The sequence below is a fragment of the Chiloscyllium plagiosum genome, unplaced genomic scaffold (genome assembly GCF_037043375.1).
Source record: "Chiloscyllium plagiosum isolate Xiang-an unplaced genomic scaffold, Cpla_swu_hap1 HiC_scaffold_34, whole genome shotgun sequence".
NCBI lineage: Eukaryota > Metazoa > Chordata > Chondrichthyes > Orectolobiformes > Hemiscylliidae > Chiloscyllium > Chiloscyllium plagiosum.
The window spans coordinates 36,858,255-37,146,612 of record NW_028270172.1 but is presented as its reverse complement, the minus strand read 5'-3'; the positions used below and the strand labels follow the sequence as shown (position 1 = coordinate 37,146,612).

Sequence of the window (288,358 nt, the reverse complement as noted above, 5' to 3'; positions counted from 1 at the left end):
GTGGCTTAACGTGATTCACAAGAAGCTTACCCTACTTGCTTGTATCTTGCCACACCAGAATATAATTCTATTCCTTTCTCCCATCATCTACTTCTGCTACACTCCCAAATGCTATCACCTCGACTACTGCTATATGAATCAACAAATTAACTGAGGTACCCAGAAAATGTATTCAATTATACCTATAGAAGGATTCCAATATACTTTTTAAGAACTAAGACTAACTACTACAGAACTCAAAATTGCAAATCAATTCCTTTCAGAGGGCTGCATTAGCCCTTAAGAACCAAGTAGTGAACAGGAGTCACTACCTTTAAGTACTAAGGTGATGTAAAGGTTTTACAGATGGAAAGGTTTTATTTTCATGGATATGTATTCACTGTTGCTTAATGAAAACATCACCACGCACCGTGCAAAACCTGACAAACTATGGCTTCTTTCCCAAGGGGGAAAGAATTGTCACACACTTTGGCTCAAACATGGCACTTAATATCTCTGGCAGTCTTCAGCAGATCAGCTTCTGTTATTTTTGTTTTCACAGTCAGTTCTGACATAGTATGGGCTACAGTAAATACATCTGTTCTCTGTATTTCTGAGTTTCAATGCTCCTCCATGTGCAATGGGCTTTATTTCCATTTGTTTATTAACACTTGATTTTTTTTTTAAAAAAGAGTCATGAAACAGCATTGACTTAATGCCTTTCACAACTGCTGAATGTCCCAAAGTCAGTGAAATACATCAGCAATGTAAGTACTTTTATAACAAAGGAAACAAAGCAGCCAATTTGTGAACAGCAAGGTCCCACCAACAGTACTGAATTAGCAACCAATTAATCTATTTTAATGATATTGTTAATTGATTCATCAGTACAAAACTTGAGTATTGATGAAAAAAGACATTTTTTTGAATTGATGATTTAGAGATGCCGGTGTTGGACTGGGGTGTACAAAGTTAAAAATCACACACAACATCAGGTTATAGTCCAACAGGTTTAATTGGAAGCACTAGCTTTCGGAGCTTTGTTCCTTCATCAGGTGATGGTGTTTTTTGAAGCTTTTCATGTTGCACTGATCACAACATTTTGCAAGAATACCAATTTGAGGGGAAAACCAGTATTAATGCTGCATGAGAGACAGTGCTGATTGGTTAGCAAGTGGACTCTGATTGGTCGAGATGTTGCTATGGTGAATGCACCCATTAATGCTGATCGACAGTTAATAGTCCTGGTTTAAACCAATTAATGAACCTGCCTGGTTTAAAATTTAAACAGATTCTGAATCACCTTGACTTGGCAAAATGTCAATTAATAGGGATTTGAATATTTCAATTTGTTTCTGACCTCTTATTTGGGGAGGTGCAGGGTAGCCTGTCTGAAACCCATCCTATAGTCAGGAGTGTGCTGCTGGAAAAGTACAGCCAGTCAGGCAGCATCCGAGGAGCAGGAGAATGATGTTTTGGGCATAAGCCGTTCATCAGGAGTCCTTACGTTGTCCACCCTATAGTCAGTAGAATTGCTTGACAATATGACCTTATTGGGAGTTGACCCAGTACAGCAGCATCCCCAATTCCAATTTCACTGACACCCTCTGTCATCCCCGCTACTTACCCTGCAATTCCACCTCATGTGGCCCGCCAATATCTCCCCATGGGGGCTCTGTTCATGCATAATTTGGTGTTGGTTTGCACGTTGAAGTTACAGCCACTGAATGCCAGAATCATATGCTTTTAGGGTAATTGGAAAATTATTTTAATTTCATCCTGCCGTGAAATCACTCATTGTGGCCAGATGATTTTACTGTTTGGTTTTGAGTGCTGGATTCAATCAGAAGGTTTGGACACAGAAATGTTGCCAAAAAATTCCATTGGAGGCCCACAATCCAACTTGAGCAGCCAGACATTTTGGTGTCGATAATAACTCAGGCGGGAAGAGAATGGGGGTGAGGTGTTACAGACGGGAAATCCAGAAGAGTGAGTTTCCCACATGTCTTGCAAAACACAGACACAGCAAATCTTTTAAATGTTACTGACAGTCTGCCAGATTGACAGGCCTGTCAACAAAGCAGCAGGAGGATAGATGTCATTTAGTTCTGAAATTGTGGCGTGGTATGTAGCGTGGGAGAGGAAGTTGTGCGAAGGAGAAGTGAGGATGTGTTTTTACTTATACATTGTATACATTTTATATGGAAAGAATGTATCTATTTCAACCCTTGGAGTGTAGATTGCAATTAATTATTCAGCAGCAAGCTTTTGTGGGTTTTAAATAAAGAGAGTTATTTATTCTTAGAATGTACCCTGAATTAACACAACATCACACACTCTGTGTCATGCAAACACCCAACCAGACAATGATTGGATATGGATAAAAGTAGTGCACTTTCATAGAATATCATTAATACAGTCTTTACAATGATTATTGATCTTCCATTGGGCAGGCCTGTCATTTCTTGGCTGAAATGTTTTGAGTCAAAGTTGAAATGAGAGTCTTGTGAAGTGGGGGTTCACAGTGTGTTGTGAGATTTACTGTAGTTGAATGTCCACGAGGTTGGGGTGTCAGATTAACACATTAGCCTGTGGCTACATAATGTCTTATTGCTAGGTTCAGAGCTTGGTCCTTAGATTGACTGGTGACTGATGGTTCTAATCGATCTACTGAATTCTGTGGTAATAAGGGTAAAGTCATTAAGACCAATTTTGTCATATGACTTCTGGGTCAGCACTGCTAAAGCTCACTGGCCTAATTCTGATGGGGGAAGCTATCATTATACAATGGGAAGTTGTCGTTGACTGTTCAGCTTTTGTTTTCTATTTGTCTAGTGTAAAATATTGAGACTAGCTGTCAGTGTATGTTTCAGATATTTACAGGAGAGTTTAGCTATCATGGTGAGTTAGATATCAGGGTGTGTTTGGACATCATGGGATGAATTCAAATGTCATGGGAGGTTTGGATTTTTTTGGCATCGGGTTGCATACTGAATGCTAAGTATCGAGTGTGAGATCGGACTTCATAGAAGGCTACTATCATGGAAGGGGAAGGCCTGATGATTGGACATTGTGGGATTGCCAGCTTATTCATTGGAGGACTGTGGTCAGCTGATTGAATTGGGTCTGACTTCATGGAGAAAATCTAGTTGGTTGTATGGAAATATTCTTTTTTATCCTGGCCTACAAGCAGTGCTCTAAAGGCACTTGCTTCATGAATCTGGTTCTCTTTACTTATGTTTCCTTTAGCCTTTTGGGATTCCTGAGGAATTTTGACCTGCAAAGGTTAAACATAAAATTCCTGTTCCAACAAAGGCTCCTTACAAGATTGTAATATCTAATAGCAGTTTGCCAACTTCCCCTTGATCTTTTAAATCTGGGAAGGCACAGGTTAAAGGCAAGCTGGGGCAATATTTAAGAAGTTCACTCTTTTTGCATCTCACCCACCCCTAACTCACCATCTTTGGAGTTTAAAATTCCCCATCTACTCTTCAATATTATCAAAAAGGCATGGGGTAAGTGGTAAATAGTTTTGACAAACCATGCTATGTCACAGTTTCTCATTGTGGCTGTGTGCTGTAGTCACACCACTTATGGCATTCATAAAGGCTAATGGCTGGATGGTTCTAAACGATCTACTGAGTTCTGTGGTAATAAGGGTAAAGTCATTAAGGCCGATTTTGGTCTGATAAGACCATTTGGCTCTGAATCGGAAGCTGTGAGTTTAGAGTCCTGCTCCAAATAATTAAACACCATTTCCAGTGAGTGAGGCAAGGATTGCTCAACATTTTCGGAGTTCTTAATCAGAGACAGTGTATCTCCTGTTTGAATTAGCATAAGCCTCAAGTGGAACCCTATGGCTGCCTTGCCAGCAGTGATGCAAGTTGACTTCTGAGACTATTATCACTGTCATGCTCCAATTTGACAAGAATATCATCCCCCACCCTATCTCTGTCCCATGAATCAAGCAACACATCTATTCTGCACAATCTACCAGCATTCTAAACCTGGATTTAAGTGAAATGCTACAGTCTTTTTCCCCTTTCTTTCATGGGACCTGGGTATGATTGAATTTGTTGCCTATCCCTAATTGTTCTTGAACTGATTGGCTTTTTTTTTATTAGATTAGATTACATTACATTACAGTGTGGAAACAGGCCCTTCGGCCCAACAAGTCCACACCGACCCACTGAAGCTTGATCAGTCTTTTCAGAGGGCAGTTAAGAGTCATCATATCACTGTATATCTGGAATGACATATGGGCCAGACCAGGATAAGGACAGATGAATCCCTTCTCTAAAGGATATTAGTGAATCAGATTGGTTTTTACGGCAGTCAATAATAGATTTCAGTTCCAGATTTGTTAATTGAATTTAAATTCTATGGTGATGTTTGAAGCCCTGTCTCCAAAGAATTTGCCTGGGCTCTAGATTACTCGGCCAGCAACATTATTACTGTGCTGCTACCTCCTGCCTAAGGGTGTGTATGTGCCTTGATAGTAAATGAGACTGCACTGGACATAATTTACAACAAACTTTAAACAATGGCTCGAAAACAGAAATTGCTGAAAAAAATCAGCAGGCCTGGCAGCATCTTTGGAGAGAAAACAGAGTTAAGGTTTCGGATCCAGTGACCTGTCTTTAGAACAGACCAAAAATCTTAACTCTGCTTTCTCTCCACAGGCACTGCTAGAATTGCTGAGTTTCTCCAACAATTCCTGTTATGTTTCAAATTTCTAGCATTCATTGTTTTGTTAAACAACGTGTGATTGATATAAAATAATCTTGTATAATCGTGTGCTCTTGTCATGATAATGCTACCAATGACCCTCAATATCATGACAATTTTGCTGTAATAGTCCAGCTAAACAGCAACTTTTCACTGTCAAGCTTTAAATGTTCAAAGAACTCATCGGACTAGCATTCCCTCGCTACACAGTTGGCTAGGCAGGGCTGTGTTGGTTAATGAAACTTTTCATTCTTTGTGGTTTGAACTGCATCCATGGTTTGAACACTATGTTGCTCTGTTCTCATATATTCTGTGTACAATGGAGTCTGGGACATATCTCTCAGGTTGATCTCCTTTGCTCAACTGTTCATTTGCTGAGTCTGCTGCATTTCTGCCTTTATTTTACCTAAGAGTGGTTGTTGCCGGACTCTCAGGAATTCTAATGCCAATGTACAGTTTGCCATTCCTGCAGTCTCAAGTTCTCGATAACAAATGACTGTTGGCCTCAAAATTACATCATTACATTCACAATCAGATTAAGTCTCATTATACTACAGTTAATACCCATGAATAAGTCAGCAACTTCAGAAAAGATAAATTCAAGCAAGGAAGAAAAACACAAATGGCCTGCACATCAACTGTGGGAAGGTCTACATCAATAATACAGTGAGAATAAAAGTTCACTGTTCTACCTATAATATTTTGGAAAGCTTGCAAAATGTCATCATCCTGTACAATATTAAACGTTAAGGTTACTATTACATTAGTGAGCAAGGATGTTCTCAGTTCTTATCTTCATAATCCCACGTAGGTGATGAGCTGACCCAGGGCCCCAAGTGCCAAGGCTGGAGTGGAGCAGGGCGGCACGGCGGCTAGTACTGCTGCCTCACAACGCCAGGGACCCAGGTTCAGTTCCCACCTCAGATGACTGTCTGTGTGGAGTTTGCACATTCTCCCCGTGTCTGTGTGGGTTTCCTCCCATGATCCAAAGAAGTGCAGATTAGGTGAATTGCCCATAGTGTTAGGTACATTAGTCAGGGGTAAATGTAGGGGAATAGGTCTGACTGGGTTGCTCTTCAGTGGGTTAGTGTGGACTTGTTGGGCCGAATGACCTGTTTCCATTCTGTAGGAAATCTAATCTAATTACTTTTGATAGAAGTTTGCATATCACACTTTGCTCTTTAAAGACCATGCATGGTGGCTGGACTGAATTTTGGCAATAGTAGACTCAGCCTCAAATTAGCATGCAATATTTGGTCACACAGATGTTTAAGTACAAAGACAGGATGGTTAAGAAGGTGTTTAACACACTTGCCTTCATTTGGTCAGATCTTTGAGAATAGGAGTTGGGAAGTCATGTTGAGGTTGTACAGGACATTGATGAGGCCTCTTCTGGAGTACTATGTACAGTTCAGGTCACCCTGTCATGGGAAGGATATTATTAAACTGGAGAGGGTTCAGAAAATGTTTACCAGCATATTTCCGGGAATAGAGGGTTTGAGTTATAAGGAGAGGCTGGACAGGCTGAGACTTTCTTCGTTGGAGCGCAGGAAGTTGAGGGGTGACCTTTTTTGAGTTTTTTTTTAAAACATGAGGGGCATAGATAAGGTGAATACCAAAGGTCTTTTCCCAAGGGTGGGGAAGATCAAAACTAGGGGGAGTATTTTTAAGGTGAGAGAAGGAAGATTTGAAAAGGACATGAGGCAACGATTTTAGACAGAGAGTGGTTGGTGTGTGGAGTGAACAACCAGAGAAAGTAGTAAATGCAGCTACAATAATTAAATACATTTGGATAAGTTCATGAATAGGAATGGTTTGGAGGGATATGAGCCAAGCACAGGCAGGTGGGACTAGTTTAGTTTAGGAATATGGTTGGTAAGGACTAGTTGGACCGAATGGTTTGTTTCCATGCTGTATGACACTATGAATCTATGTTGCCAAGAGAAAATCTCCTGCCCTCATTTTAAACCTAATGTTTCTCTAATATTTAAACTAGCGAGATTTGGGCTCTGCATCTATAATTCAAGTTTCGTGCAATCATGAATGCCAGAAATTGCATATGCCATTTGAACAAAGAACAAAGAACAAAGAAAATTTACAGCCCAGGAACAGGCCGTTCGGCCCTCCAAGCCTGAGTCAATCCAAATCTACTGTCTAAACCTATTGGTCAATTCCTAAGCACCTGTATCCCTCTGCTCCCAACCTACTCATGCATCTGTTCAGATGCATCTTAAATGAATCTACCGTGCCTGCCTCTACCACCTCTGCTGTCAATGTGTTCCAGATGCCCACCACCCTCTGTGTGAAGTACTTGCTGCGTGTATCCTCCTTAAACTTTCCACCTCTCACTTTGAAAGCGTGACCTCTCGTTATGGAATCCTTCACCCTGGGAAAAAGCTTGTCTCTATCCACCCTGTCTATACCCTTCATGATTTTGTAAACCTCAGTCAAGTCCCCCCTCAATCTCCTTTTTTCTAATGAAAATAAACCTACCCTACTCAACCTCTCTTCATAGCTAACACCTACCATGTTCTTTTATGTCCTGGGTTGAGAAATATTCTCCTAGTATGTATCAACTAGTTGGAAGGAGAGAGGAGAAGTCCTGACTGGAGGTATCCAGGCTCAGGAAGGGTGTGTGGAATTCCAGGGGATGATGATTTTTTTGAAATGATGTTACTTTGGATACCAACTTTCTCAGAAAAGCCAACTTGGAGTCAAAATGGAATCCTGACATGACTGTGATATTTTTAACATTATGCCGGATTTTATGAATGAGAAGAGTTTGGATTAAAAGTGTTTGAATACAAGCTAACAATGCAATGGTAAGTCGCTTTTCATCTTTCTGACACACTTACACCTCTCCTCTGACTTTGTTCATGAATATGAAAATACAGACGCGGTTCGAATAAGGTTACCTTGTACGAGACTCAAATAAAACTTGATAACATTAATTAACTTACTTCAACAAAACGATTAATAACAGGCGGTGCACTTCAAGGTTTATATTACGTAATCAAAAGGACAAAGTAAAACACTCAAATTCACCTTCTCTCGAGTTTTAGAATACCTGCAACAGTTAATTGTTTGAAAGAACATGCAACAAGAATCAAAGGATACATAAGGTGAAATTGATTGTGTAGTTTTTCATAAAGGTGTCAATCTGAAACTGCTTATGATTTGACTTGAGGTATAAATGTCATTGGGCTAGTAATCCAGAGCCTCAGGCTAATATTCGAAGGATATGTGTTCTAATCCCACCATGATAGATGGTGAAATTTGAATCTAATAAAAATCTGATGTAAATGGCTACCCTAATGATAACCTTGTAACCACTGTTGACTGTTGTAAAAGCCCATCTAATGATGTTCTTAAGAGATAGAACATAGAACAGTACAGGACAGGAGCAGATCCTTTGATCCACCATGCCTGTGCCGAACATGATGCCATTCTAAACTAATTCCATCTGCCTGCACAAAGTCCATGTGCCCCTATCCCGTGCCTACACATGTATTTAAATACTTCTTAAACTTTACAATCTTCTTTTGGGAAGAAATCTGCTGAAATCCATCTGGTCTGACCTACATTTGACTCCAGACCCTTGACAATGCGGTTGGCTTTGAACTGCCCTCTGGGCAATTAGGCCTGAGCAATAACTGCTGCCATAACTGAGCAATAACTGCTGCCATAACTGAGCAATAACTGCTGCCATAACTGAGCAATAACTGCTGCCATAACCAGTGGTAGTCACATCTTGTGAATGAATAAGAAAAGATGTTATATTGAGATAAGTGGAGTTAGTTGATATTACAAACAGGAAATAAAACTCAATAGATCAAGATCAGCTCTGACATTAGATTTAAGTTTGTATCTGACAAGATGATAATCATCCTTACATGTTCAGGAAGGCATTCATTTGGTATATGATTGCAAACAGACTCCAAAATGGATAATGCAAAATCATTATTTACAATATAAATGTAGGAGAATGTGAGTAATCCATTTCCAAGATTGACCTTCTTAGTAGGTGTTTCGCAAAGGAAGGTCAGATGCTGCAGCTCTCCTCTGCCTCTCCCCTCACAGTAGTTCAACACAGGCATTTCATTTTGTACTGACAGAAGTAGCTTCAGCTCAACAATGATACAGGACGATAGCTTAGTGTTGCGATTCTTTGCACTCCTGTGTGTTAAGGAACTAGGTTTGGCAACTCTACCTGGACAAATTGTTGGAGGTTCCTCTCATGGTACCTTAACTTCACTTGAACCCATTCACCCACCTCCCCACATGTCCGCCAACCAACACCAGCCATTGGTTACCCAACATGCCAATCCTCGTGGCACACCCCCTTGCCTGCTCAGCAGAGTAACAAAGTCAAAGTCACATGACCACCAGGTTATAGTCCAACAGGTTTATTTGAAATCACAAGCTTTGGGAACACAGCCCTTTCGTCAGGTGACTTCAGGTGATGAAGAGGCTGTGTTCCCAACGCTTGTGATTTCAAATAAAGCTGTTGGACTATACCTGGTGTCGTGTGACTTTTGACCTTGTCCACCCCAGCCCAACACTGGCACCTCCACAACAGGGTAACCAACAGACTCCTTGTTGCCTGATGTGATAATATTTGCCTCACACATTAAACAGCTTTTCTCACCATCACATTTTCTTTCAGCTGGTAAGGGAAAGTGCTAAAAGAAAATGAAAGAAAAACTAATGAAGTACTTCGCGGTTCCAAATACTAAATGATGTTTCTCCTTGAATGCAAACAACACTGTACTGTATATGTACCTTCAATTCCTGGACACTCTGCCAATCCTGGTAGATTGACTTCACTGTAAGGAGTACAAGACTTCCTAGGTTGTGAAACCCATGCGACTTCTATGCTCACACTTAACTGTGTTTTCTTTTCTCCCAATATGTGTCATTGTTGCTATGAATAGCTAGGTCACATTTGATTACTCGTCTACCCACATCCTTCACTTGTGCCTGAGAATGGTTTCGATAACGTCAGTCCCCAGGCCACATTACAAACACACGGTTGCAGCAGGTGCACATTGCTTTGCTACTGTAATTCAGTCGAAGCTGTTTGTTCAGAAGGGAAGATGTGTGCGTGGGGGGGGGGGGGGGGGGGGTAGAGACCAGGCCCTCCTTAGGCAGCAGTTTCCATGGAAAAACAAAGGGGTCTTGCACGACTCTCAGTTGTTAAGTTAGTCAGTATTTGGCAAGCAGCCATTCTTATTTTTGTGTGAGTTATAGAACTCCTGTTCTCTGGTTTCTAGACACAGGGCAATGAACATTAAATGTTGGCCATTATTTACTTAAAATGCTCCCTGATTTTTCTTTGCTTTAAATCTTTCTCCTTATAAAAAGAGTTTTCCCTCTCAAATATTTTCATGGATACATCCCTCTGAAAATCAACAAATGGCCATTTGGGAATCCAGGGTTAGACTCGATAAAACGTTACGCAGTTTTCTTTTTTTTTTCAGAAAGATATACTTACATTAATTTGAAATGCTTTCAAAAGAGTTCTATCCAAAATCTAAATGGAGACCTTCCCCCTTACTTTTTCTGATAATCTGCTGTTTATCTGAGAGTTATTATCAATGACCATAGCTGTAAAAGATTGCAAAGAAAACACTATGGAATGTGAGAGTTGCTGAGACGATGATTAATTAATGTTCTGGCTGGTGTAGTTCTGCCAGCTGTGCATCTGTAGATTTAGATTAGATTAGATTAGATTAGATTACTTACAGTGTGGAAACAGGCCCTTCGGCCCAACAAGTCCACACCGACCCGCCGAAGCGCAACCCACCCATACCCCTACATGTAGCCCATTTTACCTAACACTACGGGCAATTTAGCATGGCCAATTCACCTGACTTGCACATCTTTGGACTGTGGGAGGAAACCGGAGCACCCGGAGGAAACCCACGCAGACACAGGGAGAATGTGCAAACTCCACACAGTCAGTCGCCTGAGTCAGGAATTGAACCCGGGTCTCTGGCGCTGTGAGGCAGCAGTGCTAACCACTGTGCCACCGTGCCGCCCACGATTGGTAGGGCTCTTGCCTCTGAGTAAGAAGGCTATGCCTACAAATCCTTCCACCAGAAATGTGAAGAAGGCAAAAGTCACATTGATACTCCAACGCAATGCAGTCCTGAAGGAGTGCTGCGCTTTTGGAAATGCAAAGTGTCCAGGGAAATAATCAGAGATAGCCTTAGTTGTGTTTACTATGAGGTGTGAGGTCTGAGTCATATGGAGAGATTTGTGGCAGGATCACATGAGAAGTCCAGTGAGGCCTATCTCAAAGTCAGGATCATCTCACACCATCTTTTATGCTTTTCCTAAGCAGTTTGGTGAGTTTCTCACTGGGCAGCAGTGATTTGCCAGCATTAGGGATTCTAACTGGTTAAATGCCTTGTTGAGAGGCCAGCTCACTTCATTAATACTTACTTTTTCATCTTATGAAATGTGCCAAACAAGCAAGACATCAAGAAAACACACCAGGGAAATCCGAGCAGGTATCTGGTGAATTCAACTGACTGCTTGCTTTTAAGCGCACACGTGCTGCGTTGGCCCAAACAGGATCTCAGGGCATGATCTACGGGTACCAGCTGCAAATACCCCTCAGCTGTGGCTTTGGCATTTGTCACTTGGCAACCCCTCATAACTATTGAGGCAGCTCTCTGATTACAGGCAAGATGCTCTGAATTGTAGGGCAAACCCAAAACTCAGTTTGAAAGGCTGCAGAGAGACACTTTCTTCACATGAACAGGGACCAAGCTCACGTATTGGACCAGATTGCACCCTACAGCTGCTTGCTTGCTCTTTTAGAGTAATTCACTTAGCACCTATCTGCATGCTCACAGCATCCAGGCTCGCCTTGCCTGTTAGCACATTGGTGCTTTAGCCAGAGCCAAGGGCTACCAGTATTACCATATGGACATGTTCATTTTTATTGACAGGTTGTGTGCCATGCTTGTCAGCAGGGATGTATCCAGGGTTGTGACATCTTGATCTAAACTGAGATGCCATTCTAACACCTACAGCAGCTCACACAACACAAGTTGTTTTAACCAAATGGCCATGTTATAAGCTGACACAGGCAAGTCCTCAATTCAGTCCAAAATGGGGTGGGAGTTAGGGGTACTGTCTGTCAGGGGGTCCCAGTACCATCAGTCAGAGGCACAGTCCACAATGTGTCCAGGGGCTCAGTCATAGTCATTGTCCACTTGGGATACTCATGGTCAGGAGATCTTACTGACTACAGTCTTGTAAGAAGCAGTCAGGGGATACAAGTATTGTTAGTCAGAGTGCTGCAAAGACAATGATCAGAGGTCTGGTCAGCCACACCTGTGGGCTGCTCGAAGTCAGTCACAAGTCTGAGGTGCTGGGGAAACAAACACAGAGAACACTGGAGACACTGAGCAAATCTGGCAGCACCAGTCAAGAGAGAAACAGTGTTAACATTCTGAAACTTATATAACCCTTCTCCAGAACTGTGGCTCTGGGGTCCACCCATCACGCATCCAGTAAGGTGCATGGGAAGGTCTGTATGGGTGTTGGGGGCGGGATTCATTATCAGAAATGTCAAAGTTCAGGTCAAGGCAGAGGCATTTGCAGACATTGAAGGGGTAAGGATGTTGAAGAGGCCGGAGGAATCTCCAAGTGTATTGGGGGTAGGTAGAACAGTATCAGAAGGCACGGCATGCTAAGGGACAATGGATAAGTGACAGAGACCACAACTATGGCCTGCACAGTGGGATTACACAGGAACATGGTGAACATCATTGAGGTGACAGTCAAGAAGGACAGTGGAGGCGAGGTTCAATGTGGTGGGCGTCCACATGGAGAAGTGATGGAGGTGGATAGTTGGCAGTGGGCTGCTGGGATAGTGCATGGAGGGTCAGGAAGGTGGGTGTCTGGTGATCAGGTAGAGCCTACTGCTGGCATGAGCTTCATTCCTTGCCATCACTTTCTGTTTTCGAGGTGCACAGTGCTTCTGGACAAAAGTTGTGACAATGTCCAGAGTGAGCAGAGTCACTGTCAGTTTAATGGGGGAAAGCGTGGGATTCACTTTTGCTGGGAGATAGGACAGGTATTTTTCACAATCAACTTGCTCTGAATCGAAACAAATACATGGTGCTCCTGTTTGCAAAATGGAGCTAGATTAATTTTGCAATCATTTCCTTGCCCATTTACTATGCATAGAGAGTGAAAATGCTTACAGGTTAGATGATGGTCAAAGGCAATTTGCATCTTACCATTGGTGTTTGCAGTTTGAACACTGGTATCTCAATGACCATGAAGCGAACAGCAAAAATGTTTTAAAAAAGGCTAATTCTTGCCAAAGGCAAATCATTATTCATGTGCATTAGCCACTTCTGCTGTGTTGTTGTTGTGCTATTGTGTTACCAGTGAGCGGCAATACTGAATTGCCAACTCTTGTCCAGGTGCACGGTGGCCATTCAAAGATGGTGTAGGTGCAAGGAGAGGTACAGCGACTCAGTAATTAGCACTGTTGCCTTACAGTGCCAGGGACCTGGGTTTGATTCCACCCACGGGCAACCATCTGTGTGGATTTTGCTCATTGTTACTGTGTCTACGTGGGTTTCTGCTGTATGCACTAGTTCCCTCTCATAGTCCAAAGATGGATGGGAAACATTTCTGGCTGTAACAGGGTGCTCCTTTTTTGAGGTATTTTAGGTGTTGGAGGTGATTTCCTCGAATTCCAGGAGCAGCAATTACTGTTTTATATGCTGTTGCATTGTCTTGGAATTTTGGAGAAAAAAAAGTCAAAACAACAGCACTTTTAAAAGGGAGAGGACCAGACAAAGGAAGCACATGGTGAGGTCAGAGAGAGAGAGAGAGAGAGAGAAAAAGAAACCCACACTGCTAACTGACACAGCAGTGAACCTGCGCAGTTACTGCCTTTGCTATTTGAATTCATGTATTGCTGGATATCAGAGTGCATCTGGGAAAATTAACAAACGTTGAAATTCACAACTGATCTTGGAGGAACCTGTTTGGGAGAGGTCGCCGCACAGAAACTGATAAGTAATTATTTTTAAGTGTGGCCTTACAATAAGTCTGCAGTAGTGAATAGAGTGGGTTCTTTCTTGATTATACGTTTTATTGAGATATGTCTCTTGATTAAACTTAAAAATATAAGCCATGAGTATTAAGTTAGCCTGGAGCAGTGTTTTGTAGAGGAATAAGATAGTGCTAGTTTCTGGGTCTGTACATTGAAAGAAGCAAAAATGGCCTTTAGTAGAGTGATATGCTCTTCTTGTCAAATGTGGGAGTTTAGGGAGAGTTTACCTGTTACTGAGGATTATATCTGCAATAAATACCTTTGGTTGCGAATCCTAAAAAATGGATCGATTGGAGCAATGAGGAATTTACAGGAGCAAGGGGTGTAATGGATGGCAGTGTTAGGAAGGGAGAAAAGTTGCAGATACAGTCACATAGTGCGTTAACTCGAGGAAAGGTAAGAGAGGTAGGCAAGTAGTGCAGGAGCCTTCAGTGGCTATCCCCATTTCAAACAAGTATGCTGTTTTGGAAAATGTAGGGGGTGATGATTCTCAGGGTAATGTAGCATGAACAGCCACATTTCTGGCTCAAATGCAATGAGGGGTACGTCAGGTTCCAAGAGATCAATTGTGTTAGGGGATTCTCTAGTCCAAGGCACAGACAGACGCTTCTGTTGCCAGCAGTGAAAAAGCAGAATGGTGTGTTGCCTCCCTGGTGCCAGGATCAAGGATGTCTCAGAGAGGGTGCAGAATGTTCTCAAGGGGGAGAGGGACCAGCAGGAGGTCATTGGACACATTGGAACTAATGATATAGGAAGGGAAAAGGATGAGATTTTGAAGGGAGAATATACAGAGTTAGGCAGGAGTTTAAAAAGGAGATCCTTGAGAGTAGTAATATCTGAATAATTCCCGGTGCTACGAGCTAGTGAGGGCAGGAATAGGAGGATAGAGCAGATGAATGCATGGCTGAGGAGCTGGTGCATGGGAGAAGGATTCACATTTTTGGATCATTGGAATCTCTTCTGGGGCAGATGTGACCTATACAAGAAGAATGTACCGCACCGGAATTGGAAGGAGACTAATATACTGGCAGGGAGATTTGCCAGAGCTGCTCAGGAAGATTTAAACTATTAAGTTGGGGGCGTGGGACCCTGGGAGATAATAAGGAAAGAGATCAATCCAAGACTTGTACAGTTGATAAAAGAAGTGAGTCAAAGAGTCAGGGCAGGCAAAGACAAAGCAGAGAACAAGGTAGGACTGATAAATTATTTTAGTTCAATGCAAGAGGCCTAACAGGGAAGGCAGATGAACTCAGGGCATGGTTAGGAACATGAGATTGGGATATCTTAACAATCAGTGATGGACAGGACTGGCAGCTTAATGTTGCAGGGTACAAATGCAACAGGAAGAATAGAAAGGGAGGCATGAGAGGAGGGGGAGTGGTGTTGTTGATAAGGGAAAGCATTACAGCTGTGCTGTGGGAGGATATTCCCGAAAATACATCCAGGGAAGTTATTTGGGTTGAACTGAGAAATAAGAAAGTGATGATCACCTTATTGGGATTGTATGATAGACCCCCGAATAATCGGAGGGAAATTGAGAAACAAATTTGTAAGGAGATGTCAGTTATTGGTAAGAATAATAGAGTGGTTATGGTAGGGGATTTTAACTTTCCAAACATAGAATGGGACTGCCATAGTATTAAGGGTTTAGATGGAGAGAATTTGTTAAGTGTGTTCAAGAAAATTTTCTGATTCAATATGTGAATGTACCTGCTACAGAAGGTGCAAAACTTGACCTACTCTTTGGAAATAAGGCAGGGCTGGTGACTGAGGTGTCAGTGGGACAGCACTTTGCGTAATTCTATTAGCTTTAAAATAGTGATGGAAAAGGATAGACTAGATCTAAAAGATGAAGTTCTAAATTGGAGGAAGGCTAATTTTGACAGTATTAGGCAAGAACTTTCAAAAGCTGATTGGAGGCAGAAGTTCGCAAGGAAAGCGATGGCTGAAAAATGGGAAGCCTTCAGAAATGAGATAACGAGAGTCCAGAAATAGTCGATTCCTGTTAGGGCTGAAAATGTGTTGCTGGAAAAGTGCAGCAGGTCAGGCAGCATCCAGGGAACAGGAGAATCGACGTTTCGGGCATAAGCCCTTCTTCAGGAATCAGGGCTTATGCCCGAAACGTCGATTCTCCCGTTCCCTGGATGCTGCCTGACCTGCTGCGCTTTTCCAGCAACACATTTTCAGCTCTGATCTCCAGCATCTGCAGTCCTCACTTTCTCCTCAAAGATTCCTGTTAGGGTTAAAGGAAAGGCTGGTAGATGCAGGGAACGCTGGGTGACTAAAGAAATTGAGTGTTTGGTTTCGAAAAAGAAGGAAGCCTATGTCAGGTACAGACAGGATAGATCGAATGAATCCTTAGAACAGTATAAAGGAAGTAGGAGTATACTTAAGAGAGAAATCAAGAGGGCAAAAAGGGGACATAAGATGGCTTTGACAAATAGAGTTAAGGAGAATCCAAAGGGTTTTTTAAATACATTAAGGACAAAAAGGTAACTAGGGAGAGAATAGGACCCCTCAAAGATCAGCAAGGTGGCCTTTGTGTGCAGCCTCAGGAGATGGGGGAGATACTAGACAAGTATTTTACATCAGTATTTACTGTGGAAAAGGACATGGAAGATATAGAATGTAGGGAAATAGATGGTGACAGCTTGAAAATGTCCATATTACAGAGAAGGAAGTGCTGGATGTCTTGAAACACATAAAAGTGGATAAATCCCCAGGACCTGATCAGGTGTACCTTGGAACTCTATGGGAAAAAGTGAGGACTGCAGATGCTGGAGATCAGAGCTGAAAATGTGTTGCTGGAAAAGCTCAGCAGGTCAGGCAGCACCCAAGGAGCAGGAGAATCGACATTTCGGGCATGAGCTCTGTTTTCCTGAAGAAGGGCTCATGCTTGAAACGTCGATTCTCCTGCTCCTTGGATGCTGCCTGACCTGCTGCGCTTTTTCAGCAACACATTTTCAACTCTATGGGAAGCCAGGTTAGTGATTGCTAGGCCCCTTGCTGAGATATTTGTATTATCAATAGTCACAGATAAGGTGACAGAAAACTGGAGGTTGGCTAACGTGGTGCCACTGTTTAAGAAGTGTAGTAAGGAAAAGCCAGGGAACTATAGACGAGTGAGCCTGATGTCAGTGGTGGGCAAGTTGTTGGAGAGAATCCTGAGGGACAGGATGTACATGTATTTGGAAAGGCAAGGACTGATTAGGGATCGTCAACATGGCTTTGTGCGTGGGAAATCATGTCTCACAAACTTGATTGAGTTTTTTGAAGATGTAACAAAGAGGATTGCTGAGGGCAGAGCGGTAGATGTGATCTATATGGACTTTAGTGAGGTGTTTGACAGGTTCCCCATGGGAAATTGGTTAGCAAAGTTAGATCTCATGGAATACAGGGAGAACTAGCCATTTGGATTCAGAACAGGCTCAAAGATAGAAGACACGGTGGTGGTGGAGGGCTGTTTTTCAGACTGGAGGCCTGTGACCAGTGGAGTGCCACAAGGGTCAGTGCTGGGTTCACTACTTTTTATCATTTATATAAATGATTTAGATGTGAGCATAAGAGGTATAGTTAGTAAGTTTACAGATGACACCAAAATTGGAGGTGTAGTGGACAGCGAGGAAGGCTACCTCAGATTACAATAGGATCTTGATCCAATGGGCCAATGGGCTGAGAAGTGGCAGATGGAATTTAATGTAGATAAATGCAAATCTTAGCAGGACTTATACACTTAATGGTGAGGTCCGAGGGAGTGTTGCTGAACAAAGAGACCTTGGAGTGCAGGTTCATGGCTCCTTGAAAGTGGAGTCACAGGTAGATAGGATAGTGAAGAAGGTGTTTGGTATGCTTTCCTTTATTGGTCAGAGTATTGAGTACAGGAGTTGGGAGGTCGTGTTGTGGCTGGACATTGGTTAGGCCACTTTTGGAATGTTGTGTGCAATTCTGGTCTCCTTCCTATCGGAAATATGTTGTGAAACTTGAAAAGGTTCAGAAAAAAATTTACAAGGTTATTGCCAGGGTTGGAGGATTTGAGCTATAGGGAGAGGCTGAATAGGCTAGGGCTGTTTACCCTGGAGCATCAGAAGCTGAGGTGAATCGTTATAAAAGCATGAGGGGCATGGATAGGGTAAATAGATAAAGTCTTTTCCCTGAGGTGGGGGAGTCCAGAACTAGAGGGCATAGGTTTAAGTTGAGATGGGAAAGATATAAAAGAGACCTACGGGGCAACTTTTTCAGGCAAAGGGTGGTACATGTATGGAATGAGCTGCCAGAGGATGTGGTGGAGGTTGGTACAATTGCAACATTTAAGAGGCATTTGGATGGGTATATGAATAGGAAGGGTTTGGAGGGATATGGGCCGGGTCCTGGCAGGTGGGACTAGATTGATCGGCATGGACGGGTTGGACCGAAGGGTCTGTTTCCGTGCTGTACATCTCTATGACTATATGCAAGTTAGGTAACTTGGCCATGCTGAATTGCCTGTAGTGTCCAGGGAGCATAGAATGTTAGAATCCCTAAATGTGGAACCAGGCCATTTGGCCCATTGAGTCCACACTGAGCTTCTGAAGGACATCCCACCCAGAGCCACAGCCCTACCCTATCCCAGTAATCCTGTACTTCCTGCTTAACCTACACATCTTTGGACTCTGGGAGGAAACTGGAGCACCCGGAGGAAACCCACGCAGACACAGGGAGATTGTGCAAACTCCACACAGACAGTCACCTGAGGGTAGAATTGAACATGGGTCTCTGGTGCTGTGAGGCAGCAGTGCCAGTCACTGAGCCCCCATGCAATGTGCAGGCTAGGTGTATTAGCCATTGTAAATGCAGGACTCTGGGGATGGGGAGTGGGTCTGGGTTGGATGCTCTTTCGAGGGTCAGTGTTGTCCTGATGGGCTGAAGGGCCTCTTCCACACTGTAGGGATTCTATGATTTCAGCACCAGTCTTCGCTTCAAAGAATTGATGCGGTTGGACTTAGCCAAAAGAATTTGATCCAATGACACCAGAGAACCCAGGGAGATGACAAGATTGAAAAGCAGCTGTGAACCTGGGTAAGTCATGTCTGTAAGGGGGCAGTGGGTATCGAGAAGACAGGGCATGACGAGTTGAGTTGCAATTTGTAACATCAAAATTAAGAAGTCACTCCCTGGATGAAGGCCAAAAGCAGTCATGTTATATCAATAAGAAATGGCATTGTAGTGAATGAGGATATTAAAGGAAAGGCAGGGGGTGTGGAACAACATAAGATGCTCAATAGGCACAGACCAAGACGTAATATTTGGCAAGGATCACATTGCTACTGCAGCAACTTAGATGGACAGATGGTGGAAGATGTAACCAGGCAGGGAGCCTCCACTTCCATTAATGTTAATGGGACGACCCAAAGTAAGTTTCTGGACAGCAAGGGCCCTGTCTATGAGTCAAGAGATATTCTGGAGGCAGATGTAGGAAAGACTAATGACTGACCTGCCAGCAGAGTCCACAGTATTGGCACTCGGAGGGATGAAAGGGACAGGGAGGTGGTTTGCAAGATTGAGTCCCAGGATATACACAGAGTGGGGAATGCTGTTGGGAATGTAGGATGCGGCACTTGGAGTTACTGCTTGCAAGGAAGCAACAATGTGTGCCTTGATGAGTATGTTGGAGAATGCAAAAACAGACAAAGGGGGTCATCACATCGCATGGCAATTCAGTGGCTAGCACCGCTGCCTCACAGCACCAGGGACCCATGTTCAATTCTACCATTAGGTAACTGTCTGTGTGAAGTTTGCACAATCGCCCTGTGTCTGCGTGGGTTTTATCCAGGTACTCCAATTTCCTCCCAGAGTGCAAAGATGTGTAGGTTAAGCAGGAAATGCAGGGTTACCGGGATAGGGTAGGGCTATGGCTCTGGGTAGGATGTTCTTCAGAGGGTCGGTGTGGACTCGATGAGCCAAATGACCTGCTTCCACATTTAGGGATTCTATGATTCTATGTTCCTGGATACGATAGGCAATTTAGCATGGCCAAGCTACCTAACCTGCACATACAGTCATAGATTCATAGAGATCTACAGCAAGGAAACAGACCCTTCGGTCCAACTCATCCATGCTGACCAGATATCCCAACTCAATAGACTTATTCAAGAAGAAAAGCTTTACAAGGCTGTTGCCAGGCTTGGAGAGTTTATGCTATAGGAAGAGGATGAATAGGCTGGGGTTATTTTCTCTGGAGCATCGGAAGCTGAGGGGTGACCTTATAGAGGCTTGTAAAATCACAAGGGGCATGAATAGGGTGAATAGCTTAGGTCTTTTCCCAGGGATGGCGGATCTCCAAAGCTAGAGGGCAAAGGTTTAAGATAAGAGAGAAAAATTTTTAAAGGGGCCTAAGGAGCAACCTGTTCACGCAAAAGGTCGAGCGTGTATGGAATGAGCTGCCAGAGGAACTGATGGAGGATGGTACAATTACACCATTTAAAAGCCATCTGGATGGGTCTATGAATAGAAAGGGTTTAGAGGGATATGGGTCATATGCTGGCACATGGGACTTATCTGGGATATCTTCTCAGTATGGACGTTGGACTGAAGGGTCTGCTTAGAAAGGTTAAGGTGTGGTTGGGTTAGATCAGGGATTGAGGAGTGGAGTTGGAGAGATGAAAGGAGGCATAATGATGAGAAAGAGGGAGCTACAAGGGGTGAAAAAAAATGGAAAAATTCATGAAATAATTTGAACATATGAATTTGGATCCAGAACAGCAGCCAATGAGCACATACCCACATCCAGACACACACGAACTCAAGTTCCACAGTGAGATTGAGATAGATACAACTCAGACGGGACAATAGGAAGAAATGTAATGTTCAACTGAGAGTTCAAATGTTGGAATAACATTGACATAGATAGGATTGAGTTAGCTTAGTACATTGATATATAGATGTTCGTGTCTTGAGACAGGTGCAGTGGGAAGGAGTTGGTAGGTTTTTATAAAGATTGGAGGACACATTGACAGAGGTATGTACAAAAGTAGCATCTTGAAGTGCACAGCATGTCTTCTAGGCACCAGAAAAATTCTGTTCTTTTCTCATTATATCTTCATTTAACAGTGGGGCTGAAGAATAATTGGGCATCTCTGTGGGATCTCTTTCCTGTAAGCCAGAAAAAAAAATTAATGGGATTCCCACCTTTTTTACAAGGAGTCCGAGAGGCTCTTAAAACTTTTATATCCTCACCATTTGCTGCACTGTAATGGTGTTAGCCAGAACCATTGAAACATGAGGGAAAAGAAAAGATCTCTAATATACTTCATGACCCTAGTGTTTTTTTGTTAAGTATAGGAAGCATGTGCAAAACTGACTTGCACTACTGCAATTTAAACTGCTTCATACTTTGATATCCTTCTCTTACCCCAGACAGGCGACTGTGTTCAACTCTAGCATGCAAATCGTGTGTCAACTTCAAATCCAGGATATTATGGAACTGGAACGAGCCATGTGGTTCACTACGTCAGAACAGTTCTATTTTTACCTGAATAAGATACTAAGTGTACTCCTCCCTTCTTGTTAACTCTCCACAGCCTTTTAAATCGCATTTTTACTCAAAAAAACTATGTAATCAGTGTCAGTCATGACTCAATGGTCTCACTCTCACCTTTGTGTCAGGAATGGTAGTTTTCAATTCTATTTGAGAGACCTCAGCACAGCTTCTAGGCTGACCCCACCCAGGGCTGAACTGAAAACACATTGCATTGTGAAAGTGACCACCTTTCTGATAAGCTGTTAACTAATGGGCTGTTTCTAGGAAGATGCAGGAGACCCCTGAGACCATCCTGGTCGGGAATGGACGTGTAAAGGGATTACACATCCATGGTAAAGAAGAGGCAGCTGGAGCCTGTAAACTGGAAATTCTGAAACTGGCGGAAAGCGTCAGAGGATTCACGAATGTAAGTGGGCAGGGACTGGACCGGGGGATAAAAGACAGTGTCAAGGTAGGAAGAGATGAATTCTGTGGGGCAGGAGCAGGCAGGAACAATGGGTCTGCCCAGGCAGTCCTGTTTGTGGATTTATGAGTTCTGGGAAAAGGTCACTGGCCCCAAAACATTAACCCTGATTTCTTTTCTCAGATGTCGCCAGACCTGCTGAGGTTTTCCAACAACTTCTGTTTTTGTTTCTGATTTACAGTATCTGCAGCTTTTTCAGTTTTTAAATATTAAATGTAAACAGGTTGGTGATATAGCCACCTATATTAGTAAAACAGTTTCCTCTCATGTCCTTTTTGAAAACTTTCTCTTCTCACTTTAAAAATGTGCACCCTGATTTTGAACTCCCCTACCTTAGGGAAAAGACCCTTTGTCACAAAGCTAATCCCTTTTATTTTCTAAAACCTGTTCCTTGACTCAAGGAGACTCTGCACTTGGCTTTTTTTCAGAGGGGCAATAAACCAGGCCGGGCTCCAATCAGTCTGGTGTGGTACAGAGATAAAAAGGATTTTGAGAGGCCTTTTGTTTATATGTAAACAGATGAGACTTCAGACCAATTTGGTCATGTTTTAGAAGAGACCTGTATAAAGAAAGGAGAGTTGTCAACTCTCTAGCTGAGGTGAGCAGTTCTAGTTCAGTCTTGAACTGGTTGGAACTTGGTTGAACTGTGGAAACTCTCTCTCTCTCTTTCTGCCCTTCAACTTCAACCTGTAAGCATGTGATCCATTTATACTGTTTTTAAAGGGAGTTTGCTGATTGGGACTGTTGTGTATATTCAGAACAGCATAATTAAGTCTGGTTGGATAGGTTGGATTCTGTAGGGGTTCTTTATTCGGTTCTTTGTGTTTCATTGTGTTATTTTGTGATCCAAATTTTGTCTGTTTTAAAATCTAGTAGTCAACCTCGCTAACTTAATCTGAGTAATTTTCACTGTACACTTACCGAAACAAATTGCAAAGTTATGGTCTGGGGCTGCCTGCTTAAGAATGTTTTGAGTGGTCTGGCCTAGTTCATAACACCATGCTATTCCCCTTATCTATCTTTAAATGTGCTTCCAATTAAACCTGTTGGATTATAACCTGGTGTTGTGTGATTTTTAACTATGTACACTCCAGTCCAACACCGGCATCTCCAAATCATCACCTTATTATGCCCTTGATGGGTTAGATATACTTCTTAAAATGTGGTGACTGGTGTAAAACAGGAAACACTGCAATCAATTTGCACATTGTAAGATCAACAAGTACCAATGTAATAATGTTCAGATGTGTTTGTGATGTTGGCTGAGGAATAGATTCGATTTCCTACAGTGTGGAAACAGACCCTTCAGTCCAACCAGTCCACACTGACCCTCTGAAGAGTAACTCACCCAGACCCACTTCCCTCTGACTAATGCACCTAACACTATGGGCAATTTAGAATGGCCAGTCCACCTAACCTGCACATCTTTGGACTGTGGGAGGAAACCACAGCATCTGAAGGAAATACACATAGACACAGGGAGAATGTGTAAATTTCACACGACAGTCACCCAAGGCAGGAATCGAACCCAGGTCCCTGGTGCTGTGAGGCTGCAGTGCTAACCATTAGCCACCATGCCACCTGCATAAATATCTCCCTTGTCAGAAACTCTGCTTTTCTTCAAAGTGTACCACGAGGTTTTCTTATTCCACAACACTTGATGTAACACTTACACTTTACCCAAATAGTCATCAGCCAGATGCACCAATAACTGATTTGCAACTGCATCATAAGGCTATGGCCTACTGTCCCATTTTGGGATTTGAGCATATCGTTTAGGCTACTCCTGTAGTCTAATACTAACGTGTTGCTAAATTAGTGGAGATGTCATTCCTTGAAGGAAACAATTTGGCTTAAGCACAAATAAAAATGCCATCAGTTAATTAATAAGTGCAGAGTTTTCAGTAGTTTAAATTTTCTTTCCAAATACCACCACCAAAATATACTTATTTATCTCACTGTATTTTATTAATTTTTGTTTGATGGTCCTCCAGTGAGGCAGAAATGTTTTACAATACTAAAATGCATGTTATGGTTGTGGGCATCTTATGAACCCAAGTATTGAATCTTACAGCATAAAGCTGAATTGTTCAGAACATCCTTTCATTCTCCTCTAATTCATCCTACTCCATTTTTTTCCTCAAAGTCCTACAAACATATTCTTTTCAAGTACACTGAACGTTCTTTTTAAAATTATTATAATTACTTTGATCTCACTTTCAGTATTGTCTTCAATCCAATATATATCATGGAGTTTTCCAACATCTCATCTGAAATATAATGCAGCATGCTTACTATTGTACATTTTGTCTACAGTATGTTTTTGTACATTTCTTTATTAAGTACTCTCCAAGTTTCTCTTCCATGCTGTACAATTTGATGGACTTACGTCATCCTTGGATACTTTGTTTGAGTTGCCTGCCATCATTTGTGAAGAATTAGCAGGTCGGCTCAGCATTGCCTGCTATTCTTCAACATTCATATACTTTGCTCCCTTACCGCCTTCTGCATGATCTTTTCTTAATTCTGCTCATACAAAATGTTGGCCCCCACCAGTGAAGTTATTCCATGGATGAGAAGATCATAATAGGTAATAAAATAAAGTCATTCTAAGATTTAAGAAATGCAAAGATTGATCTATGCTCATTTACCTACACTGGCATAAATTCCACTGCTACCTCCATTTTCAATTTTTCAATCTACGGTCAATTCCCTCCATTTGCTGTTTAAAGTAGTCTGTTGTGAAAGTTTCTCTTCTAACCCACAACTCACAACTTGGAACAAAACTCAGAGATTTCCTTCCTAAATTTTTCTATCTCTCTTTCCTTCCTTAAGATGCTTTTTAGTCAAACTCTCACTCAATGCCTTAATGCTTCCTTCTTTGTTACCCTCATGTAACAATTGCTTGAATGTTATATTACCTTAAATGCTTAACGTGAATGAACACTGTTTGTTGTCAGCAGAAAATTGTACTAATATTCTGTAACATCATAATGTTAAGAATATATTAAGAGAAACTCAGTACTGATAGTCTTTCAGCAGTGAGTCACATGTGAAGAGAACTTGGGCCAAAGGTTGAGATACAGCACAATAAATATACCAATTCTCTAAAGCATGTTTCATTAAAACAACATTAAAAATCACATAACACCAGATTATAGTCCAACAGGTTTATTTGGAAGCACTAGCTTTCGGATCGCTGCTCCTTCATCAAGCAGTTGTGGAGTAGAAGATCATAAGACACAGAATTTATAGCAAACGTTTACAGTGTAATGTAAATTAAATTATATATTGAAAAAGACCTGGATTGTTTGTTAAGCCTCTCAGCTTTTAGAATGACCATGTTGGTTTCAGTTCTTTCATATGAAAATCCCAGAACTTTGTTAAAGTTACATTCTCAAGTGAACTTCAACAATTGGTATCATGTCGGCCCAGATAATGCATTGAAGGTGTGAGGTGCCCTGTGTGAGGCTGTCTGTGCCCCAATGTTCAGACTGATTCTAATCTAAGGAACAGATTTACAGAATCTTGCATGGATTCATGCAGTTTTTGAGCAAAATAAAATGTAATTCTGCAAGTACAAGTTCACCCTACAAACTTATATGTATGTGTGTGTATCTGGGTGTGTGTGGGGTGGAGGGGGGAGGTTATGAGTGCTTGTAAGAGAGTGTGTGTATGTGCATGAGTGTGAATGTAAAGGGTATAAATCTGTGAGAAGGTGCATACGTGCATGTGAGTGTGGGAGTGTATGTGTGAGCATATGAGAGAGGGTCTGCGTGTGTGTGCGCGTGTGTATGTAGTGCAGTGGAGTCACCTGTAGTGTGACATGAACCCAAGGTCCTGGTCATTAAAACAGTCCTGGGATCAGTGAAGATACTATGCATTAGTATGTCTATGGTGTAGAACAAGGCCATTCAGCCCATCAAGTCTGCACCATTCCTAAAAAGAACACCGCAGCCCCTTGTATTATCCCTGTAACCCTGCATTTCCCATGGCTAATCCACCTAGCCTGCATATCCCTGGACACTATAGTCAATTTTAGCATGGCCAATCCATCTAACCTACACATCTTTGGACTGTGAGAGGAAACCAGAACACCCAGAGGAAATCCACGCAGACCATGTGTTACCCAAGGCTGGAATTGAACTCTGGTCCTATGAAGCTAACCATTGAGCCACTGTGCCACCCATTTCAAGTCACTCCTGTTGTTGAGAAATTGATTTTTTATTTAAAGAACAGAGTTGTACTCCATCTCTGCTCCCCTCTCCATCCAGAACTCCCCCCATCTCTCCATCCAGATCCCCCTTTCCATCCAGATCCTCCCAGCCCACTCCCCATGCAAACATCCCCACTCCAGAGTCAGACCCCACACTATTCTCCAAGCACACCTTCCTTCTTCCCTAAAATGATGGCTGTCCTTTGCCCCAACACCTCACTCCACTCTCTATTCAGAATGTGAATGGATGATGCTGGATCCTTTCGTCAGTGGAGGAGCCAGCAAAGGCAGCTACTGCAGTGAGGTTGGCCCAGCGTGAACTCATGGCGGAAGTGAGCTGATGCTGAAGAGTGGTGACTCTGTGTTCAAGCAGCAGTGGCATGGCCAAGCGGAGTAACAGCAGTGTTGTCAGTTCAGCAGCAGGGACTCGAGGTAGCAGGGGGTGGGGGGAGGAGGATAGGGGCCTGAATCCAGGCCCATGGCTGAATCAGAGGCAGGAGCTGTCCAAAGGCCACCTGAATTTATTGAGATAAGACTATCAGATGAACTCGATTGATTTATTTCTCTGGCTTTATATTCTGCACTTTGATTTCTGTGATTAAGTTGGTGCCTGAGAGTGGCAACACTGAAAAAGCACTTTTCACCGTATTTGTAATGAATACTGGTGACAATAAATCAAAGCAAATTGATTTTCTCATCCTCCCTTTGCCTTGTTTTGGTCTGTTGGCATGGACTCACAAATTCAACTGGTCAAGCTGACAACAAGGAATATCCTCTGCCCTGACAATGGATTGGATTACAGTTCCACATCTCCCCCCACAATGTTAATAAATAAGTGATAGGTCGACACAAAGATCAAATAACATGATTCTTGGCATCAACCCTTTTACTAAAATATGCAGAAAAGTTTGAAAGCACATATTGCATGCAGTGTACACATGAGTCAAGAATGTGGTGCTGAAAAAGCACAGCATTTCGGGGAGCATCCGAGGAGCAGGAGAATTGCGTTTCGGGCATAAGCCCTTCATCAGGAAAGCATGTATACATGAGTATTGAGATGGTTTTCATGAATCATTTTTAATTTGCTAATCAAAACTGCAATTAGACACAATTGGGTTCTCATTGATATCTATGTAGCTAACATCTACAGTACTGGATAGCACAGCTCCAATAATGTACCAGCACAGATACTAGGGGCTGAATGGGCTGCTTCTGTGATGCTAAATCCTATGGTTTAACAAACATGTGCAGGTGGATGCAGCTGTGTATTTTGATTTTAATATACTGAACAGCTGAACTGCTCACATTTGCCTCTGCAGGTCAGTCATAAGGACAGGGGGAAGTGGAAAATCTTTCATCTTTCTAAAATCTTTTATATCCGCCTTTCATTCTACAGCCAAACAGCCGTTGATCTTGAGATAATCACTGACATATTGGTTCCAGAGGGGTCTTGCTTAGATCAGAAAAGTCGTTGATATTTCACTTGCATTGCAATGACTGAAATAACATGAAGGCTTACTTAGATCCCTGCTTCTGACAGGAAGTGATACAAAGGATAAAGATTTTAGAGGAAATACTACATCCTGTTGTCACATTACCACGTATCTCAGTTAAGCCAAAAGTATAAATATTCCGACTGAATATTAGAATATTAAGTCCAGACAAGTAACAATCTCTGTTTTTCAGAGAAAGGTGGGGAACACAGGTGGTCAGTGATGGCTAAGAATCTGGTAAGCCCAAGGATTCAAAGGTCCTGCCCAATGTAATATTCTGGTCTTGATCATGTTCCTAGTTCCATATCACATCCTGCAGCTGATCAAATGGACAGGTCTCCTTCTGGCCTGGAGTGACTACCAATGACAAAAGGCTGGAGCTGGGAACCCATGGATTTGGGGCAAAGAGAGGTTTCTGAAAACAATCAGCAGGGGTCCAGAAGGAGATTGGTATTGGGGACGGATTTGGTGGAGTATAGAAAAATGAGAAGTGACCTTATTGAAACATGCAATTTTCTAAGGGGTCTGAAAAGGTACATGCAGAAAGGTTGTTCTCCCTTGGGGGAAAGTCTAGCACCAGAGGACATAATCTCAGAACAGGAGATCGCACATTTAAGACAGATGAGGAGAATCCTGACTCAGTGGAATTCTTTACAGTATAGGTCTGTTGAGGGGTGGCATGGTAACTTAGTGGTTAGCACTGCTGCTTCACAGCGCCAGTGAGCGAGGTTTGATTCCAGCCCTAGGGGGGCTGTCTGTGTGGAGGTTGCACATTTTCCCCCTGTCTGCGTGTGTTTCTGCTGGGAGCTCCGGTTTCCACCCACAGTCCAAAATTGTGCAGGTGAGGTGGATTGCCCATGCTAAAGTGTCCCATTGTGTCTAGGGTGGATTAGCCATGGAAAATGTAGGTTATGGGGATTGGGTGGGTTCCTGGGTCTGGGTGGGATGTTCTTCAGAGGGTTGGTGCAGAATGGACTGAATGGCCTCTTTCTGTCCTGTCGGAGTTCAATGAGGCTGGGTCATTCAGTATATTCAAGGCTGAGACAGAGTTTTATTAGATATGAATCAAAGGTTGTAGGGAAAGGCAGGAAAGTGGAGTTGAGGATTTTTACATCAAGCATGATCTCATAGGTTGGCAGAGCTGACTCAATGGGCTAAAATGCCTATGTCTACTCCTGCCTCTTATGAAACAGGGTAAAAGAGAGGGAGGCTGGCAGTCAGGGAGGGGGACTGAGAGAGGCTGCTAGTAGGGAAGTAGAGAGAGGGCGGGCAACACAGGCAGTTTGGCAGTCAGGGAAAGGCAGAGGTTAGCTGGCAATCAGCAATTGGATAGACTGATGGGTTTCATAAGAGAGTGGAAGGAGCAATCCTTCTAAATAAAATGCTTAGAGAGTGCTCAGTCACTCCTTCATAGAGATCTAATTGTACTGTGGGTGCCTGATTCCAATATGTTAATGAAGGGTACTGCCTCCCTTCAATGAGAAACGCAGACATCTCAATATCTGCCACTGTAAAGAAAAGAACATTCAGCTGGTGGGGGTGGTATTCCTGTACTTTATTCTTTAATTACCTCTCCACCAACACATTCCCTCAGTTGATAGTCTGCCACCATCACAGAGGGAAAATAATCCAATCGATGGAGTGTTACACTTTAGGATGGGGTCTCAAACCAAGGCACTCTCTGGAGGATGTAAAGTTCCCATGGCAGAAGATTATAGGACTTTTCTGCAGCATCCCAGCTAACAATTATTCCTCAATCAGTGCAATTAAAGTATAGTTTATATTTATTATCACATCACAAACTGTGGCATCTTGCTGTACGTAAATTGACTGCCTTGTTTTCATTATTATAGCTATGTCTTTACTTTCAAAGCACTTCAAGTGTCTTGGACTGTCTAACATTCTTTCTATTAACTTAACGGTAGTGGATGTTTCATCAAATGTGGTTTTAACTTAGTAATATAATGCACACTCTCAATAGTTGCTTTATGTTTTATGCAAGACTTTTACACATAACGTTACTGAAAAGATAGATTATGAGATAGAAAAGTCACCCAATGGGAATGTAACATTACTACAACTAAAATATTTTGAACAACCAAAGCAATCCAGTTAAATGAGCTGTCCAAGTTGGAGGACAATGAATACGAATGTTCATTGTCAGGTTGAAGCTCCACCAGCACAATGGTCCTTCAGTTATTCTGCTGATTTGCAGCATATTTCATGCAAAAAAATCTTTGATCCCCTTTGGAATTACTTACTCTGAGTGAGAGGCCATATTGTTTGATAACAATAAAGGGGTTCTCACCAGAATGCTACAGGGCAAGTACCACAGAGCAACTGTGACGTTTACAGGAAGTATTTTGAGAAGCGAGACTTTTAATACCATTGTATAGAAGAGTAATTCCATTTTGTTTAATGGTGCTACTGAATAGATTAAATGGGACTGTAACTTTGATCGAGCAATGAACATGAAACTTTGAATTTGATTTGAACTGGAATGATATTGATTAGCTCAGAAATGTGCTCCAACCTGTTTGAAAATGAGAATGGTAGCACACATCCACAATAAAATCCTTCTTCTGACTTTGAGCCTTTCCAAAGTGGTTTATTGCCATTGTGCCGCTACCAAACACAAACACCTTCTCCTCCCTTTTCAACTTATGAAGGAACCATTTGGTATGCGATGCCTGGTCCTCTCTTCAATCATTCTGAAACACCTCCTCCCCTTCATATGATACTTTTCTATGCAACCTCAGGAGGTATAACACCTGCCCATTTACTTCCTCCTTTCTCACTGCTCAATATACATGGACTGCTCTGAGTTCGTAAACTATATTCGATGTTCACAATATCCTCAGCTTTATAAGTGGGAGACCAAACACGGATCAGGTGACAGCTTTGCGAAAACACCTTTATTCAGCTTGCTTGCATGGCCCTGAGTTTCAGGACACCTGTCATTTTAAATCTATTTTGCACTTACAATTAAATCTCTGCCCTTGGCCTCCTGCAGTTCCAATGAAACACTTGGGACCCTATCTTTCACCTCGGCATTTCTCAGCCTTTTGAACTCAATGCTCAGTTCAGCTCCTCCAAAACCTGTGAGAGATTGTTTTTTCATGAAGCACCCAGAGAACTCTTTGAACTGGTTCCTGTGATGGCACTCCCTCACAACCCCATAATTTAAGAACAACAGCAAGGTCCTGGAAAAGGTAGATGGATTCCTATATCTTGGGAGGCTCCTCTTGACAAAGGCAGGCATAGATGATGAAATTCAATATTCAATATAGCAGTTCAGCCTTCAGCTCACTGTAAAGGAAAGACTATTTGAGGACTCGGATCTGAAACTCGAGACTAAGATCATTAGAGGCAGGCAGCTGTGTATGTTTGGAGGCTTGGTCAATTTATGGCAAGCATCTCAAAGCACAGGACAAACACCACCAGCAGTACCTTTCCAAGATCCTCAAACTCCAGTGATAAGGATGTTGGTCCTCCAGCAGTGCCTTCCTTCGAGCCAATGTGCCCAGCATTGCATTTTATTGATTCACAATCAGTTTCGCTGGCATGTGTATTTGATAACAAGCTCTTGAAACAGTGCTCGAATCAGAGCGGAGGCATATTAGGAGACTGCCAGGAGGACAGCAGCAATAGTTGAGGAATGTCCTCAAGATATCCCTGAAAAGCACGAACATTCCTGATGACTTATCAGTGAGTATAGTTTAGGATGAAAAGTGGTAAAGGCTCATTCATGAGGGGACTAAACAGATTGAGAAATTTTGTCAAGAAAGAGCATGGGGAATGCTGGGGTGTCAGAGTGAGCACACAAACCTCAGAACAAACACATCTATCCAAACCTTCAAGCACCACTTACCCCATAAATGGCACAGTCTAGTCAAGACCATAAGACATAGGAGCAGAAATTAGGCCATTCAGCCCATTGAGTCTGCTCCACTATTCAATCATGGCTGATAGGTTCCTCAATGCTGTTCCCCTCTTTTCTCCCTGTAACCCTTGATCCCTTTTACAATCAAGAATCCATCTATCTCTGTCTTAAATATACTCAATGACCTGGCCTACACGGACTTCTGTGGGAGTGAATTCCATAGATTCACCACCCTCTGGCTGAAAATCTTTCTCCTTATCTCTGTTCAAAAAGGTCGTACCTTTACTCTAAGGCTGTGCCCTCAGGTCCTAGTCTCTTCTACCAATGGAAACATCTTCCCAACATTTACTCTGTACAGGCCAATCTGTATTCTGTAAGTTTTAATTAGATCCTCCCTCAACCTTCTAAACTCCACCGAGTATTGACCCAGAGTTGTTAAACGTTCCTCATTTGCCAAGCTGTTCATTCCTGGAACCATTCTCATGAATCTCCTCTGAACACTCTCCAGGCCAGTGTATCCTTCCTGATATATGGGGCCCAAAACTGTGCACAATACTCCAAATGTGGTCCGACCAGAGCCTTATACAGCCTCAGAAGTACATCTCTGCTTTTATATTCAAGTCTTCTCAAAATAATTGCCATCATTGCATTTGCCTTCCTAACTATTGATTGAACCTGCAAGTTTACCTTAAGAGAATCCTGGTCTGCACTTCAAACTTCTGAATTTTCTCCCCATTTAGACAATAGTCCATACCTCTATTCTTCCTACCAAGGTGCATGACCTCACACTTTCCTACATTGTAGTCCATCTGCAACTACTTTGCCCACTCTCCTGACCTGTCCAAATCCTTCTGCAACCTCCCTGCCTCCTCAATGCTACCTGTCCCTCTACCTATCTTTGTGTCATTTGCAAACATAGTCAGAATACCCTCAGTTCCTTCATATAGATCATTAATGTATCAAGTGAAAAGTTGTGCTCCCAACACTGAGTCTTGCAGAACACCACTAGTCACTGGCTGCCATCCTGAGAAGGGCTCTTCTATCCCCACTCTCTGCTTTTTGCCAGATAACCAAGCTTCTCTCCATGTTAGCACCTTGCCTCTGACACCATGGGCCCTTATCTTACTCAGTAGCCTCCTGTGTGGCACCTTGTCAAAGGCCTTCTTGAAGTTCAGGTAGATATCATCCATTGGCTCTCCTTGGTCTAACCTCCTTGTTACTTTCTCAAAGAATTCTAGCAGATATATCAGACATGACCTCCCCTTGATGAAACCATGCTGACTCTGCCCTATTTTACCATGCACATCCAAGTATTCAGAAATCTCATCCTTCACAATGGTTTCCAGGATCTTACCCACGACTGAAGTTAGACTAATGAGAGTGTAACTTTCCATCTTCCGCCTTCGTCTCTTTTTAAACTGGATGTCATGTTAGCGATTTTCCAGTCCTTTAGGGCTCTCACTAATTCTAGTGATTCCTGAAAGATCACTACTTACGCCTTCACTATCTCTTCAGCTATCTCCCTTAGAATCCTGGGGTGTAGTCCATCTGGTCCAGGTGATTTATCCACCTTCAGGCCATTCAGTTATTCTAGCAACTCCTCCTCGGTGATTGCCACCATACTCAACTCTGCCTCCTCATTCTTTTGAATTTTTGGGATATTACTTGTGTCTTCCAATGTGAAGGCTGATGCGAAGTAATTATTCAGTTCCTCAGCCATTTCTTTGTTCCCCACTCCTATCTCTCCTGAGTCACTTTCCAGTCGCCCAATGTCCAATTTTGCCTTTCTTTTGCCCTTTATATACCTAAAGAAACTCTTACAGTCTTCCTTTATATTATTGATTAACTTACCCTCATACTTAATCTTCTCCCTCCTTATTTCTTTTTTTGTTGCTCCTTGTTGGTCTTTGTAACCTTCCAATCCTCTGGTTTCCCACTGTTCTTCGTTACTTTACATGTTTTCTCTTTTGCCTTTATGCTATCCCTGACTTCCCTAGTCAGTTATGGTTGCCTTATCCTCCCTGTACCATGATTCTTTTTCCTTAGGATGAATCTCTGCTTTGTCTCCCAAATTACTCCCAGAAGCCCTGCCATGGCTGTTCCACTGTCTTTCCTGCTCGGCTCCTCTCCCAGTCAATTCTACCTAGCTGCTCCCTCAAGCTCATGTAGTTGCCTTTATTCAGCTGTAATGAATATCTTCTCTCCCTCAAATTGCAAAGTAAATTCGATCATGTTATTATCTGCCTCATTGTGATGGCCACCATGTTATACTTGCCAAGTTTGATCTGCGCCACAAGCTCATTTACCATATTCCTTCTACTGCATGCATTCAGATATAACTCCCTCAGTCCTGTATTAACCAATCACACATTAGACTAAATGTGTCTTCTCATTCTTATCAGTCATCAAATCAGAGTGGAGGCAAGTCATCTCAATCCCAGGGGATTGCCTAACAGAGGGCATTTTAAACACAGAGGCACCTTGATTATCCGAAGGACACGGGCGGGGAGTATTTCATTTGGTTAATCGAATTCTGGATAATTGAATGCCGAATAACATAGTTTAGCCAAGCCTGGGACCTTGCGATCTTGCCAGATAATCCGATATTCAGATAATTGAGGTTCCTCTGTGTACTTCATTGGTGGTAACATGCTTGAAACGTCCAGGAGTCATGAATTCTATACTGTGGGTACTCTGCCCTCAGGCAAGTCTTTGGCTCATTGTCAGAAATCACTTTCCTGAACAGCAGTGGTCTTCCTTTGCATTCCCCTCTCAGGAGCAGGGCAAGGTCCAGGTTACTTCACCAGCAATTGAACCTGTACTGTTAATGTCAATTAGAACGAAATGCTAGCCACCTAGCCAACTGAGCCAACCAGCCCTATCTGTTCCAAACAGATCTTTAGCACTTTGCCCAATTTCAAAGTGTAAGTCTGACCTAGATGTGACAGTGCTTATTGTCATTTCACCTTCCATCACTAGGAACCAGTCAAAACTAACGGGTCACTGTTTTCTTACATGAGAGCCCGTGCTAACATTTTGGGAAAATTACCTTAACTAAAACTTAAATCAGTAGAAAGCTTAATGGCAAACCCAAATAAACAATGATAACCCTTTGGGAATTACAGAACTATCTGAGTAGTTTCTATTTAGAGTGATGATTTGCACTCTGACAAAGTTGGCAGCAAATTTTGGGCTCGGCGGGTGTAGTGACCAGACCAGAATAAGATATTAGGCTATTTGCACTCTGTGGTGTTGATCACAAACAGGCGAGGAAGCGAGAGACAGAGAAAAACACAATAAACAAATGAGTACAAACTATTGCTGTGGTAGGAGTTGGTTGAAAGCACTAGTGCTCAGTCCATGCAATGTTGTATTTATTATCTACAAATGGGATTTACAATTGCTGATGCATACGAACTGTGGAGAAATCAATGAAATCTGTCAGGCACTCCATCTGTTAGAAAAAGTAGATCTCACTTTACTAAGAGATAGATAACTCTGGCATTTTAAATCTTTGGCAAGCCTTGGACCAATTTCACTGCAACTGAAGCAACAGCCTAAAAATTGACTCATGTCACTAATTAAACTATTATTTGTTTGTTTTTGTTGTCTATCAATAAAATAGTCTTTAATCAATGTAACATTTCCAATTTTTTTTTTGAAGCTTGATTTGTGATGTCTTCAACTGTGATTCATTGGTTCTGCTTTTTTCTTGGGTACATTTTAATCATTGTTTTTTCCTCTGAGTATCATGCACTGTTGACAGCAGATGCATTTGCATGAAAACAATCTGCTCAATATTGTGTTTAATGATAACTGATCAGTATTTGATTGTACCAGTCTGTTCACTGATCTGTATAATTGTGCTTGATTACTTAAGCCTGTGGATAGAGTTACCAAGTCAAATGACTGACTCACATAGAGAAGATTCTAGAAGGACTTGAGAGACTCCAAAAGTATCACATGTATATTGTGACTTCTGTCAGTTCTAGTTTAAAATTCTGTGGGTAAACTTTGGATGCCAAACAAGAGTTATCTTTGCAATGTCATGCGTTAAATCCGATAAATGCAATATGTAACAACCAATAAAAACAGGTGGCTCAGTGGTTAGCACTGCTGCCTCACAGCACCAGGGTCCCAAGTGACTGTCTGTGTGGAGTTTGCACATTTTCCCCACATCTGCGTGGGGTTTCCTCCCACAATCCAAAGATGTGCAAGTCAGGTGAATTGGCCATGCTAAATTGTCCCATATATTAGGTCAATTAGTCAGAGGGAAATGGGAGTGGGTGGGTTACTCTTCGGAGGGTCGGTGTGAAGGGCCTGTTTCCATGCTGTAGGGAATCTAATATAAAAACATAATGCTGGTATCAAGAACACCCAGTCATGCATCTTGACAGATACCCTTAATATTTGATAACTATTATAGAATTTTACTGTCACATGCTAAACATTTGTAAAATTTATACATGGCATATTTTGAATGAAACATGTAAACACAAAACAATATGAACCATTCAATTAGAGTAGCTTTTGCACAAAGCTGAGGGAAACATCAACTAGTAAAGAATAATTTGAGCTGCATTTTCATTTTCCATTATGGAGGTGAGATTAACCATTTGCTGGAGGATGGGAAGCAGCAAGCCCTGAAATGTGTCTGCAACTCTGAAGGAAAAAAGTGAAAGCATTCAAAACCTGACATGGATAAGTATTTTTGTAAATTCTTTAGCGCTTTGCCCAATTTCAAAGATTATGCCTGATCTAGTTGTGACAGTGCTTATTCTCATTTCGCCTTCCATCACTAGGTACCAGTCAAAACTAACGAGTCACTGTTTTTCTGACATGAGAGCCTGTTGTTAACATTTTGGGAAAATTACCTTAGCTTAAACTTAGATCAGTAGAAAGCTTAATGGCAAAACTAAATAAACAATGATAACCCTTTGAGAAATGCAGAACTATCTGAGTATTTTCTACTTATAGTAATGACTTTCACTCTTACAAAGTTGGCAGTAAATTTTGGGCTTGCTGGGTGTAGTTACCAGACTAGAAAAAGATGTTAGGCTGTTTGCACTCTGTAGCATAGATCACAAACAGTGAGGAAGTGAGAGAGAGAGAAAAATGCAATAAATAAATGAGTACAAACTATTGCTGTGGTAGGACTTGCTTAAAAGTGCTAGTGTTCAGTCCATGCAATGTTGCATTTATTATCCACAAATGGAAGCTCTTAAGTTTTACACCAGCTGCAAAGCTGTGTAAACTATTGATTGGAAGGGGGAAGGGTTAAAATGATAAGTCAAATAGTCTTGCCTCATTTGCAGTTCATTATTAAGTGCTATAGCATGATTTATGTTTGTTTTCAGTAAGATGATTAATGAAAGTGTTGCGATTGGAAGATGCAATTATTCCTTAAACAGTGTGTTTATCAAATTGTTCTTTTTGCCAACTATCAAAACTGGAGTAAAACATTAACATCGTAAATGTGGAAAAGTCTTCAGCTGAGTTAAAATGTTCTTCTAATGGATGAAAAAGGTCGATTAGATTTCACATTATTGAAAGGGTAGTCTAGTATGATAATCATGTGTATATATTTAATATTTCCCTGTTGTTTTTATATACTTAGTCATTCTGAAGTCTGCTTGTTAATTCAGAGTGTTTTATGGACTCTGAATTGTCATTTAAATGTGCAATCCTTTTGTAAGTGTTTCACATGTTTGTACAGCAGTTTTGAAAACTTTGTTTACTTTAAGTATTAACAAATATTATACTAGGGTTTGTTAGTCCTGTTCATTAAATGGATTATAGTGAGGGGAAGGGAGTGAGAGAGGTAAGATAGTGGGGTGAAGAGGTTTCATTGTGGTCAGAAATTTCAACAATGCCCAGAGGTTTTGATGATTGCATCAATGGCATTGGGCAGAGACTTTTTACAGGAATGGAGTCAGGTTGTTTAATCTATCCATCATGGACACTGCATGTCCCCAATCTCACCCGACAGCTGACCCATCTGCAGGAGATATAGAGGCTGGATTCCTCTACGATCATACCTTCTGGCTTTCTCAACCAGAAAGCAGAATCATGATGGTGGGTTTAGTCCTGCCTCCTGTTTCCTGCCTCTGACATAAAGTGTAGCTCATTTACATAATTGGTACATATGGTTGCTTATTGCTGCTCTTATTCTCTCCACTACTTTAATATAAATATTTTATTGCCTCCTTTAATTACTGAGCCACCAACATTCCTGTTCTAATTTGGATTAATGTGGTAAGGGCCTGATTATTGCTTGGTTAAGTTAGGCCAGAACTTTATTAACCTCAGGACATCACAGGGCCGGTTACTACACTATTGTAGGAAATGCAGCAGAAATAGTGCAAAGAAGGCTTCCACAAACAGCAATCTGATAATAACCAGACATTTTATTGATTGGTATTGATGCATCTCTTTAGTTGGGTGTCCTGCACTCATTGGGAGCTCCCCCATCGAGACACCACCATCTCACATGTCCTTGTGCATCACTTGCTATACCCTACACCTCCATCCCTCAGCTCTAGAATTCTCCTCTCTCTGGAAAAGCCCTAGAACTTGCCTTTCTGAGATAGCAGAGGAGTATTTCCTTCCGCAAACTGTTACTCATCCCCCTCCCCTCCAATTACATATACAGGAAAATGAGAGCTGATGCTAAAAATGAAAGGGACCAAGTATGCTCCCTGGTCTTCCAGACCCTCACTCTAGCACTGCCTCCTTATGCCCCCTCACTGCTGGCAAATTAATGGCCAGTTCACATTATTAGTTTGTAATAAGTCCAGCAAATCATCATAAAGAAGAGGTGAGGCAAGTTGTCTTTTCCACTGCTGGCTGTAAAATGTACTATTCTAGCAATTCTGGAGCCATTATATCTTAAGCCTTTAAGCTTATCTAGTTCCATAGGTTACAGGTTACTTATTTGAGTACCTAAGCCAGTGAGTGATGAGTTGTAAATCATACCTGTACATGGCCTGGCATCACTTAATAGACACAACCAAGTCAAAATGTAATAGTTCCCAAATATTGCTTTCGAAAACATTTGTGCATCACTGAGTCCTACTTTCATTCATTGGTGTTCAGGTTGAATAGAAATGAAGGGTTTAGATTAGAGTGGTGCTGGAAAAGCACAGCAGTTCAGGCAGCATCCGAGGAGCAGTAAAATCGACGTTTCAGGCAGAAGCCCTTCAGGAATACAGCCTGAATTTACCCTGAATAGAAATGAAAGATAGAGTAGCATGTAGAAGAAGGTGAATCAGAAATCATGCTTCCCAAACTCTATCTATAAACTACTTGAAATTAAAACTAATCAATCATGATTCAAAGTATCTCCCTCACCTCTGAATTAGCAGGTTGTGGATTCAAGTTGTATGACAGGAATGTAAGCACAAGGTCTGAGTTGACGTATCAGTGCAGTTCTGAGCGAGTGCTGCAACCATTGGAAGTGCAGTCTTTTGACTGAGATGTGAAACCCAGATCCTATCTGCTTTCTCTGGTATATAATCCCATGAAACTATTTTGAAAAAGAACATGGTTTCCATAGTTTCTTGGCCACTATGTACTTCATGACTAGCATCACTAAGCAGATTATATTCTCAGGCTCATATTGCTGTTTGCTATGAACAAGTTGGCTGTTGTATTTCCTAACATGACTGCACTTCTAGACTACTTTATTGCTTTTTATTGCCTGTAAATGGTTTTGGAATGTTCTGAGGTCATGAAAGGTGTGATATAAATACAAGTCTTGTTTTTGTTCATCACTTACAATGCAACTATAGTTGTAAAAATACTTTTGACAATTACTCTCAACATGAGGGATATTTCAGCATTGTCTAATATCATGATATCAGTTTTTATTAAAATGAGCAACTCAGTGCACAGAATTACCTACAGTTGCTAATCCTTGAAGGGTTAATCGGAAACATCTTTCACGAGCTCAGGGTATTCGGAGAACTGCATAGACAATAAATTACTCTTTTCCTTTAAAGCACAATCAATGCTGTTTTCTATATAAACATAATAGCAAGGTTCCACAAAAAGCAAATGAGATAAATGACCAATTAATCATTTTTTTTTGTGATCAATAAAGTTCACTTTAATAGAAAGTATAGACAAGTTCTAAGTTTAACCCGCTATCTGTAGGATAACACCTCAAATGGTACAGCTGTCCCTCAATATGCACTGAAGTGCTGACCTAGCTTATATGCTCATGCGTCTGGAGAGTGGTATGAGTCCATCTCTTTCTGACTCAGAGGAGAGAATATTATCAATAGGTCCTGTTCCGAGAATTAACCTGAATTTAAAATGGAAGGGAGCTTGGCAGATCAGTTTGCTTTGCGCATTGTGCACAAGGAATTGGAGAAGCTTAAATAGAATGCCTGGCCTCTCATTTATGTATGATTCCTTCAATAATTATTGGCAGGAACATGTGCATAACCAGGGCAAGTTAAGCCTTCTACATCTCACCTAATCCAAGACAGCCTGTCATTCAGCATGTAATAACAATCTTGGCAAAGGCATTGCTAAACATTCTAGTCCTGTATTTAAATCAGTTCATATTAAAGGGGTTAGCTTAGGACTTGCTAAAGGCATAGTTATTAACCTAGCAATTCTGCTGCAAATTAAACTTATCTCCATCAGAAAATTCATAAAAATAAAGGAGTGCTCAGAGTATTGATGTATTGGCGTTATGCCAAATCCAAGCAATTTTCTGTTGACTTACAACCCAGTGCAGCCTCTGCAGGAACCTGTGATAAATGGACTGATGGAGTAAACTTCCTAACACATCTGTCACTCTGCTCAACTCCTGATGAATATGGAGTCTGACCAAAGACATGAATAAATGGTGGGCTTTGAGAAAATCATATTTACAAGAGAGACTAAAGGAAAGGTTATGTGATATTGCATATTCTTGCAAAAACAAATTTCGTGATGACTTAGTGGGTAATGTGCCACATGTGATGTTGGACCATATTAAACCCTCCAGGTTCCAGTTTAAGCCAGTCCATCTCAGCTAACTCAGCCAGGGAATGTCAGTTGACATTCTACACCCAAGATAGGAAATAGGAGAATTGAATTCACTTTCCCGCAGTTATAATTCCTGTGCAGGAATTTGGGTGGGTGTGTGAATGTGTAGGTGTCACTTGTAGTAGTCATAGAGATGTACAGCACAGAAACAGACCCTTCGGTCCAACTTGTCCATGCTGACCAGCTATCCCAACCCAATAGACTTATTCAAGAAGAAAAGCTTTACAAGGCTGTTGCCAGGGTTGGAGAGTTTAAGCAATAGGAAGAGGATGAACAGGCTGGGGTTATTTACTCTGGAGCATTGGAAGCTGAAGGGTGTCCTTAAAGAGGTTTTTAAATTCATGAAGGGCATGAACCTGCCAGCACCTGGCCCATATCTCTCCAAACCCTTCCTATTCATATGCCCATCCAGATGTCTTTTAAATGTTGCAATTGTATTAACCTTCACCACTTCCTCTGGCAGCTCACTCCATACACGTACCACCCTCTGCATGAAAAAGTTGCCCCTTAGGTCTCTTTTATATCTTTCCCCTCTCACTGTAACCCTATGCCCTCTAGTTCCGGACTCCCCCACCCCAGGGAAAAGACTTTGTCTATTTATCCTATCTATGCCCTTCATGATTTTATAAACCCCTCAGCCTCTGATGCTCCAGGGAAAACAGCCCTAGCCTATTCAACCTCTCCCAATAGCTCAAATCCTCCAACCCTGGCAACATCTCTATAAAACCCTTTCAAGATTCACAATATCTTTCCAGTCCTGCCAATCCTGTGCTGGTTACCTGTGTCCCCTGTGCTGAGGTATATGTAAGTGTATTCCCTGTGGGCAGAGAAAGGACGGATTTGGCATTATTCTGATAACACAGCATCAAACCGGCTGATATGATCCAAAATTTGAGCAATGACTGATCGGGCAGAGTCTGCCTGGCTTCCTCAAGGAAAAGAGAACAAGCATGAAGCTGTCAGAGGAGCCCTGGAAAATAACAATTTAAAGAGCCATATGCCTCAATGCAAGTAAGATCAATTTCTGGAATGTTTGTTTACTATTATCAAGTGTCTGAAAGAATGCTGCAGTCTTCTGGAGATGCTGTTAAATTCCTGCATTTGCCAGACTGTGGTGTCACATCCTAGCAAGGAGGGTGAAGGAGTCAGTGACCAGTCCACATGTGGATGAGGTAAGCAGCCCACTGGAGCAGAGCCTCTGTGCCTGCAGCACAATCGGGAGATTGAGCAGAGACTGCAGAGAAAGAAACTCTGTGTGATGCCTCCTGCCAAAGGCATCAGCGATGCTTGGTTGTAGTAGGAGACTGCTTTGGGTATGAAGGTAATAGCATATAATTCACCAAGCAACTCAGTCTGTATTTCCGTTTAGTCCTGTGCTCTGTGCTGTCCCACTGAGATCCCCATCACAGCCTTCTACAGTAGTTATAGAGTTATACAGCATAGAAGAAGGCCTTTCAGCCCACCCTGTCTATGCCAACCAACAAACCACAAACTACACTAATCCCTTTGACCCACACTTGTTCTAAGCCTACTATGCCCTGGCATTTTAAATGCTCATCCAGATACTACTAAAAGGTTACAGGAGTACCTGCCTCCGCAACTCTCTTAAGGTAGTATATTCCATATTTCTACCATCCTCGCCATAAAAAAAAACTGATCTCTTCTAAAGTGCCTATTCCTCACCTTAAGCTTGTGCCCTGTTGTCTTAGACATGCCTGCCATGGGAAAAGATTCTCCTGTCTATCCCCCCCCCCATAATATTTATTCCTCAGTAGAAGTCCACCCTCAGCCTCCTTTGCTCCAAGATAAACAAACCCAACCTATCCAGTTTCTCCTCATAACTGACACTTCCATCCCAAGCAACAAACTGCTGAATCTCCTCGAGTATAATCACATCCTTTTGACAGGATTGCGCACAATATTCCATCTGTGGCCCAACTAATGTTTTTTAATGTTGTAACAAGGCATCCTTGCTCCTACATTCTATGCCCCAGTTAATGAAGGCAAGCATTCTGTATGCTGCCTTCACCACCCTCTCTACCTGTACTGCCACCTTCAAGAATCTATGGTCTTGTAGACCAAGGTCCCTTTATTCCTTAGTACTCCATAATGATCCACCATTCCTTGTCTACTTCCTTTCCTTTTTAGACATCCCAAAGTGCATTACCTCACATTTATTGGTATTAAACTTCATCTGCCATTGCTCTGCCCAATTTACCAGTTGATCAATATCAGATTGTAGCCTGAGACCATCCTTCTCAGAACGAACAACATTACCAATCTTTGTGTCATCTGCAAACTTCCTAATTATACCATCCACATTCACATCCAAGTACGTAACAAACCGCAAGAGTTCCAGCACCTATCCCTGTTGTATATCGCTGGTCACAGGATTCCAATTACAAAACCAACCCTCCACCATCACTCTTTGTCTCCTGTCTGTAAGCCAATTTTGGATCCAGTTTGCCGACTTGCCTTGCATCCCATGGGCTCTTACCTTTTTGAAAAGCCTTCCATATGGGACCTTGTCAAAGGCCTTACTGAAGTCTGTGTAAACCCTATTAACTGTACTATCCTCATCAGTATATTTAGACAGCTTCTCAAAAACTCAAATCAAATTAGTCATGCTGCCTATCTTTGGACAATCCTTTCCACGTCTGGATTAATCCCATTCTTCGGAATTGTTTTCCAATAATTTCCCTACCACTGATGTTCAATTAATTGGCCTGTAATTACATGGCCTACCCCAGATGCCCTTCTTGAAAAAAGGAACAACATTATTTATCCCCCAGGCATTTTGCACTTCACCTGTGGCCAGCAAAGTATTAAATATTTCTGCCAGGACCCCAGCAATCTCCTCCCCCACCTCCATAGCAGTGTGTGATGCATCTCTTCAGGCCCTGGGGATTTATGCACCTTTATGCCCACCGAAACATCTTATACCTCTTCCTTTATTAACCTTAACATTATCTAGACCCACACCTTTCCCTCTGAAATCCCCGGCGACGATATTTTTCACCTCTCTGATTACAAATGAGAAATATTGATTAAAGACCTCACCCACATCCACTGGCTCCATGCAAAGGTTGCCCCTTTGGTCTCTAATACACTGTACTCTTTCCCTGGTAATCCTCTTAATCTTAATATATTTTTAAAATGCTTTGGGTTTTCCTTAATCCAATCTGCCAAAGTCTACTATTTTGTAGTCCCTCTTTTTTCTCCTAATTTTCTTTTTAAGCACCTTTAACTCTGTCTACACTTTTGAAGAGACTCTGTACCTAGCATATGTTTCCTTCTTTTTCTTTACTAAACGCTCGCTACGCCTTGACATCAGGGGTTCTCTGGACTTATGTCCCTGCTCCTCACTCTCTGGCAGAATGCACTGCTCTTTTATGCCTTTTCTGTTCCACCATTCTCAGTGCCACCACCTTCTCTCTGATACCTCACACTCAATCTCCACTGTTGTACCCACATCCCACCAAGGCTCATGCTCTATTGCTCACACTGTTGCCTGAAACATCTTTCCTCACACACTGTTACCCACACCAATGCCCAAAACCACCATCCCTGCATGCCCTTTGTGGTGCCTACTCACTCGCTAAGATCACATCCCACCTACACCAAAGTTAACAATTGTGCCATTCACTTTTGTCTCCCTGAGTAACTGCTCCTATCTCATTCCAGGAGGAAAGCAGCTCCCAGTGGGACAGAAAGGAGCAGGACAGATGATTGGCTTCTCCTCCCTAATGTAGAGGGCATCCTGACTCTGATTGTCCCATGTGGCACTGTGTTCAAGCCCCTGGAGCAGTGTTGGAGGCTGTCCTTGGCTTACTGTGCTTGGGATCGAGCGTGTGGTGCTGGAAAAGCACAGCAGGTCAGGCAGCGTCCGAGGAGCAGGAGATTTGATGTTTCAGGCAAAAGCCCTTCATCCAGAATGAGTCTTGTGAGCTAAATGGGAGTGTGTTGGAGCTGAGGGGAAGGTAGCTGAGAGTGAGAAAGGTAGATAAGGTGGGCGTGAAGGTGATAGGTCAGAGGGGAGGTGGTGCAGATAGGTGGAAAAGAAGATGGACAGGTAGGACAGATCAGGAGGGTGGTGTCGAGTTGGGAGGTTGGATCTGGGATAAGGTGGGGAAATGAGGAAACTGGTGAAATTGACATTGATCCCGTGTGGTTGGAGGGTCCCATGGCAGAAGATGAGGCGTTCTTCCTCCAGGCGTCAGGTGGTTAAGGTTTGGTGATGGAGGAGGCTCAGGACTTGCATGTCCTTGGCAAAGTGGAAGGGGGCATTGAAGTGTTCGGCCATGGGGCGGTGGGGTTGGTTCATGCGGGTGTCGTAGGGATCTTCTCTGAAGTGTTTTGCACTGTGCTTGGACCCCCTGCCCGAGGTCAATCCCTGTTGAATTTACTCACATTGGCTGACAACCTGGACATGCTTCTTGGTTTTGTGTCTGCATTAAATTGCACAGCAATATACAATATTGTTAGCCTGTTATCTCTGGCTGAGGGGCAAGGTATAAAAAGGCAATACAAGGCAGTGATGCTGTGAGCATCCAGCTAAACTCAAATGAGTGAGATTTAAGAGAACAAGCAAAGAGCCCAGAGATGCAGTGTGGTCCCATACATAAGCTGGGTGTGTGGTCCAGAGCACCCAGTGAATGTGCTGCAACATTACAATGAGAGTTGCTATTGCACCCTGAGATGCATCGTAGAAGTAGACAACTATCCTGTCAGTGGGTTGGAAATGTGCCTTGAGGGTTCTTCCAGGCTGGCACTGATCAGAGGTCAATGTCTGTGGACACAGGGTATATGCGCCTGGTACCCATGGAGTATGTCCTGAGATACCTGGTCCATGTGTTCAACATGGAGATCCTTTGGAGCAAGTGGCCAGCTGAAATCAAAAATAAAAACAGAAATTGCTGGAGAAACTCAGCAGGTCTGGTGGCATCTGTGGAGAGAAAGCAGAGTTAACATTTTGGGTCCACTGATCCTTCTTCAGAATTGAGCTGAAATAACCAGGTACCCACTCTGACTTCCATGTTAAGAATCCAGGGTGTCGAGTTTGAATGCGGCGAATGGTAGGATTGGAAACTGTGTATTATTGGGTTAAGATGTGTTGTTAATAAGGTCGTTAACAGGCAATAATAAACCATAAAAAGCAACACATTGATGCCTGGTGAGAATCTCGCCTGGATGCCAAAACTTTATTTAAAAGATGCAGCGAGTTGTTCCTGAGATTGGCCTCGCTGGACCTCTCGCGTGATTCTGCCACATTTCTTGCCATGGCCCGTGTCATTTGTGACTCTATTGATGTGTGTGGCCCGATGGGAATTTCCTAAAAATCAACTGAAACCATACAAATACTTGGCAAAGATTTGCATGGGAACTCTTGGCAAAATTTTCCATTTGGAAGCCTTTAAGCTCTGCAGTGTGAAGTCTTTGAAGACCTGGACTTTTACTTTTTAAACTGAAGTGAATCATTTGGTTGTGTCAGTGCCTGAGCATATCGGGAATAAAATCTGAAGTGACCCTTTAATTTTAACCTAATCTTTCAAGCAAAAGCATTAAAGGCTGTGACAAAGTATTGGAATATTGATTGTCATGCCCAGTTCAACAGATGAATAGCCTAAATTTCTCTAAATTTCTAAAAACTCTGCTTAATGTTTAATTTGCATAATTGGTGGCTATATCCCAGGGCTCCCCAACCACGTTAAATTGTAAATTAAACTAATTGTGTTTGTGAACAATATTGTTACGTTGGAAAAAACATGAATCATTTTTACTGAAGCTATCTGCTATTAAAGCACAAGAAAAGTGAACATTGTGCAATTTTGTTTTTCCAGCTCTTTACTGTAATAAATATTGCCCAGTCACGAACATCAAGTAACCTCAAAAAACCCTTGTTAAACCCTGTGAGTCTATGCCAAATTACATAAGTTAGTCAAATGCAAGGCTGAGTATGAGAACTGCCACTCATCTGTTTTGTGTTGGTAAAATTTCCTGTGTATAGGAACGGAAGTGTTCTGAATGTTTCCAGATAGATGCAGCCAATATTTTCAACATAATGTTGCTCTTATTAGGACAGAATGGAAAACTGTCGGTTACACTGTCCAACCTTCCTTACTATTACTTTCAATAGGATTGGTAGTAGTTTTCAAACTGTGAAGAAGAAAATTGTTAAATCATCCATAATAGCTTCTCTCTGTCTTTCTCTTCTTCTCCTTTTGTGCTTAATAACAATTTACTTTCTTATCTGTTTTGTCAGCTAGCAGGACTATGCCATCTTCCCTAACTGGTCAGTTTTTGTCAGTGGGCACAGTAAGAGCCAGTAGGTGTAAACACATAGAATCATAGAGATGTACAGCATGGAAACAGATCCTTCGGTCCAACCCGTCCATGCCAACCAGATATCCCAACCCAATCTAGTCCCACCTGCCAGCACCCGGCCCATATCCCTCCAAACCCTTCCTATTCATATACCCATCCAAATGCCTCTTAAATGTTGCAATTGTATCAGCCTCCACCACTTCCTCTGGCAGCTCATTCCATACATGTACCACCCTCTGCGTGAAAAAGTTGCCCCTTCGGTCCCTTTTATATCTTTCCCCTCTCACCCATACCTATGCCCTCTAGTTCTCGACTCCCTGATCCCAGGGAAAAGACTTTGTCTATTTATCCTATCCATGCCCCTCATCCATTTGTAGCTGCATTCTGTCTCTGGGTTCTGCAACTGGCATAGGGCTCCAATTGATACAGCAAAGCAGTCTTACACATGGTTCGGCACAGCAGCCTAGTCAATAATTTATAGGGTACCCGACAAAGCATCAGGCAGATCTCAAGAGGCAAGAGGCGATGACATCCAGATCAACGTGTGTAGCCGTGCTGCATCTCCGAGGGTCTGTGCATGACAATTGGCGTGCCAACCCTATTCCAGCTCTAACCTTTGGTTTTGGAAGTCTCTGCCGCTCATTGGTTAGCACTGCTGCCTCACAGCGCCTGAGACCCTGGTTCAGTTCCCGCCTCAGGCGACTGACTGTGTGGAGTTTGCACGTTCTCCCCGTGTCTGTGTGGGTTTCCTCCGGGTGCTCCGGTTTCCTCCCACAGTCCAAAGATGTGCATTTTCAGGTGAATTGGCCATGCTAAATTGCCCATAGTGTTAGGTAAGGGGTAAATGGAGGGGTTGCGCTTCGGCGGGTCGGTGTGAGCTTGTTGGGCCGAAGGGCCTGTTTCCACACTGTAATGTAATGTAATCTAATCTAATCATTGAGTTTTGTTGAGGTGAATGCAGGGAAACAAAAAACAAAATTAGAGGGAACGTAGGACAAGATTTATTTTGTTGGGGCATTGCACTGCCAGAATCACTCTGACCTTTTACTTTAAGCAATGTCCAGTTTTCCTCCCTTTAACTAACCTCTTTGAGCTTTGAGTCATCTACCCTAGCATCTCATTTGTGGTTCAAAGTCAAATTTTGTCTGTTCATGCCTCTGTGCAATGCCTTGGTTTATTTTACTGTATTAAAGATGCCAAATCAGTGCATGTCATTGCAATTCTTCTGACTCAAAGCTGAGAGTGCTAGCAATGTATCACAGCACACTCCAATTTAATCTGATTTCATCAGAGGCTACCAAAGACAAGAGCCTATAATTATACAGAGAGAAAGCAGCCTCTGTGGCTTTTTCACTATAAATAAGTAGGTTGGGTGTAATTCGACCAAGTTTTTCAAGATTATAAAGTGCTATAATACAGGACAAGGCAATTAATTATTTCTCTGGGCAATCAAATAATACTAAGAGGACAGCAATTTAAAGTAACTCTTGAAAAAGGGGGCAGTTGAAAAAATTCTCTCAACAGTAGATAATTAAAATGTGGAATTTCCTGCTATAATTACTGCTGATGGAGAAACCATAATTTGTTTGACAAGCAAATCAGATAGTTGGTTGTAAAAGACAACTATTAAAGTTTATGTGGAGCAAGGCAGAGCATTAAATTAGTTTGGTGGTTCCTGTGGACAAAAGACTGGCAGATATGATGGACAGAAAGGCCTGTCTCTGTATTGCAGTATTCTTTAGTTCATAAGACTACTGGCTGCATTGCAAATGCAGTGCAAACATATTTTTATATCCTTAAAGTTACGTGCACAAGGAGCTCAGTCAATGCTGCCTAAACTGATTTTACACACTACCGTGGAACAATAAATCTGAAATGGATTTACATCCACTTTGCAGAGTGAGAGAGTGACAAAATCTATTGATCTGCTAGTTCTCCACACATTTAAGGTTCAGAAAATGTATTTCCTTTCCATTCATTCATTTGCTCCATGGTACCTGGGGGGGGGGGGGGGGGGGGGGGAAGGCAAGCACTAGCTTTATAATTGACAATAAATTGTACAGACCAGTCGTGATTGCATTGAATACCGGAACAGACTCAGGGAGCTGAATGGCCTACTCCTCTCTCTAGATACCTGTATAATAAGTACTCACTTACGTTGCTTGCTGAAAAATATTATGTCAAGACAGTTCATGGATTTGTCAACTTAAAATATTTGAACTCTTGGTCGGTAACTTGTATGAAAAATTGATGATGATGTTCAGTGATACACTCAGGATGCATCAGTGCAGCTTCAGATTTAATCCCTGAGTGAAGTCACAAAAAGATTGAAGTTTCTCTGATGGACCCGGAAGTGAGCTGATGAATTATGGGTCATCTTTCACCAGTCAAGAATTCAACTGAAACTTTGTTGGCACACAGAGAACTTTGAATTAGAAACAAGGTGTCGGTACTGGAGTAGGATCAGAAACCAGATTTAAAATACAATTGGAATAAATGAGCCTTAAAGTGTTATGGAGTTACTTTTAATGAATGACCAGTAAAAGAAAGGCCCACCATCCAGGCCTCAAATTGTACAGTAGCATTAATTTAAATGAGATATGAGAGTAGATTTTTGCATATAATCAAGTACACTACAGAAGGTCATTAGTACGCTGCTACGTTGTCAAATAAAATAAACCCTCACATTTATGTAGCGTCTGCAGCATTCTAATGCACTGTACTGAAGTGTAAATAGATAACCACATGTGGAAATGGTAGGACAGTTTGGTCCCTGATGTTAAGACATAGCTTAAAGTTGGAGAGAAAGGTTAGATAGGGAATTCCTGATCTTTGAGACCAGGCAGCTAAATGCCTTGAAGGCCAATGGTGCACAAGAGGCCAATCTCACAGGTCAGGGGAACCTACATTCTTTTTTCACTTCCTACATGAGTTTGATGTTTTTTGTTTGTTCAACAAAAAAATACAACAACTCTAATGACAGCGGAATCTAAATTATCTGGTACATCAGCTGGATTTTCACCCAATTTGGGGTCCACTTTATTGCAAAGCAGAACAAGCCACTGAATGGTATATTTTGTCTGCTATCAGTTTGTCCTGGGTGAACCTGAATTAAAGCTATTCCTGTGCCGTGCCCTAAGCTTGAACCTGTTATGCATTAAACAGCAGTTGCAGCATACTTCAATACTCACCATTAAGTCATTGTCAGTTCAGTCTGCACTTTACATGAACTTACCAGTCAGAAAATAAATCGGAGGCTCAAAGCACATTGACAGCCGCAGGGAATCTGGAACACTCTCTCAGAGGTGAGAAGGTAAAAGTTATGTAAAACCACTGATATGTTTATCTTAGCAGAGGACATTGCTCTTTTTCAAGGAAATGAAGCGAACTTTTCTCAATGTGATAGTTGTAAACCGCAGGTGAATCTGAGACAAAACAGTAACTAAGATGCAAATAGACACCTTTCAGGAATCCCCTGCACATTTCACAGTAAGGTTTTCAGGCAAAATTGACAGATCCTTGTACGAGATATTGGAAAATTGGATATTGGAAAAAAAAAGGATTTTGGATTCTTGTAAAATATTTCATCTCTGAACATCTCTGTTGAATAGTGTAATAGGGCAGAATTTAATGCAGGTAATGAGCTCTATTGCTGGTGGCAGAAACTCCGTATTGCCTCTGATGTAGGCCCACTGATGTAATTGCTCATCAGACTGTTAACTGGGCAGCGACAGGCATTGCCCAGGATTAAGAAGCCGGGCACCTGAGCATGGAGGTCACCCCCCACTGGCAGCGCTTCATTGCTCAGTTGTTCCACTTGGACGAAAGGTGGAGAGGCGAAGGCTGACACAACCACTCAAGATCAAGGAATTATGGAAAGACCCTGGTCATGCAATGACAGGAGAGGATTTGAATAATGGAGGTTGTAGGGGAGGAGCTGGATTGGTAGCAATGGCAGACGCATGGATCTCAGCATGCCATTGCGCTCAGAGGGCCACTCTTCCTGGTACTGGGTGCCTCAATCAGGTAATGATCTGCCTTTGAATGGGAGATTCTCCCAGGAAGCCTACAAGCAATGACATCAGGATTCTCTCATTGAGATTCCTGCCGACTGCTGAGTGAATGCTGGATGAAATTCTTAAATGGGCATTAGTTGTCCACTTTTGACGTCAATTGGCCGTGAGACGAGAGGGCTATCCACAGGCTTTCCCTCAGTTTACTTCATCAGGGCATAGGTGGGATAATGTAGAGATCTCCAATCATCACCCTCCCCTCTAATGAAATGCACTGTTCTGGACCCCTCCCCCATCACCCAATATCAAATATGCTTCAGGGGAGGGCATTAAATTCCACCTACCTGCGCTTTTTAAAAAGTGCACCTAAGTGGGCTGAATACCAGAGCATAAAGTACAGACCAACGTGGTGCTTGGTAAATATAGTTAAAATACACTTGAATTTATATGGCACATTTTATGACCATAACTTGTTTCAAAGCCTATTAAATACTTGTAAAGTGTAGTTACAGTTGTAATTTAAGAACTCCAGTGGCCAACTTATGCATGTCAAAAGTGAAAATGATCAGATAACCAGTTTGCAGTGTTGAGGGAAAAATATTGGCCCGGCCGCAAGAGAAAAATTCCTTGCTCTTCTTTGAAACAGTACCATGTGTTATGTCCTGGCTGATAGAAGTCAGATCCCAGATTGAAATCTGGCTTTATCACAGAGGTGTACAGCATGGAAACAGACACTTCGGTCCAACTCATCCATGTCGACCAGATATCCAAAATTAATCTCGTCCTATTTGCAAGCACTTGACCCATATCCCTCCAAATCCTTTCTATTCATATATCCATCCAAATGTGTTTTTAATGTTGCAATTGTACCAGCCTCCACCACTTCCTCTGGCAGCTCATTCTATACATGCACCACCCTCTGCATGAAAATGTTGCCCCTTAGGCCCCTTTTAAATTTTTCCCCCTCACCTTCCCCTCATGTTCTGGACTCTCCCACCTAAGGGAAAAGACATTGTCTATTTATCCTATCCATGCCCCTCATGATTTTATAAAACTTTTTAAGGTCACCCCTCAGCCTATGGTGCTCCAGGGAAAACAGCCCCAGCCTCTTCAGCCTCTCCCTATAGCTCAAATCCTCCAACCCTGGCAACATCCTTGAGAAACGTTTCGGAACCCTTTCAAGTTTCACAACATCGTTCCATTGGAGAGAGACCAGAATTGCATGCAATATTCCAAAAATGGTCTAAACAATGGCTTGCACAGCCACAATATGACCTCCCAACCCCTATACTCAATGCTCTGACAAATTAAGGAAAGCATGCATAACGCTGTCTTCACTACGCTCTTTTTCAGTCGGTTAACATGATGGTTAGTCACAGAAACATATTCACATCAGACTGTGGATGTTCTTTAACAACAGTACATAAGTTTGTTACACAGAAGAGGGAAAAAACACACCAAATAGAGACAGAGACAGTTTAGAAAGATCTTGAAACAAAAAGCAAAAGCAGCATCTCAACATATTTCTCAACACCATTGTTAGAGAAACTCAATCCCAGACAAATAACACTCCGATCTCAGCTTTTTACATCTTTACTTAATTTACACTTTCTAGTTTGTCTTTCTTGAATTGTAGAGACAATTTTACAACTCCTTCCTAACAGCATCAAGGTTTCTAGACAAACTCTTCCATAGAACATAGAACATTACAGCGCAGTACAGGCCCTTCAGCCTTCGATATTGCACTGCCCTGTCATACTAATCTGAAGCCCATCCCACCTACACTATTCCATGTACGTCCGTATGCCTGTCCAATGACGACTTAAGTGCACTTAAACTTGGCGAATCTACTACCGTTGCAGGCAAAGCATTCCATACCCTTCCTACTCTCTGAGTAAAGAAACTACCTCTGACATCTGTCTTATACCTATCTCCCCTCACTTTAAAGTTGTGTCCCCTTGTGTTTGCCGTCCCCATACTTGGAAAAAGGCTCTCCCTGTCCACCCTATCTGACCCTCTGATTATCTTGTATGTCTCTTCCAGTTTGGAAATTTCACAAAATAGTGACCACTTCTGCTGAAATGACTGGTCTCCCTAAACTGACTTAGAAAATATTTGGTTCCTTCCTAGGAAAAACTATTCTACCTTCTCAGCTGAATGCTGGATTCTTCTGAATGTATTTTTACTGGTTGTCAATGTAAATATTTTAGCCATTAACATCACAGAGGTCTGCTTGGCACTTGACTGCATTTGTGTGTCATCTTGGAATTGATACAGTTAAGCCACTTGCCCAAATTAACTTTCTGACCTGCTTAAAAAAATCCCATCTGCCTCACATTTTTCTGCCTCAATTTTAAAATCCAAAGATCCAAAACATAAAGTTTTCTCCATCAAAACATCCGTCAGCAAGGCAAGCGGGGCCTGGGTTTAACATCTCTTATGAAATATGCACCTCCAACAGTGCAACACTTACTAAAGTCTCAGTCTTAACCTTTGAGCCCTGAAATCAGACTTAAAGTCATAGATAGAGTCATACAGCATGGAAATAAACCGTTCAGTCCAACCAGTCTGTGCCAAACATAATCCCAAGCTAAGCGCGTCCCACCTGCCTGCTCCTGGACCATATCCCTCCTTTCCTATCCATGTATCTATCCAAATGTCTTTTAAACGTTGTAATTGTACATCCACATCCACCACTTCTTCAGGACTAACATTCCACGTGCAAACCTCCCTCTGTGTAAAACATTTACCCCTCATGCCTTTTTAAAATCTCTGATCTCTCACCTTATAAATGTAACCCTTAAATTTGAAATCCCCCATCCTAAGGAACTCTATCTATACCTCTCATTATTTTATAAACTTCAGTCAGATCACTTCTCAACCTCCTATGCTCCAGTGGAAAAATGCCCCAGCCTACCCAGCCTTTCTTTAAAACTCAAACCTTCCACAACCAGCAGCATCCTAGTAAATCTCTTCTGAACTCTTCCCAGTTTAATAAAATCCTTCCTAAAACTGGCGATCAAAACTGGCCACAGTATTCCAGAAGAGGCCTCGCTAATGTCCTGTATAACCTCAACATAACGTCCCAACCCCTGTACTAAAGGACAGGACAATAATGGCAAGTGTGCCAAATGCCTTGAACTTGATCAGAATTTTATGATGTGCCTCTGGAGGCTTTGTTTTAGGTGTATAAACCGCCCCATGAGGCCTTGTCTTTTCTCTTCTATATATCCTTGACAGTCCCCGAATTTATATGGGGCCAAGATGACCTGTCACCTCCTCCCAACTGAACTCCTTTTGGGGCCAATAACGGCTACTTAAGTCCTGTTTCCCACTTCGACTGAATTTTGATTATAGTGGGCAGGTTTCAAGGTTTGGGGGGGAGTCCCAGCAGGTCATCATGCTTGAGTTGGAAGGGGAGGATTGCTCTCTTTCAATATTGGATACCCTACTTCCAAAGTGTGTCTGTCAGATAGCTCCATCTCGGCCCTAATTCCCCCTCTCCCCACCTCTCAGGCCTCGCTTCCACACCATGCCATCTGGACCTGAACTCTGGGATTTGGAACCTGGGAACTATTAGAGCCAGTCCTGACCATAGGCACTGGTGGTGCTAAGACACATCACATGGGTTTAAATTCCACCATAACCGATGGTGAAATTTGAAGTCAATAAAAGATATCAGGAATAAAAGCTAGCCTAATAACCTCCATGTAATCACTGTCAATTGTCACAAAAACCCATCTTCTTGACTAATGCCCATTACGGAAGGAAATCTGTTGTCCTTACCTGGTCAGGCCTAAATGTGACAGTCATCTACACTAATGTGGTTGACTCTTAACTGCTTTCTGGCAATTAGGGATAGGCAATAAATACTGGCCTAGCCAACGATGCCCACATTCAGTGAACTAACTTTTTAAAAGTTTCAAAAAGAGCCATTTTAGCCAGGCTTTCTTGAATGAAAAAAGGGTGAGTTTATTAGTTACTGAACATGAAAAGAAATAACATACCACATGTGCACACACATGCAGACACAGGCACAAACGCACAAACATGCACACACGCACACCAATACCAGCACAAGCTCACATAGACACACATGCACACACACACAAACATACACACACACCGACACATGCATATGCACACAGACATGCATACAAACATGCACACACGCATGCACGTACACTCAAATACCCTCTGTGTTGTTAGTGTTGATAATTAGGATTCTTGACTTTTGGTGGTGATTGCTTGGTAGCACTCAAGGTGAGTGGATGTTCTGTTGTTCTGATTGAGGGTAAGATTTGCCTCCAGCCAATTAACACCTCATGGAGTGTGAAATGGCAGTGGGCCTACTGTGACTGACACCGGTGTATTCCCCACTGATGTTTTGAGTGAGGGTATGGTAGACCCAACCATCTGATAAATTCTGACCCTGAATCCTATAATCGAGGAACAAGAATATTGCCAATTTAGCCATAGATGATGCCATGGAACAAGGGAATTTGGTAACATGACAGCAATGATGGCACAGCTGTTTGGAACAGCTGCATGGCTGAACAGTCTCAGATCTTCTATCAGACAAATTACAGTAAGGGTTCATTCTATTTATGGGTAGATAAATAGTCTAGCCTACTTGACAATCACAAATCGCAGAATGAAAATCTTCTGAATTCAAACTTACACAGGTGGCAATTAATCATCACCAAACTGCTAACTTACAAAGATGGCCCCCAAGCCCTTACTATGGGACTGTGGTAAACTGACCATAGCCTGAGAGATTTTGAAATGGAGTTGAATTTATGAATCCTGAATTCAAGTCGTGTACCTCTGCCATTACCAAATGGTTCACATGGTTTATATGGGCGCTTTGATGCAACTGTAGATGCTTAGAGGATGCTTCAGGCAAAATGTGAAGTAAACAACATATTTTAAAACCGACAGGAAATCTCCACTTAGCAACTGCCTCTCGTAATTGTTAGCTTTTTGCATCTAGAATCTCTTCACTAAGATAATCACACTTTAACAAGGTGCAAACAGCTCATTGACACTGCTTGAAGCTCTGACATTGCCAGAAATTAGTATTGCTGTTTAATTCAGAAATTACAAGATAAGTGTTTACCCAATTGCCTGAAAGATACAGTGGGCTGAAACCTGCATTCCTTTTGGCCAAGTCCAAAATGATTTGAGCTTTTTGAAGGTTGTGTCGCCATGAGGTTTAGCAGACTCTCTTACCGGATCTCATCAATCTCACCTTATTAATTCGCTACCATGTTTCTATGGCGTATCTCACATCTGATTTCATCCCAATATTATCATGTGCCATTCTCCGAACAACTCGTTCCTCAGCCAATACCCTCTGACAGACCAATACCCCTTGTATCTGTTCTATCTTTGAGAGTCCGTTGTGCACATAGACAAACACTGGTCAGTTTAGAGCTGTCCTGCACAGTTGCTGAATCTGCCATAGACATCGTGCTCAGTTTCAGGTTCAGGATATCCGGTTACAGAGGAACTTGGTGTGGGAAAGTAAAGATCCAGTGGTTATGGTCCATGTAGGTAACAATGACATTATAAAACCAGGGCAGAGGGTCTGCTAAGGGAGTATGAACAGCTAGGAGCTAAATTAAAAAGCAGAATCAAAAAGGTGACAATCTCTGGATTACTGGCTGAACCGCTGGCTAATTGGCACAGGGTCAATAAGATTAAGCAGGTGAATGCATGGCTCAAAGATTGGTGTGAGAGAAATGGGTTTGAATTCATGGGACATTGGCACCAGTATTGGGGAAGAAGGGACCTGTTCCGATGGGACAGTCCTCATCTGAACCTTGCTGGGCCCAGTTACTGGGGAAATTATTGGTGTTCAGTTACTGGGGAAATTAAAAACCCCAGTAAGATAAGTGTGCAGGTTAGCAATGTGGTGGATGGTTGCTAGACAATAAAGGTGAGGGACAGAACAGAAAATCTTTACCCGCCAGGGAGTTATAAAAAAAGTAGGGAAATGGAGCAGCAGAACAAATTTAAAAACTGTATATTAATGGACAAAGCATTCGAAACAAAATTAATGAGTTAATAGCACAAATTTGCTGCCCTGCTATTTGGCCAGGAAGCTGGAAGTCCTGCTGGATGGAATGGTGCAAACACAGAACTGCCCATAGAACCAGCAGATAAGGTCATGACACCAGACCATGATCTGAGACTGCCACCCAAATTAAAGCAGCCTCAGCCATTCGGAGGAACCTCAGCAGTGCATGAAGAAGGTCAATACCCCTTTCCGTCTGAGTAAGTGATGCCATCTTCTCTCTGCTATCTCACACTCACTGTATCTCTGCTACTTTACCCATCTCCTACCAAGGCTCATGCTCAATCACTCTTATCAATGCCTGCAAAATCATCCGTCGCCCACTGTCACCTGCCCCCACACTGACACCAATAAGCCCAATATGCTCTCTGCACTGCCTGTTCACCCACTCGGGACACCTCCTCTTCTGCATCAACTTTCTTCTCCTGTAATCCCTGCCTCTGTCTCATTCCAGGAGGGAGAAAGAGTCAAGGTGAATAGTGGGCTATCTGTCATTGGGGCCCTCACCCTTTATGAGGAGAGAATCCTGACTCTGACTGCCAGTCCAGGGCCTGCTCAGAGCAATGGGGGTGCTCCTGACGTTTGTACTGAGGCACCCCGAGTAAAGGCTATTTCCCCTTGACCTGACTGAGGACTGCTGACCACCATGACATATTTCCTGTCTTAAAGTCTTTGCTAAATTTGTGAGTCTGCTATCTCTGGCTGCAGGGAGAATGTAAATGAAGGCAAGTCATCACAAGATTGGGCTGTTGTGAGCATTTAGTAGGATCATAATGAGCAAGTGCTATGAGAGCCAGCAACGAGCACAGAGATGCAGCCTGGTCTAGTCCATGAGCTGGATGCATGTCCCTGAGCGTACGGTATCTTTTAGCAGCAACTTAGTGCCAATTCATGGGAACCCATGCTACTCCTCCCACCATCCTTTGCCCTCTGTGTTCTATAAGAACTCACCCAATACCAAGATGGTCAGACCTCAGGACCCACAGTGAAATGAAATAAGATAAAGTTCTATGGTATCTATTGATGATTCAACATTTAAACTAAAATATTACATTTACTAAAGACACATTTACACTTCTTTCAACTACTTTATCCCTAAAATACCTTTGTATTCATGGACCCATTTCAAAGACTTTATAAGCATTTCAAGCTGTCAATCAACTGAACCAACAGATTACTCATCAATCACTGCTACTCTGTGATCACTCAGTCAGCTCAACATCTTTAATGATAGCCTGCAGGCTAAGAAATAGCAAATACTGACCAATCAAACAAAATAAACATTTTTCTCAGAAATTTAAAGACCAGGAGGTTTAAATGAAATAACATCTTGGCAGTTTCAGAGAGAGGTTATCCATGTTTCATACACACCCATATCTACATTTAACCATTCTCAAGGATGTTTGATCTCTCTCCAAGGTGTCCCTGGAATTATCTAAAAGATTATCCTACTCATTCAAAAAGTGTGCTCTATCTCTCCAACGAAATCTGGCAGCTTCAGAGTTTCACCTGAAGGATCTAAAACATTCAGGTTCTGTTTCGGGGAGGTCAGTGGAAAACAATTAAACTAACTGAAAGCAGCTGTCTTTCAGCCTTTGAGGTTACCTCTGGAAACCACAGAGATGCAAATTAAAACTTCCTCTCATTTTCCACCTCCCAACAAAAACTCTGAGCGCTCGGTTTGAGGCCTGGACTTCAGGAATCTAGGTGCTGGTTTTATTTTGGCTAAACCAGTGACTGTCTCTGTACTTCTGAAAATTCAGGCCTTCATCTCCAAACCAGAGAGAGAACAAATAAGAAATATCATAATCGGAATTGCGGTGAATATCAAACTCAAGTAATGTGCCATTATTTTTATTTTGATGCATCTTTAGTCTATTTTTGGTTCTGTGTCCCACTTGCTGTTGTATCCACATCCCAGACTATCCCATTGCTCAGAATCCCTACACTTCCTATCCACCATTGTACCACCCATACCTCGAATGAACCATGAACAATCCTATTGGAGAGCAGTTTGTTGCAACACAACTCTACTAGTATCTGTCACACCTCATACATCAAACTTCATGCTTTGTATTAAATGCTGACAAATCCCAACTGAACTATTGTTAAAAATATACACAAAAAGGAACCCAGATATTTCCTGCTGCTGTTTTCTTCTCTGACCTTGAGACAAACCTGGAGAAGTTGAGCTAATATGGAAAGGAGCCAAGCAGCTGCCAATCTGCACGAATATCCAATATCAGCCTGTAAATCTATTTAAGATTACTTCCCAGAAAAGATAAGAGTGCTGCTCTTAAAAAGGCACACCATAGAATCATAGGAATGTTCCAGCACAGAAAGAGCCCATTCAGCCCTTCATGTCTGTAGTGGCTGAATAAGCCAGCTGCCCATTCTGATCCCACTTTCCAACCTGATATTGACCAGCACAGTTATGGTTTGTTTAGGGTCGAAAAGTATAACGCTGGAAAGGCACAGCATCCAAGGAGCAGGAGAAACGATGTTTCAGGCAAAAGACCATCAGGAATAAAGAAGGGGAAGTGTGCTGAGAGTTAGATAGAGGGTGGGGGTGGGGCTGGGGCTGGGGCTTGGGGGGGGAGGCAGCTGAGAAGGTGAAAGGTGAATGCAGGTTGGTGGGTAATAGTGATAGGTCAGTGGGGAGGATGGAGTTTGTGGACAAAAATCTGCCTGATAGTCTGAGAAGAGGCTTTTGACTTAAATAAGTTGCAATTTATTGCATGATAGCAATCACGTTCAAGTTTTGTTGGTATGATAAATATTGTTACTGAATCTGTAACAAAGACCTTAATGTTGGATTTTATTGCTTCAACATTCTAGGCTGCCATCCCCTCACCAAATCAATGTGACATCATCATATATGGTTTAACACATTGCTGAACACAGCCTTAAACAACGAAGTATAAGTTTCCTTTGGCATCAGTCTTTTGTCATTTCATGAATGTACAATTTTTGTTCTTGAGTTTAAATCCGTACATGGCTTTTCCCTAGTTTTAAACAACATTGCAACTGCCTTTTAAAAAATGTATTCATTTGTGGGGCGTGGACTTCGCTGGCTGAGCCAGCATTTATTGCCCATCCCTAGTTGCCCTTGAAAAGATGGGGGTGAGATGTCTTCTTGAACTGCTGTGGGTTGACCCACAATACCCTTAGGGAGGGAATTCCAGAATTTTGACCCAACAGCAATGAGGGAACAGCGAAATATTTCTGAGTCAGGATGATGAGTGGCTTGGAGGGGAATTTGAAAGTGATGGTCTTTCCATGTATCAGCTGCCCTTGTCCTTCTAGATGGAAGTAGTACTGGGTTTGGAAGGTGCTGCCTGAGGACCTTTGAATTTCTGCCCTATATCTTATAGACAGTACACACTGCTGTTACTGACCATCGGTGGTGGAGGGAGTGGATGCTTGTAGGCGGAGTGCCAATCAAGTGGGCTGCTTTGTCCTGGATGGTGTCACGCTTCTTGAATGTTTTTGGGGCTACACCCATCCAGGCAAGTGGGGAGCATTCCCTCACACTCCTGACTCATGTCTTATACATGGACAGGCTTTGGGGAGTCAGGAATTGTGTTGTTCTTCAGGAGGCACCTTCCCCTCCAGAACCCCTCATTCTTCTGAAGTTTTTTTTTAACCTTGCCTCATTTCACCCCATCAGTGGCTTTGCCTTCAGCCACATAGGGTCCGTATTCTTGAATCTCCTATCTAAACCCTTGCATCTCCACTCCTTTGAAGAAACCAGGGTTGTTTCTTCACAACAAATACTACATAAATAAATGCTGTCTTTAATCTTATGGTTTCGCAAAGGGCTTCACAATCAACAAAGTACTTGTACTAGTAACATCATGTACTAGTAACAGTACAGTAATATAAAAGAAGTAGAATGATAGAAATAATAATAAAAGCAATAGTAATAATTCTTGAAAGGAATTTGTCAGAGAGAGGCTGGAACAATAGTAGAATTGCTGAGGTGGTATAAAAACTATCTTGAGTCATTGTCTGTGTGGCATTTGCACATTCTCCCTGTGTCTGCTTTGGTTTCTTCTGGGTGCTCTGGTTTCCTTCCACAGTCCAAAGGTGTGCATATTGGATGGCTGGGCCATGCTAAATTGCCCAAAGTGTCCAGGAATGTGGAGGCTAGGTGGTCTATGCATGGGAAATGCAGGGTTACAAGGATAGGGTGGGGGGAGTGGAAATGGCTTTGAGTGGGATGCTCTTCAAAGAGTCGATGTGGACTCAAGCGGCCGAATTGCCTGCTTCCACATTGTTGGGATTGTCTGATTCAATGAAAAGCTGAATCAGAGGATTGGTTGAAGTGTGTATGAAAGGATTGGGACTAGTTATGTCTCTGTTGAAGGTGGGGTTAGGGATTGGATGAGGCATCAGATGAATAATTGGGAATGATTGTGTTCTCATATCTACAGAATTTCAATCATCAGAAAGAAAATTAACCAATATTAACCTGGCTACAGGTACCGTGATCTATAACAGAAGCTGAACTTGACCAAGTCAGTTTTACATCATCTGCTGCTGAAAAGTTCTTTCCAGGCATTTCTAACTATGGATTTGACTGTTCCAATGAACTCCTGATCAGTTCTCCTCTTCTTGTTCTCTATAAATGAAAGGGCATTGCAATTAATTCTAAATGTGCCCTATATGTTTCCCTATCTCTGTAAACTGCTCCAGTCCTACATCCCTCTGAGACGTGCTCCTCCAAATTTTGTCATCTTAAGTTTCATTATACCATCATTGGTAATTGTTTTCAGCTGCTTTCACAATTGACAAATGAAAAACAATTTCAATACCTATCTGTATGTACATATTGTGAATGTTTTTAAAAAAACACATTAAATAGTCCAACAAAGATGGCTGTTATAATCACATGACTGGAGGAGCAATAACTTCCCAGAAACCTCGCAGACGTCAATGGCAACCAGACAATCAAAATTCATGTACACCTGCAATATTAATTATTGTATTACCTCTCTGATTTAAAGAGATGATTGTCTCCAAGAAAAAAGATCCTCCATACTAGTGGTACAAGTTACAGCAACCTGCAAGTAGATATGTTAATAACTTTCTATTTAACTTCTGAAATAGGACAGAGACCATCAGCTATCCCTACTGCAAGCCTTTGTATCAATTGCTTCTCTTCCTTCAGTAAGTCCAGTCATATGACTCTCATAATATTGAACCACACAATTATGAAATGGCAATCTTTTTAGGAGTCAATACTAATCCACACAACATCGATTGACAATATCAGCACTCCTAACTCAGGGCTGCAAAGGAAGAACTTTTGGCCTGGAGACAACTACTTTATTACTTATTGTACCTACAAACTACTGTCTTTGCAATTTCTCTCCAATAAAATAACATTTTGTGATTGTTAACAATTCCATGCTAATATGTCACCGTGAGCTTGTATCTTATGTACAATCATTTGATGTGGCACCTTAATGAATGCCTTTTAGAAATACAAATACACATCCACTAGTTCCCCTTTTTCTACCCTGCTTATTGTATTGTTAAAGAACTTTAATAAATTTGTCAAATGTAACATCCTTTTCATAAAACCAGGTGGACGCTGTATTCTAATTTCCTAAAAGTCCTGCTCCCAAATTATTATTGCTGAAATTTTCTCATAACATATTGGATTAATTGGGTTATCACTTTCTGCTTTCTGCCTTCCTGTTTTCTTGACTGGGTTTTACATTTGTAGCTTCAAGTGAACTGTGACATTTCCAGCATTCACGGTATTTCAGAAGATCAAAATCAACTTACAATCTTATTCTCCACAACCATCTGAAGAAGGAGCAGCATTCCGAAAGCTAGTGCTTCCAAATAAACCTGTTGGACTATAACCTGGTGTTATGTGATTTTTAACTTTGTACACCCCAGTCCAACACCGGCATCTCCAAATCAATCTTCACTGGCTTTGCAGCCATTTATTTTGAAACCTTAGGATGCTTGTCCTCAGGTTAAGGGAACTTGTCAGGCTTCTGTGTTTATTATTAATTGATCTGATACATTTCCTCCAACAAAATGATTATTTCAATCTACTCCCATTTCTTTTGCTACTTGATTTTTTTGTTCTTGGGTTGCTTGTAATGTCTTCGACCATGGAGACAGGTATAAAATACTTGTTCAAAGTCTCCTGGCTCTCAATATGAATTTCCAAGTTCCATCCCCTAAAGATCTAATATTTACTTCAGATACTCCATTTTTTCTTCAACACTTTTAGGAGCTCTTACTGTCTGTTTTTACATTGTATGCTCAATTGTCCTTGGAGGATAATTTCTCGGTTTCGTTGTTTTTTAGTTACCAGCTTTGTTGCTTCCTAAAATTCTCCAAATGTTCAGGCTTACCATTAATCTTTGCAACACTTTATGCCTTTTCTTTCAATATGATACCACCCATAACATTTTTTAGTTAACCACAGATAGTTCACCCTTCTTTGAAATGGAATGTAGCTTTGTCCAGAAATAACAAATACCCACTTTAATGCTTGCCAGTGTTTTTCTACCATCTGACCTGTTCAGCTATTTATCCAGTCCAATTTAACTAGCTAGCTTTATATTTTTGATATTATCTTTGTTTAGATTTAGTGTTCAGGTTTTTTAATCATGAATGTGTGATGATGACTAGCTTTATGTCATCATTATCTCACTTAACCTCTCTGCTGTTAAATTATTTCACTGCTTATCACAGATCCATTACTGGATGAGTAGGAAATTACTGGTTAAATATTGGAAAAATGGAGACAATTGCTTTTGATCTCCATTTCAAACCTGTTCTCAAACTATTGACTCCATTCCTCTCCTTTTGAACAATTGGAGACAAACCCAATCTGTTTACAACCTTGATGTCAATGTTGAGCATGAGTTGAGCTTCTGGCCATGTATTTATGCTGTCGCTCAGCCCATTTTCACACTGTAATATTGCCTGATGTTTCCTCTGTCTCTGGTAATTTACTGCTGAAACCCTCATTGATTTACGTCCAGACTTCCAACGTGTTCCTGGTTGCTGTCCAACAGTCTGTCAACTATTGGTCATCGATAATGCTGCTGCCAATACCTTACCTGGCTCCAAATCCTGTTCACTTATCAACTGACCTACATTTTGATATTAAATTGTGTATCTGTCTTTTCAAATGGGGTGGACTAAGTGTCCTCCCCATCTCAGTAATCTCCTCCAGCCCTGCAACCCTCTGGGTTGACCACATCTAGTGCTGGCCTTTTGATTTTAACGACTCATCCATCTACTTGATAGTGTGCTTTGAATTATTTAGGGCCCAAACTCTGACACTCCCTCTCCCCCCACCCCAACACACACACACGTCCATTTCTTTGTCCTCATTGTTTCCTTTAGAACACTCCTTAAAAATTATCACCTGATTAAAACTTTGATAATCTTTCCTATTGCAGCTTGTCAAATCCTGCTTCTGCAAATAAACCTTGAAATGTTTGGAGGGTGGTATATAAATGCAAGTTGTAGTTGTTGTAGCAATGCGCCTTTCCATTCCTTTGTTTCAGTCCTTCAAGAATAATAGGCAACAATGTTTAATCTGTGCTTTTGAATGATTACATTCTCCTTCTATATTGAAAAGGCAAACTCATACTTTTCTTTTCATTTGAATGAAGCTCTATGAAGCATTCCTCGGGACAATCTTTACAGAACACCTGGTAACTGACAAATTTTTGGATTGTGTTTTAGTCAGAAAAACCTTGTGATACTTCCTAAGTAGCATTTTTTTTCTTTTTAACAGCAGCGCACAGATGGGGCACTTTTAAGTGGCATCATTGGACAAATGCTTCATACCTATAAGTTAATAAGATGCCCAAAAAGGATTATTGCATGAATTAAACCTGGGGTACTCAATGAATTCTATCACTTAATATTCAAAACAGGGGATGGGCATGGGCGTGGGTCAGAGGTTGTGGTGCGTGTGGGGTATGTTGGGGCGATGTTATATTTATTATGGAGGTACAATTAGTAAAAGAACAAAGCTGAGCAATTTAGCTTCTTGACAGCATTGCACTTTCTCAGAAATTGGCTTAGGTTGGCAATGATGCACATCAGCAGAGTGATGAAAGTCTCATGTCAAGGTAATAATGACATTCATATTTCAGCTATGCAGTGAAATTATTGTAGCAATAAAGACCATTTGAATGCATGTGCTTATTAATGCACACTTAGATGAACACAGTGTGACTTTTTGTTCAGTCAGTTTAGCAGCAATAGTTGCCATACTTGCTTTTTCTTTATCCTCCCTGAGTTCTGGCCTATGATTCATGCCTTTGGTTGTGACAGGTACAGTAGGTTTTGGTCTGACCACATCAATTTCCACCAGGCTCTGTAATAAGCATATGCATCATAGTGTAACATAGCATGCACTGGGGAAGTGGGCCAGTGAAGTCATTGTATTGCCGTAGACACAAGGAAAACAACATCATTCTCTGCATTCATCACCCGTGTTAATTTGACAGTGCATTAGTGAACTGAGGCTAGTAGGCATGTGCTGATAGCAAGTTAATGTACTGCCTCACTATATTCCTTAATAAGATGCAATAACGCACAGTCAGGCTTTCTTCAGTAAATTGAATCATTTTTCAGACTTCGATCTCAAAGATTAGAATCTACTTCAGTGCATCCTGGCTGCAGAATTTGGAGGAGGTGAGAAATCATTTGCTCCCAATCTTTCTCTCAGGTTTCTGAATTACACCCATTTGGAGTCTGAGTAATATTGGGTGAATTTTATAGATTCTAATTTTGTCAGGCATTCTGTTTTCTGGGAGAAATAATGGAAGGTCATATGATATAACTGATACCAGGAGCTTGATTGAAAACATCTATTGCTTTCATTCCATGTTGGACAGAGGATTAGCTAACAGATGGATTTTGCATGTACTTGGTGTGATGTAATCACCTTCAGAATTACATTGTTTTTCTGCATTGTAAATTTAGGGAATTCTTCTAATTGTATGTTGGGAGGCAGTCTGATAAAATATAGGGACATTCGATATTAAAATTTAAACAATTTCTTTCCTACCCCTTTACCTCACTATATCTGTGAACTCTGTTGAGTTCTTCAATTTAAGTTGCAGCTTCCCTTTCTACAATCTGACAGATGGATTTTGGATAAAGGCAAGGTCCACCTCAGCTGTGATCGACTGATCTCATGATGGACTGGTGTATTGATTGCCTAGCTTACAGAGTTATGGATTTGCACTTGAAGGACTTATTACACAATTGCTAGTGCCTGTGGCTACAGGATTTATCATCTTGTAGTAAACAGTGGTCAGTAAAGAAAATTTGGGGGAAAATTGGAACTTCGTAAAAGCTAATGAATCAATATGGATAAATGTTAGATGAATAGGGTTTTGAGCATATGGGAGATTATTTAACACTGGGTGCAGTCAGAAGATGCAATTTCTGAAATGACCTCCTCCTGCTCCATATCCATTGAGATTTTCATCTTTAAATTATTTATTCAAGTTCTTTTCAAAAGTTCCTATGTTTTAGCTACGGACGCTGAAGAAAAGAAATACCACTTTGTTTCAGTTGTATTTTAAATCAAAAAGAACTGAGATTGCTATCGATAGAACTTGCTCGGACCTTTCTGTTTTCTGACTGTCAACCATGTGGTTATGGCCATGAGGATCAATGACTCCATCTGGCACAGGTCTCTCGTCGGCACATACCAATGCACAGAGGAAGCACCTTCCCAAACATTTGCCCCAAGTCCAACTTCTCACAATTGTGGCACGATAACTCCTTTGAAATAATTAAAGCAAATTCTAATCACTTTGTCATTTTTGTACAATTCATTATGGCATACAAAGTACAGGAACCAGAAAATGCTTCGTTAGAAGTGATGCTCGTTGATGAAGATGGGGCCCAAATCCTAGTAGCATATTTGTGAGACGTGGTGATGAGAGCTCTTGGACTTCAGCTAGTGCAACTGCAAAGAACCCTTGAATGCATGAGCCTATTAAAATTCTTCTAAATGAATAGGCCTACTTACGATATTTCACTTTGAAATACTGTTCCCTTTTCATATTTATGATGCAGTCAAGTCAACCAACAGTGATTACTGGCCCAGGATGACTGATGACAGACTTCCATAACACCATTGCTAATAAAGACTACTTTTCCATTATTGTGCTTTAATAATTCAGACTGAAGAAAAAAGCTACTGAAGCTGCAGAATTCCGTGGGAGACATTCTTTTAAATAAAGCCATTCTACTTGATAGTAATGGAAATTGTAATTCTGCTTCTTGATGTCAGCAATAATAGTATTATGTTTACTGGTTTCCTTCTCTTAAAGGAAGAAAATGGGCTTAATATTTGTGCTTAATCAAGGACAATGTTATCTGTAGAGACAACGGTTGCAGCCTACAGTTCTCTCCTAGCATCAACAGGCAGGCATTTCCACTCCCACTTCTGCAGATGACCTTGTTTCCCCCAGAATTGCTATCTCAATGTCAGAAGCAGGGTAGGCCAACTATTGTGTTTGACACTGAACAGGTTCATCATTGACCTCGGGATGATGGGTTTGGTAGCAGATTAATTGTTTCACATTGGGGCCCTACAGGGAAAAATAGTGATGATTGACAGATTGGAAATATTTGATCCTCATGGAACATTTTTGGAAGGAAAGTGAATGGGAAGGTACGTTTTCATTAAGTGGAAGGTTTTTTTAACTGTCTGAAGAGGTTACCGATCGATGCATTTTGAAGTTTTTGCCAGCAGAATGAAACATAGTTAGAGTAAAGCAACAATCTGTTTTTTGCACATACCTGGGGCAAACTATTGGCCTATGCCTGTTTTAATGCATCAGCCTGCCCTCCCCCAGTTAGGACACAAGCTTCTTATTACCTTCTTAGTTGAATCATTTCATCATTTAGCTGAGTGTTACCCATGCTGCTGGTTGGCTGCTCCTCAATGAAAGGAGGAGAGTTTGTAACAAAATGCAAGATTAGGATACGTCCCAACTAACACACACCTCTTAAAGGCAGTCTACCCTTAGAGGGTGAACTGCATTGACAGAAAGTAAGTTGCTGTTGAGCTTTAGTTTTGCAATTGGTTGTAATGGGGAATAGAGAAAGAAGCAACAAGGCAGAGAGAGAGAATAGCCGCCAGGTTCATGGATGTGGTGCTCCTGGCAATGGTCATTGGAGGTAGATAGTAGGAGTGAGACCCCATTCCCTTAGGAGCAAGCTAGCTGGCAAAGTCCTGTGAAAGGAGGTCAGGTTCAATGGCTTGTGGCAGTAAATTATTGCAGTGCCAAATATTGTTTCTTTGATATTTCTAAAATAGTGTTCTCAATTGGAATGGACAAACTTAAAGACAGAATCACATGTTGACTACATAAATTGAAGAGATTACTTCTCAGAACAGAAGAGATTAAGGCATAATATGATAGAAGTGGTTAAAATCCTGAAGGCAGGTGATAAAGCTAACAGAAACAGATCACTTTTTGTGCTCAAAGAGTTGATGGGGATAGTCATAGAACTGAAGGGAACACTTGGAGCAGAAATGTAGAGATTCTTTACTGTTACACAGAGAGTTATGAGATTGGACTAAGTTATTGGAGTTAGTAACTATATCAACACTTGAGAATTGAGTAGATAGGAGATGGAAGGAAAAAAGTACTCATGAAACTTGGAACAAGGACATGTGATTAATGTAATATTTCAGTGGAAGATTAACAATATAGTGGACTGTCTGAGGCATGTTGTATATAAGTTTGTGAAACGTTGTAAGGGAGATGCATCATCTTGTTTTAATAGATATGATTCATTGAGTAGTCAAGAGAGAAAAACATTAGGAGCAACATTCGAGATCAACAAGAGCGCCATAGATTGAAAGAACATGTAAACATTTGGATCTGTGTTTAATTTGCATGAGATTTATCAAAATGGATTATTTAACACATTCCACTGAGTGACCCATCCTGATGTATCTTAGCAGGAAATTTCATTCAGTATCACTCTTCATTTGGGTTTGTTTTTCCACATCCTGCAACAAAACATAATAGCAAGTGAGACAATCACTTGTGTTTATATAGCATCTTTCACGTCCTCAGCGAATCTCAAAGCCAATGGAGTGCTTCTGGAGTGTGATTGCTGTTGTAGGGAAGCGTGATAGCCAATTTGCACACCCCACGGTCCCAGAACCTGCAGTGAGAAAACTATCTCATATTCTGTTTTTGCTGGAATTGATTGAAGGACTTTTTTTTTGCTGGGACAGGTGAAAAATCTCTTGCTCTTTTATAAGAGCCACAGGATCTTTTATGCTCAATACAATGTGAAATTAGTTCAAGTGATAACACATGCACAGCTAAGGCCTGCGTGAAAGATACAGAGTAGGCAGATTACAATGACAATCAACATATCATGCTGTCTGACAAGAATACCAATTCAGAACACTGCCATTTTGTCCATGCAGTAATGAGCAGGAAGGATTCACCTTCCCAGCACCAGTATGATTTAAGGAGATTGTTTAGTTGTGTTTTATTCCTGGAAGTATGCAGCAATGGTATGAGTTTCAATTATAATGCAGTCAGTGCTTGATGATTAGAATGAACTTTCTGCCACAGTGATATATGTGCCAGTGTTAACAAGTGTGGACACTAACCAGTGCTTCTCGTTCTCTAGCAGAGTGCTTATATCAGTTTCCAACAAAAGATGCAATGTGTGGAAAAAAAATTGGTCATCCTCTTCCCTCAAAGAACTGCGAGAGTGCAGCTCCAGTCACATTTTGTGACACACATCTATTGTGATGCATATTTGTGCAAATGGGTTTAAATGTGCAATGACTGGTGGAGGTGCTATCAAATGCAGTTTGCTGTGTAGTAGTTTGTTCACAATAAGTATTGTAGTAGTAATAGTGTTAGTGTAGCGCTTGAAAAGGCCCCACCTTCTGTGCACACTTAGGAATTCATTTGTACTAGAAGTTGATGGTACTGAGGAACAATATCAGCTCCTCTACATTAACAAGGTTGGAAGCATGTGAATGGCTTTGAAGTTGTGGTGTGCAGGCCTTATTCCAGTTGCTGTCACTTTGTACCTTAGAAAGTTGATCTTGGATATCACAAACGTTAATAGCTCCTTGTGGGACAACAAAGTGTGTTGCGTGTGCTCTCCAAGAACTGCTGATAACCATTAATCATGCTCTACTTTGTTCCTCCCATGGAAAACAACAGTGTCAAATAGGTTGAGCATTCCTCAATGTCTGAAGATGATGGATGCTCTGAAATGTGCTAGGTTCTAAACATAGCCTTTAGGATATTCTGTAGCATATCTTTGAGGATGTAAACTGTAAGATACCAGTGTTTACTCTGCTAGTCCTATCTGAAGGTAGCTGGGTTACAAGTTAAACGGTGTGAACACTGTGGAGGCATGAAATAATGTTGACATTGCTTGCATCATAGAACGTAGATATTGTCTGTCATAATTGCTCTATCGATCATCCCAAAGTTTGCCATTTCTATGTTATGGAAGGACTAGGCTCACATTCGTGGACACAGGTTGATTTGCGATTGATAGAACCTGTTTCTTGTCATTGCAGCTCCTGATATTTTAGCTTGGAATGTAAATGGAAAGTTGTTTGAATTTTGTAAAACTGGTGGAATTGATCTTTTCATGTGAGAAGCAATAACTCTTCATTTTCCAAATCTGGTAATTAAGGAAGGATACCATTGTGTGTAATGTCATTGGATCATATATGCTCCGGTGGGGTCTTCAAGTTTTAATTCAAGCTTATTAAATATGTTTACCTCATAAGACTTCACAGGATGGGAGCCTATGAGGGGTATATTTTTGAAGTATGCAGGATCTGTAATCATGCCCAAAACTAGAATAATAGAATCACCATAAGCTTGAAGAATGCCTGTCTATTGCAGGAATGAGAGAACATCGTGAAAAGTATTCAGGCAAAGCATGTTGTTCAAAATGGATACTTTTATTCCAACATTCATGAGAAGTGACATTGAAATACCCTCAGTCTGGACTCAGCAATCATTAAATTGACCCGATGCTTTACTGTCCATGTTGATCTATGCAAACTATATCCCATTCTCAGAAACAGATGCACTTGCATCACAAACTAATGATGTCCTCTTTCTCTAAGAATTACACAACTTGGCGAACTGATTTCATTTTCAGTGTGAGTTACACCTTTCTCCTTGAGCTGAACGTGGTGTTGGGAGCCATTGGCTACTTCCTGAGTTTGCGTACATTTTTGAGGGTATGTGGCAGTAATGGGCTACCTGGGATCTCTGGTGAAACGGTTACCATTCAATCATCACTACTCACTGCTGTCTCAAATAGAGTTGGATCATCTGTCAGTTGCTTGAATATTGGCTGGAGTTCTGCACTGGGACTGTGTATGAGTATCATTTTCTCACAGGTCATTGCTGCACTCAGGCGTTGAAGTAAGCCTTCTACCCTGAGGGTCATTGGTCCCATGGCATGGTTGAATATACCAGCAATGAAAGGTAAGATGCTGAGCCCCCAAAATGTAAACTATTCTCTATCTTGCTGTGTTTTAATACCTCAAAGCAGTGCAGAGATAACATCTGTTTCTGTCTTTATTTACCATGCTCTTCAAAGGTCTGCAGCAAACCTTCCAGCTGTTTCTTTCAGTTTAGTTTTGTTTTCTTTGTGCAACCACATTCAGGTTTGAATAATAGCACACCTTGCAGAAAACAGCCAGTAGACAGATATAATCAATTGCTGAACAAGTAAACACTGTGGTGATCATCAACTGCTTCCAGGTTCATGTCTGGTTGATTTCATCTAGCTGGTGTAAAAGCATTTCGGCCATTTCAATAGTTATTTTAAGTTGCAAGAATTGACAGGCAGTGACGTGGTAGGGACTGAAGAACCTTTCAGTCATAGAGATGTATAGCATGGAAACAGACCCTTCGGTCCAACCCGTCCATGCCGACCAGACATCCCAACCCAATCTAGTCCCACCTGCCAGCATCCGGCCCATATCCCTCCAAACCCTTCCTATTCATATACCCATCCAAATGCCTCTTAAATGTTGCAATTGTACCAGCCTCCACCACATCCTCTGGCAGCTCATTCCATACATGTACCACCCTCTGCGTGAAAACGTTGCCCCTTAGGTCTCTTTTATATCTTTCCCCTCTCACCCTAAACCTATGCCCTCTAGTTTTGGACTCCCCGACCACAGGGAAAAGACTTTGTCTATTTATCCTATCCATGCCCCTCATAATTTTGTGAACCTCTATAAAGTCACCCCTCAGCCTCTGACGCTCCAGGGAAAATAGCCCCAGCCTGTTCAGCCTCTCCCTGTAGCTCAGATCCTCCAACCCTGGCAACATCCTTGTAAATCTTTTCTGAACCCTTTCAAGTTTCACAACATCTTTCCGATAGGAAGGAGACCAGAATTGCACGCAATATTCCAACAGTGGCCGAACCAATGTCCTGTACAGTCGCAACATGACCTCCCAACTCCTGTGCTCAATACTCTGACCAATACGCCCAACTCTGCCCCCACACTGATCTCCGTTCCCGCCCCCACACCTAACCCCGCCCCCACTACCTGCTCCAGCCCCACACCAGGTCCTAGCTCCCAGCCCTGCCGTGTTTTCACCATCCCTCCAGAACTACCCCTCTCTGAGGATGAAAGATCAGTCCTCAGCAGAGACCTCACCTTCATTCCCCTACGCTCTCGGATCGAGTTCAACATGCGGCGTGACATCGAACAATTCTTTCGCCGCCTTCGCCTCCGTGCCTACTTCTTCAACCAGGACTCTCGCCCACCCTCTGACGACCCCTTCTCCCACCTCCAACACACCCCATCCACCTGGACACCCTGTGCTGGCCTCTTACCCACCCTCGATCTCTTCATAGCCAACTGCCGCCGCGACATTAACCGCCTCAACTTCTCCACCCTCTCATCCACTCCAACCTCTCACCCTCGGAACGTGCAGCCCTCCACTCCCTCCGTTCCAACCCCAACCTCACTATCAAACCAGCAGACAAGGGAGGCGCGGTAGTAGTTTGGCGCACTGACCTTTATACCGCTGAGGCTAAACGCCAGCTCGCGGACACCTCCTCCTACTGCCCCCTTGACCATGACCCCACCTCCCACCACCAAACCATCATCTCCCAGACCATCCATAACCTCATCACCTCAGGGGATCTCCCATCCACCGCCTCCAACCTCATAGTCCCACAACCCCGCACTGCCCGTTTCTACCTCCTGCCCAAAATCTACAAACCTGACTGCCCCGGCCGACCCATTGTCTCAGCCTGCTCCTGCCCCACCGAACTCATCTCTGCATACCTCGACACGGTCCTGTTCCCCCTTAGTCCAAGAACTCCCCACCTACGTTCGGGACACCACCTACGCCCTCCACCTCCTCCATGATTTTCGCTTCCCTGGTCCCCAACGCCTTATCTTCACCATGGACATCCAGTCCCTGTACACCTCCATCCCCCATCACGAAGGACTCAAAGCCCTCCGCTTCTTCCTTTCCCGCCGTACCAACCAGTACCCTTCCACTGACACCCTCCTTCGACTGACTGAACTGGTCCTCACCCTGAACAATTTCTCTTTCCAATCCTCCCACTTCCTCCAAACCAAAGGAGTAGCCATGGGCACCTGCATGGGCCCCAGCTAAGCCTGCCTCTTCGTAGGATATGTGGAACAGTCCATGTTCCGCAGCTACACTGGCACCACCCCCCACCCTTTCCTCCGCTACATCGATGACTGTATTGGCGCTGCCTCATGCTCCCACGAGGAAGTTGAACAGTTCATCCACTTTACCAACACCTTCCACCCCGACCTCAAATTCACCTGGACCGTCTCAGACTCCTCCCTCCCCTTCCTAGACTTTTCCATTTCTATCTCGGGCGACCGAATCAACACAGACATTTACTATAAACCGACCGACTCCCACAGCTACCTAGACTACACCACCTCCCACCCTGCCCCCTGTAAAAATGCCATCCCATATTCCCAATTCCTTCGTCTCCGCTGCATCTGCTCCCAGGAGGACCAGTTCCAAATCCATACAACCCAGATGGCCTCCTTCTTCAAGGACCGTAATTTCCCCCAGACGTGGTCAACGATGCCCTCCACCGCATCTCTTCCACCTCCCGCTCCTCCTCGCTTGAGCCCCGTCCCTCCAACCACCACCAGGACAGAACCCCACTGGTCCTCACCTACCACCCCACCAACCTCCATGTACAGCGGATCATCCGCCGTCATTTCCGCCACCTCCAAACGGACCCCACCACCAAGGATATATTTCCCTCCCCTCCCCTATCAGCGTTCCGAAAAGACCACTCCCTCCGTGACTCCCTCGTCAGGTCCACACCCCCACCAACCCAACCTCCATTCCTGGCACCTTCCCCTGCAACTGCAAGAAATGCAAAACTTGCGCCCACACCTCCCCCCTTACTTCCCTCCAAGGCCCCAAGGGACACTTCCATATCCGCCACAAATTCACCTGCATCTCCACACACATTATCTATTGCATCCGCTGCACCTGATGTGGCCTCCTCTACATTGGGGAGACAGGCTGCCTACTTATGGAACGGTTCAGAGAACACCTCTGGGACACCCGGACCAACCAACCCAACCACCCCGTGGCTCAACACTTCAACTCCCCCTCCCACTCTACCAAGGACATTCAGGTCCTTAGACTCCTCCATCGCCAGACCATACAACATGACGGTTGGAGGAAGAGTGCCTCATCTTCCGCCTAGGAACCCTCCAACCACAAGGGACGAACTCAGATTTCTCTAGTTTCCTCATTTCACCTCCCCCCACCTTGTCTCAGTCAAATCCCTCGAACTCAGCACCGCCTTCCTAACCTGCAATCTTCTTCCTGACCTCTCTGCCCCCACCCCACTCCGGCCTATCACCCTCACCTTGACCGCCTTCCACCTATCACATTTCCAACGCCCCTCCCCCAAGTCCCTCCTCCCTACCTTTTATCTTAGCCTGCTGGACACACTTTCCTTATTCCTGAAGAAGGGCTTATGCCCGAAACGTCGATTCTCCTGTTCCTTGGATGACCTGCTGCGCTTTTCCAGCAACACATTTTCAACTCTGACCAATAAAGGAAAGCATACCAAACGCCTTCTTCACTATCCTATCTACCTGCGACTCCATTTTCAAGGAGCTATGAAACTGCACTCCAAGGTCTCTTTGTTCAGCAACACTACCTAGGACCTTACCATTAAGTGTACACGTCCTGCTAAGATTTGCTTTCCCAAAATGCAGCACCTCGCATTTATCTGAATTAAACTCCATCTGCCACTTCTCAGCTCATTGGCCCATCTGGACCAGATCCTGTTGTAATCTGAGGTAACCCTCTTCGCTGTCCACCACACCTCCAATTTTGGTGTCATCTGCAAACTTACTAACTGTACCTCTTATGCTCGCATCCAAATCATTCATGTAAATGACAAAAAGTAGAGGACCTAGCACCGATCCTTGTGGCACTCCACTGGTCACAGGCCTCCAGTCTGAAAAACAACCCTCCACCACTACCCTCTGTCTTCTACCTTTGAGCCAGTTCTTTTTCCAAATGGCTAGTTCTCCCTGTATTCCATGAGTTCTAACCTTGCTAATCAGTCTCCCATGGGAACCTTGTTGAACACCTTACTGAAGTCCAAATAGGTCACATCTACTGCGCTGCCCTCATCAATCTTCTTTGTTACTTCTTCAAAAAACTCAAAAAACGTCTGCACAACCAGTTGTGTACAGACATGGGTAAACCAGCACCGACTCTTATTAGAATATAGTATGAAAGAATGAGCAAAGATCATGCGGAGCAGGGTAAGTTTCCAGTAGAGGGAGAATACAGGAGCGAACGTGTTCTCAGTAGGGGTTATACCTACACAGTGTTAGGCATCTGGTGGAGAACAGATTACAACATCCTGTGACATACTATAAGCCCCTTTAAATACTTAGACTCTCAATCATGATAGGAGCAGTCTCTTTCACTGGCTGCTGCATTGCTCAGATGCCATAATGACCACTTGGATATTGTAAATGGACTCAGAGTTCTCCACAAATCCCTGATTCAAGTTAGTGCTGAATTGACTTCTAATTTCAGCCAAGTTAGGAAATGTTTTCCTCCAAAACATATTATGATAAACATGGACATTATGTTATCATTTTGGATTTTTAAAATGAAAAGTCGCCATAGTCTTACCGGACCATAGAGTTGCTCTCTCATTAGAGAGAGAGAACTGCTGGTGATTTAACCTGAGGGACTTCACACCTCAGACGAGGAGAGAGATGGAGGACGAGATTCCTTCATGGTAACATCAGCTCGTGCAGGAATTGAGAAATGCTCTTGACATTGCTCTGCATCAATGAGTTAAACCAACACCTCTTGTTTAAAACAGAAGAGGCAAATGTATTTTGGTTTCTTTGCTCTGAAGTTTTTTTTTCGAAGATGTTCACAAAGTCATTTGGAACAGTGACCTTCATGCACCATAACAATATTGAGTAATTTGTTTTATCAGAGATTTGGGACTGAAACATTGTCCAGCTGGTAAATACCTGGACTATCCCTTGCATGACCTGTATTATAAGCACCTTCCAGACCTGAACCACACTGAACTACGGAAATATAGCCCACCCTCGGTGTGAGTCCATGTAAGAGGTCAGTGGGATTGTACTCACCTCAGGGTTCCTGCTAAATGTCCACTCAGGAGAGCAAAAAGAGTACATGAGATAGCTTTGGCAAATAGAGTTAAGGAGAATCCAAACGGTTTTTACAAATGCATTAAGGACAAAAAGGTCACTAGGAAGAGAATAGGGCCCCTCAAAGATCAGTAAGGCAGCCTTTGTGTGGAGCTGTAGAAGATGGGGCAGATACTAAACGAGTATTTTACATCAGTATTTACTGTGGAAAAGGACATGGAAGATATAGAATGAAGGGAATTAGATGGTGACATCTTGAAAAATGTCCATATTACAGAGGAGGAAGTGCATAAACTTGGATAAATCCCCAGGACCTGATCAGGTGTACCCTAGAACTCTGTGGGAAAATACGGAAGTGATTACTGGGCCTCTCTCTGAGATATTTGTACCATTGATAGTCACAGGTGAGGTGCCGGAAGACTGGATGTTGGCTAACGTTTAAGAAGGGTGGTAAGGACAAGCCCAGGAACTATAGACCGGTGAGCCTGACGTCAGTGGTGGGCAAGTTGTTGGAGGGAATCCTGAGGGACAGGATGTACATGTTATTTGGAAAGGCAAGGACTGATTGGGGATAGTCAACATGGCTTTATGCGTGGGAAATCATGTCTCACAAATTTGCTTGAGTTTTTGAAGGATTGATGAAGGCAGAGTGGTAGATGTGATCTATATGAACTTCAGTAAGGTGTTCGACAAGGTTCCCCATGAGAGACTGGTTAGATTTCATGGAATATAAGGAGAACTCGCCATTTAGATACAGAAGTGGCTCAAAGGTAGAAGACAGAGGGTGGTGGTGGAGGGTTGTTTTTCATACTGGAGGCCTGTGAGCAGTGGAGTGCCACAAGGATCTGTGCTGGGTCCACTACTTTTCATCATTTATATAAATGATTTGGATGCGAGCATAAGAGGTACAGTTAGTAAGTTTGCAGATGACACCAAAATTGGAGGTGTAGTGGACAGCGAAGAAGGTTATCTCAGATTACAACAGGATCTGGACCATGGGCCAATGGGCTGAGAAGTGGCAGGTGGAGTTTAATTCAGATAAATGCGAGGTCCTGCATTTTGGGAAAGCAAATCTTAGCAGGATGTATACACTTAATGGTAAGATCCTAGGTAATGTTGCTGAACAAAGATACCTTGTAGTGCAGGTTCATAGCTCCTTGAAAGTGGAGTCACAGGTAGGTAGGATAGTGAAGAATGCATTTAGTATGCTTTCCTTTATTGGTCAGAGCATTAAGTACAGGAGTTGGGAGGCCATGTGGCGGCAGTACAGGACATTGGTTAGGGAAAGATATAAAAGAGACCTAAGGGGCAACTTTTCATGCACAGGGTGGTACGTGTATGAAATGAGTTGCCAGACGAAGTCATGGAGGCTGGTACAATTGCAACATTAAAAATGCATCAGGATGGGTATATGAATAGGAAGGGTTTGGAGGGATATGGGCCATGTGCTGCCAGGTGGGACTAGATTGTGTTGGGATATCTGGTCGGCGTGGACAGGTTGGACTGAAGGGTCTGTTTCTGTGCTATACATCTCTATGACTCTAAGATGGCAGCAGTGGCACGGTAGGTAGTGTTTGAGCTGGTTGGAGCCTGTCCGCTCCAGGTTGGCAGGATCCTTTTCTCAATGTACTTTTTGTTGTCGTCTATTTCTTTTGGGAGCAGGAAATCCTGGTGGCAGTAGGCCTGGAGCCTGGACTCTTGACAATGGCAATGCCCAGAGCAGGGATTCCTGGCAGTGGTAAACCTCCTGCTGGTGTCGAATGGCAGCAGAGCCAGGGTTGCCTGGGACATTAGCATCATCGTTGCTGTTCCTAGAGTGAGGATTTCTTGAGGAGTGGAAGACCTTGCAGAGACATTGCAGAAGGCCTGGAACCGTGCTTGAGATCTTTAAAGTTGTCTCAGACTCTTTGTAATTAATGTTTAATTTCAAGAATAACCAAGAAGGAAGATAAAGGGAGCATAAGGCAAAGTACATTTATCTACTTTGTTTTGAGCTTTTCTTGTATTATTGTTCAATCATGGAGTCAACAAAGGCAAGCATACCAAACGCTGCCTTCTCAATCCTGTCTACCTGTGACTCCACTTTCAAGGGACTGTGAATCTGCACTCCTAGGTCGTTAGGATCATAGGATGTTAGCATGATTGGAAAGACCAATATTTATTGTACATTCCAAATTGATCTTAAGAAGATTGTGGTGAGACACATTCTTTGGCTACTGTGGTGAATTTGGTGTTGGTACACCCATTGCACTGTCAGAGAGTGAGTTCAGGATTTTGACCCAGTGACACTGAAGAAGTGGAGATATATAGAATGGAATTGAATTGATTTAGCTTTATTGTCACATACTCATATGAGTACAGTGAAAAGTTTACAAGTTACCACTTATGGCACCATCTTAGGTACAAGGTAGCTAGACACAGATTCTTCAACACAAATTCATGGGAATAAAAGTTAGAAAAACAAAGAAATAAAAAGTCCAGCATCATAGGAATAAATTAGAAAAATAGGGAAATGAAAAGTTCAGAATATCAGTCCTTCTAACTTCGTCCATGCCGGCATCTCATCTCCAGTCTGCACCAGACCTTGAATCACCTCCAGTCCAGAAGTCAAGACTGAGGCCATGCTGGGCTGCAAGACCAACACAGACCATTGAGAGATTGCCACACCAGGCTGGGAGATCGCCACACCATGTCAAGAGGATGCCATGCCAGGCTGCCAAGAGACCGCCACAAGCTGCCGAAAAGTTGAGTTGAGCTAGAAGACCACTACGCTGGGCCGAGAAGATGCCTTGCCAATTCAGTGCTGAGGCCAAGAGTCTGAATCCACGCTGAAGCTGGGAGTTCAGGACATCGCAGTGGGGGAAATAAAGAAAAGAAACACAGAGGCAAAAAAAGACTAAGGAAAAGAAACAGACAGAGCAGGCGAGCTCTGGTTGCAGTGTCCTACTCCGTCACCTTCTTGGAATGTCATGTAGTTCTTGGAATATAGTTCCAAGTCAGGATAATGTGAGGAACACGCAGGTCAGCTGGTGATGTTGTCATGTCACTTCTGCCCTTGTTATTCTACATGACAGAGGTCACTGTTTCTGAAGATGCTAATGAAGGAAGTTTGGTGCCACTGTTGCCACTGTAAACTGGTAGAGGGAGGAGTGAATCTTTAATGTGGTGTACTGGTCAAAAAGGATGCTTTGTCCTAGATGGTGCAAAATTTCTTGAATGCTATTCGAACTGTTGAAGCAATACTTATTCATTGTTAGACATTGGGAAGGTGTAGTTTGTAGGTAACAGGTCATGTGATGAAATTGGTGGCATTTGCCCAAGTCAAGTCAGTATTCTGTATAGTTCATTTCTATGTCTTGTCTTTGGAGAAATCTAATGAAATGTTCATAATAATCTATTTCATTTATAATTTTTATTTCAATTGACTGACTGAATACAAGTTGATTTGACAACTGAAAGTATTTTACAAGTCAGGACCATCTCACGCAGTTTTAAATCTGTTGAGTACTTTTCCCAGCAATTTTGTCGGAAACTGTGATTGAATGAAATCAGTAATCACCAATTGTATTCCAGTGTCTGGTAAATGAATGGAGTCTTCCCAGAAATAAAAATCGTGATGAATACTTTTGGTCAGTGTTGCCATCTTGGAAGCATTCCAGGCCGGGAGCTGGAGTTGTTTAATCCTGTTTCCTTTTTGTCAAACTCCTATTTCTCAAACAGTGAGTGACGCAGAGATACACAGCATCGAAAATGAAGAGCATGGTCCTTTTAGGTAGAGGGAGAAAGGAAAGACAGTTGAGATTCGGGGAATGGGTGTCTAAGTTTCCAGCTGGCTTCTCTCATACAAACATTCTCCCAAAACAATTTTGTTCTGTTGATCTGCCAATTTTGGTTTCCTTATCTGTGGAAGGATGTTTTTTCCACAGAGAGAATGCAGCAAATGTTTACCAGACTGATTCCTGATGAAGGGCTTTTGCCCAAAACGTTGATTTTCCTGCTCCTCGGATGCTGCCTGACCACAGTGCTTTTCCAGCACCACTCTAATCTTGACTCTAATCTCGAGCATCTGCAGTACCCGCTTTTGTCTGATTCCTGCGATGGCATGGCTGATGCATGAAGGTTCAGTTAGGACTATATTCATTGGAGTTCAGAAGGATAATGTGATCTCGTAGGAAACCTATAAAAGACTAACAAGATCAGACAGAGTAAACACAGGAAGGATTTTCCCTTTGACCAGGGAATCCAGAACCAGGGGTCATAGTTTAAGGATATGGGATAGGCTGTTGTGGACTGAGATGAAAAAACATTTCTTCACCCACACGGTGGAGCCTTTATCATTCCCTGCCATGGAAAGCAGTTGAATCCCAAATTATTGAATGTTTTCAAGGTGTTTGCTGTAGTGCTTATGGCTAAAGGGATAAAAGGGTATGGGGAGAAAATGGGATACCATGAGTGGAGGAGTAGGCCCAGAGGGCCAACTGGCATAATCCTGTTCCTATTTTTGTATGTTTCTATGTGTTTATATATACACAGTTGGACTCATGATTTAAAACCACCATGCACAGGTAAGCTAGCATAATGCATAACTTGGGTTACAATTTAACAATTCAGACTATGGATTTGAATCCAGTCCTTGGAGAATGGGAGTATAGTGAGGGAAAAGGTGTAAAAGGGACTGTATGACAAGTTGGGGTGACTATGCTAACCATATTCAGTGTCTCCCTGGTAGTGTGAAGGGAGGGGTTATTGAGGTGACTCTGGGCACTGCTGAAGCACTTGGGATCACATTGTTGCACTAACAACAACCAACTCTGGATTATCTAGTCGTTATCCTATTGCTATTATGATTGCTGTATTCCCCTGCAGTATCATGACTACACCATAGTTGACATTAAGACATCCTAAGACTGTGAGAAATGCTGTATAAATGCCAAGTCTTTCACCATTCCTGCTGGAGACTAGGTTATGATATAAATATTCAAGTGTTTTGATGGGTCTCACTAATCACTCCAAGTGTCCTTGGACACAGGACATTGCAACATAACATAAACTACAAGCAATAACATGCTGAATTAATATAGAGTCATCAGAGGAAAGAAAAATGAACTTCGAGATTATCCCATTTCCACCTTATGGCTTAATTCTTCCCACAGCTCCAAGGTCAGGAATTATTTTTCTTGCATAATAGGTCATGTGTTGTATGAGTAATTGTTTATGACGGGCTGCTGGCTTCATTCTATTGTACATGGTGATTGTCTCAGTATCCTGAGTCATGGCAAGGTTGGCCTAATGTTTATTTTTCTTTACCTTCATCCAAACTCATTGAAAGCTATTATATTGTTATTGATGGCATTATTCATTTTAAAAAAAAGCTGCACTAAAACAGGAAATGATGCCAGCCTACTGCGTAGATGAATTATTTAGTATCATGTTATCAGTCAGTTGATCAAATGATTCTTCAAAGAATTGAAGCATGTTAATTTTGAGAGTTCTGTGGTGCCCAGTGTGTTTCTTTACAGTGATCCAAGGCACCAACAGCTATGAAACTGATCCAGCCGCAAAATCATGATTACCTCTAAAGTTGCCATGTTAGTAGAGATCTATGTTTTCACGGGTGTTTGGCTGTTAGCCATTCCTCACTATTAGCAGCATTGCCACTAATTTCAAAGACTATTGGTTCAAATCCTACTCCAAAGATTTGAGCACAATATCAATGCTGAGACTAGTACAGTACTAAGGGAGTGCTGCACTGTTGTAGATGCCATATTTCAGATGAAACTTCAAACCAAGCCTGTGTTTGCTCTCTTGGGTGGATGTACATGGTCCTTTGGCCCTATTTTGAAGGGAAACAAGGAAATGCTTCCTATGGATTTCCAATTATATTATGCCTCAATCAACATTATTATGACAGGTCATACAGCCATAGAGATGTACAGCATGGAAACAGACTCTTCGATCCAACCCATCCATGCTGACCAGATATCCCAACCCAATCTAGTCCCACCTGCCAGCATCTGGCCCATATCCCTCCAAACCCTTCCTTTTCATATACCCATCCAGATATCTCTTAAATGTTGCAATTGTATCAGCCTCCACCACTTCCTCTGGCAGCTCATTCCATACACGTACCACCCTCTGTGTGAAAAAGTTGCCCCTTCGGTCCCTTTTATATCTTTCCCCTCTCACCCTAAACCTATGGCCTCTAGTTCTGGACTCCCCGACCCCAGAACTGTCTATTTATCCTATCCATGCCCCTCATGATTTTGTAAACCTCTACAAGGTCACCCCTCAGCCTCTGTTGCTCCAGGGAAAACAGCCCCAGCCTGTTCAGCCTCTCCCTGTAGCTCAAATCCTCCAACCCTTGCAACGTCCTTGTAGGTCTTTTCTAAACCCTTTCAAGTTTCACAACATCTTTCCATGATTGTGATGTATAAAATTATGAGGGGCATAGAAAGGGTAGATAGGAAGAAACTTATTGTCTTGGTGGAGGATTGGTTATCTTGTCAAATTTGTATTTCCATTTGTGGGACCTACTGGTATGCAAATATTATGGTGTTACTTTCATTGGTTCACCACCATTTATTGCTTTTGGTTCATGCTTATGTTACAATGGTAGAAATGTCATCAACAACACGCATTAACAGGGATGTGCGATACCTGATGTAGGCAGGTCTGTAACTGACGGTTGCTCTACCAGACAGTCATGCATGAAATAAGTGCTTCTGGAATATGTAATGATTGTTTGCTTGCATCATTGAACTTGGCCACACTGCAGCAATTTTTTTTAGATTAGATTAGATTCCCTACAGTGTGGAAACAGGTCCTTCGGCCCAACTAGTCCACACCGACCCTCCGAAGTGTAACCCATTCCCCCTAACTAATGCACCTAACACTATGGGCAATTTAGCATGACCACTTCACCTGATCTGCACATCTTTGGACTGTGGAAGGAAACCGGAGCACCCGGAGGAAACCCACACAGACACGGGGAGAATGTGCAAATTCCACACAGACCAGTGGCCCGAGGCTGGAATCGAACCCGGGTCCCTGGAATCGAACCCGGGTCCCTGGAATCGAACCCGGGTCATAAGGCAGCAGTGCTAACCACTGAGCCACTGAAGGTAATTGACGTAAGGATAGGAATTATGGAATTAAGATTACAGGTGCAAAGTATGAAAAGCAGGCAATAAAATCAAAATGATATTTATTGCTTCTTGATTTGATGATTTGACCTGTGAATCCATAAATTGCAGCATTGTAGGCAATTACTTACTCTGAGAGCTGGTTTAATTTCATGATCACTGGCAAAGTTAAAAATCACACAACACCAGGTTATAGTCCAACAGGTTTAATTTGAAGCACACTAGCTTTCGGAGTGACGCTCCTTTGGTGGTTGATCCAAATCATGTTCACTGGCATTTGTCTGAGCCACCTGAATTCAACATAGACAAGAAAAGTTCTAGCTGTTGTAACAAGGAAAGTAACCAAGTGTTTGTAGAGTAAAAGTCATAAGAAATTTAGGATCATGAACTGTTCTAGTAGTCCAGATTCAGAATAATTAGTGAAGCGTCAAAATCATTTGAATTATTGAGTTCTGGTGTGAAGTTGTTTACACTAATAGACATCTTTTACATTAGTGCGCATGACTATGATAAAGTAACTTGTATATTGCCACATTAATAGAACATGATATGCATAAATCCATTACTTTGTGTTGTCATGTTTATATTTGACAATTACTAAATAAAAAGTTAATACACAAACAAAATAAGGCCCAAGCATTGGCTTTGTTTGTCAGTGGACAATACAATATTATAATATCATAGAAAGGCCATGAAGAATTAACAATACATTAGTGAGTAAAATTATCTCCTAATTATACCACAGTCATCGATGTATTACACGACCTCACTGGTGCTTTGTGGATTGCAAACTAATGTTCAAGCTCTTTACAGTTAGCAGCATTGACTTGTTTTAAATATCAAAATCCTGTATTTCCCATAGGATTATTCAATATTCCAGAACTTCTGCTAGTTTTTTTGACAATCGCATTCCATAATTCTATACAACCTTAATGAAAAGGTAATGGAAATCTGACTTTGGTTAGTAGTAGGGCCGATTTTCATTTTGTCGATGAATGTAACTGAGGTTCGAGCCTTTGACAAGATTCTGCATGGTTGACTAATTAGTAAAATTAGATCACATGGGATTCTGGGAGAGCTTGCTAATTGTAAACAAAATTAGCTTGATGGTAAGAGAGAGGGTGTTGGTGGAGGGTTGGTTTTGGGTGGAGGACTGTGACCAGCAGTGTTCTACAGGGATCAGTACTGGGACACTTTTGTTAGTCATTTATGTAAACAGTTTGAATGAGAATTTAGGAGATATATTTAATAAGATTGTGGATGACTCCAAAATTAGTGGTATAGTCAACAGTGAAGAAGACTGTCTAAGAGCACAAAGGGACTTGTTCGATTGGGTAAATGGGCTGAGAGGGAGAGGTGTTGGAACTTAATTTTGATAAATGCAAGGTATTGGATGTTGATAAAACAAACAAGGGCAGGACTTATGCAGTTAATTGTAGGGCCCTGGGTTGTGTTGTTGTAGAGAAAATCCTAAGGGTTCAGATACATAATTCTTTGAAGCTTGCATCACACTGGACAGGGTGGTTAAGAAGGCGTTTAGCATGCTTGCCTTCATTGCTCAGACCATTGAGTATAGGACGTGGGGCATCATGTTGAGGCTGTATAGGTCATTGTTGGTCTCATCTGCAATAGTGTCTACAGTTCTGCTACAGCAAAGATTTTATTAATCCACTACTTTTCATCATTTATATAAATGATTTGGATGCGGGCATAAGAGGTACAGTTAGTAAGTTTGCAGATGACACCAAAATTGGAGGTGTAGTGGACAGCGAAGAGGGTTACCTCAGATTACAACAGGATCTTGACCAGATGGGCCGATGGACTGAGAAGTGGCAGATGGAGTTTAATTCAGATAAATGCGAGGTGCTGCATTTTGGGAAAGCAAATCTTAGCAGGACGTATACACTTAATGGTAACGTCCTAGAGAGTGTTGCTGAACAAAGAGACCTTGGAGTGCAGGTTCATAGCTCCTTGAAAGTGGAGTCGCAGGTAAATAGGATAGTGAAAAAGGCGTTTCCTTTATTGGTCAGAGTATTGAGTACAAGAGTTGGGAGGTCATTTTCCAGCTGTACAGGACATTGATTAGGCCACTGTTGGAATATTGCGTGCAATTCTGGTCTCCTTCCTATCGGAAAGATGTTGTGAAACTTGAAAGGGTTCAGAAAAGATTTACAAGGATGTTGCCCGGATTGGAGGATTTGAGCTATAGGGAGAGGTTGAACAGGCTGGGGCTGTTTTCCCTGAAGCGTCGGAGGCTGAGGGGTGACCTTATAAAGGTTTATAAAATCATGAGGGGCATGGATAGGACAAATAGACAAAATCTTTTCCCTGGGGTCGGGGAGTCCAGAACTAGAGGGCATAGGTTTAGGGTGAGAGGGGAAAGATGTAAAAGAGACTTAAGGGGCAGCTTTTTCATGCAGAGGGTGGTACATGTATGGAATGTGCTGCCAGAGGAAGTGGTGGAGACTGGTACAATTGCAACATTTAAAAGGCATTTGGATGGGTATATGAATAGGAAGGGTTTGGAGGGATATGGGCCGGGTGCTGGCAGGTGGGACTAGATTGAGTTGGGATATCTGGTCGGCATGGACGGGTTGGACCGAATGGTCTGTTTCCATGCTGTACATCTCTATGACTCTATAAATTGGAGAGGGTTCAGAAATGATTTAGAAAGATACTGCTGGGAATGGACAGTTTGAGTTATAAAGACAAGCTGGGACTTTTTTTACTCGAGCATAGGAGGTTGAGGGGTGAACATAGAGATTTATAAAATCATGAGGGTCACAGATAAGGTGAATAGCAGTGGTCTTTTCCCTAGGATGGGGGAATTCAATACTAGGGTGCATATTTTTAAAGTGAGAGAAGAAAGATTTAAGAGACCTGAAGGGCAACTTTTTTTTCACACAGAGGGTGGTTCATGTGTGGAACGAACTACCAGAGGAAGTGGTGGATGCAGGTACAGCTACAACATTTAAAAGACATTTGGACAGGTACATGATTTGGGCCAAATGCAGGCAAGTGGGACTAATTTAATTTGGGAAACTTGGTCAGCATGGACTAGTTGGACAGTCGGGAAAGAATCCATAATGAATGAATTCATAAACAATGGAGTTTAAATTACTTTAGGCAACCAGGTATAAAGTGTACAACTGAGGATGGCTTCAGTAATCTGATTTCCCTTGTCATGGGACCATGCTTTAACTGAAACACCAGCTGGTGAGATACATCTACACCAAGAGGTTACTATAATGAACCAAAGTTGATTCACATGAAAGGCTTTAGGTAAAAAGTATCATTCTTCCCATAATTGCTTTTGAAAAATTGTATTCTACTCATCAGGTAGCTGTGGAGCAGGGTCGTAAGACACAGAATGTATACCAAAAGATCACAGTATCATGGATGCAGCAATGATATATTGAATAAACCTCAATTGCTGTTAAGTTTTTCATCTTTTAGAACGGGTTGCAGGTTTCTGTTCATTAATATATATAAATCCCAGAACTTTTTTCAAGTCGCATTCTCAAGATAACTTAAGGTTTTATTTTTAAAAGTGATATCTCAGCTCAGTCAATGCATTAAAAGGGGGTGAGGTTAGAGTATGTCTGTATCAAAATCTAGAGTCAGACTGGTTTTGTTTCCAAAGTAGGAATTTATAAAATGTTACATGGATTGACTGCCTGAAGGTTGTGTGATTTTTGAATAAAATATAATGTGGCTGCAATTACAAATCCGCAAAGACAAATTCACCCTATGGACTTATGTGTGTGCATGTGAGGGACAGAGAGACTGTGTGTGACAGTGCATGTGAGAGTGTGTGTTTGCATGTGTGCGCCTCTCAGGGGGTGCATGCATAGTATCTGAGAGGAGCGCGTGTCTGTATGAGAGAGAGTCTGCATGAGTGTGTGAGTATGTAAGAGTGTGCGTATATGTTTGTGTGTGTGTGAGAGTGTGTGGTGGGGTCATCTGTAATTAAAATGTAATAGAAGTCAAAATTAAGGAATCAGTTAAAAGGTTTTATTGAGTAAAAGAAAGAGGGATTTTATTAACTATGAATCCTGGGGGGGAAAGTAAATCCAATATTGACACCAACACAGATGTAGTGTTTAAGAAAGGGAGAGTGATGAGTGTAATAGGAAGATAAAGAATATGCAGTTTAAAAAGTTGGTAGAACCTTGAATTGTTACAGCTGAATCTGGACCATGGCTGCTTAGTTGATGTCTTGTACCCTCAGCTGTAGTGAGATTTGTAGAGTCCTTGAGGTCGCAGTGATAGATGGTTCTCTGAAATAAATAGTGCTGGCGAATGGCAGCATCTGAAGAAAGAGAAACAGAGTTAACAGTTTGAATCCAGTGACTCTTTGTCAGGCTGATTTGTTTTTCTGATTCTCTGATTTTCTTATTTCTCGGATTTGCTTTATCACCGGAGCTTGCTTTCAGATAATAAGAAGGAAACAACAACAAAGAGTCTTCTAGTCTTTGCTATTATTAGTCTATTTTCTTTATTTCTGCTGCTCTGCCAAACAGCTGCTGAAATATAGTAAATTTGTTTATTCCTGAGTCCGGTTTCATTCTCTTTCCAAGCTAGGTAGTTGCAAACAAACGTTTCAAGTCCAAGATATGCACTAATCATACAAGTGTAAAGTAAAACATGAGACACAGATTCACCACCCTTGCGTTGAGGAGGAATTTATTCAGCCAGGAGGTGGTGACTCTGTGGAACTCATTGCTGCAGAAGGCTGTGGAGGCCAAGTCATTGAGTGCATTTGAGACAGAGATAGATAGGTTCTTGAAATAATAAGGGGATCAAAACTTACAGAGAGAAGGGAGGAGAATGAGGTTGATAAACATACCAGCCTTGGTTGATTGATGGAGTAGCCTCAATGGGTGGAATGGCCTAATTCTACTCCTATATCTTATGGTCTTAAGGACACATGAAATTTTTGACACCTGATTCAATTAACTGCTTTATTCTGTTTTTTACACATTGAGAGAAGATCAGGAAACCAATCTGTGTTCAGGTATCTTCCTTTTTAAAACCACTTTATTTCAAGAAATTCTCAGGTATTAAAATCAGATGATGGAAGTTGAAAATTGATATTCTGGTTTAGTGGTGCTGGAAGAGCACATCAGTTCAGGCAGCATCCGAGGAGCAGTAAAATCAATGTTTTGGGCAAAAGCCCTTCATCAGGAATACAGGCAGAGAGCCTGAAGGGTGGAGAGATAAGTGAAAGGAGGGTGGGGGTGGGGAGAAAGTAGCATAGAGTACAATAGGTGAGTGGGGGAGGGGATGAAGGTGATAGGTCAGAGGGGAGGGAGGACTGGATAGGTGGAAAAGAAGATACGCAGATAGGACAAGTCATGGGGACAGTGCTGAGCTGGAAGTTTGGAACTGGGGTGAGGTGGGGGAAGGGAAAATGAGGAAACTGTTGAAGTCCACATTGATGCCCTGGGGTTGAAGTGTTCTGAGGCGGAAGATGAGGCGTTCTTCCTCCAGCCGTCTGGTGGTGAGGGAGCAGCGGTGAAGGAGGCCCAGGACCTCCATGTCCTCGGCAGAGTGGGAGGGGGAGTTGAAATGTTGGGCCACGGGGCGGTTTGGTTGATTGGTGCGGGTGTCTCGGAGATGTTCCCTAAAGCGCTCTGCTCGGAGGTGTCAAGTCTCCCCAATGTAGAGGAGACTGCATCGGGAGCAACGGATACAATAAATGATATTAGTGGATGTGCAGGTAAAACTTTGATGGATGTGGAATGCTCCTTTAGGGCCTTGGATAGAGTTGAGGGCGAAGGTGTGGGCACAGGTTTTGCAATTCCTGCGGTGGCAGGGGAAAGTGCCAGGATGGGAGGGTGGGTTGAAGGGGGGTGTGGACCTGACCAGGTAGTCACGGAGGAAACGGTCTTTGCGGAAGGTGGAAAGGGGTGGGGTGGGGAGGGAAATATATCCCTGGTGGTGGGGTATTTTTGGAGGTGGCGGAAATGCCGGCGGATGATTTGGTTTATGCGAAGGTTGATAAGGTGGAAGGTGAGCACCAGGGGCGTTCTGTCCTTGTTACGGTTGGAGGGGTGGGGTCTGAGGGCGGAAGTGCGGGATGTGGACGAGATGCGTTGGATGGCATCTTTAACCACGTGGGAAGAAAAATTGCGGTCTCTAAAGAAGGAGGCCATCTGGTGTGTTCTGTGGTGGAACTGGTCCTCCTGGGAGCAGATACGGCGGAGGTGGAGGAATTGGGAATACGGGATGGCATTTTTGCAGGAGATGGAGAGGTCCAGGAAGGGAAGGGAGGTGTCAGAGATGGTCCAGGTAAATTTAAGGTCAGGGTGGAATGTATTGGTGAAATTGATGAATTGCTCAACCTCCTCGCGAGAGCACGAGGTGGCGCCAATGCAGTCATCAATGTAGCAGAGGAAGAGGTGGGGAGTGGTGTGCCCATGGCTACCCCTTTGGTCTGGCGGAAGTGGGAGGATTCGAAGGAGAAATTGTTAATGGTGAGGACCAGTTCGGCCAAATGAATGAGAGTGTCGGTGGAAGGGTACTGTTGGAGACGTCGGGAGAGGAAGAAATGGAGGGCTTGGAGGCCGTGGTCATGGCGGATGGAGGTGTAGAGGGATTGGATATACATGGTGAAGATGAGGCGTTGGGGGCCGGGGAAACGGAGGTCTTGGAGGAGATGGAGGGTGTGGTTGGTGTCTCGAACGTATGTGGGGAGTTCCTGGATGAGGGGGGATAGGACAATATCGAGGTAGGTGGAGATGAGTTCAGTGGGACAGGAACATGCTGAGACAATGGGTCGGCCAGGGTGGTCAGGCTTGTGGATCTTGGGAAGGAGGTAGAACCGGGCAGTGCGGGGTTCCCGGACTATGAGGTTGGAAGCTGTGGGTGGGAGATCTCCTGAGGTGATGAGATTCTGTATGGTCTGGGAGATGGTTTGGTGATGGGGGGGGTGGGGTCATGGTCGTGGGGGCGGTCGGAAGAGGTGTCCTTGAGTTGGCATTTGGCTTCAGCGGTGTAGAGGTCAGTGCACCAGAGTACCACTGCGCCCCCTTTATCCGCTGGCTTGATGGTGAGGTTGTGATTGGAGCAGAGGAATTGGAGGGCTGCGCGTTGTGAGGGTGAGAGGTTGGAGTGGGGGAGGGGGGTAGACAGGTTGAGGCGGTTAATGTCCCAGTGGCAGTTGGAAATGAAGAGGTTGAGGGCAGGTAATAGGCCAGCGCGTGGTGTCCAGGTGGATGCAGTGTGTTGGAGGTGGGCGAAAGGGTCCTCGGAAGGTGGGCGGGAGTCCTGATTGTGAAAGTAAGCTCGGAGGTGGAGGCGGTGGAAGAAGTGTTCGACGTCACGGCGTGTATTAAATTCATTGATGCGTGGACGGAGGGGGATGAAGGTGAGTCCTTTGCTGAGGACTGATCGTTCGTCCTCAGTGAGGGGGAGGTCTGGGGGGATGGTGAAAATTCGGCAGGGCTGGGAGCTGGGACCTGGTGTGGGTGTGGAGCTGGGAGCTGGGAGCTGGGAGTGGGGGCGGAGCCTGTAACTGGAGTGAGTGTGGTGGTGGGGGTAATGGGGGTGAAGTCATGAGCAGGGTGGTGTTCCCCTCAGGGTTCTGGAGGGGCGTGGATGGTGACAGTGGGATCTGTGGGGGGCGTGTCAGCAGAATGCAGGTGAGTGGCGTTGGTGGGGGCGGAAGTGGTGGCAAACACAGCAGTGGGGTGGGGGGGGGGGGGGGGCGGAAGTCACTAAGCCTGTCTTTTTAACAAAACTGCGACAATCATAGACTGCATACATACATGATCTCCACTAACTAGCATTGTTCACAGTAACTGATTTGTAAGTAGAATATCAGTGAACCTGGACAATGAGATCTAATTGGCAAAATGGTAAAAGGATTTTGATGTCTTTGCAATTTACACTGCTAGCTGATGTTAAATCCATGAGCTGCATTGGCCTTATTTAATCCGTGCTTTTAACGTAAGCAACGTTTCCAAGTAAGTGATCCAGTAGTTCTTAGCAACCTTCACTAAAATGGCAAGGATCATCCCCTAAAGAGCTGGTGCTATATCTGGCAGACTACCTTTGCCATCAGTGCAGAAAGAAACATTCGGTATTTACTGCTAATACGATATTGTGCATAAACACAAATTAAGGGATAAAGGAACAAATTAGGTTTACAGAATTAGAATGATTGTTCATACTGAAGATATCCTTTTCAAATACATTTCCAATTCCCTTCTGAAAGTTTCTATTGACTCAATGAAATCTGTGTATAAAATAAATTGTACTCAATTTACCTTAGGTCCATTCCCTAGTCACTCTTTAATCTGTTTCCACTGGTTACCAATTCTCCAGATTAACTCTGTCAAATATCTTCACAACCAGTTTTTCTGGAACCAACATTCTCTTTAATTCCCAAAGTCTTTGGCCTATCACATCATGTTATAGTATTTAAATCATTTCCTGTGTACAACTTGTTTATGTCTGGCACTGTTGTGTTTATACCCAGTTACAAATTAAGTGGCGATTACTGCGTGTCACATCTGTGACTTTGTATTTGTGGAAGTTGAGTTTCGGAGCACAGTGACTCTATGCTTATTAAGTAGATAGTTAAACAAAAAGTTTGGGTCAATTAGTCAGCACAACAATTGCCGTCTTCCTCGTCAACGGGTGCTCGTCTGTACGTTTGTGTGTTTTTAATGTTTGGAAAATATGTTGCAGCATCAATGAGAAAAAATAAACAGCAATGCCGTATTTTGAATTCAAAGGAAACACTATCAGCTAAAATAGTAACTCATTAACTATTTCTTTCTATAATTCTGTTATTTTCCTACATCAGAGATATTATGTCACTCCAGAGTAGATAGGACTAGAACTCAAGCTACTTGGGGCGAGAGGTAAGGATGCTAACACTGCAGCACTAGAAGCTCCACTGTCTGTAGTTCATTAATCAGGAGTACATTGGCTACACGCATCCTCCATTTGTTATGCAATTAATTCACAACTGTTTTCTTTTGTCCTCAAACTCACACCCTAACACTACAAAAAGTTGGCATTGAGCAATCTAGGTTTTTGAATCTTCAAGACTTGTCTCTTTGATCACGAAAACACATTTTATCATTAGAGCACCTTTGAAAGATTTATTTCTGTGCGAAAAGGGATGGTGGTGCCTTTTGGTTCTGCACTGCAATTAACAAAAGGGTCTTATAAGATGTCTATGTTAATGTTAAAAGACCTGGCAATGGTTTCAAAGAGGTCTTATAGTTGCACAGATCTAATTAATGGATTGAAAGACCACATTTGCTTAGTGACAAGCCAGACTGATTTGAGTTTAAACCAAGCATGGAGAATAATTTCCTTTTCATCAGCATGGGCGTTCCTCTGCATCCAATGACATTGTGGGAACTGCTTGGGTTTCTGTGCATGTGGATAATGCCATAATTATTACGTTGTATGTTTCAGAAGGGTTGTCGTGCATGAGAGTCAGCATTCTCCTTAACTCAAATTTGGGTTTTTGGCACGATCTTCAGTATCCCCAACCCAAAGTTACAAGCAAGAATCACATTCTCTCCTTTTTCTGTGGATACAATCCAAACCACACTAGTTAAATCAGTCAGAAAATGCCTTCTGTTTTGACAGAATGATTCCCAGTCCCGACTTAAGGCAAACTGCACTTATGTTTCAATAAAGTCAGTCCTGCGTTCGGTTTACTTAGATAAGAATGAACAAGGCTCACTGCTTAAGATGCAATAAAAAGCAATGACATTTTGTCAAGAATCTGATGACAGGTAATAACAACCACCTGCATTTATATAGTACCTCTGATGTCATAAACCATCCTGAATTACTTCACAGGAACACTATCAGAAAAAACTGAGGCTGACCAAACATTCGATGATAGTAGTAGATTTTTAATCAAGCATCTTATAGGAGAAAAAAGATTTATTGAAGTGAAGAGGCCAAACTAAGAAATTCCTGAGTGTAGGCCTAGGCAGGCGAAACGGAGGACTGCAGGTTCTGGAGATTAGAGTCGAGATTAGAGTGGCGCTGGAAAAGCACAGCAGGTCAGGCAGCATCCAAGGAGCAGGAAAATCAATGTTTCGGGCAAGAGCCTTCATCAAGGATGAAGGGCACCTACCCGAAACATTGATTTTCCTGCTCCTCGGATGTTGCCTGACCTGCTGTGCTTTTCCAGCACCACTCTAATCTGTAGGCCCAGGCAGTTGAAGTCATGACTATAAATGGTAGATGATCCAAAGTCAGGATACACAAAAGGCCAGGATTACAAAGAAAGTTTTTTTTCAAGAAAATCTGGATGAATAAACATATGGAGAAATACTGAACTATTGCTAAAGAGTGCCAGGTTCTTGTACCTGGGGTATGCAGTCAGGTATGTTTCAGGGAAAGATGCTTTACTCCGAAGACCAAGGAAAATACAAATGCTAGCTGGGTCCAGATGGTACAGATTGGCAGAAGGTTAATCAAGTGTATTCATCTGAAGGAGACCACAAAGGCAGTAAAATGGCCATTTATAGAACAGGAACTGGGGAGCAGCTGAAAGGAGGCAGGAAACAATTAGGACCTAATTCAGCTTTTTAAATTTCAATTAATTAACAATTAATTGCCTAATTAATTGAATATATATAGAGAGGTTAGTATTTGAAACTAGCTTTATAAAGGTCCAGCTAATATGATGGCTACTGCATCGTTTGAAATCTTGATTACTGCCTGGAACAATTTAGTCAGACATTTCCATTTCTTTTCAATGTTGTTGAAAAGACCTGCTTGCCACACATTCATAACTCCCTGTACTCCACGAAACTGCTGACTCTATATGAGATATGATTTAACAGGCAGCAGGACATGTGTATCTAAACAGATGAGCAGCGGCAGATTTCACTGAGAGGGTCATTACATCCAAATCTGTCATCCTGCCTTTATCCAATATGTGCTTTTCCATAGGCGTTCCCCAGGAATTGATCAGGCGTGGGATTTCAGTTTCCTTCCCCTTCCTCAGGTCAAGAAAGCCAAAACAAATTGCAGCACAGATTTGGGAATCTCAAGGCCTGTGGTTCAGTATTACACCCGTTACAGATGGTAAGCAGCCATTCAACTGATTGTATTCAGACTGGGCTGTGCGCAAGAGCAACTGAACGAGTTCCATTCTGAAATTCTGAAGCTCTTCCTCTTATCGCTGACTCTGTTTAAAGCTTCAGCCTCAACCACATTTCAAGGCAGTTAATTTCAGAATCATAACCACACGCTGCATTAAAATGTCCCCTTCCCCCCTAACTCCCTGCCCACATTCATTGCTATTCTAATCACCTTAAGATGGTGAAAGTGCTCTTCAATTCTTGACATTTTCTATTTCTGGGAACATTTTTCTTTCTATCAACTCTGTTAAGATTGATCATGACTTTGAACACTTCTATCAAGTATTCTCTCAACCATCTCTTCTGGAAGAACATTCCCAGTTTCTTCAATCTATCCATGTAATTAGAAACTTGTATTCCTGGAACTAATCTTGTAAATAGTTTTGTGGACCATAACATCCCTACAGTGCAAAAGGAGGCCCTTTGGCCCATTGAGTCTGCATTGACCCTTAGTGCCCCCACCCAGACATCTACCATACCCCCATAACTACTCCACATCTCTGAACACTACGGGCAATTTAGCATGATCAATAACTACTGCACCATCTCTGAACTCTACGGGCAATTTAGCATGATCAATTCACCTAACTTGATCAATTCACCTAACTTGATCAATTCACCTAACTTGCATCTTTTTGTGACTGTGGGAGGAAACCCACACAGACACAGGGAGAATGTCCAAACTCCACACAGAGAGTCACCCAGCGTTGGGATTGAACCTAGGTCCCTGATGCTATGAGGCAGCAGTGCTAACCACTGAGCCACCATGCAAAGCTCGAAAACTATCTCATAATTCCTAAAATAAGATGCCCAGAATTAGACACAATATTGCAATTGAAGCTGATCTCAGCATTTAATAAAGTTCAATCAAATTTTTCTTGCTTTTGTACTCTAAACCTCTGTTTTTTGTCCAAGAACCTGAATGCCTTTTCAACCATTTGCACTGTCGCTGTCAAAGATTTATATGCGTATACTCTGTGTTCCTGCACTCCCTTCATATTGTGGCCTTTATTTTATATTGCTTCTCCTCTCTTACTCTTTGTACCAAAACATACTGCCTCACACTTCACTCCATCAAATTTCCTGTCACTTGTTTTGCCCATTCCACAACCTGTTTATGTTGTTTTGAAATTTAGTGTTATTATCCTTATATTAACAATGTTTCCAAGTCATCTGCAAATTTTAAACCGTACTCTGAACCCTGAGGGGCATCACTATATACATTTCTCCAGTCTGAAAAATTACCATTCATCACAGCACCTTATTTTCTATCATTCCGCAAACTTCAAATCCATCAAGTCACTGTCCATTTTATTCCATGGGTTTCAGTTTACTGGCATGTCTATTAATTAGGAGTGGCTCAGTGGTTAGCATTGCTGTCTCACAGCACCAGGACCCAAGTTCAATTCCTGCCTCAGGTGACTGTCTGTGTGGAGTTTGTACATTCTCCCTGTGTCTGCGTGGGTTTCCTCCGGGTGCTCCAGTATCCTCCCACAATTCAAAGACGTGCAGTTCAGGTGAATTGGCCAAGCTAAATTGCCCATAGCATTAGGTGTATTAGTCGGGGCAAATATGGGGAATGGGTCTGGATGGGTTTCTCTTTGGAGGGTTGGTGTGGACTTGTTGGGCCAAAGCTCCTGTTTCCATACTATAGGGAATCTAATCTAATAAATGGACTTTACCCATTTCCTTTTCATAAATTGCATTACACTTATTGACCATTCCCTGTTACCTCATCAAAAAACCCAAGCATGTTAGTGGAATACGATTTAAACATTTGAACAGATTGGCACACTGGCCTTCACTAATGAGTCCATATTTGTCCCATTTATCAACAGTATCAATTCAGATTACCATCCTTGAAAGTTTTCCTACTACCAATATTAACCTGAATTGTCTGTCTTTGCCGAGTTCATCCTGATTTGAACGTTTGCAATTCTCTGGCATCAACCTAATACCTAAGGAGGATGAGAAAATTATCTCAATGTTTTCCTTACTTTCCTCAATTTTGATGAGTTAATCAACCGAGAGTGCAGCTAGCCTTTCAAATACATCCTCTTTTATTTATTTTCAGCTCACATAGTATCTAAAATACCTCCTTTTTGTTATGAATTTGACAGCATCTTCTTGACAAATATAAATGCAAAATATAGTATTCATTTAAGATCTCAGACATATCCTGTGCCTTACTTTTAGGTCTCCTACCTGCTCCACTACTCATTCTGCTCCCCTTATGTTATTTATATGCTTATAGAAAACTTTTGGATTCCTTTTCTGTTTGTTCCCAAACTCTTCTCATTACTCTCTCTTTGCGTGTCTGATTTCCACTTTCTCTTCCCCACTGACCTTTCCATATTCAGTGTGGTTCTCACTATTCTTATCAAATACTGTCTATCATAAGGCCCTTTTATCTTTTTCTATCTTACTCTCCATCTCTTATGTCATTCATGGAGTTCTGTATTTGCTTACCTACCTTTTCCCCTTCATGAGAACTTACCTTAACTCTACCTGAACCATTTCCTTCTTAAAGGCAGTACATTTTTCTGTTATAGTTTTACTTGTCTAATTTTTATTATGATTTATCTGGTTCACATCTGTTCTCACCCCATTGAAATTACCTGTCCTACAATTTAGTTTCTTTTTAATTGTAGATGACTTTTCATTTTTTATGGCAAACTTAAACCTTATGATATTATGATCACTGTTCCCTAAGATTGACATTTTGTTTCATTTTGCGAATCATATCCAACAATATATCCTTCTTCACTGGGCTAGAAACATACTCCTGAACACACTTGAGGATCTGTCCCTGCCCATTAGCCTTTACACTGTGACTGGTTTATATTACGATTTTTGAAGGTCTTCATTGTTACGGCAGCACTCTTCAGTTTTGGCATTTCCCGAAAAATTCCCTGCAAATTTGCGTCTCTCTATCTTTGTCTCTAATTGGTGGCTTATTGAATATTCGAGGAGAAAGTGAGGGCTGCAGATGCTGGAGATCAGAGCTGAAAATGTGTTGCTGGAAAAGCGCAGCAGGTCAGGCAGCATCCAAGGAACAGGATGCTGTTCCTTGGATGCTGCCTGACCTGCTGCGCTTTTCCAGCAACACATTTTCAGGCTTATTGAATATTCCCAACAGTGTTATAGCTGTGCTATTGTTTCTTAACTTGAACCAAATTGATTTTGTCCTTGACCCCTTTAGTACATCCTCCCTTTCCAGCACTATATTATTCCCTTTCAACATCAACCATTCCTCCTCATTCATAAACCTCTTGCATCCAGGATTATTTAATATCCAGTCCTGTGCTTTATTTAGCCAAGTCTCATTATTACCACAACATTATATTCCCATGTGATTACCTGCATTTGTAGCTCAACAAACATGCCTGTCATGCTCTGTGTGTTTACATACAACTGCAGACCTAAATTAGACCTTATTGCATTATTTTTCAGTCTGACTCCACCTAAAATCACTATCTTCTTAATAGGGTGTGGTGTGTGTTTCCCAATAATTGTTGATTCTTCCAAATCCTAACTAATTAGTTTCAATTTACCCCCACAGTTAACTGCAAGGAAACCAATTCTGGCTCTGTTTATGTGCAATCCATCAAATCTATATAGGTCCCATCTCACCCATAACTGCACCCGATGTCCTGGGAAGCAAACACCCCTCTCCTACCTATATCTTCAGTCCCACATTCAACTGTTTTACCCTCCTGAGGTAATCCTCAGTTCTATTGAAACTTAATCTATTAAATTGAAATGTTTCCCAGACTCCTCACAGTGACTGCTGATGACTCAAATGGAGTCAACAAGTTGCAATTATGTAATAAGTTTAATACAGAAAAAGATGTATGATGGTGTAATCCAGACAAGGTGTAATCAAAAAGCAATGTTAAACCAAAGATGGAAATTCATCATCATTATCCTATTTTTCATCAATATGTGCTCCTTGGCAAATCACTAAAGATTAGACATCAGGCTCCATCTGTTTGCTGATGACATCCAGATCTATCATATCATCCATTTCTTTTCACTTTTCCTGTTATCTCTGTGTTAATGAATGGCTTACCTATCCAGTATTCAATGAGAAAACAATTCCTCCAAGTAAACATCAGGAAGATTGGAACCATTGCCTTCAGCCCCAAATTCAATTACCCAGCCACTGAGTCAAATCCCTCCTTGGCCATTCTGTCAGGGTGAAAGAAAATTCATGATCTTGGCTCCCGTCTAACTTCAGACTCCATCTTGTCTCTCTATCGCTAAGACCACCTACTTCCACCCTGGTGCGTATTGCAGAGTTTCAGAACACGTTCCTAGATAGCTGACAGCACATCCCTGAAAGAGTATGGAGTATCCATAGGATATTAGAGTTAGAGGTGTCTGGGTGGGTTATAACTTGGGAGGAATGTCCAGAAATAGGGTCCTACGGTTATGGGTTTTTATTTCATCGTGAGAGGTTTATTCTTCAAATGTTGAGGGACAATGAGTTAAGGGAGGAGAAAATGAGACTGCAGATACTGGAGTACCAGAGTTGAAAAATGTGGTGCTGGAAAAACACAGCAGGCCAGGCAGCATCCGAGGAGCAAGAGAATCGACGTTTCGGGTATAAGCTCTTCATCAGGACAATGAGTTAATGCAGGTCAAACACGACAAATGTAATTGGTATGCTGGACTTGATGTAGAACAGTGTGTTATAACTTGAAGTTTACTACACTCCAGACATTTTGGTGGTTCAGAGTCTGACCAGGTGAGCATTAGAACAGTCAAGAATGGATCTGACCAAAGCCTGGATGAAGGCTCCAGAAGCAGATGAACTGAGGCAGGGTGGACAATGCAACATTGTGGAGGTGGAACTGAGCAATATTTTGAATGCATATGATATGAGATTGAAAGTTCAGAATGGAACACTGATGTTCCAAACAGCCCAGTGTAGCCTAAGCAGCTTCACTTGTCTGGTGGGAGACAAGTACTGCAGTCATTCTGATAATTCATTAAGCGTGGATTGTCACAACAGTGAAGTGCCTCTCAGTCCTGGGAAAAATGGCAGGTTCAGTTTAAACTTGGAAAGCTTAACTTAGAGCATGGCACCTTCCATTTTTGTAGGGGCAGGTTACGTTTCATACATGCAGGTTTTACACAGGCAGCTTCCCATGTAAAATTAACAACTGCCTCCACTCCTGTGTGGCTTTGGTGACCTACGTGTTCAAAACCCAAAGTGTGTATTCATTTGGATAGCCATGTTACCCTTTCTGAAAGGGAAAGGTAACCCTTTGGGTATGGTCCCAGGACACCTTTGAGAAAGGTCAGGTGCTATTTGAGGGAGATACAGTGACCTTTGGGGAAGATCAGCTGCCCTAGGAGAGGGAAGTTGCACTTTCCTTTGAGATTGCTAAAAGTATGAATGAATGTGCATTAAACATGCATAAATCAAGCTGTCAAGATTTTTAAAAGATCAACTTTTTAGATCTTTGAAAGAAATGTCTGGAGTGTAGAAATGTATTGAATTAGAATTCCCAACAGTGTGGAAACAGGCCCTTTGGCCCAGCAAGTCCAAACTGACCCTCCAAAGAATAACCCACCCAGACCCATTCCACATTTCCCCCTGACTAATGCACCTAACCAACACATCCCTGAACACTATGGGCAATTCATCATGTCCAATTCATTTAACCCATACATCTTTGGACTGTGGGAGGAAACTCACGCAGACGCAGGAAGAACATGCAAACCCCACACAGACAGTCACCCAAGGTGGGAATCAAGCCCAGGTTCCTGGCACTGTGAGGCAGCAGTGCTAACCACTGAACCACTGTGCCGTCCTATTGCTTGTTACTTCATCTGGTTTTCTATGACTGGATAGTGTTACCTTATCACGCAAGGTGTCTGCCAGTTGTAGTTTGATTGACAGCTACATGTGTTTATCGATCCTTTTAATTGGAAGAGAGTGCTATTCTTCCAGTACTTACAGTTGGGCAACGTCTGGCAATGGAAGGATCATGCAAAGTGGTGGGGAGGTAGAGTTACACGTCTAATTGATTGCAAATGGGATGGAGTGTAAACATATGGAAATCTTGCTAAAACTGTGTAGGATGTTGGTGAGTCAGCATTTAGGGTATTGTGTACAGTGTTGGTCTACTAATTTCAGAAGGAAGATACTTGAAGACAGTTTTATAAGGAAAGGTTAAGCTGGCTGGGCCTGTACTTGTTTGAATTTAGAAGAATGGGAGGTGATCTTATAAAAATAAAGAAGATTCTGGGGAGGCTTGATGTCAAAATGTTTCCCCTTGTGTGGAGAATCTGGAACTAAGGGCCACAGTTTTAAAATTAGAGATTTCCCCTTTAAGATGGAGAATTGGAAGAGTTTCTTCTTCCAAAGGGTCATTCATCTTGTGAATTCTGTACCTCAGAAGTCTGTGTGATTGAATATATTCAGAGCTGAGTTATAAAGAGTTTTCATTTACAATGGATTGAGGGTTATGGTGGAGGGAGGATGGGGAGGGAGTTTGAGGGTTGGTAGCAGACAGGAAAGAAACCATTATGTCAATCATGATCTTATCGAATGGTGGAGAAGGCTTGAGGGGCCAGTTAGCCTGTTCTAAGTTCTTGTGTTCTAATTTTCCTGTACTAATCCGTGTTTCATTGAGCCTGACTACAGTTATAAATCCCAACAACTTCCAAGCTCCCACTCTCACTGAGCAGATTTCCTGTGCTACCTCTTTATTTTTTTTTCATTGATTCCAGGATGGCAAATGGCCTCTGCAGTTTCTTTAAATGATGTATAGATGCTGTAGTTGGACTGTGGTGGACAAGGTCAAATATCAAATGACACAAGGTTATACTCAACAGGTTTATTTTAAATTGAAAGCTTTCAGTGTTCCGCTCCTTCCTCGGGCATGGTATGTTGAGGAAGTATAAGACACAGTATTTATAAGTAAAATGTTTATATCTAGCAGCCCTAGTTGAATCCTTTAATCAATTAGGCAGTAGACTGCTGATTAAAATGCAAAATTCAGATTCCTTTTAAGTCTTTATCCATAGATAATTAAAGGTTTTATCAATATACAAAAGGTGATATCTCAGGTTAGACGATGTACTTTAGGAATGAGGTCCTGCTTTGAATATGTCTATGTTTTAAGCTGAGGTCAGGGTTTTCATTGACAGAAAAGAATCTTTAATGAAATAATTCCAACCTGCCCAGTGTGTGTATGCATGTGTGAAGGTGTGTCGAAAGAGGATGTGTGTGCATATATGTGTGAGAGACAGTGAGAGTGTGTGTGTGTGTATTTGAGAGATTGTGAGTGTGCGTGTGTATTTGAGAGAGTGTGAGTGTGTGCATATAGGTATGAGCGTGCACGCGTTTGTGTTTGGAATAGGGTCGGTGTCGGTGTGTGTGGGAGTGCTTTATAGTTCACTAATTATTCCAGGTTTTCTGAAGAGGTACAATCTCAGATATTGATTTTACATGCAGGACTCTATGCTGTATGATTCTGTGACTCAGTTTCAGTACCACAAGCAATTACAAACGTAACCACTTAGCTCCATGGCTTCATCCACTTGAAACACTTGACAGTCTCCTGTATGAATCACTGGCATGATTTCAGTCAGGCCTTTTTCTCTGTCCTTGACATCTTTAAGGCATCATTTTAATAATTGATTGACTCTCATTTCTGCTGTAATTCCCTGCAAAGGCACTCAAACAATTGGTTGGTAGAGTGGTACAATTTGTGGCTCAGTTGTCCGATCAATAGTTCAAGATTGCGAAGAGTATCCAGGAATGTAATTCTCAGTCACCTATCACTTTTTGATGCACAGAGCAACTCTCCGCGAGCCCCTCTTTTCTGTCATGTAGGCACATACAGCACCACTGATACACACTTACACACATCAATTCATAACAACACAATCTGAGTTTATGGCTTTACATTAAATATGAAATAGCAGAAAATAAACTTTCAATCACAAAAGACAAGAAATAAATGAATAAGCTGTGAAGAAAACAGTGAACTCTTTTAGGATAAATAAATATTCTATATTTTCATCATCACAACTGTGGAATCAGTTGATTGAAAATTAACCCAGTACCTCACAATTGCTATCATACTAACTTCTTTATTCCAAATATTTTGTTGAACATGCTGGATACCTTTTACTTCCTTTGTCCTCAAGATTCTCAAGATTGGAGGATGCGTTCTATGATCTCAGAGAGTCATGCTTAATGTAAGGGATCTTTGTGATGGAAGTCAAGAGGCCAGTCAGTAGAACACATACCTTCATCATACTTTGATAATTAAACTGTTTTAATTGTACTCTTCTTTCTTGAGATTTTTCCACAACTTCCTGATATGCCATAGCTATAAAAGTGAGAAAACAAATTTCGAGCTTTCATCCCACTGAAGACGCTTCAGGCCAATCTACACCCAATAACCTGTTCTAAAAAACTCTGTTCACCTTTAGATAAATTCCATCCCAGCTACTGAGCCAATCCTTAATATTCTAAAACAAGTTTTGTTGCTAAATTTCCAAAGAAAACAAACCATGACATCATGAGTATAAAGTAAATTGACTTTGTTTTCCAAAGTTAACAGATCACTTCAACAATTTCAGGATTCAAATCCAGATTTACATCTTTGTTAATAACGAATTAGTTTTCCCTTGGTCCATACACAATGTGTGGAGCAGGTTTCCTAAAATTTATTTATTGGGTTTTGAAATGGATTGGCCCAAATCTTCTGAACAGCATCAGGGCTGCTGCAACCAAGGCTGATCAGTGTGCAAATTGCACACTCATCTTGGCAGACACACAGGTTCACCTCTGCATGCATCAGTCAGGAACGCTGTTTCATTGCAGGAATCAGAACAAAAAGTTACAAAGAGAAGCAATGGGCAAGGCATGTCGTTTGTACAGGACTAGCTGCATAAGATAAGTTTAAATGCCTGGTATGAATGGTGTGTGGATGAGTGAGTGAATGAATAAAAATGGTTGGTGAGTGAGGTAAAAACAGAAAATGCTGGTCAAAACGTGCAGGTGTTGGCAGCATTTGAGGGGAGAGAGAAAAACATAGTTAACAGTTTGAAGCCAGTAAACCTCTTCTTCAGGATGAGCATTAACTCTGTTTCTCTCTCCAGATCTGCTGAGTTTCTCCAGCACTTTTTGTTTTTATTTCAGAATCTGTTGGTACTTTACTTTTATTTAGGTTGGCGGGGTAAGTCAGTCGTGTAGATCAGGTGAGTCAGAGGGTGGCATGTGGGTTTGGGGGGATTGTGTAGTAAGTGGTTAGTCCGCTGGGTCTGGGGTTAGTAAGGTACGTGGGAATAGTAGGGTCTGATCAAAGTGGAGGAATGGTGTGGTTATCCAGGAATTAGACTTAATTTTTCTGTCTAACGTTTCCTGGGAAACTACCTCATAAATACCCACTGATGTTTCCTCAGTAACTCCGAATCAAAGACTTGACAGGCTCCTGGGAAACAGGGGAATTGCCTGCAAAAAGTCACAGTCAATTTAATTCCATGTCAGGCCTTACACGAGATCCCAACATGCCATAGGTCTTGGGTCACATGTTTAGTCTCTGACCAATCAGACCAGGAGATTTGGACAATTGTTTGCAGCCAAACACATAGAAGACATTACCTCCGCCCATCATTAGTTATGGAGGTTAAAACGTTTTTAAAAACGATTCATTTCCTTTTTGAAGCAAATTAGATCCATCTAGTTGATCACCTTCAGAATAAGCTACAGCAAGGCTTTTCATATAATTGGTCCTTTAAAGAGGCCAGATCATGAAATAAAGTATAAATCTTTTCATTTCACTAGTAATGGATGCAGTCATGTTTTCAGTGATATAATCCAGCCAGTGTGTATGCTGCTTTAACCAATGAGCTTTGTATCTCTGTGCTAGTGAGGGTTGGTTAGTTCAGCTGGGGGTTTACGATGCCGAGTGATGCCAACAGCATGGATTCAATTTCTGCACTCATGATGAAAGTCCTGCTTTCTCAACCTTACCTGAGGTGTGGTGTCCCTCAGGTTAAACGCATCACCAATTCTCTCTCTAATGAATCATGGGCCCAACTCCCAACTCTCAGATCTCTGTTAAAAAGAAATCAATGCATACTAACAGCCTGACGGTAAAGCCAAATATAGCAAATCCAACTCCAAAGGTCACAGACATGGAGAGGTAGAAGAGGAAGACTGTTTGTGAGAGAGACAACAGAGGCTTTCTTGTCTGAAAATTCAAAATACACTTGCAAACTAGTTCGTTTGGGATGCTTAATTTAAAAGAAATAATTAAAGATGAGGGATCCACTCCAATTTCCATATCACCATATTAACCATTTCCTGGCAAGCTGGGACTTAGTCATGGTGGCTCTGTGGTTAGCACTGCTGCCTCACAGTGTCAGGGACCTGGATTCAATCCCTGCTTCGGGCAACTCTGTAAGTGAAGTTTGCACATACACCCTGTGCCTGTGTGGGTTTCCACCCGTAGTCCAAAGATACGAAGGTTTAAGTAGATTGGCCGTGCTAAATTGCCCATAGTGTCCAGGGATGTGCAGGCTAGTTGGATTAGCCATGGGAAATGTAGGGTTACAGGGATAGTGGGGCTGTCTGGGGGTGGATGCTCTTCTGAGGGTCAGTGTGGACTTGATAGCCCAAATGCTGGATTAGTAGTGCTGGAAGAGCACAGCAGTTCAAGCAGCATCCAAGGCGCAGCGAAATCGATGTTTCGGGCAAAAGCCCTTCATCAGGAATAAAGGCAGTGAGCCTGAAGCGTGGAGAGATAAGCTAGGGGAGGGTGGGGGTGGGGAGAAAGTAGCATAGAGTACAATGGGTGAGTGGGGGAGGGGATGAAGGTGATAGGTCAGTGAGGAGAGGGTGGAGTGGATAGGTGGAAAAGGAGATAGGCAGGTAGGACAAGTCCGGACAAGTCATGGGGACAGTGCTGAGCTGGAAGTTTGGAACTAGGGTGAGGTGGGGGAAGGGGAAATTAGGAAACTGTTGAAGTCCACATTGATGCCCTGGGGTTGAAGTGTTCCGAGGCGGAAGATGAGGCGTTCTTCCACCAGGCGTCTGGTGGTGAGGGAGCGGCGGTGAAGGAGGCCCAGGACCTCCATGTCCTCGGCAGAGTGGGAGGGGGAGTTGAAATGTTGGGCCACGGGGTGGTTTGGTTGATTGGTGTGGGTGTCCCGGAGATGTTCCCTAAAGCACTCTGCTCGGAGGCGCCCAGTCTCCCCAAAGTAGAGGAGACCACATCGGGAGCAACAGATACAATAAATGATATTAGTGGATGTGCAGGTAAAACTTTGATGGATGTGGAAGGCTCCTTTAGGGCCTTGGATAGAGGTGAGGGAGGAGGTGTGGGCGCAGGTTTTACAGTTCCTGCGGTGTCAGGGGAAAGTGCCATGATGGGAGGGTGGGTTGTAGGGGGGGCGTGGACTTGACCAGGTAGTCACAGAGGGAATAGTCTTTGCGGAAGGTGGAAAGGGGTGGGGAGGGAAATATATCCCTGGTGGTGAGGTCTGTTTGGAGGTGGCGGAAATGTCGGTGGATGATTTGGTTAATGCGAAGGTTGGTGGGGTGGAAGGTGAGCATCAGGGGCGTTCTGTCCTTGTTAAGGTTGGAGGGGTGGGGTCTGAGGGCGGAGGTGCGGGATGTGGATGAGATGCTTCGGAGGGCACCTCCACCCTCCTCTAGCTTATCTCTCCACGCTTCAGGCTCACTGCCTTTATTCCTGATGAAGGGCTTTTGCCCGAAATGTCGATTTCCCTGCACCTTGGATGCTGCCTGAACTGCTGTGCTCTTCCAGCACCACTAATCCAGAATCTGGTTTCCAGCATCTGCAGTCATTGTTCTTACCTCGTTGATAGCCCAAATGGCCTGATTCCATACTAATAGGTTACCTGGTCATGGAAATACAAAGTTAAAAATCACACAACACCAGGTTATAGTCCAACAGGTTTAATTAGAAGCACACTAGCTATGGAAATACACGTAAGGTTCCAGTTTTTAAAAGAAACTCGTGCATACACAAGAACACGCAAGATTCGATTTTCCATGCCTACAGTAATTTGCTGGTATATAAATTTCAAAGGGGTTCCTGCTGTGCTGTTCCTCTCCCAAAGCCTTGCTCACAGCAGGCATTTGAGAAAGGGAAACAGTGATCAGGAGTGTTTAAAAACCAGCATGGATTGTAAAAGTCCTGCCTATTCTGACCCGTTAGGACTCAGACCTGCATGATATTGGAAACTCCAACTTCACACTGATTCTGGATCTTGAACAGAAACTCAAGTCCAGGAAAGGGAAGCAGTGAGAGGGTGGTTTGGGGAGAACGGTCGGCAGTTAGCTCAAGACTGGGGAAAAAGCCAGTGCTTGGAGTTCCAGCATGGAATAGAGTTCACAATTCAGAGTTCCAGGAGTCAGGAGGGTCTACAATACAGAGATCAGGGGATGGGACTAATATGCAGTTCAGAGATCAGGGAGTGGGGTGAATCTACAGTTCAGAGATCAGGGAGTGGGGTGAATCTACAGTTCAGAGATCTGGGAGTGGGGTGAATCTACAGTTCAGAGATCTGGGAGTGGGACGAATCTACAGTTCAGAGATCTGGGAGTGGGGTGAATCTACAGTTCAGAGATCTGGGAGTGGGGTGAATCTACAGTTCAGAGATCTGGGAGTGGGACGAATCTACAGTTCAGAGATCTGGGAGTGGGACGAATCTACAGTTCAGAGATCTGGGAGTGGGGTGAATCTACAGTTCAGAGATCTGGGAGTGGGGTGAATCTACAGTTCAAAGATCAGGGAGTGGGACAAATCTACAGTTCAGAGATCTGGGAGTGGGGTGAATCTACAGTTCAGAGATCAGGGAGTGGGGTGAATCTACAGTTCAGAGATCAGGGAGTGGGGTGAATCTACAGTTCAGAGATCTGGGAGTGGGACGAATCTACAGTTCAGAGATCAGGGAGTGGGACGAATCTACAGTTCAGAGATCAGGGAGTGGGGTGAATCTACAGTTCAGAGATCTGGGAGTGGGACGAATCTACAGTTCAGAGATCAGGGAGTGGGGTGAATCTACAGTTCAGAGATCTGGGAGTGGGACGAATCTACAGTTCAGAGATCAGGGAGTGGGGTGAATCTGCAGTTCAGAGATCAGGGAGTGGGGTGAATCTACAGTTCAGAGATCAGGGAGTGGAGTGAATCTACAGTTCAGAGATCAGGGAGTGGGGTGAATCTACAGTTCAGAGATCTGGGAGTGGGACGAATCTACAGTTCAGAGATCTGGGAGTGGGGTGAATCTACAGTTCAGAGATCAGGGAGTGGGGTGAATCTGCAGTTCAGAGATCAGGGAGTGGGGTGAATCTATAGTTCAGAGATCAAGGAGTGGGGTGAATCTGCAGTTCAGAGATCAGGGAGTGGGGTGAATCTATAGTTCAGAGATCAAGGAGTGGGGTGAATCTGCAGTTCAGAGATCAAGGAGTGGGGTGAATCTACAGTTCAGAGATCTGGGAGTGGGGTGAATCTACAGTTCAAAGATCAGGGAGTGGGACGAATCTACAGTTCAGAGATCTGGGAGTGGGGTGAATCTACAGTTCAGAGATCAGGGAGTGGGGTGAATCTGCAGTTCAGAGATCAGGGAGTGGGGTGAATCTATAGTTCAGAGATCAAGGAGTGGGGTGAATCTGCAGTTCAGAGATCAAGGAGTGGGGTGAATCTACAGTTCAGAGATCTGGGAGTGGGGTGAATCTACAGTTCAAAGATCAGGGAGTGGGACGAATCTACAGTTCAGAGATCTGGGAGTGGGGTGAATCTACAGTTCAGAGATCAGGGAGTGGGGTGAATCTGCAGTTCAGAGATCAGGGAGTGGGGTGAATCTACAGTTCAGAGATCAGGGACTGTGAAGAGGTCTGGGAGTGAGGAGGGTTCACAAGTCAGAGCTTCATGGAGCATGGAGTGTCTGTAACTGGCAGGAGGGTGGGGGGTAGAAGTTTCAGGGAGGGAGGTATTTGTACTCTTTGTAGTAAATTACAGTTTTCTTTTGTATTTTTAAACAATTATTTTATTTTGAAAGTGACTTCATTTCCAATGCAGCAGATTAGCAAAGTAAAATATTTCAGTTTAGAGGTTATAACATTTTAATGTTTATTTCTTTTTATGATAAGCAAGTCTCTCCAGAACCCAACTTCACTTTCAAGGGTGGTTCTCATAGGAACTTAAAATCAGTGCACTTTAAGCAGTGATTTTCAGGAACACAGCCACAATATAAAGTTGTATTTCTAGATGTTTCATTGCATAGTTTCCCACCTGTCTCTGCATTGATAACCACCGCATGCCTGTTTAATCCTTATGTTGGGTTTCTTTCCTATGTCCAATGTAAAACAACTCTTTAGGCTGAACTTTCTCCACATTGGTGTGCAGTAGGACTCAGCCAAGGTATGCTGATCTCTGGGTCAAGTGCTGGAAAATAAATTTGAATAGTTTGGTGGTTGTTTTTGACTATCACAGACTCAATGGGCCGAATGACCTTTTTTTTTGTGTTGTAGATCTCTATGACCAGGACTCCAGGATTGCTTTTAGACATGAAATAGTAAAGACTGGGGATTAAATGTTTATTAGATAGACTCCAGGCATTTGTGTTTTGGATCAGAATTATATTCCAGCTCTGACAGCTGCAACTCCAACACACTGATTACCAGTTCCCTATAAATTTATCCAGTTCTCATCTATTAATTTAAACACCCTTTTACCTACTTGCTAGTTACATTTGGTCTCTGACCTCACTGCCAGCGTCTATTAGGTGATAACATCAATGGGACATTTATGAATGCCCGAATGTCACTTAGGTGTACTCTTAATTGACATCAAGACAAGTTCCCTCCAAGTAAGGATGGGTGCCTGGCCTTTGAAGTCAATCATAGGTTTTTCATTGTCAAGTGGAATATTCTGCTAAAGTTCAAGGTAAATAACTGGAGGGTGCTTCAATATGAAAACTTTAGAAAATCTTTAATCACAAATTACAGATTGCAGCCAAACCATTACAATGGGAGGTGGGTGGTGAGGATGTACTTTACAGGGAAGCCTTGGCTGTTCTTCCATCCGACCATAGGAAGAAGGTCTATAGGTCAGCCAGGAGCACTGCTCCATATCCCCAACTTGTTGGTGTAGGAGTGGGGGGGAGCATTTCCTAGCTGTTGATCTGCCCCGGAATTCCACCCAATCCTATCAGGAAACTGCGGGATGATTGGAAAATCATCTTCAGCCTCCACTAACTACCTTTGATAGGGCTCTTAACAAATCTAATTCCTGCCTGTCTGGTTGGGCCTGACAGTCTCCCTGGGCCCTGAGCCGAACCAGGAATGGTTTTGGAAAGTATGGCCTCATCACTTGCAAGTTCTATCCACCTCCATTCCCATGTCAATGATGTTTGCAAAATAAAGTATTTGTTACTAAATTGGATATATCTTGTCAAACAGACTTTCTTCCTCACACCAAGATTTTAAAACTACTACACAAAATTGTTCAAAGATAACTTGAAATAAAGGCCTATTTTTTAAATGACTTTACTCCCAGGTTGCTCACGAGTGTCTTGTTGTGAGCGATTAGTGTTCAGTTTTTGAAGACCTCTGGAAAACCTCCAAGACTGACAAATTTCATTGGTAGTCAGCTTGCACGAGGAAAGACTTTGAAATCATTTTTCAGGTACTTGAGAGAAATCCAACTCATCTATTTGGAAATCCTGCAGTGTGGAACATCATCATCATCATCATCACCACCTCTGCTCAAATGTCTAAATGTAAATATTCAGTAATAAGTTTACATTTGGAAATAAATGAAGATTGAAAGCACCAAAAAAAAACTGCTGCACAGGAATGAAATGTAAACCGTGTGCAGTCTTGCAGGCTGTGTTTGGTCACGTTGGTTGTTCTGAGCCATTAGTAGGGAGAGAGACAAAGTGTATTTCAATATTTTGTGTATTGATTTGTACATTGTCCACTTCTGCTTTCAAAGATGGCTGCAGTGCTGACACATTGATGGATGTTTATCTTTGAACTTGTAATGGTTTGTTCAGTGTTGGTCATCCCTGTTGTTAATCTATAATTTTGTGCTTGAAATATTGCTTGGCTGTCTGAACTTTTTATCATAAATTGAGGCCCATCTGTTTTCATTGCTCATGCCTGCAGCATTTTATCTGCATAAAACACCTTATTAAATTGGAAAATCAGCCTCCGAATGCCTTGATTAATGAACAACGAACAATTGACTCAGCATTTGGTTACAACAACGTGATGATAATGAAAGGAGTTTGCTCCACTTCCAAGTATTAGTATACTGTGTGAGATTAGTAAAAAAAGGGAAGCTGTTGTGCGTTTTCAATTCAAGGATTTATTTATGGATCAATTCAAGACCAATTCAGATCTGTTCACTACAAATGTGGCTGCACTTCAAAACCAAATACTTCATTGGTTTTGAAGTGCACTGGGGCATATTGACACGAACGGCCCAGTGCAAAGTTCATTATTTCTTTGTACTTGAAGATTTAGAGAAATTAAAGGGAAAGGTTTATGCCAGATTCTATTCCTATTTAACCAGGCATGGCCAGTGAGCCACCTAAAATTGTGGCTATGATCCTAAGTAGAACATCATGGAGTCATAGAGATGTACAGCATGAAAACTGACCCTTCGGTCCAACCTGTCCATGACAACCAGATATCCCATCCCAATCTAGTCCCACCTGCCAGCACCCGGCCCATATCCCTCCAACCCCTTCCTATTCATATTCCCATCCAAATGCCTCTTAAATGTTGCAATTGTACCAGCCTCCACCACATCCTCTGGCAGCTCATTCCATACCCGTACTACCCTCATCATGTTCCACAAAACACTGAGGACACTCAGTTTTACCACAGCTGGTCTTCAAATGTTGTTGATAATGTAGCCGTGAAGAAGGTTGGGGCTTCTAACTATGTCAAAGTTGCTGCATAAATGCAATTTCTTTGTTTAGCAATCCCTACCTTCCTGCAATGATACATTTCATTGCCATTTTCATCAGTGCTGTGTTTTTACTCACAGCAAAGGTTTTATTAAAAGCTGATAACACTTTCAATTCAGTCAATTTTAGATATACATTAAGAAATAGAAGTACCACTTAAAGTCCAATTAGTTCCTTTGGAAAATTAGATAAATCAACAAGAAGAAAATGAAGCAATTTCCATTTTACTTAGTCAGATTAACTTTTGAGGTGGTTCATGATTACAATTAAAGAGGTCATGTTTGAATCAATGTCCTTCACAGTTGATTTATTTTGTGCTTGTATCCAACGGTCACAAATCTTATCTGAGAGTCCTATTTTTGATAAATCATCTGTCACCGCAAATGTTATCTAGAACCAGATCAAATGGTAAAAGCTGTAATATACTGTTACAGTGAAAATTCACAATGCTTCTGTTGGAAATGAGTGTATTTCTTAACCAAAATCCTGATTTGATCAAGCAAGGGAGTAGCGATCAGTGATAATCCATGGGAGAATCTTCTGTTTCTTGCTGTGTACTTTTTGTATTAATCTTGCAGTTGTATTTCTGATTTTCCTCTTTATCTTCTGCTATGGAACAGCTGTGGTTCCAGTCTGCACCAACCTATAAGGAAGCAGAACAGTAAGCTCCTATAATGAGAGGAGGGCTTATGGGCAACAACATGTGTGTCTTAGTCCCTGTCAATGCAGCAGAACCTGGTCTCCAGTCGTCAGTGCTATCCCAGCCATTCATCGGGACAGATGGTGTGCAACAGCCACCCCTTGTTAAAAGAACTCACACGCAGCCATGTTCCACTCCCTCAAAATGGAAACTAGGGGCCTGGAATATCAAGACTCTAGTGGACAATACCAGTATGAACTACCTAATGTCGTACCGCTTTCATAGGCTGGGAGCTCCAATGCTACGACATCGCAGCCCTGAGTGAGGGAGGCAGGAGAAGGCCAGCTCACACAGTAAGGTGGTGGACACCTTCTTCCAGAAAGGGAAATCTAAAGAATTCTGACTCCACCAGGTTAGCTTTGCCATAAAAAATCAACAAGCTGACCATCTCCACAGCAGCCTATAGGATAATCTTATGACTCATTAGATCACCTGAACCCAGAAACAGGAAGAGCACAAACATCAGTGAATATACCCGAACCCTACAAGCAATGGCTGAGGCCAAAGAGGAACTTTCCTCCAACCTTGTTCAGTCTCCCAAAGGGAGACAAGTTGATTCTCCTTGGTGATTTCAATGCCAGAGTTGGAAAGGCAAAACCTTTTGGAAGACTAGATTAGCAAGGAGGGCATTGGCAAAGCAAACATAAAGAGAGCTAAAATATCGTCTGATCACAGTGAACGCTCTATTCCATCAGCGAGCCAGTCACAACATCATTTGGTTACACCCTCGTTCCAGACATTGACAACTACTTGACGACACTATTGTCAGAGTGAAGAACTGCAATGACGTTTGCATCAGTTATGCCATGACAGGAGCTGACGACTGCTGGACTGACCGTCGATTAATCTGCTCTGCAATTTCCGTCAGCCTAGTCTTAAAAAAAGCCAGTATCAGCAGGAACAACACTGCAGGAAATTCAATGCAGATGTTCTCAAGGACTCCAATAGTGCCTGACAGATAACCGGAAATGCTAGGTGAACAGAGAGCACAGAATGTTCACATTACATGTTCGACTCTTTCAGGGCATGTAGGACATGAATCCAGACATTCTGGACTGGAGGTATGGAAACTACAACTGCATCACAACAGTCCTCCCTTACTGGTATTATTTTAATCAACCTATTCAGAGACTTTGCCAGACTACTCTGACCCCTTGGCATTATGGTAGCCCACAAACCTACTGACACACTGAAAGAGCTATTGATGAACCTAAAGGACCCTTTCTCAACAACCAGAAAAGCAAGTGTCATTTACAAAATACCCTGCAAGGACTGGAACAAACACTACATTGGACAGACATGCAGGAAACTATCCACCAGGATACACGAACACCAACTATCCACCAAAAGACATGACCCACTCTCACAAAGAAGGACATCTCTTCGACTGGGACAACACATCCATCCTGGGACAGGCTAAACAGAGACATGCCTGGGAATTCCTCGAGGCCTGACATTCAAACTGAACTCCATCATTAAACACATTGGTAAATGGGATACAAATCAATCTCTGAGAAAAAGAACCAGAAATGATATCACCCACCTTAAGAGACCAAGACACATAAATAGAAAGTGGGACAGAACACCAACACTTCACCAGAGGCTCACTGATGATGTTACCTAGCATGAGAACAAACCTGCCAGTTCAGCGAGCAAACTTACGACATGAACCGTTAAGTTATACAAAGGTGGAGGCCTTCCTTTTTAAAACAATTAAGAATTATGAGCTGCTTTGTGTCAGATTGACTTTGAAATGTTGTGTAGTTTTGTTTCTACATGTTCATTTGTTATAAAAACCAGCCTTTTCAATAATATTAAGATGTTTATTGAGAGGAATGACGTTTCCATATCATCGTCATCAAAAGCAGACAGTCAGAGTCTACCTGAATGGGTAAGGACATTTTATTCATTTTCTATTTGTCTGCTAACCATTTTAAATAACTTTCAAGTGAATGGAATCTGAGAGGCCTTGTCAGCAACTAAAATTAAAATTTGAGCAATTTCCATTTTATTTTTCCTACAAATTTGCATTAAGCTCTTGTGTTAAATGAGAAAACCCGAGGCTATAACTGTTCTACGTGCAGGTTAAATCTCTGAGGCCTTCAGGCCTCTTCCAATTATGACAAGGTTATCATTATTGCCTGAGTTGTTCAGAGCTTGAAATCAAAGTCATTCTGACCTTTGATTGTTTTGGTCATTTTGGTACTCTGAGATAGTCTGAGAGAGTTCAATTTGCTTGGCTCGAATAAAGCCATCATATTCAGTTTGAAAAAAATTAAAGTACTTTTTTTAGGAAAGCATATGAAGGAATTAAAGTTTTGCCATGCACCCATCATCACCAGGTTTTCTGATAAAAATGGAACATAAATCAGCGCTGGAACTGTATGGGGTAAGGACACATTTATTGCATAAAGTAGAAAATATTGTTGGCTGCAATACTGGATGAACACATTACACTTGTGTAATTCCCCTTTCGTGCAATTAAGTGAAACTAGGTAACACCAGCATAATCAGAACAGCAGAAATGTGTCACATAAATGTATTAAGTACCCATCCTCTGATATCAGAAACAACAATTCCATTTCATGGGTGGAAGTGGGATTGATATCTTTCCTGACAAATGGCTGTCCTGAAGGAGTGTTGGTTACATTTTGAAAAAAAAATGAGCAATCCTAAACGGCATCCAATAAAGATGAGAAAGATTGTATCGTAGGAAAAGTAAAGGAACACTTATGGAGTTGTTGTCTTCCAGAGATCAGAGTAATCTTATTGACTTGCATGCCAAGAACAATAATACTGATTCTCTGATGAGGCTGATGTTGTGAGTCTAGAGGAGTGAGGTAGTATCCTGAGACTGCACTGCATTGAAAAGATAATTTAAGGGGATTTGACAGTTTTTTTAAGAGACTGGTGGTGTTCAGTAAGTCAGGATATAGATCAGGTTTTTTTCCACTGCAAACAGAGTTCTCAAACTGGTGGTGCATGTGAGATATTATTGCAATAGATTCCAGAGAAAATAAACTAAGCAAATGCTGGACAAACTTGACAGGTCTGACCATATCTATGGAGAGAGAAAGAAAGTTAACATTATGAGTCCAATATAACTCTCTTCTTCAGAACTGGCACTGGAAAATGATGGTTTCTATAATGTTGACAAAAAGGGAAGAGCAAACGCAACAGATGGTGAGGGTGCCCAGAGTAAATGACAAAGGAAGTGCTTATGATAGAGAAAATGTACAGATGCACAATAGGTGTTAATGGCTGAAGGATTTCAATAACTTTGGTTGTGTTTAGTTGCAGGTTTCAGGAGGAACAGGACCACAGGAAGTAATGGTAGGTGTAAGCTGTGGTGAGAGCAAACCCATGCAAATAATACATGGGAAGATACCATGGTGGGCGGGGGGGGGGGGGGGGGGGGGGGGGGGGGGAGGGGAGGAATGGTGAGGAAGTTTTAGGAAGGATTGAGAAATGGACCCAGGTGTCAGGGAGGGAATAATCTCATTGGAATGCTGCCAAAAGAAGGGAGAGGATGATGATTTTTGTTGTGGCATCCTGCTGGATGTGGCAGAATTGATGGTGGATGACTCTTTGAAGCAAAGGCTGATAGGACAAAGTGAAGACAGAGTAGCCAGTCATTGCTCTAGGAAGGAGGGAAAGAGGTGAGGACAGAATGGTGAGAAATGGGTCAGTCACAGCTGAGGATGGAGTTGATTCATCAGATGAGGAAGAAGGAGGGCTTGTCGGAGGCATTCTGGAAGGTGGCATCTTCGGAGCAGACATGATGGAGACAGAAGATGACAGAAGGATCGACACGAGAAATCTTCTGGTCAGACAGGAAAGTTCCTGGCTTCTGTGTTTTGCCCAGTAGGGATGATGTCAAGATTTGAGCAGGACATAATGGTGATTCAAATAGAGATGATGCAGAGATTTAAGTTGGGCAATGTTGACGAGGTGCAATTCATGGTAAGGGCATAAGAGATGCAGCAATGGGTTCCTTCAGTCAGAGGGTTCTCTAATATCAAAGGGATTCACGTCCTCATAAATTTACTCCTTGTTTATGTTGCTGTTCTCTTCCTGTGAACTGGCATTAAAAGGGAGCTGGCATTTGCAATTGTAATGACAATGCATAATTGGATATTGGGTGGGGATATATGCAGAATATTCACATGATATTGCCACCAGGCTGAAGGATTTCAATAGTTTTGGTTGTGTTTAGTTGCAGGTTTCAGGAGGAACAGGACCACAGGAAGCAATGGGTAAAAAAAAACTACTAATTTCAGAGAAATAGTGAGTGTGTTTAAAAAGAATATCTTTTGAATTTCACTTGAAGCGCTGATTTCAGAAAATCTCCAGCAAAGGTACAAAATGGAACCAGACTTAATGATTATTACATTTTCAAAATAATAAACGCGGTCAAAGGAATGATTAAGTAGATAAGCAATTGCTCCTCCCCTCCCCAAATGTATTAAAGCTTTATTGAAAACTCTCTTTATTTTGACACTCATTGCCAATGGTTCTAATGTTAAAATCACTCTGCCAGACTATTTACAAGTTGATAAACAATATTTTCAGATTTGGTGTGACGGAGATCCGCATATTAATCATTGGTACATTAGCATCAATGTGGTGGTACTAGATGAATAAGCCAGAGGCCATTACAAGTTGTGGAATTGAATTCAATAAATGTGATAATTTGGTAGCAGGAAACAAATGATGATGAAAGCTGACAAATTGTCATTAAATCCCAACTGGTTCCCTAATGTGCTTTAAACAGGGAAATGTCACTCTTATCCAATCTGGCCTACAGATGACTCCAGGCTTATACTCTGGTTAATTTCTATTGTCCTCAGGACTACAAACCATGAATATTGCTTTGCCTGCAAATTAACACCCACTGACTTTTGAATATATTAGATAGTTTCTTGTTTTCTTGGTTTTTATTCATTCTTGTCACCAATAAGACTATCAGTTATTGCTCATCCTTAGTTGAACTTGAGAAGGTCATGGTCTGAAACCATTATTTCTCACTGGCCAGATTACCTCAATGTTTTTTACCCTGTGTTGTTCCACAGGCAGATGTTTTTTGGTTGATTTTCTGAAGATGTCAATTAGAATTGTATTTGCAGTTCCGTCAAATAAAGGCAGGAATAGTTGGAACTTAGTTTTCTATTCTCTGAGCTTCCAAGAACTGCTCATGAGAGGTTAGATAAGGAGTTTTCAACTCTTCATACTGTGGCATCAACAGCCAGATTCCTTTACACGAAAACAAAATTCAAAAGCCCACATCAACTCTGAGTATTTCCTAGGAGCAAGTTATTGCAGATGTTGGAATCTGTACCGAAAATAACAAATCCTGGCAATCACAATGAGCCAGGCAGCATCCATGGAGAGAGATCAAGCTAACGTTTCAGGTCAAGATGACTCTTCAGCAGAGTTGCCGACAAACTGACCAATTAGCATTCAACACCTGCCATCTGCTTGAGCATAAGGTCTTTTCCAGGCTCCATTCCAAGACTGTGTTTTATTCATGTCTTGTTGACTTTGCTGTCAGCGGTGTGGACTTATTTTCAAATTTCACACAAACATTGATACTCATTTCACATCTCTATCTCTCCTTTACAACCATTAGCAAACCTTTTGCCTTTTGAGCAGGATACTCACACAATCTGTTCCACTCACTCTTCCTCCCCCTCTGTCTACTGCATAAAATCCATATTATCCAACCCCTTTCAGTTCAGAAGAAGAGGTATATTGGATGCAGAATGTTTACTCTGTTTATCTCTCCTCAGACACTGCCAAACTGCTGATTATCTCTGGACATTTCTATTTTTACCTGCATTTACTATATTCGTAGACTGGTGCAAGGGAACAAGGTGGCGAAGTTAACTCCATTGGCAACATTTATTTCTAAAGTGTGTGTTTGTGATTTACCTGGTAAGTTATTATGTGTCTCAGTTAGGTTCACTCTCCACTAATGCACCTCCTTCAAGGAGATCTTCAAAGATCTAATGCACGGAGGCTTTGGGAGTGAATCCCAGAGTTTAGGGCACTAGAAGGCTGCTTGTCAAAGAAGAGGCAAAGAAAATTGGGGATGCATTAGAGCCTAGAATTAGAGATTTTGAAGGATTGTAGAAATGGAGGAATTACATAAAATTGAGAGGTTTGAAGCCATGGAGGAATTTAATACATTTTCAGGCACTCATTTCTAAATTCCTTCTTCAAGTGTTGATGCATTGGAAGAAGTTCAGAAAAGAGCAATAAGGGTAATTTTTTTTTGGACACTATGTAAATAAGAGACACATCATTTTTCTTATTTGTCTGGATGAAACATTAAAAGGGAGAATATTGAAACTTATGAAAACTGTTGAAGAGCATGGCTAGTGTTGATTTCAGCAGCTTCTAAAATCCTTCAGATATAAGTGCAGAATATCTGCAAACCGACAAATTACAATAGAAATTCAATTTATCTTTTGTCATAAAGAAGTGAGAATAAGGAACAAACTGCCAACAGTAGTGTGTGATCAGATCCTTAAAACAGTCTGTTGAGATTTGAACATCATAATGATAATTCTGGATATGAACAATCGAATGTCTTTTTTTGAAGTTTCATAGATTAACAGGATAAGAGCTTTGCTTCAGTTCATGGTACTATTTTGCCTTGTCTCAAGGTAACAGATTCATATACCACTCCAAAGGGTACAGCACATAATCTAGGCTGACGTTTTCATTGTAGCAATGAGGTGGAGGAGGCGGCATTGGTGTGCTCAGTTGGTTAAACAGCTGGTTTGCCATGACTAGTAACACCAACGTATGTGTTTAATTCCCACATCAGTTTGAGGTTACGATGAAAGACTCTCCTTCTCAGCCTCACCCTTCACCTGAGGTGAATGACTCTGAGATTAAACCACAACCAGTCATCTCTCTCTTTAAATGAGAGAGCAAGCCTATAGTCCAGTAGGACTATGGCAACGTTACCTATAGTACTGAGGGGCTACTACACTGTCAGAGCTGTAGGAACACTGAACATAGGCCCTTTTTCCATTCCAGCCTCCCCACCGACCTATCACAATCGTCTCCTACCTGCATCCACCCATCTCCTCCCCCCAGTCCCACCCTCACTATCTTATTTATCTCTCAGCCTTCATTCCCCCCAACACATTCCTGATGAAGGGCTTATGCCCAAATGTCGACTCTCCTGATCCTCGGATGCTGCCTGACCTGCTATGCTTTCTCCTGCACCACGTTTTTCAACTCTGCTGTCTCAGCTAGACATATAATATCCAAGGTGCAGTTTCAGAGACAAGTAGAAGAGTTGTCCCTGGACCATTAGTTAACCCACGATCAACATTACCAAAACAAATGATCTGACATGACGTTTGCTATTCACAGAATATTGTTGCGGGCAACAGTGAAAACACTTCAAAAGGAGTTCATTTTCCGTGATGCATTTCAAGGCATCCTGTGGTCATGAACAGTGCTTTAGAAATGCAGCCCAAATGCACACTCTGCAAGTACTGACTGACCTGCTGAATGACCAGCATTTTCTGTATCTGTTACCAAATTTCTTCACCTTTTTCTTGGACATAATGTTCTTAATTCATTAAATCATCTTGATTGTTTAGCCCTGTCTGCTCTCAACTGCATTCATACCTTCCATCTGATTTAGGTGACCAGAACCTTGCATAAAGCCTCTCATGGGACCCGAACAACATCTTGTACAATAATACAGCCACTTCGTTAGGCTCTGCTCTTGTGTTAATGTATTGCAGTATTTAATTTGATTCTTTTTCTTTTGCAGCCAGGTTCGGTTCTTACTTATAATAAAGAGAGAAAGAGCTTGATCTATACAGTACCTCATCATATCCTCAGGACACCTCTGAGTGCATTGCAGTGAATCTTTTTTTATTATTGAAGAGCAGTCATTGTTGGTAGGTAAATGTGACAACTATTCCATGCATTCAAATAAAGTGAAGGAGCCCATAGCCTGCCTTTAATGGAGATGCTTTCTATTATTTCAAAAATATACCTTATTCATAAAAGCATACATACATAATCATCAAAGCAGTTCATTTCTGTACAGTAGCATGTGAAGAAGACAAACATTGGAGTTTGACTCAATCCAACAAACAAACCCAAGGTATTTCTTTCTTGTCCAGGATTATATTACATATATTTCAGACACCAGGAGGGTCCGATAGCTGAACGGGCCTACATTTAACTTTGGAAGAAAGACCTCAGACAGTGGCCTTTCCCCACTGTGTCTTTGCAACAGCTGCCCAAGCTTCAGTGCATCCCTCAGAATCTAGTCTTGGACCTTGGAAAGTATGAAGCTTTTTCCCAGGGTGGAGGGGTTAATTACAAGGGGACATGGGTTCAAGGGTGTGTGTGTTTGTGTGTCTGTGTGCGTGTGTGTGTATCTGTGCATGTGTGTGTGTCTGTGCATGCGTGTGTGTGTATCTGTACATGTGTGTGTGTCTGTGTGTGCGTGTGTGTCTGTGAGTGTGTGGTGAAATGTTCAATAGAGATGTGCCAGGCACATTTTTCACACAAAGGGTGGTGATTGGCTGGAACACGCTGCCAGAGGAGGTGGTGGAAGCAGATACAATAGTAGCATTTAGAAGCACCTGGACAAATACACGAATAGGAAGGGAATAGAGGGATACGGATCGTGTAAGTAAGTTTTAATTTGGAAGGGCAAAGTTGTTGGAGCAGGCTTGGAGGGTTGAAGGGCCTGTTCCAGTGCTGTTTTGTTCTTTGTGCCAGTCTGCAGCTTTTGGTCAGGGACAACTCCTTGCTCTGGAAGATCACCAAGTTTCAGGCAGACCAAAGACAGTGAAGAAGGTTACCTCAGATTACAACAGGATCTTGATCAGATGGGCCAATGGGCTGAGAGTTTAATTTAGATAAATGTGAGGTGCTGCATTTTGGGAAAGCAAATCTTAGCAGGACTTATACACTTAATGATAAGGTCCTAGAGAGTGTTTTTGAACAAAGAGACCTTGGAGTGCAGGTTTATAGCTCCTTGAAAGTGGAGTCGCAGGTAGATAGGATAGTGAAGAAGGCGTTTAGTATGCTTTCCTTTATTGGTCAGAGTATTGAGTACAGCAGTTGGGAGGTCATGTTGCAGCTGTGCAGGACATTGGTTAAGCCACTGTTAGAATATTGCATGCAATTCTGGTCTCATTCCAATCAGAAAGAGGTTGTAAAACTTGAAAGGGTTCAGAAAGGATTTACAAGGATGTTGCCAGGGTTGGAGGATTTGAGCGATAGGGAGAGGTTGAACAGGCTGGGGCTGTGTTCCCTGGAGCATCGGAGGCTGAGGTGTGACCTTACAGAGGTTTATAAAATCATAAGTGACATGGATAGGATAAATAGACAAAGTCTTTTCCCTGGGTGGACAAGTCCAGAACTAGAACGGTGGCACAGTAGTTAGCACTGCTGCCTCACAGCGCCTGAGACCCGGGTTCAATTCCCGCCTCAGCCGACTGACTGTGTGGAGTTTGCACGTTCTCCCTGTGTCTGCGTGGGTTTCCTCCGGGTGCTCCGGTTTCCTCCCACAGTCCAAAGATGTGCAGGGTCAGGTGAATTGGCCATACTAAATTGCCCGTAGTGTTAGGTAAGGGGTAAATGTAGGGGTATGGGTGGGTTTCGCTTTGGCGGGTCGGTGTGGACTTGTTGGGCCGAAGGGCCTGTTTCCACACTGTAATGTAATGTAATGTAATCTAGAGGATATAGGTTTAGGGTGAGAGGGGAAAGATATAAAAGAGACTTAAGGGGCAACCTTATCACACAGATGGTGGTACGTGTATGGAATGAGCTGCCAGAGGAAGTGGTAGAGGCTAGTACATTTGCAACATTTAAAAGGCATCTGGATGGGTATATGATTAGGACACCGCAGGAACTGCAAAACCTGCGCCCACACCTCCTCCCTCACCTCCATCCAAGGCCCTAAAGGAGCCTTCCACATCCATCAAAATTTTACCTGCACATCCTCTAATATCATCTATTGTATCCGTTGCTCCCGATGCGGTCTCCTCTACATTGGGGAGACTGGATGCCTCCTAGCAGAGCGCTTCAGGGAACATCTCTGGGACACCCACACCAATCAACCAAACCGCCCTGTGGCCCAACATTTCAACTCCCCCTCCCACTCTGCCAAGGACATGGAGGTCCTGGGCCTCCTTCACCGCCGCTCCCTCACCACCAGACGCCTGGAGGAAGAACGCCTCATCTTTTGCCTTGGAACACTTCAACCCCAGGGCATCAATGTGGGCTTCAACAGTTTCCTCATTTCCCCTTCCCCCACCTCACCCCAGTTCCAAACTTCCAGCTCAGCACTGTCCCCATGACTTGTCCTACCTGCCTATCTTCTTTTCCACCTATCCACTCCACCCTGACCAGTCACCTTCATCCCCTCCCCCACTCACCTATTGTACTCCATGCTACTTTCTCCCCACCCCCACCCTCCTCTAGCTTATCTCTCCACGCTTCAGGCTCTCTGCCTTTATTCCTGATGAAGGGCTTTTGCCAATAATGTCGATTTCGCTGCTCTTTGGATGCTCGCCAAACTGCTGTGCTCTTCCAGCACCACTAATCCAAAATCTGGTTTCCAGCATCTGCAGTCATTATTTTTACCTATATGATTAGGAAGGGTTTGGAGGGATATGGTCCAGGTGCTGACAGGTGGGACTAGATTGGGTTGGGATATCTGGGCGGCATGGACAAGATGGACCGAAGGGTCTGTTTCTGTGTTGTACATCTCTATGACTCTATGACTCAAAGAGCATCTTTGTTGATGGTCCTCCAGACGGGTTGACATTTGTCTCAGTGTGCATCCCAGGCAACAGACCATAGAGCACAGAGTTGCTCGGGACGACTGACATTAAGGAAAGATTTGTTGGCCTGAGGGAGCACATGAACTCCAGTGCCCTTTTTGAATAGTGTCATGAGCTCAGAAGCTCTTTTATGCCCTTCTGAGCATGAAGATGAGAAATAACAAGGTTTAACATCCCATCCAAAAGACAAGATTTCAGGACAATGCAGCACTGTCTCTACTGCCATGAAAGCCAACATAAGACTTGATCCAGAATCCTGGATTCAGATGTGAGAGTGCTGCCAACAGGGCCAGACTGGCAGCTGCAGCAAAGTTGCTTTCTCAGTCAGCACGCGCACACTCTTTGGTGCTTTGTTCCAGTACTGACCCACATTGACATACAAAGCAAAACTTTGAATCATACCTCTTCCCGAATATGGAATACATATCCTCAACGTCCAGAGGAACGGGACACACCCAGTTTTGAATTCCCTCCAGCTGTTGCCTGTTAGCTCCCCTGATGCTGGGAAGTTGTTTTGAACCAGACTCACTCCCACTAGACATTCCTTGTCAATTATAGACAACTATCTTTGTTGCATAACCATTAAGGCAACTGTAAACTAGTTTATGGCATATTTTCCAATAACACTGTATGTTTGCTAAACAATGCGTCCTGTGGCAAACTATTGACTGGAACTGGTAAATATGTGCAGTCTCTACAAAACAGCAGATCACATGCTTATGAATCATTTAATCAGTTGATTGTAAACAAATAGTAACTTCTCCTAAATGTAGCATGATGTTAGTCATTTCTGTCGATCAGGAATGACCTTGCAATAGACTTCTGTATTAAAGACCTTGCATTTGTCATGGTAAATATTCATTCTCTCCACAATCAGCACACTGTGGTTAGCATGTTTACTATCTGCAAATGTACTACAGCAATTTATCAAGGCTTCTTTTGCAACCTCCTAGACCCCATGAACTCTACCATCCGAAAGGACAAGTGGCATATGGGGACAAGTTCCAAGTTCCCTTTAACAACCATCTTTATTTAGAAGTATTTTGCTGCTCCCCCGATTCAAGATGAAAACCTTGAACTCCCTTTCAAACAACAATGTGAGTACACCTTCAACTCACAGACGGCAGCCAATAAAGTGCGGGTCACCACCACTATATCAAAGGAAATTAAGTATAGCCAATAAATACAGGCATTGTCAGAGACACCCGCAGCTTGTGTATGTAATGACACGTTTATTAAAACAATCCATACATCATATTCCACAAAGTCACCTGGTATTTTACAATTTCTTCAAGTGTCGTGGCTGATGTAAAGCAAGGGAGGCAGCATTGCCCCACAAACTGCATTGTGATAATAACTAGTTAATCCATTTTAGTAATCCTGTTTGAGGATAAATATTGCCAGGATGACCGGGAGAACAGGCCTATTCTTCTTTGTAGTAACGTCATGAAATCTCTTTACATGCACCTGAGAGTGAGGAGTGGGTCTCAGCTTAACATTTCACATCATCTCTAACACTGTAACATTCCTCCAGTACCATGCAGGAGTGTCAGCCTGGTTCAAGACTCTGGACTGGAAGTTGAACCCCACAGCCACCTGACTCAGGCAAGAGTGGTAAAGTCTCATAGACCCAGAGATTCTCTTTGATTAGAGAGAGAGAGGACTGGTGGTGCATTTAACCCTGAGGGTCACCAAGCCTTAGGGAAGGGGTGAAGTCAAGAACATGAGCTCTTCATGGTGACCTCAGCCAGTGTATGAACTAAACCCATGTTGTTGGTGTCACTCAATATCATAAACCAGCCCATCCAATTAGCGTATTACCAACCAAACTACAGCCAAAATGTTGAATTTACATTGAATTACATTGAATTAATGTATGGAACAAAAATAGATTATTTAGTTGAACAATATGACACTTACGCTCCACAGACTACGAAACAAACCTTTTCAATATCCTAAAAACTTCTATCATTTTGCACATTATTTTCAGAGACATAAGAGTCCCAGTCTTTCCTGATATGTGTATTATCACATTCTGGAATCTTCCTTGCGATTCATTTTTGTACCGTCCCCATTTATCTGAATGCTTTGTACAATATAAAGGCTAGATCAGTTCACAGGTCAACAGTAGTTATTGTTGTAATGTAAGAAATTCGATCAGAGTTATGGAGTCATTTATTGCTCCCACACTCTAGAAAATTAGAAGCTGGTACTTAACAGAGGAATATCCCAAATTATGAAGGATATTGATGGATTTGACAGGGAGAAATTGTATAGGGATTGATAATGAGAGGATGGAAATTTACCACAATTGGATAAAGAACCAGAGGCAAGGTAAGGATTTTTTTTTCCTGAGTTCCAGGAAGCTCTATCTGAAAGGATGGTGGCAGCAAGTTCAATAGTGTCTTCCAAAAGGGCATTGGATAAATACTCAAAAGGGAAATTCATTCAGAGCTATGAGAAAAGAGTCAGGCAATCAGACTAATAGGATACAATTTTCAATTTCCCGATGAAGGGCTTTTGCCCGAAACGTCGATTTCACTGCTCTTTGGATGCTGCCTGAACTGCTGTGCTCTTCCAGCACCACTAATCCAGAATCTGGTTTCCAGCATCTGCAGTCATTGTTTTTACCCCTACAATTTTCAAAGAACTGGCAGAGGAATGGTCGGCCAAATGGCTTTGTTTGCTGTTATGTACTATTCTGTGTTTTTGAGATATACATGATTATCTAATTAACAAAAAAAGAAGCTGGTTTGAAGAGTTTACCAGTCAAACTGAGAGCTGATAATGGATAAATTAGTGTATTGGTCATGAATGTGTACTTATACCACCTGGAAGAATTTATCCCTCCCTGGAGTGATATGGGCAATAGCAAAGGAGTTAGAAAAATATGGCGACACTGAAAAATCAGGATCTGCATGCCAAGAAAATATTTTCAGATTTTTCCCTCTAGTTTTAAACATTAACCTAGAATCTCACTGTGTAGTGCCACCTATCTTATTTCCTTGCATTTATATCGCTTCAAAATCCAAACTCAACGCTTTACTGTGTCACTTCTGAATCCCCTCCTCTTCTCCTACAAACTGGACAGCACAAATTCCCAAAATTCCCAGCTCCCTGACAGCTAGGCCATTGCTTGACCTTGCCTTCATTCTATTCTGTCTTCGCCTGGGTGAGGACATTGGTTACATTGGTTAGGCCACTGTTGGAATATTGCGTGCAATTCTGGTCTCCTTCCCCTATCGGAAAGATGTGTGAAACTTGAAAGGGTTCAAAAAAGATTTACAAGGACGTTGCCAGGGTTGGAGGATTTGAATATAGGGAGACATTGAATAGGCTGGGGCTGTTTTCCCGGAGCATTGGAGGCTGAGGAGTGACTATATAGAGGTTTACAAAATTATGAGGGGCATGGATAGGATAAATAGACAAAGTCTTTTCCCTGGGGTGGGAGAGCCTAGAACTAGAGGGCATGGTTTAGGGTGAGAGGGGAAAGATCTAAAAAAGACCTAAGGGGCAACCTTTTCACACAGGGGGTGGTAGTGTATGGAATGAGTTGCCAGAGGAAGTGGTGGAGGCTGGTACAATTGCAACATATTAAAGGAATCTGGATGGGTATATGAATAGGAAGGGTTTGGAGGGATATGGGCTGGGTGCTGGCATGTGGGACTAGATTAGGTTGGGATATCTGGTCGGCATGGACAGGTTGGACCGAAGAGTTTGTTTCCATGCTGTACACCTCTATGACTCTATGTGTGCTCCATAGACGCCATCCTCCCCATTCATGTGAGTCAATATTAGCAAACGACTTGTCTCACTAGCTCATGATGACTTCCCTTGCTCCAACTCTCACACCACTTCAACTCTTCATTATTTAGAAGCTTAGGGATGTCTAGCACCTGCATGTCCTGCCAGGTCATGTATACAGGCTCATACATGCACCTAAAGAGGACGCATCTTAGAGCTGTAGCTACTCCTTGTGTTGCTCATTCAGTTTGTGTTATTTGGAGACTGTTTGCCTCTGTAGCTTCCCTTGTCTCTTTGTGCAGAAGGAGAGGCAGGCAGCTTGTGTCAGCGGCAGCAATGAAAAGTCAAGGGGTGAACATGCCACTCTAAGGCACTATGCTGTGTTGATGCCATTCTTACCATATGTGCCAGCAAAGGGTTCACAGGTCATTTTCACCCTGAGTGTAAGGCCTGGCAATTTGCAAAGCCATGGGCTCTGAGGACACAAAGAGAGTGTACAGAAATGGAGGGAGGCTGAAAGGTCTTTAGGGATACGTGGAGAGCAAGGTAAAAGGGAATGTGACAGATCGGTGGATCATACTGCGTTTATGGCATTTGCGAGGACGTAAAGCTGAAACCTTGCCTTCTCCAATCCAAAGTTAGCTGTGCGATAACAAGTGAAAATGTCTGCTACACATGCAGAGTGCACTGAGTAACTAACTGTTTTTCCCTTCTGGGGCCGAGTTGAATTCTTTGGATGTGAAGCTCTCCTAGGGTTAATGAATTGAGCATCCACTGATTCAGTATCGCCAACCATCTGGCATCTAGTTCCACTTCACCAGCAGGCCACCCGTTGTTCAAGAATGAACATGACAAATTAGGGACTCGAGAAATCATGACCATTACATTGTTTGCACTAATTATATTTGCTTAGCTGAGATGACAAGAAGATAATCAGATAAACTCACTGAAAAGCATCACCTAGGCTTGTATTTCCAAAATCCATGTTATCACTTGAAGACAATGCTTTACAGCTGACACATGCATACACAGTGCTATAAGTATACAAGGACATGGTCTATGATATGCAAAGATACCTTTTTTGGGGGGGTGGCATGCATGAGGGTTATGTAGCCTACTGGCAGAATTCCTCTCCCTTCCAAGTGAATAAAAATGAATGCTTTTATTGTGCAGAGTACATTTGGAGAAGGCTACATACCTCAGAGCTCCTTATCATGACATTGACCTTGATGCATGTTGGACTGTGTGACACATATCATTCCATCTCACTTGTGATTGATGGGAGGGCTCAGGAGTACCAATCATGTATGATGTTCTATTTCTGACATTCTGCAGAGGTTACCTACTAACCCATCTGACATGAACATTGCAATGGCTGGAGCCCCTTGTGGCATTGTGGCAAATGCATCAAAGAAGAGAGCAATGATGCTCGAAAGCTTAGTACCTCTCAGTGGCTGTCAGATAGTCTCCAGAGGAAGAAGTAGCGGGTGAGGATTCTCCATGCAATTGGAGGCAAAATAATGCAACTCTGCATCTATACGCCTTGCTGGCATCCTCCGAACCCCAAGGACACACAGTGCAGGCGCAGCTTGAGGATGTGATGAGCCATTAAATTTGAATTCAATAAAAATTAATCTGGAATTAATTAATCTGGATCATGAAAGCATGGTTGATTGTTGGGGAGAAGCCCACCTGGATCAAGAATGCCCTTTAGGGAAAGAAACTGTCATCCTCACCTGGTCTGGCACACATGTGACTCCAGACTGGCAGCGATGCTGTTGACTCTTAACTGTACTCTGGGAAATTAGGGATGGGTAATAAAACTGGCCTGGCCAGCAACACCCACATTCTGTGAATTAATAAGAAGAAAGTTCAAACTATATGTGACCCTCAATGCCAGATTTTGGAGGTCTGAGCTAGATATAATGCAGCTGCCATGGCGCATACCTATTGGACATGATAGAAGAGAATTCCTAGGCTCCTGTCACCTTCCAAAGCCCTCAGGCCTTACTGGAATGGCTGCTGGGAAATTTCCTGCATTCATAGTTCTTTCGTTTTTTATTGAGTATCCAATATGGAAACATGTTTTGACAGCTTTGGTATAGCAGCCATTTTAAGTTTTAACTGTATAAAGTCTGGCTGTGAGCAACCATTTTATGCAGACAGCATGAGGGAACATTTTAGAGCAGTCACTGTTTCTCAACATGAAGAGGAAAGAGTCCAGTTCTGCAGTGAAGGAACCTTCACTCACTCTGAAGATATTCCATTCAGTCCACTCATGGGAGCAATCTCCAATGATTCAACATTGCAGCCATCGCAACTCTAAATCCTGGGTTCAAGGTGTTATTTTAGAAAGAGAACTTTTAGGGAAGTAACATGCCATTAATAATCTTAGAAGCTGATCTCAGGCTCATTGTTAGATATATCATTCATCCTTATCTACTTTCAATTGTTGTGTACGTATTTTTAGTTAATACTCTTGTTGTTCTTACTTGAATAACTGCAGCGGTACTTTTGCAATAAATTAGCCCATTATCTTGTTTTATTCTAAAGCTGTGCAACTGGTTACTTGTAAAATTAAGCACTCACAAACTAAACTAAAAGGGGATGATATACGGGCTAAATAAAATTAATACTTCACAGACCACTCTGAGAACATTCCTGGCGTGGTCAGGATGGTGTTGCTTATCTTTAAGGGAATAGTGCAGGAATGTGCATCAAAACAAACAAATGTTAAATCTAGCCAGCATTCATTTTTAGATCATGCATCTTATGATTCCTAACACATTAACTTCTCGGTTTTCTGTATGAGCCTACTCACGTTTTACAGTGACTTCTTTGGGATGTTACGACTGAGTCATATATTAAGAAGGCTACTGAATTATGGCTCCAAGCAGCACAGGGTTAAAACCAAAATGCCCAGCTATTTGTATTATTTTTCCCTTAATCTGTGCGGTCCAATGACATTTCTCTTCCATGTTTTTTTTTGCCAAGGCAGGAAAAGCCTCAGGAAATGTGCTCATGCTGAAAACGTAACATGCTGTGATCATCCTCCCTGAGGATAGAGAAAAAAGATGTTGATCTCCTCGGGAAGAGAGAAAAAAAAATCACCATCGGTGTTCCCCATGATGTGAGGTGGAACCGCTGAGCTGTGTAACGTTATTGAAAGCTCCAGGAGAAATTTGGTTTACAAGCAGTTAATTCTGAAAACGCATTGTGAGACAGAATAGTCTTCCTATCTTCTTTCATTTATCGATGAATAAGACAACGATAGATGCCTATAAAAGCTAGTTATCTTGAATAGCACTCATTAAGCATTATGATTGCCACCACAGATGCACTGGCAATGTGCCAGACTCAATGTGCCACTATTCTGCCCCTCCTCCCCAACCTCAATCATCTTATCAAATTGAAGCTGAGATGAACAGTCTTGAAGTATGTGCATGACTTCCGAGTTTCAGCACTGCAAGGTGCCTGCTGTGAGAAACTGCCTTTGTCATTCACACAATCTCGTTCTGTGACCTTGTTCAAGCATCTGGACTACAGTCAAACGGCAACTTTGTTTACAGTGCTGGGCGGGTGTGGAAAAAAAAATGACTTCCTGATCGTGTCGTGCAACCGTGAGGTCAAACCGTTCGCAGGTGAATAAACAAGAGTCCTCCAGCCTTGTCTGCGCGCTCAACCACTGGTGGTGTCACCTACAAAGTAATATTGCTGCCATCAAGCTCATATTTGAGGAACAGCATCCAGGGTGCCTCTTGAACACTGCATTGTTTTAAAGGGAAAAGGACAAAGAAACAAATGTCCTCTGTGTACCAGAGATTGTGATGTGCATCACTGGCTTCTTTCTGATAAAACAGTTGCCCCCATTACCATCATCATAACCATCTGACTGTTTGCTCATGTGACTTTTGGCTCTTGCTGTGCCACATGGGCTTTGGTGCTCTGAAGAGTTGTGCAATCCGTGGGAAGAAAATCTGTCTTCCGTTGCGGATATAAAAAAGATTATCTACAATTTAAAAACATTTTACTTTGCTTGCATAATGTTTTGTTACCTTGCCCAGCACACCTCATCAAATGGCTTACGTGATTGGTATCAGTTATCTTTGGCTTACTTTTCAAAACATCTTGCCTGTAAGTTTGATGCCGGATCTTGCTGCCCACTGCTCTGATTCAATTAAAGCTGATCTCCGGTGAGGTCAGAGAATGACACTGATATCTGCTTTTGTCAGCTGGGATCATGGAATGGCAGGAGTACTGACAAATGAAACATGTGACTAAAGTGTCAGGGGATATGAGGCAGCATCACTTGCCAGAGATTAAAATGAGAGTGTGGATGTAGAGTGGTGTAGGGATCAGCGTGACGTGATGGGGCTTTTTAGCTGGAGACGAATTGACGAGATGTATGCGGAGTGATCACCAGTCCGGGCGGATGTTTAAGAAATATGCCTCTCCACCTGACTGCTGGCTTTCATTTCTTCGCTTCACTGCTCTCCAGAGAGTCGGTGAATATACAGGCAGCACTAAAATCTCGCGGCCATATTCAAATCTACAGGACACACATCATAACCTACAGGCTGTACCAGAATCAACAAACATTGCATGAATCTATAGGGAGCACCACCAGACTAAGTTGTATGTTTGGCAGGATCTTTGCAAACTATGCTGGTGCCTTGGGTGAGGCCAATTGTCTTGCGGTTTGGATCATTTCAAACCAGTTGTACAGTGAACAGTGTCATACTGCAGAAGCGTTGGTCAGACACAGTTTATAGTTTGGGTTTGTAATATACATGCGTATTTAGCTACCTAGCTGAAGCTTTGCAATGACCTTGTTACAGGGCTTACCTTTTCTCCTTACAGATGTTGTTTAAAACCTACCTCCGACTGAGTCTTTATCTATTGGTTCCTTTTTGATTTGGTGCCAAGTTTTGTCAAATAGTACTTCTGTGAAGCACTTTGGGGTGTTTTATTACATTAAAGGTGCTATATAAATCCAAGTTATTGTGGCATACGGTGTGATGGAACAGCCTCGATGAAAAGCAGGGGGAACAACTATTAACCTTTTAATGTTGTTTCCTTTGACTGAAAACAAACATCATTGTTGGCTGAATGATTAAAAGTGTGAAGCATATTTAACCCCTCAGTGCAGAAATTGCTTTCTGAGGCTCTGAATTATGCATGAGATTTGCTGAGACAGCAAAGGATCCATCTCATAGAAACCTTCTGAAATAAAATAAAAAATATTAGAAATTGTCAATATTTCCGCAGATACATGTCCAATTTTCACTCTTCCATCGAATTGGCTGTACCGCCTGGTTTATCAAGCCCCCTCCCCCTTCGAGGCCTAATGTTTTCCTGATGATATTTCTTCAAAAGGGAGGGTGAGGTGACTGGAGAAATGCCTGACTGGGCTTTCCTGAAAAAAGACTCTCATCCAGTGCCACAAAGACAGCCCTGTGTGCTCTTGGATTTTGTTTGTCCAGCTGTTGGAAAGGCATTCCTGTGGAGAGGTTCTAATAACCTTGCGCCACAAACTCAAAAGGGGAATATAATCTGTTTGGAGTTCAGGAGCGTTGAGCTCAGCAAAGAGCTATGTGCATTAGAGCACAACTACTTTCCTAATGACCATATACACAACCACTGGCAGTTCTCTTGTAAGAAATGCATGAGGTTGGCAAATGAAGGCTGCAGAAAGAGTGCAATGGAAATGGTCATCCCCCCCTGTTGACAACCTTTCAGAACTGCACATTTCCAACATCAAAAGTGTAGACGATGCAAAAATAGAGCTGCCAACCTCAGATTGCGCTGGAGTCCCTGAGCAGGAATTCAAGATTAATCTCCTACTGCAGCAAGCAACAACCGACATAAAAATCAACAGAGCATTAAACTATATGGTGCCATAATTTCACTTTTTTTTTCTTTGACTACTTCTGTTTCTTAATGGTAAAAATATCAGAGATAGCTGTTTGGCAAAGGTAAGCTGGTGGTTGGAATTCTTGTGATGAAATGTCCAGGAATATGTCTGACTGCACTTGGCAACCTGATTGCTAAATTCTATCAGGTCAAATGTGACTGCAGACAAATAATATATCTCTGTGCGGTAAACAAGAAAGACAAATCACACCTGCATATGCATAAACGTATGGCAGGGATGGATGAAAATTCTGCTGCTAATGTATTGACAAGACTAAATATCTTTGCCACAGAATTGTCACCGCAACCAGTTTTCCTCTGGTTACTGCCATAGTCTCAAAAGCAGGTGGGCTTTGTCGGCATAATGTGGTTACCAGCATCACGTCCAAACCTTCCTCCCTCATGTATTTTCTCCATTAGCTCACTCCCTCCCTCAATCTATGTGACGACTTCTTATATTGCGTACACTTGCTGACCAAAGTTCTCCAATTTGCTGAGGTTCCAGACAAAATACCCTAAATTGTTGAGCCCCGCAGTGGGAAGGGATAAACTGTCTCCCTTTTTTTATTCCCCTTCTCTCTCGCTTTGTCACAACAAGCTTATTTATAAAGGATCCCCTTCCCTTGTGATACCTTCCTTCCAGACTAAACTAATTTGTGTTTTAAAAGGGGCCAATTTAACCAGGCTTTCTTGAGTTAACAAGAGTGAGTTTGTTTGTTACAAAAAGCAAGAAAGAAACACTAACACAACAGATACAGATTAGGACAAACTTAGAGGCCAATAAAAGTTAAAATAAAGATATCTGATCTGAGCCATTTAAGAGTTGATGTGAGAACATTGCAGTGGATGTTATCGGTCACACTAGCATTGATAGTTGTACAATTGATTTTGAGATACCTGACTTTGCAAGTTGATGGACTTCTTTAGTCCTGGCTTGCTTTGACGGTGACTGGCTAACAACATTCAGAATGAGAAAGTGTCTTTACCCTTTCCACACATTAGGATAGCAGGCCAAGCACAGTCCATGGTTAAAGCTCGATTTTAACCCCATTTTTGTAAATGCCTGGATGGTTAAATCACAAATGTGTCTGCAGTGAGAGACTCCCTCGAAGTCAGCATGTTGTTATTTCTTCCTTTCACTCTTTCCAGTTGAATCTGTTTCTGACTTTGAACAGGTACATTATTTCAGGTTTCTAATTCAGACTCTGAACTAGCTACTGAATTTACATCAGACGTCTGAACGGTATCAGGCCTCTTTTAAAAACACATACTGGAATTAAAAATTCGATATGTCCTTAGGTGATCCTGGGCTATGATCTATGCTCATGATGCTGACTGGATGTTTTATTTGACTGATTAAAATGGCATCCTTTTTTTCCCCTATCACAAAATGGCCACCAGCTAATAGCAACCGGTCCCTTCTGTGAGAAAGGCACCTCGACATTAATTAGTTCATGAGAAACTGAAATAGTGTGCATAATTAAAATATGATTGATATGTAGTTCCATTGACAACCGTCCCATAGATTAACCTTATTTGTGATGATGGAGTGTGTAGGTCAAAAGGCTATTTGATGGAAGATGAGTTGCCCTCTGTGACCAATCCCATCCAGGCCTGACATCCACCTATCCATGTACTTTCATTAGGGACCGCTAGGTATCACTCAGATTCTGGAAACATTGTTTGCTGGACGCACCAACCGTTTAAGCTAGAGATTCTGGGCTTGATGTAGCACACCAATCCTTGCTCCAACTCCGTTCTGCTAATTCACCACACCTGGAATTATTCCTGATCTGTTAGTGGTCTGTTTGTTGACCTGTAGGAATCAACTGGCCACTATACAAATTACTTGAACAATAGTAGTGCCCAATTGCTTTTGTGTTTTAAAGTAAGAAACTTGCTTGATGGTGGTGTTACTCATAGTTGCCATGGGCAACCTGACAACCTTATGAGACTTCTGCATTCCTCTAACTCTAGCCTCGTTTCGCTCTTCAGTTTCCTTCATACCGCCATTTGCAAGTGTGCGTTCTGCTATCTAGGCCGTAGGCTCTGAAATTTCCTTCCTAACCTCTTTGCATCCTTACCTGTCTCTCCTCCTTTATGTCCACCTGAAAACTTGCCCCTTGAAACAAGCTTTTAGACACATGTCCCAATCTCTTTTGACATGACTCAGTGCCAAAGTTTGTCAGGTAATACTCTTGCAAAACCCTCTCAGAAAATTTCACTCCAACAAAAAACATTGCATAAATGTCAGTTGTGGTTAATACTGATGTACGTAAAAGAAAGACAGTGAGAAAAGCATGACCTTTAGGAAAGGAATTCTTGTGCTTAGGACCTGAATAGTACTGGAGGAGAAAAACAGTGGGATATTCTTAAGGAGAGGAGTTGCACATTGACATCACTGTAATTTGGGTACACTGTCTGCAAGGGAGATTCTGTGGGTCCATTCAGGTTGTATTTGAACTGAGTCAGGGAGTTAGCCAGAACTGAATTATGGTCCAGCTCAGCTGGCCAATCTCTGCTCAATGTTAAAGCTTCAGACTGTGATGGAATTAACTATTCTGCCTGAGAAAGTAATGTTGAAACAGAGTCTTGCCCATAAAAGGACAAAAAGATCCTGATAAAACTATTTCCTATTATCACAAAAATAACACCAGATTGAGAAGCAAATTAAGGCAGGCCAGTTCAAAATTTCTAAAATGTAGACTGAATGCCAAAAGTCTGGATGTTACAATAGAATTTATTTTCCTACTTTGCTTTCTCACAATGTTCATGCACTAATGAACAAAGGTAAAATGGAAATAACTTGTCAAATTTTCAAAATGTCCCAAACGATTTCACAGCCAAAGAAATGCCAAGCAAGTCAATGTGATGACCAGTTCTGAGTTTAACAGGATTCCACAACAAGGTAAAAACAATGACTGCAGATGCTGGAAACCAGATTCTGGATCAGTGGTGCTGGAAGAGCACAGCAATTCAGGCAGCATCCAAGATTCCACAACAGCTGTATGTGATTTATAATATAATTGTTGAGCAAGAAATGTTGCCCAGAGCATTAAAATAATTCCTCTACCCATCTTCAATAGATGTCATGGTCTCTTTCTGTACAGCAGAATTAGTGGGTGAGACATTGGTTCATTGCCTTATGTGAAAGACAATGCTTCCAACATGTGATGCACCCTCAGTTTCATAATGGAGTGTCAGTCGAGTTTATGTGCTGGTTTAACCTACAAGCTTCTGACTTAAAGGCAGGAGAGGACCATTAAACCTAACCAAAAACAAACAAGATCATTCACTTTTCAATCAGGTAGCTCTGTCATTCACTCTACGCTGCACCATGTTTTGTTCTGGGTTCAGCTGAATCTTGCCATTTTATTTATTAGATTGACTCATCGTTCCATCATGTAGAAAGCATAGCCTTTAAATTAAAGGTGAGCAATTCTGGGTGATATTGGGAAACACTTATTCATTACACAGGGTATTAGAAAACTGGAATTCTCTTACACAAGAAAAGCTATTGAGGTTAGGACAGCTCAAGAATGAGATTAAAAGATTTTTGCTGGGTAAGAGATTTAAGGGTAATAGTGGGGAAATGGAGTTAAGTTACAGATCAGCCATGATCTAACCAAATGTGTGACTGGATTAGGGAATACCACTCCTATTTCAATGACAGGAGAACTCCTGCAGTTTTTTTGAACTCTACACCAACTCCAACATGAACATGCTAGGTAATAGCATGCGTAAAAGTATTGAGAATTATTTATCATGTTAGCTGTGGCTCCAGATGCAGCATTCTCACCTCTGAGTCTAAAGTTTGTCACTAAGTCTCACTCCGAAGACTTGAACAAAACGTCTTCACTGACCCTTCAATGCAGCGCTGAGAGAAGGTAGCACAGTGGGAAGTACAAGATATAACATTAATTGGAGTCACTGTCTGCCTTTTCAGTAAAAGATCCCATGCACTTTGAACAAGAACATGGGCATTTCTTTCCAGTTATCCCTCAATCAGCATTACACTAACAAATTATCTGGCTGCCACCACATTTCTGTTTATGGGAGCTTGCTGTGCACAAACTGCCTGTTCTATTTTATATGTTATTAATGACTATGCTTCAAGAGTACTTCATTGAGTGTTGGGTGCTTTGGGATTATGCTGAGGTCTTGAAAGGCACTATTTAAATGCAAGTGCACCTATAACATAAATGCCAGACTGTAGGGACATTTAAGCAGTTGCCATGCTGAATTGCTTTTAATTTGCAGCTCTCTATTAAGTCAATGAGCATAACCTGACAGATGTGAATGGCATGTAATGTCAGAAAGGGTAGAGGACATTATTTTGTTTGGATATTAGCTCAAACAGCTGGTCATTAATGAAGGCAGCTCTTGTGCTGAAGCCACTTATGCATGTGAATAGCTGCCTGATTGATGCTGCCCCTCCAGAGACACCCAGGTCTGGCAAGTGATGCCCGAGGCAGAATAATGTAGCTGCAGTTTGACTGCGCTCTAACAGAGCAGTATGTCATTGTGTCACCAGGCAATTGAGGTTACTTCGGGGCAAAGGCATACAGACACGACCGATAGCGTCAGTCAGCCATGGAGCCATTAGAATCCAGTCTGACCTACTTGAAGTTCAGCTGATGAGGTGAAAGCTGCAGAAGGCAGTGAGACCTGATAGGCTGAATGTTGTTGCTAGGGTTTTGGGGTGAAGCTTTCCCTCCTATTGACTGTGATTGAATGATAAGATCTGACCGGAATTCAAAGCTTCAACTCAATATTGTTGCTGTGTTTTCTTTTCCCCTTTGTTGCTTTTCTGTTTGAAGTAAAAATACTCAACGTTGTATTTTGAAACATATTAGATTTGTTAATGGTGACGCCTTCGCTCATAGAACTTGTATCATTGGGCTGCACATAAAATACATATTTATAAGTATTTGCCAACTAGGCCCCATTATGGTTAACGTTAGCTGGATTGTGGTACTGGATCGTCAAACATAGATATAAAGATTGTCACCTCCTACTCCACATAAGGTAGTCAGCTCTGGTTTAACATACTCCTGGAGTTTGGGCCACATTATCAACTGCTCCATCCAGTTAAGCAGCAATTTCTTTCCTTCTCCCACATTTTAATAGCTCATAAATGAACTTTTCCACGCCCCTCTGATTTGGCTGCCGGATTGCTTGCAGCAGCAAGTATTCAGGTGATTGACCCTTACCTCCTGGAGATTCCAGGACAGTCCTGAAGGGGTTGGTGACCCTTCCCGTCCAACCCCCCCCCTCACTCCCATTTCAGCTCCAATTGTGGAAGCTTCCTGAGAGGCTGTTAGACAGACATCCTTCAAAAAAAAAATCCATTTGCTTCCTATTATACATGGCCTGTCTAGCTCAGTTTCATGCAGTCACGAAGGAAATCGTTTAGGGAATTGTCAGTAAGTGTGTATAGCTTTGGAAAAAATCAATCAGAAATAGGCCAAAAGGTGATCCCTTTAATTATAGGCTAACAGATCCAGATTGATTAGATATGAGCTGGAGACCATAGGTCCTATTTACAGCTGTAAATTATTTAAAGTCACTGTGCTATTTTTTAATGCCAGGAGCATTCTCTGCACGCAAGACAATATTGAATCTCTGGCAATAGAGGATCAGGACTGTTAAATAAGAATATATATATTTTGCTCAGTGCAGCCCTAAGTACCTTGCTTATAAATAATTTAATTGAATGAACTACAGAAAAATAGACTATTCATTGTAGGTGGTCCTCTCCAGTGTTTATGCTCTCCACGTGCCCCCTCGTTCTATGTTTCATCTGACCCTATCTGTATATTCTTCTATTTCTTTCTGCCTTATTTAATTATCCAGCTTTCCCTTAAGTGAATCCATGCTATTTGCCTCAACCATCCCTGCAAAAGCATGTTCCCCATTCTAACCACATCATGGATAAAAAAATTACTCCTGATATTCCTATTGAATTTATTAGAACTATCTTCTATCTATGGCCTCTTGATTTAATCCTCCCAACAAGTAAACTTATTAAACCCTTTCATAATAACAAGTAATTTAAGATGTTATCTATTATCCACAGTCAATGCATTCTGCGGCAAATGCATAACTTTTTCTGAAACTCAGGGCATGCATTTTTAAGTGAAAGTGGAAGCAGACAGGTGTACAACTTTGTATCACAAGCCGGGCATGTCCACTTCTTCACTCCATCGAGCCAACAAATCAGTTTCTCAGAGGTGCGTGGGAGCAATGGGCAGTCAACTCAAAAATTGGCCTCGAAGTGCTAATGTCAGAAACCCATTTGGAATTTTCAGTTGGTCTTCAGGTCCCTGCAGTGGCAGAAGACAACTTAGCCATTTGCTAACACCCATTTGGGGAGGAGATGGCTGAGTGGTATTATCGTGGGCTATTAATCCAGACACCCAGATAATGTTATTGGGATCTGGTTTCAAATCCCACCATGGCAGACTGTGCAATTTGAATTCAATAAAAAATTTGGATTAAGACTGTAATGAAGACCATGTATCTATTGTCAGTTGTTTGGAAAAATCCACTGGATCACTAATGTCCTTTAGGGGATGAAGCTGTCATCCTTACCAGGTCTGGCCTACATGTGACTTCAGACCCACAGCAATGTGGTTAACTTCCTCTGGGCAAGTAGGGATGGGCAATAAATGCTGCCCAGGCAGTGATGCCCTCATTCTGAGAATGAATTTAAAAACCTCCCAGTGTGCAAACCAGATAGCCAGTACTCCAAACTTACTTAGAGCTTTTCCCGTCGCTGTGGGTGCAGTTACAGCTTCTGGTTGCTTTGAGGAACCGGTTCCAGCCACAACCCTGTTAGGATTTCCCAGTTGGTAAGGCCTTCCTTTAAGATTTGAAATATTGGATAGAGAGCACTTCCACCTTTGAGGCATCTTCTCCTGAATTTAACTGAAAGGGTATCATACTGCTCCTTCCAGGTTGCCAGTGATTGACTGATCTGGGGAAAATCACAGGTCAGCAACTGCAAGATTCCTTGGGCATGGATCGAAAATCCGGCGGGACAAATCCTGCCCTTGGGCATATGAGGACATCTACAGTAGTTGGTAATATGGACTGGGGTTCTGAAGGTCATTAACCACAGAGGCATTTGTGCTTCTGAGACGGTTTCCAAAAGATAATTATAACTATTACCAATAGTTTTTTAAATTAATCATCAATCACCGGTAAAAATGAGTGTGCTTTTAAAAAAATCAAACATGTAATAAATTACAGAGCTAATGGGAAGAAAGGAGCAATGCCTGGGAGACTGATAAAGCTTTTAACTAAACATGGTATTGATTATAAAGATTAATCAAATATTTGAACACATCAGCATCATTGTAAAAGTAGGGACAACTGGCTGAGTTAAAAATGGGCCATGACAACCAACAATCACAATATTTCAGCTTTCCCTCCCACCCTGTTTTCCTCCCATAATCTATCCTCTATGTTGTTTCCTTTGCCTCATTCAGATTACATTCCTATATCTCTGTCAGCTAACAATTTAAAGTCTTAGGACATTTTTTTTTTGCCAGCCCTCTGGTACACGTCAGGAAGGATCTGACTGGTGCAGGCCGAATGTGTGTGGCACGGGCATGTTGAGCTTCAGCCCATTTTAATAACAAATTAATTAATTAATTAATTCAATTTCTGGCTTGGTTTGGAAAAGCAATCGGTCGATTTTCTCAGACCCCAAAATGGCAGGGACGCCGAAAGCAAACACAGAAGAGCTGGGTTCTGTCAGTCTCTGCACGTAACTCTTTGCCTGCTGAAGGAAGTTTACAGACAGAAAAACTGCAGATGCTGGAATCCAAAGTAGCCAAGCAGGAGGCTGGAAGAACACAGCAAGCCAGGCAGCAGCAGGAGGTGGAGACATTGACGTTTCGGGTGTAACCCTTCTTCAGGACGTTTACAACCTGACATTGGCGAATCCGGTCAGACTAGATTCTATATTCCTGCTTTTATTTGTCGGTGAAGCAAAAGGGCTTTGATGGTTGAAAAGTGTAAGATCTTCACCTACGAGTGCTTCCTGAAAATAGCAATTCAAATGGGCACAGACTGGTGTTCCTTACAATCTCATCTGAATCTGCATAGCACCTTTCATGACTAAAATGTCCCAAACACATTACAGTTAATTCAATATTTTTGAAGTGTGGTTGCAGTTGTAATGTTAAGAAATGAGGCAGATGACTTGCATGCAGATATCCAATGACCAGATAATTCATTTTATTTTCAACCAGTGTTGAATGAAGGATAAATGTGGATCAGGGGCATTCAGAAGAACACCGCGCTTTCATTTTCCAAACAGTGCCTTGAATGGTACATATGCTACTGAGAAGCCACATTAGCTAGCATTTTAAAATCTCATCTAGAAGCCAGTCAGTCATCAACCCTCCTGCCTGCTCCTGTTAATGTCAATAGGATGATGATGGTTAACAACAAATAAGGAACTAGGTGTAAAGAAGAGCAGTGGCAGAAATATTTGGGCAAATAGTCTTTCATAAGAATACAGGAACAGAGAAAGGAAATTTAACCTTATGATCTACACCTCAACTCTACTTAGTCCTCTTTGTTCTATATTCCTGGGTTCTTTGGCATAACAAAAATCTATCAATCTCATTCCTGAAAGCTTCAGTTATCCCACATCCACAGTACTTATGGAAGTGACATAGTGGGTCTGTGGTTAGCACTATTACCTAACAGCGCCAGAGACCTGGGTTCAATTCTAGTCTTGGGTTACTGTCTGTGTGGAGTTTGCACATTCTCCCCATGTCTGCATAGGTTTCTTCCCACAGTCCAAAGATGTACAGGTTAGGTAGGTTGGCTATACTGAAGTTGTCCTTAGTGCCCAGTGATGTGTTAGGCTAGATGGACTAACCATGCTAAAGAGGGGTTATGGGATAGTCTGGGTGGGAAGCTTTTTGGAGGGTTGATGCAGAGTCTATGGGCCAAATAGCCTCCTTCTGCACTATTGGAAGTTGATAATTCTAAGAAAATTCCAAATTTCTGTTACCCTCTGTACTTCCTGCTTTCTCTCCCGAACAGTTTGGCTCTAATTTACATTTTATCCCATTGATCTTGCTACCTTATCAGAGGAATCAGATTTCCCATGTGGATCCTATCAAATCCTTTCAGCATTAATCAGCTCAGTGAACAAGTGAGCTACCTCATCAGATCCCCTTCTCCACCAATCTCCTATGTGCAAGGGCATATAATGCACTCTGAACTTAGGTATGATTCTTGTAGATCATGTGCTGCACAGCCTCTAAGGCCATTGAACCCAATGTAGTTGACTTTTTTTGCAGTGTTTTTCATGCACATTCAGGCACTGCTTCCTTGTCTGACTGAAGACATGGGCTAACCTTCAGCAGATTTATTGTTTCCTGAGATGCAACGAAAACGCACAATGGATCACCATTGATTACAGTGACCACGAGCTGATAACCCATGATGATAAATCACTTTGGGAGTAGGCTTCACACCACGCAACTCCCCATTAGCTATCATTCCAGAAGATGTGGGCAGAAGCACTGTTATTTACAGCAGGGCATGCAGGTCGGTTGTGGAAAGTATGGCAAATATTTCAGCTCAAAGGCGTACAGGACAGCTGTCGTGGAATCAAGTGGCAAATAGACATACGTTCCAGATGCAGAGAAGAGGCTGAATATCACATTGAAAGCAGGTCATGTGATCAGCACTGGGAACACAATTTGAAAGGAGATTTTTCTTTCTCAGTCCCTCTGCTCCCCGTCCTCACCCCAACCACATGCCCTCCAGATCCCCATCTCCAGCAGTGATTGCACGCATGGATGGAGTTCAAAAAATAGGAATGGGACAGAAGGTATGAAGCTTGAATGTGAGACTGGAGACATTTTTTTTCACAAGAGTTATTTTCTCACAGTGCGCCTAATTTTTCCACAGCTTCAGTGGGGCCTGAGTAGCAGCCAAGAAAAGCTTGCTGGATGGATGATGTGTGAGTGCAGTGAATTGCCGTCCTAACATAATTTAATCAACTGCAGTGAAACAAGTCAGTCCCCGTGTGACTGGTTTCTCAGTGGGGCTCATTCTCCCTTCACGCACATACACCAAGCTGAGGGACCTTCAAGAATAAGCTTGAGGGATTGTCCAAAAGTGTAGCCATTCTAATCACATTAAAACACAGCTGCTAATTAATGTATTTCTGATGAGGATTATATTCTTACTTCAGAGGGGTATCCTCGAAATGAGTGAAGGACTGCCGCACTTCAGGGGTGCCATCTTTAAAATGAGCCCTTTGTCGAAGATTTGGCACTAAACTGAAGAAGTGCAGGAGAGATTTCCCTGGTGCCCAGGCCAATATTTATCCCTCGGCCAAAATGACAGAAGGAAGCTTATTTGGTCTTTAGCGCATTGCAGTTTGTGTGACCTTTCTGGGCATAAGTTCGCTGCTGCCATTTTCTGCATTACAATTGTGTCAACTCTTCCAAAGTTACTTCATCAGCTGCTCAGTGGTTGGCGATATCATGGAACTATTAAAGGCACTGAGTAAATACAAGGAATGATTTCAATTCTCCACAGTGGATTAGAAATGAGGAGATAGAGAGGAATGTGCAATATGCAAAATGTAGATTGTACACTTAGTTCTTATGAATACTGCATTCTAATCCCAGTACTTGGGAATGCTTTCTTATTTCAGTTAGCAGGATACGAGGTCTCATCACCATATGATAGATGAACTATCAGCTCCATATAGCTGTCACTAGTTTCAAGCCAGCTCTTGGTAGATCAATGTGCTTTGGCTGGTGGGGTTTGGAAATAAGTGGGGGGAAGCCTAAGGGTGAAATAGGCATGAGGAGGCTGAACAATGTGCTACGTTGCAAGGTACCTGTGACAGCTTCCCTGCAGAATGGGAGAGAATCCTGCTTCTCCTCACCTTCCGAGACTTGCTTGACATTTTGGGGATGGGTGAAAGCTCTTCTTCTTCATTCCTCCGCTGAGTTGAATTGGACCGGCCTACAGGGAGCAAGGAAGTTAACTCGAGCCATTCTCCATAATTTTATTAAAAAATGCAGCTTTTATTTCCTTCATGGTAGCTGATTTACGGAATGTGTGCGCATATACAATATTTAATAATTTTACTTGATACTGTTCCAAATACTTCCCAAGGCTTAAAAGCATACGGCAATTTGTCTGAAATATAACAGAACACACCACATGGCTGAAACAAGGGAGTACAGAAATGTGAAGTGCAAGCATAAACAGGAAGGATTAAGTTTTATAGGGAGCCTCAGGAATGGTGTAGTTTAAGAGAGGCTAAATCCAGTCACCAAGAAAATCCTTGGGTGTATGTAATTTATAAAAAATGAAAACGCTGCAAAACACCAGCAGTTTCAAAGCAAAAGAAAATCTTTGTTTTGGATAATTGTTCACTAGCATAATTTATACAAAACCTTCAAATAGATGCTGACCACTGCTCAGACTTTGATTATACCTATTGGATCCTGTTAATTTACCCATTCAAAAGGCTTTACAGTTTTGCTCTTTTTGAGAACTGAGGAATATGAGGAGCAAGCAGGAAAATCAGCTGTAAGTCAGCCATGAGCATATTAGAAGACAGAATGGGAGTGGGTGGTGGTGGTGTTGGGGTGGGGGGAAGTGGAGGAGATCGCACATGGTCTAATCCTGTTCTTACTTGTTATGTTTTTATGTTTTTGCCTTTATTCCCCCTTCATCCTCCCCCTTACTCCACTTTGTTTCATGAACAATTCCAGAGTATATTGGCAGTCCATTCCAAGACTCAACCTTTTTTTTATGTGAACAAGAACTTCCTTACCTCACTCTTAAAGCATGAACTTGCATTTTCAATGTATCTGTCATGACTCCCAAAATTCTTTATATCTAAATTCTGAAGTGCAGTCAGTTTTGTAATGCAACAGCTAATTTGGGCATGGGCAGGCTCTAAAAAAAAACCTCAAGGTGACTCAAAGTCAAATCATCTGTTCTAGGTTATGAATAAATGTTGAATAGAACCTCAGACTAAACTCCTTTACTCTTCTTCAAAAACTGCTCAAGGATCGTTTGTTAAGATTTCCCAACTGCAAGACAGTCTATCAGTCACTTAGCCTTGTTTTCTCCATGACTGTATTGAACAGGCAGCCTAAATTATATACTCAGGTTTCTGGAAGAGACCTTGAACTGTTATGCTCCAAAGTGACTGTGTTAGCATTGAACCATCATCGACACCGAAATGTATGCTCTACGCCAGTCCGAACGACTGTCCATTTGTCATTTCTCACTCAACTTTCCTCACGTCCTTTATCATTAATCGGGCATCTGACCTGCAAGATCAAGCTTACAGTTCTTCTTATTGCCTGGAGTCCTTGAATATGACCGGTTGCTTCAGTAACGAGAACTGATCGCAGAGCCGGGGTGTGATCTGACCACAGTACAAAAGCAGGGCAAGTGACTGACGTGTCATTGAGTGAGCACTTTGGGGGCCAGCGACCATAATTTTAATTAGTTTTAAAATAGTGATGGAAAAGGATAGACCAGACCTAAAAGTTGAAGTTCTAAATTGGAGGAACGCTAATTTTTGACAGTATTAGGCAAGAACTTTCAAAAGCTGATTGGGCACAGAGGTTTGCAGGTAAAGGAACAGTTGGAAAATAGGAAGCCTTCAGAAATGAGATAATGAGAGTTCAGAGAGGGTATATTTCTGTTAGGGTGAAAGGAAGGCAGATAGGTGTAGGGAATACTGGATGACTAGAAATTTTGAGGTTTTGGTTCAGAAAGAGAAGGAAGCATATATCAGGTATAGACAGGAGAGATCGAGTGCGTCCGTAGAAGAGTATAAAGGCAGTAGAAATATACTTAAGAGGGAAATCAGGAGAGCAAAAAGGGGACATGAGATAGCTTTGGCAAATAGTGTTAAGGAGAATCCAAAGGGTTTTTACAAATACATTAACTAGGGAGAGAACAGGGCCCCTCAAAGATCAGCAAGGCGGCCTTTGTGTAGAGCCCCAGAAGATGGGGGAGATACTAAATGAGTATTTTGCATCAGTGTTTACTGTGGAGAAGGACATGGAAGATATGGAATGTTGGGAAATAGATGGTGACATCTTGAAAAATGTCTATATTACAGAGAAGGAGGTGCTGGATGTCTTAAACACATAAAAAGTGGTAAAATCCCTAGGACCTGATTAGGTGTACCATAAAACTCTGTGGGAAGCTAGAGGAGTGATTGCTGGTGATCTTGCTGAGATATTTGTGTCATTGACAGTCACAGGTGAGGTGCTGGAAGATTGGAGATTGGCTAACGTGGTGCCACTGTTTAAGAAGGACAGTAAAGACAAGCCAGGGAACTATAGACCAGTGAGCCTGACGTTGTTGATGGCAAGTTGTTGGAGGGAATCCTGAGGGACAGGATTTACATGTATTTGGAAAGACAAGGATTGATTAAGGATAGTCAACATGGTTTTGTGCGTGGGAAATCATGTCTCACAAACTTGATTGAGTTTTTTGAAAAAGTAACAAAGAGCAGTAGATGTGATCTATATGGACTTCAGTAAGGCGTTCGACAAAGTTCCTCATGGGAGACTGGTTAGCAAGGTTAGATCTCATGGAATACAGGGAGAACTAGCCATTTGGCTCAAAGGTAGAAGACAGAGGTGGTGGTAGAGTGTTGTTTTTCAGACTGAAGGCCTGTGACCAGTGGAGTGTCACAAGTATCATTGCTGGGTCCACTACTTTTCATCATTTATATAAATGATTTGGATGTGAATATAGGAGGTATAGTTAGTAAGTTTGCAGATGATACTAAAATTGGAGGTGTAGCGGACAGCAAAGAAGGTTACCTATGGGATCTTAATCAGATGGGCCAATGGGTTGAGGAGTGGCAGATGGAGTTCAATTTAGATCATTGTGAGGTGCTGCATTTTGGAAAAGCTAATCAGGGCAGGATTTATACACTTAATGGTAAGGTTCTGGTGAGTGTTGCTGAACAAAGAGACCTTGGAGTGCAGGTTCATAGTTCCTTGAAAGTCGAGTCACAGTTAAATTGGATAGTGAAGAAGGCATTTGGTATGCTTTCCTTTATTGGTCAGAGTATTGAGTACAGGAGTTGGGAGGTCATGTTGCGGCTGTACATGATATTAGTTAGGCCACTTTTGGAATATTGCAATCAATTCTGGTCTCATTCCTATCAGAAGGGTATTTTGACACTTGAAAGGGTTCAGAAAAGATTCTCAAGGATGTTGCCGGATTGGAGGATTTGAGCTATAGGGAGATGTTGAACAGTCTGGGGCTGTTTTCCCTGTAGCATCAGAAGCGGAGGGGTGGCCTTATAGAGGTTTATAAAATCATGAGGGGCATGGATAGGATAAATAAACAAGGTCTTTTCCCTGGGGCAGGGGAGCCCAGAACTAGGGGGCATAGGTTTAGGGTGAGAGGGGAAAGATAACAAAGGGACCTAAGGGGTAACTTTTTCACACAGATGGTGGTGCATGTATGGAATGAGCTGCCAGAGGAAGTGGTGGAAGCTGGTACAATTACAACATTTAAAAGGCATCTGGATAGGTATATGAATAGAAAGGGTTTGGAGGGATAAGGGCCAAGTGCTGGCAAATGGGACTAGATTAATTTAGGATATTTGGTTGGTATGGGTGGGTTGGACCAAAGGGTCTGTTTTTGTGTTCAGTCTGATCACAACTTCCTCTGGTTTGTATGCTACTGATTTGAGTTTATAATTCTAAATGTTGTTAGTTCTGTTGATGCTGCTCTGCATTAATTAGCCTTGCTGAATGTTGAATCTGCTATGCTCCCTGATGTCTTTCAACTTCATTCTTACCTATTTCAACACCAAACATGGAGTGTGCCACTTTTCCTTCCTGCATGCAATACTTTACTATTATTAACATTACATTTCATCTCCTGTTATACAATTGCACATAAACATATTTTATCCAACTTGTTCTGTACTTCCTGCATTGCCTCCTTTACCTTTTAGTTCTGTGTATTCTGGTTCTCAATCCTTTATTTTGCTTTAATTAAATAATTATTTTGACATGCTTAGAAATTCTTCCCTATTTGATATAATCCATCCATTGAAACATAATTTCATTCCACTCTGTTTGTCATGTGACAGACCAGTGCATTGAAACCATTTCAAAACTTCCTACAGTAGACGAGACAATTAAACACAGAAGATTAAGGGTGAATGAATTGAAGTCTTTCAGGTGATTAAAGAAGTTAATAGAGTAGATCAAGAGAAATTTCCTCTGTCAGGGGGGGCATTGTCTTCAGATTACATGAGAATTGCTGAATTCTTACTATACAGGCTATTTGAAATCTGAAAATCTCTCCCCAAAACGCTGATCAGCTTGGATGAATTGAAAATTTCAAAACTGAGATTGAGAGGTGTTGGTTGGGAAGAGGCATTAATGATTATGAAATTAAAGCTGTTAAATGGAGTTGATATTAATCTGTCTCTGAATGAGGAAGCAGATTCAGGAGTCTGAAAGGCCTACCAACAATTTTGGGAAGCATTGACATTAAATTTTTTTTGTTAGTTTATGTTATTGTTGTTATACTGTTTTTGGCAGGAACCTAATGTGCCACTCATAGTTTAGTTGGTAAGTCTCTTGCCTTTGCAATAGTAGGCTGTGGGTTCAAGTTCTACTGTTGAACCAGCTCTGATCTTTGTACCAGAGGGAGTGTTGCACTGTTGGAGTCATCTTTTGAGATATTAAACTAAAGTGGATGTAGAAAGCACATTGCTTTTTTTTTTGGGAGTGTGCTGTGTGGAAATGGGCTGCTGCTTTTTCTACATTATCTCCAACTACAAAAAAAAACTTTATTCATAGTAAAAACACATTGAGACATCAAAAGGTCATGAAAGGCTCTTTGTAAACACAGGGGATAAAGGGGATTATTACCCAAATCCACCAAACTAACAGGGGCCAAGAACACATTCCCTCCAACCCAGCTTAGAAAGTCTTGATCGTACTTATATGTCATGAGAGACAGAGAAAGAAAAGAAACTCAGGGAGGGCACACATAAGATGAACCATCATTGCACATAACCTTTTACTTCCATATATACACCTGCACTGTTAAAATAACTGCTGCACTATTAATTTAATGGTGATTAATTCACACACCTAGAGAGATGAAAAACCTCTTCAGATATCCCAGAAGTTGCAGTCACCAAGTATTGTTCATCCCTCAAGCAACTGACTCCTTGAATGGGGATGGCCTCAACCCACTACGGAACTTTAGACTGTGACATTAACAATTTCCACCAAGGCATGGTACTTTAATAATATGGATGAGACTCAGGCTAAGTACAACATGCAGGGATTGTGTTTAGACCTGGACTACACACATCTTCAACATGTAGACCCAACTTATGTGTGAAAGTATTGAATCAATGATTCCACATACCTCTAGAAGGAAAGGTTGATTTGTTTTATCAGCTTTTCAAAAGGGCACAATGCCATTCAAGGCTGGGAGATGTCTAATGGGAGCTCACATGTCCAGTCTTTCTCATGGCACTGTGGTGTGCTGAGTAAAGCCGCATATAGTGCTACGACAGCAGTCCAGGCCAAATTTAAGATTATAGCCCGATTGAAGTGTGTTCAGCATTGTATCATTGTTCTGTATCAGTCTGAGAGTTTTGTAAAAGTGTCACAAGCCATGTTTGGAGGCTTCCAGCAGGCATTCATTTATGTGCTGAGGATTGTAGAAGGAGGAAGTAAACTGTCAATACTCTCTAATGTAAAACTCATGGCAGCTCTGAGGATATCTGGCATAGACCTCTAGAATTTTATATTGATTGTTGCATCGAATTTGAACATTGATGGACTGGAGCTTTTCTGCAGGTTGGTTATAGGCCACTCTCAAAGCAATGTGAGTGCAGTCAATAGTGTGCTGTACCTGAAGCTAGTGTTGGTGGAGAATCCCACTGCCCAAATGGTGAGACTCTCCTCATTAGGGAGGAAGGATATAAAGAGCAGTGCTCTGGAGACAATGACTTCCTGCTTGCATTTATGGTTTGAGGATTGGGAGATGTGACACAGGTCAACATGTGCTTCTTGAAATGAGCTGGTGCCTTCCAAATTCAGGGCAGCGGTCACCCTGAGAGCTACTGAAATGTGATTGGCACCTAATCTGTCTGATCACAAGGTCTGCTCCAGCAGATGGCATAGTTTGGAGATGATGGGCCAGGACATCTTTAAACCATGCATGAACTGTCTTTCAGGCAGTTGAAGAAAAAGTCAGTAATGCCAGTAGATTGAAGTCTCATTGTATGCCTCCTCCCATTTGGTAGGTTATCAGCTGCTGATTCTCCATCTCAAAGTTGAGGTTGCTGGTTTTGCTGACATGTTGTAATTACTGTCTCCTGCTATAATACCTTTGGGGTTGAACAAAGACGACAAGGATTCCAGTGGTAGTATTTTCCAGGTGAGATCGGAGAGCAGACAAACAGTGGGAAATGTTAGAAAGATCACACAATTTTATCAAAGAAACCCTTCGTCCCTCACATCCATTATGAAGCCTCAATCAAAATCAGAAATTGCTGGAGAAACTCAACTGCATTTGTCAAGAGAGAAACAGAGTTAACTTTTTCAAGTTCAATGAGCCTTCTTCAGAACCCACAGTTCTTTGTTTTATTTCAAGCCTCATGTTACCTCCTTACTCAATGTGGCATGGAGGCTTCCCAAGAAGATCTAAGAGGTGTGACCTTATCCAGTTTGCACAAACACAACTTGCATGCTACATTGGGAATAGAATTCTTCAGGAAGGCACCATGATAACCATCTAGCCTCCCAGAGGAAAGGTTCCCTTCCACATGATTGATAATGTCCTTGCATTCTTACAGTTTTACGCGTGAATCAGGCAGCTGCAAATCATTGTCTTCTGGTATTTGCTATGAAATGTGATTATGAAATGGGAACTTCACATTCCATTTTTAAATGCCTTGTTCCCATCTCTGCTGATGAGCTGACATGTCGATGAATGAAAAACAAAGTAATCATCATGTTTACTTGAGACTATAATTCCGAAAGTGCGTTCTTTGACTATTCCAATGAAACACAAATTGAAGACAGATTGGTTGCTTTACTGTATTAGTGGAAGCTTAATGACTCCAATTACCCCGAGAAGTGCCTCCAATTCCAAGAATGTTAGTCCACCACTGGAAGGAAAAAGCTGTAACTTGCTCCACCTGAATCTGTAGGTGGTGTCTGCAATTTTATGCGGTTATTGAACAGTTGACCTTCAATTCAAAATAGCAAAATTCCAACTTCATTTTAGTGTTAGTGACTTGCTGGTACTGCCTGTGATGGATAAACCTTCCCTCGTCCCTCATGTTCCCTTTTCTATTGCTGTCCCTGTGGCCCCTATGACCTTTCAGACTCCCCATTTCTGTTGGGCCCCTCTATATAAGTGATTAAATGTGCTGGCTTTATCCATGATGCCCCCAAGCCCATGACTTTGGAAATTTCCATGTCCTTGTTGTCTCTATATCTTTTCCATATAGAGACCAGAATTACTGTGATTTGTTTGGACCCCACCATCTGGAGCTCACTGTTCACTCCTGTTCTCTACGAGGCACTGTCCTACTATCAACAATAGCCCCCATCACTGTTACCATTCCTTCAGTGGCCCAGTACAATAAAGCTCATCTCCAGACTTGAGTTGCCCACTTTCTCCAGGACTCCATGGATTGAACCCATAATAAGATCCGAACCACTATTGACCAAAGCCCCAAAGGAAGGTTTGCCTGTGGAATGAACTTTGAGGAAGTGGTGGATATGGGCACAATTAAAATATTTAAAAGACTTTTAGATAAGTGTGAATGAATGGGAAATGTTTGGAGGGATATGGACCAGGAGCAGGCAGGTGGGACTAGTTCAGTTTGGTAATATGGTCTGCATGGACTGGTTAGGCTAGAGGGTCTGTTTCCATGCCATATGACTGCATGGCTCTATGACTGACTGTGCCTCATCCCCAGACTGACTTGGCAGGACAGCCTTGACAAACTGTGGGCCAGTCCTCAGACTGACATCTCAGCAACATTCCAACTGAGCTCCCTATAATCTCCAGGTTATTTATGTTTGACTTATGGGACTGAGTGCAGTCCAGTCCCCAGATTGCAAGGTCACAGATCCCCAAGCTCTGCTAGTATCAAGCTCCTGACTGACTGGTCAAGCCCTTTGACTGGAATCAGACAAGTCTATTGACTAACTGTGGTGGTACCCCCTGGCTGACTGTCAACCCCTTTCAAACCACTAAAGATTACACTTTGATATTCACACATGTTCACTTGCTTGAAGCACATACAGTATGTTGCCAGATAACCTGCTGGCAAGGTTTGTAGGATGGTCATTGATGTAGCACAGTGCCACACAGTAAGATGTCTATCCCCAACTTACTGATTGATGGACTATTCGGTGTTCCCACCATCATACGTTGCTGGCTCCCCTTCTGCAAGAAAAAGTAATGCAAGTCACAGAGGCTGACAAACTGCCATTCCTAGATGTCGCAGTCGAGCGAACAGCCAATGGGCAACTTCAAACCAGCATCTACAGGAAAACAACACATACGGACCAAATATTGAACTACAGAAGCAATCAACCCAACACCCACAACGAAGCTGCATCAGAACATTATTTCAATGAGCCAACACACACTGCAGCACAGCGGAACTACGCAGAGCAGAGGAAAATCACCTATACCGGGTATTCAAAACAAATGGGCATTCAATGAACACAGTCCGCCGATTTCTCAGCAACAAACCCAAAGAAGCAAACAAAATCCGTCCAGAAACCAGAGCCACTCTCCCTTACATCAAAGACATCTCGGAGATTATTGTTGAGGAATATCAGACTCCGACAACATTCCCGCCACCTCCAAACGGATGCCACTACCAGAGATATATTTCCCTCCCCACCCCTTTTCCGCTTTCTGCAAAGACCATTCCCTCCGTGACTACCTGGTCAGGTCCACGCCCCCATACAACCCACCCTCCCATCCTGGCACCCTCCCCTGCCACTGCAGGAATTGCAAAACCTGCACCCACACCTCCTCCCTCACCTCCATCCAAGGCCCTAAAGGAGCCTTCCACATCCATCAAAGTTTCACCTACACATCCACCAATATCATTTATTGTATCCGTTGCTCCCGATGCGGTCTCTTCTACATTGGGGTGACTGGACGCCTCCTAGCAGACCGCTTTAGGGAGCATCTCCGGGACACCCGCACCAATCAACCACACCGCCCCAACATTTCAACTCCCCCTCCCACTCTGCCGATGACATGCAGGCCCTGGGCCTCCTCCACTACTGCTCCCTCACCACCTGACGCCTGGAGGAAGAACGCCTCATCTTCCGCCTCAGAACACTTCAACCCCAGGACATCAATGTGGACTTCACCAGTTTCCTCATTTCCCCTCCCCCCCACCTTACCCCAGTTCCAAACTTCCAGCTCAGCACCATCCTCATGACCTGTCCTATCTGCCAATCTCCCTTCCCACCTATCCACTCCACCCTCCCCTCTGACCTATCACCTCATCCCCACCCCCACTCACCTATTGTACTCTTTGCTACCTTCTCCCACTTTCCCCTCTGACCTATCACCTCTATCCCCACCCCCATTCACCTATTGTACTCTTTGCTACCTTCTCCCCAGCCCCCCCAGCACCCCCCCCCCCCCCCAATTATCTCTTCACCCTTGAGGCTCCCTGCCTCTATTCCTGATGAAGGGCTTCTGCCTGAAACGTTGCTTTTCCTGCTCCTCGGATGCTGCCTGACCTGCTGTGCTTTTCCAGCACCACTCTGATCTAAATTCCAGTATCTGCAGTCCTCACTTTTTGCCAGACTACTCAGACCCCTTGGAATCACGGTAGCCCACAAACCCACCAACACACTAAAACAACAGCTAATGAACTTGAAAGACCCTATACAGACAACGAGCAAAACTAATGTCATTTACAAAATACCGTGCAATGACTTTAACAAACATTACATTGGACAAACAGGTAGAAAACCAGCCACCAGGATACTTGAACACCAACTAGCCACAAAAAGACATGACCCTCTCTCACTAGTATCCTCACAAACGGGTGAGGAAAGTCACCACTTCGAATGGGACAACACATCTTTCCTAGGACAAGCGAAACAAAGACACACACGAGAATTCCTAGAAGCATGGCATTCCAACTGGAACTCGATCAACAACCATCTACCATCCCCTGAGAAAAGGAACAGGAAGTGACTTCACCACAGGAAATAACATCACCAACCCAAAGAAACCCAAACATATAAATAGAAAGCAGGAATTCTCAGCATTGCTTCGCATGACATCCACTGAAAATGTTACCTAGTAAGGTAATGAAACATCTGGAAATGAACCTTCCAGCTCAGTGAGCAAATCTATATCCAAAACCTCAACCTGAGCTACAAATCTTCTCAAAAATCGCTAAGAGGCTGACAGGTGTAACTGGATACTTAACAGCCTACTTGTTAAGAAATGAGAAAGTGAGGACCTCAGATGCTGGAGTTAAGAGTTGAGAGTGTGGTGCTGGAAAAACACAGCAGGTCAGGCTGGAGTCCTGATGAAGGGCAGATGCCCGAAACATTGATTCTCCTGCTCCTCGGATGCTGCCTGACCTGCTATGCTTTTCCAGCATCACACGCTCTGCTTGTTAAGAAAGCAATGTGACCCACACAAAGACTGGTAGCCCAGAAGTCAGCCCTGAAGTCAGTGAGCATGCAATGTGATTGAAAAAGGCTGGCATCTTCTAAATAAGTGCAAAGTGAGTGAACACTATGATGTGATATGGAGGAGCCGGTGTTGGACTGGGGTGTACAAAGTTAAAAATCACACAACATCAGGTTATAGTCCAGCAGGTTGTTTGGAAGCACTAGCTTTCAGAGCGCTGTTCCTTCATCAGATGCATCAGATCGATGTATCCCTGTGTGCAACCTAATCTGGCAGAAGTATGCAAATCATAGATGCCCCTGAGGTCTGAATGGCTGAAGTGTTGTGTGGGTTGGTCTGAGAGAGGCATGATGCAGTGGTGAGGTTGGTATTTTGCCAAGGGTTGATGAATATGATGGGCATGGAGTAGGCAGCAATGTTTTTCAGAGGAGGCAGTTGTATGATGGCATTAAGCGATCCACAACCTGCGATATCTAGTTTCTTTACGGAGGAGAGGAAGTTTGGAAGTAGTGTACAACTAGGGTGAGTCAGGGGTTTAATGAGATATAAATACACGGAAAGTTGTGTCTCAATGGTGAGATTCGGAAGTTGAGGGGACAATTGGAAACCTGTTTTTGATGTCTAGAATCTGATTTTATCATTCTCACGGTATAGAAACATAGAAAGCAGCTGAAACTACCTCAGCATCATACTCTCACTCTTGTACCATACACCTTGCCATCTTTAGCCACTTGAAATCACTCTGTCTTTTTTAAAAATATATTCAGTGACTTTGCCTCCCTCGCTTTTTGTGGTAGAGAATTCCATTGGTTCACCATTCTCTGAGTGAAGATGTTTCTACTCATCTCAGTCTGAAATAGCATACCCCCATATCCTGGGACAATAACACATTGTTCTATACCCCCAACCAGGGAAGAACAATCTCTGCCTTCAGACTGTCCAGCCCTGACAGATTGTATAGATTTTGATGGGTTCCCTCTCATTCTTTGAAACATCAGTGAGTACAGGCCTATTCAACCCAATCTTTCTTCATTTGAAAACCTGCCTTCCCAGGAATCAGACTGGTGAACCTTTGCTACATCCCCTTTTTGGCAAGAATATCTTTTCTTGAATAAGGACAGCTAAATTACACACAATAAGACAGTAAGACAGCAGGGTGGTTCAATGGTTCAAAGCGCCAGTGACCTGGGTTCAAACCCAGCCTCAGGTAACTGTGTGTGATGTTTGCACATTCTCCCTGTGTCTGTGTGGGTTTCCTTTAGGTGCTCCGGTTTCTTCCCATGGTCCAAAGATATATAGGTTAAGTGGATTGGCCATCCTAAATTGCCCATAGCTTGTTCAGGAATGTGCAGGCTAGGTAGATTAGCCACAGGGAATGCAGGGATACAGGATATGTTGCAGGTGGATCTGGGTGGGATGCTCTTTGGAGGGTCAGTGTTGATTCAATAGGCTGAATGGCGTGCTTCCATACTGTAGGGATTCTATAGCCTTCATAATATGAAGGAGTAGAATTAGGCCATTTGACCTACCGGGAGTGCCCCAACCAGATCATGGTCAATATGTTTCTCTACCCCATTCTGCTGCCTTGATCCCCTTACTAATCAAGAATCTATCACTGTCTGTGTTACACTCAATGACTTGGCCTCCATAGCAATGAGTTCCACAGAGTCACCACCCTCTGGCTGAAGAATATTCCTCCTCATCTCAGTTCTAAAGGGCCATTGCTGTGCCCTTGGGTCCCTGTCTCTCCAGCTAGTGGGAACATCTTCTCCACATCCACTCTATCCAGGCCTCTCCCTATTCTGTAAGATTCAATGAGTTCCCCCATCATCCTTCTAAACTCCACTGAATGTAGACCCAGAGTCCTCCCGGGTATAGAAGCATAGGAATGATTAGCAGGTGCAGGCCATTCAGCCCATTGAGACTGTTGCATTATTCTGCATGATCATGGTTGAACCTCTTCATCAACACCATACTCCCACTCTTGTCCTATACATATGACAAGCCCTTCATCCCTGGGATCATTCTCGTAACTTCTGTACCCCCTCCAAGGCCAGCACATCCTTCGATAGATACAGGGTCCCAAAACTGTTTGGAATACTCCAGTGTGGTCTCACCAAGACCATGCATAGCAGCAGCAAGAGTTCCTTGCTCCTATATTTGACCCCTTTTGCAAAGAAAGCTGACATATTATTTACCTTCCTAATTGCTTGCTATGTCTGCACACTTACTTTCAAAGACTGGCACAGAAACACCGAGGTCCTTTTGTACATCATCATTTCCCAATCTGTCACCATTTAATAATACTCTGCCATACCCAAGGGAACAACTTCCCATGTCATACTGCATATACCATGCATTTGCCCACTCACTGAAGTTGTCTAAATCACCCTGAAGCCTCTTTATGTCCTCCTCACCACACAACCCACTGAGTATTGTGTCGTCAGCAAAGTTTGAAATACTACAGTTAAGTCTCTAATCGAAATTGTTAATATATTGGGAACAACTGAAGGTCAAGCACCAATCTCTCAGGCACCTCCCTTGACATTGCCTCTGAAAACAACCCACTCATTTCTACCTTTTGATTCTTGTGCACCAACCAGTTCTCACACTGTGATGGTATATTACCACCAACCTCATGTGCTTTACCATTGCATAATGAACTCTTATGTGGGACGTTTTAAAACGCTTTCTCAAAATCTGACCTTTCTCACACTACACCAAGTAAAGGGAATTCCACTTAGGCTCTTGAAGCAAAACAAGCACAACGTTTATGCAAATCTTTGCATAAATCCAGCTATTTGTGCAGCAGTTTTCTAACATTATCCATGCTTCACCAAGTTGCAACCCTGTTTTTATATTGCATAAATATATTCCAGTCCCTAGGAGTCAATGTACTAAAACATATCCCACCCTAGGCTTTATGAGGACTAATTCAAGCTCTAATCGACGATACACTGGTTAAAGCAAGTGTTTGCATATAGATGAAGAAAGAATTAAGGTGCATGAATAACTTTTAACAATAGTATCTTCTGACTTTTGACATCAATGTCACTACTTGACTGATATTAAATTAATGCTAGAATTTTTATCTATCAAAATGGATGAACAAAACAGCAGGATTACTAGAGTGCTACTAATTGAAATTAACCAGAAATTGTCATTCAAAGAGATAAACTACAGCTGCAAAGATAGCACAGAGAAATACTTTTCTCTATGCGTGCTGATCCTAAAATCCCAGCTGTAACTCCTGCTGTGAATAATCACTTGTTTACGGACGCTGATTATTAGTCTTTCTAAGGGATTATTCGTGGGTTCATCTCAAGGTCAAACAAATGAACTTCTTGAAATGGACTGATCTCTGCTCTCTTGGTAAAACAGAGCTGGAGAAAAAAGGCCTCTTCTAAAGAGTTGCAGCATCGTACTCAATTTTAGACACTGCACTTTTCAAGATCTTAAGGAAATTGCTGAGAAAATGATACCGAGAAAGAGGGATTTCAGTTAAGTGGCAAAACCAGGATTGCTCTGCGTAGAGTGAAGGAAGTTCATAGAAAATTTAATAGAAATGTTCAAAGCTATTAGGGTAGGGCAGTGGCTCAGTGGTTAGCACATCTGCCTCACAGCGACAACTCATTGAATGTCTGTGTGGAGTTTGCATGTTTGTCCCGGGTCTGTGTGGGTTTCCTCTGGGCGCTCCATCTCCTCCCACAGTCCAAAGATAGTAGTTAGGTAGATTGGCCATGCTCAATTGCCCCATTATGTCCAGGGATGTGCAGGCTAGGTGGGTTAGCCATGACAAATGCAGGTTACAGGAATAGGGGAGTGGATCTTGGTGGGATGCTGTTCAGATCATCAGTGTGGACTCGATGGGCCAAATAGCCTGCTTCCACACAGTCGGGATTCTCCAATGGATTTTGATAGAGTAAATGAGGAGAGCCGGTTTCCATTTGCTGCAGTAGCACCAGCAGCCCTTGGGTTTGTCCATAAGTGACCAAAATTTGAAGATTAATTTTCAGTACATTTGCTGAGAATGATAAAGGGTGATAAATGAAACAAATGGAAGAGTTGTGCTTTTTATAATTTGTTCAGAACCCTTTTTTTTTGGTCATTCTAAAACAGGAGCAGGGAATGTGGGCAATTGGAGTTATAGAGTCATAGAGACATACAGCAGGGAAACAGATCCTTCCGCCCAACTCATCCATGCCGACTAGATATCCTAATCTAATCCTGTCCCATTTGCCAGCACTTGGCCCATATCCCTCTAAACCCTTCCTATTCATGTATCCATCCAGATGCCCTTTAAATGATGTAATTGTACCAGCCTCCACCACGTCCTCTGACAGCTCACTCCATACCAGCACCTCCTTCTGCATGAAAAAGTTGCCCCTTAGGTCCCTTTTAAATCTTTTCCCTCTCACCCTAAACCTGTGCCTTCCTTGTGATGAAATCACCAGAGTTGAGAACTACAGCCATGAAGGTCTGTGACCAAAGGAGTGGATTTTGAAATGATTGGTTAAAAACAGAGAGTGGAAGATGAAGAGTGTTATTTTTATGAATCCAGCAATTACACAGTGGAATATCCCAGTTATAAAAGTTCTAGAAACAATGCAGATTGGTCAACTGCCAGATAGTCATTGCTGGATCTTAGATAGGGTTTATGCATTGGGAGCTGTTCAGGAAGTTGCAAATTCCAACCAGCTATTACCAAGTTATGAGCTCCCTCTAAAAAAGTCCTTAACTCTGAGTTAGAGTTGGGAATCTTGAATGGTTCCGACTCACTTACCTGAATAGTTATCCAGGAAAAGTAAGAGGAATTATCCATCAAACATAGGAAGAATTGACTTCTGCGCTAACTATTGGCTAGTCAACTGAGTCACATCTCTGAACCTGCAACTGACACCATTCCTCAACATGACTACCTCCCTCACGCACCTCCACCTCCTACGGTCACCTGACCACCCACCACTACCAACACCCACACTCCACCCCAACACCACCAGACCCATCTTCCCCACAGCTGACCCTAACTACAACTCTGAGGACCTGACACCTTACCCCACAATTTTTTTCTGGACCCGAACCCCCTTCCAGACCAAATTCAACCCCAAACATTCTCCAATAGCCCTTCAGACACGATGCTGCTCCCCCTCACCCCCAGACATGACCAACACCATCATGGACCTCACCTACACTTCCTCCTCAACTCCTGCTCTACCCCTTCAGGCAAAATAGCCCCCTTCAGATGCAACCCATTTGGATTAATCTACAGTGCTTCATCTTGACAGTCCTTGGACTGGAAGTTTATCCAATAAAAAAAGCACAGAAGGTGAATGGAAAATGTTTAGTCTAATCTTTCCAGGTCTGCAGATTCAGACTAGTGACTTTCAAAGGGGAGTTGCAAATACAATTGAGAGTAGATGCACCAAGAACAATTAGGGTAAGTTTGAACTTAACCTCTGTGTAGGTTCCCAATGGAATTGGATAGAAAATAAAATTGTAAATGAAATTCTAAGTACAGAAAGTAAAGTTGGACAAGGTGAAAAACCGGTTGTACCCCACCCAAATTATTTTACAAAGGGGCAGGTTCAGTGAAAATTAATCTCAGAATTTAGCTGCAAATTTTTGAATTTGCCCTTAAATAGTGCAGAGGAGGTCAGGGATCTACAACAAGCCATCATCTTATTATTGAATCATCATAATGACACACCAATGTTCTGTGGCAATGGCTTACCACTGAGACCAAAAACTGATAGAAAACTAGCTTGAGGTTACAAATCAGAGCAGCTGTTACCATATTCTGTGCAGCCTTTACAAGATTTTACAGCGATCCTTCTCAACTAATGTTCAGTGTCTCTGAATGATTGCAAAAATATAATTATGTAAAAGCAAGAAAGAATTTGCATTTATATGGAACTATCACCAGTTCAGAACTCCCTAAACTGGTTTATAAAGCAAATGAAGTACTTTTGAAATGTGGACACTGGTGTAACATAGAGAAACCAGGCAGCTGATTTCCGCACAGCAAGATCCCATTGAGATTTCATAACTAGATAATCTGTTTCAATTACATTGGTTGATGAATAAATATTGGCCAGAATACAAAGGAAAGCTTTCTTTGCCTTTTTCAGGTAATGTTATGGGATCTTCAAATTCAGCATGACAAGGCCTGGATTTAGCCTACATCTAAAAGATGACATCCCTACAGTGCATTCTCAGATCTGTACTGGGGTGCCCAACTAAATTAATTTCTTAAAAAATTATTTACGGGATTTTTGTGTCACTGGTAAGACCAGTATTTATTGACGATCTCAGGTTGCTCTTACAGCCATTGTGACACTTACAAATCAGCCATGTTGCTGTGGTCTGGAGTCACATGTAGGCCAGATCAAGGCAGGATGGCAGATTTCCTTACCTGAAGAACATTAGTGAAGCAGAGATTTATTGTTGCCAGAAACTAGGATAGCTCTGATAGTCACCATTGCTGAGATGAGCTTTATATTTCAAGTTTATTAACCAGTTTAACTTTCGGAAGCTGCCATAGTAGATTCTGAGCCAGAATCTCCAGAAAATTAGCTTAGGCCTCTGAATGATTAGGCTTAGTGACAGTTCCATAAAACTGCCACCTCTCTCTTGAACACTCATCTGTTGTGGCTTCTGCAGTAGTGTTTCAACACATAACCTTCTGATTCTGAGGTGAGTACTCTGCTGAGTCACTGCAGTCTGTATGAGTGCAGAGGGCTTTCATTAGCAGTAAGGGTTATGTCATTAGCAACAAGAGTTCTACTCCTCTCTGTGTATTGACAGACCTGAAGTTCTGAGAAAGAACACTACTATAGCCTACTCAATTTGGTTACCGACTGACTTGTCCCCTCTGTAGACAGCTCACATTTGCCTCTCCAAAATGGGCAGGAAGGGTTTTTGCAATGTTCTCAGTCCAACGATATTTTCTCAATGTGAATTCCTATTCTGAGCCAGGCTGCACACCAGAAACACTGGCAAGTAAGGACAAAGGGGAATGGAGTGAAACATTTGCTGCACTTGTACACCCCTTAATGCCATGTGAAAGAACAGCAGAAGGTTAAGGGAAGGTTAATGACCTCCCACTTACTTTCTGGAATGGTGAGGGAGGGAGGAGCTTAGAGGGGTTGATAAAAGTAGAGCATAAATTAGACATCACCTTCAGAAAGCGAGTGAAAGATAGTGACCTTGTGATGGATTTCCACAGCTTTTCCTCATTCATGTGAAATGATAGATTCCATAGACAGACAGCAGGACACAAAAGCAGCAATGTAATTGTAGAAGGCAAACTAAATTTCCCTGTAATCGTCAGTAGACAGTTGCACCCATCTGACAGTCATTGATGGTGTGGTATTGTCTGTAACTGTATAAAAACCCTGACTCAAAATGCCTCATCTTATTTCACATATGGATTGGAATGGATGGTGATAGAAAGACAAACTTTCATTCCGCCAAAATTCTATAAGTGCTTCTGAAGCACAGCTACCATCATAATGTAGGAAATGCAGTTCCATTTTATGCATATCAGAGTTGACCAAAAAATCTACTGAGATTGGGATATGTATTGGGGAGAACCATGGGGAGAACTCTTTTTACCTTCACAAGCTACAATTTGATCTGTTACACCCACCTGAGAGAGGAGATAAAACTTCAGTTTAACATCTCGCTTGAAAGATAACATCTCACTTGAAAGATAACATTTTCAAAAACGCAGCACTTCCTCAGTACTTCAGTAAATACGAGTTGAGAGTGTGTGTTAAAGTCTCCGAATGAGTTGTAAGGTTGACAGCTACACTCCCAAAGCTGATCACTAACTTATATCCATGTAACTCTGAATAAAAGCAATGGTGTATAAGCTATCTACATTTACTGGCTTTTCCAGATCCTATGTGAGAAAATATTTGTGTTGTATAGCACAAAAAAATGCATATAATCTGGTACAGATTTGACTGTCTCATTCAGAGAGGGCTCAAGGGCAGTTGATGTGAAAAACAGGGACAAGAGCCAGGCTGGGCTATGCTTACACGTTGTTTTCTGAGTCCTCAGTTAAAAGAGTGGTTGAAGAGTGAGAAAGGTGGAAACACCACTTTATTGGTATAAAATGCATCTTTTTAAATGAGATGAAAATGTAAAGAAAAATATAAATGTAGAAAGGTGGCAGAATACCAAAGTAGTAAATTCAGATAAACCTGCAGATTAATATTCATGGCATGTGACAAATTACTTTAATATATACTGAACAAAGTGGTGCTCTGTGTATTCTCATGTCTGCAATAAGACTAGCAGCAGATGCTTTACATTACTCCTTTCATTGAATATAATGACTTCCAAGTTCACATTTTTCCAGGCTGCACATGTTGAATCTGAGGGCCCATCAAGCTGTGTACATTTAAAGCCGATGCAGAATGAACATTCAATATAAGATTTTTTCCATCGTCTAAAAAGAATGCTGTAATTTAAAAGTGTAAAATAAACTCACTCTGGCCACATTATGCAACTGAAATGGAAATATTTATATTGCTTGCCAGAATGGTTAATGTTCTTGTAAAAACCTCTACACTTACTTAATTCAGTGTAAGGCCCTTCAACTAAATTGTTCCAACTATCTGAATTTCACTGGTACCCCTGCCAGAAAAATTAACTAATATTACTTTGTCAATAAAAGTGGTTCCTTTGGACATTTAAATATAATGGCTAATTTACAAATCCAACCTTTTTTTTAACCTATAATTCTTCACTTGTTTTTGAGACTTTGGGTTCGCAGCACACTGTTAATGAGAAGACATGATCAAGATCTATCTCTGGCTTTGTGCTTCCTCATAATATTAAGTTTAAAAACTACAACACATGCTGTTCAGCAATGTAGCCGGCTCTAATCTTACAGCTTCATTATTGAAAGACATTGCCATACATTCTATCATCAAATGCTAGTTGATCTATACCAAATGGTACTCTCTCCTTCTCTTTCTTAACTCTATCATACCATTTATGCGCATGAGGAGCAGCTCTGAAATATCATCACCAGGTTTTCCCAGCATCTTAAAGTCTTTACTTATCAGTATTTACTTCTGATCGTTATACCTGGGTTACAGCAAATAGGAATATTTGAACTTCAGATTATTCTCGAACAGAGTCTCTATTTTTTTTTGTACTCATGTGTCTTTAATGTATCCAAGAAAATGGTATAATGGCTGATAGGATTTGGCTTTTACAATTACAATGTGCACATGTTTTGCAAGATTGTTAACCAATGTATTTTAACTGAGTTTAATGACACAGGAATTTTATATGAACCATGTACTAAACAAAAGGAAAATGACAAATAGAATTATGTTGACTTTTTAGGACCTCAGGCTGTGCCAATATAGTTCTCAGACAATGAAATTATTTGTAAAGTTACTGTTATAATGTAGGGAAATGGAATATTTAACTTGCACAGAGCAAGATGCTGCATTTTTTGCAGCATCATTTGAGGGGTAAATGTTGACCAGGAAAACTCCCCGTCTTTTCCTTAACTAGTATCAGACATGTTATTGTTTTACTTTTAAAAAAAAGTTTCAAGCCAGAGGCAGAGCACTGCAACAGACCTTCTGCCTAACTCTCAGGTTGGGTTTGCAGAGCCAGGAGGTGCTGTGACTTGATGCTTCCCACCTGGGAATGAACACTCAGACACTCAAGTTTAGTTGACCACAAAATCACCATACCATTTAATGACATGGTATAGTTAAATTCTGATTAATTGAATTTGTACCTAGCCTGCTTTAGGATGTACTAGATTCCAAAAGATGTGCAGGTCAGGTGGATTGGCCATGCTAAATTGGCCACAGTGTTAGGTGCATTAGTCAAGGGTAAATGTAGGGTGGGTTACTCTTCGAAGGGTCGGGGTGGACTTGTTGAGCCGAAGAGCCTGTTTCCACACTGTAGGGAATCTAATAAGTACATTAACTCTTAGCCTCTGGGAGCATTGATTGCAGCCCCAAAGAATGTCATGAATGCCTTTCTCTTTATTGTTTAGAAAAGCTCTACTCAGAACAAGATATCACAGTTTCAGCTCAGATTCTAATCATATCAGCAAAATTATATCATTATTTGTGATATAAATTGCCATTTAAATTGACAATCTTAAGTGATAGAACTACTGTATAAGAATAGTTAGTGTATAAAGTAGAAACATTCACAGCAGGGCAACAATTTGTGCAAAAGAATTACCAAAGGGGCTTAAATTAGGCCTATAATTATGTGGGGTAAACTATAATCTGATTAAGTATTTTTCTGGTATTATTATGACTTCTAAATACCTTGATGGCAGAACGCATTGTTCTCACAGAATTTATCTATCACTCCATAATTACATTCAGTCCTATTGCACTAATTTATGCTACGGTGAAGAGAACAGAAATAAGTAGCTGGTGTATTTTATACTTGAATATGAAAGAATTATATGCATTTATATAGCACCTTTTACAACCTCAAGATGTCACAAAGAGCTTTACAGTCAATTAAGTACTTTTGAAATGTAATTGCTGTTGTAATGTAGAAAATATGTAAAACTGTGGTTCAGGCTGATTGAAGCAGTTAAATGTAATATTATAATCAATTTGTGGTGCCCCATTTCAGCGAAACATGTGCTAGTTCATTAATCACTTAAAGAGAAAGAACAAAATAAAGTGTAGTCCAACAGTGAGTGCACTTTCAGGAACTTGCAGGGTATGCTTTGTGAACTTGATGGAATATTCAGCTCACTCTGGTCTGTTGGCCAGCAAGTCACTTGATTAGAATGACCTGTTGGCAAAGGTAGGAAAATTATGATGCAGTAGCACCAAATAAATAGCTACTCTCTGAAACTGCAGAATTCCAAAGGGACAAAATCACATTCAAAAGATAGCTAATGTCCAAACCTCAGCACTAGTTTTCAAACATGTAATCCATTAACTGTCACAACATGTTTTAGTTCATGGACAAACAAATGTCAATCAAGTTTTAAAACTCTTTCTGCTGCAGGTTTATATATATTGTTCTTTTATGATGTCCGCAATTGATAAATCTGCAGTTTAAAATTGTTTGTTTTTTTACTTCCAAAGGACAACATGGATAATTTAGAAATCATTGTAGTAAACTTTAAACTATACTTCTCTGTGTGTTTAATAATGTACACTTAGAATTATAAACACAATCCAGTTTAATAACCTGTAATTTATTGAGCCCAACCATACATTTGGGCGCTTGGATGTGGTTCATAGGTACTGGGCCTCTTTTGTTCAGGAGATAGCAACATTCATTCTGCTTGAAGCCTGCATAATTTTGCTCTATGTAATTCACAGCCACTCTGAGCGAAATAACATTTAACTTTAACAAGAGACGCGGAGATCATGCTTGCGTGGCTGTCTCAGGCCTATTTCAGCCCTTACAGTCTATTACTTTTTATTTATCTGTGGCCTGGTCTCTAAACTTTGACCTTGCTTCTGACCTTTCCTTGAAGAGTAGCCTTGGTGCTCTGTGTTCGGTTATAGTAGAAAGAGGGTCATGTCTCCAGAGATAGTGCACACATTTGGTATTGCTGCACTGTGAACTTTTACACTGCACAAATGGCAAATGAACAAGAAAAAAACAGCTGATGTTGCAGAAACTGGCAGTGTGGTGTTGGTGATCAAAATATGTAGGAATTGGAGAGGGTGCAGGAAAGATTTACAAGGATCTCACTGGGACTGGAGGGTTTGAGTTATAGAGATAGGTTGGATAGGCTGGGACTTTTTTTCACTGGACTGCAGGAGGTTGTGGAGTGACCTTATACAGGTTTATAATGTGAGGAGGGGCATAGATAAGGTGAACAGAAAAGATGTTTTCTGTAGGATGAGGAATTCAAAACCAGAGGGCACAATTTTAAGGTGAGAGGAGGAGGATTTAAAAGGGAATTATGGGGCAACATTTTCACACAGAGGGTGGTTCATGTGTGGAATGAACTGCCAGAGGAAGTGGTAGAGGCAGGTACAGTTACAAAATTTAAAAGTCATTTGGAAGAGTATATGAATAGGAAACGTTTAGGGGATATGGGCCAAAAGCAGGCGAATGGGACCAGTTTAGTTTGAAAAACTGTGCGGCATGGATGGGTTGGACCGAAGGGTCTGTTTCCATGCTGTATGACTCTGTGACTCTAAAAGTGAACTTCAGATGGAGATGTTATATCTCTTCAGCAAAGCCTTGGTGTGAGATATCTCTGTTAATCTTTGTTGTCTACAATTGTTCTATTTGTGTCAATGTCTTAACTATGGCAAAATTACCAAAACAGTACAAAATTCCTACATTAGCGTAGTGCCTAAAATTCAAAAGTATTTCATTGTTTCTATAATAATGCAAATTTTATTTCTTACCACATGGAGTACAGAGTAGGACAGATGGCATTAATATATCCTCTGATTCATTTGTCTCTTTCTCTCTGTATTTCTTTTTGTCTCTTTCCACTTATTTCTCTCATTGCACAGTTGTTTCTCATTTACATTTAGTAATTAAATAACGCTCTGCATTTTTTTAGCTAATCATGTTATCAAGGTTTAATTTTCTGCTGAACTTCCTCCTGCTGCTGTAGACAATGCCTGAGACTTGAGTTTTATAGTAATAGCCAGTTTTCTGATATTTTGTCAGTGTTAACAAGGCATTCACTTGTTATTGCTCAACGAGATGCTATGAATAATCATATCTGACATACCTTCTAATTTTCTCTGTGGCATGGGGCATTTAAATAAATTTTCTGTGCACATGTGGTACTTAATGTCTACTTGTATGCCACCTGTCCAGGAACTTTAAAGTTAAGCCTATGTACCATGCAGGGAATATTGCTCATGCCAATGCATTTTTTGAAAAAGAATCGTCTATCAGGTATATTATGTGGCAGCTCATAAATCAGCATTATTCATCAAAATGCAGCAACTGCATAGATACAATGTCAGCTCCATGTTACCCCTCCAATTCATATGAATTCCAATTTGTAGCTATGTCATTATCCCTCTTTAACACCACTGAGTCAAAATCCCTATTTAACAACATTATAGAAGCACTTCCATCACAAAGATGTCAACAGGTTGTCAAGAAGGTCTATCATGGGTGGCATGTTTGACTCAATGGTTAGCACTGCTGACTCACAGTGCCAAGGACCTGGGTTCAACTCCAGCCTTGGGTGACTGTCTGTATGGAGTTTGCATCTTTTTCCCATATCGGTGTGGATTTCCACCACATGCTCCAGTTTCCTCCTACAGTCCAAAGATTTGCAGGTTAGGTAGATTGCCCATGGTAAATGAGGGGTCAGTATGGGGTGCTCTTTGAAGGCTTGGTACAGACTCAGTGGGCTGAATGGCCTCTTTCTGCACTACAGGGATTCTTTAGTCACTTTCTCAATGGCAGCTGGCATAAGCAATAAACGTTTGCCTTGCTGGGATGACAATAATGTCCCAAGAATAGATACAAAAAAGGTTGAAAGCCATTGATGCAGTAGTCAACTGTTGACAAGGTTGGATTAATTAACGGCAAGTAAATAATTGAATGGGATATTTGCACAGTGCCACACCATACAACGTGCATTCAGTCATGGAGCCACCAGAACAACCTTCTACTATTGGTTAAATTTCTTCTTAAATTCAAAGAAGCTTGTTGTGATGTTATTTTGGAAATTCCAGTCATATTATCATGAAATAAATATTACAGAGTGACGGAAACACAGGAAGATGAATAACATTGGCAACCAGTAGCAGCAGGTATCTAATTCACGGAATTGTGATTATGACTAAAGGTGTATGGTGAAATTAATTTATAATAGCGGCTATATTTCAATTGTGCTTAACTAGCTGCATAACATTTTGAAATGAAAAGGCAGACTTGCATTTATATAGCACCTATCAGGACGTCAATATGTTCTAAAGCACTTAACACCCAATGAATTACTTTAAAATATAGATATGATATGTTAGGATATGTAGTAACTAATCTGCAAGATTCCTCAAGAAACAATGTGATCTTGAGCATGATATTGGTCTTCATGGCTGAGGAATGAATTTTGGCAAAGTCATCATGGAGAATGCTCCCACAGTTCTTCAAAATTGCATTGTGCATCCTTCAGACCCAACTGAGAGGGTAAATAGAGCTTTCATTTAAATGCTACCTGAAGTCATGATAGTCCCAGAGGACTATCTGAATTCGCTCTCAGTAGACAGTGCCAGCTGGTGGTGACTTTAGCCGGAGGGTCAACCTTAGGCAAGGGGCAAGGATGAGAAAGAGGGATATTCATGGTAACCTCAGCTGGCACAGGAATTGAACCTATGCTGTTGGCAGCACTCAGCCAACTGAACTAAATGAAACCCATCTGTAAAACATAATACCTCCAACAGTGCGTATGTGACCTCAATTTTATCCTCACAATAATCTAGTGGAACTTCAATCCACAACGTCTGACCCAGAGCTGAGAATGTTACCGCAGTTCTGTAGCTTTGGGGCATCCTAAAGTGGTGAAAGGTGATATTAAAATACAAAATGTATTTTTCTGATGGAAAAGGATTCCAGGATTGTTCAAATTTGGTTTCACCAGTAAGTCAGTTCATGATGGAGGAGAGAAATGCTGATTCAAGTTAAATGCTTCAGTGTCATGCCAACATGTTAGTATCCACCTGTTAGATCTCTTATTTGGAGCAAAGCAAATATATTTGGAATTGAAGACAGACGAGTTGAGATGGTTAAAGCTAAGTCAATGTTGCATTAGGCCCACATTCAAGACTCTAATGAATGGGTGGCATTCCAATTAGGTGTAGTGGATTGATGATGGCTGGATTACACAGTTTATCAATACAAATGGAAATAAAAGTTGTTTCAGTATTGATGATTTGGCACTAAATGACACAGCTACATTTGGTAAAAACTACAGAGAGTTGTTTTATCAAACTAAAGCCAGATTGACATTTCAGAATCAATTTTGAACCTGAAATGTACTTCCATTCTCCTTTTAGTTGGCATATGTTAAGGAAAACTAAAAACAATTTGTAAATGATTAACATCTACAAGGGTGCGGATTTCCTTCCACAGTCGAAAGATGTGTAGGTTAGGGTGGATTGGCCATGCTAAATTGTCCCATAGTGTTCAGGAATGTGTAGGTTAGGGTGGATTGGCCATGCTAAATTGTCCCATAGTGTTCAGGAATGTGTAGGTTAGGGTGGATTGGCCATGCTAAATTGTCCCATAGTGTTCAGGAATGTGCAGGTTAGGGTGGATTGACCATGCTAAATTGTCCCATAGTGTTCAGGAATGTATAGGTTAGGGTGGATTGGCCATGCTAAATTGTCCCATAGTGTTCAGGAATGTATAGGTTAGGGTGGATTGGCCATGCTAAATTGTCCCATAGTGTTCAGGAATGTATAGGTTAGGGTGGATTGGCCATGCTAAATTGTCCCATAGTGTTCAGGAATGTGTAGGTTAGGTGGATTGGCCATGCTAAATGACCCATAGTGTTCAGGGATGTGTCGGTTAGGTGAATTGGCCACGTTAAATTGTCCCATAGTATTCACGGATGTGTAGGTTAGGTGGATTGGCCATGCTAAATGACCCACAGTATTCAGGGATGTGCAGATTAGGTGGATTGGCCATGCTAAATTGGTTGTAGTGTCCAGGAATGAGTGAGGATAAGTGAATTAGCAATGGGAAATACAGGGTTACAGGGATTGAGTAGTTGGGTGGGTCTGAATGGAATGCTCTTCAGAGTGTCAGTATGGACTTGATGTGCCAAATGTCTGCTTCTGCACTGTAGGGATTCTATGATTTTGAGATGTTTCACAAATGCCCATAAAGAAGTAAGCACCAAGCCAGAAGTCTGAGATGAAGGAAGGATGACCCCTGAAAGTTTATCTTCAGAGATGAATTTTGGTAACATTTTTTACATATTAATGGAGGGGTGACCTGATAATAAGTAGTTCGATCAAACTTCTGGCTTGCTGTGACCAACAATGATGTTGGAGCAGCCTCCTCACACTGATTGCAGTGGTGTCAAAGAAAACGCTCCTCTCAAGGATGTCCAGGATGGAAATAAATTCTGGCCGTACCAGTGAGGTTCGTATCCCAGAATGAATTCTGAAACGTGAAACAGAGGAAGGTGTAAGCTTCACCACTAATAGTGAGGCAAAAGGTTGTTTAGGGAGAGAAAAAAAATGTAAACTGCAAATAGAGGAAGGGTACCTGAATGTGCCTGGAGAGCAAAGGAGAATGCACAGATTTAATGTTTGGCTTTAAGTCTTCTACATTTGAAATTAAAGGCCCTGTGAGATTCAGCATGGATCGGCACAGGCCTGGAGGGCCGAAGGGCCTGTTCCTTTGCTGTAACGGTCTTTGTTCTTTGTTCATGGACATGGCTTAATAGGTGGAACAGGTCAAGATCTAAGGGTTCTAAGGACAGAAAGGTTTTGGAAATGTTGTAAATTATGACTGAAGTAGAATTACAGGATTATTGGTAGGCTATATTTGTTATTGGTAGTAGATTATTGGTAGTAGGATTGTTAGAATTTTGTATCATTACCCATTTTCTCATCAGTGTTCCACACAGGCTTTGTAAAAATGTGTGACAGGAACTGTGTGCAACATTCCAGAAGAGTTTGCAAGCTACACAAAATCTGACAGAAACAAACACTTCTCCTTTAACCCATATGGGGGCCAGCAATGCAGGTGATGAAATAATATCCAATGAAGAGATGAACATTTATATATTGATTTCATTGGTGCAAAGGTGAAGGATGGGGCTGAAGTAAGCTCCTGATGAAGGGCTTTTGCCCAAAATGTTGATTTTCCTGCTCTTCGGATGCTGCCTGACCTGCTGTGCTTTTCCAGCACCACACTCTTGACTGAAGTAAGCGATGTCATTCAAGGTGGCAGTAAGAGGCCTCAGAAAAGATGTGAGAGTCAACAAGGTTGAAAATGATTTAACCTAACAGCATTGTCTTAAACCTTTGGTGCTTTTTGGATTGCGTATTCTATTTATTTACTTGCTCCGACACAAGAGATTTGTTGATGATCTAGGACAGAAGGAATTCATGTAATATTATCCCACAGGCAGGACAGGTTTAGCAGAGGTGACGGCACAGTGATATCCAGTCAACAGGAAATTGCCCTGGGATTGACTCTGGACTCCATGAAGTCTTGTGGTTTCAGGTTAAGTATGGGCAAGGAAATATCCTGCTGATTACTACATACCATCCTCATCAGCTAATGAATCAGTGCACCTGCATGTTGAGATTTAAGGAGATGTTCAACATTCTGACAGGTATTGATAATGTCAAATAGGAGAAACCGCTTTCAGTGGCATGAGGGTTGGTAACCAGAAGATGCAACAAGAAAACTAGAGAGGATTGAAGAGTGGTGATGTCCTGAGAGCTGGGCAGTTTGCTGCGAACAATGATCTGTTTGAGGTTTGGTGGTTGATTAAAGGCGAGAAGTGGAGGTGTGGGGAAGGTCTTGGTGAGGTGCCCCTCCTCACTGATAATGTGCTGCAGGCTGCGAGTAACATGGTGTAGATTTTCAGCTCCTGGGAAGTACTGCACAACGAAAGGTACCCTGTCGGTTGCAACTCATGGCAGACACCGCACATCAGTCAACAGACAGTTGGAGAACACTTAAGACGTCCAGGATATTCGACCTCAGACCTTCAGGTGACCATACTCCAAGGCGGCCTTTGGGACAGGCAACAATGCAAAGTGAGTGAGCAGAGGCCGATAGCCAAGTTCGGTACCCATGAGAATGGCCTCAATCAGGACCTTGGGTTCATGTGACACTACAAGTGACTCCACTGCACTATACACTCTCTCTCTCTCACTCACTCACACACACACAAACCTACAGACACGTACACTCACACAGACCCCCTCTCGTACACAGGCTCTCTCTCATACGCTCACACATACACCCCCCTACACTCACACGCACACACATACACATAAACATATTCTCCCACAGATATTCATATCACGCCCTCCACACACTCACACACACACACACACATGCATGCGCACACACACACGTTAGTGGGGTGAATTTGTACTTACAGAATTACGTTTTATTCTGCTCAAAAACTGCATGAATCCATGTAAGATTCTGTAAATCCTTTTCTAGAAATTGAATCATTCTGAACATTGGGACACAGACAGCCTCACACAGGGCACCTCTCAGCTTCAATGCATTATCTGGGCCGACATGACACCTACTGTTAAAGTTCACTTGAGAATATAACTTTAAAAAAAGGTTATGGGATTTTCATATGAAAGAACTGAAACCAACATGGTCATTCTAAAAGATGAGAGACTTAACAAACAATCCAGGTCTTTTTCAATCTATAATTTCAGTTACATCACACTGTAAACTTTTGCTATAAATCCTGTGTCTTACGATCTTATTCTCCACAACTACCTGTTGAAGGAGCAGCGCTCTGAAAGGTAGTGTTTCCAAATAAACCTGTTGGACTATAACCTGGTGTTGTGTGACTTTTAACTCTGTACACCTCAGTCCGACACCGGCATCTCCAAATCACGGTTATGGTGAGGGTAGTAAAAGGAAGAATATTCTCTGATTAATCTTTTAAGTTAGTACATTAAAGCAGTTTTATAGTAAGCCTCTATGTTGTGAAATTAAAGTGTAATAAGTATTTTCATAGATTTGTTTATAAAAGTTACCATGGAAATGTCACCCTATTCAGACTTTTGCACACATAAAGAAGTACCAGTTCACACATTCAGAAGCAGTGTCCATTAAATTATGGTGATACTCACATGATAAAATAAGGTAGGAGCAAGACTTGACTTGTTTGGGGTCAAAGGTTTTTCTGCTGTGGAGGAAGGTGACTGCTTGATTAATGTCATCATTGCTTTAGGCTTCATATGTTGAGGGCGGTCAGCCTTGCAGACTAACAGCTTTAAGTTGCTGGGAAATAAGAGATAGGTCCTAAAAGACCCTTCACGAATAAAGTTGAACATTCATTCTTGGCATCACTTGCTTATGTATGTATAATATTTTCAATATGCATGATTTGAAGCTGTGGATCATTTTTACATGAGTTTTACACTGAATTTGGAAATGCTTGCTGCTTACTGACAATATTTGTCCATTGGCTGAGGGTTATCTCAATAAAATTAGCTCAACATTGCAGTGGCATTGAGGATAAATCACTCCAACAGTAGGTGCTCTTCTGCTTTTCCATTGGGCATTTTGCATCAATGATATGCCACTCCTGGTCTCCTAAGCCCGTTCTCACTCCTGGAGAGCTTGCTAACCTCTAATTTTTTTTAATTTTTGTGAATGAAAGGGGCAAGGTTTTAGCCCTCAAAGAAGGCAAGCATAAAAGGTGTGAAGGGTGACATAGTGTCTCAGAAGTCAGTGCTGCTGCCTCCCAGCACCACGGACGTGGGTTCAGTTCTGGCAGTGGGTGACTGTCTGTGTGGAATTTGCGCATTCTTCCCGTGTCTTCTGGCTTTTCTCCCACAGTCAAAAGATGTGCAGGTTAGGTGGAATGGTCATGGTTAATTGTCTGTAGTGTCCAGGGATCTGCAGGTGAGGTGGATTAATCATGGCACAGTATCCATGGTATCAGATACGGTAGGAGGCTGGGTCAGGGTTGGCTTCTCTTTGATAGGTTGGTGCAGACTTGATGGGCTGAATGGCCTCTTTCCACACCGTCGGGATTCTATGGTTCTAAAGTCTGTACTGCCGGCCATCGTGCCAGATTGCTGTTCCAGGTCAGCCAAATCAAAGGGGTTGAATGGCCACTTGAAGCCCATTGAGGGAGGTTAGTTGGAAGTTTCCAGTTTACTTCCAGGTCCTTTCAGGTTTTGGGGTCGAGGAGGCAGCCAATTGGAAACTAGCAATTCCTAGCAGGCTTTGGGCCCTTCCTGAATGCATGTCATGGTGCAGAGGGAGAGCCTCCAACAATGGGGACCCCGACTTTTGAGGGCATTATTCTGTTTAAAAATTTGGGAGGTTAGACAGAAGGCACCTCCATCTTGAGGCACTCTTTGTCCCTTACCTGAAAAGGCAGCTTGCTGGTACCTCTATGCTGTCAGGACTCCTTCTGACTGGCCAGTTTTGAGAGGCCACCTGCTATCTGAAACCGGACAGCAGGCCTGACATCTTTCCATTAATGATCTAATTTCTGGGAAAATCGTTGTCAAGTGAGTGCCTCCCTCCCATATGGAGTTTTGACTCCCCAACTCACCCTCACGTGGGAGTCCCCACACAAAGCCTGTTCAAACTCTCAGCTGAAAAACCTGTGTTGCTCAAGTCTGCCAGGGTATGGATTGGATTATGAATGGCTTGAGAGGAAAAGAACAATGGTATAACATCTAAAGCTTTTCTTGGCCTGAATTGTGAGGCTGATTCAAAGTGTGACTTTCCAGCTGAGGACGAAGCCTTGGCTCTGACCCAAAGTGATGGGTTTGCTTCACTTGGACTCAATCTCTGCACATACACACACCTCCCTAATTAATGTTATCCCTCAGCGATTGGCAGCAGACACTGCCGATAGATCTAGGAAGGGACCTAAGGAAGAAAGGGTGAACAGCTGTCACAGAATTAATGTCATTTTTACTGAGCATATTTTCCATTTAAATACTACAGGGTTTTCGTTTGCTCTGTAACTCCCCCCTCCAAACTAATACGTTTATAAATTGTGAGATTGCAAAGCAGCAAAGATTGACGAGGATTAGTAATGAGTGATGGGTTCTACTGCTCTGGTTTAGTAAATTTATGTAGGTGCACAGGCTATTAATTGCAAGGTTCAGCTTTTCCAGGCAAGACAAATACCTGCACATTGAGACCTGACACTGTGATTTGTCAAACCATACAGCTGCTGCTCACCAGACTTCGAATGAAGAAGCAAAGATAAAGTAAATAAAAAAGGTGAGAAATCTTAGCTTGACAACATTGCACACACCTAGGTCTACCTTAGTCTCTCATCAACTGATAGACTTATCTATGTGTGTGTGTGTTTAGGTTTGATTATTTCCATACTCTGCTTATTGGCCATTTTTTTGTCCATGTTCTGTAAACTCCAAAGTCCACAAAGTATAGCACCATTATCCTGCCTCACTGAAAGCCCTCATCATCCTTCACTCTCATCCTTACAAACATGCACTCATTCTCTGTACACCAATGCATTAAATTTAAACTTTGCATCCTCATCTTGAAAGTGCCTGCCTCACCCTATCTTCTGGCAACAGTGAGGACTGCAGATACTGGAGATCAGAGTCTATATTAGAGTGGTGCTGGAAAAGCACAGCAGGTTAGGCAGCATCACTCTATCTTCTATCAGCCCTCTCCCTCCTTTACCTTCAGGCTTCCAACTCTGATCTTACGTGCACTCGTTCCTTCCTTCACCTGCCCAGGACATAGCTTTCAACTTCTACATCCATACCATTGAAAACAGCATCCTTTAGCTGTCCACGTACTTTACTCTCATCCTTCCACTCAAGAGGTCAGGAAACACTTCATCACATGAATTTTACCAGAAATTTGTAATTCTCTCTCACAAAAAAAATGCTGTTGGGTCAATTGGAGTTTTAAGACTGAAGTCAACAGTTTGTTTTGTTGGATAAGAATAACAAGTGATATGGAATTGAAAGGCCATCAGCCATGATCGAGTTTGTAAGGTGGAGCAGCACTGAGGGACTGAATGGCCAGTTCCTGTTTCTGATGTTGGTGAGATTGTATTGATTGGAAGTGTTATGTAATTTTAAGAGTTACCAGAAATTATATATGCTACCTCACCGCTAAACCTGATGTAAACCCAACTTTAATTCCAAACAAGTGATTTCTAAAAATTATATTGACCCTTATCATAGCCTTATCTATTCTTGTTAGCTCAAAGTTGTTGAATTTGGATTATCTGTGAATTCAAAATCTTCCACCTCCGTATGGTTTGATTTTAATGACTAAACAATTCAAATATTGGGAAGGTGCGTTAAGAAAGAAATTTGAAGGAACTGAGAAGATAATAATAGTTTGCATTTATGCAACTCTTTTCACATTCACTGCAGTCCATTTATAAAGCCAGGGATCCCAGGTACCTTTAAATGGACTCAGTGACTTTTCAAAACATTTATGAAGAGCAGACTTACTTGAAAGTCCAGATATTTGCAAACATCAGCTTCTACAAGCGGCAGTGTGATAACAACTAGATAATCTGTTTTTATAATGTTGATTAATAGATAAGAATGTTGATAGAATAGATAGAGAGAGTTCCTAACCAGTGGATGCTGATTTTAAAATATTGCAAAATTGGAATACTGGGGTGAGACTTGAGTTTGCAAGGTGGATTTACCTGAAATGTCTTGCTGGAAAGGCTGGTAAAAACATATTCATTGGTAATTTTCAAAGGAACTTAAGTATGTATTTAAAAAGGATTTTTTTCCTCCTTTCTTATGGGCTTGAGAAAGGTTTATAAGTGAAGCTTCCTCAGAATCGAGTATTAGGGACCTGGCAGTTTTTGATATATATTTATGGCCAAAACTTGGGTACACAGGACAGAATTTCAAAATTTGTAGATGACCCAAAACGTGGAAATATTGTGAAGTAGGTGTTCAAAATGATGATTAAAATTAGTCAGAATTGCGAAATGAGTTATTTTGGGATGGAGAATGCAGTGAGGCATTTTGAAATATAGGACACACATCTAAAGGGGTCAGAGCACAGGGGCCTAATGCTATCATTGAAAGTGACTGGGTAGGTTGAGAGAATGGTTAAAAAATTCTCACAGAAACTAGGGGTTTATAAATACCAAACACATAGAATAGAAAAGTTGGGAACTTATGATAACCTTGAACAAAGTACTGATTAAGCCTAAACTGGGGTACTGTGTTTCAAGAAATAAATGAAAGCATTAGGAAGGATGCAGAAACCATTCATGAGAATAGTTCAGGGAAGCAAAACATTGTAGATAGTTTGGAAACGTTGGGGCTGTTTTTCTCTGAGAATAGCACATTGAGAGGGGATTTGATAGAAGTGTTAAAAATCATGAAGGAGTCTGCACAGAATAGATAGGGAGAAAATGTTTCTGTTGGTGGAAACATTCAGAATAAGAGGACACCAATTTAAGGTGAAAGGGAACAATGATGACATAAGGAAAAAACACTTCCATGAAATGGGTGGTTCGGATATGTCTGAGCATGTGGTGAAAGCAGATTCTGTTTTGCCTTTCAAAAGAGAAGTATATCATTATCCACAAAGGAACAATTTGCAGACCTCTTGGGAAAAGGAGGCGGACTGGCATTCAAACTGCTATCACAAAAAACTAACACAAACACCAAAGGTGGAATATCCTTCCCTCTGTGTTGTAACCATTGTATGAATGCAGGGCTGTAGGGAAAGAAAAAGAATTGGAACCCATTAGATAGCTTTTACAAAGAGATGACAGAGGGCAATGGGCCAAATGGCTCCCCTTGCCCCCTCCACCCCCACCCGGGAATCTTTAATAATTCCATGATTCCATAAATAACCTGTTTTCCCCAATATGATCCTTTTTCCTCCGTTTATTTCCACACACGGTCGTGCAAAGTAATTTCCTCTTCCTTGCCTTTCTTCTATTGTTATGTCGAATGACATCATCAATGCTTTAGCAAACTGCATTTGTGCTCCATAATGAAACCTGGTGGCTTAATGGTACCTTTTTACAAATGCAACACTTTATTTTCATGGTGTCAGCAATTTAGGGGGGAATAATATCTTCAACCTCGACCTCCATGCTAATTCTTAATCAGTGCTCTCCATATCTTTCAAAACTTTGTCTGGCAAACTTCAAACAGCAGCAGGAATACTTCTGGCACTTTCTAAATGCAAGAGATTACAGTGTATGCTGAATGTCTGCTGTACACTTTGGTGATGTGAAATGAAACATTCTACATCAGACTGTATGCAGTACAGGAGTTGGAGGTGATTGAGAGTGGACGCACTCCAAACGGTAACACAATCTCTCCAGCATATATCTTTGTGAAAAGGCACAGAGTCCATTTGCTTTTGAAAGGAATGATATTATGGAGATCCACTAGTATATCTGGATTACATCAGCTTAAATCTTGCAGTTCTACTAATCTATGAGACTGACGAACAATTTTCAGGAGATGGTGAGAGTACACTAAATCTTATGCATGTCAGGCAGAAAAAATGTGCAAAAGAGGTCCAATGTATGGGCCAACATCCCATGACTGAAAACCATTCCCACAATATTGGCTTGGTTGCAAAAGAGACAGCCCTGGGTCGGTCATCAAACTTAATTAAAAGGGGGCTGATGCCAGTTTTAGACTCTTTAAGTTTATCAGATCTTTGATAGGTAACTGAAGCACCACCAAAGTACAAAACATTTTGTAATAAAAAATAATGAGTCATGAACAGATGTACAGGATGGAAACGGACCCTTTGATCCAATACATCCATGCCAATCAGATATGCTAAACAAATCAAGTCCAATTTGCCAGTATTTGGCCCATATCCCTCTAACTCTTCCTATTTATGCATCAACTCTTCCTATTCAACCCTTCCTATTCAATGCCTTTTAAATGTTGTAATTGTACCAGCCTTCTCCACTTCCTCTGGCAGCTCATTTCATATATGCATCACCCTCTGCGTGAAAAAGCTGCTTTTTAGGTCCCTTTTAATTTTTTCCTCTGTCATCTTAAACCTAAGCCCTCTAGCTTTTTTAGATTAGATTACCTACAGTGTGGAAACAGGCCCTTCGGCCCAACAAGTCCACACCGACCCACCGAAGCGCAACCCACCCATACCCCTACATTTACCCCTTACCTAACACTACGGGCAATTTAGCATGGCCAATTCACCTGACCTGCACATCTTTGGACTGTGGGAGGAAACCGGAGCACCCGGAGGAAACCCACGCCGACACGGGGAGAATGTGCAAACTCCACACAGACAGTCGCCTGAGGCAGGAATTGAACCCGGGTCTCTGGCGCTGTGAGGCAGCAGTGCTAACCACTGTGCCACCATGCCGCCCAGCTTTGGACTGCCCTGGGGCAAAGATCTTGGTTGTTCACTATATCCATACCCCTCATAATTTTATAAACATCTATAAAGTCACCCCCCAGCCTCCGACGTTCCAGGGAAAACAGCCACAGCCTATTCAGCCTCTCCATATAGCTCAAACCCTCCAACCCTGGCAACATCGTTCTTTTCTGAAGCATTTCAGGTTAAACAACGTCTTTGCTATCTTAGACAGGCCAGAATTGAACATAGTATTCCAAAAGTGGTCTAACCAATCTTATCCAAATTTGCCACCAGGTTCATATTAATGGCCTCTGCTCACTTCCCTCCTGCTTGTCATCCTTTCTAGGCTTACCAGTGGCCTTGGCCAGCATCACTGATGACCCAGTCTGTACTCCCCCTGCCCTTAAGCTACTGTTAGATCCACCTTTGGTTTGCTCAGTGTGCCAGCATGATCTCAGGGACCATAACGGACCACCAACCTCATTAGGCACTGGCAGGTACATTCCAAATCAATAGGGATCCTACCTCTAGAACAGAGTACCAATGACTTCTTCAACCACAGGGAAGGTTGTGTACCTTATCTCTTAATCCATGTCCTTCCCAGTGGGAATGACAGTGAGGACCAGAACCTCTATTTGATTTATGCTGTCCCCAGTTTGAATTGAATACCACTGCAGTCACCAAATGAAGATCCAAATTGTTTTCAACAACTCAAGTCAGGGATGATACCTGGAAACCAGAGTTTGCTCATTGAAAAGTGTTGACAATTCATATCTTATCAGTTCTTTTTTCAAAAATATTGCTTCCTTCCCACAATAGTGCTTTGTGAATATGAGCTTTAGGATTCTCAAAGTCAAGAGGGATGTAGGTAACAATTTGTTCTCTGGCTGAAGGAATAGGATGATGTGTACTCCCCCTCTCAACCACCACCATCCCCAGCCCCCACCAATAAAAGGACAGAACCACTGCATTGATGTGGGTGGAGGGAGTTTGAAGCCCAATGTGGGGGAGGGACAAACAGCATTCAATAGCACTGATCAGTGAGTAAAACCTTTCAAAGTCAGGGGGTTGAAGCATGGTCAGTCGTGGGGGTCAGTGGAATGAATGTTATGGTTGGCTATCAGGGGACACTGTTGCAGTAAGGAGGTTGGGGTGACTCCACTCTAGGGACTGGAGGCAGCAACCTGGGATGCGGAGCTGACAAGGATAGTGAAGGAGGCAAATTTGATATATAAAGGGGGGTGAGGAGGTGGGGAGGGAAGCCAGTAGGAGAGTGTGGATGTTGCTGGAGTGAGTTGCAGAGGGGAGTTGACAGGCATTGGTGACTGTCATAGTGTCCAGAGGGGGTCTGAGTAACATGTTGGTGAACATGACCAAACTATAGAGAGTGGCCTCAGGGGAGTAAGGATGAGGGTTGGAATTGTAGTTCGAGATGAGGGTTGGGAACATGTGGGGTTTCAGTAGAGATAGGCTGCCCAGGGAGTATCAGGCAGAAAGGGATACGGATAGTGGGGAAACCCAATGACTGTGACCTGCATTGTCTTCCATGTTCTGCTGATCAATAAATGTGACCAATTTGTGGAAAATGGCTGTAGCCATGCTCACATACTAGGCAATGTAGCTCTGGGAAGAGGAAGAGGGTTCAGTCCTCATTTAGCACTTACACTTTCCTACCATCTTTTTGCTACACAAGTTAATGGTGTTTTTGATCAGAAATAAGGTCCAATGTCAAAAATAGCAAGGGGGATCTTTCCATGGCCCTCCTTGTTGGAGTTCTCCCTTTTTACTGTGTGGAGGAGATGTCAAGCTGTCATTTGTGAATGAAGCAAATACTGACTGCTCATATTACTACAGACCATGTACTGGGTTATTTTGTGTTCCCCACAGGTTCACTGCAAGTGTCACTGATGGATTCAGCCACAGCAGGGGTTATCATCACTGTTTCTGTGATGTGAAAAAAGGTGCAGAGCAACAGATGTGCCAGGAATACCAGGACCAACAGCAACCACCACGGATACTGAACCAGTAAATGAAGAGGTTATACAACGAACAAAGAAAATTACAGCACAGGAACAGGCCCTTCAGCCCTCCAAACCTGATCCAGATCCTCTATCGAAACCTGCCACCTATTTTCTAAGGGTCTGTGCCTTTGCTCCCTGCCCATTTATGTATCTGTTTAGATACATCTTAAATGATGCTATCATTCCCGCCTCTACCACCTCCACTGGCAATGCGTTCTAGGATACCCATCACCCTCTGCATGAAGAACTTTCCACACATATCACCCCTAAATCTTTCCCCTTTCCCTCTGAACTCATGACCCCCTAGTAATTGAGACCCCAGTCTGGGAAAAAGCTTCTTGCTATTCACCCTGTCTATACTTCTCATAATTTTGTAGACCTCAATCAGGGTCCCCCCCCTCAACCTCCGTCTTTCTAATGAAAATAATCCCAATCTACTCAATCTCTCTTCATAGCTAGCACCCTCTATATCAGGCAACATCCTATTGAACCTCCTTTGTACCCTCTCCAAAGCATCCACATCCTTTTGGTAATGTGGTTACCAGAACTGTACGCAGTATTCCAAATGTGGCCGAACCAAAGTCTTATTCAACTGTAACGTGACCTGCCAATTCTTGCATTCAATATCCTGTCCGATGAAGGAAAGCATGCCGTATGCCTTCTTGACCACTGTACTGACCTGCATTGCTACCTTCAGGGAACAATGGACCTGAACACCCAGATCTCTCTGTACATCAATTTTCCATTTTTCCATTTTCTGTATTGTTCCCTCTTGAATTGGATCTTCCAAAATGCATCACCTCGCATTTGCCCGGATTGGATTCCATCTGCCATTTCTCTGCCCAACTCTCCAATCTATCTATATTCTGCTGTATTCTCTGACAGGCCCCTTCACTATCTGCTACTCCACCAATCTTGGTGTCATCTGCATAATCAGGCAATCTACACATTCCTCCAAATCATTTATATATATTACAAACAACAGTAGTCCAAGCATGGATCCCTGTGGGACACCACTGGTCACAGGTGTTATGGACTAGGCCAGACCACCCAAAACATTCTTGAGCAGGAAACCCAGACCATTAATTTGCAATTTGTTTCGGTAAGTGTACAGTGAAAACTACCTGGAGTAAGCTAGCTAGGTTGACTACCAGGTCAAACAGGACTACCAGGACTAACAGCCAAAAAAATCATTCACAAAATTATACAATGAAACACAAAGAACAGAATAATGAACCCCTACAGAACTCAGTTTATCCAAACCAGACTTAATTATACTGTTCCGAATATACATAGGAGTCCCAATAAGCAAACCCCCTTAAAAAACAGTAAAAAAATGGAACAGATGCTCACAGGTTGAAGTTAGAGGGGCAAAAAGATAGAGAGAGAGAGACTGTTCACATAGTCCACTGCTGAACTCCTAACTAGCTCTGGACTGAACTGAACTGCTGGAGAGCTGACCACTTCCCTTTCAAAATACGGGTCACTTCTAAAACATGACCACTTTGGCCTGAAGACTCATCTGTTTACATATAAACAAAAAGGCCTCTCAATAACCGTTAATCTCTGTGCCAAACCTAATCAGCACCTAATCAGCACCGGGAGATGTTTATAACCCCTCTGAAAAAAAACCAAGGACATAGTATCCTTGAGAAAAGGAACAGTTTTTAGAAAAAAGGGACGAGCTTTGTGATACAGGTCTCCATTTTGAGAAACTCCCTTCCACTACTACTCTGTCTCCTGTTACCCAGCGAGTTCTTTATCCATCCAGCTAGAACGTCCCTGGACACCATGCGACTTCAGCTTCTCCATCAGCCTACCATAGGGAGTGTTATCAAACGCCTTATTCATGTCCATGTATATGACATCTACATACCTCCCCTCAAACTTTTGTTACCTCCTCAAAGAATTCTATTAGGTTTGTAAGACATGACGTTCCCTGCACAAAACCATGTTGCCTATCACTGATAAGCCAATTTTCTTCCAAATGGGAATATATCCTATCCCTTAGCATCTTCTCCAGCAGCTTCCCTACCACTGATGTCAGACTCACAGGTCTGTAAGTACCTGGATTATCCCCACTACCCTCCTTAAACAAGGGGACAACATTAACAATTCTCCAGTCCTCTGAGACCTCCCCCATTTTCAAGGATGTTACAAAGATATCTGTTAAAGCCCCTGCTATTTCCTCTCTCGCTTCCCTCAGTAAATTAGGATAGATCCCATCCGGACTTGGAGACATGTTTAGAATACCAAACACTTACATAGATCATAGAACCTTATAGTGCAGTACAGGCCCTTCGGCCCTCGATGTTGTGCGACCTTTGCAAATAATCTGATGCCCACCTAGCCTATACCATTCCATTATTATCCATATGTATGTCCAATGCCCATTTAAATGCCCTTAATGTTGGCAAGTCTACTACTGTTGTAGGCAGGTCGTTCCATGCTCCTTACTATTCTCTGGTGAAGAAACTACCCCTAATTTCTGTCCTAAATCTATCATCCCTCAATTTAAAGCTATGTCCCCCCATGTTAGCCTTCACCATCCTTGGAAAAAGGCTCTCACTGTCCGCCCTATCTAACCCTCTGATTATCTTCTACGTCTTGATTAAGTTCACCTCTCAACCTTTTTCTCTCCAGTGAAAACAGCCTCAGTTCCCTCTGCCTTTCCTCATAAGACCTTCCTTCCATACCAGGCAATGTCTTACTAAATCTCCTCTGAACCCTTTCCAAAGCTTCCACATCCTTCCTATAATGCGGCGATCAGAACTGTATGCAATACTCCAGGTGCAGCCTTACCAGTGTCTTGTACAGCTGGTGTACAGATTAGTGAAGCATGACCTCCTCTTCACAAAATTATATTGACTATCCCTAATCAAATTATTCCTTTCCAGACGATTATACATCCTAGCTCCTTCCTTCCTCCCTCCTTGTGCCGATTTGACCTAGAGTAATCAAACATCTATCCCTAACCTCAACATCCGCCATGTCCCTATCCTCGGTAAATACCGATGCAAAGTACTAATAGAGCATCTCACCCATATTTTCCGACTCCGCACATATCTTTCCTCCTTTGTCCTTGAGTGGGCCAACCCTTTCTCTCGTTACCCTCTTGTACTTTATATATGACTAAAAGGTTTTGAGATTTTCCTTAACCCTGTTTGCATAATATATTTCATGACTCCTTTTAGCCCTCTTTATTCCTCATTTCAGATTGGTCCTACATTCCCGATATTATTCCAAAGCTTAGTCTGTCTTCAGTTGCCTAGACTTTATGTATGCTTCCTTTTTTCTCTTAGTATCATAATTTCACCTGTCATCTGTGGTTCCCTAATCTTGCCATTTCTATCCCTCATTTTCACAGGAGCATATCTCTCCTGAACTCTAATCAACCTCTCTTTAAAAACCTCCCATATATCAGATGTGGATTTACCTTCAAACAGCTGCTCCCAATTTACATTCCCCAGCTCCTGCCGAATGATTGAAGGTTCCCTCAGGATGCACAGAAGAGTCAGAGCTTTTACTCCTTCATGCCATTTCCTCCAGATGAACGAGTCACAGATTCACCACAGACTGAGGATGTGGACCTGGGACCTAAAGGAATGGAGGGCCATCCTATCCTGCAGACCGTCAAGGTGACAGCTGCACTGACACTTTCGGCAACTGGCTCCATCCAAGGAACCGCTGGGGACCAGATTGGGACCTTTCTGTTATCAATCCGCAAACTAATGTAATTTGTGTCAGATCACACTGCTTCACCTTGTCTCCCTGTGACAAGGTCAGTGCTGAAGCCCAGATAACATAGCTGGCTTCTCCCAGGTACAGAGTGCTGTAGACTGGACATACATCACAGTGACGGGACCATATCATCACACAACAGAGTTCAGCAAGAGAAAAGCTTTCCATCCTATCAGTGTGCAATTGATCTGTGATCATCAGTTCCACTTTTTGGGAAATTTGCACCCAGTTCCTCAGGAGCTTTCATTTTCTTGAAAACTCTCAAGTTCCTGCTGCAGTTAAGGTCCAGATCCTTGACAAGTCTGATTACTGGGTGTTACGGTCTACCAACTGTGATCATGACTGATGACATTGTTATACAACCCCCAAGACTTAGGAAGAGCGCAGATTCAATGCCTCTTATTCTCCAACCCGTGCCACAGTGGGACAGATGATAGACCTCCTGAAGATGAGGTTCCACTGCTTGGATGGAGCCAATGGGACATTGGAGTGTGTCACGTTACCCTAGCAGGCCGTGCCCTGCACAACTGGACCAGACAATACGGGCATGTGATGGGTCCTGACAAACTGGGAGAGCAGGACCAGTGTTCCAAGGAGGACATTGAGCAGACAGAGCAACACCTTCTGCATGATAGGCTGCAGCAAAATTGGCCACCGCTAATCAGATAGGAATGAATCAATGCCCAGTTCCAGTAGATGAGAGCTGGGTGCAGGGATCACTCACTGAATGTAAAATTGCTGGTACTTGAAAGGCAAGCAGTTTGGTTCTATTTCAAGAGGCAAATGCACCTTCTGTTTGATTTTTGACAACTTTTAATATCTGCAAATGAAAATGAATGTTTTATAACAGCTGACAGCTTCCCTGTAAATCATGGTCCCACATTGAACAATTGCTGGACATTGAAGAAAGCAGTGACTGGGACAGGGATGTAAGAGGGAATGCAGCTAAAGACAGGGATGTTATGTAGCCTGCTGCTTAAACAGTGATAGGTATAGGAAAGTACCTTTGTATGAACAGGAAAGTCTCACCATGCCACCTCTGTGTCATAAGAAGCATTGGTTTGTGGCTGCTATGCCACAGCATTAATGGTGAAGTCTAACTCCAGACTGCCAACACTTGACTAGGTACCATGGCCGGCGTTCCAAGATACTGTCAGTGTCAGGAATTGTCAGTATATCTGGCAATACAGTAGCTTGCATTTATGACAAGTGGGAGTATAGGTCTGGCATTGGATGAGATGGCTGCTGTAGGGGTGTGGTAGGTAGTTAACCAGGTGGGTTGATAGCACGATAAACCCCAGTAGGCTTAGCAGAGAGAAACCCTCCATGAATCTTAACAAAAATGACATTTGGCCAAAATAAGGGAATTAGTCTGTAATTTCCCAGCTGTACTCACCTTGTCTGTGTGATAGTGTTTTGTTTTAATTGTTTAGTTATTCCTTCTGGAATTCTTTCCCTATTCCCCTCCCCCTTTCCCAGATATATGCTTACATCAACTTTCCAGTATTATAAAGCCACAGTCACACAGACTGACAGACAGGGCATTGTAGCAAAGGGTCCTTTTAAAATCTTTAAAACCTTGGAGAGAGGGTGCCCTGGTCATTAGTTGGAGCTTTAATGCATTCCGTGCTTATCAGTCTCCAGACAGGTCACACAATAGCATTAATACCATTACCCCTGGGACAACATTTGAGTAGGACACAGGAACATTTCTGACTGGGCAGTAAAACTAAAGAGCGAGTTTAAAATCCTGGGTAACGATTTCAGCAAACAACGATAAGGACTATCCAGCAGAAGAATCAGCACAGCTGCTGCTAAAACCTTACTACCTGCTGGGCGTTGCCTAGCAACAAGGCCTCCTTCTTCCCCAGAGACTTTGTAATTCACAATTAAGATTTGCCGAGAGGTTTTAAAGCCCCGGCAAAATGCTACCAGCTATGTGCACTTTTGTTTGAATTTTGAGGAAGGGCTGTTCTTCAATCTTAGAATGTCTATGGGTAAAACAGATCTTTCTGGATGTAAGTTATAACAGATATATCTTTCAAAAGGGTCAGATTTCAGTTTCAGTATCGAATGGAATACGTCCATACGTCGTGGGGGGTGGGGGGGGGGGGGAGAGAAATGTCAAAGGTACTATGTAAATGCAAGCTGTTGTTACAGTTAGCCCAATATGTAAAATAATTCAGCATTTATATTCTGGCTGGAACTTCAGTAGACAAACCATGCAAGGAGACATCACATATACAGGTTGGATGTTTGAACTTTGATTAGGTAATGTGGCTCAGAATAGAGTCTTTCTGGTCTCACCGAAAACTGGGTTTTGTTCATGTCTGCCTGTTGTGTATGCAGACGTTATTCGTTTCTGATACCAGACAACACAGACTTAAGGTTATTGGCCAAAGAAGAGATGAGAATTTGTTTTAACCAGTGAGTCTTTGTGGTCAGTAATGCACTACCTGGAAAGGTGTCAGAAACACAGCCAGTAGGAACTTTCAAAAGGGAATTAAGTGAACACTTAAAAAGGAAAGGACAATGGGGGAAGACATGCGGAGCAAGACTAATTGAATAGCTTTTTCAAAGAGCCTGCAAAGGCACAGTAAGCCAAAACAACTCTACCTGTGCAATAATTTTCTATGAATCAGTCCAGATCTTCTGAATCCAGGAATCTGAATCTGATTGACTGCTGCTGTCTCATGGGCAATCTGCAAAACTATAATTTTCGGGTAAGATTTCACTACATAAATTGGTCACTTTCGAATCAAACAATATAGGAGGAGGCCATTCAGTGCATATTACCTGTAAAGCTCTCTGTAAATGCCATCTAATTAGTCTACTACTATACAGTTTCCCACAGCAAGTTTTCCTTTGCAAGTAAATGTCTAATTTCAACACCTGCATATAGGCCATACATCTCAGTAATTGGCAGATTGAATAAAACAAGATGTTCCTTCAGAAGTTTATCATAGACAGATTGTGCATGTAGTCAGCCAGCCTGCACTTGCAAATCCCAACACAAAATGTCTGCTGTTAGATGTGATGGGGCAACACTTGCAAAGCAATCCTTAGTGCACTAACAGCAATGTTAACAATCAATTTAAGGTAATCATTTAGCCACATAATGTTATTTACACTTACTAGAAATAATATTCATAACTTGCACAGGAACTGAGTGTCTGCCATCAAAAGGGATATGCTCATGCGTTGTGTCTTTTTTGAATTATGTAGGAACTTGGATAGCCCAGAGTTCCTTGTTTTTTTCTCGATGGCAACACATTGGTCAACCAGAGTCAACTTGCACACCAATTCAACGTTTTTCTCCTGCAGTGGAAGTTGCTGTGAACATATGAAACCTGACATTCCTGCATTTGTTCTAATGAAAGCAAGGTGATTACATCTTGACAATGTATTTCTCTTTTCAGCCATAATCATATGCAGTTTCATGTTGAAAGTTACCTTTAAATCTGCTTCAGCTTACTTTTCAGATATTGCCTTTCAGATCTTACAGTACACTGAAGTAAAAGGACTCTCATTTTTTGCTAATTACCTGAAGCCTGGGTCCTCTGGTTTCTGCCAGTGGCAAATGTTTCTTTGTACAATGAAGCAATAACAAAACATATGGATTTTTGTTGTGTCATTTGTTATAACTAGATCCCCGATGATGCCCCCCAAGCTATAATGGTTCCAGATGAGAAACCCCAATTGTCCAGCTCCCAGGTCAGGAGGGATAAATCACATCTCCTTCTTTATTCACTCAGCCCTTGGTTGGGTACAACATGGTTAATTTACAAAAGATCCCTTCCTCTTGTTTATCTTTCTTTCAGAAAAAGTGGAATTGATGTTTTAAAAACAGCCAATTTAACCAGGATTTCTTAAGTTTACAAAAGAGAGAGTTTGCAATCTACTAAGTGTGAAAACAATGTAACACACATACACACAGATTAGAAATGCACCTTATTCATGTAACAGGATAGAACAGAATTGGTTTGGTGGGTGTCACTGGTAACATTCTTGCTTCTGAGTCAGACAGTCTTGGTCCAAGCCCTAGTGCAGAGTTTAATCATAAAATCTAGTCTGACATTGCAGCACAGTACTGAGAGAATGTAGTACTTTGAGATGCAACGCTGAGGATAAGAAGCTAAACCAAGGTCCTTGATGTCTGTCCTCCCAATAGATGCACATAATCTGGTGTAACTATGTAAAAGTAGAATAGGGGAGTTCTGTCTGGTGTCGGCTTGAATGTTTATCCTTCAAGCAATGTTACTAAACCCAATTTCTGGGCATTAGCAAGGCAGTGACACTGTGATGATATAACTGGGCTAGTGATCCAGTGCACCAGACTAATGTTCTGGGGACATGTGTTTGAATCCCACCATGGCTAATGGTAAAAGTTGAATTCAGTTTAACAAAAATCTGGAAATAAAAGTCACCCCCAACGATGACTGTATAACCCTTGGCAATTGCCATAAAAACTGGTCTGGTTCCCCTATGTTCTTAAGGGAAGGAAAGACCCAAGCAATGTGGCTGACTCTTCATTTCCCTGAGGGCTATTAGTGTCAGGCAAAAATGCTGACCCAGCCAATATAGCCCACAACCATGAAGGAATAAAAACAAAAGTGAGGGAATTTGCTCTGCCAAAGGGTACTGTTGTATTTTGTGTATTAAAGTAAGGAGTGTACCATTGGCTATAAGAAACCACCCCGCATGATCCCAAACAGTGCTATGTAAATGCAAGCACTTTCTTCTTTTCTATTTTCATGCCTGTTAAAGGAATTCAGGCAACCAGAGGTTTCAAACAATTCTCATTCCTTTCATTACCAATCCTGAACTCTGGTTAGGGATGTGTCCGAGGATCTGCCATATTGTGGCTGGGAACCATTTGGAAGAATTATATAGCAGCTCAGAAGGAAGCATGCTGATCCGTGAATAGCGACTTCATGGATAAAGTAGAATGAATGGGAACAAGAAAAGGCAAATCCTTGAGCCCCACATCCTGAAATTATCACAAGAATGTAAGCCTGTGAGCTAAAAATGTCAAGAACAATTCAAATAGTCTCACTTTCAAAAGTGAGACTATTGTTGGTGGAGGAAGAGAGGTTTCAAGCTGACAAGCCTACATATTCAAGGAAAATGGCCAAGAAAACAAATTACTGCCTATGTTTGTTTAACTGTTTACAATTACTGACATGTTATATATTCCTGACACCAGCAACAGCTCTCTACATGGAATTCAAAGATAGCAGGAGAGTCCCAGGAGGACAACAGGACAGCTTAGGTCCTTAAAGCATCCCAAAAAGGTCAAAGCTTCCTCAGTGCCTCATGCTAATCTATGGTTTGTGACCAGCCAAAAGAGAGAAGTCTCATTCAGGAATGCACTAGAGTACATCGAGAGACTTTGTCAGGAACATGCAGGGGAAACGCTGATGTGTCAGAAAAAGCACATAAACCTCTCAAATACCCATTACCCAACATTACCTGGAAAAAATAATGATGGAAGAAGTGTAATGTGGATCTTGCAGCTGCTCCTGAGTGGATGTTTTTTCTTGTGATTTTCCTCTGGTTTTTCTAGAGCAGAAGCAGAAAATGTTTCATTAAAATTATTTTTGGAACTTCCATAGTCGAAAAAAAAGCAAAATGTGAGGAAGGAGAGATTGGATGACACGGAGTTTGTGGAAGAGGCCTGACCATGTGTTTGTTAAGGTGTCGATGGCTCCAGAGAGTTTTTTTTTGTTGTTTGCACAAAACTTGGAAGATTGACCTTTACAACTGATTTGTCAAGGGTTCGATATTAACGGTTTAAATAACAACGGGGATTAGGGATTGATATTCTTTTACTCAGGTCTGGAGATTTGAGAGCAGACTAATAGAGGATTTGAAGAGGACGCTGTTTTCAGTTGCTGGCAGTTTCAGCTAAGTGCTGGATTTTTAAGACTTTAAAAAATTTTTTCTTTCATTTACATGCTTAAAATTTTAAAAACTGTGGGTAAGGGAAGGGTAGTTTGTATTTTGTTTAAATGGTTCTCTTTAGAGTTTCTTCTTTTATGCCTAATAATAGAGAGTGTAGTTTTTAAGCTCTCCCCCCAGCATAGTGTGTCAGCAGTGATCAGTCAATACACACTATGTTACAGAAGAGTATGGGTCTTTCTCGGCAAATCTACATGAGCAAATTTTAAGGGGCAAAAGTGGCAGTCAATGGAGTGCTATGCTCCTCCAGTTGGATGTGGGAGACTCGGGAACTGTCCTACTGTCCCTGGAGGCTATGTCTGCAGGAGACGTGCTATCTTATATCAGACCGTTTAGTGTCAATGAAGAACATACAAGAGGCAGAGTGTGATGGTCAGTAGATTTAGAAAGATAGTTACACTGCAGGTTCAGTCAGATAGATGGGTGTCTGTCGGGAGAGGTAGGAAGGTAGTTCAGGAGTCACCTATGGATATTCCTCTCTCAAACTCTTTGTGTACTGTCTCTCTGAGGAAAAGAGATGTGGAAGATGGATCTTGGACACCAAGAATAAATCTTATGTTAGGTGAGGTTTGTCAAGATTCAAGAGGTTTTTTTATATAGAGACTGTCATGTCGGCACATCGGGAGATTCTGTGGCTGTAAGCATGACTTCAGGATTATGCCAAGGTAGAAGACATCTCAAGGTATTTGCAGCATCTTGTCAAAGGAGAGAGTTAGAAGCGGAATTTGTTGTACACATTGGTAAGAACAACATAATGGAGGAAAGGGTTGAGGCTTTGTAGAGTGTATATATGAAGTTAGGTAGAAGGATAAAGAGCAGAACCTCAAAGGTAGTAATCCCTGGATTATTCCTGGTGCCATAAGCTAGTAACAGTAGGAATAAAAAGATAGGGCAGGTAAACCAGTGGCTGAGGAAATGTTGCAGTGCGCAAGGATTCAGAATCTTGGATCATTGGATATCTTCTGGGAAAGCATAGACCTGTTCAAAAGGAACAGGTTTCACCCAAACTGGAAGGGAACCAATATCCTGGCAAGGAGATTTGCTAGTGCTATTTGGGAGCCTTTAAACTAGCAGGGAGGTGGGGTGGGAGATCCTAAGTAGTAGTGAGAATAGAAAGAGAAGAAGATGGTTCTGAATTAAAAAGAGCAAATTAATTAGAACAGGCAAGCAAAAACAAGTCAGAGAACAAGGTAACTGTAAAGAAATAGACTGCATTTATTTTAATGTAAGGAGACTTATGGGTAAGGCAGATGAACATGGGGACATGGGGCTGGGATATTATAGCCACTACAGAAACCTGCCTGAGAGAGGGACATATTGGATGCTCAGTGTTTATGAGTTTAGATGCTCTAGGAAGAACAGAAATGGAGGCAAGAGAGGTGGAGGGGGTGGGTGACATTGTTGATTAAGGGAACGTTATTGCTCAAATTACAGAGGATATTTCTGAGGGTTTGCCCAGTAAAGTTATATGAATGGAACTCAGATATAAGAAGAGGGTGATCACCTTGATGGGATTGTACAATAGTCCCCCACTAGTCAGAGGCAAATTGAGGTACAAATGTGTTGAGAGATCTCAGATATATGAAAAAATAATAGGGTTGTAATGATGGGTGATTTTAACTTTCCAAACATAGACTGGGACTGCCTTAGTGCTAAGGACTTGGATGGTGAGAAATTAGTTAAATGTGTTAAAGAAAAATTTGTCAATGTGTATATGTTTGAGAAGGAGCAAAACTTCAAGTATTCGTGAAAATCGGCAACAATGCATCTTTAGTTAGAACAATATCATTGTTCTTCCCTTAATGAAACTAGTCAGAAAGCAACTTGAGAACAGTACTATAGTGGGCAGGATGTTCCTTGTGAAGAAACCAACTAAATGATATTCAGGTTTGGCTACCATATCCAAACCCAATAGGTCTATCCAGATTAGTGTTGACCTCTTATAACTCCACAAGGTGGTAGTAAAAGAAATCATCCTTTGTCAACTCCCCCTCCCACTCTGCCAAGGACATGGAGGTCCTGGGCCTCCTTCACCGCCACTCCCTCACCACCAGACGCCTGGAGGAAGAACGCCTCATCTTCTGCCTCGCAACAGGGTGAGGTTAGGAATAGGAAAGGTGAGGTCACCCTGTTAGGAGTCTTTTACAGGCCTCCTAATAGTCCTAGAATCATTGAAGAAAGGATTGGGAAGGTGATTCAGGAGATGAGTGACAGTAATAGGGTGGTTGTTATGGGGGACTTTAACTTTCCTGATATTGATTGGGAAAGCTATAGCTCAAGTTCGTTAGATGGGTCAGTGTTTGTTCAATGTGTGCAGGAGAGTTTCCTGACACAATATGTAGACAGGCCAACAAGAGGTGAGGCCATACTGGATTTGGTTCTGGGTAACGAACCAGGCCAGGTGTTAGAATTAGAGGTAGGTGAGCACTTTGGGGATAGTGACCATAATTCGGTGATTTTTACACTCGTGATGGAGAGGGATAAGTGTGTACTACAGGGCAAGAATTATAGCTGGGGTAAGGGAAATTATGATGCGGTGAGGCATGACTTAGGATGTGTGGCTTGGAAAAGTAGACTCCAAGGCAAGAGTGTAAATGATATGTGGAACTTGTTCAAGGGGCAACTATTGAGTGTCCTTGATAATTATGTACCTGTCAGGCAGGAAGGAAAGGGTCGTGCGAGGGAGCCGTGGTTTAATAAGGAATTGGAATCCCTTGTTAAATGGAAGAGGGCGGCCTATCTCAAGATGAGACGTGAAGGTTCAATTGGGGCGATTGAGAGTTATAGGGTAGCCAGGAAGGACCTGAAGAGAGAGCTAAAAGCAGCAAGGAGGGGACATGAAAGGTCCTTAGTAGATAGGATTAGGGAAAACCCTAAGGCTTTCTATAGGTATGTTAGGAATAAAAGAATGACTAGGGTAGGAATAGGTCCAGTCAAGGATAGTAGGGGGAAGTTGCGTGTGGAGGCGGAAGAGATTGGGGAGACACTGAATGAATACTTTTCTTCAGTATTCACTCAGGAACAGGGCATTGTTGTCGATGAGAATACTGAGGCACAAATAAGTAGAATGGATGGCTTTGAGGTATGTAGAGAAGAGGTGTTGGAAATCCTGGAAAAGGTGAAAATAGATAAGTCCCCTGGGCCTGATGGCATTTATCCTAGGATTCTCTGGGAAGCAAGGGAGGAGATTGCAGAGCCATTGGCCTTGATTTTTATGTCCTCTTTGTCTACAGGAGTAGTCCCAGAAGACTGGAGGATAGCAAATGTGGTTCCCTTGTTCAAAAAGGGGAGTAGGGATAGCCCTAGTAACTATAGGCCGGTGAGTCTCACTTCTGTTGTGGGCAAAGTCTTAGAGAGAATTGTAAGGGATAGGATTTATGCACATCTGGATAGGAATAATGTGATCAAGGATAGTCAGCATGGTTTTGTGAAGGGCAAGTCGTGCCTCACAAACCTTATTGAATTCTTTGAAAAGGTGACGAAGGAGGTTGATGAGGGGAAAGCGGTAGATGTGGTATATATGGATTTTAGTAAGGCGTTTGATAAGGTTCCCCATGGTAGGCTACTGCAGAAAATACGGAGATATGGCATTGAGGGTGAGTTGGAGGTTTGGATTAGGAATTGGCTGGATGGAAGAAGACAGAGGGTAGTAGTTGATGGCAAAGTTTCTTCATGGAGTGCCGTCACTAGCGGTGTTCCGCAAGGATCTGTTTTGGGACCATTGCTGTTTGTCATTTTTATAAATGACCTGGAAGAGGGGTTAGAAGGTTGGGTGAGCAAGTTTGCGGATGATACGAAAGTCGGAGGAGTTGTTGACAGTGAGGAAGCATGTGGCAGGTTACAGCAGGATATAGAGAAGCTGCAGAGCTGGGCAGAAAGGTGGCAGATGGAATTCAATGTAGCTAAGTGCGAGGTGATTCACTTTGGGAAGAATAACAAAAAGATGGGGTACTGGGCTAATGGTCGGATACTTGGTAGTGTGGATGAGCAGAGGGATCTTGGTGTCCATGTACACAGATCTCTGAAAGTTGCCACCCAGGTAAATAGTGCGGTGAGGAAGGCATATGGCGTACTGGCTTTTATTGGTAGAGGAATTGAGTTCTGGAGTCCTGAGGTCATGATGCAGTTGTATAAGACTCTGGTACGGCCGCATCTGGAATATTGTGTGCAGTTTTGGTCGCCATACTATAGGAAGGATGTGGAGGCATTGGAACGGGTGCAGAGGAGGTTTACCAGGATGTTGCCTGGTATGGAAGGAAAATCGTATGAAGAAAGACTGAGGCACTTGGGGCTGTTTTCACTAGAGAAAAGAAGGTTTAGGGGTGACTTGATTGAGGTGTACAAGATGATTAGGGGGTTAGATAGGGTCGACAGTATGAACCTTTTCCCGCGTATTGAGTCGGGTATTACAAGGGGGCATAGCTTTAAATTAAGGGGGGGTAGATATAGGACTGATGTTAGGGGTAGGTTCTTCACTCAGCGAGTCGTTAGTTCATGGAATGCCCTGCCAGTAACAGTGGTGGACTCTCCCTCTTTATGGGCATTTAAGAGGGCATTGGATAGGTATATGGAGGATAGTGGGTTAGTGTAGTTTAGGTGGGCTTGGATCGGCGCAACATCGAGGGCCCAAGGGCCTGTACTGCGCTGTATTCTTCTATGTTCTATGTTCTAACACTTTAACACCAGGGCATCAATGTGGACTTCAACAGTTTCCTCATTTCCCCTTTCCCCACCTCACCCCAGTTCCAAACTTCCAGCTCAGCACTGTCCACATAACTTGTCCTACCTGCCTATCTTCTTTTCCACCTATCCACTCCACCCTCCTCCCTGACCTATCAGCTTTATCCCCTCCCCCACACACCTATTGTGCTCTATGCTACTTTCTCCCCACCCCCACCCTCCTCTCACTTATCTCTCCACCCTTCAAACTCCCTGCCTTTATTCCTGATGAAGGGCTTTTGCCCGAAACGTCGATTTTATTGCTCCTCGGATGCTGCCTGAATTGCTGTGCTCTTCCAGCACCACTGATCCAGAATCTGGTTTCCAGCATCTGCAGTCATTGTTTTTACCTCGTTGATTTTAACCCTACTGCGAATCCTCTTGCAAGGATGTTTGCCTTGAAGAAGTTTTCCTCCTCTCTCTACAAGAACCTCAGGGAGTCCCTCTCCCACTGCAACTCCCAGGTCATTTCTTCTGCCCTGAAGCTCTTCAACCATGTCGTGAAACAAACTCACTACCACAGCCACATTTGCTTCCTCAGTGCCTGCCTCCGTAACCAACTCATCCCACACAGACTCCGGACCACCTTTAAACCAGCAGAGTTCGGACCCGAACAGGACAAACAATACAGACTACAGATTCAAAAACACCAGCAACAGTTCTCCTTCAAGATCCTCCGCTCCACGCTTGCAGCAATGCACCAGCACCTAACCTTTCTACAGTCTGCCCTGCCTCAGCTGAGGGCCGCACTCTCTCAGAATTGCAAAGGACCCACTCTGTACTACATCCTCAGGAGAATTCATATTCTCAACAAACAGTATTTCAATTCCATCTTAAACATCAAAAACTGTAAGTACAACAAACTTTTATCTACCCACCTTCATAACCAGCACTCCTCAAACATTCCAGAAGATTCCCCCGGCCTCTGGAACTGCTCGGACGCCATTAGCCGTGCAGCTGCCACCCCCACGCTGATTGATGATGTCACTTCCACCACCATCATGACCACTCCCACAGCCACTTCTGCCCCCTCACAATTCCTCATGCATCACACGTGACATCACTTCCGCCTCTCACATCATCGCTGATGTCACACGCTCAGTGACCTCCGCCACCCCTACTGCCATGTCTGCCAACACTTCTGCCCCCACCAACGCCACTCACCTGCATTCTGCTGACACGCCCCCCACAGACCCCACTGTCACTATCCCCACCCCCCAGAACCCCGAGGGGAACACTACCCCAGCTCATGCCTCCACCCCCATTCCCCCCACCATCACACCCACTCCAGTTACAGGTTCCGCCCCCACTCCCAGCTCTACACCCACAACAGATCCCAGCTCCCAGCCCTGCCGAGTTTTCACCATCCCCCCAGACCTCCCCCTCACTGAGGACGAACGATCAGTCCTCAGCAAAGGACTCACCTTCATCCCCCTCCGTCCACGCATCAATGAATTTAATACGCGCCGTGACGTCAAACACTTCTTCCGCTGCTTCCACCTCCGAGCTTACTTTCACAATCAGGACCCCCGCCCACCTTCCGAGGACCCCTTCGCCCACCTCCAACACACTGCATCCACCTGGACATCCCGCGCTGGCCTATTACCTGCCCTTGACCTCTTCATTTCCAACTGCCGCTGGGACATTAACCGACTCAGCCTGTCTACCCCCCTCCCCCACTCCAACCTCTCACCCTCACAATGCGCAGCCCTCCAATCCGTCTGCTCCAATCCCAGCAGATAAAGGGGGCGCAGTGGTGGTCTGGTGCACTGACCTCTACACCGCTGAAGCCAAACGCCAACTCGAGGACACCTCTTCCTACTGCCCCCTCGACCATGACCCCACCCCCCATCACCAAACCATCATCTCCCAGATCATACAGAACCTCATCACCTCAGGAGATCTCCCACCCACAGCTTCCAACCTCATAGTCCGGGAACCCCGCACTGCCCGGTTCTACCTCCTTCCCAACATCCACAAGCCTGAGCACTCTGGCCGACCCATTGTCTCAGCATGCACCTGCCCCACTGAACTAATTTCTACCAACCTCGACACTGTCCTAACCCCCCTAGTCCAGGAACTCCCCACATACGTTCGAGACCACCACCCACACTCTCCACCTCCTCCAAGACTCCCGTTTCCCCGGCCCCCAATGCCTCATCTTCACCATGGATATCCAATCCCTCTACACCTCCATCCGCCATGACCAGGGCCTCCAAGCCCTCCGTTTTTTCCTCTCCCAACATCTCCAACAGTACTCTTCCACCGACACTCTCATTTGTTTGGCCAAACTGGTCCTCACCCTTAACAATTTCTCCTTCAAATCCTCCCATTTCCTCCAGACCAAAGGGGTAGCCATGGGCACACGTATGGGCCCCAGCTATGCCTGTCTCTTTGTTGGCTGCGTAGAGCAGTTAATCTTCTGTAATTACACCGGCACCACTCCCCACCTCTTCCTCCGTTACATTGATGACTGTATTGGCGCCACCTCGTGCTCCCGCGAGGAGATTGAGCAATTCATCAACTTCACCAACACATTCCACCCTGACCTTAAATTTACCTGGACCATTTCTGACACCTCCCTGCCCTTCCTGGACCTCTCCATCTTCATTAATGATGACCGACTTGACACTGACATTTTTTACAAACCCACCGACTCCCACAGCTATCTGGATTATACCTCTTCCCACCCTACCTCCTGCAGAAATGCCATCCTATATTCCCAATTCCTCTGCCTCTGCCGTATCTGCTCCCAGGAAGACCAGTTCCACCACAGAACACACCAGATGGCCTCCTTCTTTAGATACCGCAATTTCCCTTCCCACGTCGTTAAAGATGCCCTTCAATGCATCTCGTCCACATGCCGCACCTCCACCCTCAGACCCCACCCCTCCAACTGTAACAAGGAAAGAACGCCCCTGGTGCTCACCTTCCACCCTCCCAACCTTCGCATAAACCAAATCATCCACCTCCAAACAGACCCCACCAGCAGGGATATATTTCCCTCCCCACCCCTTTCTGCCTTCCGCAAAGACCGTTCCCTCCGTGACTACCTGGTCAGGTCCACACCCCCTATAACCCACCCTCCCATCCTGGCAGCTTCCCCTGCCACCGCAGGAATTGCAAAACCTGTGCCCACACCTCCTCCCTCACCTCCATCCAAGTCCCTAAAGGAGCATTCCACATCCATCAAAGTTTTACCTGCACATCCACTAATATCATTTATTGTATCCGTTGCTCCTGATGCGGTCTCCTCTACATTGGGGAGACTAGACGCCTCCTAGCAGAGCGCTTTAGGGAACATCTTCGGGACATCCGCACCAATCAACCACACCGCCCCGTGGCCCAACATTTCAACTCCCCCTCCCACTCTGCCGAGGACATGGAGGTCCTGGGCCTCCTTCACCGCTGCTCCCTCACCACCAGACGCCTGGAGGAAGAACGCCTCATCTTCCGCCTCGCAACACTTTCAACCCCAGGGCATCAATGTGGACTTCAACAGTTTCCTCATTTCCCCTTCCCCCACCTCACCCTAGTTCCTGACTTCCAGCTCATCACTGTCTCCATAACTTGTCCTACCTGCCTATCTTCTATTCCACCTATCCACTCCACCCTCCTCCCTGACCTATCACCTTTCTCCCCATCTTCACCCTCCTCTAGCTTATCTCTCGATTCTTCAGGCTCACTGCCTTTAAAACTGATGATGGGCTTTTGCCCAAAACGTCGATTTTACTGCTCCTCGGAAAATGCCTGAACTGCTGTGCTCTTCCAGCACCACTAATCCAGAATCTGGTTTCCAGCATCTGCAGTCATTGTTTTTACCTCATATTAGACAAGAGTTTAGCCACATTTTTTTCAAAGTGTAGTTTTCACTAAACTCAATTCTAACAATGAGTCACAGCATCATCACAGAACCATAGACTACAGTGTGGAAGCAAGCCCTTCAGCCTATCATATCCACACTGACCTTCTGAACAGTATCCCACCTAGACACACCCCTGTACCTTAGCCCTGTAACCCAGCATTTCCCATGGCTAATCCACCTAGCTTGCACATTTTTGGACTGTGAAAGGAAATTGGAGCATCCAGAGGACTCAGACACAGGTAAATGTGGAAACCCCTTCTGCCAATGGAGGTGTACAGTCTATTGCTTCCACAAAATTTGGCAATTGCTACTTTGAAATTGAACAGCGTGGGAGAAGGGTTGTTCTGAATGCTGTCAATGAAAAATATGTGACCACTAAAACTAATGGGCAGCCTGGTACCAGCGTAGAAATACCAGCGGAGACTGAAGAATGTGTGATGAAACTCATCAACAGGCCTATTATTGATATTCGTGGACAATGTGGCTTTATTAGATCCTGGAAAATGACTGGAACCCTAGATTCAAACAGTTCTTCGTACAATGTCTTCCAACTGGAATTTAGTGAGGTTGCTTACAGGTGCAAAGGTTTTACCAGGGAAAGCAAGGTGGTTGGAAGTGACTCTTCTGTCACCAGCAGCAGTGATCAACTTGTCGATTTTCTGTTTGAATTCTGTGATTACAACAAAGTTGCAATTAAAGGGAGTTTGAAGGGAGATCGTGCAGGTGTGCTGAAGGCATCTGCTGATGGCATTGACTCCTCGACCCTCTGAGAGTATTAAATGTACTTTTACATATAAATGTGGCTTTCCAGCTTTTTTTTTTGCAGTAGTCCTATCAAGGGTTATAATGCCTGCCTGCCTTTCATAACATATCATGACAATTTTTTTAAAATAGATTTTGTATATTTACCATGGCAATAGTTATTGAAGATAATCTCCCTAGGTCTATGCATGATGTGGAGGTGCCAGTGTTGGACTGCACCTGACAAAGTTAAAAATCACAAGCACCAGCTTACAGATAAACAGGTTTATTTGGTCAATGTAAGCCGTATAATTGAATTCTACAACACGACATTCCCTTTAGTTTGTTTTGTGCTGGGTTTTCCTGAGCATATGTAATATGGTGTTGCCAAAGTTGTGGGTTCTGGAATGTGCGATTAGACAAACAATTGAGACTGCTCTATATATTTCTAACTGCATTTGGAGATCTTACTTCAACAGATTGAAGGAGTTAAACAATGTCTTATTCCATACAGATGACATATTCATATATGAGAAAATAGATTAGATCCCCTACAGTATGGAAACAGGCCCTTCAGCCCAAACTGACCCTCCAAAGAGTAACCCATCCAGACACATTTCCCTCTGACTAATGCACTTAGCACTATGGGAAATTTAGCATGGCCAATTCACCTGACCTGCACATCTTTGGACTGTGGGAGGAAACCCACGCAGACATAGGGAGAAAGTGCAAACTCCACACAGACAGTTGCCTAAGGCTGGAATCAAACCTGGGACCCTGGGGCTGTGAGGTAGCAGTGCTAACCACTGAGCCACCATGCGTTGAGGAACACGACCAGGGGATCCATGCAGTTTAAAAACACTTAAAGACTTACCCTCAATGACAGTTACAATTTTCCATGGAATCTATTTGCTTCTTTGCACATTTTGTCAACAAAGTTGGAATAATATCTGATCTATAGAAAACAAAGCTGTTGAGGAATTTCCCACAATGAAATTGGTTCATGACCTCCAGAGAATCTTAGACATGGCAAACCATTGGCAATGTTCTTCCGTCTCTGAGAAGCTATGACTGATCCCTTGAGATAACTCCTTAAGAAAAACGCCAGGATGGTGCTGGAACCCATATCAGGAAAGGAGTTTCAAAAAGACAAGAGACATGCTGATGTTGACAGATGTCCTGGTCTGCTACAATCCATTCTTTCCAATCATCATGGCTACAGGAAGTTGGGGTACAATCACTGGAATAGTGTTCTTTCAGGAGCAACTGGATAGGTATCAGAAACCTGTGTGCTGTGCCTCCAGAGCATTGTCAGACATGGAAACATATTACACAGTTATAGAGAAGGCAGCTTTCTTGGTCAGATATGTGTGTCAGAGGTCTGGGCCTAAAACTACTAACAGATACAGAGAATACTTTTGGTCACTTTGTTTGATGAGAAAGGGAATAAGAATGTCTCCATGGACATAAAGATCCCAACTCTGTCTTATGAATTGCGGAAACAGGCCATCGAATCTACACTGAACCTCTGATGAGAATCCCACCTAAACGCCTTGCATTTCCCATGGCTAACCCGCACATTATGAGCAATTTAGCATGGCCAATCCACCTAACAGGCACATCTTTGGACTGTGGGAGGAAACTAGGTCACTCAAAGGAAACCCACACAGACACAGGGGGAATGTGCAAACTCCACAGAGAAGTTGCGCAAGGCTGGAATCGAACCCAGGTCCATGTGTTGTGAGGCAACAACGCTAACCACTGAACCACTGTCACTCCAACTGTGGTGTGAGGTTTACCTGTGAGCTGAAATATGTGCTGCTACTGGTGTTAGTGGATATGCTCTACTGTGTACCAGTAGGCAGCCTTATCGCAACAAATGTTGAGGAAATTGTTTATGAAATTGCATTGTGTCTACTCAGGCCACAGCAGTACAGTGGGCAGCAAGCAGAACTGATGCAATTAAATGCCAAACCATGCATACCCACAAACCCTCTAATGTCAACCTGCCTGGCACCCCACCATGGACAGATGTTAGGACCCATGCTGAGATTAAATAAGTTACCTTTTTAAGTGTTTAACGATAAAATGTTTAACTAGTCTTATCTCTGCATTGCTCTTAGAAAAATCAGGCACCTATAATATACAGCAAAACTGAGGAATGTACAACAATAGTATACAACGTTTTACTTTACAGGTTGATTTACCTACCACTGTTGGGAATGGCGTTTTGTTCAGTGTTAATGGGGAATGAGAGATTCAACACACTGGTGCTCATAAGTGGCCATTCAGTCTTCTTCATTAAAGGGGAATGAGGGAACCAAAGAACATTCTAGACCTGGTCTCAGCCTGGATAACCTCCCTTCACTGAATAACCTACCCTGAACACTTTATACATTGAACTTCCTTGAAATGATTGAGAATTCTCAAAGCTAATCTGCAGATAGATGGAAGGGGTGTTTGAAAATGCTGTAAATACTCAGCAAGTCAAGCAGCAACTGAGTAACAGAATTAACACTTCATGTCAATGACTTTTCAGGGTGGGGGGGGTTGGTGGAAGTGAATGATAGGTGAAGATGAAGCCTTGGTGGGAGTCGGGGGTGGGGGTAGGGAGTGAATGATACATGAAGATGGAGTCCAGAGAGAGAGTACAGCCGTTGGACAGACAAAGGAATGAATAATGGTGAGCCAGAGAGAAAGAAAAGCTCCTAATAGCGATCAGTGGGTGAATTTAGGTTGTCTATGGTTGAAGGCAGCCCAGGTGATGAGAGGACCTGGGGTGTGGGGTGGGTAAAGAACATGGAAGATGGTAAATACCACCTTTTCCTAACAATTTCTGTTTTTGTTTCATATTTTCAGCAACCACAGTTCTTTATTATTTTTAATTTATTTTTGATCTGTCTCTCTGACTGTTAGGAGCAAAGGGTAAGTCAACTTTCTATTTGAACAAACAGCCAGAATTTCTCATTTCCATCTCCTGTCAGTTAGAAATGTGCAATTTGATTGACATGCTTTGAATCAGTTTCATCAAATATTTTTTCCACACAGAACATTTCGTGTTAAGAGGTTCTGCAGTTTTAGACAGAATGCAGTCACAGGAAATTTGTCAAATTATATGAAAGGAAAAAGAGAGCAGGAGTTCTGCAATAAAATTTGAGCACATTTTCTAGGTTGTCATATCAACGAAGGAGTACTATCCTATCAGTGATGCTGATGATTAGATGCGATATTAAGCCAAAATCCTGTCTGCCTCTCAGTTGGATGTTGAAGACCCTGTAGACCAATTCAATGTTGCCGTGGCCTTAGATAAGCTTTGTCCCTCTATCAATAATTAAAACACATTATCCTGCAACTTATTTCATTAGTGTTTGTGGGACTTCGCTTTATGCAAATTGTTTTCAATGTTTGCTAAATTACTATACTTCAAAAATATTTGTTGTTAAGCCCTTTGCAATATCCTGAGACAATGATGGCATGGCGATTAGCACTGCTGCTCCATGGCAACAGAGACCTGGGTTTGAGTCTGCCCTCGGTTAACAGTGTGCAGTTTGCATATTCTCCCCATGACTGTGTGGGTTTCCTTCAGGTTCTCAAGTTTCCTCCCATTGTCCAAAGCTGAGTCATTTAGGTGGACTAGCTATGCAAAATTGTCCAGATTATCCAGGGAGAGATGTACAGGCCAGATGGATTAGCCATAGGAAATGCAGGGTTGCACAGATAGGGTAGGTGGCTGGGTCTAGGTGGGATGCTCTTTCGAGGGTCAGTGCAGACCTGTTTGACCAAATGGCCTCTTTCTGCACTGTAGAGATTCTATGAATCAAAGGAACTATATAAATGCAAGTCTTTCTTTATAACGTAACAATGATGTAAGACAACAGGACAATAGGCAAGATTGATGATGCCAATGTATAATAAGACAAGGATTAAAATGTGAGCTATTTTGGCATATTCCCTGCATATTTTGGATGAGTTCTGAAATAAAGATGCAGTTACTTGCTTCACAAAAACAGTTGTGGGTGGAATGCCTTTGCCTCCCACAGCCGCAGCCTGAAAGTTATATCCTTGTAGTGACCTCTTTTCACAAACTTGTCATTGATTCATTTACAAAAAGGCAAGCTTAATGCAAATCTTCAACCCATTCCCTCTGCTTGCCATTTGCTGACCACTCATACTCTTTATTCACCAAATTGTGAGCTAGTGGATGTTGTCGTCAGCCGAGGCATTTTGTTATGAAATGTTCTCTTTATTTTCATTCAATGGGTCCACTGCTTGTTGTCTCTGTGTTATATACTAATATGTGATTCCCTCATCTGTATATTAGTACTGTAACATGGGAACTCTAAGTTACTCACAAACATTTCAGATACAATAATGGTCTGTTATTGAATAGACACCTTATATTGTGGATTTAATTTCATTGCTGTTGAGGGGGTAACATAATCAATGAATCCAAAACATTTGGGTCCACCTTCCAGTGATTTGAACATATAGTTATACTTACTTTTCAGCACAATTCTCCATCAGCACGGTGAACTAATGATTTGGAGGTGCCAGTGTTGGACTGGGGTGGACAAAGTTAAAAATCACACAACAGCAGGTTATAGTCCAACAGGTTTATTTGGAAGCACTAGCTTTCAGAGTGCTACTCCTTCATCAGGCGGTTGTGGTGTACAAGATCGTAAGACACAGAATTTATAGCAAAAGTTTACAGTGTGATGTAATTGAAATGATATATTGAAAAAGACCTGGATTGTTTGTTAAGTTTCCCATCTTTTAGAATGACCACGTTGGTTTCAGTTCTTTCATATGTAAATCCAAGAACTTTTTTTAAAAGTTACATTATCAAGTGAACTTTAACAATAGGTGCCATGTCGACCCAGATAATGCATTGAAGGTGTGAGGTGCCCTGTGTGAGGCTGTCTGTGTCTCAATGTTCAGACTGATTCTAATCTATTAAAAAATGAATGTGACTGGTTTTGTGTGATTTTTAACTTTAAAATGTATTTGACTATAAAGTGCTGTGGACATCTTGAGACTCCTTTAACTTTGCAAGGAGTAACTCAAGTGTATAGATCCTCTAATTTTGCCTCACATCTACAGCTTCACCTTCAACACCATTACCCCCTTCAGACTGATCTCAAATCTCCGTGATCTTGGTCTCGCTCTGCCCTCTGCAATTGGATCCTCAGCTTCTGGACCCACAGACTGCAATCAGAGAAGATAAGGAACTCCACGTCCTCCACATTAACACTCAACACTGGAGCCTCCCAGGAATGCATCCTCAGCCCCCAACTGGACTCCCTGTACACCCACAACTGTGTTGCCAAATTCCAAACAAAGACCATCTCCAAGTTCACTAATGACACCACCATAATAGAATTGCTATTTAACAACGACGAATCAAAATACAGAAGAGAGATAGCGGGCATGGTGACAGGGTGCAATGAGAACAACCTCTCTCCCAATGTTGACAAAACTAAAGAACTGGTCATTGGCTTCAGAAAGAAAGGAGGAGAACATGCCCCCATCTACATCAACAGAGCGGAGGTTGAGAGGGTGGAGAGGGTTAGGTTCCTCGGAGTGAGGATAACCGACAACCTGTCTTGAACCTCCCACCTACATGTGACAGTCAGGAAGGTGCAACAATGCCTCTTCTTCCTCAGGCAGCTCAGGAAATTTGGCATGTCCATCAGGACCCTCACCAACTTCTATAGATGCACCATTGAAAGCAAACCATCCGGGTGCATAACAGGATAGCAACAGCTCTGTCCAGGACCACAAGAAACTACAGAAGGTGGTGTGCACAGCCCAGGCGATCATAGACGCATCACACCGCAGAAAGGCTGCCAAAATCATCAAAGACCCCTCCCATCCCAGTAATGGTGTCCTACAACCTCTTCCATCAGGAAGAAGATACAGAAGCCTGAACACACACACCAGCAGGCTCAGGAACAGCTTCTTCCTGACTGTTATTAGACTGAGGAATAGAGTCACTAGCCTCAAATAATGCAGATCCTGCTAATGATGCTCTTGGCAAGTGCATGGCCTATGTAATGTAACCTGTATGCCTCTGTCTAAGTCTTTCTGATCTGTACAGCTTTGCTGACTCTCATCTGCTCGTAAACAAAACTTTTCACTCTACCTTGGTATACATGACAATAAAGAAATAAATCAAATCAAACATCTCTATCTTTCTGAGCACAAGCCCCATACTGACAGAACAACAGCCAGAATCTGGTTTCTGCATGGCAGCTCCAAACTACTTCACCTACTGTGTCTGTTGCACTCGATGTGGTCGCCTCTACATTGGGCAGATAGGATGCCAACTTGTGGAATGTTTCAGAGAACTTCTTCAGGACACACGCACCAAACAATGTCACTGCCCTGTGGCCGACCACTTTAACTCCCCTTCCCACTCTGCCAAGTTCATGCAAGTCCTGGGCCTCCTCCAACACCAAATCCTAGCCACTTGATGATTGGAGGAAGAACACCTCATCTTCCACCTTGGGACCCTGCAACCACAAGGAATCAATATGGATTTCATCAGTTTCCTCAATTCCCCTCCCTCCCCCACCTTATCCCAGATCAAATCCTCCAACTCAGCACCGCCCTCTTGAACTGTCCTTCCTTCCCACCTATCCGTTCTACTCTCCGCTCTGACCTATCACCATCACCCCCCACCTTCATCTACCTATCTCATTCCCAGCTACATTCCCTCCAGCCCCACCCCACCCCACCTCCTCCCATTGCCCCCACCCCCCCCCCCCCCAGTCCTGATGAAGAACTCAAGACACCGACTCTCCTGCTCCCCGGATGCTGCCTGACTGGCTATGCTTTTCCAGCATCACACATTTTAAGTAAAATCACATACCATTTTTTCACCAATATACAATTGTTGTAAGGGTTCTGGGTCTATTCATTGGGACACAGAAATCAAATCTCTATATAATGGGAAGGTTTTAGTAATAATATGCTTATTCAGCTCTTTCATGAGAAATGGGCCTGGCCCAAATGGGCATAGCTACTAGAAGTAAGATTCCCAAACCCCTCGTTTTTTATCCCTCCATCAGTGCTGCTTTGGAAGCCCAGGGCTTATGCCCAAAATGCTGACTCTTCTGTTCTTCAGATGCTGCATGACCTGCTGTGCTTTTCCATTGACAACACTTTTTAACTCATTGATGGTACTGTCAAGTGCTGCCATGTGTTCTTCAGGCTTGTTAAAAATGTTGTTCCTAGCCATTAGAACAACCAACTCACAACTGCTTTTAGGGTTGGGTGGTAGGTATGGATTGGAACCAGAAGGAATGCCACAGATCTTCACAGCTGCTGGTACCGGGCATCCTGTAGATGGGCTTCTCTTCCACTGGGGTGAGGCTAACTTCTATTTCATTACATTCTAATCACTTCAGAAGATGTGTAATGATGACCCTCTCCCAGGTGGCAATGGCCACCTCTGGTGGTTGGTTTGTTGTAGTCCAAGGCTACAGGCTCTCTAATTGGATCGACATTCTCCAGGTCCGCTCACCATTCACAATGTGATGGCAGACCTGGAGGCAGTATCTTAATTGTCCGCCTCTGAGAAGAACTCATGGGGTGGTCACTCTAACAATCAGAACAGGAAATGGGTCAGATTCACACCCATATCCTAAGAACAGAAGATTCTGCCTTTGAGGTAGATCCAGGCTAAGAACGAATCGAAATAGGAAACTCAACAAATTCTCTTTCTGCACATGGTAGCTTTGCAATTTCAGCAAAGCAAGTGGCTTGAAATAAACTCAGTCCTGTAATTTGCACATTGTTATGTGATACTTATCAAACACCTTAAACAGGGGATGAGCAACAAAGTTAGTAACATTCAGGAAAAGAGCTGCCGTATGTAGAAATTGTGGTGAAAAATCTGTGCAACATTTGAACTGAGATAAAAGGAACAAGATCTACCAATTGTCTTAGTGGGAATATAAAAAGCTTTGAATCTGGGTGTATTATGTTTCACAGAATTGTCTAAACTCTTCCTTTATTAATGCTCAGTATCTAGACAATGAAGTAAGACTCTATAATGTACAGTATTATATATTGGAGTGACAATTCAAAGCGCATTTATTCTTATCATCATAACTATACCAATTTACATGTCAATGCTGTGGGAATTTCAGGCTTTAGAACCACTGGTACTGATTAAACTGCCAACAATCTGAAAAAATAAAAAAGATTAAAGAACTGAAGTAAAAGCATAAATGTGCCAGATTTAAAACAGCAAGTTCAAGATAATCTTTAATGGAAAGAAGAGATTAACACATCAGAGGGAGCCATTCTTCAGAGAAGGATTGATGGGAAGGAAAGCAAAGTTAAAGAGTAAAGTATGGAGGGAGGAATGAAGGAGGAAAGGAGCACTTTTGTAATTGTTACATAGCCAGTTGTAGCAGTCAGTTTGCACATTGCAGAATGCCTACAATGGCGAATAAAGTGTTTTTGAGGATTTTGTTGAGGGATAAGTGTTGGCAGAACACTATAGAAATGCTTTTTCACCTCTTCGAATAAAAAAAATACTCATCAGGAGCAGACATAGACGATTTCATCCTTGAATCTATTCTGATATTTAGTAAGGCTATGGTAGCTCTGATTGTGCTCTCAAATCTATTTTTTTCTGTCTACTCCCTATAGTCTTTGCTTCTTTTAATTATCAATAACTCAATCTTTAAAAACCCTGCCTCCACTGCTCCCTGAGGAAGAAGATTCCACATAGAGTACAGAGATGTGCAGCACAGAAACAGACCCCTCAGTCCAACAGATCCATGCTAACCTGATAATCTAAATTAATCTAGTCCCATCTGCCAGCATTTGGCCCATGTCCCTCTAAACCCTTCCTATTCATATGCCTTTTAAATGTTGTAATTATACCTGCCTCTGCCACTTCCTCTGGCAGCTTATTCCATGCACACAACACCCTCTGCATAAAAAGTTGGCCCTTAGGTCCCTTTTAAACTTTCCCCTCTCACCTTAAACCTATGCCTTCTAGTTGTGGGCTCCCCTACTCTGGGAAACAAACCTTGGCTATTCACCCTATCCATGCCCCTCATGATTTTATAGCCCCAGCCTACTCAGCCTCTCCCTACAAACTTAAACTCTCCAAGCCCAGCAACATCCTTGTAAATCTTTTCTGAGTCCTTTCAAGCTTCACAACATCCTTCCTATAGCAGAGAGACCAGTATTCCAAACGTTATGTCATCTCAGAGAAAACAATTCCCCTTATATTCATCTTAAATGGGAGACATTTAACTTTTAAACAGTGGTCTCCCCAGGCTCGTCTCACTTACAATGGAAAACATCTTCTTGACATTCACCCAGTCAAGACCCATCAAGCCCTTCCACTTCAATAAGATCGTATATCATTCTTCTAAACTAAGGGGACCATAACTCTTCACAGACTCCTGATGTCCCTCTTGCTTTCCTACTATTTTTTAGTGCCATCAGCAAATTTAGCAATCTGTCCTTCCACCAAAGAAGTTGAGGTCCAGCATTGATTCCCATGATAATCCACTTACCGATCCTTACCAATCCACTTCCCATTCCACATCTTACCAATCCAAGAATGTTTCACTTTCCCCTATTCCGCTGCCTTTCAGCTAAGCAATTCTCTCTCCATGCCAATATGTTACCCCTTATACCAAGAGCTTTTTTTTTGTATAACTTTTGATGTGACACCATATCAAATATCTTTTTCAAAGTGTATCCTATCTATGGGTTCCTCTTCACCTACTTTGCTTGTTACTTCCTCAGAGAACGCCATTAAATTAATCAAACACAATTTTACTTTCACAAACGCATGTTGGCTCTGCCTCGTTGTATTAAGACTTTCTGAGTGTTCTCCTATAACCTGCTTATTTATAGATCAATGATTTACCCCACGGCAGATTTCAGCTGCTTATCACAGCATGGAATTTCACACATCTGTTCACAAGTCCCTCTCCCATGCCTTTGTTCCATCCAAACCTGCCTATTCCAATGCATTGCTGGCTGGCCTTGCAAGTTCTACTCTCTGGAAAATTGAGGGAATTCAAAACTATGCTGCTTACATGTTAACTCACACCAAGTCATAGAGTCATAAAATCATACAGCATGGAAACAGACCCTTCAGTCCAACTAGTCCACGCCAACCATATTCCCAAACCAAATTAGCCCCACTTATCTGCGTTTGGCCCATATCCCTCCAAACTGTTCCTATTCATATACTTATCCAAATGTCTTTTAAGTGTTGTAACTGTACCTGCATCCACCAATTCCTCTGGCAGTTCATTCCACCCACAAACAACTCTCTGTGTAACAAAGTTGCCCTTCATGTCATTTTTAACTCTTTCTCCTCTCACCTTAAAAGAATGCCTAGTTTTGAACTTCCCAACCCTCAGAAAAATATGTTTGCTATTCACTTTATCTATGCCCCTCATGATTTTATAAACCACTGTAAGGTCATCCCTCAATCTTCTATGCTCCAGTGAAAAACGTCCCGGCCTATCTAGCCTGTCCTTATAACTTAAACTCTCCAGTCCTAGCAACATCCTGTAAATTGTTTCTGAACCTTCTCCAGTTTAATGATATTCTTCATGGGAGGGTGACCAGAACTACACAGTACTCCAAAAGAGGTCTCACCAATGTCCTGTACAGTCTCAGCATGAAACCTCGGGGCAGCAAGTTCAATTCCACCCTTGGGCTGTGTGGAGTTTGCACATTCTCCCTGTGCCTGCGTGGGTTTCTTCCGGGTGCTCCGGTTTCCTCCCACAATCCAAGGATGTGCAGGCCATGCTGAATTGCCCATAGTGTTAGATGCATTAGTCAGGGGTTAACATAGGGTAGGGAATAGGTCTGGGTGGGTTACTCTTCGGAGGGTCGGTGAGGTTGGGCTGAAGGGCCTGTTTCCATACTGTAGGGAATCTAATCCCAATTTCTATACTCTGCATTCTGAACAATGAACTAAACACCTTCTTAATGAGCCTGTCTACCTGTGATACAACTTTTAAAGAACTATGTTCCTGAACCTCTCTCTGTTTGACAACACTATCCAGGGCCCTACCATTAATTATATAAATCCTGCCCCTGTTTGTTGTACCAAAATGCAATACCTCACATTTATCCAAATTGAAATCCATCTGCCGCTTCCCAGCCCATTCGCCCAATTGATCAAGATTCCTTAGACAACTTTCGTCACTGCCAACTATACTGTCAATTTTGGTGTCATCTGCAAATTTACTAACAAGAACAGGAATTGCTGGAAAATGTCAGCAAATCTGACAGCATCTGTGGAGAGAAATCAGTGTTAATGTTTTGGTTCCAGTGAACTGATGGTAACTATGAAAAAGTTGATTTTTATGCAGAAGGTAGGATGAGGGGTGGAGGAAAAGAGTAAACAATAGGTTGAGATAGAGCCCAGAAGAGAGAGAAGAAGTTGGGGCAGCCAAAAAGAATGGATAACGATCAGTCTGGGAGAATGAAAAGCTGCTAATGAGGACTGTTAGTGACTAACAATGGGTTGTGTGTAATAAGATACCATGTGATAACAAGGCCTGGTGTGTGGGGGTTGGAGTAAGGACATGGGAGAAGGTGCCTCAAGCCCGAAGATTGTTGAGTCCAGTCAATATTGAGTCCAGAAGGCTGTAGAGTTCCCAAGTGGAAAATGAGATGCTGTTTTTCCAGCTTGCGGTGAGCTTTGCTGAAGCACAGCAGCAAGCTGAGAAAGAGATGTTGGCCAGGGAACACAGTGGTGCTGGGAGCACAAGGTCTATTTTTTGCTGACAGAATGTAGGCTTTGCTTCCCCAGTGTAGAGGAGACCACAGTGTGAGTAGCAAATACAGAAGACTAGACTGAGTAAAGTGCAGGTAAAGCACTGCTTCATCTGGAAGGTATGTTTGGACCCTTGGATACTGAGAAGGGAGGAAGTAAATGGGCAGGCGTTACACTTTCTGCGGTTGCAGGGAATGTTGCCATGAGGCTGTGTGAGGGGGTAGTGTTAGGAGTAAAGAAGGAGTAGACCAGGGTGTCCCAGTCAGAATGGTCTTTCTGGAAGGCTGTCAAGAGAGGGGAGGGCAATATGTGTCTGGAGGTGGCCAAAATGGTGGCTAATGATCTCTGGATGTGGATGCTAATGCTTGATGAGGACAAGGGTTGTTGTTATGGTTGTTGTACTGACTAAAAGATGATAAACTCACTGCAGAATATCGCAGCAGAAATACCCAGTCATAGCAAGACATACATGTGCCCCAATAGTATTGATCTCATCCACAAAACACATCCTGGAGTGGAGATCAGTATGCGAGTGTACAGAAAGTATTTGCTAGTTGTCAGCTTTCACTAAATCGTGATTAGCTAGCCATTAAACTATTCACCTAACCACAGGGGGGAAATGTAATTATGCTCTTGTGGAGTTTTAAATTAATTATCTGTCATTAATGCTTGTGCCAAGTCCATTATTTGACCATGAAGACTGTAATTAAAAAATAAAACCAATTTAGTAAGATAATTTCCTGAATCCACATTGATTAAGTTGATCAATTTGTCTCTGCTGTTTCCTGAATAAATCAAAGACTTGGCCAAACATCATCTTTTGTGGTACTGTGGTAATATCCCTACCTCTCGGCTAGAATCATAGAATCCCTACACTGTGAAAGCAGGCCATTCAGCCCATCAAGTCTACGTTGACCCTCTGAAATGCATCCACCCAGATGCAACTCCCTACCCTATCCTTGTAACCCTGCATTTCCCATGGCTAATCCATCTAGCCTGCATATCCATGAACACTATGGGCAATTTAGCATGGCCAATCCATCTCTCCTGATGAAGGGCTTTTGCCCGAAACATCAATTTTTCTGCTCCTCGTATGCTGCCTGACCTGCTGTACTTTTCCAGCACCACTCTAATCTAGCCTCTGATTTCCAGCATCTGCAGTCCTCACATTTGCCTCATCCACCTAATCTTTGGACTGGTTTGGACTGGTCAGACTTGGATCAAGAAAGTTCTGGTTCAAGTCTCACCTTCTTTAGTGCTATTTTATTACCTGTCTAACAATGTTGATGGAAGATTTAGAAAAGCAACTTACTTTATTTACTTTTAGATGCATTTGTTGGAGGTAACAAATCATGTGGGCCTGATTAACATTTTTAGCAGTATGTAACACACCTGGTGGAATTTGAATTCATTACAAATCTGGACTTGTGATCTGAAGATCACAAACCCATTATCGATTGATGGAAAAATCTTTGGGTTTACTAATTTCTCTTAAGGAAGGGAACTGCCATATTTACCTGGTCTGGCTTACATGTAACTCCAGCCCACAACAATATGGTTCACTCTTAACTGCTCTCTGGGAAATTAGGGATAGGTGATATATGTTGGTCTAGCCAGCGAGTCCTTGTCCTGTGGTTGAATAATAAAAAAAACTCTTCTGACTCCTGGCACAGTAGCTCAGTGGTTAGCCCTGCTGTCTCAGAGTACCAGGCACCTGGGTTCGATTCCCGCCTTGGTCTGTGTGGAGTTTCCACGTTCTCCCAGTACCTGCATGGGTTTCCTCTGGATGCTCCGGTTTCCTCCCACAATCCAAAGATGTGCAGGTCAGGTGAATTGGTCATGCTAAATTGCCCATATGGTAGGTGCATTAACCAGGGGTAAATATAGTGTAGGGGAATGGGTCTGGGTGGGTTACTCTTCGGAGGGTCAATGTGGACTTGTTGGGCCAAATGGCCTGTTTCCATACTATAGGCATCTTAATCTAAGCCTATCCACTATCTATAAAGTGCAAGTCAGGAGTGTGTGGAATACTCCCCACTTGCAGAGCTGTGTGTAGCTCCAACAACATTCAAGAAGCACCACATTTAGAAATATCCACCTCTCTCCACCACCTCAGTAGCAGTAATATGTATGATCCAAAAGTGCACTGCAGCAATTCATTCAGCCTTTATCCTATACAGTAACCCTTGATTCCCTTACTGATTAGAAATCTGTCTATCCCAGTCTTGATTATTACTTAATGACACAACCTCTCGAGCCCTCTGTGGTTACACATACCATAATCCACTACTCTCTGAGAGAAGAAATTTCTCCTCATCTCTGTTTTAAGAGGGTGACCCCCTTATTCTTTTTATGAGATTATGCACTCAGGTCCAAGAAAAGAGGAACAGCCTTCCTACATCTAACCTCTCAAGGGTCCTATTAATCGTATACATTTTGATAAAGTTGCCTCTTATTCTGAACTGCAGTGAGCACAGGTACAACTGACTCAACCTCCCATCATGAAACAGTCTTTCCATGCCTCAGATTAGCTGAGTGAACCTATTCTGGATTGCCTGCAATGCCAGTGCGTCTTTGTCTAAAACTATTCATAACATTCCAGCTGTGGTTCGACTAGTGCTTTGTTAAGTTTTAAAAAAGACTTCCCTAATTTTGTACTTCTTTCTCTTAAAAGTAAAAGCCAGCATTCCATTTGCTTTCCCTATTACCTGCTGAACTTGTATGCTAGCTTTTTGATATTTATGAACAAGGGCTGCCAAATCCCTCTGTGCTGTTACAAAGATAGAAATTGAGGCTAAGTTCCACAGGTCTGGCAGCATCTGTGGGGAGAAAGCGGTGGGGTGAGGAAGTGAGCAGATAGGTGGAGACAGAGCAGAGAGAGAGACAGATATAAAAGTGTTAGGTGGGCTGAAGGGATTATTGATAATATTCCAGGACCACAGAGAGGCTGAATAAGTGATAATGAGAGCTACGAGGAGGGGAGAATGGGTACTCTGTACTGAAAGCACCCATGTGTTGGATGACCTGGATGAGGGCTAGGAAAGGTGGGTTAGTAAATTTGCAGATGACACTAAGGTCGGTGGAATTGTGGATAGTGACGAAGGATGTTGTAGGTTACAGAGAGACATAAATAAGCTGCAGAGCTGGGGTGAGAGGTGGCAAATGGAGTTTAATGCGGACAAGTGTGAGGTGATTCACTTTGGTCGGAGTAACCGGAATGCAAAGTACTGGGCTAATGGTAAGGTTCTTAGTAGTGTAGATGAGCAGAGAGATCTCGGTGTCCATGTACACAGATCCTTGAAAGTTGCCACCCAGGTTGACAGGGTTGTTAAGAAGGCATACAGTGTTTTAGCTTTTGTTTGTAGAGGGATCGAGTTCCAGAATCATGAGGTTATGCTACAGCTGTACAAAACTCTGGTGCAGCCGCACTTGGAGTATTGTGTACAGTTCTGGTCACCGCATTATAAGAAGGGTGTGGAAGCTTTGGAAAGTGTGCAGAGGAGATTTACTAGGGTGTTGCCTGGTATGGAGGGATGGTCTTACGAGGAAAGGCTGAGGGACTTGAGGCTGTTTTTGTTAGAGAGAAGAAGGTTGAGAGGTGACTTAATAGAGACATATAAGATAATCAGAGGATCAGATAGAGTGGACAGGGAGATCCTTTTTCCAAGTATCGTGACGGCGAGCACGAGGGGGCATAGCTTTAAATTGAGGGGTGATAGATACAGGACAGATGTCAGAGGTAGTTTCTCTACTCAGAGAGTAGTAAGGGTATGGAATGCTTTGCCTGCAACGGTAGTAGATTCGCCAACTTTAAGTGCATTTAAGTCATCATTGGACAAGCATTTGGGCATACATGGAATAGAGTAGGTTAGATGGGCTTCAGATTGGTATGACAGGTCGGCGCAACATCGAGGGCTGAAGGGCCTGTACTGCGCTGTAATGTTCTATGTTCTATGTGAGCTGATAATGGGCTTGAGAGTAGGTGAGAATGGGTGCGCTGTGCTAAAAGCAGGAGACAGTGAGGTCTGCAGATGCTGGAGATCATAGTTGAGAGTGTGTTGCTGGAAAAGCACAGCAGTTCAGGCAGCATCCGAGGAGCAGGAAAGTCGAGATCAGAGTTGAGAGTGTGTTGCTGGAAAAGCACAGCAGGTTGGGCAGCATCTGAGGAGCAGGAAAGTCGAGATCAAAGCAGCCCATGTTCTGTCAGGACCAGGGTGTGTGGATGGGTAAGAACATGGAAGGAAAGAAGCAGGCTCTGAAATTAACCCTCTGTGCTGTAGTTTTCTTCAGTCTTTCTCCATTTTAAAAAAAAATCAACTATTCTTCCTGAGAAAGTACATAATCTCACATTTTCTCACGTTACATTCCATCTGCCACATCTTTGTCCACCCACTTAATCCATCCTTCAGTAGACTCTTTGTGACATCCTCATCACTTGTCTTCCTATCTATTTTTGTGTCATCTGCAAACTTGCTGTAATACATTCACTTTCCTCATCCAAGACATTCATATAAATTTAAGTAATTATGGCCCCAACACTGACCCACATGGCACTTTGCAGGTTTCCATCCTAAAAATGCCCCCCTGTCACAACTTTCTGTCTTTTATTAGTTAGTCAATCCTCTTCCCTTGCTAATATATTGTCTCAAATCTTAATTAGAATAGTGGAGTGCCTTATCAAATGCTTTCTGAAAATCTTGAAAATTACATGAACTTTCTCCCCTTTATCTACTTAAAGAATTCTAATAAATTTGTGAAACCCTTTGGACTTTACTTGATCATATGATACATTTCTAAAAGCTCCGCTGTTACATCCTTTACAATAGATAATAACAGATATAAAGCTAAATTGCCTATAGTGACCTGTCTGTTGTTTCTAGAATCCCTACATGGAATCTGTACAGTGTGAAAACCAGCCCTTCAGCCCAATATGTCCACACCAACCCTCCGAAGAGTAACCCACCCAGACCCACACCCCTATTGTCCTATATTTACCCCTGACTAATGCAACTAACCTCCATTTCCCTGAATACTATAGGCAATTCAGCTTGGACAATTCACCTGACCTGCACATCTTTGGATTGTGGGAGGAAACCGGAGAACCCGGAGGAAACCCACACAGACACAGGGGGAATGTGCAAACTCCACACAGACAGTTGCCCAAAGGCTGGAATTGAACCCTGTGTTGTGAGGCAGCAGTGCTAACCACTGAGCCACAGTGCTGCCCTTCTCTTTTTAAAAAAAGATATTACATTAACAGTTTTCCAATCCCCTGGGACTTTTCCAGAATCTAAGTATTCGTGGAAGATTACGAGCAGTGCATCCACTATCTCTGTAGCTACTTCTTTAATATTCCGGGACGCATCCCACCACTTCAAAGGAAATTTCCCCAGGTCAGAATTGACCAGTAAGTGCTCCTCAAGGCATCATCGATTGATCACTCAAGGGCCTGAATTGCTAATGGGCGGAAAAGTTTACATTGGTTCTATCTGTTCAAAACTGTGGGTGGAAACCGGAGCACCTGGAGGAAACCCACGCAGGCACAATGAGAATGTGCAAACTCCAGACAGACAGTCACCCGAGGCTGGAATTGGAATTTGGGCAGTAGTGGGGAAGTGGTGGGTCCTAGGACATTATCATCTTGCCTAATTAAATGTTCCTGTAGCCTCCATGCCATCTGCCTCAGTGAGTGGAAAATTCCATCCAATGAGATGTTATTGAAACATGTAATATCCTAAAATGATTGCTGGGAGGATGTTACCCATATGGAGGTGGGTTTGGTTGTGGGATCAGATGGGAAAGCAGTGATGGTGTCACAATCAAATTGACCATGAACATATCAAATGCCAGAGCAGGTGCAAGGGACTGAGCAGTCTACACATGCTCTTAATTCTAATATTCTACTCCCTTGGATCCCCAAAAAGACTGGTTCCTTCAGTAATCAATAAATCAGCTCCTCAACTGACATCAGTGCAGACAGAAAACAACTGTCTCTTGAAGGATCACTCCTTTGATATTACTGATAACAGAAGCTCAAGAATGTTTTAATTTGCTTTTAGTCACACATGGAATATAAGAGCTGCTGGCTTGGCCAGCATTTATTACCCAACAGTGGATGACCTTGAGAAGATGGTGGTGAATTACCTTCTTCAACTGCTGCAGTCAATTTGATGTTGGTACAATGCCCTTCGGGAGGGAGTTCCAGAACTTTGACCTTAAGACACTAAAGGATCATTGATATATTTCCAAGTCAACATGGTGAGCAGTTTGGAGGGGACCTTGAGGGTGGTGGAGTTCTCATGTAGCTGTTGCTCTTGTCCTTCTTAATGGAAGAGTATCAATGGTGGAGGAAGTGGATACTTAAGGATGTTGTGTCCATCAAGCAGGCAGCTTTGTCCTGGATTAAATGTTACTTGAGTTATACCCATTCAGGTGCCACATTCCATCACAGTCCTGGCTGTGCATTGTATTTGATGAACAGGCTTTGGGGAGTTAAAAGGTGAGTTACTCACTGCAGGATTCCTAGTCTCTGATGTTTGTATTCACAGTACCTGTACTTATATAGCCATTCCAGTTCAGTTTCTGGTCGATTGTAACCCCCAGGATGTTGATAGTGGAGATCTCATTGATGGTGATGCCATTGAATGTCAAGGGGCGGTGATTAGATTCTCTCTTACTGGACATTTGTGTGGTGCCTGGCATTTGTGTGGTGGTAATGTTACTTGCCTTTCATCAGCCCGAACCTTTGTCCAGACCTTGCAGCATTTGAACATGGACTGCAAGGAGGTGTGAATGGTGCTGAACATTGTACAGTCATCAGTGAACATCCCCACTTCTGACCTTATGATGGAGGGAAGGTCATTGATGAAGCAGCTGAAGATGGTTGGGCCAAAGATGGTGTATGCAGAAGTGGATAATCTGCATTGTCCTGAACAGGCTTTACATTGTAAATTCATTAATTGGAAGTCATATGTGATTTCTGGTGGTCGTACACAGATATAAACCTACACCAGGTGATACGGTGATGGGAGGAGAAAAAATGGTAAATGTGTAAGAATATAAAGAATATATAAAGAAACAATATAAAGAAACAAAAATGCATGAAGTTGGGGGACGAGCTTTTGCAATGCAGTGGCAGTGTCTCTATCTCTGGACCAGTGGACTCAGGTTCAGGTCCCACCTGATGTAGTGAAGTGTAATGTTGACTCTGTTCAGGTTGATTAGAAATTATCAATGCACAGAGGGTGACTTAAAGATGCAGGTCCCTGAGAGAGTTCCAGAATGCAGGTTGTGTGACAGCCTCTCCCTGGATAACATAAACAGCCCTGCCTGCTGGCAAGTGTGCCCACAGATGGGGTGCAAGTTTCTCCCAGTCACCAACACTGCTGGTTGCTGATAGGATACTCTGCACAACCTATTGAGGCCTGTGACTACAGAAATGCAGCAATGGCAGCAAATCCCACAGGCCTGACTGCCTGCCTGCTAACATCCAAGAGGAAATTAATAAATAGCTGAACCTTAGCAAACAAAGGACCAGTGGTTTCCCAGGTACTTTGATGAGTGAGATGTCTGTGGTCCATCCACAAATGATCCCAATGGCTCCCTGAAAAGATCCACTGGAATAACATTGATGGTAGTAGTCATCTTAAAGGCACCCAAGATGGGATTCCTTCTGAGTTCATACAGACACAGGTTTTCATGCAGTAGGAGACAACTTTCTGGGACATTCCTAGGTGTCATTGGCATCGACCAACTGTCACGTACCGATAGCCAAACTGAATCCTAAGACTCAGTATCAGGCCATTCTCATTGGTTACTTTATTCTCTTGCATAGGCTCTTGTCCCCCAGCAGGCTGGTCTCCAGCCTCCTGCTATCGTGGTTGTTGTTGGAACAGTCAATGTTTGCAGTTTCTTCTGAGAAGCAAGTTAACTGGAGGAATGGTGGGCTTGGTCTGGACCATCTCGATGTAACTTGCAGGAGGTCTGCACAGACAGGAAGGTCATGCAGATGTCATGTCTGCCAACCTTCACCATCTTGAACGGGAGAGTCCATCACCTCAGGATGTTCCATCCTGACCTCATTCCCCCAACCTCATAACACATTCCATGAGAAGTTGCATGCTGTGTAACTTCTCAGAACAAGCTCTTGCGAGCACCATAACATGGATGGGGTGAGGCAGTGCACAGTGCCCATGGTACTGAAAGCAGATCAGTCCACCTGCCCGTATACAGTCATCAGGTTGCCGGCAGGGACCTTGAAGCAGAACGATTTGAATTGGGCTTTTACATAAAAATGCAGTACAAGGCAGCTCGGCAGAATGTGCTTACAAAGTACTGTTAATGTGCTGGCATTGTAACAACTGAGGGCAGTAATGCCCGAATGTCTATCCACGGGACTCCCAGTTAATCAGAGACCACACCAGTGGCTGAAACCTGCAACATGAATCTTCGCACTCCCCAAACCAAATTAAGTCTCCCTCCTCCCATTTTGACTCTGGCCATTTCTGCTTTATTAGAGTGTTACACAGTAAGGTTATTCACCTTTAAGAATTCTAAGGATTGGCTTTCTCATTGAACTGTTTGAGTCCCACCCTGCTACCAGTATAATTTACCAGCTCCCCACTATTTCTTTCCATCTTCAGCACATTGTCATCTGGCTTAGCACGTGTGATTCTCCATCCACACCATTAATCATTGGCACCATTGTGGTTCCCAATTCTTACCTAGAGCCTCCTTTGTTGAAGTGTCACTCTCTATGATGGACCATGTCACCACACTAGTAGAAACCACCTATACACTCATGTTCCTTCATGACACCCCCACCCACCACAGGCACAATGCAGGACTGCAGGCCTCCAAACCATGACATTCCAAACACTCAACTAAAATATCTGACTGCCACCATGACGTAATCCTTTCATCGGCTCCCTACACTGAGACCCTAAGATGAGTTGGACTCAGTGCATGTAATCACACCCTTCCTCCTCCAGACTGACTGTCCCACACCAACACCCTTCCCTCCCCAGACTGACTGACCCACACCAACACCCCTCCCTCCCCCAGACTGTCTGTCCCACACCAACACCCATCCATGATCCAGACTGACTGTCCCAGACCAACACCCATCCATGACCCAGACTGACTGTCCCACACCAACACACCCCTTACCCCAGACTGACTGTCCCACACCAACACTCCTCCCTCCCCCAGACTGACTGTCCCACACAACACCTCTCCCGTCCCCAGACTGACTGTCCCACACCAACACCCCTCCTCCCCCAGACTAACTGTCCCACACTAACACCCTTCCCTCCCCCAGACTGACTGTCCCACACCAACACACCCCTTACCCCAGACTGACTGTCCTACACCCACACTCCTCCCTCCCCAGACTGACTGTCCCACACAACACCTCTCCCGTCCCCAGACTGACTGTCCCACACCAACACCCCTCCTCCCCCAGACTAACTGTCCCACACTAACACCCTTCCCTCCCCCAGACTGACTGTCCCACACCAACACCCATCCATGACCCAGACTGACTGTCCCAGACCAACACCCCTCCCATCCCTAGACTGACTGTCCCACACCAACACCCATCCATGACCCAGACTGACTGTCCCACACCAACACCCCCCTTACCCCAGACTGACTGTCCCACACCAACACTCCTCCCTCCCCAGACTGACTGTCCCACACAACACCTCTCCCGTCTCCAGACTGACTGTCCCACACCAAGACCCATCCATCACCCAGACTGACTGTCCCACACCAACACCCCCCTTCCCCCAGACTGACTGTCCCAAATCAACACACCTCCCTTCCCAGACTGTCTGTCCCACACCAACACCCCTCCCCCAGACTGACTGTCCCACACCAACACCCCTCCTCCCCCAGACTAACTGTCCCACACTAACACCCCTCCCACCCCCAGACTGACTGTCCCACACCAACACCCCTCCCTCCCCCAGACTGACTGTCCCACACCAACACCCATCCATGACCCAGACTGACTGTCCTACACCAACACCCCTCCTCCCCCAGACTAACTGTCCCACACCAACACCCCTCCCGCCCCCAGACTGACTGTCCCACACTAACACCCCTCCCGCCCCCAGACTGACTGTCCCACACCAACACCCATCCATGACCCAGACTGACTGTCCCACACCAACACCCTTCCCTCCCCCAGACTGACTGTCCCACACCAACACCCCTCCTCCCCCAGACTAACTGTCCCACACTAACACCCCTCCCTCCCCCAGACTGACTGTCCCACACCAACACCCCTCCCTCCCCCAGACTGACTGTCCCACACTAACACCCCTCCCGCCCCCAGACTGACTGTCCCACACCAACACCCCTCCCTCCCCCAGACTGACTGTCCCACACCAACACCCATCCATGACCCAGATTGACTGTCCTACACCAACACCCCTCCCTCCCCTAGACTGTCTGTCCCACACCAACAGCCCCCTTACCCCAGACTGACTGTCCCACACCAACACTCCTCCCTCTCCAGACTGACTGTCCCACACAAAACCTCTCCCACCCCCAGACTGACTGTCCCACACCAACACCCCCCTTCCCCCAGACTGACTGTCCCACACCAACACCCATCCATGACCCAGACTGACTGTCCCACACCAATACCCCCTTACCCCAGACTGACTGTCCCACACCAACACTCCTCCCTTCCCAGACTGTCTGTCCCACACCAACACCCTTCCCTCCCCCAGACTGACTGTCCCACACCAACACCCCTCCTCCCCCAGACTTACTGTCCCACACTAACACCCCTCCCGCCCCCAGACTGACTGTCCCACACCAACACCCATCTCTCCCCCAGACTGACTATCCCACACCAACACCCATCCATGACCCAGACTGACTGTCCCACACCAACACCCCTCCCTCCCTGAGACTGACTGTCCCATAAAACACCCCTCCCTCCCCCAGACTGACTGTCCCACACCAACACCCATCCATGACCCAGACTGACTGTCCCACACCAACACCCCTCCCTTCCTGAGACTGACTGTCCCACACAACAGCCCTTCTCCCACAGATTGACTGTCCCACACCGACACACCTCCCTCCCCAGACTGACTGTCCCACACCAACACCCCCCTTCCCCTAGACTGACTGTCCCACAACAACACTCCCCTTCCCCCAGACTGACTGTCCCACATCAACAGTCCCCTTCCCCCAGACTGACTGTCCCACACCAACACCCCTCCCTCCCCAGACTGACTGTCCCACACAACACCCCTCCCCCAGACTGACTGTCCCACACAACACTTGTCCCTCCCCTGGACTGACTGTTGTTCATCAACACCTTTACCCTCCCCTGACTGACTGAGTGGCCCACATTCTGCCCTGAATTATCATTCCTTTTCTTTACAGCTTTAACAGCTGCATGGTGTCAGTCAGTGCCACTCCCTGGTTCCCATGTTGTTAGTAGATCCATGTTGTCTAACTGTCTATATTTGCTGGGTTTAAAAACAGCATGGTTTGGCTTCACTTGGTGATTCAGTGAGTGTGAACATCGCCTGAAGTACAAATCACTACAAGGACCTGAGGTAGATGAAGAAGTGTCTCTCACCACATTCAGGCCTGCTTTTTGCTCTTGGCTTTCTGAAGCATTGAGTTTCTCGATTGGGTAGAAGTTAGTTGGGAAGGTGAAATTAATTCCAGCATGATGTTGAGGTGCGAAAACATTCCTTACCACCCGTGGATGACGTAATCTACCTGCCAGCTGAAGGGAGAGTACATAATCACTAAAGTTTAATCTCAATGTTGAGAGTCTGCTCTTGTGCCTTTTGCCTGATTAAATCGACCCTCCCATCATTCTTCACACTAGAATCATAGAATCCCTACAGTGTGGAAGCAGGCCAATCGGCCCATCAAGTCCGCACCAAACCCTCTGAAGCACCCAGACCCACTCCCCTACGCGTTTAACCCTGCATTTTCCATTGCTTTTGTATCTAGCCTACACATCCTTGCAAACAAAGGGCAATTTAGCATGGCCAGTCCACCCAACATGTGCATCTTTGGACTGTAGGAGGAAACCAGGGCACCTGGTTAACCCATGCAAACACCAAGAGAATGTCCAAACTCCACACAGATATCGCCCAAGGGTGGACTCAAGCCAAGGTTCCTTGCTGCTGTGAGGCAGCAATGCTAACCACTGAGCCACGTGCCATCCACTATGGTGGGGCATGGAAAATCCTGTCTAAGATTTCAATCACTGAGCCATGATGGACATCTGTAGCTCATGTGGACAGATACTGCCAGACCTACTGAATTTGTCTAGCACTTTCTATTTCCATTTCAGCTCTCCAAAATCCGCAGTATTTTGCTTCTATCTGTCATTCACCAATTGGTGGACAGAATGAGTCACTGAACGCTATAGCTGGGAAAACACAAGGATTAACTCTTGGCCGAAACTACAATTAGCCTCAACTCTTCCAGGTTCGCAGGAATGTCGAATTGGCCGTGTTTTCTATCCAGTGATCTCTATCCTGCAACCCAGCTTAACAGACGGACATGTATGCCAAATGAGAGCAAGCTTGAACTGAGTTGCACTGCCTTTAAAATCAAAGTGGTTGATGGCATTCATGGTCTGAGTTCACAGATATGTCAATGACAGACACTGAGACAGCATGCAGGCTGTAGAATGGTTGTACAGGAAGGAAGCCAGTGCCTTCAATGAAGGGGAAAATTGTTGGTGAAGGAACAAAGATAGAGTCTGAATAAAAATGGCTACAAGTGTTCAGTTTTAATTTGGAATTTATGTCTGAAATCTTATATTTTCCCCCCTATTTTAACATGACAAATGGGAGGGGTTTTGCAAAACCAGAATAGCACAATTAAATACAACAATATCTGGGAACAAAGTGAAATGTCTCTGGTTGTTGTGACGTCTCTCTGTTTGTACATGTCTATACGGGATATGCAATCTATAGATGGAGGTATGTTTATATATGAAGAAAGAGCTTTGGGAGGTATCTTTTGCTACTGATTGCATTACAATACCAGCTACTTCTGGATGTATTCAGTAAGAAAAACAAATTATAAAAAAAAATTGTGCTCATTTTGCACAGATTCCTTGTGCTCAGCCAGGCTACAAATCTCCATTCATTTTGATAGAGGTAGAGGGAGTGTTGAAGCTCTGTGTCAAGCCATGTTTACTCTTGGGTGTCGGTATTTTAATCCCAGCTCAGTAAGAGAACCTGCGTGGGCAGATCGAGTGCAGCTGCCTTCTTTGTACTGCACACTCTAATCAGGGCTGCGCCATGGATGTTCCTTTGATTTTATTTGATGGCTGCACATTCTCATTCACAAAAGCCACACTTCATCCTACTGCAGGCCACACTTCCATGTGTAAATGTGAGATGTTACGTGTGTCTGCATGTGTGTGTCCGTACAGTGCATATTGTGAATAAGTTTGAATGCATCTAAGTGAGTGATTTCTCTTTATTTTAATGCAGGAGGCTGAATAAACGATGGTTAAGAATCTGTTGAGAATGCTGGTGAGTGTTTAGATCTGCATTTAAATTAACCTTGGTATGAAACCTACCCTCAACAGCTCTCCTTACAAATATTTGTTTTCCCACCCCCGGTATTTTGAATACCTGAAATATTTCTGATTCTGTCAGCCTACTTAGATTATTGGAAAGTATTGGAAAAGGGAAGCCCTCCTAAAATTACTTTTCAATGTACTTTACACTGACTTAAATTGTTTCCCAATTGCTATTGGCTTGACTTTATCACAACTTTAACATTTTAGACTTTCTTTTTATCCAAATGATAGCCATCCCTTCAGCTCTAACTTTCTCTGCAGACCAGAGTTTAAGTATTTTCCAATCTTCCCTCATAACTCTCTCCCTTTACACTTGGGAAAATTTCATTTTTCTTGCAGTCATTTTGAAGGTGTGATGTAAAGAAAACGCAATGTTTTCCAAATGCTGTCTAAGCAGCACAGTTTAAAGTACAGAGAGCTGTCTCTGTAGACTTTTATTACCATTCTTCCGACTTGTTATTCCAATGTGCTGTTTGACAGTGAAATTTAAAATGACAAGTCTATGATTACTTTCAAATCCCTTTCAAGTCTTACCCCTGGTGGCTTACTTGAAGCAAAAGTAAAAGAGAGAGAAGAGAAGTTGACTCTGTTGCAGTACTGGGAAGAAATAATGACCTGTGCTCAAAATTCTCTACAGCCTTGTCTCTCTCAATCTCTGTTACCTCCTCCAGCTCCACAAACCTTCTATACCCTCTGACTTTAAGCTCTTGTGTCTCTTGATTCTTTGGTCTACCACTGGTGGTTCTGTCTTCAGCTACCAATCTCCCATTCTCCAGTATTCCCTTTTCAAATCCCTCCATTTCTTCATCTCTCTCTCCTTTTTTAGGAACATGCCTATACCCCCTTGGCCGAGCTTTAGTTATCCTCCTGACATCTCCTTCTTTGACTTTACATTCATTTTTGTTGATTAGTCCTCCATGGAGTGCCCTGAGTCAATTTGTGACATAGAAAGCAATATATACTACAAACCTTTGTTTGGAAGAAAGAGGAGAAGAGATGTACCATGCATTTTAGGGAGAAAGAAGGAAACCTGGCTGAGTCAGGGTCAGGGAAGAGCGAGAGAGAAAAAATAACAAGAGAGGGGCACCTTTGGTAGTACTCAGATTTAAAACCTATCAGGACTGAATGGAACTATATTATAAAACAGCTTATATTCCAACATACCACAGGAGATCCACATGTATCTTAAATAATTCAAGGAAATTTACAGATTTCAGCAAAAGAATCCACAAGGCATGCCGCATTTCATTATTAATGTAACAGTCACAAATCCCCTTTCTGCTTCTCTTCTTAGTAATCGCAAATGTGAACTGACAGTAAATAACACAAATGGCCCTGGTTCCCTTCAATGAATTACATCTCCCGCTTTGCAGCTTAAATGGCATAGATTTAGCTGAATAATATACTGTTTTGGTGATCCAGATGCAAATTCTGCTAGTTTGTGATGTGCTTTTCGCTTTCATGTTTCTGCTCAAACTCATTTGCACATTGATGAATAGAAAACTTCGACAAACCATCAAAACTGAGCAGCAATTTGGATAAACTGCTTTAAAAATATTCCTTAATATTATTAAGTGTGATAACTTACTGCACCTTTATTCGTGCAACTGAAATGAGTTTATTATTATAGTCACTTCTAGTTTACTACCTCCTGTGGGTATCCTGATCTTAAATAACTGATCTTTACGTAAAGAATTCACAAAACCAATTACATTGGTGTACAATTTTCAGCTTTTTAATGAATATAAAAGGTAACATTTAAAATGTACCTGTTAGTGCCCTTCAGTCCAGTGGAAAGCTTTATTTCATGATAAAAAAGAGAATCACGCAATAGTTGGACGGGCATTAGGGATATCATCAGATATGATGTTATCCCAAGGGCTTATGCCCGAAACGCCGATTCTCCTGCTCCTCGGATGCTGCCTGACCTGCTGTGTTTTTCCAGCACCACACTCTCAACTCTGATCTCCAGCATCTGCAGTCCTCACTTTCTCCTAGGGATATCATCTGTCACAGGGATCTTCGGATCTAATTCTCTTTGCTTATGACTGTGTTTGTATTCGGAAGCCATATTGTTCCTCAACTTGCCAGTTTTGTAAACTCAGTAATAAGCTGCCATTTACACTGTGGGTGTGAAAAGTGAGATGGTTCTAGTTATTTGCCCACCAATTCATTCCACTCATTTCATTAAGGCATTGACTGAGATTGTATCATTTGACTGGTCAATAGTGAGGGATTCCATTCCAGCATCCCACGTGGAAATGTGCTCAAGTAGAAGTACACATGTTGGTCAAGATCAATAACCTTTATTTACCTAAAACCAATTACCATTCAAAAAATATAAATGTGAAGTCAAGCGACATTACAGGGCACTACCAAAGCCCTACTCAAAAAAGTGGATAATAATGATGAGAGGGAACTGATTAGGGATGAGATTTATAAACTGTGGATAATGTTAGACAGTTGATGGTAGATGGAGATGCCAAGGTGCCCGGAGTTAAAAGAATGCAAAATTCTCAGAGGGTTGTAGGACAGGAGGATGGTACAAAGTTAAGCAAGGGGCAAGACCATGAAGAGATTCAAGTCCAAGGATGAACCTTTTACATTTGCAGTGTTAGGACTCTGGAAGCTTTGGTGGCCAATGTCAAAGAGTGACACAGAACATGGGAAGTGGTGCTTGGGGTGTGTGAAGCTTATTGAGGGTGAAGAATGGGTAGCTGGCTCAAAATTAAAATTTCCATCTAGTTATTCAAATTCCTCCATGGTGTCTCCACCCAACACCCCAACTCCAACCATTGTAGTTACTTCCAGCTCTACAACCTTCTGTGAGCTGTGTCTCTTGTGAAGTCTCAAATTAGTCACTTCACCGTTGACAGCCATACCTTCAGTTATCTTGCCCATAACCTCTCCGATTAGCTGATTAAAACTCTGCATCTCTCCCCTTTTCTCTCTTCCTTTAAGATGCTCTTAAGCCCACTTCCTTTGTCAATCATTTGTTCCATACCAGTTTTTTTTTTGTCTGACTGCTGCTGTGGTGCCTTTTGGGATAAATACACTGTTAAAAGTGCTGCATGAAGACAAGTTAATATTGCCCACTCTCTCGATGAACCCGAGAGTTTCTGTTTTGGTGATCATTGGCACTTCCTGAATGTCTGCACGCACCCATTTCGATAGGGATACAGACAGCGATGGGCATTTATGAACTGTGCGGTCCAGTCTTAGTATTGCCTTAGGGAGCGCAGAGAAATAAATCTGACAGTAAATGTGAAATGGCCCTTTTCCAATAAAAGAGCCATTCTCCAGATTTAAAAAGGTCCAGCTTTGCTAGTGAGATTTTCTTTACATTTGTCAAAATGCATTGATGCAATAGTCATAGAATCCCCATAGCATGGAAATAGGCCATTCAGCCCACATCCCTATCCTATTCCCTTAACCCCACATTTCCCATGGCTAATCCACCTAACCTACACATCTTTGGACTGTGGGAGGAAAGCCACACAGACACAGGGAGAATATACAAACCTCCATGCAGAGGGTCACCTGAGGGTGGAATTGAACCCACGTCCCTGGCACTGTGAGGCAGCAGCGCTAACCACTGAGCCATTGTGCCACCTGTAATGCTCTGTTTGGTTGTCCGAAATCCTTCAAAAACTAGTCATTTTGGCATGAAGTGAGGAACTGATTTGAACTTGGGGCACATGAGGAGAAATGAATTCACCTGACTATTCAATCTCTTGGCCAAGAATTAGTGGGAAGATTTAAACTTTATTCCTGAGGCTCCTCGCATACTGTGAAACAGATGTAATGCAAACAGTTGTTTTATGTGACAAACCTTCCAGATTCAACTAAAATCAGCCTTACCTGATTTCATCAGCAACTGGCTCTGCTTTCCGTTTCTGACATCTTCTTGATTTTACAATCCCTTTGATAGATAAGCAGACAAGAATTGCATTCAGTATGAGGTAAAGTGAACTGAAAAGTTTTAAAAAGAAGCTATTGATTGCAATGGAAAGTGTGTATGAAAACCCTACTCTAGTTGGTTTCATGTGTCACATCTTGTGGGATTTCTAGTTGCAGAAGATCAAAGTCAATTTATCAAACGATAATCCCTGAGATGCAATATTTCCCTTCCTGGAAGTAGTGAGGAAGATAACCAGAAGGCCAATTAATTCGGCAAGATGGAGAGTAACTTACAGCCTTCTTGCCAGCTCAGTAATTAAATGCCGGACAGGTCAGGTTACGAACAGTTAAGGTGCTTCAGTGATCAATTTGCTGTCACTTAGGGGGCTCAACTTGCCACAAGCCTGATTACTTGCAGTTAAGAAAAAATGACTGGTTTCTCAACTAGAAGCCTGGCTGCTGGCTTGGGAGTATGTCTCCATTTATCCCAGCCTAGGGAAAACTAGGGGACAGGCACTGCATGTTAAGGGGTAACCTCCTTCCTGCCTTGGCCTCGGGCTCTCTTGACCTCCTTCTCCCCATGACCCCCAACCCATAACACCTGGAAGAAGAAATCCTGTCTTCTCGCCATCTAAAATTAAGCTTCCCGTGAAAACCTCTGGAGCCCAGAAGCTGCCAGCCTCTGATGGACTAGCAGCTTCTGGTGGGGTATGGAGTGAACATCAAAGAGTGTAATCCACTGAGAAGCTCACTGGTCAGCTCAATGTTACAGCTTGATCCGGTGAGCTATATTAGTGGGGGCAGAGGGCAGTCACCACTGGACACACCCACCCTCAGACATAAGCAGCAAGCTGGAAAGTCTCAACCGTTCTACTTTAAAGTTATACCGGACTGGAAACGGTAACTGGGTTTCTCATTTCACGGATGTTGCTGAGATTCTCTGTGTTTGTTTGCTGTGTTTCAAAACCAGCATGCACAGGATTTTGCCTTTATTTGACTGATTTCCAACTCGTTGGGCAGATCATTTAGTTATGACAAGAAAAGTAAAGGTCCTCAACACAGTTCCCTAGGGCACTCCAGACAGGACATCTCGAGGTGAGGATGATTCCCCATTGCATGCCACAGACAGTTCCTCCATGCTGTTTCGATTTGTTATTGTCAAACGTACTTGGTACCATGAAAAGTTTTGCTTTGCGTGTAGTACAGGCAGGTCATACCAGGGTGACTGAACAGAGAGAGGAATATAACTGCAAAGAAGCAGGATCAACATTAGATTTGAAATTTGAGAGGTTCATTCAGAGGAGACTAAATCCAGGGTGTAACAATTTCATCCATGGGTCATGGAACCAGGAAAGGAAATCGCTTCCCATCGCGTGATATCAGCCCAAGTAGGTAAGACTACCCACAGGGCATGACCTGCCCCTGTCATGGATAAATACCTCCAGGGGGCATGATGAATCTCTCCAAAAGCAATTAATTGGCCTCTTGAGGGCCTCTGTAGGCTGAAGGGTGGTCTGATCCCTTCCTGCCCCCTCATCAAATTGCAAGCAGTCAGGGTGGGTGGGTGAAAAATCCACTTGCTGGATTTTACAGATGCCTCTCCCAACATGGGACCGTAAACTCCAGCCTATGTAACTCACCAGGGCCGCTGACGGATTTAGATTCAATCAGTTAAATGAATCTAGAGAATCGACGTTTCGGGCATTAGCCCTTCCTGAAGAAGGGCTAATGCCCGAAACGTCGATTCTCCTGTTCCATAGATGCTGCCTGACCTGCTGCGCTTTTCCAGCAACATATTTCCATCTCTGATCTCCAGCATCTGCAGACCTCACTTTCTCCTAAATGAATCTAGAATCAAGCTTAGCAGCTCTGCGATCCTGAAATTACCAAATTGTTATCAAAAACCCATCTTGATCATTAATGTTCATCAGGTAAGAAAAACGCCTCATCTGACCTACATGTGAGTCCAGACCCACAGCCCCATAACTGATTCTTGATTGCCTTGTGAAATGATCCAGCTCGCCACTCAAATGTCTCTAGGGCGTCTGATAAGAATAAAACCAGACATACAAGCCAGCATCAAACATGACAAACACATAACCAGCCTAGTCAACTCTACAAAGCCTGCCTATGACTACCTGGAGATTAGTGCCAAAGCTGGGAAATTTGCTCTACAGACAGCCTGACATTGTCTGACTCACAGAGTCATATCTTACAATGTCCCAGACTCTTCTGGTAGCATCACAGAGCTGGAAGCATGGTGGGATACAATAGAGAGGGAATTGACCCAGTCAACACTGACTCAGAACTCCATGAAATTTCATGGCATACCAGGTCAAAAATAGGTAAGGAAACCTCCTACCGATTACCACTTACTGTTATCCTTCTGCTGAGAATCAATACTCCTTTGTGTGGAATCTCACATTTAAGAAGTACTGAGGGTGACAAGATCCAATAATGTACTTTGGGTGGGAAACTTCAAAGTCCATCACCAAGAGTGACTCAGTAGCATCATTACTGATCAAGCTCCCTAGGCTCTGTAGGGTATAGACTAGCCTTGATGAAGGGACCAACAAGGTGGAGAAATGTCCTTGACCTTATTCTTACCCATCTACTCCTTTGATCAATACTTTACCTAAATCTCAACCCAGATGTTTACTTCAGTTTTTGGAGCAGGACTTAAGTAAACAGCATCTACCTTTTCTCTCATTTTTGCTGTTGCTATGCAGACTTCCAAGGTCTGTGCGTGGCAGCAACCTCTGGAACTGGAGGTCAGTGTATTTGCCTGTCAGTCGGCATGTGTGCAATGTATAGAGATCTCCTGAGTGGCGTCATGTGAGAGGGAACATTGCACAACGTCCTGACACAGAGCTGAGGGTGCTGCTGTCTGACCCACACTGACACCTCATCTTTCCTGATTGGCACTTAAAAATATCCGAAGTGGCCCAGACTTATTCTTCATCAAATTAATTCCTGCTGCTCTCGTTCAGTTTGTTGGGCAATCCCGCATTCTGCTGATTGCTACAAAAACATAATCACTTTTGGTTGCTGCTGATTGTACTGAATCCACTGAACAAAACAGAGCTAATGCAGCTACACATAACCTGTCTCGGATCGTTCCTCCATACACAATCTGCATTCTGTCTGGGAACCTGAAATGAAATTTGATCAGGTAAATCGATCTCCATTCCATCCTGGGGGCGAGTTACAGCTGAGTGAACAGAACAGTCTCTCTATTTTTACCTCCAAACACATATTTCTTTCTCTGTCTGGTGCCCTACAGGCTCCTTGTTGCCTCCTGCCTTGTGTCTCAGCCGTCCTCTCATCTGTATTTCCAAGTGCTCCTACACGCATCTTTATTGCTAATCTCTAGCGCATCAGCAATCCGACTGACTTTGCAAACTGTTGATCTCAGAGGTACTAAATTAAATAGTAGCCGAATTGAAGACAAATCTTTGATCAACTTCTAAGCATTTTCTCCTAAGGCATTGTAAGAATCCTCTGAGCTACCTTTCATTCATAGTTTCTATTATGTAAAGCCTATTAAGCTGCAGTCTGTGATCACTGACAGCTCAGAGGCACACAGATGTTCACTATACCTGCACAGCCCAGGTGGGATCCTTCTTTCGACCAGTGGGTTCAAGTTACTGAACTGGAGAACTTCAATTGTTAACAAACAGATTGGCAGATTGTTTTTGAGTGTTGAAACAGGAGACCATACATGTCTTCAAGGCATGCCTAGGTACTTCACAGGCAGTGGAGAACGCACCAAAGAACTGCATTTATGTAGCATCTTTTGTTATCACAGCACATCCTGAAGCACTATGCAGCAGTGAAGTCTTTTGAACTTCAGGCAGTCACTGAGGTAAAATGTAGACAGTCTAGCAGCCAATTTTCATGCAGCAACCTCACACAAACAGCAATATGATTCCCAGATAATCTGTTTCTGTGTTGGTGTTTGAAGGATACATGTTGGCCAAGAGAGCAGGAAAAGTTCCCTTCAAATAATCTCTCTTGCATTCACCTGAGAAGGCAGACAGAGATTTAACATCTATTCTGAAGGAATCTCTGATAGTGCAGTGATCTCTCAATACTGCACTAGGAGTGTCACCTGAATTATATGTTCACATCTCTGAAGCCATGATTATCTGAACAATGACTGCTACCAAACCGCACGTGAGACTTTAGTGTGACAACAGCTCCCTGACCCACGGGTTGCTTGCCTCAAGTACAATGTAACATGTGAAAGCTTAACTCCCATGGTGACCATTGTCAAACGTTGAGTGAGAACAGTCATGACGCATGGGTCATACAGGTCACATGCCTTGAGCTGAAGCTCTGTAGACCCCAAAATGTGGTTCTGAGGTTCTATGGAAGCCCAAAACTTCAAAGAAATGTCAACTGCACTGCCTCAGCCATCTCCAGCACAGCCCATTGCTCACTGGGCTCAGTTGCCCATTTCTGCTCCTTTTCAAATGACCATACATCAGGAGCATGTGGCATGGGCAGATTGTGACATTGTATGGTGCCAATCACTGATCTGACATTGAACTGCCAAGTTGGACCTTAGAGATACAATTAGTGCTTACCTTTAATAACTCCCAGGCGAATACATTTTCTGTGTTACTGGAAGATTTTCAAAATTTTCTTCCACTTACAGATGAATGGTGCTAGATTTGACAAGAAGGTCACGAGACCTGTCAGGAGACATGCTCTTTTAGCAATGGGTGGCTATTGCCGCAGTTCCCCTGAGCTGCAGTATGACTTCGAGTTGGTCCAGTGGGATCATCGAGGCAAAGCTGTGCACAGAGGGAGGAGGCTAAATTCACCCCGTGTCTTTAGAGAGCTCTTTCCCTACCATATTCTACAAGGCTGAATTACCTGGCCTCCTACAACTGGGCTGTTTAATAGAGACAAGGTGGCATTTCCAACATTTCAAGGTTTGCAGTGTGTCACTACAACAAAGAGATGTCAAAGGCATTGAAGTGGTTCACTGAAGAATGCAGGAGAGCTTGCAAGGAGCAGCACCAGACATACTTAGAATAAGAGGAACAACCTGGTGGCGATACTAGACAATCTGTATGCCAAACAGTAAAGGCAGCATGCAATGGACTCGGCAATCCCACAACCAACAGATCAGATTTAAGTTCTGCAGGGTGAAACTGAGGACTGCAGATGTTGGAAATTAGAGTCGAGATTAGAGTGGCGCTGGAAATACACAGCAGGTCAGGCAGCATCCGAGGAGCAGGAAATTCGATGTTTTGGGCAGGAGCCCTTCATCAGGATATGGGCCAGGTGCTGGCAGGTGTGACTAAAATCGGTTGTGATATCTGGTCGGCATGGACAGGTTGGACTGAGGGGTCTGTTTCCGTGCTGTACATCTCTAGGACTCTATGACTCTAATGCAGACAGAAACCCCACATAGCAGCCAACAGGGCCCCAACAGTCTGGAAAGAATCTATAAAACATATATATTTTTGCATTCTTTGATGTTTTGGCAAGATAAAATGTTTGTGAAGTCGAACAAAACAGCTATGTTCAACTATTCTCGAAACGCTTGTAGAAAGTACTGTAACTTTTTTTTAAAAACGCTCACAGTAACAGCTAAATAGACTAACACAGAGAAGCTGTAAGCATTATTGAAATTTGACTTCCTTTACTGAATGAACAAGTTGTAATCTCAGCCAAGCTGCAGATTGCCCCCTTTAAAAGCGTCCAGAGTATAAAGTGCTTTCAGTTTCAAATTGCTGACAAATTTTTATTATTTACAAGAGTAGTTTCAGGACCTGTGTCTCTGGCAGCTATAAACTAGCCTCCTGTGTTCAAATTATTGCCCTTGTCTTGTGTTCAACAAGTGCTGTGCATTTAACTTTGTACACTATTACTGTCATAACAGAAACAGGATATATTAATAGTTTAATTCAAGGTGGTACTTCTGGCCTGACTTGGTAGAATGACATTACATCCCCCTGCCAAATGTGTTTTCAATGAGGGGGCATGTAAAGTAGGTGAAGTGGCTAAACACCTGAGTTTACGCTGATCATACAGGAGATGAGCAGGTATCAAAGCCAATTATTTGTAAATAAATGATTAAGGGTAATTTACCCCCATATTAATTTTGCCACACTATGAAACAGTGTGGCATGAGTAGTCAGGTGTAAATTTTCAGATTTGTTTAAGTGCTGAAAATGGCAGGAATGAAGAGAATTACTCTCATTAAAAAGTATTTCTTGTCAATTGCGAGGGGTATTCTCACTAGTAACCCATTTCCTTCCTATCCTTGTTGTTGTGGTGTCACCAGAGTCTACCAGACCATAGGGGCTCTCTCATTGGAGAGAAGCAACCGGTGGTGATTTAACCTGAGGGCCACCCGACCTCAGGCAAGGGAAGAGGTTAAGAAGGAGAGTCCTTCATGGTAACGTCAACCCAGTGATGGGAATTGAACCCACATGGTTGGCATAACACTGCTCTGTAAACCAACAAACCAATTCCCTCTCCTATCCTTGTTGTTGTAATCTCATTGCCACCCCTGTTGCTCTGCTCTCCCATTCTTCAATCCACCTCGAGCCCTTTCCCCCTCCAAATCTACCTCGAGCCCTTTCCCCCTCCAATCCACCTCGAGCCCTTTCCCCCTCCAAATCCACCTCGAGCCCTTTCCCCCTCTAAATCCACCTCGAGCCCTTTCCCCCTCCAAATCCACCCTACTTCACCTAACCCCATCTAACCCTAACATCAAAACAATCTATTCTTTCAGCCTCATTATCCAGTCTCTCCTCAAATGAAACAATGCTTTTTCTCTCAAACTCCCTCTCGTGTAACTGTCTATTTTCCCCCCCAAATGCATCTCCAAACTTCATCTCAAATTTTCAATGTGGAAGTTCCACTTTCTAAAAATTGCCTGGGGAAAGACATTTCCCTTGACTGGACATATAATGTTTAACTTATACTGATATCCCTGAGTGTACCTCTACTTCAGAGGCATAAGGACAATTACATTGTGCCTTCAGGTGCCACTAGCTTGACGATTTTAGGATTTAGTGCCAGTTTCAAAGGATGTCACCATGCCACTCCTCCCTACACTAAGACCATTAAATCATTTATTTTTATTTTTGCCGTTCCCTTTCTCACGTTCTCCATTACATTTATTCTTGCGTTTTATTTCAGAGAGTTTGGAGCAAGCCTTTTTGACATGTTGGGAGGAACTTTGAGTTGCCCTTGCCCCACCCCCATAAGCAAGACAAGATCTTCAGAAGTTTGTTTCTTTTTTTGAAGATCAGTCGGTGCGAGACGCACTCCTCTTTCATCTGACAGGAGCGTGACAGTGCTCAAAGCTCTACTCTGACTGATTGTGGGGGCCTCTTAGGTTTGCTGGAAAAGCTTTTGGTTCTATCCGTTCTTATATTCTGCCGGGCTAAAGTCACAGGATTTCAGAGGGGGGAAAGGCAGGGGAAGCAAAGACAGACAGAAAGAAATCCCCTCCCTCAAAATCATTTCCAGTGTTTGACTCAAGGAGGACAAACAGTTTCTTTATCAAGTAGGAATGTGTACACTTGCGATCCCTGCACTTTTGTTTTGGAATGCTCTTTTTTTTCAATACATGTAGTCAGGAGACTTGTGTTTAAAAATAGCAGCTTGCAGTCATATTCCTACCTCTGGTTCTGATTAGTGCTACTGTATTAGGTCACCCTTCAGGCTCAGCACTGACCAGCTATGTTGTCTCCAGGACTCTGAGCAGCAATATCCCAGGAGGAGCTGGGGCAGACAGTCCAACAGAGCACAGAGAGGAAACTCCCAGTAGAAAGTTTAAAGCAGCAAAATAAGAAAATTCCAGTGAAGAACTCTTTCAAAGCAGCAAATTTAAAGCCAGTGTTGGAAATTTTCAGATTTATGAAGCCATGAAGCATAAAATTAAACTCTGCTCCCAACTTCAAAGGGTGTAGTGCCCCACCAAATGTTTATCTGTCTTTTGTGAGAGGATTCTCAAGTCCATGTCTGTTGAAGTTTAAGTTGTCAAAGGAACGACCTGAAATTTTATTTAAGGCCCTTTTTGAGCTGGATATTCTTTAGCTATATTCCAAGGTCAGTCCTCTCTCCATCACACTCTCTCTTCTGCTGCTAAATTTCCAAACAGGAATTCAACCTCCAGACTATGTTTCTTGTTTTGACAGTTGGCGACCTTTGACCTCCTGGCCCTCAAACTGTTTTGGCTGTTAGAAGCCGAGAGCTTTCTGCAGAGTCTTGTTACTGCTTCGAGATGAGACTGATTGTTGTTTTTTTTTAATATACATAGTAGCAGAACTGTTCAACTTGTAAAATATGTGGAAAGTACTGTACCACGACATCTCCGATCAAAGACTTCTTCAATGTGGTCGATAAATTAATATTGTCGCCACAGCCCAGCAATGCTTAAGGGGAATCATTAATATCACAGTCAGTCAAAGCTCAGTTCATTTCAAAGTTTTACCTCACATGTGTTATCGATTTCAAAGGAAAAAGTAGTGGACGCCCACTTTTCTGCGACTATTTCTGAAACCTTGCTCAATGAGTTTGAGATTTTTCATTCTGCTGAGGACTTGTAATCAGTAACAAAGGAAGATGAAGACGTATTGCCTAAAGTGATTTCCATTTCTTTTTGCAGGATGGGAGCTGTTGATGTGTAAGGGCTAATGGGTTCTCAAGATTCCTCTTACAAACCATAAAGTTGTAGTGAAGACTGATTTGCATTAACAACAAGAATTGACCATTCAGCCTTTCAACCCCATTCTACCTTTCAGCTTTTAATTTCAGCTTTTCCCTTTAAAACTTATACTTGTATGCAACTAGACATCTCAATATTTGATGCCTTTAAATTTCTTTATGCAAGTTTACTTGCAATCTTTAACACATTTGCATGGCACTTCCTGTGCTGGCACTCATTTTTGCATGTGCACAGTTTAGGAGAGAAATTCATCTGATTCAAACTCCTTTATGGTACGAAAGGGAGCCATTGCTCCACCCTGTCCTGTAGTTCTCCATTCCTGTGGCCAGCAAAAATGTAACCTTCAATCCATGATAGCTAACGCAAGTCTGCACAGCCAAATAAGTGATTTTGTGCAAGGACTGTTGCTGTGTAAGGACTATTCCTGAAACGTGTGCTTCAACTTTTCTTTGTTAAAGGTGCTGTATAAATTAAAGTAGTCATTACTGACCTGCTACAATTCCCATTCATCACCCCCGCACCAGATCTCCCTAACTCCCCCCATTCTGGACCACTTCTCAACCCTGCATCGCAGCAGGTGACTTCATGGGCTCTGTGGCACATTGGAAAATGGGATGGCTAAATCTCTCCATCCAATGTGATGTGATTTTTCAATGTTCAGACAATTGTAAAACCCACTCCCACTCTGCCAAGGACATGCAGGTCCTAGGCCTCCTCCATCGCCACTCCCTTACCACCCGCCGCCTGGAGGAAGAACGCCTCATCTTCCACCTTGGGACCCTCCAACCCTATGACATCAATGCGGATTTCACCTGTTTCCTCATTTCCCCTCCCCTCACATTATCCCAGATCCAACCTTCCAGCTCTCATGACCTGTCCTACCTGTCCATCGTCCTTCCCATCTCTCCGCTCCACACCCCCAGACCTATCACCATTGCTCCCACCTCCATCCACCTATCACACTCTCAGCTTCCTTCCCCCCAGCCCCACCCTGTTTTCATCTATCTCTCAACCCCCCGAGGCTCCCAGCCTCATTCCTGATGAAAGGCTTTTGTCCGAAACGTCGATTTTCCTGCTCCTTGGATACTGCTTGACCTGCTATGCTTTTCCAGCACCACACGCTCAACTCTAATCCCAAGCATCTGCCGTCCTCACTTTCTCTTAACTGTAAAATCCACCTGAGCACAGGCTGGAAAGATGTCACAAATAGTTCATCATGGTTTCAAACTCAGTGAGACAGATTAATAAATGTTTATTTTGGCCAATGTTTAATCTGCTCTTCTTATATTCAAGCCTTGTGCTTGATGTCCCAATTACACACATTGGAGCAGGCTTCATTCTGGGCTGATTCATTTCCCTGGAGGGAGATGACAGCAACTGGATTCTCAAAGGAATCTAACGTCAGGGCGAATTCTGATTCCTGGTGCCATGGATGATTGGTGACCTTTGCGCCTCCAACTGGTGCCCTCCTGAAAGTGGGAGTGGCCTGTTTGGCACCAGTGACAAAGGCAGGTGGCAGTCATATTGGCAGCAGCTGCTGCTTTGAACTGGCAAGCATGGAGTTTCTCAGAAGGTAAGGAGACTTTATCGCTGTAGATGTCTAGTCAAGGTACAATGCTTGCTTGGCCAGACACTTTAAATATCTCAAGGGAACACTGTTAGATACAAATGTCCTTTTGCGCTTGCTCTCTGTCAAATTTGTCTGATAGAAGCCTATGCGGTGCTTCAACCTTTCTTTGTTAAAGGTGCTGTGTAAATGAAAGCAGTCATTACTGACCTGCTACAATTCCCATTCATCTCCTCCACCCTCCAGATCACCCTAACTCCATCCATTCTGTACCCCATCTCAACCCTGCATCACAGCAGGTGACTTTCTGAGCTCTGTGGCACATTGGCATTTTAAAAATCTCACTGTTAGGCAGTTACCAGCAACCAAGAAGCACAATGTCTGGTCCAAGGTGAAAAATCACACAACACCAGGTTATAGTCCAACAGGTTTAGTTGGAAGCACTAGCTTTCGGAGCGACGCTCCTTCATCAGGTGGTTGTCCAAGTTGATCAGCCTTCTAATTAGCTGTCCTCTTCATCCTAACAAGGACATTTCACAGTTCATTTAGCAAGAGAGGGCCAAGCAGGTTTGGAAAGACCTCAAAGAAATGATGTTATGGAGAAAATTGTACATTCAAGAGGCAGTATTTTCTAAAGAAGTGAAAATGGAAATAGTTGCCGTTAGTAAGGAAAATACTTAAATTCCCCACATTAAAAAAATAACCATGATAAGGTATATTTTGTTAAATATCAATTTTATGAAGGAATCTGAGTACATCATACAGTAAAGGTTTTAAGTGAAGCCGGCATTTGCCAGCAACACAAAAAAGGCAACCATTAACCAAGAATCCTGTCACTGAATAGTAAACTATAATATCATCACGAGGATATTGTAGCTGTGAAGTCGTCACCTTTTGATTTTCAAAGATTTTACTGAAAATATTATGTTTGTGTTTTGTATAGACCAATTAACACTGAATCCAAATTTAATAAAACCAAAGGATAATTAGAATCCCTTTATGTGTGGAGGCAGGCCATTCAGCCCACTGACCCTCCAAAAAGAATTCCACTCAGACACACGCTCCTATCCCATCCTTGCATTTCCCATGGCTAATCCATCTAGTCTGCACGTCCCTGGATGCTATGGGCAATTTAACATGGCCAATCCACCTAACATTTGCATCGTTGGACTGTGGGAGGAAACCCACACAGGCACAGGGAGAATGTGCAAACTCCACACAGGTAGTTACCCAAGGATGGGGTTGAACCTGGGTCCCTGGTGCTGTAAGACAGCAAAACTAACCACTGAGCCACTATGCCATCCAAATTTTCAGATCTCAGCACCAAGTCAACACTTCCATCTCCCATTATCCCAGCCTTTTATTCAACTACACAAGAAAGAGCCCACCCAGAATGATTCTGAAGAATGTGGTGATGAGCTTCCCTCTGCTGCCATAGTCACCAGTGTTCACAGTTCTGTTAGGAAGGGAGTTACACCAACAATGAAGGAATGGAGGTACATTTCCAAGTAAGAGTCATGTGGTTTGAATGGGAACTTGCATACGGTGGTGTTCCCATGTATCTGCTGCCCTGGTCTTTCTGAATGGTAGGGGCTGTGCCTTTGGAAGGGGCGTTGGTAGGTTGTTGCACCAGATCGCCATGTGGTGGACTTTGCTTTCATTGCACATTGGTGATGGAGGGAATGACTTTTTAAAATGTTGAATCGGGTGCTAATCTGGCAAGTTATTTTACCTTGGATGATACTGAGCTTCTTGACTGTTGTTTGAGCTGCACCCAACCAGGTAAGTGGAGAGTATTTGGATGACAAATAGGCCTTGAGGATTCAGAAGGTGAGTCCATTGCCGTAAAATTTCCAACCTCTGACTCTGTCTAGTAGCCATGTCATTTCTATGGCTGGTGCAGATTGTTGTATAACATGTTAAAAGTCTGAGATGGTAAAAACTGAGGAGTGTTAAAACACCACCCACACCAGTGATATCAAACGGACACGGTGAAAGAATGGTCTAGGACCTCGAAGGAGTCTCTGTAACAATGTGTATAATATCAACGCAATTGCTTCTTAGTTGCTAACATGCGATAAACTACATCTTGTTTAAGGCACAAACATCTTCTCAGTAGACTAAACCAATGCAACTTTCCTCATTCCTGAAGAAGGGCTTATGCCCGAAACGTCGATTCTCCTGTTCCTTGGATGCTACCTGACCTGCTGCGCTTTTCCAGCAACACATTTTTAGCAATGGTTTTCCTCCACCACACCAAACCAAGCTGACCCTGTAGATCCCTGCCCTATAAGAGGATGATGTTAGCAAATTTACCCTCATGGTGAGAAGCAGTGCTGACCAGAGCATGCAACAACATGGTCAGCAGTGAGAATTGCTCCGAGAACACACACATCGAACCTATTCTAAATTCCCTGAGTGAAAGCTTGTGTAAAGTGAGTTCATTCTGTTACTTCTGGTTAAAATATTTATCTTTTTGTACCATTTGCACCGATTTAAAAGAAAAAAAGTACTGAACTCAAGAGAAATAACTTTTTTTGTGTGTCGTTCAACGGTTTCTTTTGTTTAGGGGTTAAAATTTCTCGAGCACAACAAGATCTATTTTTAAAATTCCTGGCTCAAAAGCATATCTAACCTCAAGAGATGGCCCCTGAGTCTCCCAGCACAGCTCAAACGGTGCAGCTGCCTGATCTATCAACTGACACAAACCACAATCACCAGACCAGGGTTTGGGAAAACTCCTTCAGACCTAGCTAGTGTGACCAAGAAGGATGTCTGCCCTTGCAGTCATTTGTAAAAGTGAAGTTCAAACAAGTGAACAGACAAGTGAATTTATTTTGGCTCTTGAGCCTGAATTTTAAACGATGGATGATGTGTTCTGGCTTACTTTGTCTTTGGACTGCTGCTCGAGCTGAAGAAAGATTGATATTCCCTCCGGAAGTACTTACAGTGGTTGTAAGGATTCCAAAAGGGGACAGGCAATACATAACGCTTGTAATATATGACATTTTCAAAGCATGACACTAACTATGTATTACAATAACAATATCAAGCACTGTTCATATATAACAAACAACATGTAGCCATCACCATATATGCTGAAACATCTATGACACTAAACATGTATAGCATTTACAACATGAAGCTCTAACATGTTTAACAGGAAAGCCCTAGTTGTATTCATCCGTCTCACAAATTACCAGTGGTGGCAGGATCATGTTGACTGTTGGTTGTGAGCCAGCTGTCATAGCTACCTCAGACTCCGTTAAAGCAATCAGCCAAAAAATATTGTACTCTTGGTATCATTTAGGTACATAAATGAGGCTTGTGCTCCTAAATGGAATCAGGATAGAATTAGGAAGGAGTTCACAGCAGAAACGAGCCACTTCAGACAACCAGACAAATCAGTGACACCTTGTGAATCTGATACTTGGGGTTTCAGAACAGAATCTTAAAACTTGACAAGGAGATCACCTCTAGTCACCACCCTGAGCTTTCATTCAGCTCGGGATATCACCATCAGCATCATTGGCAGTTCCTTGCAAAGGAGAATGATTCCCTTCCACTCTCAGGATGAGTCCGTAGGTGGCTACACAGACTGATGAGGCTACCGCAGACTCTGCCACACTTGGGGCAGGTGGTGGTTGTGGGAAAGGGGTGGGTGGGGCGTTGGTGTGGCAGCGTGCTCCTTTAGCAGGTTCCCTTTGGCTTCTGCGTTTTCCTGACGGCAAGTCTTGAAGTGCTCGCACCTTCCCAGATGCTCCTTCTCCACTTTGGACAGTCTTAGGCCAGTGATTCCCAGGTGTCTGTGGGAATGCAGCATTTCACCAGTGAGGCCTAGAGGGGTCACTGAAGCTCTTCCTCTGTCCATCTGGAGCTTGCCTGCCATTTCGGAGCTGGGTGTTGAGCACCTGATTGGGGAGTTCCGTGTCGGTCACACGAATGATGTACCCAGCCCATCACAGTCAATGACAGGTGATCAGTGCTTCAATGCTGGAGATGATGACTTGGTCGAAGATGCAGGGATTGGTGCATCTGTCTTCCCAGTGATTTCACAGAATCCTGCGCAGGCAGTGTTGGTGGTACTGCTCCCATACCTTAAAGTGTCGGCTGAAGGCAGCGTACATCTCCGAGCCGTAGAGGAGGGCATGAACCGCCATAGCTCTGTAAGCCATGAGCTTGGTGTTGGGTCTGATATTGTTGTCCTCATACACCCTCAGGATAGTTGGACCTGTGATGGCTTTCTCATGTCTGTTCATTATCTAAGGTATATGAGTATTTTAAAGAAACTTTGCATTAGACTTGATGCAAGCCAAATCATTCTGAAAATTACATCTGCCATATGGAATTGTTTTGTGGAAAAAAAATAATGCAGTCCTCTCAATAATAGCAAAAAAATCACATTTACATAGCATCTACAATGAAGGAAATGTCCCAGAGATCTTCACAAACATTAAATGAAGAGTTTGGGTAACCAATAACTTGATATGAGATAGATCTTCACAGGATCTTAAAGAAAGGGGAATACATTGAATGGTTTATGGAGGTGAAATCTCCAGTGTTGAGACTTGGGCAGCACTTGCAAGAGTGGGGGAAGATATACATGAGGCCAGAATTGGAGGAATGGAAAGTTTGGGAAGAGGGTCTGCAGCACTGGGGACACATAGAAAAAGTGAGGGTTGCTGCCATGGAATGATTTCTTTCCAGATCTCCCTCTGTTGTATGATCGTAGAAAAAGAATGTGTAACCTGCTTTGTAAACCTGCAGAGTGGCAGAGGATATCAGCTTATCTACAAGAAACACCATTATATATACTGCAAACTTCACATATCACTACAACAAGCTTTGAAGTATGAATGGCAAAGTAAAAAGTGCCCGAGTGAGCTCGTTTGGAAAATGAGACTGAAATTCATATAATAAGGAGAGACAAGGCTCTATTTAAAAAATGCTTCGAATTGATCAGCAGATCTGAGAACATGATCCCCTTCCCTGGGTTTAGAAACTGAACCCCAGAGCTTTGGCAATGGCAATGGCAACATCTGCTAAAGGGTCTGGAGGGATCAAAGGGGGTAGAGCATTCACTCTGCTGGTGAGCAGTTCAACATTTTTCATTTAGAATTTTACAAAATATCTCAAGGCACTTCATGGAGCAGAAGCACGGGAACGCTTGGCAACTGAAAAACACTATCAATAGGATGTTTTACCGAGGATTTGAAAGGGGGGCCGAGGGTTGGAAGATCACGGGGTTTTAACAAGTTCAGAATGTTCAGGGTTGAGGAGGTGAATGTTTTGTTGCTAAGATTCAGCAAGGAGAGAGTGGACTAGATAGAGGACCAGAGTCAAAGGACCAAAGGACATAATTAATGACGTAAGACTGGTGATGTTTTAGGAGGAAAAGAAGGTAAGATCATGGTTGGGTTTGTTAGCGAAGATAATGGAGGCCCATTGAATTTGAAGCCTAGAAATGTAAAGGGTTGGCAAGGTTAGGGTGATGGATATGAAATGTTGGTTTGTGTGGTAAGGTTTGAGTGTTAACATTTCAAAAGCTGGAAATCATGAAGCCAGAATAAGTACGTTTTTTAGAAGTTGATTTTACAAGATAACGGGGGAAGGGCTTCTGAACTGAAGAAACGTTTGTAAAGCTAAATTGTTTCACAAGAATCTGACCATGTTATTCCAAAATTTCCACCTGTGCATGAAGATTTCAGGTAAAACAGACTAGCTGCCCTGATGTCTCAGTTTTATAAGGTTACCAGCACCCACCCTCCAGCACCAGAGGCTTGAATTAAAATTGTGATTGACATTTTAACCTGGATGAAATGAGCCAATTACAAAGGCTATTCCCTCCCTAAAGGCATTGTGGGCCTCCCTACAGCACAATGGATTACAATGGTTCAAAAAGGTAGTGCAGCATCACCTTCTCAAGGGCAACTAGGGACTGACAATAAATACTGGTCCAGCCAACGATGCCCACACCCCATGAATGACTAACAAAAAATGGAACACAGAAACTAGCCATTTCACTGACCTAGTCCATTTTTATACTTTACTTAAGATTTCTCCAGTTGTTCTTCATAATCAGACTTTATCATCAAACCTTTAGTCCCTTATTTTATTCTTCTTTATATGCTTGTCCATCTTCTCCTAAAATTATACAATTCTCTTCAACAGCTTCCTGTCATAGCAAGTTTCACATTCTCACCATTCTATTTATAAAGATATTTCCTAATTGATTTCTTGATGACTCTCTTGTGTTCATGGCTCCCAGCTTTCCTCTTCCCCACTCACGTAAACAATCTCTGGTTTGGATTTTTGAGTTTCAGTCTTAAAAATAAACCCACAGCGAAAATCCTTTAAGATGATACCAAAGATAGGTTTACTGGCATAGCATGCAAAATATGCAGAGATTGCTTAGCTACCTTGTTCATACACACAGGCCTACAAAGTAGAATGAATGAGAAAATGAAGGAAGGAAGGAAATTAAAATTTATGAATTTCTTCAAAAAAAGTCAGAAATGATAACCCTAGTTGAGGAATATGGGTCAAGTGCTGGCAAATGAGACTAGATGAGGCTAGGATGGTCGGCATGGATGAGTTGGACTGAAGGGTCTCTTTCCATGCTGTACATGTCTATGACTCTAATATGACTTAGAATCAAGGTGAGTCAATCTCCAACTGGGGGCTTTTCATGTGGTTGATCTTGTAGCTGTTCTTTTCTGGGGAGCTGGAAGACGGAGCAAAGGTGCAACAATTTTCTTATGTAATTGGAATAATATTCCAGTTTGGTAGGCAACGTTAGAGCTTCCCTCTGGAGATTAGACTTTTGAGCGATAAAGAGATAAAGAGCAAGCCTTCTAGCAGCAAAGGCCTGAAGCTACATTTGATTCTAACAGTCCAATTTCAATCATGTTACCAGGTGGTTTCTGAAAAGCCATTTCAGAGAAATGAAGTACTTTGTCATCAAACGTGGTCGCTGGGGAATGAAGAAGTTCTGGAGGCCATCTCAGTGGTTAATTGGAATGATATTCCAGTTTAACGTCAGACAACAATCATTTGCAATTTTTCTATAATGTGGTCATCACTGGGGTGGCTGATATCACAATAGAGAGCAGGCCAAATCTCTTGAGAGTTAAATAAGGTGTTAATGGCCTTGTCTGGCTTTGATTTACAGCAGACTTTCAAGGATTCAGGCTAATTCCAGTTGTGTGATTATAGCAGCCATCTTAAATTCAGCAACATTTCAATTTGTAGAGGGATTTACCAGGATTATGTAAACGAGAATAAATGGAAATGTAGAGAAAACTAATAACACCTTTAATATAAAGTTTGGTATCCAAAAGCATTGCCACCCTAACTGTCCTGATGAAGGACTTATGCCCAAAACATCGATTCTCCTGCTCCTCGGATGCTGCCTGACCTGCTGTGCTTTTCCAGCACCACATTCTTGACTCTGATCTCCAGCATCTGCAGTCCTCACTTTCTCCACCCTAACTATCTGCTCACTTTGCAAAAACCCAAAATGCTTCTACTATGTTTTGTTAACACTACTTAACTCCATGGAAAGGATATTTCATTTTTAACTCCAGAAATAGGGGACATTGCTTTAAAGTTAGAGGTTGGCTTTTTTAGGACTGAGATGAGGAGAATGTTTTTCTCTCAGATAGTTGCATGATTTTTGAAAACTCTGCCTTAGACGATGGTGGAGGTGGCATCATTGGACACTTTTAAGAAAGCATTTTATTGATTTTTGTTCAAACATTAGAAGATGGAAATGTGAAATTCAAAACAGAAACAGTTCATGTATGATCCTATTGTGAGGAGTCAAATGGTCTATTTATATTTGCATTTCATATGTTTGTAATACTCCATAAATGCTTGTATGTTGTGCTCTCCATTTGCTACCAACTTTGAGGGTGGCAGGATGCTGCCCTTGCTGCTTGAGTGGACCTTGGCAGGTAAAGAAGGGTTCTCCGATGTTCCAACAAGGCACTGGTGGCATTGGCAGAGTTCTGAAGCAACGATGCAAGAGGACCTCCCTGCTAACTTGGAAGAGGGGTGAAGTATTTGGGGAAGTTTTAAAAGTACTATTTAATTGCAAGTTGTGGTCATAGCAGATTTAGTGCAAAGAATATGAATTATCAGGTATTTTGAATTAAAAGCTTTGGTTAAAATTGACCCAAGACTTCAATTTGAATTGCTATGCTCTAAACATTATGAGTATTTGAGTGCAAACTTATCTACAGTTAAAATGTTTAATTGGATTAGGCTCCAAGATCAGTTTGTAGAGATACTGCCATTTCTTGTTTTACTTCAACTGTTGCAACTCTCCTAATGCAAGATTTTACCCCTTTCTTTATCAGCTTCAAAACTGTACCTGTTTGAAAACAATAAAGGCAACATGAATTGTACAGACATTTAAAGAATAAGATTGTTTTCCAAATGTTTACAGCAAGTTGTACAACTGCATTGATGTAAAGTGCTCTGCTTCACTGCCACAATATACCTCACACCGAAAAGCTGCTGGCGTAACAATGCTCCCAGTTACCCAACAATGAAGCTTAAAAGGGAAAAGATTGTGTGACTTAAATTGTCTCCAGCACTGCAGTATTTGTCTTTGGAACCAACGTTTAACATTTCCACAACCTCCTTCAGCTGAAATGCTGCAAGTTTCAGCAGGTCAGCTGCCAAATGTGCCATTTGCTATCATCTGACAGTGATGTACTTCGAACAGGCAAAATGGACAATGTTCACATTTTCCCTCTAACTTGAGATGAAACATTTCATCAGCACAAATGTATAGCCTTAACAGGCTGATGGAGAACAGACATAATCCATCCTGTCCATGACAGGCATCGCAGCGATTGGAATCCAGAAATATCCATTTAGGAAACAAGCAATAAGATAACAAGTTGACGACCAAACAAATTCAATGAAGCATTGAAACAAGCATGATCGAATTGATTTGGAAACTAATTCACAAAATGTGTAAATATTTGATTGCAGTGTATGCCAGTTTTAGCAACCTTTAACATGAATGAGACCCTATCAGTTCTAAAACCTTAATGTAACTAAGTTAAACAGAAAGGAAAAAAGCTGCAACTTGCAGTGAAAATCACAAAAACTCTGACAGGAAATTTGTTTTTTTTTCCAGACCTTGTCTTGACTCTTCCCAAATACCAACATTAATAGGAAATGAACATATGTAGTGGACTGGTTGTCAAATGAACAAGACCATTGCCTTAAAATTTAGATGTAAACCTATAACAGAACCAGGTTCCTGGTGCACAGAATGGCTGCAGAGAATTTAACAAGAACAGCCATTGCTGTGCTTTCTTTCCCTAGTTTTCCAGTAGGATTACATTGGAACCAATACTTGATGTATAATGTGATGTCAGTCAACTCTCATCTTTGAATTCAAAATTGTATGCTGTTCTTTAATCCTCATGAGTTTTACATTTGCAATTCAATTGTGCAAGGCATGAAAATGCATGAAGCTTATCTAATCTTTTCTTAATCAGATTGCTTATTAAAGCTCTTGAATCCAGTTTAACATATAAGAATGCAGGATGCGTAATGCATAAGGATTATGTGACCACATTGATCTGCCTGATGATGCAAAAGTGCAAAGTGATTGAACAGAATGAAGCACATTGCTGATCATAGGGCATTATTAAGCAATTCACTTAATACATCTCTTATTTTCTTACATGGCAAGTCTGCTTGTGATGTTGGTTACACTACATCATCATTTAACACTCTGCAAGGGAAGTAGGCTCCTCATGTACACTCACACAAACACACATACACTCACACACACAAACACACACACTCACCCACACACACCTACACACACACTTTGTCAAAGGATTTTTTAACCATCTGGCTGAGCTCCATTTCTCATTTTAATAGAAATATTAAGATAACATAACTTCTCTCCAAGCAAAAATTCACTTTTTGAATTGTTGCAATCCTCAAAGAAAACTCAAACTTTAAGTTGAATACAGAATGGATTACATGACAAGATTTCATATTTTAAGATTTTCACTGTAACAAATTAACTTACAACACTGTTGACTAAACACTATTGTTACAAGCAATTTATACTTTAAACAGCAGAAGAGTCTTTGCCCTTTTTTTGTTTAATACAACTATAAAATTCACTTCACATTCCACTACCCTGTAAAATCCACTACCTTGGAAGTAGTTATTTACATTTTACTGAATTAAACCAATCTGATTTTTAACTCTCAAGGTTTTGCTTTCATTCCTTTCCTTCCTCATTCTGGTAATGTTAAATCCAGACCTGCCTTTCCTGGTGAGGGTTTCTCATGGCAATCTTTCCTCTAGCACAAAAGAGGCAAATCTTCCAGCCTCCTTTTCATATCCTCAGGATTTTGCTGTTACCAGTTCAAGCATAAGCTTGTGCTTACAACTCTGAATGGCAGATCATAGATATATTTCCTTTAGCTACTCTCTCTCTTTCATTGTTTGGGACACACTAAATTTGTCTCTGAACATCAGAAACATCTTTGGGAAAACATTCTTCTCAAAACCCATTGTTTGATAATGTGAATCACCTGGGCCTTGTATCTGGGTAGAAATATTGATTAGATTTCTTTAAGACTCCCAATCATTTTTAACTGGGAAATAAGTGGACAATTCAAAGCATTATTGTTTCCAACGTTCTCAAGAGTTTTTTGAACTTTGGAGACAGTCTTTCCATGTTTCACACACAGGCTGCTGCTCAAGTGTAAACAGCTTGCATTTCTTTCCAGCAAAACAGTTTGAGTTCCTTTTAATATCAAACAATCAAATCCCCATTGACTTGTTGCCAAGGACACTGCAGAACAGGGCACATAGCCTCCTTCATTTTACCTTCGAGACAACGTTTGAAAACGTAATGTTATTAATCTCATAACTGTAGTGGAAGTCAAAATCAATTTCATAAACACTAAACCACACATTTGTTGTTGACATGAAGTTACTACTGCAACAAGGCCTTATGAAAACAAGACTTGGGGTCAAATAAAGAACATTGAACAAGTAACTGTTGTGTCTGAGAAATTAAGACTAATATATAATGGTTGGTTTAAAAATCACACAACACCAGGTTATAGTCCAACAGGTTTATTTGGAAGCACTAGCTTTCAAAGCATTGCTTTCACCACCACCTGATGAAGGAACAGCACTCTGAAAGCTAGTGCTTCCAATTAAACCTGTTGGACTATAACCTGGTGTTGTGTGATTTTTAACTTTGTACACCCCAGTCCAACACCAGCATCTCCAAATCTTTTAGAATGGTTTTGCTAGTTTTGGTTCATTAATATGTAAATCCTAGAACTCCTTTTAAGTCACATTCTCAAGATACCTTTTGTTAGAAAACCTGAAGTTGTCATCTCAGCTCAGACAAAACATTAACGGTGTGAGGTTATAGTCTGTCTGTGTCCCAACCTTGAGTCAGACAGGTTCTATTTCTGAAGTGGGATTTATAGAACCTTAAATGGATTGACGGTAGGTTATGCATTTTTTGAGCAAATTGAAATATAATTCTGCAAACACAGATTCACGGTCGAGAGTGTGGTGCTGGTAAAGCACAGCAGGTCAGGCAGCATCTGGGGAGCAGGAGAATCGACGTTTCAGGCATAAGCCCTTTCTGATGAAGGGCTTGTGCCCAAAATGTTGATTCTCCTGCTCCTCAGATGCTGCCTGACCTGCTGTGCTTTGCCAGCACCACACTCTCGACTCTGACCTCCAGCATCTGCAGGCCTCACTTCCTCCTAAATAAAATTCACCCATAAACTTATATATGTGAGCATGCAGGAGAGACAGAGTGAGTGTGTGTTTGTGAGTGCATGTGAGAGAGTGTGTGTGTGTACGCTTGGTAAAGTATATGTGTGAGTGTGATGGGGTATAAGCCTGTGAAAGGGTGCATGCATGGGTGTGAGTGTGGGGGGTATATGTGTGCGCGTATGAGATAGAGCTTGTTTATGAGAAAGGGTCTGTAGTAGGGTGTGAGAATGACTATGAGAGAGAGTTTATAATGCAGTGGGATCACCTGTAGTGTGACATGAACCCAAGGTCCCGGATGGGGCCATCCCCATGGATACTGAACTTGGCTACCAGCCTCTGCTCGGCCCTTTGCATTGATTAGAACAGGATGTGGAGTTTATGGAGTTGAGACCAGGAAGAGATCGGCCAACGTCATGTTAAATGGCAGAGCGGGTGACAACGGGCTGAATTATCTACTCCCGCTCCAAATTCCTATATTCAAATCCACTTTCTACCTTGATTCCTCATGAATGGGCACAACTGTAATGAATCATTATAATAATGTGTCATCTGCGACTCACTGCTGGTCACACTTTGCCTTTAGGTCAGAAACATGTGGCTTAAAACCTATTCCATGGACCTCAGTATAAAAATCTCGGCTCAGGAGAGAGATTAATCCAAGTGCCAGCTGCCGCCTCAGGGGAATGTACAAGATTCTGTACCAACAGTTGGGAAAAGGACAAGGAATTCCCCTGGCTGGTATTTATCCTTCAACACATATTATCAAAGTAGATGAAAGATCAATGACCTGATCCATTTTTCTCTTTACGTTTGTTGTCTGACTTGTTGCGTATTTCCTATTTCAACGGCAGATTTCCAGCATCCACAGTGTTGTGCTTTGATATGCATAGATCGGAATGGGTAATTTTGTCGCTACACCTTATAGCTCCTTGTGGGACCTTGCTCTGCGCAAATTGGCTGTCATATTTCCTCCATCACGTCAAAAGTAAGTCATTGACTGTAAACCACTTTGGGATATGTTGAGGTTGTGAAAGGTACAAATAAGCCTTTCCCTTTCCAAACAAAGTTTGAGTCGGTTATAATGGCTATCCCAGCGTGTTTAAACAGGAACAGAATATTGTAGAGCTGATTGAATCACAAGGCACAGTAAAGACTTGTAATTATTTCAAGATCCCAGAACTGCAGCATGAAAATACCTGAGAATGCACAGGGCCAAACCAGGCAAGCAGAGATCTGTGCAATGTAACAGGGAAAAAGCTGCGTGAGGAGGTTGTCTGCTAACCTCATTTCAGAAAAAGGAAATGCAAAGCTTGACAATATATTCTTCAACATCCACCAATCAGAGAACAGGATTTCAACACTTTCAATAGCTCGGGGAAACTACAACAGCAACTGTGAAAACTGCAAGAATTAGATAGAGTCTGCACATTGAAAAACAGAAATAATTTTGGTAAGTAAAAGGAACCAATGTTTAACTCCAATGTCTACGAACAGATCTTTGCCCTTGTACTGTAGAAAGTGCAGAGACTCCTGTCTCATCTTAAAGCCTTAGAATTCCCTCAATAAACATCCCATTCGGCATCCCTGCCTGGCATCTGAGGCAGCCCTGCTCCATCTCCCTCTGTCCATTTTGATTTGCATCTTAAATCCTGCCACTTTATTCAAGCTTTTGTCCATTTGTCCTGATATCTCTTTATGAGGCTCAGTGTAAATTTTTGCTATAAATTCTGTGTCTTACAATCTTATTCTCCACAAACACCTGATGAAGGAGCAGTGCTCTGAAAGCTAGTGATTCCAGATAAAGCAATTGGACTATAACCTGGTGTTGTGTGATTTTTAAAAATGACATTAAGGCATCAGGCAACCATTGTGGCTCTCGATGCAAGTCTCTAGTCGGTTGAAGTAATATTTTTGGGTTGAGGGTGGTGAGGTTTCATTCTACCAAGAACAAATAATTGGGAGAAGAAACTTATTAATTAATGCTTAGTTTCTCACACTTTTGGTGAATTCCTCGTGTTTGTCCTGGGCTCCTTTCACCACGTCTAACAACTTTCATTAGAGCTTAAAGTATTTCTTCTCAGATGTCTGGAGCCCAAGCTGGAGAAATGTGACCAGTTAAAGTGCTGTGCAGCAAAAAAAAAAGGGCTCTTTTGCTTGTGAACCAGTTCATTTTAATTGTTTTATCTTAACTATTCTTAAAAGTTGTGTTGACTGGCGCATGGCCTGCACAATCTGGCACCAAATGAAATGTCTCAGATCAGTGCCAATTAAGCTCCATGGAGAATCCCAGCGAGAAGCATTTATAAACAGTTTTCTAAGCGATTTGAGCACTTACAGTAGCATAGCAGGCTCAAGCCAACCAGTCTTAGCGTGCCAGACAAACATTTTGCTTTTTGGCCAATGCTTGGCTTCCTTTCTGCTTGCTTTACTGTCAGTTATTTAATTTATAATGTATGAAAATAGAGTGTAAGATTAAAGTATAAATATGAGCTTCACTCCCTGAAAAGCACTGGCAGGTACATTTGAGGTCACTGCTTCGTCTGTTCATTCTAGAAGGGCAGGGAGAGTGAATTCTTCAAAAGCTTTGGTAGCTATTGAAGTTTCAAATAAAAGACAAGTTCTGAATTCGTGGGCAGACTGCCAGAGGGCAGAAAAACCTGGAGTAATAATTGTAATTACGTACCTGTTCGAGACAGACATCAGCCATAATTGGATTTGAGTCCTTTAAGTTTTCCTCTCCTTGCTCTTGCTCTCTTCTCTTCTCCTCTCCTGTATGCTCTATTCTTTATCTTCTCTGATTTTATTATTAGACTCCACATTTCTCTCCTGTTCTGTCAATGTGACCTACAGCTGGAATATGTATAAATTGGACCAAGGAGTTTCTGATACCTTGAGTAAACTTCTTGTCTGTATCTATAAGGGAATATTTGCAATCAATTTGAGTTGGAGGGAGAGACTGAATATCTATGTACACTTTCTCTTGAGGTCACCAGAAGGGAGAACTGAGTTGAAACACTGTTGTTATTTTCTTGGCCTTTATTCCCACCTACATTTTGGGATAGGGTGGTCATTTGCAACAATCATATTGTTGGCCAGTTCATGATTACAGACTGCTGTGATAACATGATTTAAAATACTATATCATCATTAGGTTGATTCTCCAAATTGTTTCTGAGTCTGAATGTCACAGTTTTCAAATCCTAAAACAACAGGCAACTTTAAACATCTCAATACAATACCAGTACCTTTAAAATAAATCTTTAATTAAACAACATAAACAATGGCAAAAAAAATCAGTATTGATTTATCCTTTTGAAATCCATTTTCACTAATAAATGATAAGGGGTTAAAAAATGTCTTAAGGTCCACTAAATAATAGACAAAAGACTTTAAATAAAGACATGCATCTATTTAGTGCCTATCACTTTAAGGCCACTATTCAAACACTTTCTGTAAGACAGTATTATAAATATGCAAATGCAGATAACACTTTTAAACTGCAAAGTTCAATGAGAGGTTGTGAATTGCTAACACATTTTAGGCTCCCAGATAATGGTCAGCCTTTGTGAATGGAATGGTTATGTTTGCTATTGTAAAGAAGTGGGAAAAACATGTGGTAATCAGAAGACATCTCTATATGTACACCTTAATAATCAGTGGTTGTAGTGCTGCAAAAGAAGATAGATCCAGAAATGTGGAATTGCTACAAATTGGCAATGACGACATTTCTGGGAAATCTTCTCCAAAGAAAGTATAGTTTAATTTAGATTTCACAATGTAAATAATTGACACCTTTTTACATTTCAGGCAAGATGATAATTAAATAATTCTGTTACATAAATGCAGAAGGCCTGCTATTCATTTTGCATGGTTTGCTATTAAACTAGGAGAAAGTGAGGACTGCAGATGCTGGAGATCAGAGCCGAAAATGTGTTGCTGGAAAAGCGCAGCAGGTCAGGCAGCATCCAAGGAGCAGGAGAATCGACGTTTCGGGCATGAGCCCTTCTTCAGGAGCCCTTCTTGCTATTAAACTAGCCAAGAAATGTATTGCCTTAAATTAATCATTCTTTTGACTTCCAGTGACTTTCCTTGGTGGATTTAAGCTGACCGATTCGGAAATACATATTGATTTCAAAACTTTTGTTGAAAATTCTTTCCTTGATAACTGCTAGTTGTTTGAGTTTGCAGGGCAAAGTAAACGATGGGCAGCTGTTGTAATTGTTTCAAAAGGTCACTCTAAAATGCAGATTCCCTTTTGGAATGGGGCATTGTTGTCACGTGCTATAATGAATGCTTTGAATATTGTAATCTAAGTTGATGTGTTTTCATGAAGGTTAATCTCCAAAATTGAACATTGTTGTGTTAATATTGGATGAATCCTTCCAGTCCCTGAGTGACGTGGGCCATGAAGGAAATTTAGGAAAATCCTGTGGGATGTACAGCAAGGTGCTTTTTAGCCTTGAGACCAAAGAGACCCATTTTCCAACCAAGTTTTGGATATTAAACTGAGACTCTCAACAGTGAACAGCTAGAGGCCTATTTTAACATGGATTATCACTCTTTCACTATCTTATTATTGCTTAATTGTTAACTATTACTAAGAGTTAAAAAGATGATCCTGGGGATGAAGGGCTTGTCATATGAGGAGTTGTTGAGAACTTTGGGTCTGTACTCGATGGGGTTTAGAAGGATGTTGGGGGAATCTGACTGAAACTTATAGAATACTAGAGGCCTGGAGAGAGTGGACATGGAGAAGACATTTCCATTAGTAGGAGAGACTAGGATCCGAGGGCATAGTCTCAGAGTGAAGGGACGACCCTTTAGAACGGAGATGAGAAGGAATTTTTTTAGCCAGAGGATGGTGAATCTGTGGAACTCATTACCACAGAAGGCTATGGAGGCTAAGTCATTGAGTGTATTTAAATCAAAGATAGATAGGTTCTTAATGAGTAGAGATCAAGCATGATGGTGGAGAAGGCAGAAGAATAGGTTTGAGAAACAATTCAATTATGATCAAATGGCGGAGCAAAACTGATGGGCTGAATGGCCTAATTCTGCTCCTCTATCTTATGGCCTTATGGTCAAAACTTGTTTCGTTAATATAAGTCTCCCATTCTACTATCCACAGGATGGAAACTTAATGCTGAGAATTTCTGACATGAAAGTCAGAATAGTTACCTGGCAACTCCAGCTCACTGTCTCGACCTCCATCTTGGATATATCAAATGACTGCGCAAAGTCCACATCCAAGTGCCTTGGCATCTGATATATGCCAACCACACTGCACCCTCCTGGCACATCTCTGATCCACTTACCTGACAGTTCTGCACTTTAGTGCAGCACATAAGCATCTTACATGGCATTGCTGCTGAAAGAACTGAGCACAGGGACAGGTACCCATCTCATGGATTAGACCAGGCTGCATCTCAGGCCTGCTCACTTGTTCTCTTCACACTCACTCACCATATGCCCACTTAGATGCTCACGGCATCCCTGTTTGCCTCACCTTGTCTATTTGCACTTTGCTCTCTCATCGTGCTTAAAGACTCATATGACTTGCCTTTCAGCACAGACACAAAGCCATGCAGCTTGCCATGGTAGTCAGCAGTAATCATTCAAGGGAGTGGACATATTGCTGTTCAGCATTGGGCCATGTCCGTGTGGCACTACACTGTGTCCCAATGCATATGTGCCAGTCAAACAGCATCTGCTTCAAGCAGATGGCAATGTTTCAAAGCCTAGGGGGAGCAGACCTCAATCAAGACCATGAAGATACTTTTCAGTCAGGGGGTGCCAGGACAGTAAGTCTCCAGTATTGGTCCTGGGACTTGGGCATGGTCAGTTGGCTGCTCAAGGCAGTCACAATCAAGAAGGAGGTGAGGGGGAGTGGGGGTTGGGGGATTCTGTACATCTACAGTCTGTAGAATGGGCTGCTGTCACCCTCTGGGTCCACTGGAATCCATCTGGGGAATCACAGGAGGCTGGTAGATAGATTGGAGGCAGTTGCCCAGTGCCCCCAACCAATCTGCAGGGATGGGGAAGCAAAAGGCAGCCTTGTTGGTATATTCTCTGAGGCAACTATCCTCTCTTCATCAGAGATGGGATCCCTTGTGGCACCATTATCTTGATTGCAGAAACTGTGGAAATCCCACTCCCGCCTGCAGGAGACAGAAGAGACAAGAGGTTGGGTTGAAGTTGGCATGGCAACAATAACTTCATAGTGGGAGTGTTGGGAGACTGGAACAACAATGGATAGTGCCCCTTAATTGGATGCTGGGACCTGGATATTTCACCATCTCTACTGGACTGGTCCCAGTTATGTTGGCAAGGGCTAAACTCCTCTCTCCACAGGAGCAGCAGAATGTCAGGTACCCCACCACCTAATCTGACTCTTTCAGTCTCTGTTATGTGCCGTTTTCTCTTGGAGCAAGAGAAAGGAGGGACTGAGTGAAACGAAAGTGCTGGCGAAGGTGAAGGAAAAGTGGTGAGGTGCCCCAAATGAGTGAGTAGGAAGGCCAGAGACCCTTTCAGGGTAGCAGTCTGCAGTGAGAGGAGGTTGGGTTTGGATTATGGATCGCATCAAATTGAAAGAGAAAGTAAACAATGGGGTGAAGATTAGTCAGAATCCAGAAGAGTGAGAAGGTTTTTAAAATCAACAAAACATTGTTTAAAACAATTAATAAAGAGGGAGAAAGTAAACTTTGAGGGTAAACTATCAAAATGGACAAGAGAGTCTTTAAACATATAAAAAGGAGAGAAAGACCAAAAGCAATATATGCCACTTAGAGAATGAGGCTCAGAAACTAATAATGAGGAACCAGGAAATGGTGTCAGAATTGAATAATTATTTTGCCTAAGTCTTCTCTATAGACGACAATAATAGCACTCCAAAATTATTAAATATTCAATGGGCAAAAGGGGGAAAGTGTGTAACTGTAAAACTATCACTGGAGAAAGAAATGACAGCGAAACTAATGTGGCTCAAAACTGAAAAGTTCCCTGGATCTAATTGGTTGCACCCTCGGTTCTTAAAGTAGCCACAGAGATAGTAGATGCAGCAACCTTCCAAGAATACTTAGATTCTGGAAAGGTCCCAAGGGATTGGAAACCTGCCAATTCATAAAGAGAAGGAAACAAAAATCAGATAGCTTTAGGCTAATTAGTTTAACATCTGTAATTGGAAAATGTTAAGAGTCTGTTATAAGTATGTAATAGTGAAACATTTAAAAATACATCAAGCAGTCACTATGGCTTCATAAAAGGGAAATGATGTTTGACAAATTTACTAGAATTCTTTGGGGATGTAACAGGTTAGGATGGATAAAGTGAAAGAGTGGACGTAATATGTGGATTTTCAGAAGGCATTTGATAAGGAACTGGACATAAAGCTATTTAAGAAGGGAAGAGCCCATTGTGTTGGGATGGTCTATTAAGATGGTTAGAGGATTGACAAACTAATAGAAAAAAGAGAGTCGGAATTAGATCACAATTATTTGTCATTTATACTATTGGTTTGGATGAGACTGTACTACAGAGGAACCTCAATTATCCGAATACCAATTATCCAAAAATTGGATTATCCAAAGGAGATCTCGAGGTCCCGACAGAAACATTACATCAAAGACGTGTGTCCAACACTGATCGCGTCTTTTGTTTACAGTGATTAAGAATGTTGCCCTGAACTGTCCTGGACTGATGGGAGCACAGGCACCGTCTCGAAATGACTGACCACCCACCCCCACCACCCCTCACACTTCCCCTGGAGTTCTACACAGGGGAGTACCCTAACCACCCCTCCCTTGTCCAGATAATCTCTCCAACATTGTCTCGTACAGGGTAAAGGTTGAACATGTCAAAACGTTGCAATAAAAAGTTGTGCACGTGCATGTGTGTGTGCATGCGTGTGTGTGTGCAAGAGTGTGCGCGTGTGTGTGTGTGCGTGCGTGTGCATGCGTCTGTGTGTATTTGTGTGTGTGTGCGTGTGAGTGTGTGAGCGTGCGTGTGTGTCTGTGAGCGTGTGTGTGTGAGCATGTGTGAGTGTGTGCATGTGTGTGTGCGTGAGGGTGTGTGCACATGTGTGTGTGCGTGTGTGCATGCGTGTGCGTGCTTGTGCGTGCGTGTGTGCGTGCGTGTGGGAGCGTGCGTGCGTGTGTGCGTGTGTGAGCGTGTGTGAGCATGTGTGTGCACGCTGGCGTGCGTGTGCGTGTGTGCATGTGTGAGCGTGTGTGCGCGTGCGTGTGTGCATGTGTGTGTGAGTGTGTGTACTTGTGTGTGCGTGTGTGAGCGTGCATGTGTGAGCATGCGCGTGTGCGCGTGTGTGAGTGTGTGTGAGCGTGTGCGTGTATGTGAGCATGTGTGCGCGTGTGTGTGCGGGCATGCTTGTGAATTATGTGTATGCATGTGTGCGTGTGTGGGCGTGTGTGTGCGTGTCTGTGCATGTGTGTGCATGTGAAGGTGTGAGTGCGCGTGTGCGTGTGTGCGCGTGTGTTTGCGAGAGTGTGTATGTGTGTGCGCGTAACATGCTCGTGTGTGTGCGAGAGTGTGTGCGTGTGTGTGCGAGTGTGTGTGCGCATGTGTGTGTGCGCGTGTGAGTGCGCGTGTGAGTGCGCTTGTGACTGCGCGTGTGAGTGTGTGTGTGCGTTTGTGTGTGCATGTGTGCGCTTGCGTGTGTGTGATTGAGTGTGCGTTTGTGTGCATGGGTGTGTGTGCATGTGTGTGCGTGTGTGTGTGCGTGTGAGTGTGCACGTGTGTGTGCATGTGTGTCTGCGAGGGTGTGTATGTGTGTGCGTGTAACATGCTCGCGTGTGTGCGAGAGTGTGCGCGTGTGTGCGCATGTGTTTGTGAGTGTGTGTGCATATGTATGTGCGTATGTGTGCATGTGTGTGCATGTGTGAGTGTGAGTGTGCGTGTGTGCATGTGTGTGTGCACGTGTGTGCACACGTGTGTGCGCGCGTGTGTGCGCATGTGTTTTTGAGTGTGTGTGCGTATGTGTGTGCGTGTGTGTGCGTATGTGTGTGCAGGTGTGTGTGTGCATGTGTTTGTGAGTGTGTGTGCGTATGTGTGTGCGTGCGTGTGTGTGTGTGTGCACGTGTGTGTGCACGTGTGTGCGCACGTGTGTGTGCACGTGTGTGTTCATGTGTGTGCGTGTGCGCCCGTGAGTGCGCGTGTGAGTGCGCATGTGAGTGCGCGTGTGTGTGCGCGTGTGCATATGTGCGTGTGAGAGTTCACAAGTGTGTGTGTGCGCGTGTGTGAGCTCGTGTGCGTGAGTGTTTGCATGTGTGCGCGCATGAGTGTGTGTGTGCATGTGTGTGTGTGCATGTGTGCGTGTGTGTGCACACGTATGTGTGTGCATGTGTGTGTGTGCGAGCACGTGTGTATGCGCGTGTGTGCGTGCGCGCATGTGCGTGTGTGTGTGTGTGTGTCTGTGTGCGTGTGTGTGTGTGCATGAGAGTTTGTGTGCGTGTGCATGTGTGTGTATGCGTGTGCGTGTGTGCATGTGTGTGCGCATGTATATGTGCATTTGTGTGCAGGTGTGTGTGCACGTGTGCCTGTGAGTGCATGTGTGTGCACATGTGTGTGCGCATTTGCGTGTGCATGTGCGTGTGTCCGTGTGTGCGTGTGAGCATGTGTGTGTGTGAGCGTGTATGTGTGTGTGTGTGTGCGTGTGAGCATGTGTGTGTGCGCGATAGTGTGTGAGCATGCATAAGCGTGTGTGTGAGCATGTGTGCGTGTGCATGTGTGTGTGAGCGTGCATGTGAGTGAGTGTGTGTGAGCGTGTGTGTGCATGTGTGGGCGAGTGTGTGCATGCGTGAGTATATGCGTGTGTGCATGTGTGTGCGTGTGCATGTACGTACGTGTGTGCACGTAGGTGTGCGCGCGTGCATGCGCTCGCGTGTGCGCAAGTGTGTACATGTGTGTGCGTAACACGCTCACATGTGTACGTGTATGTCTGAGCATGTCTGTACATGTGTGTGCATGTGCATGTGTGTGCATGTGTGAGCATGTGTGTGTGATTGTGTGTGTGCCTGTGTGCGATGTGAGCGAATGAGTGTGCATGTGTGTGCGTGGGTGCATGTGAGTGCGCGCGTGTGTGTGCCTGTGTGTGCATGCGCCTGTGTGCATGTGTCTGTATGCACGTGGCTGTGTGCATTTGTGAGCGTATGCGGGTGTGAGCAAGTGCGTGTGCACGAGTGCATGTGTGCATGTGTGCGTGTGTGCATGCATGTGCGAGAGCATGCATGTGTGTGTGCGTGTGTGCATGTCTGTGCGTGTGTGCATGTGTGAGTGTGCGCATGTGTGTGTGCGCTAGTGTGTGTGCGCGTGTGAGTGTGAGCGTGTGTGCGCGTGAGTGTGCACGTGAGTGTGCGGATGTGTGTGCATGTGTGTGTTTGCGCATGTGTGTGCGCGTTTTTGTGTGCGCGTATGTGTGTGAGCGTGTGTGCGCGTGTGTGTGCATGTGTGTGCATGCATGTGTGTGTGCGTGTGTGTGCATGTGTGCGTGTGTGAGCGAATGCTTGTGCATGTGTGTGCGTGGGTGCGTGTGAGTGCACACGTGTATGTGTGCATGTGTGTGCCTGTGTCTGTTTGCATGTGTCTGTGTGCATGTGTCTGTGTGCATGTGTGTATGCATTTGTGAGCTTATGCGTGTGTGAGCGTGTGCGTGTGAGTGAGTGCGTGTGTGCATGCATGTGCAAGTGCATGCATCTGTGTGTGCGCGTGTGCGTGTCTGTGCCTGTGTTTGCACGTGTGAGTGTGCACATGTGAGTGTGCGTACGAGTGCGCATGTGTGTGTTTGCGCATGTGTGTGCGTGTTTTTGAGTGAGCGCCTCTGTGTGTGAGTGTGAGTGTGTGCGCGCATGTGTGTGCGCGTGTGCTTGTGTGTGCGAGTGTGAGCGGGTGTTTGTGCGCACGTGTGTGTGCGCATGTGCACGTGTGTGTGCGCATGTGTGTCCGTATGTGCGTCTGTGTATGCGCGTGTGGGCGTGTGTGTGCACGTGTGTGTGCGCGCGTGAGTATGCGCACATGAGTGTGCACGCCTGAGTGTGCACACGTGAATGTGTGTATTTGTGTGTGCGTGTGTGCATGCGCATGTGTGTGTGCACGCATGTTTGTGTACGTGTGTGTGTGCGTGAGTGTGTGCACATGTATCTGTGTGTGGGTGTGCGTGTATGTGTGCACGCATGTGCGCGTGTGTGCGTTTGAGTGCGTGCGAGTGTGCGTATGAGTGTGGGTGTGTGCGCGGGTTTGTGAGTGTGTGCATGTGTGTGTGCTTGTGTGTGCATGCATGTGCACTTGTGTGTGCGTGCGTGTGTGCGTGTGCACGTACGTGTGTGCGCGCCTGTGTGTGAGTGCGTGCATGTGCGCACGCATGTGTGTGCATGTGTGTGTGCACGTGTGTGTGCGCGTGTTTGCGTGTGTCTGTGTGCGTGTGCATGTGCGTATACGCGTGTGTGCGAGTGTGCATGTGCGTGTGTGTGCATGTGTGTCTGTGTGTGCATGTGTGTGCGCGTGTGTCTGTGCGCGTGTGTGCGTGCACGCGTGTGTGCGTGTGTGCATTTGAGTGCGTGCGTGTGTGCGTGTGAGTGTGGGTGTGTGCGTGTGTTTGTGAGTGTGCGCATGTGTGTGTGTGCTTGCGTGTGCGCGCGCGTGTGTGCTTGTGTGTGCATGCGTGTGCGAGTACGTGCATGTGCGCACACATGTGTGTGCGTGTGTGTGTGTGCATGTGTGTGCACGTGTGTGCGCGCGTGTGTGTGCATGTGCGTGTGTTTGCGTGCGCATTTGTGCGCGTGTGTGCGCGAGTGTGTCTGTGTGTGTGCGTGTGTGTGTGCACGTGTGCATGTGTGCGTATGTGCGTGCGCCTGTGTGTACCTGTGTGTGTCTGTGTGTGCGCGTGTGTGCGCGCATGTGTGCGTGCGTGTGTGTGTGTGTGTGTGTGCGTGCATTTGTGTGTGTGTGTGTGCGCGTGTGCATGTGTGTGTGCGTGTGTATGTCTGTGTTATTTGATGACTCACCCCAGCAGCCCTGGAAGGGAGTCCCCTGGGGGTGGGAGCGAAAGGGAGTCCCCTGGGGGTGGGGTCTGGCAGGAGGGGGGTGTTGTGGGCAGCATTGGACGGGGGGGAGGGGCAGGGTTGGACGGGAGACGGTGTTGGAATGGGCGAGGGCTCGCGCGCGCTGTGCTGCTGCTAGTCTCCTGAACGGGGAGCAGACGTAATACAAAATGGAGCCCATGCGGAAAGGCATTGAATCGATTAACCGAATAATCAATTGTCCGAACGAAATAGTGCCCGCCCATCTCGTTTGGATAATTGAGGTTCCCTTATATTGCAAGTTTCAGAAGACACAAAAATATCTGGCAAGGCAAGTGATGAGGATAATACAAAGAGACCACATAGGGATACAGACAGGTTAAGGAACTGGGCAAGGACACAGCAAATGGAATATAATGTGGGAAATATGAGGTTACTCATTTTATCAACAAGGAAAGAAGATTATTAAAGATATTATTTAAATGGAGAAAGACTGATAAAAACTGCAGCACAAAGGGATTTGTGGATCCTTAAGCACAAATCATCACAATATTAGCACATAGGTTCAGCATGTAATAGGGAATGCAAATGAAATGTTGACCTTTATTTCAAAGAGAATGGAGTGTAAAAATACAGAGACGGTGAGGTCTGCAGATGCTAGAGATCGGAGTTGAGAGTGTGTTGCTGGAAAATGAACATCACCATGGATATCCAGTCACTCTACATCTCCATCTGCCATGACCAGAGCCTCCATGCCCTCCTTTTCTTCCTCACCAGTACCCTTCCACTGACACTCTCATTCCTTTGGCTGAACTGGTTCTCACCTCAACAATTTCTCCTTCCAATCCTCCCACTTACTCCAGACAAAAGGGGTAGCCATGGGCATCCACATGGGCCCCAGCTATGCCTGTCTCTTTGTCGGCTATGTAGAAAAGTCCATCTTCCGCAGTTACACCGACACCACTCCCCACCTCTTCCTCCGCTACATTGATGACTGCATCGGTGTCACCTTGTGCTCCCATGAGGAGGTTGAACAGTTCATCAACTTCACTAACACATTTTACCCCGACCTTAAATCCACAGGGACAATCTCTGAAACCTCCCTCCCCTTCCTGGACTCTCCATCTCCATCCACGAGGACCGACTCAACACCAATATTTTTTACAAACTCACCGACTCCCACAGCTACCTGGATTACACCTCCTCCCACCCTACCTCCTGCAAAAAGGCTATCCCGTATTCCCAATTCCTCCGCCTCTGCCAGGAAATTTGCGAGACCTGCTCGGGAGGATTTAAACTAGTAAGGTGGGGGGGGGGGGTGGGACCGATGGAGATAGTGAGGAAAGAGATCAATCTGAGACGGGGTACAGCTGAGAACAGAAGCGAGTCAAACAGTCAGGGCAGGCAGGGACAAGGTAGGACTAATAAATTAAACTGCATTTATTTCATGCAAGGGTCCTAACAGGGAAGGCAGATGAACTCAGGGCATGGTTAGGAACATGGGACTGGGATATCATAGCAATTACAGAAACATGACTCAGGGATGGGCAGGACGGGCAGCTTAATGTTCCAGGATACAAATGCTACAGGAAGGATAGAAAGGGAGGTAAGAGAGGAGGGGGGTGGCATTTTTGATAAGGGATAGCATTACAGCTGTGCTGAGGGAGGATATTCCCGGAAATACATCCAGGGAAGTTATTTGGGTGGAACTGAGAAATAAGAAAGGGATGATCACCTTATTGGGATTGTCCCTAATAGTCAGAGGGAAATTGAGAAACAAACTTGTAAAGAGATCTCAGCTATCTGTAAGAATAATAGGGTAGTTATGGTAGGGGATTTTAACTTTCCAAATATAGACTGGGACTGCCATAGTGTTAAGGGTTTAGATGGAGAGGAATGGCAAGACAGTTTTCTGATTCAGTATGTGGATGCACCTACTGGAAAAGGTGCAAAACTTGACCTACTCTTGGGAAATAAGGAAGGGCAGGTGACTGAGGTATCAGTGGAGGAGCACTTTGGAGCCAGCGATCATAATTCTATTTGTTTTAAAATAGTGATGGAAAAGGATAGACCAGATCTAAAAGTTGAAGTTCTAAATTGGAGAAAGGCCAATTTTGATGGTATTAGGCAAGAACTTTCGGAGGCAGATGTTCGCAGGTAAAGAGACGGCAGGAAAATGGGAAGCCTTCAGAAATGAGATAATGAGAGTCCAGAGAAAGTATATTCCTGTTAGGGTGAAAGGGAAGGCTGGTAGGTATAGGGAATGCTGGATGACTAAAGAAATTGAGGGTTTGGTTAAGAAAAAGAAGGAAGCATATGTAAGGTATAGATCGAGTGAATCCTTAGAAGAGTATAAAGGAAGTAGGAGTATACTTAAGAGTGAAATCAGGAGGGCAAAACGAGGACATGAGGTAGCTTTGGCAAATAGAATTAAGGAGAATCCAAAGGGTTTTTACAAATACGTTAAGGACTAAAGGGTAACTTGGGAAAGAATAGGGCCCCTCAAAGATCAGCAAGGTGGCCTTTGTGTGGAGCCGCAGAAAATGGGGGAGATACTAAATGAATATTTTGCATCACTATTTACTGTGGAAAAGGATATGGAAGATATAGACTGGAGGGAAATAGATGGTGACATCTTGCAAAATATCCAGATTATAGAAGAGGAAGTGCTGGATGTCTTGAAATGGTTAAAGGTGGATAAATCCCCAGGACCTGATCAGGTGTAACCGAGAACTCTGTGAGAAGCTAGAGAAGTGATTGCTGGGCCTCTTGCTGAGATATTTGAATCATCGATAGTCACAGGTGAGGTGCCAGAAGACTGGAGGTTGGCAAAAGTGGTGCCACTGTTTAAGAAGGGCAGTAAAGACAAGCCAGGGAACTATAGACTAATGAGCCTGACCTCGGTGGTGGGCAAGTTGTTGGAGGGAATCCTGAAGGACAGGATGTACATGTATTTGGAAAGGCAAGGATTGATTTGGGATAGTCAACATGGCTTTGTGCGTGGAAAATTATGTCTCACAAAGATGATTGAGCTTTTTGAAGAAGTAACAAAGAAGATTGTTGAGGGCAAAGTGGTAGATGTGATCTATATGGACTTCAGTAAGGCGTTCAACAAGGTTCCCCATGGGAGACTGATTAGCAAGGTTAGATCTCATGGAATACAGGGAGAACTAGCCATTTGGATACAGAACTGGCTCAAAGGTAGAAGACAGAGGGTGGTGGTGGAGGGTTGTTTTTCAGACTGGAGGCCTGTGACCAGTGGAGTGCCACAAGGATCGGTGCTGGGTCCACTACTTTTTGTCATTTACATAAATGATTTGGATGCGAGCACAAGAGGTACAGTTAGTAAGTTTGCAGATGACACCAAAATTGGAGGTGTAGTGGACATCGAAGAGGGTTACCTCAGATTACAACAGGATCTTGACCAGATGGGCCAATGGGCTGAGAAGTGGCAGATGGAGTTTAATTCAGATAAATGCGAGGTGCTGCATTTTGGGAAAGCAAATCTTAGCAGGACTTATACACTTAATGGTAAGGTCCTAGGGAGTGTTGCTGAACAAAGACACCTTGGAGTGCAGGTTCATAGCTCCTTGAAAGTGGAGTCACAGGTAGATAGGATAGTGAAGAAGGTGTTTGGTATGCTTTCTTTTATTGGTCAGAGTATTGAGTAAGGAGTTAGGAGGTCATGTTGCGACTGTACAGGACATTGGTTAGGCCACTGTTGGAATATTGCATGCAATTCTGGTCTCCTTCCTATCGGAAAGATGTTGTGAAACTTGAAAGGGTTCAGAAAAGATTTACAAGGATGTTGCCAGGGTTGGAGGATTTGAGCTATAGGGAGTGGCTGAACAGGCTGGGGCTGTTTTCCCTGGAGCGTCGGAGGCTGAGTGGTGACCTTATAGAGGTTTACAAAATTATGAGGGGCATGGATAGGGCAAATAGACAAAGTCTTTTCCCTGGGTGGGGGAGTCCAGAACTAGAGGGAATAGGTTTAGGGTGAGAGGGAAAAGATATAAAAGAGACGTAGGGGGTAACTTTTTCACACAGAGGGTGGTACGGGTATGGAATGAGCTGCCAGAGGAAGTGGTGGAGGCTCGTACAATTGCAACATTTAAGAGGCATTTGGATGGGTGTATGAATAGGAAGGGTTTGGAGGGATATGGGCCGGGTGCTTGCAGGTGGGACTAGATTGGTTGGGATATCTGGTCGGCATGGACGAGTTGGACTGAAGGGTCTGTTTCCATGTGTATATCTCTATAACTCCATGACTCTATCTGCTACCAGGAGGGCCAATTCCACCATCGAACACCCCAGATGACCTCCTTTTTTAAAGACCAAAATTTCTCTTCCCACATGATTGAAGATGCCCTCCAATGCCTCCCATCCACGTCCCGCACCTCTGCCCTCAAATCCCACCCCTCCAAACGCAATAAGGACAGAAACCCCCTGGCCCTCACCTTCAACCCCACCACCCTCCACATAAACCGCATCATCTGCCGACATTTCCGCCACCTACAAATGGACCCTACCACCAGGGATATATTTCCCTCCCCACCTCTACCTGCTTTCCGCAAAGACCATTCCCTCCGTGACTACCTGGTCAGGTCCACGGCCCCTAACAGCTCACCCTCCCGTCCTAGCACTCTCCCCTGCCACCGCAGGAATTACAAAACCTGTGCCCACACCTCCTCCCTCACCTCCATTCAAGACCCCAAAGGAGCCTTCCACATCCATCAAAGTTTCACCTACATATCCCCCAATATCATTTATTGTATCTGTTGCTCCCGATGTGGTCTCCTCTACATTGGGGAGACTGGACGCCTTCTTGCAGAGTGTTTTAGAGATCATTTCCAGGACACCTGCACCAACCAACCCCACCGCCCCGTGGCTGAACATTTCAACTTACTGTCCGACTCTGCCAAGGACATGCAGGTCCTGGGCCTCTTCCATTGCTACTCCCTCACCACCTGACGCCTGGAGGAAGAACGCCTTACCTTCCGCCTCAGAACACTTCAACCCCTGGGCATCAATATGGACTTCACCAGTTTCTTCATTTCCCCTCGCCCCACCTTAACCTAGATCCAACCTTCCAGCTCAGCATTGTCCTCATGACCTGTCCTACCTGTCAATCTTTCTTTCCACCTATCTACTCCACCCTCCTCTCCGACCTATCACCTTTACTCCCACCTCCGTCCACCTATTGCACTCTCAGCTTACTTCTCCCCAGCCCCACCCCCCTCCCATTTATCTCTCCACTCCTTAGGCTCCCAGCCTCATTCCTGATGAAGGGCCTTTGCCTGTAACATCGATTTTCCTGCCCCTCGAATGCTGCCTGACCTGATGTGCTTTTCCAGCAACACACTCTCAACTGTGAAAATGCTAAAATATACAAAGCACTATTTCGAATACTGTGAACAGTTTTGGTCCCTTACTTACAGGAAGATATTTGAGGCAGTCCAGAGAAGTTTTACTAAGTCATTTCCCAGTATGGAGAGATTTTCTTATAAGGAGAGGTTGAATATATTGGGATTTATAAGAATGAGAAACAAAAACAGAGGTTGCTGGAAAAGCTCAGCAGGTCTGGCAGCATTCTGTGAAGAGAAATCAGAGTTAATGTTTTGGGTCCAGTGACCCTTCCTCAGAACTGATGGTAACTAGGAACATATCGGTTTATATGCAGAAGATAGGGTGGGGAGTAAGGAGTAAACAATAGGTCGGGATCGAACCCAAAGAGAGAGAGCAGTTGGACAGATGAAGGAGTAGATAACAATCTGGCTGGGACAGTGAATAGCTGTAAATAGAGACTGTTAGTGGCTCGCAATAGGTGGTGTCAAATGGCGGACTGTGTGATAACAAGGCTTAGTGTGTGGGGTCGGGGCTAGGATATGGGGGAGTTCAGACCCTAAAATTATTGAACCCAATATTGATTCTGGAGGGCTGCAGGGTCCCTAAGCAGAAAGTGAGATGTTGTTCTGTCAGCCTGTGCTGAGCTTAGCTGGAGCGCTGCAGCAAGCCTGAGACAGAGATGTTGGCCAGAGAACAGGGTGGGGTGTTCAAGTGGCAGGCAGCTAGAAGCTTGGGGTCTTTTTTGCCGGCAGAATGTAGATGAATGAGAGGGAACCTTATTGAAATGTATAAAACACTTCATGGTTTGACATTGACAGGGTAGATGCTGAGAGGTTGTTTCCCCTTGTGGAGAGTCTGGAAAGGGTACAAAATTACAATACATACATGATAAATACCCACAAATCTCGATAGGAAAAGTTAGAGCTTTTACATCTGCATACGTAAGTTTTTAACATCTGATAGGTGTTAATAGCTGCTGATAATTACTCAGGTGATTATATTCAAATTACATTTTACAGCTGCTTAGTCTAATTCCTTAAGGTCTTGGTTATTTAAATAAACCTTTGGTCATATAATACTTTAACACTGATGAAAAAGACATTTTGTCAAAAACATTAGAATGTACTTATCAGGACAATTGACAAGAATAGCAATCCGGGGGGGGGGGGGGGGGGGGGGGGCTGGGGGAATCAAATCACGGTGGCACAGTGGTTAGCACTGCTGCCTCACAGCACCAGAGACCTGGGTTCAATTCCTGCCTCAGGCGACTGACTGTGTGGAGTTTGCACGTTCTCCCCGTATCTGCGTGGGTTTCTTCCGGGTGCTCCGGTTTCCTCCCACAGTCCAAGGATGTGCAGGTCAGGTGAATTGGCCATGCTAAATTGCCCGTAGTGTTAGGTAAGGGGTAAATGTAGGGGTATGGGTGGGTTACGCTTCGGCGGGTCGGTGTGGACTTGTTGGGCCGAAGGGCCTGTTTCCACACTGTAATGTAATCTAATTATTTATACTGCACAAGATGAGAGTGCTGATTGGTTGTGAAGTTGACATTGTTATGGAGAGATGTGGTGATGGAGAATGCACCAGTTCATAATGACAGACAGCTGGTGAGTTATACCAAGTATAGGGACAGAGATCAAGCACTACACCGATTTCAACTCAGCCAGGTTGGTGATTGGATTTCGCTGGTTCATTTCTCAGTGCAACCCCCTGACCAGAGTCAACGTGCCTGGTATAAAAGTTAAAGAAAGCCTGGCAGTTAACTGTCAGCACATGTGACTGGCCTCTTCATGTATCAGTGCAAGCTCAGGAGGTGATTATGAGATCTCCAGCTGCTGCCAATGGGTCAAGACCACTACCATCATATATACGATTAAACTTGGTCCTGGTATAACTTAATGGAATTATCCTTTTATTTTTTTTTTCCAGAAGACAACTTTGAAATATTTTAATAGGATCAAGTCATTAATTTTTAATATACAAAATTATAAACTCATTCAGCTTCAGCAACAACCATATCACGGGCAACTTGAAATGCAGCAATAAGTGAACTCAGTTGAATTTTCTCATTTGTTCCTGAAGCCAGCCTGTACTCGATATCAGCCATCTTGATCAATAAATGAATTCGAACCGAAGGTGGCAAATCGACTCTGTGCACAAAAGTGTGGATCTCGGTCAGAATATCATGCAGGGCTAAACCTTTTAATGTCTTTAATTCCATGATATTCCTGTATGCAGTGGTGAAGTCTTTGTTTAACATCCAGTCAAGGATGTTTGCGATGTCTGATTTTAATGGATGACCAGTACAGGTGTACACTGTTTCCTCACTCACTTTATCATACGCCATATTTGTAAGGAATTATCCTTTTATTTTAAAATTGCATTGTTACCTCTACTTCTAATGGACTACGTCCTAAACATTCTCATAGGCTAAAATCAGTTCCGTAAATTATCTATTCAATTCGTTATTAAGTGCTCAATTGAATGACACGTGGAAAATGGATAATTAAGAATTTCCTTACAACAACAATTGATTCTGACAGATTGCATTTTGAAATTCTTTTAACAATGCAATAGAAATTCAAAAGGTTCGTCAACTATTGCCGTCTGGAACTTTAGACTCTTCAAATAAACAGATTTGAATGTATTTTGAGCAATACAGGCAGCAGTGTTGGGAATGCAGTACAAAGTTCATTTCCCAGTGTTGAAGAAACTGCTGCAGGGTCAAAATGGATTCAGGTGCTCAGACAGTACTCGAATGTAATTAACAGATCAGATTGGGTACTTAAAGGTGGTTTACTATTTCAGTAAACTATTCCAACTTCTGATTGATTTGAGTAGATCTGTCATTAAACCAAGTATTTATAGCCCATCACTGTTGAAATACATTAATCTCACTCATGTGGAACAAGCATTAAGGGAGGAGTTGCATTGAAAAAGTCAGAGCTTTCATTTAAAGGTATGGGGATTTAGATTCTTGTCTTAGTTTCTTCAGCTATTGCAGAGATTACAGTTGGTGCTGTACAACAGGCTTTGAAAGTAAAAATACCAGATAGAGCAGGAACTAGCTGCTAACAATGGCAGAGGCTCAGTGGATAGCACTGCTACCAGCTTTGGATGACTCCCTGTGTCTTTGTATATTTGTTCTGGTTTCCTCTGTCAGTCCAAAGATGTGTAGCTAGCTGTGTGGCTGTAGGAAATGTGAGATTATGGGGCCAGGTCTGTTTGGGATGATCTTTTGGAAGCTTGGTACAGATTTGCTGGGCTGAATAAACTCTTTCTGTAAGGAATCCATCAATTGGCATCTATTCTGAAGATTGGAGCACAAAGATGCTGAAGTTATGCCACAATTATACAAAACCCTGGTTAGGCCCCACTTGAAGTACTGAGAGCAGATCTGGGCACCACATTACCCTTGGGGAGGGGGGGGAGTATAATGTAGGTTTGCATGAATGATACCCAGACTTCAGGGATTGTTAGGAAACATTTTTAAAAATGAGGCCTGTTTTCTCTCGACTTCAGAAGGTTAAGGGGTGATCTCATCAAAGACTTGAGAATTTAATAGAAAAGAACGGATAGATAAAGAGAACCTATTTGCACTGCTCTGGAATTCTAGAACAAAGGGATATCGTCTGTGAGAACTAGGGCCAGACAGATCAGAAGAGATGCTAGAAAGCACTTCTCTACACAAAGTGGTAGATTTTTGGAATGCTCTTCCACAAATGGGAGTGGCTGCTGGATGAATTGAATTTTAAATCTGAGGTTTTTTTTAAGCAAAGGTATAAAGGGATATGGACCAAAGGCAGGTATGTGGAAGTTAGGTCACAGGTGAGCTCTGATCTCATTGAATGATGGATCAGAGGGGCTGAATAGCCTGTGTATGTTCCTGTGTTATCATGTACAGTGATAAGGTGCTCCCATTTAATGCATTCATTGTACTGGACCTTGAAACAGCCATGGGAAAGACTATGGATCCTAATCATACTTGTTGATAGCAAAATGTCTACATGAAGGTCCATGTGAAATATGTATCAGACTGCCCATAGCTCTCTCTACTTCAAATTATACATGTGGTTTATGAAATCTTGAGCTTGTTCAGTCTAGCAATGGTGATACCTGCATTGTATGTTCACTGTCTTCTGATATAACAAGGTTGTTGCTGATGAATTGTTCAACAGGGCTAATATCCTCTCAGTCCTGACCAGGAACGGTAAAGTGAGAAGACAGCAGTACTACTGAAATGCTCATCTTCTCAAATGGTTATTGGGTTTTGAACACGACAAACTTCAATTGGTACCAAACACCATGCTGTGCTCCTTATGATCCAAAAGAGGCCATTTTGTAATCTCTATTTAGACACTAGTTTAGCAGCAGTATAGAATCATTCAGGCCAATGCCTATTTCTGCAGGACTGTGCATGATGCCTTAACATAGAGAACAATATCTGTGCAATCTCATTTCAAGGGGCGTGATGAAAGTAGTAGCAGGGAGGTAGGTTTTGGGCAAAATCCTATTGGGGTCTGGGCAATGTGGCCAATGGCAAGATGTATCTCAGAATTGGATGAGAAATGTGGGATAAGGCCCATCTTGACATCAGATGATTTTGCACCATCTTTGTTGCTTTTCATGAGCAACATGGCAAGATTTTTCCTGGGCAGTGGTGAGATGCTACTTAATGCTGGAGGAGGAGGGTGGGTTGATGGTTAACACTTGCGTAAAACCTTGTTAACACCACAACTTACCTCTTAATATTCAGCCTCCCATCTTATTAAACTCACCAAACTAGTTGGACTTTGGGAAATCAGTGTGAGCTCCTAGCAGTTTCGGCTCACTGTGTACTCTGAATTAGCTCAGTGTTGGAGACTGGGTGCCAGTATCTCAAGCATGGTTTCTGTCATCACAAAGCTCACAGTCCAGTCTGTTTGTTGACTTGTCTCTTCTTTGAAGAGTTGTTACTTGAAGTTCCCTTACATTTTATTTGTGACATTGCATAGGCCTCTCTTTCTCTTCAGACCCAATTTAGATCAGTACTTGGTGCACCAATGTATAGTTAACTTTATCACACTGCTTGGATAATAGGTCAACCTGTACATGTGGACAAGGCTGTGTGAGAAACTGGGAGGCGAGTTAGATTTCTGTGGAGGGTAGACTATGCAGTACCCAGACGTTCACTCAAAACTCAACCATGTCTCGTGCAGATGGTACACTTGGCATTTGCCTTCGTGCCATTTATTTCCCAAACCTGCTTCAATTGTTTTTGCAACTACTTTTTTACTTCATCAAAACATGACCCTTTTTTAACTTTGATTTTTTTTTTTCCTGTCATCTTAAATTTGTTGATTTGACATGGCACTAGTGCCAGTTCTTATGACCACTGAACCATATGCATCCAGTTTAGGTGAGTAGTATAATTAAAAGCACAAAGCAGACAGTAAACTTTATCTATAGACTGTTGAAATGATTTGTTTTTAAAACAAAAACGTTGAACTCCGGCACAATATATTATCAATCCTAAAAGATTTCTATCTATACAGCACTTTGTTTACCTCAGGATGTTGAAAAGCACCTTACAACCAATGAGGTGCAAGTGAAGTGTACTCACTGTCATATTGCAGGGAAATCCATTTGCACAAAGCTAGGCCTCCAAAACAGCAAAGCGATTAAGTCCAGAAAACCTCCTGATGATACTAACTTTCTGGGAGAGGTGATGGTGTAGTGGAACTGTTGGTGGATGAGTTAGACTGGGGATCTGGTTTTGAATCCCATCAGTGCATGGAATTTGAAACCCATTTTTTTAAAAAAAGTTTGGTAACCAAGAAACCATTATCAACTGTCCTATTTTTAAAAAAAAAACATTTGATTTACAAATGGCCTTGACGGAAGGAAAACTTACTTGGTCTGGCCTACATATGACTCCATATTCACAGCATTTGTGGTTGACTCTTAACTGTCCAAGCAGGCCTCTCAATTTGGTCAACTACGAGAGTTTCAAAAAAGAATGAATGTAGCCAGACAGACCATCTGCCATTGACTAATGCACTGGAAACAACAGCAAAGAGAGCCCTGTCAACACTGCAAAGTCCTTCTTACCAACAGCAGGGGGTTAATGCCAAAATTGGGAGAGTTGTCTCTCCAACCTGCTAAGCAACAGCCTGACTTAGCAATACTATGGAATCATACCTCACTGGCAATATCCCAGACACCCCCATCACCATCCTTGGATATGTCCTCTCTCTCCAGCAGGTCAGAGTCAACAGAGATGGTGGCACTTTGGGGAGTCGGGAAGGAGTTGCCCTGGGAGTCCTCAACATTGACTTTGGACACCATGAAATCTCATGCCATCAGGTTATGAGTAAGGAAACCTCCTGCTGAGTACCACTTGTCACTACCTCTCGGCTGATGAATCAGTGCTCCTCCAGGTTGAACAACATGACGAAGCATGGAATATGGCAAGCATGCAGAATGTCCCTGACCAAGAGTGGTTCAGCACTAAAGTACTTTGTTGCTAGGCTGGGTCTGAAGCAAGTAGTGTGAGAGAACTAACGAGGGGGGAATAACTTGCCGTCTCGCTTCGCAATCTGTCACTGACATTATTCATAAGAATGACTTGTATAGCTCTTGTGGAGACAAACTCCTGTCTTCACATTCAGAATACAATGCATCCTGTTGTTCGATACTATTGTGATGCTAAATGGGATAGATTTTGAACAGATTTAGCAACTCTAATTGGGGAATGCATGAGGCATTACGGTCCATCAGCAGAATCATACTCTAATACAGTCTGAAATCTGGCATTTCACGCACCCTATCATTACCACCAAGTCCAGCAATCTCAACCCTGGTTCAATGAAGAGGGCAGGAGTAGCATCAGATATACATAAAGATGAGGGGTCAAACTGGTGAAGCTACCAACAGGACTACTTTGTGTGCCAACCAGTATTAGCAACAAGTCATAGACAGAGCTAAGAAATTCCACAACCAACATATCTAAAGTTATACAATCCTGCCACATTCAGTCGTGAATGGTTGTGGACAATTAAGTAACTCATTGCAGGAGGAGACACCACAGATGACCTCAATGAATGAGCCGTGTACATCAGCATAAAAAATAAGCTTGAAGTATTTGCAACAATGTCCAGCTGGAAGCAATGAGTTCACTTTCAAGTGTATTAGTATCCAGGTTTCGCTGACAAGTAGCAAGTAACATTCATACCACACAAGTGTCCAAAATGACAATCTCCAACAAAGAATCTAACTCGCCCCTTGAATGTTCAATGGTGTTACCATCACTGAATCCCCTACTATCAATATCCCGTGTGTTACCACTGACCAGAAACTCAGCTGAAATAGCTATATGAAAAACTGAGGCTGCAAGAGAAGGTCGGAGGCTAGGATTCCTGCAGTGAGTGACTCGTTTGCTGACTCCCCAAAGCCTGTCTGCCTTTATCCAATGCACAATCCAGGAGTGTGCTGGACTCCGATTTGCCCGGATGAGCACTCCTCCATTAAACATTCAAAAAGCTTGACACCACCCAAGACACAACAGTCCACCATACTCCAAAACATTCACTCTCTCCAACACTAATGCTCAATTTCAGTTGTATGTATCATTTACAAGATGCACCATAGAAATCCTTAGATTGTACCTTCCAAACTGACTGATTTCTATCATTTAGATGGACAAGGATTGTATGTGCATGGAAACACCAACACTGACGAGGTCCTCCAAAGCCATGCACCATTTTGACTTTGAAATGTATCACCATCCCTTCACTGCTGCTGGATCAAAATCCTGCACCACTCTCTCTAAGGACATTGTGGTGTTCCTTCACCAAATGGACTGCAGTGGTTCAAGAAGGCATTTCCCCAGCATGTTCTCAAGGGCAACTGTGGATGAGCAATAAATGCTGACTCAGACTGCGCTGCCTAAATCTCATAAAATAAAAATTGAGGAATCATTGGCAAGAGATCTCCTGCTCTTTTAAATCTTCTCTTCTGATGAGGTATTGCAGCATTCGGTTAAGTCTGCACTGTCGTCAGCCTGATGAAAGCAGAGCATTACTCATCTGGGTATTGAAAACAAGTATGTCTAGCTCAGTGTGCTACCATTGAACCAGGGTCCACACCAAACTGTCTTTAATATACCAGAACCAAACTCCTCTTTTGGTATCAGAGAAGCACTCTAGAATGTCTTCCTACAATAAGGGATAACTTTGTGAGGCTCCATTTCCAGATCAGAGCTTCACTAGATATGTGCGAAGGTTTCAGCCTTTATAACCTTGATTCTGTCACTCATCCCCTCTCTGTTCATACTCTCTTTTGGGGGCTTAATCTCTCAAAATACTTCCTTCTGTATGTTCATATCAAACTCACTGGTGTAATTTGATTCTCAGTCCAAAATATCAAATTTTAAACTTACTTTCTTTTGTGTTCGAATTCCATATGATTTCACCTATCTGTCTTTGCTAGTCATCCAATTCTTGCCTGACTTTTAACTGTGCCTTAAAAATCTCAACTCCTTTTTTTTTTAAAAAAAAAAATGCTCCTTTTAAAATTTAGATCTTTGACACCGTCTCTGATTACCTATCGTTGTATCCTCTACTCATCGCTCTGGGTTCAATTTGGTCGGATGGGTCTCCAGTGAAACACCTTTTGAGTATTTTACAGTTCTGAGGCACTCTAGAAATGCAACATTTTGTTCCTGCTGTAAGTCTGGGAATGTGTTGAAGTAAGAGATTTATAGATTGCACAACAATCTAGAAGAATAGATTTAGGATTTAAAGTAGAAATGTATCAGAGAACATGCCCATGTAGCTGTTACATTGCGAGAACTGATCATTAAAGGAAATGGTATTTGTTTTTAATAACTTATTTATAGTTTGGTCCATTTAATAATATGACTCAATCTCACTATCTTTGGAAACAATCTTGAGAAAGCCTTGCAATGTAAGTGAAACTACAGATTAATATATTTTTTTTAAAAAAAAGACAGCTGATGTTTCTGATACCTATTGAGAGAAATCTTCATTTCAAATCCATTACGTCCCATTTCCAGGCAGACATACGTTTTAAGATTCCTTTCCTCCAGTTCTCCCTCTGCACAGGGCAGTTGACAGAGCTGGGTTTTACCACAAAGATCTTCATTGTTTTCTTCCAGCCAGGGTTTTGCTAATCCTTCTGTATCAGCCTGAGCAAATACCTGAGTCTCCGAGTTTTGTATTTACCCAGGCAAAAGCCACAAGTGTCAATCAGTGTTGGGAGAAAGCAGGTTTCAGCATCTTGTTTTCAAGGTCCTTAACAGGCTTGTGTTGGAATAGCTTTACAAATTCAAAATGTAGTGGCTTTTGTTTTGTAATTTTTGAGGTTGATTCACCCAAATCTTGGCTTATATAGTGGGCGGCACGGTGGCACAGTGGTTAGCACTGCTGCCTCGCAGCGCCAGAGACCCGGGTTCAATTCCCGACTCAGGCGACTGACTGTGTGGAGTTTGCACGTTCTCCCCGTGTCTGCGTGGGTTTCCTCCCACAGTCCAAAGATGTGCAGGGTCAGGTGAATTGGCCATACTAAATTGCCCGTAGTGTTAGATAAGGGGTAAATGTAGGGGTATGGGTGGGTTTCGCTTCGGCGGGTCGGTGTGGACTTGTTGGGCCGAAGGGCCTGTTTCCACACTGTAATCTAATCTAATCTAATCTAAATCTATATTGTAGAAACTAGGTTAGGGTTCCCAAGAATACAGGAGCTTAAGAGGTGATCTAATTGTATCAATTTGGATAATTAAAGGATTTGACCGGGTAGGTGGAGGAAAACCACTTTTTTCTGATGCAAGAGCCCAAAACAAGGTATCGTGATCTTAAAATGAGAGCTGAACCAATAAGGGGTGGTACCAAGAAGCATTTTGTTTTACATGCCAGGAGGGGAGTGGAAGTCTGAAACGCCCTTCACAAAACATTTCAGGATTTATCAGTGGAAATTTACAAAGCTGAGAGTTGGTTTTTTTTTGTTTGGCAAAGATTTTAGAGACTTGTTGAACAAAGGGGGGCAGGTGGGATTCAGATTATCCAGACCTAATTGAATGGTAGAACCGACTCAGCGCTGAATGACTTGTGTACAATTGATGAGTGAAAGCTGTCATTCTGGGAGAGTGTGCTTCTCTGAGATTGGTGATGTCTTTCTGGGTGAATGTAGGTGTGAGGGCTGGGGGTGTGTTTCTGTGAGACTGTAAGAAATAGGAACAGGAGTAGGCCATTTAACCAGTCACGCCTGATCTGCTATTCAATAAGATCATGGCTGACCGGACACTTCTCATATCCACTTTGCTTTTCTTCCATAACACTGGATTCCCTGACTGATCTAAAAATCTATCTTCATCTTAAATATACACAAGGACTCTGCCTCTCAGCTCTCTGTGGCAGGAGTTCCAAAGACACACAACCCACAGAAGAAATGTCCTCTCATCTTAGTCTTAAATTAGCATCCCTTTTATTCAGAAACTGTACCAGCTAGTCCGAGACACTCCTATGAGGTGAAACATTCTCTCCGCATTTAGCCTGTCAAGCCCCTTAAGAATCTGGTATGTTTCAATGAGATTGCTTCCCATTCTTCTAAACCCCCATGATAGTGTTTAGCCTTTGCTCATAAGACAGTCCCTCCATACTGGGGATCATCCTTCTAGACCTTCTCTGAATTACACTCAATGAAACAATATATTTTCTTAAATAAGGGGACCAAAACTGTTGTTAATACACGAGAAATGGATTCACCAGCACTTTTTACAGCTACAGTAAGATTTCCCTACTCTTTAATACTCCAACTCCCTTGAACTAAGGGCGAAGATTGCATTAGCCTTCCTGGCTACTGGCTGTACCTATGGGCCAATAAAAGGATGTTTCTGTATTTGTGTATTTGCAGAAGGGTTGTGGGGTAACTATTTTTCTGCAAAGGGAAATATCACTGTGAGACAGTGAGGGGAACTGACCTACATTTCCACAAGTGTGTATGGGTTTACCTCCACAGAGCAGCAGGGATTATGCTTCGCCTCTGGAGATGTGTAGTGTCTCTGAGGAGTATGCATGCGTGCGTTTCCACAAGGACAGAGATTCACACATGGACTTGTTTTGGGGGCAGATTAAACATTTTGAACAGGTGCAGCACACAAAGTATGTTGGCCCTGGCCAAGTAAGGCTCTGTTTAGATTTTGTACCCTCAGCCATTAATATCTGTGGTCAATGAAATTAAGTGAATTGTTTGTTTGCAGCCAGTGCCTAGAAACATTTGCTTTCTCTACCTTCGTTGGTTTCTTTACAAATTTTTTTGTATATATACAAATAAAGGCATAAAATCAAACCTAGTATCCAAACAACATTACCCCAATTCTGATGTAGGATACTACAAATATTTGACTGTCACTTGTAACACATCAATTTCAAGATGTGCCAACCAAGTAATTGATGTGAGAATTTGAATTTACAGAGGCAACATGGAGCCATGTGTTGCACAGAATTTGCAACACCGGTAAAGGCCATTCAGCCCAATCAGTTTATGCTGGTATGTAGCCATCACTCTACTCTTCTCTGCATCCTACTTTAGTGAATCTTTTCGATTTGTCTTCCCACTCCAGTATCTCTTTAGATTTCACATAGAATTATATTAGAATTCTAATTTATAATGAATGCTATTCGCCTTTACTACTCTTTTGGTATGAAGTCCCGCATTCTCCAAACAGTGTCTTGGTAAAGAACTCCTTTACCAAGTTCTTTGTTAAATGCCAAGGAATACCTTTATCTTGATAAGCTCTAGAATTGGACTCTCCCACATATGGAAACATCTATCTCTGTCTACCAAATCAAACTCCTTCACAATCTTAATCTGTTACTTCACCCCTCAAACCTTCTCTCTTCTAGTTAACAGAGCCAGTCTGCTGGGTCTTTCTAGATAACTAAGGCCTATGTTATTTATGTTATGAATATTTCCAAGGCAACATGTCAGAAACTGGATACATGTTCAACTGTCCTGTCGTTCCTTACAGCAAAGAGCAGGGAACAGAGAGGTATTTCTCTGATTCCAATTTGTAATGACAGTATATTTTGTATTTCCGGTCACGCTGAAACTTCGACCGTTTTTTCCTTTTGGGAAAAGGATCAACAGATAGTTTGGGTTCAGAGTCATGCTATTCCAAGTGTGTAGTTTTTTTTTAAAAAGATGAGATATTAAATCATCTACCCCATGACTTAATTTGAAGAGTAGGATAGTGTTCTCAGTCGTCTGACCAATTTAAGTATTTCATTTGACATTGTCAAATTTAGGTTATTCATTAACTTGTTGAGTATAATTTGTTGGACAGTAGAACATTACAGTACAGGTCCTTTAGCCCTCTGTTGTGCTGATCTGTGGAACCAATCTGAAGCCTATCTATCCTACACTATTCCATTTTCATCCATATGCCTATCCAATGACCATTTAAATGCCTTTTAAATTTGGCGAGTCTACTACTGTTGCAAGTAGCGCATTCCACACCCCTACTAGTCTGAGTAAAGAAACTACCTCTGACATCTGTCCTATATCTATCACCCCTCAATTTAAAGCTACGTCCCCTCGTGCTAGCCATCGCCATCCGAGGAAAAAGGCTCTCACTGTCCACACTATCTAACCCTCTGATTATCTTATCTTTATATGTTGCAATTAAGTCACCTCTCAACCTTCTCTCTAACAAAAACAGCCTCCAGTCCGTCAGTCTTTTCTCGTAAGACCTTCCCTGAAGGGCTTTTACCTGAAACCTCATGTTTCTTTTCCCTGCTCCTCGGATGCTGCTTGACCTGCTGTGCTTTTCCAGCACCACACTCTCGACTCTAATTTGCAGTCCTCGCTTTTGCCCTGTTTGACAGGAGCCTACATCGGGAAGTGAGAGACAGCTGAGAGCTGGACCTGCCTTTTGCTGATATTACCTTCCTTCCTCCTCCTCCATGACCTCTCTCCCCAACAGAAAGCCCTTTCCACCATGACTTCCCTCTGACCTGGTTTGCTTCTTGATCCTTGGCTGTCATTCAGGTAGCAGACACCACCTCCCTGCTGCCACACTAAGAAAATAAGTAACAATCTCTGAATTCCCTTGAGAGCTGCCCACAATATTCTTTCCCCACCCTGACCCCCGGGTCCTTTCCTTCTGAGGAAGGCCATCTACGTGCCTGAGAAGTGTGTAATACCAACAGCCACCTCAGAATCTCTGACACCAAGAACATCTTACCCTCCCCAGGCCTCTCTGCCTTCCACAAGAACTGTTCCCTTCGTCAAACCTTGGTTTGTGCCACTCTCCCCACTAACCCCCCAAGTACCTTTCCCCTGAAACCGGGAAAAATGCAAACCTGCTAGCAAATCACTTTACCCCCCCCCACTTCCCCCACCACCACCATCCCCACCTCCATGCAGGAGCCCAAACTATCCATCCAGATAAGACCAAAGTTCAACTGCTTCTCCTCCAACCTAGTTGAAAGCACTAGATACAGTAAATGTGGAGAAGACCACATTGGGGAGACCAAACGTATTGGACAACAAATTGGAGGAACGACATCCATCTTCCACTTGGGCAGCCTACAGCCCAGAGGACTTGACATTGCATTGTCCAATTTCAAATAACCTCCCTTCCCATCCCCCAACTCCCTTCTTCCAGCCTTTCTCCCTCCCTTGATTCCTCTGATCGACCCTTCCTTCCAGCTACCAATTGGATTTGTTCATCCCATGTTGTACCCACTACCTGTGTTCAACTATTTCCACCCCCACCTTTTTATCTGCAGCTCCCCCTACACCCACCCCCAGTCCTGAAGAAGGGTTACACTCAAAACATCGACTTCTCCACCTCCTGATGCTGCCTGGCTTGCTGTGTTCTTCCAGCCGCCTGCTTGTCTACCTTCTCCAGTCAGCGAGTGAAACCCCCTACGCCTTCATAAACTTCTGCCTTTTTAAACCAGTTTGGAGTCTCTGTCATGTTAGTAACACAGTAGTGTTACTTCCTGAAGAAGGGCTTATGCCCGAAACGTCAATCTCCTGCTCCTTTGATGCTGCCTGACCTGCTGCACTTTTCCAGCAACACATATTTTTAAGCTCTGATCTCCAGCATCTACAGTCCTCACTTTCTCCTAGTAACACGGCAGCCAACTTGTGTGCAAAGAGCTTCCACAATTAATAAGATAATGACCTGGTGATCTGTTTTTGTGATGGTGCTTGAGGTATAGATATTAGCCAGGATACCAGATAATGCTTCCTTTCACCTCTTTTGAAATAATGCTGTTGTGTTTGGCTGTCAGGGTAGACAAGGTTTTATTTTAACAGTCCCCGACGAGAGAGCACCTCTGAAAGCGCCTCTCTCCATCAGGATTACCCTGCCGGTGATAGATAATGTGCTCAGATCCTACAGCAGGATTTGTAGGACACCATCCCCTGCCTAAGAGGGGAGAGTGCTACCAACTGACCCAAAACTAGTGCTAAAATATTATAGTCATTACCTTTTGGATACAGTATAAAGTAATTGGTGGAGAAGCACTTTGGAATGTCTTAAGCAAGTGAAAGGTGCTATGTAAATGAAAGTTCGTTCTTAATTTTTATAGATGTTTACAAGGATTCAGAATTGCTGTTACATTAGTGAGAAGAATTGTAATACTCTGATGACGACTGACTCACTGACAAATCATGCTCAGTTCTAACCATCTCTTGTCTGTCCTCAAGCAAGCACTAGAAATTCTTAAACAACAGATGGAGTCAGCTGATGTCTGAGAGTTTGTCTCCTGGTCGACATGTTACTCACTCTTCAATCTTTATTAGTTCTGTGGAATTTGAGACTGTGGCACTCCTTACCTTCCTCATTCCTTCCTTACTCAGTCAGGCCTGATTTTACTTTTTTAAAAAAAAATTAAGTCTAATCCATCCTTTCTGATGGACCTGGTCTTCTCAGTCAGTTCTTTCAGGATTTAGAGGATGCAGTTTACATACTTTGGATTTGCAAATCTTTCTGATAGGTTAATTTTGATGATTTTAGCATATCAAATCAATAAACCTTTACATATAGACAGGGTAAAAACAATGACTGCAGATGCTGGAAACCAGAGTTTAGATTAGAGTGCTGCTGGAAAAGCACAGCAGTTTAGGCAGCATCCGAGGAGCAGGAAAATCGAGGTTTCGGGCAAAAGCCCTTCATCAGGAATACTTTACATTTAGACAGTCTGGAGAGTATAACTGTGTGGTTAATGCTATTATGAATAAGGTCAACTACTAAATAGAATTGTTTTAAAATTACAGTTTAGGTTATATTGTCACATGTACAAAACTACAGAAGTAGAGTGAAAAGTGTACAATGTGGCCACACTCAGGTACAAAATACCTAGTTAGAAATCATAGGTCTGAAAATAGATTAGCTTTTCTCTTTATTTTGCACTTAAGTTCCACATTACAGTTCTTCATAGTATAAATTATGACACTGCACATAAATGTGGTTTCAAAATCATGAAGCACTCTTATCACCCATTTGTCCTAAGCTGAGAATGGGCAATTTTTTTTCTGCGCAACTTGCAAGGCCACTGATATGCTCCTGAGGAATAGGGGACCAGAGGTATCTGAAGTAATACACATACTCAGAGCAACAGGGACATCCTGAGCAACACCAGTATTCACAACAAGGACATTCTGAGCTCATTGCTGTCCAGACATCTGTCAGATTGAGGGATCTGATGATCATTGCACTTGAAATTTTTCTGAAGAATTTAAGCAGAGCTTTCTTTCCATCGAAGGTTACAAATGACTCCAGCTCTGTTTTAAACTCTCTGAAAACCATGACTTAAAAAGATCATAACGTCCTCACAGTATGACACCACATTGAATCCTGCTCAGAGTATTAGCTCATGCTTCACACGTGTTCTATTCACACTTTTTTTTGTGTTTTACAATGAATTTTCTTTTAGGATTTCTTTGCAATGAAAGACAACTCCTAATAAAACTTGACGCTGGCTAGTTCTACGAGAGACGAACTTGATACCTGGTCTGAGCAGTAATTGGAATCAGGCCTTTCACCAATGCATGGCTTGGCTGCCCCTTAGCTTGTTTTGGAAACCTACCAGACACAGAAGATTATGGGTCAATTTTCAAAGTCAAATCCTAAGATTCACAGGTGCAGCAAAAGTGGCCTTCTCTCCTCTTCCAAGCATGAACTTGTGTTACAGCTTGTAGGTAAAAAGATCCTGACATTTAGGAAATTGGAAACATAGAGTGTGAAGTTGTTACAGCTGCCTTGGCTCCTATATGCTATTTATTTTGGACCCTTCCTCAGAATCATTGCTTGCCTTATGACAAGAGCGAGTGCATTAATGTAACATATCTCAAAGAAAAGGGTTGGAGATCAAAGCTGAGCTACAAATTAATTGCCCGTAACCAAATCCGTATTATTGGGACACTTTTTTTTTTCAGAGGAATTATACAGATGCTTTAACATTAGGGGTTTCATTCTTTGCCCATGATCAAAGGGAGGTGGGCACTATAAATAGCACCGCTAGCAACAAGCCACATTCCCAGTTCCATTCTACCAATGGATCATTTTTGCGGAGGTCAGAGGGCATGGGGTCAGCAGGGTCACCCATCCAAAGGTCGCAGGTGATGGATCAAGATTATTCAAAGAAAACTACTTAAAGCTAACTGGAGGGGGCTGACTGAGATTGTCCAGTCAGCTCCCCTGAGAGTGCAGGGATCAGATTAATTCCTTGGAGACAATCCCCTGTGGCAAACCTGAAAAAATCATCTGCTTCCACGACTGGATGCTGCAGCAGCCACAGGTCACCACTTAATGGTATTGCCCAAAACCCACCAGAATGGTGGCCAGGCTGCAAGAACTAGGCTTTAATTTTAGTTGAAAGAGTTTGGGGAGTGATGCCTCCATCTTGAAAGGGCCTCTCCTTTTACTTTTGGAAGGGGCCTTTCAATCTGGATGACCTCTGCTTGGTCCTCCAGCTTTGAGCATTCCCAGAATCTTCTTACTGAACAGAGAGTCTATCCTGTCGCTAATGAGTGGCTGTTCCATGGAAAAATACAAAAATTCACTGTTTCCCACACAGAAAGCTGAATACTATTGGTGCATCAAGGTCCCAAGCTCTCATTTGGTGGCAGTGGGATGTGCTTGGCAACTTTGCCACAGGTACCTCCTCGGCTGCTGTGTGCCAACCTTCCACATTGCCCATCCAAACGTGGCATATCCACTCCCCATGGGTGGGGTGATTATTGCTGAGTGATGTGTGAGATCTCAGGCTAACAGTGGGTGAGTAACAGAAGGTTTTAAACTTCACAGGGCTCTGGGTCAGGGTGGAAGGAAACCATCTGACGGGGATGGTGGGGGGTGCGGGGGACGGGGGGGTGGTTTCCATGGCCACACGTGCTGCCTTCATTGCACATGGCTCCTCCCTCAAGTCTTCCTCCTACAAACCCCCTACCATTTAAAATAGAATCTGTTTTGTAAAGATTTTTTTTTTGTCTGTCTCTTTTATTGTTTCTCCCTTAATCCCATCTGCATTTCCCAATTTAGATTTTATATCCTGCTTTAGATTTCCTGGCTTGGATTCTGTGTGGATCTGTCAGGATACTTCAATCTGATTAAGTGTAAAACTTCACTCTTTCACCCGGATTCCAGTGTGTCACAGACCTCATACCGATGGAAAACACCTCGGGATTTAAGGAAATCTCAGTAACACGCCCATGGAAAGTCTGCAGGGAGCTGTTAATGAGATGGATGGCAAAGATCAAATACAAAGAGAAAAGTAGAGGCCAAGATTGACAAAGCCTCTCTTTCCACATCTTGCATTTAAATGCAAACGTTGTGAATTTTTGCCAGTCTTGTCTTTTATCCTTCAACATTTCTCACTGTACTGACAGATTGATTTTCTTAAGGGAGCAATGTTTGGATGGAATAAAAGACTTTGCAATAAAGACAAAATAATTGCAAACTGGCAATCCAGTGAAATGAATTTCATTTGAAGCGATCATCATGTGTGGTGTTGTATTAAAGCATTTCTTGTATAGGTAACATGAGATGGAACTTTACCAGTGAGGAGTGAGTCAGGCTGTATAATGTGCGGTCACCTCAGAACAGGTGGCAATAGAGGTCAGGCTCTGTGACAATTGTGCACTTTAGAGTGGTTGGATGCCAGCTAGAATATGTTGAGATTGTTAAAAATCACACATCAGGTTATAGTCCAACAGGTTTAATTGGAAGCACACTAGCTTTCGGAGCGACGCTCCTTCATCAGGACTATCACCTGATAAAGGAGCGTCGCTCCGAAAGCTAGTGTGCTTCCAATTAAACCTGTTGGACTATAACTTGGTGTTCTGTGATTTTTTAACTTTGTACACCCCAGTCCAACACCGGCATCTCCAAATCATGTTGAGATTAGGGGTGGTATGGGGACAAGGTAGTTTGGTGGCTTTCTACATGCCACAAGGTCTGCATTTTTGTCATGCAGGATTGAGACTTTCAACATCTAGGGAAGTGCCAGGATGAAACAAACCATTTTCAAGTAGAAAACTTCAACATCCACGAAGGATAAAGCGATGAAGAGTAGCATAGTCACTCTGCAGATAGTGGAGCCCACCAGCGAGTGTGATGATCTCCACCCTGATGTTGAGACATGAGCACACTTTGAGTCGAATATGAAACAATGACAGACTGAGAGAAACGAAGTTCATATACTAAAGATGTCATTTCGGACTTGACAGTGCCCCTGTTTCTCTCTCAGCAGATATTGCCAAACCCGCTGAGTTTCTCTAGCACTTACTATTTTATTAAAAAAGGGGCATAAGTGAGCAGGCAAAGATCAGACAAATGGATTCTAATTTGGGAAAATGTGAAATTGTCCATTTCAGCAGACAAAGTAAATGTGTATTATGTAAA

At 42.8% G+C, this 288,358-nt stretch overlaps 1 protein-coding gene and 1 pseudogene across 1 annotated transcript; both read right to left on the bottom strand.

The window, feature by feature from the left end:
* Positions 1 to 106,755: 106,755 nt before the first annotated feature.
* Positions 106,756 to 230,009, bottom strand: LOC148141139 (uncharacterized). Its single transcript, XM_087978605.1, has 4 exons — positions 229,983 to 230,009; positions 190,950 to 191,039; positions 143,915 to 143,994; positions 106,756 to 112,432 (listed from the first exon to the last, which is right to left on the bottom strand). Exons 1-4 carry the CDS (start codon positions 229,990 to 229,992, stop codon positions 112,304 to 112,306), a joined length of 309 nt encoding a protein of 102 aa, XP_087834731.1. The 5' UTR covers positions 229,993 to 230,009; the 3' UTR covers positions 106,756 to 112,303.
* Positions 230,010 to 271,438: 41,429 nt separating this feature from the next.
* On the bottom strand, positions 271,439 to 271,792 carry LOC148141138 (replication factor C subunit 5 pseudogene; annotated as a pseudogene).
* Between the last annotated feature and the right edge of the window lie 16,566 nt (positions 271,793 to 288,358).

Bases quoted from the DNA above. Each gene is read 5' to 3' on its own strand.
- LOC148141139 (XM_087978605.1), bottom strand. The intron at 143,995-190,949 runs GTAATGTTGGGT...TGCTCCCTGTAG, and splicing joins TCCATCATTATTTTTTCCAG to GCCGGTCCAATTCAACTCAG. The intron at 112,433-143,914 runs GTGAGGAGAAGC...GCTTCCTTATAG, and splicing joins TGTCAAGCAAGTCTCGGAAG to GTTGGTGCAGACTGGAACCA.